The 288,358-nt window shown below is 41.6% G+C and overlaps 2 protein-coding genes and 1 pseudogene across 4 annotated transcripts; 1 reads left to right on the top strand and 2 right to left on the bottom strand.

Moving 5' to 3' along the window:
• Positions 1 to 28,281: 28,281 nt before the first annotated feature.
• On the top strand, positions 28,282 to 31,607 carry GPR12 (G protein-coupled receptor 12). The gene is made up of 2 exons (XM_041765196.1): positions 28,282 to 28,376; positions 29,189 to 31,607. The coding sequence occupies exon 2, from the start codon at positions 29,204 to 29,206 to the stop codon at positions 30,206 to 30,208; it is 1,005 nt and encodes a 334-aa protein (XP_041621130.1). The 5' UTR covers positions 28,282 to 28,376; positions 29,189 to 29,203; the 3' UTR covers positions 30,209 to 31,607.
• Positions 31,608 to 68,350: 36,743 nt separating this feature from the next.
• Positions 68,351 to 68,442, bottom strand: LOC121498341 (annotated as a pseudogene).
• A 27,117-nt stretch (positions 68,443 to 95,559) lies between these two features.
• On the bottom strand, positions 95,560 to 229,616 carry WASF3 (WASP family member 3). Of its 3 annotated transcripts, none has more exons than XM_041767543.1 (10): positions 229,554 to 229,616; positions 169,430 to 169,512; positions 138,513 to 138,655; positions 118,199 to 118,333; positions 115,933 to 116,086; positions 112,494 to 112,611; positions 107,946 to 108,121; positions 103,665 to 103,931; positions 101,281 to 101,648; positions 95,560 to 99,005 (listed from the first exon to the last, which is right to left on the bottom strand). In XM_041767543.1, exons 3-10 carry the CDS (start codon positions 138,643 to 138,645, stop codon positions 98,848 to 98,850), a joined length of 1,509 nt encoding a protein of 502 aa, XP_041623477.1. In that variant the 5' UTR covers positions 138,646 to 138,655; positions 169,430 to 169,512; positions 229,554 to 229,616; the 3' UTR covers positions 95,560 to 98,847. The 3 variants fall into 3 exon arrangements, with proteins under 3 accessions (XP_041623477.1, XP_041623479.1, XP_041623478.1); XM_041767545.1 differs by lacking the exon at positions 107,946 to 108,121 and adding an exon at positions 104,731 to 104,897; XM_041767544.1 differs by lacking the exons at positions 169,430 to 169,512; positions 229,554 to 229,616 and adding an exon at positions 164,617 to 164,785.
• Positions 229,617 to 288,358: the final 58,742 nt, after the last annotated feature.

Here is a 288,358-nt window from a genome sequence, read left to right as displayed (position 1 = left end):
CAAATTCAGGGCATGGAGCCTTCCTAACCTTGTTATCACAAACCCTTTCAAGCCATTACATTCAATTACATGAAAGAGGCCGGGAGGTTAATATGAGCCCATGGATTGCCGAACAGTTAATGAAATCACAATAAAAGAATTCAATGACCACAATCAATTATTAATGTAAAGTCTGATTTAATAATGGAGAATAATGTCACTGTGTTCATATCTTTCTAAGTGATGAATTGCTCTTTCCATTCAACAAACATTTATTGAGTACCTACTACTTGCTGCATGTGAGATGTTGAACACCAGGAATATAAAGATAAATAAGACATACTCTTGACCTCAGTGGATAAGACAGAAATCACTACAAACAGTGCGGAGAGAAAAGAATCCCGTTTAGCCATGTTTTCTGTTACCTTCCTTGCTGAGAGCCTATTTCTTTTGTGTTCCCTTTCATTGGTCATTTGCCTAGAAATCCTCCCTCATTGCCATAGAATTTTATGGACTGACAGGTCCTTAGAGATCATAGATCGTTTTTTGTTTTCAGATGATAGGATCCAAAGGTTTCTTGGCAATGCCAAATGGGCCATCTGTTGATAAATGCCTGATGGTTCTATGTTCATTCATTCATTCATTCATGCACTCATTCATTCATTCATTTGACAAAGTATAGAAGAAGACCTACTTATTCCAGCCACAGCACAAGGCATTGAAGATGTGGCAGTGAGCAAAAAATAGAGGTCTGAATGTTCATGGAGGTTCCTGCCTATGTGACATTTAGAGTCTATAGGGAAGAATATTAATGGAACCATATCACCAATGTATACTTATGGCTGTGACACATGCATGAAACAGAGGTACATCTCACAGGAGTGTTGGGTAAATACAGAATCTGACCCAGTCCAGGAGGTTCAGAGAAGGTTGCCTAGGGAAGTGGGGCTGGACCAGAGGCCTGAAGGAGGAATGGGCATTAGATGGGTGGGGAAGACATTCATAGAGAGGGATGGTGTGTGCAAATGGCTCAAGATGGGAGGGACTGTGGTGTCTTCAAGAGAGGAGACTGACGGATGGAGCTCCGAAAATGGGGTGGGCTGTGAAGCAAAATGAAGCAGGTATGCAGGACCCTGTAAGCCCCATTATGCATTTGGGTCTTCATGTCCAGAGCCATGGGAAGCCATGGGAAAGGATAATAGATTGGAGCACAGGGCTGGTGAGATGATCACATTTGAACTTGAAAAGTTCCTTCTGGTCACTTAAAGGAGTATGTGCTGGAGGCCACTGCCTGAGTGTCAGGCTTGGCAAGGGAGCTATGAGAAGTGATTCAGGCAAGACAGGATGCTGTGTGAACCTAGGAGTGGGTGGCGGAGAAGCCCATGTAGCTGGTATGAATTGTCCTGTGACTCCCAAGGGGCAGGAAATGCTCCATTTCTTTTTAAAAAAACCAAACTATATTTGGCTCCAAGTGACCACTCACCATTGCGAGTGAGTGATAACGTGGAGTCAGATTTTCTTTGATTGTCATGAGTCCCCATGTGATGTCATGGTACTCGTCTCCATCCCTGGGGTCACTCTAGTGCTCACACACACAAAAATTGGGTGAGCGCGTCAGAATTTTTTCATGGCTTGCAGTCTCTTTCCATCTAGAGATGGCTTAGCTGTGTCTATCACTTGATTCTAAAATGAATTTGGATCTGCATGACCCAAAATGTCAGCCGTCTGTCCTTGTCTAAAAGGCAAAACCATAATAAGAGGCACTGACACTTGGAAACCTTTGTTTGAACCTATTTGACCACACACACACACACACACACACACACACACAGCTTGTGTGTGTACATTATACATTATACATTATAGCTCTTTTGGATTCCAGCTTTTCGGTTGCTATAAAAGTTTACAATTGCTGCCAGAGGAAGGCATTCTCTATGCGTTTAAAATATATCCAAAGAACCTACCTGCGAATCTGCATGCAGTCTCTTTTCTATAGCAGAGCTGGTGCTCTGCAGTTCATTGTGGCCTATGCTTTTTGTCTTATCCTGCACAGACCATCTGGAATTGGACAACTCTGCTGATGGGATCAGCTCCCTCCACCCCAGCTTGGCCTGCAGAAGAACCTTCGCCATGGCTCTCAGGATGAAGATGCCAAGTCTAGGTTCCCAGGCATCTCTGAAGCCTCCATCCTCTCTGGAAGCACGGCGCAGGGCTCTGCCTCCCCTGGGCTGTCCAAACCTGTCTCCTCTTCTAAACACCTTCACCTTGTTCCCTCGCAGCCCCTATTCTTCTTGGCTATGCAATCCTCATTCGCCTAGATGTTGCAAATAAAGAGTTGTGCCATTTGGGGCTGGAGATGATTTGAGGGGGCACCTATCTCCACTTTGCTGGAATCAGAAAAAAAGCTATCAACTTCCCCTAGAGCAGGGGAGCCCCAATTCTGAAACCCACAAGCCCAAAGGAAAAGGAGAGAATACCTTTTCCTATTACTGGTGAATGGAAATTGCATTCCCACTGCAGCAAAAAAAAAAAAAAAAAGACAAGGTGCTAATTAATTTCTTAGTGAGTCATGCTGTGTCTGGTATTCCCTGGCTCCATCCATAGCCCATCTCCCTTCCCTTGAGGAGGATACCCTGAAGGTCGGGCAGTTCCCATGGTCACAGCATGCACAGCCCAGGTTGGAAAGACTCAGGCGCCTGCTGTGCCCACAGCTCTCTTCTGAATGGCTCCTTACTCAGAGGGAAGGTTTGTACCACCTGACCACTGCTCAGGTGAGTCAGACCAATTGGGCCAAGGCTGTGTACCCGAGGGCCACTGCATGTGACCTTGCGGGTATGCCTTGGTCAGGACACTTGGCCAATAGGGCAATGGGCACTGAAACCCAGGCCACACTCAGCGCAAAAAGTCATATACTGGCTGTGAGTGCAAGAACCTATGGGAAGAGCCCCCTTTTTGAATTCATCCACTCAGAGACAGTCCTTTCTATAATTATCTTCCTAGGTGCGGAGTCTTTTTCCATTTCACAGAGAGATACTGCAGGTGGTAGCAGGGGCCCTGGGCACTTGACCCAGAGAACTGGACAGTTGCTCAGGGTTGAGCCTGATGCCCAAAAGCTCTATTCAAGACCAACTCTGTATATAGGATGAGGGCTAACCCAGCTGGGCAGAGGATCCCAGAAAGTTAGAATCTTATAAGGTAGGATCTTAAAAGATGCAGAAGGGCTGAGAGGGCAAATGTAGGGACAGAGCACAGAAATGTGGTAGTAGGTCCGAGCCGTATGGTACAGTGGAACTGGTTAGTGGTAGTGTCAATGTGGCTGAGTTACCCTGGAGATGGGGCCTAGATCGGAAGCAGTGGGTGCCTGTTCCCTGAGGCCAACGACTGGGGTGCCCGTATACCCTGGAGGTGTGAGTAGCCACTAATCTCCTGCCAGGTGCTGGGAGTGGCACCTGCCAACTCCAGGCCACTGCACAGCCTTGATATTCCCTTTTAACCTCTCTGGTATCTTAACAATGAAACATATCACTTGAGACAACGCAAGGATTTTCTTGGTCCTCGCAACCCAAAGTAGCTCAGGAGCCAGCACAAACTGTGAGAGCAAATGGACAATACAGAAGCCCAGAGAAGTGCAGGGAACACCCACCGTAACACACATTGGAGACCAGTCACACCTGCCTCAGTGTAGAGATGACTTTGTTATCCTGAACTCCAGGACAGAGCTTCTCAACAACAGCCTTCTATCTCACCCCCACTCACCAGTCCATCCTACCACCGAGATCATCATACTTCACCAGGAGAGTGGGTGGCTCTGTGGCACACAAGGCATAAGGCCATGGGGTTATCAAGCTTCTAGTCTAATAGAATTTCCCATCTTAAAAAAAAAAATCCCTTCCTTCATAACACTTGTCTGAATTGCGATCATTGTTTGTTATTTGCTTTATATTTAGCTCCTCCACCAAGTAATGAGCTTCCAGAGGACAGGGAGCCTCTCATACTATCCTTCCTGTCCAACTTGCTGTAATAGCTCCTCACTGAATCGAATTGAACATGCCACAGTATGTACCTAAGGAATGTTGTTTTCTACAATAGCACCGTGGTAGACATTTTTCCCTAAATATTTGGGAGCAAGCCTTTTAGAATTATCCTCAGAAAATTAGTGTAGAGGCCTCATAAGAAAAAGAAGCCTTAATGTTTCATGCAACCAACAGTAAATGAAAAACAGAACCATATTAATATACACAAAAATCAGCTAAAATCCAGCTGTTTAGAGAAACACTTTTAAGTGGCTGACTCTTGCATTTTTAATTCCCAAGATTTCTACTTCTCTGGCCTCTGCATATAGGAGTTTGTTAAAGCCAGAGGGCTGACCCCTTACCGGAAGAGCTGGAGGCTCACGCGCATCTGTCATAATGCAGAAAACTGTATTTCCAAATAGGCTCACACATTCTCTTTCTGATGAAAAAAAAAATCCACTGGCAATATTTAAAATCCATATTATGGCTTTGGTCTCCCTTTTGTTGTCAATACTCAGACCTTAATTCCGGAGCCAAGGTCATTCACATTTGGTGTGGACGTGCTTGGGCAACAGAGAGAATTCATCAGCCCTGGAGTCTCCAAGTCCTGTCATCTCCCCAAGTCATGTGTGTAACTCCCTGATGGTGACTTGTGCCCAGTTATGGGAAGATGTAAATTCCACTGTGGGACTGAATCACAGTGAACCCAAGAGGACCTAGACCGACCTACAGCTCAGTCCTCCTCCTGGGGTGGTCAGTTCAGCCCAGGTTTTCCACATGCTCCCTACACTCAACGGGATCCTTAGCTTCTCCCAAGGAATTTATTAAATGGACCTCAGATCAGAATAAAACACCTTGATGTCGAACAGAAGGGCTTGAAATCCTTTGGGGTGATCTGAGATTTTCCCAGCACTAGTTTTTACTGAGTGTCACAGGAGCACAAGTTACAAGACACAGAAAGCCCTTCCCAGCCCATGGCACCATTTCACAGGACCCCCCACATTCTGTGAGGCCAACGAAGCAGGGCTGGCCAGAGCAAGGCAGGTCATGCCCTACCTCCCTGCAGCCCTGCTTCCTGCTCCATCACACTAGACTTTGCCTTGTTTTTAGGCAAGTCATGCTTCCACACCCATGGTTAATCTTTTCTTAAAGATTGTGTGAATACTTTTCTTAAGAAACAATTGATTACTGCACAAATCTGTTATACAAGATTCATTTTAACTTGGATATTTTTTAAAAGTTCTCACAGATTTTTAAGCCTTATATCTTCAATGCAGTAGCAAATCTATTACTAGAAATGGGTTTCCATCTGTAAGGAAATAGGTACCAGGCATCAGGCCAACTGCTTTACTCTAGCCATTTCATTATTCTACAAAGTGGATATTGACATTCCCACTTACAGATGAGGGACCTCTCGCTTCAAAAAGTTAAGTAACTTGCCCCAAATCACAGGAAGTAGCAGCAACAGACAATAGCAAAGGAGAGAATAACATAATTTTATTATGAAGAATTTGTGCTAAGATGTATACGTTATGTATGTTTAAAATATGTTTAAAATACTTCTCTATACTTCTCATATGTTTAAAATACTTCTCTAGGACTATTCATATGGGGACAACAGCCTAGGAGCTCCAAGGAACTGTCCCCCTGCCAAACAACCACAGCCTGGAAAAGACACAGCAGAAGACACACTGCTGGTCTCATAAAAGATCAGAGAGCTCTCCAAAGCTCTCAGTGTAGCCTGAGCCAGAGTAACAAGTTGCTGGGTGGGGGATTATGCAGTAGGGGGCAGGTGCCTGAGGAGGTGGGGGGTAGGGGTTATCAGTGGGGATCACTGGTAGCAGCAATGCCATGGGGAAATGGAGCCAGACAAAGGTCAGGAAGGAGAGGCTCCCAAAATGAGCCTGTACTCCCAAACAGAAGCTGAAATAATCCCCCGTTGGTGAGGCACCCTGGCTTCCAGTGAAAGACAAAGCCCATGTTCTCTGCAGGAGAGCTTACCCATGCCCGAGTGTAGGCCCACAAAATCGACGCAGATTATGATCAAGCAGTGGGCTCACAGTCCAAGTCTCACAACACAAGAGAGTAAGGCGCTGTGGGTCAGGGAGTTAAGAGAAGTAAGAGACAGCAGATAGAGATGGCCAAGGATGTAGACATTGGAGTTGTCAGAGATTATAGACTAGTTGTGTACGAGTGATAAAAGAAATAAAAAATTCAACTGCAAAGATGATCAATTAGCAAGAAAGGATTAGAAATAGTAATGTGGAATTTTAATAATCACAATTCTAGAAATGAGAAAAATACCATACCAGTTCCAATAAAAACATAAGTGTCAAATAGCAGATTAGACAGAGTCGGAGAAAGAATCATCAGCGAAGTCTTCTACCCAAAGAAATTACCAAGAAATTGGGTGTGGAAAATATCAAAGAGATGATAAGAGATACAGGTGAGACATCTAATCAGAATTCCAGAAGGAAAGAACAGAGAGAAGAAAGAGATCCAGGATTGATGAAAAAATGTGAATCCACAGATCTAGGGGGCACACCATACCTCAATCAGGAAAGATTGCTAGATGGATAGCCCTGAGCAGGGATGACCAGCAACCTCTGCTCCCTTCCATCTGGGCTCAGCCTGTAGCCCAGAGGACCAGGAGTTAAGGAAAGAAGGGGGGCCTTGGGCTGACATTTAACTGCAGCCCCTTCCCCCACCCTCTGCTTCCTCCATGTCTGGGATGGGATGGGGCAGGGGCTCAGGGCCAAGAGACAAAGGGGTCTGTAAGCATAGCTGGTGCTGTTCTGGTTCCTGCTTGTCTGGCAAGGCCTTCTGTTTTAAAAGACTTTCAAATCCTTGCTCTCCCTTTAGTGAGCTGTGTTTCTGGGCTGGTCTATTTTGACCATTCTTTTAGTCACTGTCCCTATGATACCCTTACAGCTTCTTGGCTAAAACCTCCCTTGGGCAGGATCCTTCAGGATGATGTGGACCTGATTTCCCTCCACAAGGACATTCCCAGCCCGACCAGCTGTCCAGGGTGGCCTGCTCTCATTGGTGCCTTCTCTCCTCTCTCTCAGCTGGCCACAGTCTCCCTCCTCAGGTGCGCCCCAAACTTCCAGGGACATCGGTCACACTCTCTCAAGAGCCGTCTGCTCTGGTAGCAGCATGGGCCAGGCCTAAGAGTTGTTTCTCCAGCTCAGTGAGCACTTGGCAGCAAAGTGAGATGCTTTCTGGGTAACCTCAGTCTCTAGCAAGCCTTCTGTGGGGGCTCCCTCACCTGGCTTGAGATAATGGGGGGGCAGGGGAGCAGGGGGAGGCACTCTCTCCTCTCTGCTTGGTCATGGAGCAGAGTCACCACTATGCTCTGTGTCCATGAATTCCTTTCAAAGACTTCTTTTCAGGGAAACTCCAACCTCCTTGATAATCAAGCCTGAGGTTTGTAGTTATTGGATTGACCTAGCGGTATTTTATTTTTTTTATTTGAAGATTTTATTTATTTATTCATGAGAGACAGAGACAGAGACAGAGACACAGGCAGAGGGAGAAGCAAGCTCCATGCAGGGAGCCCAAAGTGGGACTTGATCCCGGGTTTCCAGGATCATGCCCTGGGCCAAAGGCAGGCGCTAAACCGCTGAGCCACCCAGGGATCCCCAACCTAGCAGTATTTTAGCTGCATGGACAAGTCTAGAACTTTCCTTTAGAATAAAGAGCTCTTGTCATTCATTTTCCTCAGCTTTGAAACTTGAGCATGGGTCCTGAGACCAGCAATGCGCTGGTTTGTTGTTTGAAATTGATGCAGACAAAGAACTGCTCATAAGCCCAATTACTCTGTGTGTGGAGCCTCTATTGGCCAATGTTCTAATTTTACTTAAGATGCCAACTCTCCTTGCGAGCGTAGCATAAACAGCAGCCAACAGGTGCACACACACTCTGCACTTACCTCTTGCTATGTTGGCCTTCATCATTTTTTTTTGTCTCACCGGAAGACAGACAGTCACTGGTCTCCCCTTCTCTCTCCCACCCTCAACCTCCATACCTCCTACTTTATTTTCATCCCAAAAGGAAAGGACTCGCCTGGCCTTGAGCGGTCAGCTCCTAATGCGCTCATGTGCGGGTGCTTCCACACTGGTGTGCGCTCCCACACGGGCGTGTGCATGGGCACAGTGGGGCTGGGGTGGGGGGAACCTCAATTTGCCCCTGCGGACCATTCACAGAGGGACTCTTGGCTCAGCTCTGTTTCCTTTGTCTTTCCCTTCATGCCACACTTTTGCTCAGTACTCAGTGCCATAGGAAAATAACACACATCTGAAGCCTTTTCATCCAGAAAACAAGCAAGGGAGTGTATCTAATTATCACTGGGTTGTTTCATTTCCCAAAGAGAGAACCGCACAGATAAAACAGCATGCCGAAAGCAATCCGCGATCCTCCTTTTCGGTCATTTTCAGTAGCTGTGTTTTTCTCTGCCTCTTGGGTATGCTAAGCAGATCCACAATCTCTTACTCAAAACCTTGAAGGCTGAATGTGTTTTAGACCGCAGAAATTTTCAGATTGGGGGAAGGTAATATAGTGCAGATATCATATTTTATGTCACAGCTCCAGGGTTTAGGATAGTGCCTCATAATTAAACTCATTAACATTTCTGTGGCAAAGACTATGAACAGTCACCCTACATGAAGAAAGATCCTAATTTGCTTCACACCATTTTAGGTCAGGTTTTGCCACCAAATGGGAGAAAGAACAACAACAAAAATCCCTCAGTTTTTGGACATTGGAATTGTAGAGAATGCATGATGAGCTTGCATTCCCAATTTTTTTGACTTGCCCCATAAAAATCAATTGTTACATCTTTTTCCCTTCCACTTATGTCTTCCTTTGTTTCTACTGTTTGTCTGAATTTGGAATCTTTCCCTTGTCCTTCCCTAATCTTATCATTCTTAAGTGCCTCAGGGATAATCACCAAACTAGTTTATACTTGAGGATCCTGTAGCCGCAACACCCATTGTGCACAGAGGACATTCTGGCACAGAGGGACGTGGCCCGGACTTGGCTTGGAGGCTTCCTATAAAACAAGTTTCTGTCTTAAAGGCTTTGCAGACACAAACTGAGTGACTTACAAAAATATATAGGGCCTCCAGTGTTTGATGAGCTAACGCTAAGAAAGATATTTCAGATGATCCAGCTCCCTCATCCTTCATTTATTGGTTAAATCAATGAGGGATTATCAAATGGTTCCTAAGCAACCGATCTCATAAGACTCTATGAGAGCTGCATTCCAGTTACAGATGACTTTCTGAAGGAGCTCATAGTTACAGTCCACCGCTTATGCCAGGATATAAAACCTTCAAAACACAATCCAGCAGAATGTAATCGGATGTTTCCAGCAGTAAACGCTGATTTTATCCCTCTCTGGTGGCCTCAGCCTTGGGTCGAGGCTCCAGATCTCATGCAGTTTACTCAAGAATTACTAATCTCAGGGCACCTGGTGGCTCAGTGGTTGAGCGTCTGCCTTCGGCTCAAGTCGTGATCCTGGAGTCTTGGGATGGAGTCCCGCTTTGGGGTCCCCATAGGGAGCCTGCTTCTCCCCCTGCCTTTGTATCTGCCTCTTCTCTGTGTGTCTGTCATGAATAAATAAAAATTTTTTTAAAAAAAGGAATTACTAATCTCTTTGTGCAACCAAATAAGCATCCAAATTATTCGCAATAGCCAAAAGGTGAAAGTAACCCAGGGATCCACTGACATGTAAACAGATAAACAAAAAAATGGTGTATGCATGCAATAGAACATTATTCAGCCTTAAAAAGGAAAGAAGTTCTGACACAGGCTACAACATGAACAAACCTCGAGGACATAATGCTAAGTGAAATAAACCAGTCATAAAAAGACAAATACTGTATGATTCCTCTTACATGAAGCATCCAAAGTAATCAAATTGCCAGAGACAGAAAGTCAAATGGTGGCTGCCAGGGGCTGGCAGGAGGTGGGGGATGAGGAGCTATGGTTTAAAGGAGACAGAGTTTCAGTTTTGCAAGATGAGAAAGTTCTGGAGGTGTGTGGCACAACATCATGCACATACTTAATGCTAGCAAACTGCACACTGTAAAAGGGTTAGGATGGTAATATATATATCTTACCATGATTAAAAGTAAAAAAAATAAGAATGAGCTACTGAAAACAAAAAGGGGAAGGAAAATCTGACACATATTACAACACACATGAGGCCTTGAGGAAACACTGTGCTAAATAAGCTAGACGCAAGGACTAATGCTATACCACTCACAGGAGGTACCCAGAGTAGTCACAGTCCCAAAGGTGGCTGCCAGGGGCCGGGGGAGGGGATAGGAGGGGGCTGTTTAATGGGTGTGGGGCTTCTGTTTGAGAAGATCAAGGGGTTCTGGAGATGGGCAGTGGTGATGGTCACACAGCCAAGTGAATATATACAATGCCCCTGGACCTCATACTTACAAACTGATAAAATGGGACATTTTAGATTCTATATTTCTACCACAATAAGAAACAAATTGCAAATGCAAACAAAGATAACTCCTGTTTGGCAGAGGCGCTTTCTGCTTCAAGTACTAACACGACCCTCAAGTGACAGAACCAACCATTCACATAGGCCTAAAATTAATAAGCAACAGGGATGGGTGTCTGGGTTGTCTCAGTGGTTGAGCATCTGCCTTTGGCTCAGGGTGTGATCCCAGGACCCTAGGATCTAGTCCCACATCAGGCTGCCTGCAGGGAACCTGCTTCTCCCTCTGCCTGTGTCTCTGCCTCTGTCTTTCTCATGAGTAAATAAATAAAATCTTTTAAAAAAAAAAAAAAGGAAAAAAAATGGAACTGATCACCCCCACAAAGAAAATCTTCAAAATGGTCTTGTCCAGTTTGCTTTTGTGTGTAAACATGTTGAATTTACAGCAGGAATGACTTTGAAAAAGGGACACCAAGTGAATCTCAGCTTTAAGAAAACTAGGACACAGTTATCATTTATAGAAACAGGTGCAACTGGTTTTCTTTGGGATTTTTTCTTTAGGACTTTTTTCCCCCTCAACTTTCTTCATGATAAATAAAAGCAGACACCATGTCAAATGAACCAGGGATCTTTGGCCACAGCTGTTGGCAAATTGCTAAACTCCTTGAAGATCAAGTTTATCTCAAATGTTGTGCACCCTGACCTCTTGGCTCTGTTGCTGCTGCTGGCTCCAGTGTTGGCATCGGCTCTGCGGTCACACGGAGGAGTAGGCTTCCCAATGCTCACAATTATTCCTCGATTGGATCTCCACTGAGTCAAATGCAATTGTCAAGCCCTTCTCACCTTTTCCAGCACTGGTTCTCTACCTCGGCCACACAGAATCACCTGGGAGATGTTTTAAACCCGAATGTGTAGGCCCTCCCTTTAGCCAAACAAAATCAGAATCTCTGGGGCTGAGACCCACAGTGGAGACAGCTGTTTTAAAGTAACTCTACAATCCTTTATAAGGTATCTGTGAGAGTAATAAAACTATATAGGTTTTCTCCTTAAAAATATATCCTCTGTTTTCTCTCCTTTCTTGTGCTCTTTCCTTTGAAAATCCCACCAATGATCCTCTGAGAAGCCCATATCCCATTCCCACTTCTCAAAATAATTGGTTGAATTATAAACTAATCATTGGCTTCCAGTAAACATGTTATTTATTAAGTACCTACTATTTCAGACCCTGCGAACAGATTGGTGAACAAGACAGCTTGCCAGCTCTCCTGGGGGATCACCTTCTAGAGGAGGCAGATGTACCCCTTTTGGCTGGAACATCCATCCTGCCAGCTGGAAGGAGGACTGGCTGCCCATGGCCACAGTTGAGCCCCTTGAGGGGAGCTACCTCACCCAGGGCCAGCCTGCAGCCAGCGATTAGTCCCTGAGGGGTACAGTGCAAAGGCTTGGTCTTCTTGCCTCCAATTGGGGCAATCTGGAGCCATCCAGAGCTCCCCATGGGGTTGGCAGAGGCTTCTGGTACCGCTGAACCTCAGTTCTCCCTCTGCCCAGGTCTGCTTTCCTGGTCCCCACCCTTGCCCATGTTGGTCCCAATAAACACCCAGCATGCAACAACCCCCATCCTTGGAGGTTTCCCAGGGAACTTGCCCCAAGTCTGGGATGGATACTCAGGTGGCAGTGGTGGAGGTGGGCAAGGCAGAGTGGTTGAAGATGTCTGTTGGAAGTAGAGCTCCATGGATTAAATGTGAGCTGTAAGGAAAAGAGGCATCAGGGGTGCTTCCTGGGGCTGGGGCCCAAGCCAGTGATATTGATATTACCCAAATTTCTCTTGGGGAGAAATACTGGCCACAGAAATTGTGGTGTGTGCCAAAATAAGGGCTTCCAACTACACTTTGTAAATTAGTAAATGGTCCCCCTGATAATAGCTATTTGTTTTTCATGTTCTAAGCAGTTTAGATACATTAGACACCTTAACTCATTCTCATGAGAGCACAACCAGGTAGATATTGTTTCCCTATTCCTGAAAGCCCTCGGATTCCACACCTCACCATTTGCTCCCTCCAGCTCAATAGGCTGCACTGGCTTTCTCCCCATCTTGGCATGCACCAAACACTCTGACTCGGGTGACCTCAGGCCCTTTGTATGTGCTGTCCTCCACGTGGAGCCCTCTTCCCACTACCCCCACCTCTACCCCTCTGGCTGTCACCTTCCTCAGGAATAGCCTCAAAAATCAGTTCCTCAAAGTGGCTTCTCTTATCCTCTCAATGTTTTTCAGTTGGGTTCTTCTGGTCTCAAGTTATTTTTTTTTAAAGATTGTATTTATTTATTCAGGAGAGACACACCCATACAGAGAGAGAGAGAGAGAGAGAGAGAGAGAGGCAGAGACACAGGCAAAGGGAGAAGCAGGCTCCATGCAGGCAGCCTGACATGGGACTCGATCCTGGGTCTCCAGGATCAGGCCCTGGGCTGAAGGTGGCGCTAAACCGCCGAGCCACCAGGGCTGTCCTCAAGTTATTTTTTTTAATTGATTAACTCTAGAGTATTCCTTTTTGAATGAGCCTATGATATTTAATATTTCTATTTTATTAACCGTATAACATTTCTTGATGATTCACTACAGTTATAATTAAATGACTACTTGTGCAACGAATCTCTTTCCCTGTATGTTTTAAGCTCCATGAAAGCAGGCCCTGCTTTGCTCTGCTCTTGACCCTAGCACAATGCCTGGCACGTAGTAGGTTCACAAGAAATATTTGTTGAATGAATGATGGAAATATTGAGGCTTAATTAGATTACAGAATTTCCCAAGGTTATAAGTCAGTTTGTGATAGAGCTAAGTCAAGCAGGTATGTTTGACTCCAAAGGTCAAAGCACATCATAATTTGCTGACCTAAATTGGGTAGGCTGACCCATCAAACTGGTCAATAATATCTGGTTTAATCCAGCTCAAGACTGCTTCCCCAAGGGACACCTGCCTGGTTCAGTTAGTAGAGCATGTGACTCTTGATTTCAAGGTCATGAGTTCGAACTCCATATTGGATGTAGAGATTATCTAAATTTTTAAAAAATTAGAGGCAATTATAGTGTTGTGTATCTATAAAAGAATGTTTCCCCAAAACTAGACTAAAATGTGGGTTCCTGTAATACCCAGGCTTCACTGTGACCTCTCCCAGAACAGCAGGGAAATAGTAATTTTCCTTCCATGCAGGCAATTCTAAAATAGATTCAAGTTGACATGTGTGCTCAACATGATGCTAAAGAATGGGGGTGGGACAAATTGGGACAGGGGGACAGGAAGCTGTGATAATGTATAGTAAACTAGAATCCTTGGAGGCTGAGATGGGATTGTTCTAATAGGTAAGATCACTACTAATTGACAAAATATTCGCTAGAAAACCCCTTTTATTTCAATCCTCACAATAAATCTTTTTAAAATGGGTTAGTCGGTGGGGCACCTGGATGGCTTCATTGGTTAAGCACCTTCCCTTGGGTCAGGTCATGATTCCAGGCTCCTGAGATCAACCCCTCTGTTGAACTCCTTGCTCAGTGGGGAGTCTCTCTCTCATTATCTTTCTCTCTTAAATAAATAACAAAACCTTCAAAATAATAAAATGGGTTAGTCCATTCTTCTGCAAAAATAAACACTGTTTTGTAAACAAAATCTAATTTTTTAGTAATGATAGAATTCCAGTGGGACCCAAGGTTACAGGTCTGATGATCCAGTGCTTCATTGAGGAGTTGGAGAAAGTCGGGCACACAGCAGACAACTCCCTGGGTAAGTGAGCTCAGGACAAGTCCTGCCTTTTCCTAACACTCAGCTGGTGAGCAGGAGCAGGGCGATTCATCCATGCGGACCTGTGTGTCTTCATCTGTAAAATGATAATGGACCATATCAGTGTTTGTCACATTATTTTGACCACAGCCCACAGTTGAGTTCAGTGCTACTCAGAGTTCTTACACACACACATCTATGTATGTTTATATAGAATTGAAACAAGTTTTATGAAAAAAACTTACTCTTTTGTATGCACTTTTTTTTCCTTATTTTATTTTCGAAGAAATTCTGGTTGCTGATTTCATGACCCACTAATGGATTGCAAGGGCTATTTGAAAACCCCAAACCCCACCCCAGATTTATGATTCTCAACAAAGAACTGGCTGAGTAAGGATACACCTTTAACATGCACAGGGATTTATTTGTTTTGAAAACTAAATGTCATGTTATCTTTGATTATTTGACTCATTCTTCAAAAAACTCAGTGAAAACCCCCTACTTTCTGATTAAGAGAGAATTCTAGGGTGGTGGTCATTCTCGTTGATTGAGGTTAATTTAAAACTCCCCCTACACCTGAGGTACCATAGGATTTATATGAAGAACAATGAGGGGCCAGCATCCAGTGGTACATTATCAAAGCCAAAGGCATTTGGCAGAATGCAGAGGGGAGTGAGGAAATGAATCCTTTGCTCAGATCTGGGTCCCCTCTTCTATGACTTAAAGGAGTTCAAGTGGTAGTCATTATGGTTCCTTCTGGTTGCAGGTTTCTATGAGTAAATTGCTGTGACTACAACCCTTAGTTCTGAAATCCCTGAGACCTGGCATTGTCAACGGGTCTGGAATCTCATGGGTGTCAATGGAGGAAGGTGAGAATGTTCTGCTCATCCAGAAGCAGGAGGTGAGACCTCTTGACCTCTTTACACTCACCCTGGACCATGAACCCTCCTGTCAGTACATGTTGACCAGAAATGTGGGTAGCTCAGTAACTGGGCAGAACCACAGGAAAGACAGCATAGACCTTGCCTTTGAGACCTTCAAGCAAGTGTATGATATGAAAATCTACTAGCTCATTTTCCTTGTATCTTGGGGACCTCAACAAGCTTCAGTGTGCATGAAAACCAAACCCACAGCCTGGTTCACGGCACACACTGCAGTATGTCAGCTGTGCCCGGCACCTCTCCCAACCTGGAAAGTCATGGCTGCCTTTATGGATTGGAAAATTAAGACTCAGGACACCAGGGTGGCTCAGTGGTTGAGCATCTGCTTCTGGCTCAGGGTGTGATCCCGGGGTCCTGGGATCAAGCTCCACATCGGGCCCTGCATGGAGCCTGCTTCTCCCTCTGCCTGTGTCTCTGTGTCTCTCATGAGCAAATAAGTAAAATCTTTTAAAAAAAGAAAGAAAGAAAGAAAATGAACACTCACAAAAAAGGAAAAGCCTAAGTTACCCTCAAGTTAGGGACAAGAATTGGGTCTCTCGGCTCCCAGTCCAATCCACCAGCACTTACTCCTTGTGCCTGAATGGGAGGACACTCTCAAGAATGAAAACAGCATCTACCATTGAGCACTTCATAAGCATCTATTATGTGCCAGGCCCTGCTCCAAGAGCTTCACATGCATTGATTAATTAATTTAATTTCAAACTATAAACCCTGTAAAACTGGTGCCATTTTTATTCCTGTTTCCAAGCTATGTAGACTAAGAGTGGGAGATGGGGTGTTTTCACTTCCTCCAGGCCCAGGAGTACTTTCAAAGTCCAAATTAGGGAGCATGGAGCTCACTATTATTGAAAAAAACCAAGATGGCCTTTGCCTGGACTCCTCTGAGTCATGGATAAATACATTATAGAAGGAAATGAATTCAATTGAGCTAATTCAAATTTCATGCCATTTAATTTTAATGGGAAGAATATTAGCCCATAAATAACACTTTTAAATAGTTGGAATATGAATATGTACAATTCAATGTTGGACTAAAGACATTATTTCAACATCATTTAATCTGATTCATCTCAGGGGAAATGAAGGAGACATTTTTAGTGGCCACAGAGGTAGTTGAGTGAAATTCTAATAAATCTGGGAATGGATGAATAAAGCATTGTCCCATGACTGCAGACCAGAGTTTAAGCACCTCTGAAGCATCTGGGGGCTCAGCCCAAAGCAGATGTGTAGCCCCTTCTTTTTTCCATTGTAATGTTCCAAGAGTCAGGCGGAGCATGTGTGATGCTGATTACAGCAGGTTACTCTGCTCTAATCGCTACCCACTCTTCTTTCTCCTTTAATACTGTGAGCCCTGTGTGGGGAGTCATGTCCTTGGGGGTCTTATATCAGTAGCCTCTTGCCCAATGCTTTTGAATGAATTATTTTTTAATATTTTATTTATTCATTCATTCATTCATTTATCCATTCATTCATTTTAGAGAGAGAATCTGAAGCAGACTCCAACTTGAGTGCAGAGCCCGACACAGGGCTCAATCCCACGATGTTGAGATCATGACCTGAGCTGAAACCCAGAGTTGGATGCTCAACCAAGTGAGCCACCCAGGCACCCCTGAATGAATTATAAACACTGCTGGGCAGCACTACAATGCACATTCTGGCCTCTTCCCTCAGATACATTTTTCTATCTAAAAAGACTTCAGTGGCCTATGGATCCACCCAGCCCTCACCCTGCTCACCCAGCAACAATCATAAAATAAACCAACTACATGCATTTCCAACTTCCATCAACCTTACAGCAGTATTTCCAAATATTTTCTGGGAATGTTCAAGAACATTCCAATAAGAATGAGAAAAGGTTTCCCTGCTAAGAGTGTGAAGCTCTGGGTTAAACTCAAATGTTTCTTTACAGAGGATTTCTTATAGCCTTTACTAAGCTACCAAGTGCTGTGATATTCCTAGAAGGACCTGCAGCATTCAACTTTTCTGTCTTAATTTGGGTTTCCACAGAAGCAGACCCTAAGACAAAGATTTAGTATAAATAACTCATTTGGGGTATATTCCCAGGAAACACATAGGAGTGGAGAAGTGAGAAAGCAGGCAGTGAACAGATTTTTTAAGGCATGTTACCTGTCATGGACTAAATGTTTGTATCCCCTCAAAATTCATAATTTGAAGTCCTAGCCTGCTATGCTAGTGTGGCTGAATCTGGAGATTGAACCTTTGTAGTATAATTAAGGCTAAATGAGGTCATAAGTGTGGGGCCCTGGTCCAATAGGATTAGTGTCCTTGTGAGAAGAGACACAGGGAGCTTGCTCGCTCTTTCTGCTTGGACATATTCCCCCAAAGAAAGGCCATGTGAGGACTTAGTTGAGAAGGCAGCCATTTTTGAGCCAGAAAGAGGATTTTCATCAGAAATCAAACTCAGCTGGAATCTTACACTTGGGTTTCCAGCCTCCAGAACTGTGAGAAAATAAACTTCTGTTTCCGCCACCCAGTCTGTGGCTTTCCACTGTGGCAGCCCGAACTGACCTAGGCGTTCCCGCCGCAAGTTGCCGGAGCTGCGGCCTTCCAAAAGTTAGAGTAAAACATGCACCGGGAATGTGATTAAAGCACAAGGAAACAAGCTGCAGAGTTTGACTCTGAAATCTCCAAACAAGAATAGGACCCAGAGCAAGCTCTCTGTGCTGGAGTGCCTGGCAAACCTGAAACTGAGTGAGCAATGCAACCACAACCATGTACCTGTCATCCCAGTTGTGGTGGCTTCTTTGGTCTAAGAAGATTTTGGTGATCGATTAGTCCAGATACATGAGACCCAGGGAGGAGAGAGGAGGGTGCTGGGGTATGTATATCCCTGTTCCCAACAGTCATCTGCAGATGGCTGCTCCGAAGGCATATACTTCCTGGCACGTCAATCTGCAATGCAAGGTGGCAAGATGGGCTCTAGGCCACAGAAAGTCCTCAAGTAGGAGATTTGGGTACTCGTTGCTGGGAGTTAGCTAGGGTGCCCTGATGAGCAAGGGGACAAGTCTGGGCATCAACAGCACCTGGTATACTTTCCAAGCATGTACTAACATCTTGTGGAACAGTTATGTTCCTTGACACCATTTGGAAAGCTCTGCTATATACCAATTTCAAACCCCCCAGAAAAACTTGACTTCCTGTCAGAATCTGTCCATCTGCTCTTACTCATCTGTGTTAATCTGCACCGGCTGTCATAACAAAGTACGACAGGCTGGGGGAGCTGACACAACAGAAATTTATTTTCTCACAGTTCTGGAGGCTGGAAGCCCAAGATCAAGGAGTCCCAAGGAGTCCCAAGGTCAAGAAGTCCCTAACTTCCTTCTGAGACATTTCTCTTTGGCAGTAGATGGCCACCTTCTCCCTGTCTCCACTTGGTCTTCGCTCTTTCTGTGTGCTTCTGTGCCCTAATCTCCTGTCCACCCTCATGACCTCAGTTTAACTTAATCATATCTTTAAAGACCCTCTCTCCAAATACGGTTGCATTCTGGAGTACTGGGCATTAGAACGGCAACATACGAATTTTGGAGGACAGAATCCAGCTCATAGCACATCCTGTCCCTCTGCTGACATCAAGGCAGGTCACTTGAAAAAGACAAAAGGGCTCTGAAGAGAGCAGGACTTGCCTCAAACCTGATCCATAGATCGGCCTGACTGAAAGCACACATTATTCTGATTGGCGGGGGGGGGGGGGGGGGGGGGAGGGGGGGATTCCTCAGTGAGGCCCGTGCAACTTTGCCAAGGAGAGGCTCACTTGGTCATGAGATACTTAGTGTCCCAAATACATTGGGAAGACCTGCCCTGCAGTGAGGTGCTGGATCTCCATCCAACTTTGCAACATCCAGTCCTTCTGACTTCCTTTCCCAATTCCATGATCCATTCATCAGAAATAAGGCCCTTCCATGCACCAGGCCACATTCTAGGAACCAGAGAAACAAAAGTCAACCAAATGGAGGAAATAGTATTATGGGGAGGACACAGATAAACAACAGGGAAAGAAAGATAAAACAGGTGGTATATCAGAGGGGGTCAGTGAGAAGGAAAGAAAGAAAGCAGGAAGAGGACCACTGTGTGTTGGGGGTGCACAGTGTGGCCAGGGTGGCTGAGGCCTCTCTGAAATGTGACATTTGAGGGGAGACCTGAGAGAGGCAAGGGCCAGTCATGGGGCATCAGGGAAGAGTAGTTTCAGGTTCACAGCAAAAGTGAGTGAAAGTACAGAAAATTCCCAACACACCTTCCCCCCACATGCACACAGGCTCTGCATTATCCACATCCTTCACTACAGTAGTACATTTATTACCATCTATGAACCTGCATTGACACGTCATTATCACTGAAAGTCCTTAATATACATTAGAGTTCATTCTTGATTTTTTGGACAATTGTATAATGGCATGAATCCACCATTGCAGTGTCATGCAGAGTAGTTTCACTGCCCTAAAAATCCTCTGAGCTCCACCTATTCATCCCTCTCCCTCCTCCAACCCTTGGTAACCACTGATCTTTCTATTGTCTCCATAATTTTGCCTTTTCCAGAATGTCTTTTTGTGGCTTAAGAAATTTTTTTTAAAGAGCTGAATAATATTCCATTGTCTGGTTTTACAGTTTATTTACTCATTTTTCACCTACTGAAGAACATCTTGGTTGCCTCAAAGTTTTGACACTTACGGATTCTGAAAGTATTTTGAAGGGAAGATCCAAAGGATTTCTTGACAGGTTGGGAGGTTTGTGGGCAATGACTCTGAGGAGGTACCCATTTGGCCAGTACAACAGAGAGGAAGGAATCACCTGGATCTCTGTACACACAGGGGACAGGAAGATGACACACTGACAATGGCCATAGCAATGATCACAACTCCTGTGTACAGACCCTTAGCTTTGTGCCAGGCTGAGATAAGTGTACTGTCTGCTTTATCTCGTGTCACACACCTGCCTAGGAGGTAGATGCTGTTAACATTCTCATTTTACAAATAGGTGAGTGGTTTATTTATTCAAGGTCACATAGATCTGTGCATACTTGGCTCCCGAGATAGTAAATATTAATTATGATAGCTGACACTTTAATGGGACTGTATCAGTCTGGTTAATGTAAAAACTCCCCAAACCAGGGTAAATTCACAGAGAAATTAATGTCACTATGTAAGTCATCATAGGAGGCAGCCAGCTCGCCATTTCCCTGATGATACCATACAACATCCTGGCAGTGATTGAGTATTTTCTAATTCCCATAAAGTGAAGAGCTCATGACACAGGGTAGGTGTTGTATAAACATGAGCTATGAGTTTGGAGAAGTGAAGAATGTTCCTGAGTACCTAAAAGAAAACTGTGTATAATTGGAAACTTTACCTGTACATTTTCCCTATTGATGTGACAAGAAAGTGTTAAATCTCTTCAAGGGTTCCTTTGAGTAGATACAAAATCATCATGTCCATCGGTGGTTCTCAAGAGCCAACCTCTGACCAACCTGGGCTGTGACAGTTTCCATCCATCTCAAAAATGGATGTTCTACAAAAAGAACAATGCGGTAAGTTTTCATTAAACCAGATCTATTTCATTTAAAGCACTCTCCTATTGTTTGAGATATGTCTGTGTGTGTGTGTGCGCGCACATGTGTGGTAAAAATGTCCTTTTAGGGACGCCTGAATGGCTCAGCAGCTGGGCATCTGCCTTCGGCTCAGGTCGTGATCCTGGGGTCCTGGGATTGAGTCCAGCATCAGGCTCCCTGCAGGGAGCCTGCTTCTCCCTCACCTCTGTCTCTGCTTTTCTCTCTCTCTGTGTGTCTCTCATGAATAAATAAATAAGTTTTTTTAAAATGTTCTTTTAATATAAAATAATAATAAAAGTAATTAGGAGTTTGCTTGCTTAAATGAACTTATTTGGCTAAGTAAAAGTTTGGAAACCCCATGTCGGTCTCCTTATTTTGTCATTGTTGTTGCTGCTGGTGAAATTTACCAACTGAAGGAATCCAAGTTTGGGGGTACCTCGGATCTTAAATAATCATTGTAAACTCAGTTGACTGTAAAGCAATCAGAAACACAAGCCTCCAATGTAGAATGATCAAGAGTTAGGACAGGTCAACTTTATTGCCAAGCAAAGCATGCATTAATCACCCACCACACATTACCCTGAGCTAGGTAAGCATCATTCCGAGACACTAACACAGAACGAATAATTATCCATCACTGTTAACGAGACCACTGCCAAAGCTCTTCTAGTAGCACAGTGTCACACCTTTGTACACATCTTGCAGAATTTTGGCTGTAAATTTATCATCCTCAACCTGTTTGCATTGCTGAAGGAGTCAGATAGAGGGGAAGATACCATACACTCTACAGGAGCCAAGGGCAGGGCATTGAGCCAGTGCTCTGGGATCTGGTTATTCCTTCATCTCCCCCTTGTCCCTTCTCTCATGTCATTCACTAGCCTTTTAAGCCAGGATTTGAAGAGCCACAGGATGGGGGACATGCCAAACAATCATGTTTTGGCTAAAATTTATTGATTACAATTGGCTGCCTGGCCCTCCTGACATAGTAAAAGAAAAATTAGAAGCAAAGTAGTACATCAGCAAAATACACTGCTTCCCTACTTCTAGCTACTCCTGGAGTATCCTTCCATTTCCCCTTTTAAAGAAAGAAGGCACATCCAGTAGGAGCATGCCAGAATTTTAAAACCACATTAGAAGAAAAGGCTGTATCTTTGCTCACGACGCACATTTCCTCCAAGCCTCACAGGGAAGTCCATCAGATACAATGAATTGTAGGTCACAAGAAAAAGAGAGAGATTGAGAACACGTGATTCATGATGTATCAAGTGATAGATCCCCTAGGAATGCTTTTTTGCAAAGCAAGTGTGTGTTGTCAAGCTGGCCTGCAAAGATGTTTAACTCTTCATCTCAAATACAAAGCATTTAGATTGTGTGAACAGTGCTGGCTCCTTAGTGATTCAAAAAATCAATACCAAGCCTGATCACTCCATTTCTCTCTTTGAGTTCTTGTGCAAACACAGCCAGCGTGTTGAGGCCCAAGAAGATAACTTTCCCGGACCTCTGCCCAGTGGAGCGTGGCACCATTGAGCCAGCGACATGCAACAATTCACAGCTATGATGCCCACCTCAGGGTTGGTGGTCTTTGTTACAGGCTGAATGAGAACAGTGTACAACCTGAATGGAGTTACAGGTGAACACTTTCTCTTTATACTCAAACAGTAGCTGCCTTGGCCTCTACTGGCTTGATTGTTAAAATTCAGATGTCCTTAAAGCATCCTCTAATGATGTGATGAGTCCCCAAAGAGGTATCTCAAGCTCAGCCTCCCTCTCTTCACATGCCTGTCTACCTCAGAAGGAAGTGCTGGCCTTGCCCCTTCAGAGGCTGGTCCTGGTGCGGGCGTGGTGCCTGGCTCCTGCCACTCCGTGCTTCTGATGTCCTGGCTGAGAGAAGGTCTCAGGATTCCACAGAGAGATGCAGATGCGGTTCGTCCCCACCCCATGGCCAACACCCGTGCCCATGTTACTAAATGAAAGAAGCTAGTTCAGGAAGGCTCCGTGCGGTATAATTCCAACAACATGACATTCTGGAAAAGGTAAACCATAGAGACAATAATAAGATCAGTGGTGGGCAGGGGTTGGGGGAAGTGGGAGGGAGGAACAGGTGCAGCAAAGGGCATTTCCAGGGCAGTGAAACAGCTCTGAATGATACTTGGATGATGAAGACATGCCATTACGGATTTGCTAAAACCCACAGAATGTACACCACTACGAGTGAAGGCTACTGGAAGCGATGGACTTTAGTTCATAATAGTGTGTATCAATATAAAAAAACCAAAAACCTAAATTTATTCCAGAGGTAAGAAGTCAAAAGTGGGTCCCTAGAACTGTGTTCCTTCTAGAGGCTCTGGAGAGGAACCATTCCATTTCTCTTTCCAGCTCCTAGGGGCTACCTACACCCTTTGGCTCCTGGGCCCCTTCCTATGTCTTCAAAAAAGATCTCAAAAGGACCTTTGTGGAGTGCCCGGGTGGCTCTCCAGTTAAGCATCTGACTCTTGATCTCAGTTCAGGTCTTGATCTCAGGGTCGTGAGTTTGAGCCCTGTGTTGGGCTCTACACTGGACGTGGCCCTACTTTATTAAGAACAACAACAACAACAAAACAAACCCTTGTGATTATGTTTAGGACTTGCCTGGATAACCCAGATTATCATTTCCACATTACAAAATCTCTTTTGCCATATCAGGTAATACAGGTTCCAGGGATCAGGACTTGGCTCTTTGGGGGGCCACTGTTTAGCTACCACAGGGATGAAGAGGCAGCAGGAGACACTGCAGGAAGAGCTGGTGTGGGAAATGGAGGGCCGATGAGCACCTAAGAGTGAATGGGAACTGTCCCTGTCTGGCCATTTACAACATAACACACAGAAACCAGACTAACCAGTGGCTCAAAATCCAAAGAACATTTAAAACTATTTCTCCAAGCAATGAGAATAAAATATTTCTGAAAGTAATTCCTCAAGTTACTCTGGGGGAAAAAAATCTCCAATAAATGCATTAAAAATGTATATTAACAAAAAGAAAAGTTCACAGTGTCTCTCTCTGGAATTGAGAGTTGAGAGTACAGGTAATTTTACTTTTTAATTTTAATTGCAGGCAGCAACATTTCCATAATGAATATGTATTATTTAATAATCAAAGAAGAGCTTTTATTTTTTTTAATTAATACAATTTTAGAAACACAAAAATACGTACAGAAATGAGGTGATGTTAGCACTGGCAACAGAACCCTTCCTTTTCACACAGAATCTCAGACTTAATGTTGTCTTTATGTGATGTATCCTTTCTTTTTTTTATCTCCTTGATGTGCCCACAAAATACATTCCTCCTCAATTAAAACAGGAAGTTTAAAGGATCTTATAAAGGGGAAAAGAAGGGGATGTTGTGATTTTTCATAGATCCTTCTATGACCCTTCATAGCAGTCAGGGTTTGTTTAAATAGAAAATTAAATATTAAAATGTACTTTGATCGAGCCTTCGGAATATACCTAATAGAAGTACCTGCATATGTGCATTAAATGATGTGTACAAGGATGTTCATCATGGTTTTCTCCACAATAGCCAAAGCCAGACAATGACACAATGTGATCAGTAGGAGACTGGATTAAAAAAAGCCATGGCATATTATATAATAAATACTACACAGCGATGAAAAAGAATCAACTCCTAATCCACGCAATGAATCAATAACGTGAAAAAGAATCAACTCCTAATCCATGCAATGAATCAATAACGTGAAAAAGAATCAACTCCTAATCCACGCAATGAATCAATAACGTGAAAAAGAATCAACTCCTAATCCATGCAATGAATCAATAACGTTGACAAATAATGTTGAGTGAAGGAAGCCAGACACAACTGTATACATACTGTACGATTCGTTAATGGAGAGTTAGTAAATAGGCAAATATCTTATATTAGAATTGAGAATAGTGGTTTCCTTCTCCTAGTGGGGATAATAACAGAGACTGGGAGAGAAAGACAGCTTTGGGGCACTGGTAATGTTCCATTTGTCAGGATGGTTAGAGATGACATTGGTATATTCATTTGGCATCTCTGCATCAAACTATATGTTTATGAGATGTGCACTTCCTATATGTAAGTTGTACTGCAAAAAAAATTTACTGTAAATTAGAGAAATGAATGAGAATTAAACTTTAATTTGGAGTCCTGTTTTATGCTCAGGTAGGATATAACCCTCAGCTAGGCAGAATGAGGCATGGCTCATCTGGTGCCAATTAGCACACCAGTTAATCAAATATATAGAAATTGACTCGCAGTCATTAACACAGGCAGCAAAGAAGCTGACCATTTCAACATAGACACCACGTCCTCCATGCAGTACTGGCTCACTTATGACTTGCCCCAGCCGGTTATCTGGGACAGCCCCACAATCTATAAATTCAATCACAAGGAAGGGCCAGGAAATGTGCGTACCGGGTCGACGTTAGCAAAGACCCTGTGTGTGATTAAGATGGGCACAGAGCCTTTCTCACACGAAACAGTTGTTGTTAGTATAGGGTGTAAAAATGCCAGGCTGTGCTTAAGGTTTGCAATTTCTTGCCAAAGCTATTTTTTAAAAAAGTGACAAAAAGGTGAATGATGAAAAGACAATTAACCTCACATATTGAAGACATCTGCTCCAGCGTCCTGTGATGAGTGATGGATGAACTGAGACAGCTTGCAGTCAGCTACCTTATGACCCACGTTACCTAGGGTCATGCAAAACCTCCTGATCTGCCCCCTGGATTCCAAGCTCCAGAGGCCACCTGGTGTCCCACTTCACACTTCCTCTGGGGAAATGCCCATTCAGCAAAGTTCAGATGGAAACTCCACTGCAGGACTCTCCACATGATCCAGGCCTTGCCAACTGATTCATCCCATCCCATCAGCCTCGTGGTTGGTTCAGAGCTGGGCATGCACCAGGCTATCCTGAGTCTCCATGGGAACACCTCTCCCCAGCTGGGAAGATGGTCTCAACTTGCAAGCCAGGGGGCTGCCTGGGGCCACTTTCACGGCTGCACAGGAGATGCTTTTCTAGGAAAGGTCAGTTTGAGGCTGGCAAACACAGAGAAGCAAGGACAAGAAATAAGCCAGAGGAAGGAACTGACCAGGAGCCTTGGCACACAGGATTCTGTTTCTGCAGCTTCTCCTTCCTTTCCGCGAGCCACTCCAGGATCTTTCCCAGCCATGCCAGACAACAATATCCATTTTTAATTGAGTTAGTTTGAATTGGATTTCTGCCCCCTTGGCAACAAAAGCCCTAACAAATACACAAACAAATGTAGAATTTGGAGTAAAGTTTAAATTTTTAGTTAAAAAAATTTTATTTTATTTTATTATTATTATTATTTTTTTTTTGGTTACAAGTATTCATTGGAGGAGAAGGCGGAACTGAGCAGAACTGTGAAGGCGCAGCTGATCTTGACAATTCAGAGGAGCTGGCGCACACCCTGCCCAGCCCTCGGCGCTGCCGTTTGGCCGTCTCCAGTCCCGGGTGTAAGTTCTCTCGGCTTGTTCCTTTGCTCAAGATTTCACTGCCAAGAAAACACATCCACTTCATTACCTTTTCTCTTCTCATTGCTTGCTTCTTTTTTTCCCTCCTTCTTTCCCAAGCACCTTAAAGAGGGAGTACCTTCCGCTACTGTCAGCTCTGGGGGGCAGGCCCTGTCTCAGTGTCCCTGACAAGTATAGTGTCCTGATAGCGCTGAACCTTCCCCTTCCCTGAACCACAGTGCCCGTGTGAGCCTCCTAAGGTCTGGCAGGTAGTTGGAACTGTACCATGCTAATAAAACTGCTATGTATCTGCTTGAACAGCTATTTTTCAACACTTCATTCTAAAAATGCTTAGGTTCGTCACATAGAAATTGACAGGAAGGTATACATCCCTTCATTACAGCACTTGCTGCCTGGTATTGTTGTTCCTTTCTAGTCATCTGTCACCACCACACAAAACATGCCTGTGAGTAGAAAGATCATATCTTATTGAATATGTGTGTCCAGCAGTTAGCATGGTTCTTGGCAGGTACAGATGTCCGATGCTTCCCCACCAGGTACCAGCAGTTCTTAAAATTCCATAGAACCTTGCTTAGCAAAGTGGAGTCCATGGACCAGGAGCAGCAGGATCTCTGGGACAGAGGCTTGCAAATGCAGAGTCTGGACCCCACCCCAGAACTACTGATTTGTAGTTGAGCGCTGGCCAGTGGGGAGAAGTGGGGTGATCTTGCAGAGGCAGGAACCCACAGATGGAAGCAAGGGTGGAGAAGGGACAAGAGGAAATCGAGGGTAGGGGAATCTTCAGGACTGGGGCACAAATGACAGTGAGCACCAGGAGGAGGCAGGAAGGCCAGAGGAGGATGCCCGAGGAGGAACGGTCCCACGTTCTGCAGACCATCTCTATCTACACAGGACCCTTTCTGAGTGCTGAGAAAGGCAGCCAGGAAAACTTCACTGCTGCAAAAGAAAAAACCACAAGAACATGCCTTGTTTTCTCCCATCTTTAAGCTGGGAGATCATTTTTAAACTTAAGATCTCCTAGGTGCTCTAGGTTTTGTATCCGGAGGAGACAGGAGCTCATAAAAGCAGACGGCTATCAGGTTCTTAATCTTAGAACCTACTGATGTGTTACAATGAAAAAAATAAATTCACACTGCCACTTCAGTACCGAAAAGAATGGGTTTGGGCCAGCATCTGCAGGAAGCTTCAGTAGGAAGCTGCAGGAACTCAGTAAATGATTCCCATTTGAAAATGCAGCTTAAAGAGCACTTAATAAGTGCAATGTGATGATGATGATTCACACAACAGCACCTTATACACAGTTAAGCAAATGTTCCCAGGGAACGGTAACAAGGAACCAGATCTCGGACACACCTAAGGAAAGGAACCCCCTTGGGATCAGGATGCTGTGTGGTCAGTGGCAATTCTAAAATAGCTGGCCATTTGGGGGCTGGAAAGAGGAGCCTCCCTAACTTGCTCACCCTGCATCCTACTGCGAGTCCTGAGTGCCACCCTAAGCGACTCTCTGGACCATGAATGTGGCAGGTTAGGGAAAGGCGCGGAGAAGTGGGTCGCTGGAGACTGGGACTCCCCGGGGAGACCTCGGTATGGAAATAGGTCACCGGGCTCGCAGGCGGTGCTCCTCTGCCCCCGCCCCAGCGCAAGCCGCAGCCCGCCAGCTGGGGTGGGACTCGGGCTGCCCTGCCGGCAGGGAGGGTGAGGGTGAGGGTGCAGGTCTCGGCCTCCAGGTTCGGTCCCTCCCAGCACGCGTGGGGGGCTCGAGCTCCCGGCTCTCGGCCCCATGGGGGCGCGCGCTGGCCTCCGGGGCTCCCGCGGGCGGGGGGGCGGGGGGCGGGCAGCCGGGCGCGCTCGGGCGGGCGGCGGGCGCGGGGGCGGGGGCGGGGCGCGCGCGCGAGGAGCGTGTGGGCCGGGCGGGCGCGCGGCGGGGAGGACCGGGCGCGCGAGCCGAGCCCGCCGCTCACCTGCCGCCCGCCGCTCACCTGGCGCCGAGCGCGCGCCCCGCGGCCCCCGCGCGCAGCGCCAGCCCCGGGGCGCGGCCGCCGCCCCTCGCCGCCGCGGGCCCGGGCGCGGCCGCGCGACACCAGTAGCCCGCGCGCTTCGGAAGCACCGGAGGAGCCCCCTCGGCCTGGGCGCGCCAAGGTGACCCCCTAGCTGACCCCCGCCCCCGCCGGCCGCGGTCCCGGCGCCGCGTCTGCCCCCACGCGTCCTCCGCCCGTCCGCGCCGGGGGTGGGGGGCGCGGCGGCCGTGCATGGGCGTGTGTCTGTCTGTCTGTCTCCCCATCCCCGCGGCACACGCCTGCCTTTGCGACCCTGGCCCGACTGCCCCGTGCACACGGGGGACGCCTGGGACCCCTCTTTGTTCTGGCCGGGGCCGGGGGGCGGCGTGAGCGTGTGCACGCGCACGAGGGATGGTTTTGGAGGGTGGAGGGGGGGTCCATGGAGAGAGGTGATCTCCGTGCGCCGCGGAGGATGGCGGCCCCGGCGCGGGACCTGTGGCTGCGCGTGGCTTCCCGGGCAGCAGCCCAGACGTCCGGCGGGGGTTGGTTTCCAGCGTGCAAGACGCGGTGGGGAGAGGTGCGTGCCCGGCACCCGAGCGACCAGCCCGCCGCCCGCCCGGCCCGCCCCCGCCCCCGCCCCCGCCCCGGCCCCCGCCCCGGCCCCCGCCCCCGCCCCGGCCCGGCCCCGGTGCCTGCCGCGCTCACGCCCGCGGCTTCAAGTCCCGCCCTGTGCTGTCCCCAGCGCCAAACGGCGCTCGTGGTCGTGGGCTTTAAACCACGGCGACTTCGCCTTTTGTTTTATTCCGTGACACTCTATAATTCATGGAGCTTGTGGCATTTGATGGCAGTGTCTGAGTGGGGGTGGCTTTCCGTGTGTGTGTGTGTCCTTCTGCATGATCTTGGATTGCCACCCTGCCGTGTCTAAACATTAAAAAGCCTGTCTTTTCGTTGAAGAGGACGGGGGTTAAAATGAATGAAGACCTGAAGGTCAATGTAAGCGGGCTGCCTCGGGACTATTTAGATGCTGGCGCTGCGGAGAACGTCTCGGCTGCCGTCTCCTCCCAGGTTCCTGTTGCAGAGCCCGAGCCGGAGCTCGTTGTCAACCCGTGGGACATCGTCTTGTGTACCTCAGGAACCCTCATCTCCTGTGAAAATGCCATTGTGGTCCTTATCATCTTCCATAACCCCAGCCTGCGAGCACCCATGTTCCTGCTAATAGGCAGCCTGGCTCTTGCAGACTTGATGGCTGGCATCGGACTCATCATCAATTTTGTTTTTGCCTACCTGCTTCAGTCAGAAGCCACCAAGCTGGTCACCATCGGACTCATTGTTGCCTCTTTCTCTGCCTCTGTCTGCAGCTTGCTGGCTATCACCGTTGACCGCTACCTCTCCCTGTATTACGCTCTGACATACCACTCGGAGAGGACGGTCACGTTCACCTATGTCATGCTCATCATGCTCTGGGGGACCTCCATCTGCCTGGGACTGCTGCCTGTCATGGGCTGGAACTGCCTCAGAGACGAGTCCACCTGCAGCGTGGTCAGACCTCTCACCAAGAACAACACGGCCATCCTTTCTGTCTCCTTCCTCTTCATGTTTGCGCTCATGCTTCAGCTCTACATCCAGATCTGCAAGATTGTGATGAGGCACGCCCATCAGATAGCCCTGCAGCATCACTTCCTGGCCACCTCCCACTATGTAACCACCCGGAAAGGGGTCTCCACCCTGGCCATCATTCTGGGGACCTTTGCTGCCTGCTGGATGCCTTTCACCCTCTATTCCTTGATAGCCGATTACACCTACCCCTCCATTTACACCTACGCCACCCTCCTGCCCGCCACGTACAACTCCATCATCAACCCTGTCATATATGCTTTCAGAAACCAAGAGATCCAGAAAGCCCTCTGTCTCATTTGCTGTGGCTGCATCCCCTCCAGCCTCTCCCAGAGAGCGCGGTCACCCAGCGATGTGTAGCAGCGTCCCCCTTCGGTGGACACGCTGCACACTCAATTCTGCATTTACCAAGCACTTCCACTGCCCCGCCAAATGGTTGAGATGCTGTCCTTAAATTCTTTATATTGGATTCTCTCTTGAGCCACAGGAGCACTTAGCATTCGTGAAGCATTCATTTAGATGAGTAAAGTGACCGAAGTGAAAATAGTGTTGCCAGTGTTTTTACCGTTAAAAAAAAAAAAAAATGAGTTCTTTGCTCAAGATTATTTTGTTTTGTTTGGGGGCAGGAGCTTTGTTTTCTGTTTTATTTGGAGGCAGGGTTTCTGTTTTCTGTTTTACTTAGAGGATTGGTAATGCGTGGAAAGAAAGTATATGATATGGCCATGATGTTATGAAAAGTAAACCGGTCCCAGAGCTCTTACTTGGACTTTCAAATAAATTTGAACTATTGAGAAAAATGGAGGAGAAATGACTTTTCCCAGACTTTTTTTTTTTTTTAATGTCAAGGTGGATTTTCAACGCTGCATGTACCTAACTGAATATAATCTCTTTTGAGCCTATACAAATAGTTTACATGAATCTGTTTGGAAGAGACCTGGTTTTATTAACATGAACTCAGTAATAAGTTACCAATACAGAAACCACGTACCCATTCTTAATCATTCTTTCTTTACTTTGGGCAATTACTGTTCACAAGAATTACTTTGGCATTTCTATGAATGTTGTAACTTTCTGCATGGTTGCCTGTGTTAGCTAGACCACTAGTTTCAAATGTTGCTGTGTAAATCCAGAATCAAATGAGTCCGTTTTCAATATAGGTTTTCAGTGTGTCTCTAAAATGAATTATGAAATTTGTTTGACTTGCATATGAAGTAGGATTGATTAGATCCACCACTGTAGTTTCCACGCCACAGTCTGATTGTTTTCTGGAGGCAAAAGAAAAAATTTAATAACAGCTATTAAAAGTAAGTTACATTTATTTTAGTATATTCTGAGAAATAAATCAATGTAAAGCTATCGCAGAATATGAAAAACACCACCTTTCCTAGCTCTCTATATTTAAGAACGTATAAATAGTTATTCTTGATTGAAACAAATAGAATTAAATATTGTAGGCCAAATATTTCTGGTTCATATGGTCTGTGGTGCAAAGTGCATTTGAAACAGGTGGTCTCCTATTTTAATGATTAAGTTTGTGACTGTATAACATGTGTATCTGATTGTAATATATGTTTGCTATATTATGTAAGTTGACAAGCAGAATGACCATGTGGCTGTTCATGAAAAGCTAACTTTGAATTCCTTTTCCTTCTTTTCACCAAAAAACAACTTAAATGCAATAAAAACTGTATTGCCTGTTTTCAGAGAGCAAAGATTTAGTCAAGAAATGACACAGAATTAATTTTAAACCTATTGCAAAGTCATTGTGTCTGAGCATCATTTCTCTTGGTACAGACAGGTGTTTTAGACACAGATACCTTCCCTTCATTTGCTGTAGATTTATAATGCTGTCTGTACAACCAGTGGAAGAATTTCTGGACAGGACGTCAACTAAGCCCATTCAGATGGTGGCAAAACCAGTATTTCAAGGTCTGTGGGGGAATAATTTGTAATAAATTAACCTCATCAGTTTGTCCCAAACGTGATGCCCATCATGGTCTCGGGACCATTCTGGCAGCTTGCATGCCAATGCCATCTCTCCAAAGCCCCTTCGTATGTAGCACAAGTGTGAATAAATCCTATACTTGAATCTGGGTCTCCTCCCCTAGGTTACTTACGGAAGCAGGAGAGAGACTGAAATATTTCAGAAGCAGGAAAGGATTTTTAATACATATCACCATGCGACCAATCTAGTCAACTGGATGCCTTTAAAATTTTTCTTTTGAACATTTGATGGAGTTGGTAGATTGGAAATGATGGGTCTGTTTGTTTTTAATGACATAAAATTTGTTAGCATCTCCTTGTGAGAAATGACTAAGGTAAGTTGGTTCTGACAAGGGCTGGGAAATATCCAGACTGAGGTTGTAAAGCAATAAATACTGTGTTTGTAGAAATGGTGGTCCATTTGCATATCTGTAACAGTAAGAACTATAGTCATAATGATGTGTGCTGTTTTTCACATGTTGTGTGCCAGGCCCCTTTTTTTGCTTTGTTGCTGGATTCATAAAAACACACTTTTACAGGTAAAAAAATTAAGGCAAAGAGAGGCTAAGGGATTTGTCCAAGGCCGCAGAGCTCCAGGGTAGAGTCAGGATCCGAACCTGGGTTTTCCCAAGGCCTATGCTCATAGTCCCCTTCCCTGCACTGGGTTGCCTGTGATCCCTCACTGGTTAGAAGGGCTGAGGGAAATGGTTTAGAACATGTTACTGTCACCAAGTTTTAGTTCTACAATTAAAACAAAGCTTCCTGTTTAAAATTACATGTGGTGTGACTATCGACGTGGTCCTAGGTAAAAGAGGTCTGTTTTTTTTTTTTTTTTAAGATTTATTTATTTATTTATTCATGATAGACACAGAGAGAGAGGCAGAGACACAGGAGGAGGGAGAAGCAGGCTCCATGCCGGGAGCCCGACGTGGGACTCAATCCTGGGACTCCAGGATCACGCCCTGGGCCAAAGGCAGGCACTAAACCGCTGAGCCACCCAGGGATCCCCCTAAAAGAGGTCTGTGTTTAACATGTTCTTCTTCACTAAACATTTCCCAGCTTTGGCCCCAAGGCTAGTCCCAGAGGCACGTTGCAATATTTTAGTGCAATAAGATGAGGGCACTCATTATACATGTTTTTTTTCCTTCATTTATTATTTTAAACTTCACATTATATACTTATATCAGTTAGTAATGGTCTTATAAATACTAATGGATTGTTTTTGTCCCTGTTTTTAAAACATCGGTTTCTTTTTTTTTTTTCTTTTTGAAGATTTATTTATTTATTCATGGGAGACACAGAGAGAGAGAGGCAGAGACATAGGCAGAGGGAGAAGCCCAGGCTCCCCACAGGGAACCCAATGCAGGACTCAATCCAGGATCCCGGGATCATACTCTGAGCTGAAAGCAGGTGCTCAACCACTGAGCCACCGAGGCGTCCCTAAAACATCTGGTTTCAGCTAGGATATTTTTCAATTCAACTATAACATGTCCTTACAGTTTACTTTAAATTGTGAAGATTTAGGGGTGTTTATGTGGTTTCTACAAAGCTTCTTTGTTTCTATGAAGTTAATTATTAGGAACTGTGTCTGTGTCTCAATATATATGTATATGCTTATGTATGTGTATGAATGTGTATATATGTATTTATACATATATATATAAATGCATATATGTCTTCAATAACATTAACTTTGCAACAGCACTAAGCACATTATGGAAAACTTTCATATCCCCAACAGTCCTGAGGTACTGGATAATCTTTCACTCCAAATGATGAAAATGTTTAGCTACCAAGGAATTTATAGAAAGTTATCCTTGGGGGCCCTGGGTGGCTTAGTCAGTTAAGCATCTGCCTTTGGTTCAGGTCAGGATCCTGGAGTCCCACAATCAAGTCCCATGTTGGGCTCCCTGCTCAGCAGGGAGTCTGCCCCTCTCCACTTGTGTTCTTTCTCTTGCTCAATCTCTCATTCTCTCAAGTAAATAAATAAATAAATAAATACTTTTTAAAAAGTTACCTTGTAACAAAGACAATTCAGTTACCTTATCAGAATCCTTAGTTGAGGCAAATTATCCAGGTTGTGATTATCCAGGATTTTTTTTCCTTAGTCCCTTTAACTTTTATTTCTTTATAGCAATAACTTTGTTTCTTGTTGGTAAAAGGGGCCATCTTCCTTCCTGCTACCTGGGGGTGGGATGGGTTGGGGTTGGGAGACAGAGCACTTCTTTCCATAGAAGCCTAAATTGAAGAACTGAATTCAGGAAGGGAGAATAACTCACTTGACTTGGCAAGGAAGAACAATCTTAGATTCCTCCAGAATTTAAAGCAGGATTGAAACAAGAAGTTTAAAAGAGCAGATGAGAAATAAAGATCTTTATTGCCAATAACGTGTCTTGGAGATTTTTAAACTTTTTTCTAAAAAGAAATGCTTAATCCATTATTAAAATAATAATTAACTTTCACAGTTTTATATATATAAGTTCATATATATACATATCATGAAATTAGGATGACTTACCATTTTATATTTAAAATACATATTAAATAAGTACTATGGTCTTAATTGAACAATGTGTGTTTTTCTCTGATTAGATGCCTAACGTAATAAAGGGACAAACAGCCTTCTCATCCCCTTAAAATTTTTAATAATTATTGAATTGTTTTGATATTTGGAACCTTAAAATGTGATTATAACTTTTAGAACCATCAGACATAGTTTGTATACATCAAGGAAGTAACAACATGGTTTGAGTCAGCAGACAGGTCTACTGTCCTCTGGCAAGAAATACAGAAAAAAATATTGGTAATTTTGACTAGAGATCTTTGAATTTTCATTATTTAAAAGCATACAAATCACCTGAGAATCTTGTTAAAATACAGCTTCTGCTTTAGCGAGTCTGAGGCATTGCTAAATTTCTAACAAGCACCCAGGTGATGCTGATGCTGAGGCTGATGGTCTGTAAGCAACACTTTGAGTTGCAAGGATAACTATCACACCCTCCCCTATCCTGAAAGATATATCTATATTTATAATAATATATACATATCTTATATATATACAGTATATATTATATACTAATATAATTAATTTTGTATTAATATTATAATTAATTATAATTATATTAGTATATAATATATAATATATTAACCTCTAAGAAGAGGTTAAAGAATAAGTGTTATAAGAATAAACACTTTTAAATGCATGTATTTTTACATATATGTATGTTTATATATATATAAAAGTGTTCATTCTTGTCAGAAGTTAATAGATAATTGGGGATCCTTGGGTGGCTCAGCGGTTTAGCACCTGCCTTTGGCCCAGGGCGCGATCCTGGAGTCCCACAATCGAGTTCCGCATCGGGCTTCCGGCATGGAGCCTGCTTCTCCCTCCTCCTGTGTCTCTGCCTCTCTCTCTCTCTCTCTCTGTGTATCATAAATAAATAAATAAATAAATAAATAAATCTTTAAAAAAGAGAAGTTAATAGATAACTAATCTGTTTTCAGTGAACATGATCTTTGAACTTTGCCTAGAATTTTTCAGTATCTAGTAAAGATCTATAAATATATTTTTTCATGTTAGTGTTTCCACTTTTTAGAATCCCAATTACCATTATCTGAAGGTATTTGTTTCCGAGCATTTTATATCTGTGGAATATGTTTCTGTATGTGTGTGTGACTACACAGAAAGATTTGCATACTCATACATCCAACAGTGGCAACAAAGACTTGTTTTCACTGCCATTTTTTCAAGAAGGACAGTTATCTCTATGACATGTGGTTTATGTACATGCACAAATTCATCTTGAGATAATTTAGATGGAAACTTTTCTTCTCTGTGATGTACAATTCAGCTGAACTCATCCCAAAGCAACCTTTTTCTAGCCAGGTACATCAGAAAAATTTTTAAATATCTCATCTTCATTTTGATATTTATCTGTAATCTTTTGTCAATTTTCAACATCAAAAATACTATTAATGTTCATCTTTAGCAGTGCTCATTACATCCACTGTGCTTCCTCTCTACCCAAGGAGGTGAGAACATTTTTTATCCAATAGAAGCCTGTCAAAGTCCATAGTTGTTTTTTTAAAAAGATTGTATTTATTTGGAAGAGAGACAGAGAACATGAGCTGGGGGGAGGGGCAGAGGGAGAGGGAGAAGCAGACTCCCCACTGAGAAGGGAACCCAACAGGGGGCTCAATCCCAGGCCCCTAAGATCAAGACCTGAGCTAAAGGCAGATGCTTAACCGAGTGAGTCACCCATCAAAGTACATAGTTAAGTGAATTTTAATATATAAATTAAGTATGCCTATAGTATAAAATATTTATAGAAGAAATCTGGGGATTTTTTTAATCACTGAAATTCAAATGGTAGCATCTAGCACCAGTGAACAAACTTTCAATTGTAAATAAGTGTGGAACAAAAGTGAAAACATTTACTATGTCACAGACTTCCCTGCAATTGATAGTTTGAATGGACAATTACAAGCAGAATATTTTAAAAGGTAAAAGAACATCTTAAGGGCATTCTCTGAAAGGCTTTGATTTGTGTTTCTCACCAGACACGGTACTTTGAATCTATTGGATTCTTGCTTGGGTTGGTGAAGATACCATAGATCACTCACATGAGGAGGGATAATGGCCTTTCACAGATGTCATGGTCACAGGGCTACAAGCTAAGGGAAACTGGTCCTGGTGCAATTACATTTCCTTACTCCTTCCGGGATGCTTTGGGACTATGAGCAAATTTATGTTTGGATACCAGAGAATTTAACCACTGGAAGAAAACACAAAGTGCAATTTTGTACATTAAGTCCAAACCATCTAGGTCCAAGTTTCTTTGGAAACTAAAATTCTGCTCTTTCCCTTAGCACTTGACAGTGTCTGAACATTCCTAGTCTGTCTTTCTTACTACAAGTTATGTTGGCCCAGCCCCTGATGATCCAGAGAATGCTCTAGTCTCTGTCAACATTTACCTACTGTGGGACATACCTGGGTGGCTCAGCAATTGAGTGCCTGCCTTCAGCACAGAGTGTGATCCCGGAGTCCCAAGATCGAGTCCCACATCGGGCTCCCTGCATGGAGCCTGCTTCTCCCTCTGCCTGTGTCTCTGCCTTTCTCAACCTCTCTCTCTCTCTCTCTCTCTCTCTCTCTCTCTGTCTCTCATGAATAAATAGATAAAATCTTTTAAAAAAAATTACCTACTGTAAATATTGATTAAACAATATAGTTCTCTTCTTTTTTTTTTAAAGATTTATTTATTTATTTATGATAGACATAGAGAGAGAGAGAGAGAGAGAGGCAGAGACACAGGAGGAGGGAGAAGCAGGCTTCATGCCAGGAGCCCGACACAGGACTCGGTCCCGGGACTCCAGGATCGCGCCCTGGGCCAAAGGCAGGCGCCAAACCGCCGAGCCACCCAGGGATCCCCCAGTTCTCTTCTTTTCAAATACAATTATCTCGATTACTGAAGTCATTTTTTTCCTGATTTATTTTATTTTAGATCCTTTAGATTATTTCACTGATCCTTTTTTCCAAATCATCAGCCGTCTCTCTGCATACCTCTTCAAGTCTGGGAAGGCAAGCTGGGATGCACAGCCCACTGCATGCAGAGCTTCCTAGAGCAGAATGACTGAGTGCTGTGCAGCAGTCGGCCTGCCAGTGCAGGCCCCAACCAGCAGGAGCAGCACCTCCTGCAAAGGTGTTAAAGATGCAGAGTGTCAGGCCTCACCCAAAGCCCAAGGACTCAGAAACTCAGGGTGTGAGGCCCTGCAATCTTTTCACAAGCCCTCCAGATAATTCTGATGCATTCTTGAGTTTGAGACACACACAAATGTAGCTGGCTGAATCTTGACATACTAACATACATTCTTAAAAAGATTTTTTTGAGTATAGCTGCCACTCAACATTGCATTAGTTTCAGGTGCACAACATAGTGATTGGACAGCTCTATATGTTATGCCGCGCTCACCACAAGTGGAGCTCCCATCTGTCACCATACAGCGCCGTGACAATCCCGTTGACTATATTCCCTGTGCTGTGCCCTTTATTCTCATGACATATTCACTCCACACATGGGAGCCTCTCCCTCCCACTCCCCTTCACCCATTTTGCCCATCCCCCCAACCAACTCCCCTCTGGCAACATCAATTCTCTTTACGAGTCTGATTTTGCTTTTTGTTTGTTTATTCATTTTTAACATAACATAGTAATGGCATTAATATGGCAGCATAACTGAGACCTCTTAGCCTTTTCTTCTATGCCAGGCATTTCTCACGTTGTCCCCTGATAGATGATTCTGGAGTGTGGTGGGCTTCATGACACTGACTGTTCTCAGAGATGGGTGCATTTTCACCGAGACCTGGGGATGTCTTTGGGTGAAAATCTAGATATTTCTGAAACATCTGAAGCCAGAGGTTCTGACCAAAGTAACGGGGAAGATTAGTCTTGCTGCCCTGAGCGCTGACCCAGGAGCCGCTGCTAAAAGCAGCAAGCCATGCCCAGTGGCTCCTGTGCCCTCTGAACGTTGCCATTCCACAGCCAGTGTGTCACAGGGACAAAGGCTGCTCTCTCAGCCCCAGCAAACTTAACACAAACAAAACACAAAAAAGCCGAGCTGGCGGGGGCTCCAGGGCAGTCTGTACAGGCTGCTCTCATTTAAAAGTCTTCACTCTGCAGCAGATCATTGTTTTAGTCCTGGAACTGGTGACACATCCTGAGAGTTCTTTCTACGTAGTCTGTTTCAAAGCCTAATTCACTCTACCCAGCCCCACTGTGAACGTGAACACTGTTTCCACTCTTCAGACTTTTCTATCCAGTTAGTATCCAGTTCTCATGGACTTATTTCAGGAGGTCCCCCTGGGTTTGAAGAAGTTTGGAAAAGAAAACTCATCAGCTTTAGGGTAGCCACCCTCTCACCTGCAGACCTGACCAAGTGGCATGGCTTAAAGAAGCAATGTTGACAATGGATGTCGTATCTACTGGAGTGAAAAGGGATTTAATTGTTACTTGTAAACAGAAAAGATGTAAACCAATAGTTACATAGCCTTCATTAATAAAGTGATTAGGAACACAGGCCCTGGACATAGACGCCTGGATTCACATCCCCTCTCTGTCCCTTTCTATTCATGCCTGGATTCATGTCCCCATGGGCTTTGGGCACGCTGCTTAGCCTTTCTGAACCTCCACGTCTCAGTTCTATAAAATGAATGTGGTACAAGAACCTACCTCACAGTACTGGCTGAGAAACGACAGATGAAATGTTGGCACAAGCCTACTTGGATGTGAATTTTCATTAGTATTTTTATTCCTACTACTGTTAATACAGCTTCTACTCTTTAGTTAGTTAAGTACCGAGATAAAAGCTTTATGTACATTCTCTTGTGATCTTTTCAGCAATGCCATAAGGGATGTATTAATATTCTCCATTACAAGTAAGGAAACTGATGCACAGAAAGGTTAAGTGACTGGCCTAAAACCACACAGCTTTTGTGTGAGTTGCTGTGCTAGGAACTGTGGGTACTCAGAAATAGCCAGTGCCTGCTAAGAAATGCCCAGTCAAATGAGACAAGAGTGGCCTGCACATGAATAGGTCAGATGACTAAGGTAACCCGGGCTCAGTGTCAGAGGAGTGGCACACAGAAGCCTGAAGGGTATGCTCTGGAGTGTAGACAGGCTTCATGGAGACAGCTGGATGCAATGGGTTCCAAAGAGCAGGCTGGACCTAGTTAAGTGTAAAGAAGAAAAAGAATTCTCTGAGAAGAGTAACCATGATGGACTCAAAGAAGTGAAGTGGAAATAATTTGGAGGTGACTACACAGAATTTCTTCTAATGACATTTAATATAGGGACCGATTCTTTAAAAAGTTTCTGAGAACTGCACTGAAATAAACTTCAGCATAATCACTAAAAGCTCACAACTAGGTGCTTTGCAAACCTCGTAAATCTAAGACTTAAAAAAATTTATGTTTATTAACATCCATAAAGAGTCTGTTCAGGAAAACAGCTGAGCAACCAAAAGTTTGCATTTGTAAACATATGCATGTGCATGAATAAAAAAATCTTTAGAACATTTATTTTTCAAAAAATCAGCTAATATACATACAGACTTTACAAACTTAAAACATACGGGACGTCTGGGTGGCTCACTGGTTGAGCATCTGCCTTCGGCTGGGATCTGGGGTTGAGTCCCACATCCAGCTCCCAGCAGGGAGCCTGCTTCTCCCTCTGCCTGTGTCTCTGCCTCTCTCTCACTGTGTCTTTCATGAATAAATAAATAAAATCTTTAAAAAAAAACATAGCACAGGTTGGTAGGTTTTTATTTTAAGTGGGTCCTTTAGATGTCTTTGGAGTCGTGGAGTCTATGTTCTCAAGCTGGAGAAGACTTTGCAAGCCCCTCACTTCACTGACGGGGAATCTCAGGCCCAGGCTGACATCCCAAGGTCACTGGCTTGGAAGCAGCAGGCCCAGAACAAGAAACCAAAATTGCGATTCCTCATCCAGAACTTCATTCTGGGCCAGATGTTCATAGATAAGGAAAAGCTTGAAATGTGAAAAAGCCTTGTCTAGTGTTCCCTTCCATGATTGAATAATTTGCTGTTACTACTGACTATGAGAAATTATAATGATAATTTGAAGAATAATTATCACTATGAAGGCTAACACTTTCAGAGCACTTTATTCCAAGCACCATTTTAAGGGCTTCCTATAGATTGACTTACCTGCTCTTCACATCCTCAAGGTAGTATTCAGAAGCATGACTTCTAGCCTTAAGGAGAAGGTTGTTCGCAAATGCAAATTGGAAGCAAGTTTTATGACCCTTCTTCTGTGTCCCCTAATCCTGTGCTCTACACATCTTGGAGATTAACACATGCCTGGGCCAACATTCTTCAATTTATTGGCTTAATAAGCAGTGTTTCATTTCAGAAGTCACTGCATTTTCAATACAGATTGTACGATATTTGCATACCCCAAATATCAGCACATAATTCGATAAATTCACTAATCACTGTGATTCTCCCTCGCACAAAGGCTGGCAAGTTTTATAAAGAGATACGCAGAGGTCCAAAACCTGTTTCTGTCCCACCAGAAAATGTGTAGCCAGACCTCACACTGCTTTTCCAGCCTTTTTGAGAAATGGCAAGTAAATCCCACGCATGACAAGCAGGGGAACAAGCTTGGGAAAATAAGAATAATACAACTGTTATTAAAAGCGATAGCAAATAACAAAATTTATTGGGTGACTGCTGTTCCAGGCACTGCACTTGGCACTTTACATGAATTAGCTCCTTCAGTCTTTACAAATGACTCTGCAACACATAGGCACCTCTATTACATCCATTTCATAGGGGAGGAAATGAAGGAGTGAGGGGCTAAGTAATGTGCCCACCAGCTTTCACCTGTTAGGTGGCAGGTCTGCCCAATACAACAACCACCATATTCAGCAACAGACACTCTTCCTTCCCATCTGTCTTGAGCATCAACCTAGGCATCTGTCCTTGACTGGTCTGTCTCCAAGACACCAAAGGCAAGCACTGGAAAACAGAGAATCTCAGGATTTCTTGGTTGCAACACCCCTGTCTTTCTGCCGAAGGCTGGAGGAAGGTGTCTTGCCTCTCCTTGAACACCTGAACACAGCTTAAGTGAATTGTATTAAATGTCTGAATGGAGGAAGGCTCCACTCCCCACTTCTTCCCTGCCACTCTGTTTGGCCACTGGAGCCCTGGCCCTTTATTGATTTTTTTAAATAAATTTATTTTTTATTGGTGTTCAATTTACCAACATACAGAATAACACCCAGTGCTCATCCCGTCAAGTGCCCCCCTCAGTGCCCGTCACCCATTTGCCCCCACCCCACTCCCTCCTCTCCTTCCACCACCCCTAGTTCGTTTCCCAGAGTTAGGAGTCTTTATGTTCTGTCTCCCTTTCTGATATTTCCCACACATTTCTTACATTTCTTCTCCCTTCCCTTATATTCCTTTTCACTGTTATTTATATTCCCCAAATGAATGAGACCATATAATGTTTGTCCTTCTCCGACTGACTTACTGCACTCAGCATAATACCTGCCAGTTCCATCCACGTTGAAGCAAATGGTGGGTATTTGTCGTTTCTAATGGCTGAGTAATATTCCATTGTATACATAAACCACATCTTCTCTATCCATTCATCTTTCGATGGACACCGAGGCTCCTTCCACAGTTTGGCTATTGTGGACATTGCTGCTAGAAACATCGGGGTGCAGGTGTCCCGGCGTTTCATTGTATCTGAATCTTTGGGGTAAATCCCCAAAAGTGCAATTGCTGGGTCGTAGGGCAGGTCTATTTTTAACTCTTTGAGGAACCTCCACACAGTTTTCCAGAGTGGCTGCACCAGTTCACATTCCCACCGACAGTGTAAGAGGGTTCCCTTTTCTCCGCATCCTCTCCAATATTTGTGGTCTCCTGCCTTGTTAATTTTCCCCATTCTCACTGGTGTGAGGTGGTATCTCATTGTGGTTTTGATTTGTATTTCCCTGATGGCAAGTGATGTGGAGCATTTTCTCATGTGCTTGTTGGCCATGTCTGTGTCTTCCTCTGTGAGATTTCTCTTCATGTCTCTTGCCCATTTCATGATTGGATTGTTTGTTTCTTTGGTGTTGAGTTTAATAAGTTCTTTATAGATCTTGGAAACTAGCCCTTTATCTGATATGTCATTTGCAAATATCTTCTCCCATTCTGTAGGTTGTCTTTTAGTTTTGTTGACTGTATCCTTTGCTGTGCAAAAGCTTCTTATCTTGATGAAGTCCCAATAGTTCATTTTTGCTTTTGTTTCTTTTGCCTTTGTGGATGTATCTTGCAAGAAGTTACTGTGGCCAAGTTCAAAAAGGGTGTTGCCTGTGTTCTCCTCTAGGATTTTGATGGAATCTTGTCTCACATTTAGATCTTTCATCCATTTTGAGTTTATCTTTGTGTATGGTGAAAGAGAGTGGTCCAGTTTCATTCTTCTGCATGTGGATGTCCAATTTTCCCAGCACCATTTATTGAAGAGACTGTCTTTCTTCCAATGGATAGTCTTTCCTCCTTTATCGAATATTAGTTGACCATAAAGTTCAGGTCCACTTCTGGGTTCTCTATTCTGTTCCATTGATCTATGTGTCTGTTTTTGTGCCAGTACCACACTGTCTTGATGACCACAGCTTTGTAGTACAACCTGAAATCTGGCATTGTGATGCCACCAGCTATGGTTTTCTTTTTTAAAATTCCCCTGGCTATTCGGGGTCTTTTCTGATTCCACACAAATCTTAAAATAATTTGTTCTAACTCTCTGAAGAAAGTCCATGGTATTTTGATAGGGATTGCATTAAACGTGTAAATTGCCCTGGGTAGCATTGACATTTTCACAATATTAATTCTGCCAATCCATGAGCATGGAATATTTTTCCATCTCTTTGTGTCTTCCTCAATTTCTTTCAGAAGTGTTCTATAGTTTTTAGGGTATAGATCCTTTACCTCTTTGGTTAGGTTTATTCCTAGGTATCTTCTGCTTTTGGGTGCAATTGTAAATGGGATTGACTCCTTAATTTCTCTTTCTTCAGTCTCATTGTTAGTGTATAGAAATGCCATTGATTTCTGGGCATTGATTTTGTATCCTGCCATGCTACCAAATTGCTGTATGAGTTCTAGCAATCTTGGGGTGGAAGCTTTTGGGTTTTCTATGTAGAGTATCATGTCATCGGCGAAGAGGGAGAGTTTGACTTCTTCTTTGCCAATTTGAATGCCTTTAATGTCTTTTTGTTGCCTGATTGCTGAGGCGAGGACTTCCAGAACTATGTTGAACAGCAGTGGTGAGAGTGGACATCCCTGTCTTGTTCCTGATCTTAGGGGAAAGGCTATTGATTTTTTTTTAAGATTTATTTATTTACTTGAGAGACAGAGTGCACACACGAGAGGTGGGGGGAGCGAGAGAGAGAGAGAGAGAGAGAGAGAAAGAGAATGCACAGAGGGAAAGGGAAAGAAGGCACAGAGGAAGAGGGGGAGAAGCAGACTCCCCTCTGAGCAAAGAGCCCCATGAGGGGCTTGATCCCAGACCCAGGGATCATGACCTGAACCAAAGGCTGGTGCTTAACCAATTAAGCCACATAGGGAATCCATGTCCTGGGCCCTTTAAATACTAAGTTAATTCATGAGCCTCAATCATTTTTTCAAAGGGAGCACAGAAGACATTTGAAATTATAGAATTACAGCTAACATGAAGAAACCTTCAAAATAAGCCAATCAACAAAAACAGGAAATTTTTTTTTAAGTAGGAAAGTTGCTTTCTTAGTCCTGCCAAGGGAGAAAAGCGTAGATTGTCTATTTCCTCATCTGCCCATCTGCCAAGTTTATAAGCTTTTTAAGAAGATGGTCTATATACTATATTTCATAAAAAATTTCACTGAAACTGATGAATTTTGGCAGTCCATTTCAGCACAGCTGACTCACTGAACTTGAGATCCAAGTACAATAATCTTACCACAAATAACATCTAGTAGAAGTGTACTTAGACGGTGTGCCTGTGTGCGCATGTGTGTGTGCATCCATGCATTGGTGCACATCTATATTTGATGTGTTCTAGTTTAAGTATTGTCAGTGAAAAACTACTGAGGAAGTATAAAATCAAGCTGCCTTTTTCTGTAAGAGATATGAAATAAAATAGTGAGAATAAGGCAAAACAAATGTTCAGGACACATACTCAGTTTTTCCCAACATGTGTTTTGTATACTTTTCATTAGTATTATTAGTAGTGTGTTATTTTTTAATTTCTTTTTAAAAGTTTTTAATTGTAATTCTAGTATACTTAATATACAGTGTAATATTAGTTTCAAATGTAAAATATAGTGATTCATCACTTATATACAGCACCTGGTGCTCATCCCAAGTGCCCTCCTTAATGCCCATCACTTATTTCACCCATTCCCCACCCACGTCCCCTCTGGTAACTAGAAGTCTCTTCTCTATAGTTAAGAGTCTCTGACAGTATGGAGGTTCCTCAAAAAGTTAAAAAAAAAAATCAGAGAGGGAGGCAAACCATAAGAGAGTCTTAATCATAGGAAACAAACTGAGGGTCACTGGAGGGGAGAGGGTGGTAGGATGGGGTAACTGGGTGATGGACATTAAGGAGGGCACGTGATGGAATGAGCACTGGATGTTATATATAACTGATGGATCACTGAACTCTATCTCTGAATCTAATAATACATTATATGCTAAGTAATTAACTTTAGATAAGAACTAAAAAAATTTTAAAGTCTGTTTCTTCATTTGTCTCTCTTCTTTTCCCCCTTGTTCATTTGTGTTATTTCTTAAATTCCACATGAGTAAGACCAGGTGGTATTTGTCTTTTAGGATGTTATTTTTTAATGTTAATGTTTATTTATGTTACACATTTTAGACTATTGTTATATATTTTAGATTACATATTTAGGTTGGTAAGTACTTAGTATAGAACTATCACATTTAAATGGTTACTTTTTTAAAAGTTGTATCAACAGTGTTTTTTTCATCTATTTTGATCCCCTAAAAAAACTCCAGAGCAGGGCTTTCTGATGGAACTTTCTCTGACTATGGAGATGTAGCCAATTCAGTAACTGCTAGTCTCAAATGGCTATTGAGTATTTGAAATGTGCTAGTAATACTGAGAAACTGGATTTTTAATTTTACCTCATTTTGATCAATTTAAATTAATTTGAAAAGCCATTTGCTGCTAGTAGCTGCTGTACTGGACAGTGCATACCCAGATACACACTGAATTCCTCACGAAAACAACTGTAAGAAAGACTATTTAAAAATAATGACAGCTGTTATTTTTTTAGAAATTAACTTCTGCCTCTCAATCCTCTTTACTATTCTACTAGCTTTAAATTAGGTAGCATGTCCTATTTTAAGAAAATCTAATGTGTGCAGGTTATAATTGATGAATTAAAAAATTAGGAGTATCACTTTGAACAACAATTTTACTTCACACAATCCACAATGGTTTAAATATATTCTTTTTTCTCCTGCCTTTAAAAGTTAATTCATTGGCCCTTTAACTAATTAGTCAGAGTACAGAGCTTCAGTCATACAAAATGAGTAAGTCCTAGGAATCTACCATACAGCATACAGCCTAGAATTAATAATATTGCATTATTTACTTAGATATTTGCTAACAGATTGAATCTAAGTGTTGAAAAGGAAGGACAGGGGAAGGGGAAGGAGGAGGAGGAGAAGAAAAAGAATGTGGGAAGAAAACTTTTGGAGGTAATGGATACTTTATGGCACAGATTATGGTGATGGTATCACAGATATATATTTATCTCCAAACACATCAAATTGTATGCATTAAGTATTTATAGCTGTTTGTATGTCGATCATACCTCAAAAAAGTGGTTTTAAAATTAATGAAGGATCCCTGGGTGGCTCAGCGGTTTTTGCTCCTGCCTTTGGCCCAGGGCGTGATCCTGGAGTCCGGGGATGGGGTCCAGCATCAGGCTCCCTGCATGGAGCCTGCTTCTCCCTCTACCTGTGTCTCTGCCTCTCTCTCTCCCTGTCTGTCTGTCATGAATAAATTTTTAAAAATGAATGAAGGAATAAAGTCTATTTTATCAATTTTAATAAAGTTTCAAGACTATAAGAAATATAACTCATTATATACAGATTATTTCTCCCACTCTGCCCTGTCCTGCAAGGTGGACAGGGCAGAAGGAATGGGAGAGAGAGTGAATTTTAGTGTTGTTAACTGTGGCTTCAGAAGGAACAATCTGGTCAGTTTTCATGTGACAAGGTGAGAATTAGAAATAATGTGGTAGGTCATGAAATCCCATGAACTCTTCCAGGGCGGTGGAGGAGTTAGGGCCAGTCAGCAAAGACCTAAATAAGAACAGGATAGTCAGGTTCCTGCCTTCCCCAGGTGGCAGAGGATACTCAGCAGGTGAGAGTGACCATCATCACAAAAACAGTCACCTTCAGGCTCACTTGCCAAATCACTGGCCATGAGGAATACATTTTCTCGGTCCTAATAGAATACTTTTATCTTTGAAGTTGTGCATTTCCCTCCCCACAACCATTGATGTCTGAGTAATAGAAGAAGGAAAATGCAAGATAATTTACGGTAGTCTTCTTTCTGCATGATTTTTCAAATATAGCTTTCTCTAGGGAATTTGACTCGCTTTAATCTCAGCAGATGATTTTACCATGAGCTTCACAGTACAAGCTGCCCCTTCTAATGAAAGCAAACAGCCTAACCTCTGAGGTGTGACTGTGCCTGAGCTCCAAGGGGGCTCTTTTTCACAGGCATGCTAGCTACAGGCTGATTATGTGGAGATACTGTAATTAACTTTCATACTACCTCTTAAAAATTATTGTGACACTCTGAAATCTAATCTTTAAAATCTAGAATACTGAAAATACATGAAATTCTTCTTTCAATGTCCTCAAGGTTTCAACTGTGTTTTTATTTATTTTTTAATTTTTTAAAGATTTTATTTATTCATGAGAGACACAGAGAGAGAGAGGTACAGACATAGGCAGAGGGAGAAGCAGGCTCCCTGTGGGGAGCCTGATGCAGGACTCAATCCCAGGACCCCGGGGATCACGCCCTGAGCCGAAGGCAGGTGCTCAACCACTGAGCCATCTAGGCATCCCTCAACTGTGTTTTAAAACCAGTTTCATGTGACCCACATGAAAATGAATGTGCTTTATTTTAATTTTTTTAAAAGGCACAAATAATTCCTTGCCAAGTATCACAATTGCACCATGCTAAATTGAAAAGGTGCGGTTTTCTGGCTCATGTTGTAATAACTTAGTTAGAAACAGAACTGTTGTCTATGAGGTATGATGATACAGAAATTTGGCTTCATGAAAAGTTGGGTATTTCTGCATGTTGAATAGGTGCATGTGTTGTTTACAATTTTTCTATGTGTGCCCTTCAGAGACAGGAGATTGCCTATCTCTAGAATGCAGAGGTTGACTCTAGAGGTTGAGGTTTGAGAAAAGCAAAACCTTGAAAAGGTGACAAAGTTTCATTTCATTATATGTCTACAGAAGCCCGATTAGACTGATTTTTGCACACTAAATACTTTTAGAATATACAAGATGTGAAACAAAGAATGTGAGGACTGAGCCACAGATTCAGTAGCAAATAAATAAAACATACATGTGTCCCCAACATGAATTCTGATTTGCCTTTGCAGATTTTTGCTGTTTTAGCACAAAGGTAGATGGTTGTGCCTGCAGTTGAAGAGAACTGTCCGAAGCCTGTGGAGCTCCCACTTTCTGGCTTTGCAGCCTCAGGTAAATCATTTTATTGCTCTAAGCCTCATGTGTAAGATGCCACCCGTGACAGCATGGATATACCCAGCATCTCTGGATGCACTCAAGAAGTGAAGCTACTTTTATCATTATGAATGAAAATTCTCCCTACTGGCAGCACAAGCATGGGTTTCCTTACCCAAAAAGTCCGACATTATTCCACAAATGGGTAAACGAAACCCAGAGAAGTAAAGAGAGATATCTCACATCATAACTGGAGGATAACGGAGTACAGTTGGTGCACCTCCTACTTCCCCGCTCAGGGCTCTTTGTCAAAGATCATTCTAAAGTGATAGAGATGGGCCATTTCTCAGATTTTAGCAAGACTCTTTTGCAATATGAAGTGAAAGTACTAGTTCATTACAGACACTTCAGAAAACTCAGAAAAGCACAACAGAAGACACATAAATCTATAATTCTTCTACCCACTGATAACCACTTGAAGTTGTAATGTATTTTCTTCCATTATTTATGAATGCTTCTCTAAAACCTCAGGTCACATTGTTACAAATGATGAGAGCTCACACTTACAGAGCCACACAAAGTGCTAAGTGCTTCACCTTCATTCTGTTTTATAATATGATTCTTCAAACATGCTGTTTTGTCATCTGATGTGCAGTGAACATATTTAGACGTAGCATCATCTTAAGCCACATTTTCTACTGACTCCATGGAATTATATCAGATGGAAATACTGTTATTTATTTAGCCAGTTTTCTTTCTTATGACTATCCAGACCATTTCCAATTTTATTATTGGCAATACACTTCAAAGAATATCTCCACATGCATGTTTGCTCACACTTTATTTTTCTTTAAAAATCCTAGAAGAATTATTGTATCATATTTCCAAACTGCCCCCCCAGATAACAATTTATAATCCTCCCAGCAATGCATGCAAATGTTCTCCATAGACTTTCGATTCTATTTTAGATGCATCACACAGTGAAGATTTGATGGTTCTGTTGAGTGAGTAACTCACCTTGCAGGTCACAACCCAGTCAAAGCTACTGGCGTCTCAAGCTAGAACATAAGGAGAGGATGATCTAGTGGGGAGAAAGGCTTCAAGTAATATTGGAAGGATAGGGGTGCTCCCTCTTCACTTGCCTCTATACAGGTAACATTTCTATTCATCCATTGTGCTTACCTGGGGGCACCATATTTGAAAATGGTTGCAGACAAGTTGGAATAAATCCTGTTTAGGAGGTGATTAAAGGGTCAGGAAATGGAGTCAATAAAGAAGGATAAAAGGAACTGGGGCTATTTGTCCTGAAAAAAAGGAGGTCGGTCAGTGACCTAATTACTATCTCAAAGGTATAAAGAACTTGAGAGTATTTCTTTCCTCAGTATTAATAGAGTATTGACTAAGAAGCCTAGCTCATATTAAAACAGAGCTTTTCCAATTGGATACAATCAAATGCTTTAAATGCATTCTCTCATTTAACCCTGAAGATTACCTTTCAATGAAGATATCATGTCGGTAGGGGTCATCTCCAGTTTGCAAAGAGGGCTCCAAAGGAATGACAACTTGCTAAAGACCCCACAGTTAATATTGCAATTACTGTGGTATGCCCAGACCCCTAGCTCTGTGCCTAGAAAAGAGTCTATGACTAAATACATATATTGACTATTGACTACAGGTGGTAGAACTAAGACACAGGGCACGCAGGGACTCAGGTTGTTCTTAGTCCACTCTTGTTGCTGTTTTTAATTTCTTGGTTTTGCCAGAGAACTAAGGCTGCTTGTGGTGGTTGAAGGAATAGTATTTTCTATGTAGAAAACATTGTATAAGATTGGATCTTGAGGTCAAAAATAGATTGGGCACCCCCTCAGCACCCACAAAGGCTGACATCCCAGAGCCCCTGTCACTCACACGGGGGTTGTCACTCCCCCTGTTTCAATTTCACCCGTGAAAACATACTGAGATGATAGTCACTCTGGAGATAATCTTGAATTTGTTTTAATGGGTTTGAAAGAGTAAATATTTCAAACTCTAGCACTTTCTTGTCAGTAACAATTTGCTCAAGATGCACAGCTGGGATGTCTCACTAATTATTGAGAATTTCTGAAAGGGAAGATAGGGTTATCAACTATTGGAGGAACAGAATTCGCACTTTCATGGAAACAAGACCATCTCCACATGACCAAAAATGCAGCAAGCAGAGCAAGCAGAGCAATAGGCTGAGGCAAAGGGTTCTGTCACTGCCAATAGAGGGTTGGGCACTCATGGGATCAACTCAGGGAAGGCAGGAAAAGCTGAATGGCATTTTAGAAAAGGTGTGGCCTCAGCACCATTTATTGAAGAGACTATATTTTTTCCATTGAATTACCTTTCTTGGTTTGTCCAAGATTAGTTGACCATACAGTTGAGGGTCCATTCTTTGGTTCTCTATTCTGTTCCATTGATCTATGTGTCTGTTTTTGTGTCAGTGCCATACTGTTTTAATGATTACAGCTTTGTAATATAGCTTAAAATCAGGCATTGTGATGCTGTCAGCCTTGGTTTTCTTTTTCAACATATCATTTAGGGTCTTTTCTGGTTTCATACAAATTTTAAGATATTTGTTCCACATCTGTGAGAAATGTCAATGGTATTTTGATAGGGATTGCATTGAATGTGTAGATTGCTCTGAGTCGCACCAAAACCCCCCAAATAATCCAGTCAAGAAATGGGCAGAAGACATGATCAGACATTTCTCCAAAGAAAACATACAAATAGCCAACAGACACATGAAAAAATGCTCCACGTCACTTGGCATCAGGGAAATATAAATCAAAACTACCGTGAGATACCACCTTATAGCAGTCAGAATGGCTAAAACTAACAAATCAGGAAACAACAAACATTGGCAAGGATGTGGAGAAAGGGGAACACTCCTGTGCTGTTGGTGGGAATGCAAGCTGGTGCAGCCACTCTGGAAAATGATATAGAGGTTCCTCAGGAAGTTAAAAATAGAGCTATCCTATGAGCCAGCAATCAATCACACTACTAGGTATTTACCCCAAAGATACAAATGCAGTGATCCGAAGGGGCACCTGCATCCCAATGTTCATAGTAGCAATGTCTACTAGGGTATTTCTTGGTGGATTTTTATGCACCAGCCACAGCTGTTGAGAGCATAATGGAACATTTGTCTCGAGACATTGATGTCATTAGACCGAATGTTATAAGACACCCTCTGACCCAGGAAGTAAAAGAGTGTGAAGGGATTGTCCCAGTCCCACTTGAAGAAAAACTATATTCCACGAAGAAGAGGAAATGAGAAGATTTACCAGATTTTAGCTTTGTATTTAATTCTCTCACTTTTGAGTACCATGGATTAATAATTTACAAACTTGACCCTTATATGAGTATTAGGTGCCATTTGTTTTTCTAAGGTATTTTTAACTCTTGATCTCTCTTGCCGTGAGAGGTAGGGGAATGGTTTGCTTAGAGCCACTTTGTAATCTGTGGTACCAGCACATCATTCTTGATTTCATTTCATTAATGTAATTTCTTTGCCGTTGAGGACTTTGCCCGACAACAACACTAACACCATTTTGAAGAGCAAAGCTTATGAAAAATGCCTTGAATTGCAAGCTAATCATTCACTCTGTTATAACCATGCAAAATGAAAATTCAAGACTACTGTATCGGATGAGTAACTGTTAGCCAAACTGTGGAAAGAGCTGATATGTCCATCAACAGATGAATGGATAAAGAAGATGTGGTATATATTTAGAATGGATTATTACTCAGCCATCAGAAAGGATGAATACTTACCATTTACATCAATGGAGAGTATTATGCTGAGCAAAATAAGACAGAGAAAGACAATTATCATATGGTTTCACTCTTATGTGGAATATAAGAAATAGCACAGAGGATCATAGGGGGAGGGAAGGAAAAGAAAAACCACGAGAAACTCTTAACCATAGGACCTAAACTGAGGGTTGCTATTAGGGAGTTGGGTGGGGGGATGGGGTAACTGGGTGATGGGCATTAAGGAGGGCACATGATGTGTTAGCACTGGGTGTCATATGTAACTGCTAAATTATTGAACACTACACCTGAAACTAATGATGTACTATATGTTGGCTAATTGAATTGGAATTTTTAAAAAAGAAAAATCAACCAATAGATCAATATCACTCATTCACACCATTAAAAAAAAAGAAAAGAAAAGGCATGGGCTTTTCTTGGAGAAGGTCAACCCTGCTGTCTTAAAACCCACATCCAAGAAGGTGGAAATGAATGCTTGGATTCACACCAGTCTGTGAAACCTTGTGCACATGGAAGTGTGCATGACTTCCACATCTGTCTCCTACTACAGAGAACTGAACTCTGCTCTGGAGGAGAGTGGGGCCAGAGGCCTGGCTGCCTTGCCTCCCTTCAGGATAACTAAATGGTCACTATTCCATGATTCAGTGATCATTTCTTCCAGAGAGTACTTAAGGCTTTTAGAGTGTGCAGCAGCACAAAATAACAAAACTGATGAATAAATAAAAAAGGTCATAGTCATAGTTTTTTTTATTAATATGTAACTTTGTTTGGCTTTACTGGTACTTTGGATCAAACTCTCTTTGAGAATAGATGAACCAAATCTCCTGACATTCTCTATACTTTTTACTATTAAAATAAAAATTGCTTAGGATGCTGTGACAAGGTGTTATTATCTCACATGACTCCTCCCCTCCTTCTGTTATCATTATAACCAAATTTTAGCTAGGTACATGACTACCCAAAATAAAACTGTACTTACCTTCCTTGCATCTTAAAATAGCCAATGAAATATAAGCAGGATTGGTGTTTACAACTACTTAGAAAGGTCCTTAAGCGGAAGAAACACACACTTTTCACCTTCTTTCTGGCTGGAATACACGTTTGGTGGCTAGAGCTATAGCAGTTGTCTTAGCCATGACTTGAAATCCATGTGCTGAGAATTATGGTAGAAAGATCTGGGTCTCCGATAATATGGTATATTATACCTGTCTGTATTGATTATACTAACTGAATTAATTCCTCTGATTATTGACAAATTGCCCTTCAGATACCAAATTACAGTTCTATCAGCCATGTATGCACTGCCCTTAAATGACTTGATCCTGAGTAGTCCTTAAATAAATAATGGAAGGGTTTTTGCCCTCTAATTATTTAAACCATTGTTATTTTGTTACCTATCCCTCATGCATCACTTTATTTTAACCAATACTAGCCCCACTCAAAGTATGAGAGAAAATGCTCTTCCTTCAACCCACCCTCCGTCGCTCTGGAGATGCTCGCAGGAGTTATGTTTCTTGAAGTCATCATTGCTCTGATTTCCTGCCTCCGCTGAACTCTTATTCTCTCTATGTCTGATCTCTGTACCTTTTTTTTTCTCTAGAAATCTGGGAGGTAGCTGGGAGGAATAAATCCAACAAATCTAATACTCCTTGAGCAGGAGGCACATGCAACGTTTTACAGAGTAGACAGCCATGATGTACTGTTAAGTTGCTAATGATGGACAGAGCAAAGCAAGTGAGAAATCAGGGGCTTTCTGAGGGTCAGGCCTCCCTGCTGTCCATCCAGGCTGGGTGATCAGAGGCAAGAAATGTGTCCCAGCCCCACTGAGTCAAGCCACACCCACCCCAATTTTGATTCTAGTTTGTTTGAATCAGGACCTCAGCCAAACTTGAACTTGGACTTGGATCCTCAAACTTAGGTGAGGCCAACACTAAAATACAGCCATAGACAGGGAGGTTAGAATTCAGGGCAAAGAAGTAACCAGACTCCATAGCATCAACTGAGTGGGAGAGAAGGGGGAAGACAGATGTAGTAGATGATATCCATATGCAAAAAAATTAATCTAGACACAGAAATTATGCCATTCATAAAAATCAACTCAAAGTGAATTATAGACCTAAATGCAAAATGCAAAACTATAAAACTTCTATAGGATATCACAGGGGAAAATCTAGGTGATGTTGGGTTTGGTGATGACCTTTTCATGCAACACAAAAAGCACAACTCATGAAAGAAAAAGATTGGTAAGTTGGACTTCATTAAAATGAAAAACTTCTGATCTGCAAATGATACTATTAGGAAATGAGAAGACAAACCACCTGTATCTCAAATATACAAATAACTATTAAAACTCAATAAGAAAACAAACAAGTCAATTTAAAATTTGGCAAGAGGCACAAATAGACATCTTACCAAAGTCAAGCAAGTGGCAAATAACCATATGAAAAAATGTTTAACATCATGTTATCAGGGAAATGCAAGTGAAAACAACAAGGTACCACTATACACCTATTAGGATAACCAAAATCTAAAACATTGACAACACCAAATGCTAGTGAGAATGTAGAACAACAGGAATTCTCATTCATTGCTGGTGGGAATGCAAAATGATACAGCCACTCTGGAAGAAGTTTAGCAATTTCTTACAAAGCCAAACACAGTCTTATATGATCTGACAATCATGCTTCAAGGTGTTTATACAGTGGAGTTGAAAAGTATTTTTACACAAAAACCTGCACATGAATATTTATAGCAACTATATTATTATCCCAAATTGAAAGCAACCAAGATGTCCCTTAATAGGTGAACTATGAACAAAAAAATTGTGATACATCCGTACAATGGAATGTGATGGCCTCAAGCCACAAAACAAAAACAAAAACAAAAACCATGAGGAACCTCAAATACATATAGCTATGTTAAAGAAGTCAATCTAAAAAGGTTACATACTAGGGTGCCTGGGTGACTCAGTCTACTGTGCATCCTACTCTTGATTTCTGCTCAGGTCATAATCTCAGGTTCATGAGATCAAACCCCATACTGGGCTCTTGACTGGGTGTGGAGCCTGCTTGGAATTCTCTCTCTCCCTCCCCCACTGCCCCTCTCCACCACCACTCACATGCATGCTCACTCTCTAATAAATTAATTAATTTAAAAGGCTACATACTGTATGATTCCAACTAATTGACTTTCTCAAAAAGGCGAAACTATAGAGACAATGAAAAGATGAGTGATTGCTAGGGGTTAGGGTGGAGGGAGGGATGAACAGGTAGAAAGCTCAGATCGTTGGGGCAGTTTAACGGTTCTGTATATTACTATCATGGTGGATATAAGTGTTTATATATTTATCAAGACTCATAAAATGTACAATACCAAGAGTGAACCTTAATGTAAACTATGAAATTTGGTTAATAAGAATGGTTTATCAACTGTTACAAATGTAACTGAGTCAGTGAGAGAGAAACTGTGGGTGGAGAGGGGATATACGGGAATACTCTGTACTTCCTGTGCAATTTTTCTGTACACCTAAAACTCTCTAAAGAAAACTGCTACTAAAAATTTTTTTTAAGCAAAAGTTGGTAAAAAGATATGGAATCTGGCAAGTTGTCATTTCTGGACAAGTGGGGCAAGGGAAGTTCAAACAAGGAAACCAAGAGTATCTTGTGTTCAGAGCTCAGCCAGGTATGTTCCTCACTAGAGCAATGACATCCAGCCCTTGCATATGACAAACTGCTGAGCTCAGAGCCTTTCCTAACTTGCCAGGGCCCCACTGATGGTAGGGCAGAGTGAAGACTTGAATCTAGCTCTTCTTACTATAAAGATCTTTCTATTGTTCACCATTCTCTGAACTCACCTGCTTCCATAGATGGGAGAGGTGCTCATGACCAGTCAGATATACAAAGTCAGATACTCTGATAGGCCTGTACACAGTAGGTGCTCAATATATTACTGCTTTACATGAATTGGGGGAAGATGATATTTCCTTAAAATGAGCATTTGGAGTGTCCATATCTCTGCCTCCTAAAGAGAGGAAAATAAAAATATAGAGTCATAAAGGCAGAGTAACTATAGCCAAGGTGATCTAAATACTGTATTTAGGCTGAAAGAAAGCATAGTCTAAAATAGTTCCCTCCATCAGCAAGTCGCTGGCGGAACAGGCCACCCATCCCTCCCTGACTGCCAGCTCACAATAGCCCCAAATGTGAGGTCCTATTGTTGAGCACTAATCTCTACTATTTGAGCAACTCCTTGGGCACACGGCTAAAAGGCTCATTACCACTGTGAGAACACGGTCTGCTGTGTTTTTGAACACATGCAATCTGCAGAGAGCAATTTGAAGCTAAATGTGGGCGCTCAGACCAGCAGCTCTGCAAAGGGCTGCCTCCCACCTCCACCTATATGCCCTGCTCTTCCTCTGCAAGAAGGAATCTATGGAAATGGCCCAAGCACAAAAATGACATTCATTGTTGTTACGGTGAGTCGGCAGAGATTGCTTTGAATGTTCAGTTTTTTGAAAAACACTGAGAGGTCCCTCGCCCAGCAGGAAACCAGTTGCAGTGGCATTCATTTAGTGCTCCCTGCAAGCATGTTTTGTGTGGGGCACCGCCCTTAGTAGCCACCTCCTGGAAATGTCTGAAGTTACCATGTGGGGGGCTGTGCACGGGTTTGGTAGTGTCCTAACACAATCTGAGGCAAACAGATTTGTGCCCTTAAATAGCCTGTGCCCTTAAATAGCATGAAGTTACCTAATGCCCTTGTCCTGGGAATATGCACCTCATGGAAAGGCCTCTGAGGTTGGGGCTTGCTCATTCTAGGTGGTTTGCCTGGTTTACTAAACTGGTTTTAATATTGATGTGAGAGTAGTATAAAGAGATCATGGAGGCCTCCATTCCATCCCGGGAGTGGTGGGTGCTGCTCTGGGGGCCTCCTGGGGCAGAGTGTGTAATCCTGCCACTTCTTAGGCTCTGGAGGATCCTGTCAGAGATGACCACATTCTTCCTGCAGGGTGAATTTTGTACCAAGATTGAATCTCTCTAAAGCAAATCAGTATGGCATTGCCAAGACCGAGTTCCAGAGCATAGCAGGAAATGAGCAATACTTTTGGGTAACGAGTTCTCAGTCTTCATGAAAAACTTGCTGAATCCAAACTGTGATTCCAGAACTTGTCCATTTCACCTACATTTTCAAATGTATTGTCATATTCCTTATAATCTTTTTAACAATGGTGGGATCTTTGGCAAAAATCCCCTTTATAATCCTTGACATCGATTTTTTTTACTTACTTTTTTCTTTAACAGACTTGCCAGGGAGTTTTGAGTTTTATTAGTCCTCTCAAAGAACCAATCTTTGTCGTTCTTGTTACTTTTTGTATGTTTATTTTTCTGAGTCATTATTTTTGGCTTTTATCCTTATTATATCCTTACTTCAACTTTCCATGGCTTTATTTTCCTGTTCTCAAAGTTCTTGAGATAGACTCTTAGCTTATTGATTTTCAGCATTTATTCTTGTCAAATATAAGCCTTTAAAGCTATAAATTTTCCTTCAAGCATGGCTTTGGCTATAACCTAAAAGTTTTGATATATAGTATTTAATCATAATTTAGTGTAAGGTGTTTTCTGGTTTCCATTCTGACATCTTCTTTGTCCTATAGGTTTTTGAGAAAAAGTATTGCTTACTTTCAAAAAGAGAACAATTACCTTTTTGTTGTTGATTTTTAGCCTAATTACACTGAAGTGAAAAAAAAAATTCTCTGTATGATTTTAATCCTTTGAAAATGTGAAACTTACTTAACAGTTCAGTTTGCAGCCAGTTCACTCTTGTGCTCCACAGGGCAGCCATCCCTTGAACAGCCATGAGGAGGGCATTTATCCTGATCCCTAAGGAAGTCTGATGGGCAGGCTCTCAGGCTGCCTATGACTCCACTGCTCTGCTCAGGGGTCTCCAGCACATACAAAGTGATGAGGCCAATACTTTCCAACTTCCCACCGAGGGGGCCCAGTTTGGTACCTGTTATGATAAATTTTAAGTGTCAACCTCAATAAGCCATGGGTGGCCAGATATTTGGTCAAACATTATTCTGGGTGTGTCTGTGAGAATAATTCTGGATGATATTAACATTTGAATTGGTAGACTGAATAAATCAGATTGCTCTCCCAGTATGGGTGGAAAGTTGAAGAGCCTAATAGAACAAGAAGGCAGAGTAAGGAGCTCCTCCTACTTGATGGCTTCTCAGCTGAGACATTAGTTTTTTGTTTTTTTCCAAAAGATTTTATTTATTTATTCATGAGAGACACACAGAGAGAGGCAGAGACACAGACAGAAGGAGAAGCAGGCTCCTTGCAGGGAGCCTGATGTGAGACTGGATCCTGGGATCCAAGATCACTCCCTGAGCGGAAGAGACACTCAACCACTGAGCCACCCAGGCATCCCTGAGACATCAGTTTTTTGTCCTGCCATTGGACTCAAACAGAAATGTTGGCTCTTCCTGGGGCTCAAGCTTGGTGGCCTTCAGACCGGAACTATACTGCCTACTCTCCTGGGTTTCTAGCTTATTGATCTGCCCCCAAGAACTTGAGACTTATCAGCCTGTATAATCACATGAGCCAATTCTTTACTGTTTTTAAATAAATTTTAGAACTAATAAATAATAAGTTAATGAGTAAATATTGGATATATTTCTTTGGAGAATTCTGACTAATACAGATTTTGGTACCAAGAAGGAGGGCACTGCTATAAAAAATACCTAAAAGTGTGGAAGTGGCTTTAGGACTAGGTAACAGGTTCAAGCTGAAGGATTTTTGAGACACGTGCTAAAATAAGCCTAGATTGACATGATGGGACTATTGGCAGATATGGATGCAAAAGCAATTTTGCTGAGAAAAAAAGGAGAGCTGGAGAGAAAGTCCCCATCTTCTCAGAGAATGAATAACCATAAACAGAGCATTGCTGGGACTGTGGATGTTTAAGCACATTCTGGGAGGCCTCAGCCAGAAGTGAGGAAAAGGTTACTGACTGAGAAGTGTTCCCTGTTAAAAAGTGGCAGAAATTTGGCTGAGCTGTGTTCTAGTGTTTTGTAGAAGATAGAACTTGTAAGTGATTAAATTGGAAATTTAGTTGAGGAGATTTTTAAGCAAAATGTGGAAGGTGTGGCCTGGGTCCTCCTGACCACTCACCAGAAAACTCAAGAGGAGAAAATGAATTGAAGAAGGAAATGTTAAGCAAAAAGGAACCAGAATTTTGAAATTTGGAAAATCGTCAGCCTGCCCATCTGGCAAAAAAAATAAGGAAGCTTGTTCTGAAGAGAAGGGTGTGGCTGGATTTTCCCATGATAAAGGGATGATGAGATTATTTGAGCAGAAACATGATTAGTTTGAGCTGATATGGAAGGAGATGGGACCCATGAAGGGAGACTGTGGGTTGGACTCTTGGATTCTAGCTCATGGGATCTGAGCTGTGCAAGTGTGAATGTGTGCTGTTCTTGGAAAGGGGGGAAGAATAACTCAGAATCAATTCAGAGGTCATCTGAGCTGCCCCCTCCGTTTCAAATCATGGGGTCTCTGTCTGAAGCCTTGGGGACAGGACCACCCCCTAGAGCCATGAGGGCAGGACCCCCGCCCCAGTGGATCCAGGACATGGAGCATCAAGTCAGAGATGACAACTCTTGAGCTTTAAGATCTAATGAGATTTGTCTTGCTAGATCTGGGTCTTGCTTGGGACCTGTCACCCCTGTCGTCCTCTCTTTTTTTTTTTTTTTTTTTGGAGTAGGAATGTCTATCCTATGCCTGCTCCATATTGTATTTTGGAAGAACATAATACACAAGTGTCTGGTTTCACAAGTTCACTGCTAGAGAGAATCTTACCTCGTCTCATCCATACTTGATTTGGACTTTAGATTTTAGAGTTGATGTTGGAATGAGTTAAGATTTGGGGGACTGTTGAGGTGGAATGAATGCATTTTGCATGCAAGAAAAAAACGTGAATTTGTGAGGAGGCATGGGGGAAATGTTATGGACCAAATGTTTGAGTCCCTTCAAAATTCTTATGTTGAAGCCCTAACCCCTAATGTGATGGTGTTTGTTGATGGGGCCTCTGAAGAAGTACTCAAGGTTAAGCGCGGCACTAAGAGTGGGACTTGGATTTTATAGGAATAGTGTTCTAAGAAGAGACACTAGAGAACTTGTTCTCCTTCTTCTCATTCTCTGTTTCTGCATGCACACACCACGGAAAGGCCATGTGAGGACACAGCTAGGAGGTGGCTATCCACAACATGTGGAGAGAGTTCTCACCAAGTACTGGCACTTTAATCTTGGGTTTCTAGGCTCCAAGACAGTGAAAAAATAAATTTCTGTTGTTTAAACGTGTAATCTGGTGTATTTTGTTGTGGGGAATAATACTGTCCCCTCTAGTGCGATCCCTTATTTGACAGATGAAGACACTGAGGTTCAGAGTGGGCAGGTAGGATGTAACTCCTTAGAGGGACACCTGGTGGCCCCTGAATTTCCTGGTTCAGCTTTTTCTGGTGCTCTTTCCACTATAACACACTACATGTCTTCATTCCCTCTGGCACACTTAATAAATAAATCGCAGCCAATCATAATATTAAGGTCTTCGTATTGTTTCTACAAATTTATTCAAATCCAGAGCTATTGACCTCTCTGTGGCCCTTAATCTGATTTCATAAAGAAGATTCCCAAACTTTCCTTATGCTGTTAGACATTAATACTTTTATTCTAATAAAAAAAAAGGCTAATCCATTTTTATCAACATCCTTCTTGTCAATAAACATATCTCTGTTTCTAAGAATGTAGACTCTTTCCATGAACAAAACTATAGTATTTTGATTTTGAATCAAGAAAAATGTGCCTGTATGAAAGAGGATTTCAACTATCTCCATTTTGACCTTTGTCTGTACTTTCTAATTGATTAGGTTCTTTCTTCCAGCTTATCTCTTAACTCAGGCAAAAGACCTTACAGGCAGTGTCCCCTGATGGTCACCAAAGTTAGCCCCTCATGCAATAAAGACTGCCTGGAGCCAGCAAGATCCTGCCCATAATTGACCCCGACAATGATGACTTGACCTTCACTGACCACCTGCACATATTCACTGACCTTTGGCCCACATTTTCCTTACATAAACCTGGAAGTATTTTTAGCACTTTGGAGACAGTCTTTGTGCCCCTAGTCCACTACTTTCCTGTGTTGGACTCAATGAACTAAATTCTTTTCTTGTGTCACCACCACTCATCTCTCTGCCCCTGGATTTTGTGAGCAGAGAGTGGCTCAACCTGGTCTCTTGGGGACCCCCAAAGCCAGGTGCTCTTGCATCCTGGGTCCTGGCTACATGGAGACATTTTTTTCCTGGATTGGTCATTAAGCAAAAATTTAAAGATAAGTAAATACATATAAATGCTTCCTACCATTCTAGAGTCACTGGCCCCAGGGTAAATGTATCACTTTTAAGACAATGTGTAAGAAAATTTAGTTCATAGACTTGTACCAATAATTCCACTTCTAGGAATTTCCCCAAAATGATCATCAGTCAAGTGCAAAGTGATACAAATCCAAGGATAATAATTGTAAGCATTGTTTAATAAAATGAGGTGAAGGAGTCTTAAATGTATGTCAAGAGGATATTGGTAGAATCCTATGTAACTACTTTAAATATTTGGATCTGTTTACATGAAGATTATAGAAAATTATTATGTGATAAGGTACCTTATATGAATTGAAATATTTAATAAAAATAAAATTGTGCATGTACATGTGAAACATATATAGAAGAGATATCTATGTGGCTATTTGTCAGAATATTTGCAGACAAATATTGTATATCCCACTTACATGAGGTACCTAGAATAGTTGAATTCAGAGGGACAGAAAGTAGAAGTTATGAGAGCTGGGAAGATGGGGATAATGAGGAGTTGGTGATTGATGGGCATGGAGTTTTTATTTGGGATGATAAAAAAGTTATGGACATGAATAGTGTTGATGGCTGCACAACTGTGAATGTACTTAATGTCATTAAATTGCATACTTTAAAATAATAAAGTTTATGTTATGCTATCTTATTACAGTAAAAAGGGCAATTGAAAAAATTTATTTGGATCCCTTTACTGTTCCCAATTTTATTTAATTTTTCCTTTTGCTATTAAAAACTCTTAAACATGGCCGAGCATTTTAAAAAATTGTTAACAGTGGCTGTCTCCAGGTGGTATCCAGGAGATATTTTTATTTTTATTCTTCACTGTCTTCTATCGCTGGTAGTATCTTTATAATCAGAAAAAAAGTAATAAAACAATTTCATACAAATGAAAAGAAACAAAACAATGTGGGTTCTGTGCATTCTCTCCTGTTTAATGGTTTATCTACATCACCAATAGTGAATGAGTGTAGCATAGAAGAAAATATGATTACTAGTGGATAGAGCCTATCTAGAGACTAAGTTACACACACACACACACACACACACACACACACGCATGCATGCCTACAAACTGAGTGGATGATACCTTTTGGTTCAGTCTATGGGAGACAGTATGTGAGTCACTGCAAAAGTACAAAGGCCTTAGCAAACTAGGGGTAAAGGTGAACTTCCTCATCTTGATACAGAACATTTACAAAAAACCTACAGTTAACATCAACTTAATAGTGAGAAACCCAAGATCTCATGCTAAGATCAGAGCAAGGCAAGTATGTCTCCACTGACCACTGCTTTTCAACATTGTACAGAATGTCCTAAATAATGCAGTAAGACAAGAAAAGGGAGGCAGAGCATACAGATTGGGAAGGAAGAAATAAAATTCACAGATGACATGGTTGTCCAGATTGTCCATGTAGAAAATCTTAAAGAATTGTCAAAAACAACAACAACAACAACAAAAACAACCCTACTGGAATTGATAAACAATTATAGCAGGGTTGCAAGATACCTGTTAATACACAAAAGTTAACCACTTTTGTGATTTTTTTGTGTAATACAAGTTAATACACAAAAGTTAATCACTTTCCTATATATCAGCAATGAACAGGTGAAATTTGAAATTAAAAACATAATACCACTTATATTACTCCCCCAAGTTAAATATTCAGGTATAAATCTAACAAAATATGTACAAGATCTTATGAGGAGGACTATAAAAAGACTTGTGGAGGAAAGGCAAGTGGGTTACTACTGGGGTTTGAGCAGGGTTCTCAACAGTGGCTGTACACTGCAATGACCTGGAGACTTAAAAACAATACAGATTCCTGGATCCAACCTCTTCTCCAACCCTAGAATTCTGATGTAATTGCACTATCTAGACATTTGAGATTTTCAAAATCCCCTCAGGTGATTCTCATGTGCAGCCAACATTGGGAACCATGGCCTCAGGGCACCCAGGACACTCTTCCCATTAACCAAGACCTCATGAACAAGGAAACAACCACAGATGGCTTTAAATGATCATAATATCAAGTTTGCATTATGCTAAGAAAATTCTGCTATCTTGCTATTTTGCCTATCCTAATCATCATAAAAATTGTACTGCATGGCATAATTTGGAATCTTAATGAGAACTGCTTTCTTAGTCTTAATAGGATTCCAAGTTACGTTAATCCTTTATAAAAATCTTTCAATATATTATGCTTACTATGCCAAAAATATTTTGTTAGCACTGCATTTTAAACACAAGAGAGAGAGGGGGGAAAAAAGAACAGAGCAGATAGCTCATTTTAAAATACTCTAAAAGGCAAAAGCAGTTCTTCACACATGCCAGCATTGCAGACATGGATGTTATCCAAACTTACTTTGTAGAAACAAGACTTCAGCCTTGTAGGAAACAGAAAACACAAGCCCAGGAAGCAGCATGACTCAGATGCAACCCTGCTCATCTATAGCCACTCCCCTGCCAAGGCCACCTAACCCCTTGGGGCCTCTATTTCCCTGGGCTGGAAGAGAAGGAACCTAACTAGCTCCCACTACCTAATATGTCAGGCACTGGGCCAAGTGTCTTAAATTTGCTATCCCACAGTCCTCCCAGCTACTTTATGAGATAAATATTATTAACCTTTCTTTAGTTTGGGGGAAACTGAGGCTTAGGCATATTAAGTAAATGCCCCAAATCACACAACCAGAAAAGGCAGAGATAGGACTCAAAACTGGGTCCCTCTGAATCTAAATTTTTCTGTCTGAACCACTCCTAGTATAACAAATCTGGCTGAGATCAAAAACCAGTTTAGACTTGATGACATCAAGCCAAGTGAAATAAGCAAAAGGACAAATGCTGTATGGTTCCACTTAAATGAAGTACCTGGAGTAGTCAAATTCATAGAGACAGAAAGTAGAATGGTGATTGCAAGGGGCTTGGTGGGGAGGGGACTGGGGAATTCATTTTTTTTTTAAAGATTTTGTTTATTTATTCATGAGAGACACAGAGAGAAGCAGAGACACAGGCAGAGGGAGAAGCAGGCTCCATGCACCGGGAGCCCGATGTGGGATTCGATCCCGGGTCTCCAGGATCGCACCCTGGGCCAAAGGCAGGCACTAAACCGCTGCGCCACCCAGGGATCCCGCTCCTGGTGACTTTGATGCCTGCTAAAGTTTGAGGATCATCTGCATGTATCACTTCCCATTAGGAAAAACAATCACCTTTGTACTCACAGAGTTTTTGCCAAAAGGAATTAAAAAAGAAGCAGGCTTCTCAACCCTTGACTGCATATTAGAATCACCAGCAGAGCTTTTAGAAGTTCCACCCCCTAAAAACAAAACAAAACAAAACAAAACAAAACAAAAATTCCACCTCCTGAATCTTGACTCAATGGCTGTAGAGTGGGTGTTCTAATGGGAATAAGGGATTCCCATGCCACTTGCTAATTTATCTATGTCCTTTTATTCTGGGTTACCTCTACCTCAGCAACAAGTCTTCTTCTGATTCTTTTCTGGAAAGGGCTGGAAGGGTGAGAAAGAAATGTCTGCCGAGTTTCATTGAATAATAATAGAAGAGTAGGCCTCTTGGTAGTTTTACCTCACTGTTATTGTACGACACTGGGCTCAAGGTAGGATGCTTGATCTGCTGACCTAAGAATCAGTTTTCTTAGAGTCAGAGTTCAGGATGATATATTTATGCACCCCAAGGAAAAGATGAACACATGTAAGCATTTGGCTGCAAAGATTATTGTGAACTCAATAGAGCATAGGGAAAGTTTTGAAGGAAAATTAGAAACACTGTTGGTTTCCAGATAGAGCAGTCTCCCAAACAGTTCCCTTAGACTTTAGTTTATTCCACAAAGACATGGACTTTCCCAAGGGATAAGTGAATAGACCCTTCACAACTCACTGTGAGGAGTTAGAGAAACAGAGAGATGTAAGAAGTATATGATAAATTTACCATCTCAATGTGAATGGTCTTAGTGGCACTGGCAAGTGTTGCCAGAGTAGCTAGGACAGTCAATGTGGTCAGCTCAATGAGAGAGCTGTGACTAGTAATGTCATTGACTGTTTCTGAAAGCCAAGAAAACCAGAGTCTGTCCTTAAAGAACAGGACAGATAAGTAGGGGGAAAGTATGGCCCCGAGAAAGGTCAAGCAGCATAAGCACACACAAGGGAAACGAAGAGCAATGTGAGATTACACAGCACACAGCTCAGAGAGGGTAGGGAGACAGGACAACAGCAACATTGGTGGGAGCAAAACAATAGCTCTTCCCAGGAAGTACAGCAAGCCCATGTACTATTGTTATCAGACTTGAGCAATGAGTCAGGAACTCCTGCAGACAGTCCTTTGTCCATAGCCAGCTGGGTCTCGGCTAGAGCCATTCTCAGTTAGCTGACTCTGGTGTTCTGTTAATTGTCCTTTTGTGGTTTCACCCTACACATCTGTTCTACTGTGCATATAAGAAAGGACAGAACATTTACACTGTCTTCATATGGAATGTTAAACTCAAAAGGCAGGATTTATGCTGGTGCGACTTGGGTATTTAGGAGTTGTGTCATGTCATTCAATTTGAAAGTCTATTAAAGCATCTAGGATTGTTCCTCTGCTCACATTTTTATAAGATAGGGTCACAGAAGGTCTCTTTTCACACCATACCAGGTGTTCCACTAGCTGGGCAGAGAAGCATGTGAGATAAATAAGGATAGGTCATAAGGCACCTGGGTGTCTCAGTCAGTTAAGCGTGTAGCTCTTGATTTCGGCTCAGGTCATGACCTCAGATTTGTGAGATTGAGCCCTGCATCAAGCTCCTCACTCAGGGGGAAGACTGCCCTTGCCCCTCCCTGCATATACTCTCTTGTGCTCTCTTTCTCTCTCTCAAATAAATAAATATTTTTAAAAATGTTTTACTTATTCATTCATGAAATATACACAGAGAGAGGCAGAGACATAGGCAGAGGGAGAAGCAGGCTCCCTGAGGACTCTGGGATCATGACCTGAGCCAAAGGCAGACACTCAACCACTGAGCCATCCAGGTGCCCTTAAATAAATATTTTAAAAAGAAAAATAAGAATAGGTCATATCTTGTAATCCACGTAATTCATTTTCATGTTATTCTATTTACTTTTTTAAAAAAATATTCTCTAAGCTTAAAGTCTTCATTAAAGTCCAGCCCAGTTTCAGTCACACTCTAGGAATATGAACATAGTAGTCATAAGCACCTGCTTGGTAGAATGAGGAGGAACAACTTCCCATACAACCAGCACAGTCTAGCAGTGTAAAGAAGCAAAAGAACCCTAAGGGGAGGGATCCCTGGGTGGCGCAGCGGTTTGGCGCCTGCCTTTGGCCCGGGGCGCGATCCTGGAGACCCGGGATCGAATCCCACCTCGGGCTTCCGGTGCATGGAGCCTGCTTCTCCCTCTGCCCGTGTCTCTGCCTCTCTCTCTCTCTCTCTCTCTCTCTCTCTCTCTCTCTGTGTGTGACTATCATAAATAAATAAAAATTAAAAAAAAAAAAGAACCCTAAGGGGAATGGAAATCTATAAGGCCTAACCACCCCTCCCATGGAGATTCTCCCTCCATTATTAATCTTGGCAGAAAAGAGTTGGAGTTTTATTAGTGAAAGCTGTTTCCTTAGTGGGTCTCCAAGAAGGAGATAACTAAGGAACAAGAAAAGAGCCATCAAGGATCAGAAACAAGCTTGAAACCTTAGACACTCAGGGATACATGGGACATGTGAACTTTACTACATCTCTGTGCTTAAGCTTATATGTTATTTCCCAATTAATTCTACATTTTCTATGTTTTTAAAATCCAATCAGTGTTACTTAGAGAAAACATGAAAAAAACATAAAGAGATGTGAGTTGAATAGAGATTCTGGAGGTCACACCGTGGAGAAAGACATTATAGATTTGGTCCCTCAAAATGAAGAGACCTCATTAAACACTGAAAACATTCAGCTGTAACCAAAAAAGGAAATGAACTATATTAAGCCAAGAGTAAGAGCTACTGTATAAAGCCCCAAACCAAGCCTCGAAAAGATCAAGATGATCTGCTCATAAATTAATTGTCTAACTGAACAAAACGCAGCACTCTTTAAAGAAAGAAAATAAATCCAGACTTTCAACAATGTTACATCTACAATACCCAGCACAATCTCAAAAATAATCATGCAAAGTAGAAAATACAACATGTAATCAGAAAAAAAAGAAGTCAATATAAGCATAATCAGAAATGACACAGATGTTGGAATTAGCAAAGGAGAACTTTAAAACAGCTATCATAAGCAAAGAAAAAGAGGTACATAATGAGTGAAGAGATAAGGAGTAAGCAGGAAAAGTGGAAAAATTTTTTTAAAAAAACATATGAAGAGGGGCACCTGGGCGGCTCAGTCAGTTAAATATCCAACTCTTGATCTCAGCTCAGGTCTCTATCTCAGCATTGTGATTTCAAGCCCTGTGTTGGGCTCCATGCTGGCCATGGAGCCTACTTTAAAAAAAATGAAGATTCTAGAACTGAAAAGTATAATATTTGAAATGAAAAAGTCACCAAACGGTGACTATAATAGCAGTTGTAACACTGTGGAAGGAAAAAAATCAATGAACATGAAGACATGTCACTAACAAAACTGAAGAACATAAAGTGAAAAACATTAAAAACATAAACAATCTCAGTGAAACAATATTAAACAGTCTCTCAAATGTGTAACTGGAGTACAACCAGAAGAAAAGAAAGACACTAGGGTAAAAAAAAAATGCAATGAAAGAAATAATCACTTTTCCCCCCAAAATTTAAGGAAAACTATCAGCCCACAGATACACAAAATTCAATAAATCTCAAAGAGGATAAGCACACAGAAAACTACACTTAGGCATATCATCACCAAGCTACTACAAATGAAAAAGAAATTCTTAACTGCATCCAAAGAAAGAAGACCCCATACATACAGGAAAAGTGATAATAGAAACTGCTGGTTTCTCATGAGAAACAAAGCCAACCTGTGCGAGAGAAAAGAAAAAAAAATGTCAACTTAGAATTTTTTTTTTGTTTTAATGTGGAATGCTTCACCAATTTGCATGTCATCCTGGTGCAGAGGCTGTGCTAATCTCCAATTTTAGTATATTCTGTTGCCAAAGCAGGCACACAATCTAGAATTCTTTACAACATTTTTTTCCTTTTAAAAATGAAGGTGAAATAAATGTACTTCTAGAAAAATGAAGGCAACAACAACAAGAAAACAAATAAAAATGCATACACAGTCCTGCAATGTAAGAAAAATTAAAAGAAGTTCTTCAGGCCAAAGGCAATAGCACAAAAGTCAGGAAAGGGATAAATGTAAGTGTGCACTGCTCTAAGGTTCTCATGATATTAACTTAAAGTAAACTGATAGGTTAAGAATGTATATGGTATCCCTAGGTTCTAGGACCAAGAGCAAAAATAAAAAGGCATAGTTAGAAAAACAAAGAGGCATAGTTAGAAAGCCAACAGAGGATGTAAAATGGAAGACCTAAAAATGCTTGATTAATGTAAAAGCAGGAAAGAGAAAAAAGAAAGACGGGATAAATAAAAATGAATAGCAAGACAATGGACATGAAGTCAATTATAGCAACAATTACATTAAAAGATAGAATAACATTCCAAGTAAACGTTAAGTATAAATAGACTAAATGTTCCAACTAGAAGGCAGAAATTATGATATTGGAGAACTGTATTGTCTAGAAGAATGTACTTTAAGTATAAAAATACATATAATTAAAAAGTAAAGGGATGGGGAAAGATATTGATGTAAAGTCTAGTCATAAAAGAACTGGAATGACTATCTTCATATTAAATAAAGTAGACTTCAAAACAAGAATTACTTAAATAACATTTTATAATGATAAAATACATAATGTTCCTAAGTGTGTATACATCTACCAAAGAACTCCAAAACACATGAAATAAAAGTTGGAAGTACAAAAGGGAAAAATAAACAAATACAAAATTAGAGTTAAAGATGTTAACTCTCTTAAAAAATAACTGATGTAATATTTTGACTATTCGTTATTATGTGACATACCAGTGACTAGGATGGAGGTCTTCTGACAGTTAATGCTTACTCTTACATATCATTTCATGCTCTCTCTCTCTCTGAAAGGAAAGAAAAATCAGATCTCTCAGGTTTCGGAAAGTTTTCATAAGTATATAGAGAAAAACCATAAAGAAAATTTTGGCAGATTTTACATTTAAAAAAATTTGCACCTCAGGGCAGCTGGGTGGCTCACACGGTTGTGTCCAACTATTGATTTCAGCTCAGGTTATGATCTCAGGGTCTGGAGATCGAACCCCACGTTGGGCTCAACATTGGGCATGGAGCCTGCTTAAGATTCTCTCCTCTCCCTCTGCCTCTCTCTCTCTCTCTCAAAAAAAAAAAAAAAAAAAAAAGAAGCCTCAAAAATTAACCTTAAGAAAATGGAAAAGTAAGGAAAATAAAAGTAAGAATAAACTATTTGGGATTATACCAAAGAAAAAAAAAAAAGTTCTTGCACAGTGAAAGAAACCATCAGCAAAATGAAAAGGCAACCTACTGAATGGGAGAAGATGTTCACAAATGACATATCCAATAAAGGGTTAATAACCAAAATATATGAAAAGAACACATACAACTCAACACCAAAATAAAATAATCCAATTTAAAATGGGCAAAGGACCTGAATAGGCATTTTTCCAAAGAAGACATACAGATGGCAAACACATGAAAAGACAGATGCACAACGTCACTCATCATCAGGGAAATGCAAGTCAAAACCACAGTGAGATATTGCCTTATACCTGTCAGAATGGCTAGAATAAAAAAAAAATTTTTTAAGGAAAAAAAAAAGAAATAACAAGTGTTGGTGAGGATGTGGAGGAAAGGGAACCCTCATGCACTGTTCGTGGGAATGCCAACTGGTGCAGCCACTATGGAAAACAGTATGGAGTTTCCTCAAAAAATTAAAAATAGAAATCCCATATAATCCAGTAATTCCACTACTGGGTATCTACCCAAGCAAAATGAAAATATTAATTGGAAAAGATATACACACCCTAATATTCATTGCAGCATTATTTACAATAGCCAAGATATGGAAGCAACCTAAGAGTTCATCCACAGATGAATGGATAAAGAAGATGTGGTATAGCCAATACAACTGACTATTACTCAGCCAAAAAAAGAATGACATCTTGTCATTTGCAGTAACATGGAAGGGACCTACATGATATTATGCTAAGTGAAATAAGTCAGACAGAGACAGGCAAATACCATTTGATTTCACCTACATGTGGACCCTAGAAGAACACACCCAACAAACAAAACAAATCTCATAGATATAGAGAACAGATTGGTGGTTGCCACAAGGGAGGGGACTTGGCGGGATGGGGGGGTAGATGAAATGGGTGAAGAGGAACAGGAGGTACAAACTTCGAGTTACAAAATAATATAAATGGGGATCCCTGGGTGGTGCAGCGGTTTGGCGCCTGCCTTTGGCACAGGGCCTGATCCTGGAGACCCGGGATCGAATCCCACATCGGGCTCCCGGTGCATGGAGCCTGCTTCTCCCTCTGCCTGTGTCTCTGCCTCTCTCTCTCTCTCTCTGTGACTATCATAAATAAATAAAAATTTTAAAAAAATGAAAAATAAAAAACAAAATAATATAAATTATGGGGATTAATGTACACCATTTCTCCAAGGTTACTTTAATTCTGTTTCTCTGGAGAATCCTGATTAATACAAGGGACATGAAGAGATCAGCAATGGCTCTGTATCGGGCAGGCTCCTGCTGTGTTACACACCCATTTCTCTTGGTGGTGGGAAGAGGGTGGCTCATGTCACACAGCCGCTACCAAAGTCTTGGAACTTAAGAGATCCTATCCCAGGGAGCTCTGTTGGGGGCCTTCTTTCAGCAAGCCTGCTATTCTCACACTACAAATGTTGACCTGGCTGGCTAGCAGATCATGAGCTCTCTGCGTCAGCTCCGTCAGCTCCTTGGGGTCAATCAGCCCCACCCCAGGAGGGAAGCAGATCTTACTACGGTGAAGCTAGTGCCATCTGCCCCAGCCTTCTTACTGAGCCCAGACTGAAAGCATAAGCCTTCTCAAACTGCAGAATGCCCCAGAGCATCCGACCTGAGGAGTGTGCTTTGCTTCTGCTAGAAGACTTCACTGCTCAGAATGGATGCACCCAGGCTCCCAGGATGCGGAGAGCTGGCATCAGCCATCAGGAGGGTGCTCAGCCAAGAAGCCTGGGCCACATGGAGGGTTCATGTGCTAAGAAGAGGAGATCATGTTCAGGAGCAAAAGGGAGTGTCAGCTCCCTAGAAGCCAGCCCAGACAAACCCTCTGAAAACGTTGACTGGATGCAGGGCAACTTCCTGTTGATGTTTGTGAACTTCTGTAGGTGGATTTTAGCTTTGAACAAGAAGCTAGATCTTGCAAGCAGTTAAGGGAATCTGCTCTTGACAGAGCTGTGTGCTGACACTCCTTTTTGCTCCTGAACATGATCTCCTCTTCTCCCTCTGCTCCTCACCCTGCTTGCGCTCTCTCCCTCTCCTTCAAATAAATAAAATCTAAAACCAAAAACAAAACAAAAAACACCGATTTGGAAAAAAATCCTCCAAAACCAACCAGTTACCTTGCTGGCTTCATTAATTTGCATAAATATAGCCTAATTTCAGTTTCAGCTGCCTTTTAGCATTTACGTGCTCACCTATATTTCTGGGAGAAAAGTACTCCAAAGGCTTCACCAAATTGAAGCATAAAACTAGAGGATCCTAATGAAACCACCAATTGGAAGACTGCATTGTATAAAGAGGGGTTTCTTAGACCTAAAGAGGTGGGGCCCATGGAGGTAGGAGCCAATTTGCTCTTTTATTGAACTGCTTTGGCCTTTTAACTGGAGGGAGCGGGAGGGATCTGGGGATGTGCGAGGCTCATGGTCTCCTCTCTTTGACAGAGTAATGGTCTCTGGTCCCGTCAATCTGCTCAGGAGTGCAAATGGGGTGCAAGGTTTGGGGGAGGTGAGGGATAGGGGGCTGGGATGGAAGTTGCTGAAGCCACTGCAGAATCCTACATTGCCATCTGGGAGAACTTCAGGAAGGGAAAGGGAGCCATCCGTCCCAAAGCACATAATGCAGATAAGTCTGTGACTTTGGGGACTCAGTCAGTTAAGTGTCTGCCTTTGGCTCTGGGGTCCTGGAATTGAGCCGTGCACTGGGCTCCCGGCTCCACAGGGAGTCTGCTTCTCCCTCTCCTTCTGCCCCTCTTGCCCCTACTCATTCTCTCTCTCTCTCTCTCTCTCTCTCTCTCTCCTTCTCAAATAAACACATAAAAATCTTTTTTTTAAAAAAAGTCTGTTACTTTTCACCTTCACTTGACACCCCTCCGCCCCAGTCTGCTGCTGCAGCTGCCCCCACCACCACTCTGCTTATTCTTGCCTCAGTTTCTGTCTCTACAATCAGCCAACCGCTCAAACACTGGAGTGACTTCCTCTGCCTTTTGTGATTTTTTCTTCTGAGTTGGCAGCAATCCCCCAGCTTCATGGCACAGAGGGGATGCTGTGAGCAAGCCTGCAAGAGTGGAGAGGCCGCCCAGCTCAGGGTTCCAGCTACACCCCATTTCCTACCTGCAGTCCTACATGCCAGCGGGTCTTGCAAACAGCCCTTCGTGCCTTATCTGCCAGCCTTCAGAGAGCACCCACGAGATGCAGGTGTCACGCGGTGAACCTGGAGATGCAGCATCCTGCTTCTGAGGATTCACCTGACCCCGTAGCAAGGACTCCTAACCCTCCCATGCATCAGCATGAATGTAAGCATTGAACATACTAACTCTTGCAAGTCCCCCTATGGCCCTGTTACACATGAACCAACCATCATGTCCATCTTGTGGAGACTAAGGCATAGGGGTTAAGTTACTTGCCCAGGTTTCCGCAGCTAGTGAGTGGCAGAGTGGGATTCAATGCCCCAGGTAGTCCTGGCTCCAGAGGCATATGACTCTCAGGGGTAGATGATCCTGCAAACAAATGGCAGACCATTACGACAGAAGGGGGTCCCTGTAGTAAGAAAAGATAAAGTGGAGTGCTGAAGGGGAGCCAGGAGCTGCTCTATCCAAGGCCTGGGGGTGGAGGAGAAAATGCTAGAAGTAGTCATGGCAGTATTAGCAATGATAGTTCACATTTCTTTTATACTTAACAAACACCAGACATCATGCCAGGGCGCTGCATGACACGTGCACTCCGAGGACTGGTATGACTCTCATCCCCTATTTCAGTTATGAGGAGCCTGGGGCAACACAGCCTCCAGCCTGTCCCTCGTGCGCATGTCTCCACTCTGCACCGAGTCAGGCCTTGTGGATGGCATGAGGTCGCTATGTGGGACTCTGCACCATAGAAGTTGGCACGTGCTACAAAATCAGGGCTTTTGCAACCCTCTTTTTGTTTTTGTTTTTTTTTTTTTAAATTAACTTTTATTGGTGTTTAATTTACCAACATACAGAAAAACACCCAGTGCTCATCCCGTCAAGTGTCCACCTCAGTGCCCGTCACCCATTCCCCTCCAACACCCGCCCTCCTCCCCTTCCACCACCCCTAGTTCGTTTCCCAGAGTTAGGAGTCTTTATGTTCTGTCTCCCTTCCTGATATTTCCCAACATTTCTTTTCCCTTCCTTTATATTCCCTTTCACTATTATTCATATTCCCCAAATGAATGAGAACATACACTGTTTGTCCTTCTCCGATTGACTTATTTCACTCAGCATAATACCCTCCAGTTCCATCCACGTTGAAGCAAATGGTGGGTATTTGTCGTTTCTAATTGCTGAGTAATATTCCATTGTATACATAAACCACATCTTCTTTATCCATTCATCTTTCGATGGACACCGAGGCTCCTTCCACAGTTTGGCTATTGTGGCCATTGCTGATAGAAACATCGGGGTGCAGGTGTCCCGACGTTTCATTGCATCTGAATCTTTGGGGTAAATCCCCAACAGTGCAATTGCTGGGTCGTAGGACAGGTCTATTTTTAACTCTTTGAGGAACCTCCACACAGTCTTCCAGAGTGGCTGCACCAGTTCACATTCCCACCAACAGTGTAAGAGGGTTCCCTTTTCTCCGCATCCTCTCCAACATTTGTTGTTTCCTGCCTTGTTAATTTTCCCCATTCTCACTGGTGTGAGGTGGTATCTCATTGTGGTTTTGATTTGTATTTCCCTGATGGCAAGTGATGCAGAGCATTTTCTCATGTGCATGTTGGCCATGTCCATGTCTTCCTCTGTGAGATTTCTCTTCATGTCTTTTGCCCATTTCATGATTGGATTGTTTGTTTCTTTGGTGTTGAGTTTAATAAGTTCTTTATAGATTTTGGAAACTAGCCCTTTATCTGATATGTCATTTGCAAATATCTTCTCCCATTCTGTAGGTTGTCTTTTAGTTTTGTTGACTGTATCCTTTGCTGTGCAAAAGCTTCTTATCTTGATGAAGTCCCAATAGTTCATTTTTGCTTTTGTTTCTTTTGCCTTCGTGGATGTATCTTGCAAGAAGTTACTGTGGCCAAGTTCAAAAAGGGTGTTGCCTGTGTTCTCCTCTAGGATTTTGATGGAATCTTGTCTCACATTGCAACCCTCTTTTTGAAGACTCGGTCATTAAACATCTACCAGCACCCTGCGGGGACCAGTTTCCCAGTCACCCCATGAGCAAGAAGCGTCTGGGTTCTTCGTGGTAGGAGTCAACGGCAGCTGAGCCCATTACGATGCACATCTAACTCCAGAACTAAAGGCCTTTCATGCGTAGGGGTTAAGCACCTGCTCCTCTCAAGTAGGAATGAGGCCCCAGGTGGGGCAGGTATAAAAAATCAAAAAGCTTCTTCTCCTCCCCCTCACCACCCAACTCCCCTTTCCCACAGTCCATCAAGTAGACATCACAAGCAATAAGAGTCTATTTTTGGAGAGAGCTATGGGAAACAAAGCTTTAGGGTGGATCACCCTAACTACGTGCCCTTCACTTAGAAGGCTTGGCTGATAGGAGTTGGGACCCCGGGAGGCTGCAGGCCCTGTGACGGTATCCGTCTGGGGAGGGAGGTGAAGCACTGCCAGGTAAGGAGAGGGCAAGGAGGAGCCAAGGCAGCTGAGGAGGATTCCAGGCACACAGCTGGGACCCGCAGGGGACTCAGGGGCCCTGGGGCCTGGTGATACCTCATTCTTGTCTTTTTTTTTTTTTTTTAAGTTTTATCTATTTATTTGAGAGGGAGACAGAGAGCATAAGCAGGGGTGAGGGGCAGAGGGAGAGGGAGAAGCTGAGTCCCCACTGAGCACCAGAGCTGGATGCGGGGCTCGATCCCAGGACCCCGAGATCATGACCTGAACCAAAGGCAGACACCTAGCCAACTGAGCCCCCCAGGCACCCCCGCTTCTTGTCCTTTCATAGTCAGCCAGGAGAAAGCATCAGAGGTGCTCCTGGACGTCACTGACACCCTGTGGAAAGCCTGTGAACTTCTTCTTGGTAAGTTAGCTTCTTGGAAAGGCCCCGTGTGATGTGACCTTGTAATAAGTGTGAAGACAGTACTAAAGGGACCCTAACATTTGTAGGGTGCTCCCTTGTAACCAAATTCAGGCTCATCGATGCTCACGACCACACTGTGGGTTGTGAGCATCCAACACTTCCAGATAAGGAAGCAGAGCCTTGGAGACCCAGGATCCTGCCGGCAGTGAAGGGCAGATGAGTGACTGGAGCTCTGTCCAAGGTCAGGACCCTTCACCCAGCATCACTGGACCCTCATGATCCCTGGCGCTGCCCTGCAAGGACTCTCTGCCAGATGGCAGGAGCACATACACACTCAGGGCTTGCACCTTTGTTGGACTTGAGGGCCTCGCTTGAACCCTCCACTCTGGGTGCCCTTGGGCCAGACCTCAGCCAAGACTCTTGGCTTTCCTCTGCCAAGCAAACCTGACTTCCTTCCAGATGTGGCCCAGCGCAAGAGATCCAGCAAGTGATGCAGACCATCTATGAGCAGATGGAAATGCCTGATGACACTGTTAGTACAGTGCCCTCACCTTTAAGAGAAGGGGCCAGCTTGTCCCTTCTCAGCCCTCAGAAGCTGTGAATGTGATGTCCACCCTTCACCCCTGTGCAGTTACCAGTGCTCCCTGGCCCCCCACCTCATCAGCCTGGGGAGGGGAGGGGGTCCTTACCTTCCTCCACTCTGCACAGGAACATCCATAGCTCTGTGTAGGGACTTGTTTCCAGGGCTCTTGTCATGTCTAGCATGATGCTGGCAATGCATAGGCAGTGAATGGACACCTGAGGATGGAAGGCAGGCAGGAAGTCTGAATGAACAACCCAAAGATCCAAATGTGGAAGAACTAACAATTCAATTTCTGCATATCACAGAAGACGCATTCCTTCCCAGAGTCAGAGCACTCCTAGTTTTGCTCCCAGACCAACATCCATGATGGAAAACAAATTTTCAAATATTTTATTAACTGATGGCAAATACGACAGTCCAGTATCTTCCAAATCCTTCATCAGGTAGGGTTTTTGCAAATATTTTCTCCCAGTCTGTGTCTTGTCTTTTCATTCTCTTAACAGTGTAGTTTGCAGAGCAAAAGATTTTTATTTGAATGAAGACCAACTTACCAAACATTCTCTCATGGATCATGCTTTTCATATGTTGAATCTGAAAAGTCAGCACCAAACCCAAAGTCACTTTGATTTCCTCCATGTTATCTTCTAGGACTTTAATTGTTTTGTATTTAACATTTAGGTCTGTGTACCATTCTGTGCCTACTTTAGTGAAAAGTCATAATTCTGAGTCCAGATTTTTTTTTTTTGGCATGTGATCGTCCAGTTTTTTCTTTTTCTTTTTTTAAGATTTTATTTATTTATTCATGAGAGACAGAGAGAGAGAGAGAGAGAGAGAGAGAGAGAGAGACATAGGCAGAGGGAGAAGCAGGCTCCATGCAGGGAGCCCGACATGGGACTCTATCCCTGGACTCGATCCCGGGACTCCAGGACCACGCCCCCAGGGGAAGGCAGATGCTTAACCACTGAACCATCCAGGCATCCGTCCCATCGTCCAGTTTTTTCAGTTCCTTTGTCAAAAAGACTGTCTTTGCTCCAGTGTATTGCCTTCGCTCCTTTGTCAGAGATGAACTGACTATATTTCTGCCATTGACTGAATGTTTGTGTTCCCCCAAGTTAGGTGAAACCTGATCTTCAGCGTGCTGACTTAGGGGGTGAGGACTCTGGGTTATGTGTGTGATTTTTAAAAATATTTTATTTATTAATTCATGAGAGACACACACAGATACAGGCAGAGGGAGAAGCAGGCTCCCTGCAGGGAGCCGATGCGGGACTCGACCCCAGGAACACGACCTGAGCCGAAGGCAGATGCTCAACCACTGAGCCACCCAGGTGCCCCTATGTGTGTGACTAGATTATGAGGGTAGGGCCCTTTTGTATGGAATTCATGCCCTTCTCAAAGAAACCTCAGAGAACTCTCTTGCCCCTTCTGCCACATGAGGACACAGTGAGAAGACCGCTATCTATGCACAAAGAAGAGGAGTCTCAGCAGACTTGGCACCTGCCACGTGCCTTGACCTTAGACTTCCCAGCTTCCAGAACTCTGAGAACTTGATTGGATCTATTTTGGCACTCTCTGTCTTGCTCCATTCATCTATTTGCCTGTTCTTTCCGCAATACCACACTGTCTTGATTACTGAAGCTGTATAGTAAGGCTTGAAGTTGGGTGACATCCATCCAAACATGTTCTTCTCCTTCAACATCATTCTGGCTGTTCTGGATCTTTTGCCTCTCTGCCTCTGCAGATCAGCACTGTCCCATTCATGCCCTCTACCAAACCAGGCTGCTTCTAGAACAGCCCCACCTGTTCCACATCCTCTGGCCAGGCCAGGCCCTGTCTACAGACAAGCTCCAGGCTGCCCACATCCTCAGGAATGGTGGGCTGCCTCTACAGACCAGCACCAGCTCGCACTCTTGCAAGTGACTGTTTGCTTTGTTTTTGCTGCAGGCAGCCTGTTTCTGTGGTCATCATTCCCTCTAGGAAGAGGCCTCAGCCTTGGAGCATATCCCTATCCTGTTCTCAGTTCCCCCAGTGTCCTCTCTTGCTCAGAGGCAGCTGTTCTTTTGCACCTTCTACCTCCAGGCTCCCTGCCCCCAACTCCTGTTAGTAATGAGCCACCTTGTCTTATTCTACTTAATAATTCTTAATATTAAAATATCCCTATTTATATAACTGGTGAATTTCTGTCTCTGTTTCTTTCTTTAAAAAAAAAAATTTATTTATTTGACAGGGAGAGAGAGAGCACAAGCAGAGGGAGTGGCAGGTAGAGGAAGAGGGAGAAGCAGACTCCCCACTGAGCAGGGAGCCTGATGCAGGGCTCCATCCCAGGACTCTGGGATCATGATCTGAGCCGAAGGCAGTGTTTAACCGACTGAGCCACCCAGGTGCCCCTGTCTCTGTTTCTGATGGACTCTGACTAATAGAGCCCCTGGCAGAGCCAACAAGGAGTCAGCTGGCAAAACAGGGATGTCACTGGCATAGTCACAGCTCCAGCAGGTTGTGTGTGTGTGGGGGGGGTGGCATTCGGAGTTGACAGACAGTCCCTCAGTAACTAGAACAGAGGGTGAAATAAAGATATTTTCAGATGAACATAATAGTTTTCCATTAGCAGATCCTCACTAAAGAAAATTCTAACAATATACTTCAGGAAAAAAAAAAAGATCCCATATGGAAGCTCTGAAATATATAAAGAAATGACGAGCCAAGATAATAATGATAAATATTGGAATAAATCTAAAAGAACATTGATTATGTGAAATAATACCATTTTATGAGGTTAAGAAAAAAAGAATAAAAACAGAGAAGTCAGACAGGGATTGCTAGATTGAACTGTGCTACCCTGAAATTCATATGTTGAAGTTGTATGCCCCCCCACTGCGATGGTATTTGGAGATGGCCCCCTTAAGAAGGGGTGATTAAGTTGAGATGAGGCCATGGGGGTGGGGAGGCTCATGATGGATTAGTGCCCTTACAAGAAGAGGTACCCGAGACACTCATGAGAACGCAGCTATCGGCAAGCAGAGAGAGGGCTCTCGCCAGAACCTGGCCACACTGACATCCTTTAGAACCACAAGAAAATTAATTTCTGTCATTTGATCTCCCCAGTCTGTGGTACTTTGTGATGGCAGCCCAAGCAGACTAAGACAGAGGTAAAGGGAATGCAGGCTCTGGCATTGCCCCAGAGGAGTGGCTAGGTGGGGCTGACACCCAGATAGCATGCACTTGTGCATTTTCCTGAATGAGGGGGCTACTATGTGTCCACACTGGACCATGTGCATGTCACACCGACTATTAAAAATATATACATATTTTTAATTACCTCTGAGAGAAATTATTGATTAACCTTAGATTTTGATGAATTAAGCTTCCATATTGTAATTCTTAGAGTAATGACCTAAAAAATATGAACAGTAGATGTTTCTAACTCAGTGAAGAAAAAAATAGAATGATTCAAAAAAAATCAAACCAAAACAACACAAGAAAGGAAGGAAAAAGAGACAGGAGATAAAAGAAAGCACAGCCTCATCTGTTAGCTCTAAATGACATATATAGGAAGTTATATTACGTTTTAATTTTTTTCCTCTGAAACACAAAGAGTGTCAGAATGGGGACAAAACCTAAATATGTGTTAACAAGAGACATGTCTGAAACATAAGGACACAGAAAGCTGACAGGAAAAGGACAGAAAAAGATTTACTGAGATGTTAATCAAAAGAAAGCTAGTGGAACATGATGTATCAGGAAAACAGATTTAAGGCCAAGACAGTTACCAGAAAGAAGCCCATGGCATCATGACAGAAGCCCATTCATTAGAAGGAGGTAAAAGTTTGATTAAAAGAACAGTTTCCAGGGGTGCCTGGGTGGCTCAGTGGGTTAAGCATCTGCCTTTGGCTCAGGTCATGACCCCAGGGTCCTGGGATCGAGCCCTTCATCAGGCTCTTGGCTCAATGGGGAGCCTGCTTCTCCCTCTCCCTCTGCCTACTGCTCTGCCTACTTGTTCTGTCAAATAAATAAATAGAATCTTAAAAAGAGAAAAGAACAGTTTTCAGAGTCAGCCTGTTCAAATCCCAGCTCTGCTACTTATGTACATGATCTTCAGCTAAGTACTTAGTCTCGGCAGTTTCCAATTTCCTCATATGTAAGCTGGAATATTAATAGTACTTGCCTTGAAGGGTGCTTGTGAGGATAACTGAATTGGTATATATTTAAGGCAATTAGAACAGTGGCAGACATGTATGTACATAGGAAGCATCTCAAACATAAGGCATGAAATTACAGACCCTGATAACATGCATCAAAATTTGTGCAGGAAAGTTTGACAGAACTATAAAAATGATACAGATACATACTGGCCCAGATTCTTAGTGGGCTTTATTTTATTTTTTAAAAATATTTTATTAATTTATTAATAAGTATGAGTGGAGGGAAGGCAGTGAGAAGGAGAGAGAGAGAACAGACTCCGAGCTGAACAAGAAGCTGTCATGGAGTTTGATCTCTTGATCTTGAGATCACGACCTGAGCTGAAACCAGAAGTTGGACGCTTAACGAACTGAACCACATACAGTCTTCCCTAGTGGGCTATTTTAAACATAACCTTCCCCGTGATTTAAAAAAAATATCAGGGGATCCCTGGGTGGCTCAGTGGTTTGGTTTGGTGCCTGCCTTCGGCTCAGGGCGTGATCCTGGGGTCCCGAGGTCGAGTCCCGCGTTGGGCTCCCTGCATGGAGCCTGCTTCTCCCTCTGCCTGTGTCCCTGCCTGTGTCTCTGCCTCTCTCTGTGTGTCTCTCATGAATAAATAAATAAAATCTTTAAAAAATATATCGGTAATGATATAGAAGAGTTGACAACACATAAAACTTAATGGGCAAGTATAAAACATTGCATCCAACAACCTCATACACATTATTTTCCAAAACTTGCCGTATAGTGTGTCATAAAGTAAATCTTATCAAATTTATCCAAGCATGCATGCATTGAAATTATGCAAAACATGTTCTAGGATTTCATGCAATAAAGCCAGAAATCAAAAAGCCTATAAAATCCTTATATGCTTAGGAATTAAGAAATATGCTTCTGATAATATACATATGCAAATTGGGAAATGTCATGTCACAGCTAACGGACTTTAATTCAGCAGAATTTAGAGGAAAACCATAGATCTAAAATATGTATATTGGAAGAGAGGTCTGAAAAATAATGAGCTAAGACTCCCTCTCATGAAGCTAGAAGAGGAATGACAAAATAAAGAAGAGAGAAAGAAAGAATCACTAAAATTCAGAGTGGAAATAAATGAAATTGAAAGCAAACACACAATAGAGAATATCAACAAAGCTAAGAGTTGGGTTTTTTTTGAAAACATGAATAAAATTGGCAAGCGTCTAGTGGATTGGGATCAGAAAAAGAGAGGGAAAGAACAAATCTATTTCAGTAATGGAATGAAGGGAAATCACTATAGTTGCTGTTTGCATTAAGAAAAATAATAAAAACTATACCTATTTATGATGTATTCAACTCAAAAGATACAGAAACAGAAAAAAGAATGAGATTTATAGCATAATGCAACTGATACAACTTTACAAAATATTGTGTGTATATATTTTTTCATATTGTGTATGAAACATACACATTGTTAAATATATAAAAAGTTAACTGGGGGGAAAAGGAAGATAACAAAAAGATGTAATGAACAACTTTATCTCCAAATTTTAGAAGGAATAGTCATATTTATAGAACAAGATAATTTACCAGAAATAAGAAGAAATAAAGAACTTAAATTGCCCTACTGAACATTTAAGAAATTGAATCATCAGTCCATAGCTTTTCCTCAGTGAAACATTCAGACTCACATGGCTTCACATTCTATTTCTATGAATCCTCAAATCAAGAACCCAAATTCCAATCCTTTACAAGCTCTTCTACAGAATAGAAAAAAAGCAAACAATCTTTATTTTATGAGGCAAACATAACCTTGATGCCAAAATCCAATGACAGTTGAAGAAAATTATAATCTACCCATGAACATAAACACAAAACTTCTAAACAAAACATTAACAAAATAATGTAATCTGTAGTTAACAAATTAAAGGCAAAAAATTACAGGAACATTGAAATCAATGCAGAAAGTCATTTGTAAAATTCAACATCTAATTATGATTTTTTTTTAATTGAGAAAGGAAATTAAGGGGAATTTTATTAACCCAATGAAGCTTTTTAAAAAACATCCTTACAACAAATATCATATATAATAGTAACCCATTGGTATAGTAAGGCAAGAAGATAACATAAAAGTTATAAAGATTTAAAAAGAAGAAAAAATAACAAGTGATGAATATCCACATATATGCAGTGTCCATTGAAACACCTTTAAAACAAAAGGATACAAAATATACATTTTTAAGTTTTTGAACAAATGCCAGGCAAATATAAAGCAAAAGAAAGCTTGCATAGAAGGTTTAGTATCAGAGCTGTTTTAAAGGTCAAAATTTTAAAAATCAGAAAGAAAAGGAAAGAATATTATAAATAAAAAGATAATGACAATTGAGTTAGAGATTTTAGAATGCTCTCTTTGGAACAGATCAAGCAGACAAATAATAACCAAAGGTATAGAAGATTTGACTACTGTGTCTACAAAGCTAGGTAATTAAATATTAGATAAAGGATACACATTGCTTTCAAGTGCACAGAATATTCACAAATGTGATCTATATATATAAGGCCACAGAAGAAACCTCAGTATATTCCATAGAATTCACAGCAAAGGTCAAACTATGTTTTCTGACCTTATGTAAAACAAATCAATATCAAAAGAATCAATTTATAAAAGTTCTTGTGAATGAAAACTAAAAACAAAATGTAATATGACTACCTAATCTTTGGAATGAAGAAATAATAATTTATTAAATATTTTTTAATTGAAATGAAAAATACTCCACATCCAAATGTATAGAACAAATCTAAATCAATATTTAGAGGTTAAATTACAGTTTTAAACAACAAATGAGTTCAGTTTTCATTTAATAAGCTCCAGAAAGTGGGGCACCTGGGAGGTCCAGTCAGTTAAACGTCCTATTCTTGATTTTAGCTCAAGGTCATGATCTTGGGGTTGGATTGTGAGATCAAGCCTCCAGTAGAGCTCCATGCTCAGTGAGGAGTCTGCTTGAGATTCTCTTTCTCTTTCTTTCTCTGCCCCTCCTGCCTCCCCTCTAAAGATGATTAATTAAAAATAAGTGCCAAAAAGAAGAGTAAACCTAAGCAAGGGAATGAGCAAACACAACACCCAAAGAGAAAAGTTGAAATAGGTGAAATAGGAAATAAGAGAAAAGTGGAAGATGAATAAAACTAAATAACTTGTTCTTTGAAAAGTCTCCTAATATAGATAAAACAGCAAGATAACTAATCAAGGGAGAAGACTCAAATAAACAAAAATATAAAAGAAAAATAGAAGGAGAAACAAACATTTCTGTAAGAATTTTAAATGCTTAAATTGCCACCAGAAGTAGCAGATCTGAATAGATCAACAGCCAACTGCCAAAAACTCAACAACCCTTTGAGGTAAGCACTCTTACACCCCCCACTGTTCAAAGAAGGAACCGAAAGAGTGATCATTTGAGTAACTTGCAAGGTCAAAAAGGAGTCAGAATTTGAACTCCAGCAGCCTGATTCTAGAAGTTTCATTCTTTACCCTCCATGCTTTGTATTATTTTGCCTTGCTAGCAAGGCAACAGTATAAATGTGATGATGGTGAGCAGGAGCTATGTCTTGTCTCCATATTACTATGTGTAGCATATCAAAAAGGCTTTATACATTTAAAAAAATTGGAAAACTATACAATTTTTTAGACCTGAACTTTCACTTGATTACAAAATTTACAGGTACTAAAAGAGTAAGCAGTAAAGCTCTCCCTTCTACCTCCACCGGGTGCCCTCTTCTAGATAATGCCCTCACTTTCTTGTGGATCCTTTCAAAAGCATTTTATGCACATACAAATAATGTGTTCTTTAGTCCTCTTTTTATCTAGTGAACAGCACATATGCACATTTCTCTGCTCCTTGTTTTTTCACTTTAATGTTTCCTGAAGGTCATATCAATTCATTTAAGACATCCTCATTCTTCGGACGGTTGCAGGGTCCTCCATGGTGCATCTATTATAACTTAACAAGTATTCTGTTGATAGAATAGTAGGATATTTCCAACCTTTTGTGATTTCAAATGATTCCGTGGTGAATTTATCATTTAGCACCTGTGCAAACAAAGCACATGGAATCGATGCCCGTCACACTGACTGCAACCTATCTGCCTCCATTTCTAGGGCTGAATAACAGGTTACCCCAAATCCAAGTGACCTAAAACCATGACATTGGTCTGGTGCGGTTTTGTGTGAGCAGGACTCGGTGAGGCCCCGGTCTCTGCTCCCCTGGCCGTGCCGTGCCCCCTCAGGTCGGGGGCGGAGTCCTCTGACCAAGTCTTGTCCACCCACAGGGCCTGCGAGCCCTGGCTGTTGCCTGGGGTCCCTTGGCTGGGACCAGCCCCTGGCCTGGGGCCCCTGCAGGCAGCCTGGGCCTCCTCGTGGCCGCGGCTGAGCTCCAGAAGGACATTCGGGCGGAGGCAGGCTTTGCCCTTTAGCCTTAGAGGTCAGGCGAGCACCAGGCCTCCCCCAAATGCCACGCGGCTTCCAGGGGAGGGGAGCAGGGGGGCACTCTTGGCAGGCACGGAGTGGCAAGGTTCTGGAAGAGAATACGGGCGGGCTCAGAAATGCTGTTGTCGGGGATCCCTGCGTGGCGCAGCGGCTTGGCGCCTGCCTTGGCCCAGGGCGCGGACCTGGAGTCCCGGGATCGAGTCCCGCGTCGGGCTCCCTGCGTGGAGCCTGCTTCTCCCTCTGCCTGTGTCTCTGCCCCTGTCTCTATGTCTGTCATGAATAAATAAATAAAATATTTTAAGAAAGAAAGAAATGCTGTTGTCACATTTTGGGAAAACCCAACCGTTGGTGGACACAGCCTAGAGGCGCAAGGGCTCCACACGCACGTTTCCCAGGGCGGCCCACGTCTGCTCGCGCCCTTCAGGGGCTTCGCACCCGCTCACCGCGGCGCAGGGGAGAGCGCACCTGCGTCCCCATGGACGGAAACGACGGCCGGGCGGGGGCGCAGCGCGGAGGGACGCGGCGCAGGCGGTCCCCGGGGCGCGCGCACCGCGTGGCCGCTGGGGGGCGGCGTCTCCTCGCAGAAGCGCAGGGAGGCGGGGGCGGCGGGGCCGCGAGAGCCCGGGCCTCGGCTCCTCCGGGGCAGGAGTCGTCCCGAGCCGCAGCGCCGAGCGGGGGCCCCAGGGGCCGGAGGCCGGGCCTTCGCAGCACGTTAGCGGTGGCTCTGCAGAGCCCCCCCAGGGCTGGCTCGGAGCCCCGGACCCTCTCTCTCCTGCCCAGGGAGGGCCCCAGCGGGCAGGCCCCAGGTCACCCAGGTCACCCAGCGCGCACATCCTCTCTGCTTGCACCTGCGCCTGTCGCCTGCTCAGGAACCCCACATCCTGAGCCTGGGGCCCGGGCCTGGGTGACCGGTGTACACAGCCGCCTGCTTCCTGACACACCGGGCCCTTCTCTCCCCGACCTCCACTTGCCCTCTCCTCACCCTGCACCACTCCAAGCACAGGCTGTGAGCCACCACCGCCCCCCCGCCCCGCCCTCCCAGACAGGCCCTGCTGATGCCGGGCAAGCTCCCTGCCCCCTCACCACCTCCCCTCAAGGTTGGCAGGGGACAGAGCCGGATTTGGACAGTGCAGCTGGGATGGCTGGATGATTCCACTGCCCATGAACTTGTAAAATAAAAAAAAAATGAATGAGTCAGGCAGGTGTCCCCCTTCCCAATCTTGGACGCTGATCTCAAGTCCTGAGATTCAGGGCCAGGTTCGGCCATGGGGTGGGGGGTCAAGGATAGGGCAAGGTACACAGCCTCTGAAGGGTCATGGTTTGCTTTTAGCTCAAATGAGGGACCCAGCAGGCCTCATGGGCTACCCTGCAGCCTCCCATAAGGAGGCCACAGGGTCACATGTGTCAAGCTCACCCACTCACAGTTGCCCCTTTGGGTCCTGACCCATCATCACTTCCCCTGTTACAGAGCACCCTCGGCTTTGTGGCATAGCAGGGGTGAAGGCCGTTTTTTTTTGGCGGGGGGGGGGGGACTGATAAAGAGTAGTAATTCATAATAGACTTAGAGCCGCGTGATCTGGTATTTTAAGGGTACAAAAGGGTACAACTTAAGACCATAAAATAGGGACGCCTGGGTAGCTAAGCGGTTGAGCGTCTGCCTTCGGCTCGGGGTGTGACCCTGGGGTCCTGGGATCGAGCCCCGCGTCGGGCTCCCTGCACCGAACCTGCTTCTCCCTCTGCCTGTGTCTCTGCCCCTCTCTCTCTCTCTCTCTCTCTGCGTTTCTCATGAATAAATAAATCTTAAAAAAAAAAAAAAACAACATAAAATAGAAGGTGACCAGCGAGCCACCACCAGGTCCTCCTGCAGTTCCCCCCAGCGGCCTGGGAAGGGGGGGCGGGGGGCAAAGCAGGAGTGCAGAGTTGCTTCAGGAAGACCTGGCTTTGAGCAGTACTTCTAGAAGCTTTGGGCAGATGACTTGGGTCCAGTTTTCTCACCTATAAAGTGGATCTCAGTTCTCATATGCTTCATAGTCACTGTGGTTTTTTTTTTTTTCTTAAAGATTTTATTTATTTATTCATGAGACACAGAGAGAGAGGCAGAGACACAGGCAGAGCGAGAAGCAGGCTCCATGCAGGGAGCCTGATGTGGGACTCGATCCCAGGTCTCTAGGATTAGGCCCTGGGCTGAAGGCAGCATTAAACCACTGAGCCACCGGGCTGCCCCTAGTCACTGTGTTAAATCAGGTAGCTAATGTAGTGGTCTCAGCATGAGGCCTGGCTCTGAGGGCAACCAGGGGCACTTCCCACGTCTCTGACCCCACCCCCGGCCCCTGCAGCTGCGGCCTGAACACCCTCTCCCAGAGGGAGTAAGCAGGTGTTCTGGCTACACCCACAGAGAGAAGGGCCGGACTGACAGTCAGCCCCCCTGCACCCTGAGGGGTGGCGTTGGGCATCCCTCCAGCAGCCTCCTGAGGACTCTTTGGCTGATATGCCCGGGGCCCTCGGGGACACAGGAACTGCTCCCTCGGGGACAGTCTGGCGGTAGGCACTGGGTGCCATCCCCCACCGGAGCGAATGGCTGTGCCACTCTATGCTTGGTTACATGGGACCCGGGCTTCCCCGGGCCGGTGTTGGTGGCCCCAGGCCCAGAGGGCGGGACTGCCCTCCTTTCCTCCCGCTGGCTGACCTCTCACTGCTCCCTAGTTACCCTAGTTAACAATCGCGAAAGAGTCGGACACGGGAAGCCCCACCTCCTCCCCCCACAGTCCAGAAGGGAGACTGGGTTAACCCACTTTCAAAATCTCTTCCTCGCAGTGGCCTCAGGGCAGCCTGTCCCTCTTGGATGCGTGGCTGGGAAGGAGTCCCGGGCGTGCGGGGGAGGGCAGATACGGCCACCGGCTCCCCAGGCTGTCCTGGGTCACCGGGGGGACCGCAGACGAGGGTCCTCCGTCACACGGTGGAGGGCGCACCGGATGTAAACCAGCCCCCAGCCATTTGTCTTAGCAGAGGACAGACAACTGTGATGGCTCAAGGTGGGGCCAACCCCAGAATGGTTTTCCCCTTTCCCATTCAGAGTCCCTTAACAAAATGGGCAAGGCCCCTCCTGGGAGCCCCCTGCAGGGAACTGCTCAGGGACCTGCCTGCTCCTGGCAGCTCGCAGACTGACTACACGTGGGGGACAGGGAGCCTTCGGGCCCCACGTCCCTGCCCAGCCTGACAGACCGCAGCCAGCCCCCAGCCGGAGCATCTTTGCAGAATGCACACCTGACCCCAAGAAAATCAATGAAGTGCTTTGCTTTCTTTTATCGCTCCTTTGATGCTCCTGTCCCCGGGGGGGGGGGGGGGGGGGGGGGGGGGGGGGGGCTCAGTTAGAGTTCCCGCCACTGTTATTGATGGCCTCCTACATCCCAGCCACCTGCTGGAGGAGGGACGGGCAGCCAGGGGGGAAACCAGTAAGCAATGGACCAAGGGAGAAGTCTGGGGACGGAAATACGGGCTGTGAGGGCAGGTGGGGGCTCTCAAGATCCCCGAGAGGAGCCCTGGAGCCCCTGGGTGATGTGCAGCACACAGGCCATATTCCCACCCCAAGGCCCCCAGGGCGGTGGAAACAGAAAATCGGACTAGCATCTCCCAGTGCATCCAGGAGAGACCGAGGCCTGTCTGGTGAGGGACAGCCCACGGGCAGAAATGAGGCCCCGACATTTCCCTTCCCCAGGTACTGAGGGCAAGAGCTGCGAGGAGTCTCTCCATCTCCTGCTCCGGGACCATGACATCTCCCGGTGCTTTGTGCAGCCACGACCCATCAGTACAAACAAGTGAGGAGCTTGAGCAGGTTTGAACCTGAAAGGAACATGGAATTGGGCCCCGAGAGGCAAAACCAACTTGGCTGCCATCCTGAGACGACCAGGTCACTACTCAGCTCACCCCTGTGGGCGCCAGGTGACGCTTGGCTCATCTGCCACAGAGCAGGCACCGGAGTGACCGACAGCCCCAGGCTGCTGTGGGGCCCAGCCCCCCCCCCGCCCCCCTCCCTTGTGGAATCCCTGCAGTGACACCAGTCAGCTGACCAGCCCTGAATCCCTGCAGGTGATCTTTGGGCTCCTAGCAACCATGCCAGGTCAGGTGCTAAGATGATGTTCTGGAAACTTTGGTGCTCCTAACAGTCATGCCCGATTCCTGGATAAACTGTGGATGCCAGGGTCCCGGTTCCAGGTTTGATTCAGTGGGTTTAGGATGGGGCCCAGAAATCTCCAACATGCATCCCAGGTGACTCTGATGTGGGTGGTGTAAGAACCAACCACCCTTGGAGAGACTCAGACGCATCTGATGAGCCATGAAGGGGATTCTGGCCCAGCTCTCTCCCTGGTGATCAGGGGAATCGCAACTCAATTTTATAACCATTTCTAGCAGGGCTCACCCCTCTTTTAGATTCCTTGGGCTTCCGCATCTGCAATGCTGCCTCAAAACCCAGCGTGGTGGGGTCTGGCCAGGCAGGAAATGGAAGCAGCGGGGAAGAGGAGAGGAAGGGGCTGCAGGCCGGCAGCTCTGGGGGTAACAGAAGGATGTGACAGTGACAGGGTGTGAGGGTCCATGGCCTGACAGCCCCCTTGGGGAGGAAGCCTGGCCCATAGGAGACGGGTGCAGGTGGGAGACGGGGTACAACACAAAGTGACATAGAGCCCTTCAGAAATGGGGAAGGTGGCTAAGCTAGAGCCCCAGCGATGCTGCAGCAGGGTGCAATGGGAAACAGGCCAAGCACCCAAAGTCAACCTGAAACAAAGCTGCTCATGAGTATGGATGCTCACGGGCAGGCGAGCGATTGAGGGGGGCTCTGGATGCTGAACCACTGGGCTTGAAGTGATCTACGGTGCTGTTCTTTGCCCTGGCCTGCAATGCATAGGTTGTTGAAACTCTAGCTTGCAAATCAAATGAATGCCTAGGTCCTTGGAATACTAAAAGACATTTCAGAGGAGCTGAAAGATGACACCCTAACTTAATTATTGAGATCCTAAAGTCTTGATTCCAAAAGGGTAGAAGGGATATTTTGCGCTGTCACGTACACCACAAAAGGTGACATCTCATCCACGTAAGTGCTAAGTTATATTCACACTTCAAGGACGTGTAGGTTTACATACTCTCAAACTGCTTGACTTCTATTTAAACTGGTTTTAGGCCAGAACAGCTGAAGCACATCCTAGAATATTAAATGCTTTTAAATGTCACTTCATGGTAAGTACCACTTGGTAGGTTTTAAATTGCTCTCACAGGGCATATTTTCTTAATTTTTCTTCATGGTAAATCATCTACCAATTCACCACCTCTAACTAATCATGGCGCTATATTTGAAGCCAATTACTCAAATCACAAGTGCACAGGATGAAAGCAGTGGGGGATTTAGAAAGATGACATATGCAAATATTCACAACAGTGAATATTCACAATAGCAAGCTATTGTGTTTTGGCAAATAAATGTCCACGTGTCAGCTCTGTGAAGAAAGTGTATTTTGAAAGCAAATCTCTTCATCATCTAAGTCCCTGTCAAGATACCTGCGCAAGTTACTCACAGCTCCAAATTAAATATGTAAGTCTCCTCTAGCTTTTGACATGCCTCTGTATTAGTACTGTCTTCACAGAATGTGGAATGAGACCCCTGTACAATGTGCTAGCACATTGTACAGAAGTGGGAACACTTCTACGTCTAAAGATAAGACACTCAGATGGTGATGATGTCAAGTAGTGGTTTTCAAACTTTTAGGTAGCAGAACCCTTTTTTTCAAATGAACCAACAGTAAAAAATGATTTTGTCTGCATAGATTTATTCCTGAATTTACATTTTTAACACTCCGTGAAAACATCACGGTTCTGTGGTGAGCATAAAAAATTGAGACTGGGGTTAAGACCAGCAATTTAAGTGGTCTGTCTCCACATCATTTAGGTACTGTGTTCTGCTTGTACAGTTTAAACAAAGGAGAGGAAGGCAGCAAGTGTTTCATACGACATTGCACAATCCTTGGACACCACTTAGTAAAATGAAGATGTCTTAAGTTTTAACGCAGGGCCCCTGCAAAAACAAGTCCACCTGGCAGGACTACTGAAGTGGTGCTCTGTTATAATTTGGTATTCAGCAACAGTCTGCATTTTTAAATTGCATTTTAAAATGTTTTTTAAAATAAATATCACATCAAATATTTATAGAATGAGGCTCCTGAGAATGCAAGACTAGCCCATTGCAGACCAATTCTTTACAGATAACAACTAGTGGACAAAATACTTTGTAACTACTGAAGGCATAGGAGAGAAACCAAAATCAGGACACCAGAGGGTTGAGGCTCAGAAGGAAAATCTTCAGTTGCACTTCCTATTTTTAAATGGCTTTCTGCCTGAGGACAGGCTCCATCATGCCAAGCAGGACAGCTACACTTGAGTAGAAAATATGCAGCCTTGCTGGCTTACCCCACACTCTTATTGGCTCAAATAAAAAGACCAAGTTCACAGTGACCAGAACAGGTAGAGAGGGATGGAGGATACTAGAAAGGAGAGCCAGAAAGGAGGATCCAAAAGTTCTTTGTAAAACTGCCCAAGACTCTGGATGATCTTGTAGCCAGATGAAAGCAAAGGCACACTCAAAGCCACCTGGCTAAGCCAAAAGAACTTAGAGGAGAGTTGTTCTGGTATCCATCATAGGGCAGGGTGGGGAGAGTTGGGAGCTTAATTCTAGTCATGGTAACAGTCTCCCTTAAAAATCATTACTCTTCATATGAACATAACAAAATCCAGAGTTTCTAAAGTATTATTTATAAAGTTTAGGATACAATCCAAAACTACTGGACATGCACTCAAGAGAAAGGCAATCAATAGAGAGTGATCCTGAAAAGATCCACATGTTGGAATTAGCAGGAAAGGGTTTTTAAAGAGTTAGTGTAACCATCCTCAAAGATGTAAAGGAAAATAAGCTTGTAATAAATGAACAGGTAGGACATCTCAGCAGAGAAATAAAACTATTTAAAAAAAGAAAAAATAGGAAATTCTACAATGGAAAAAAAAAGGTCAGAATAAAAGATTTACTAGATGGGCTTTAAATTTTAGGTGGAATAAATGGAATAAAGACTCAGTGAACCTGAAAATAAATAAGTAAACATTATCCAATCTGCAGAACAGAGAGAAAAAGAATTTTTAAATCAAGAGCCTCAAGGAATTGTGGGTCGACCTCAAAAGGCTAAGGTATGTGTAATGGGGGTGTAAAAAGGAGAGGATAGAAAGAATGGGACAGAAAATATATTTGAAAAAGTAACGTCCGAATATTTCCCAAATTTCATTGAAGACAATAAATTTACAGATTCAGGCAAGAAAACCAAAGCAAATCATACCTCAGCATGTGGAGCAACATTGCTGGTGAGTTTAAAATAGTACAGCCACTTTGCAGAAATCTATCAATTTCTTTTTTTTTTTTTAAGACTTTATTTGACAGATAAGTAAAGAGGGCACAAGGAGGAGGAGGAATAGAGGAAGGGGGAGAAGCAGACTCACTGCTGGGGTGCCTGATATGTGACTCGATCCCACTGGGATCACAACCCAAGCCGAAGGCAGGTGCTTAACCAACTGAGCCACCCAGGCGCCCCTGTCAATTTCTTATAAAACTAAACATACACCTACCTATGCTCAGCAATTTCACTCCTGGGTATTTATCCAAGATAGATGAACAGGTATGCCCAGAAAGGACTTGTCTTAAGTCTTACCAAGAGAATGGATAAACCCACTGAGATATATTCAATGGATGCATACAACTACTCAGTGATACAAAGGAATTAAATATTGATACATGCAAGACATGAATGGATTCCAAAAACATTATGCTGAAAGAAGTGTAAAATGGCATCGACTGCTTTATTCATATATGTGAAGTTCGTCAAAAGGCTAAATCATTCTATAGTTAAAAAAAAAAAAAAAAAAAAACCACAGTGGTGGTTGCTCCAGGGACTGGGACAGAGAACAGACCCTGAAAAGGTATGAAGCAGCATTTTGAGGTCACAGTGATGCTATCTTGATGGGATTTGCACTACAGGAGTGTACACATTGTTACAACTCCTTAAATCATATACTTAGGATGTTGCATTTCACTCTTTTACTTTAAAAGTATTCAATATTAGCTACAAATAATAAACTCTAATTTATGATATATATACTGAAGTGTTCAGAGGTAAAATACTGCAACTTACTTTGCAATGCATAAAATAAGGTGGATGGATGGATAGATATGGCTCTTATGGGTGTTGCTAAACAACTTTCTTGGAGGTTTCAATTTTTTCATAATAAAATACTGTGGAGACGGATATTTGCCTAAGTCTTGAGGTCTACTGTGAACCGAAGGACCACAGTTTGAAACTCGAGCTAAGACACCAAGGTTAGAGCCCCAAGCAGTGCAAGTGTTTCCCCATTTCTGTCTCTAGGGGGCTGGAGCAGCTGGGCAATAAGGTGCTTTCTAAATACACCTTTAGTCCAAGGACCGAGGCCGTCAAGATCAATAAATAACCAACAGGCTGCAAATAGGAAGAAATTTTCTGCAGCTGTGGTCGTGTTTGTTGGCTCAAAAACCTCCCTCTATCCTGAGTGCTGGGCACTGGAAGGGGTCTACCACTTTTGCACATGATCTCATGACATCCCACTTCCTCCCGCTTCTTCCATTTCACTAATACTTTGTTCTGCTTATTACTCCATACTGTCTTTCCCACCTTAGGGGAGGCAAATGCTATTCCTGCTATTGAGAAACTCCTTTCCCTTCCCTCAATCTCTCGTTCCTGTTTGTTCTTAGACCTCAGTTTGCCTTGGTCCACAGACGAGATTGAGCATTCCTCACACCGGCCCCATAAAAGCACATGCAAATGATCTAAAATTACTTGACAATATTCAAAGTCCATATTTCTCTTTAGACAAGAAGCTTCCATGAGGGCAGAGACTGGCCTGTTCCTCCACCTCCTTCAAGTGAGTTGCAGACGATAGTTAACGGCTAACATTCAGAGTGTTTGCTAAGTGTCAGGCACTATCCTAGGTGCTTTACACCTACTAATGCATTCAAGCTCTTCTTGGGACTTCACTTTTTTTTTTTTTTAAGATTTTATTTATTCATGAGAGACACAGACAGAGAGAGAGAGAGAGAGAGGCTGAGACACAGGCAGAGGGAGGAGCAGGCTCCATGCAGGAAGCCCAACGTGGGACTCAATCCCGGGTCTCCAGGATCACGTCCTGGGCTAAAGGAGGCGCTAAACTGGAGCCACCAGGGCTGCCCCGGGACTTCACATATTTATTGATGAAGAAGCCTCCCCCTTTGCCTTACAAACAATGACCACTCTATAAATATTTACCAATACCTATTAAGTGCCAGGCACTGTGCCTGATATATAGCATATATGAGTAAATAAGAAGCCCCTCACTACGTTCAGTCTGGTAGGAAATACACCCAAATAAAGTGGGACCTATTTGTGAAATAACAAGTAATAATAAAGGGGAAATACAGGTTACCTGGTAAAGTATCTCATTTTTTTTTTAAGTTGCACACAATTCATTTTTTGGTTAAAAAAAAAAAGTAACTCAGATATCCATCCATTCGCCTAGCCATTCAACACGGGGCTGCTCACTGTCTAGCAGATTGGGCACATGCTCTTGGGATACAAAGATGCAGACGATATACCCCAAACATATCGTCCAGTGGGGAGGCTGCAGGGAGACCTAGCTAGGACACCGGGGGATGCATGTTGTAGGAGGTAGACATGGCAGGCATGGGCAACCCAGAGGCAGCTGTTCTGGAAGCTCACTCCAGCCTACTTTCCCAAACGTGGCCACACTTACCTCCCTGACTCAATTCCCATTGCCCCCCAAATGCACAGTTGCATTGAAGTGAGTTCAATGTCAACCGAGGTCCCTGACCAACAACTTAACTTCATGCTAGTTTGCTCATATGTGAAAGAGAGGTCTATTTTAAAAAGGTATCATAAGGACTGAATGAAAGCATCCCATAAGTAATAAATGGTGCAGGGTGTTCATCACTATTATTGAAACTAGATGTGGCCAAGACGCTTTACCTGACTGAGCATGTAGCTTCCCGCTCCCAAAATGCCTTTTTCTAACTATGCCAGTGCTTCCCAGGTCGCTCCCAGGATCCAGTCTGAATTCTTGGATATGCAAAACACATGTAGAAATTTTTTTTTTGTTATATATTTATTTATTTATGATAGTCACACACACAGAGAGAGAGAGAGGCGCAGAGACACAGGCAGAGGGAGAAGCAGGCTCCATGCACCGGGAGCCCGACGTGGGATTCGATCCCGGTCTCCAGGATCGCGCCCTGGGCCAAAGGCAGGCGCCAAACCGCTGCGCCACCCAGGGATCCCCACATGTAGAAATTTAAATGGAAATCCGAGTGGTATCTTTTGCTATCTAGTGATGAAAATGCTAATTAAAAACTCCACCCAACCCTCAACTTCTCCATTCCAAAAAAAGGTTAAACATACAACACTGTTATCAAGGAGCAAAACCTTTTAGGGTTAAAAGTGTAATTTTATTTAGATGTTACTTGTACATAATCTATAGTAAGATATACAAACAGATAAAAATTGTTTAACAGGAGGTGTTTTTTTTTTTTTAATACCACTTTAAGTTCAATTTACAACAGCATTGGTAATACTGCAAGGTGACAGATACTCTGATTTATAAAACAAAAATTACTTGCTACTCTGGCTGATACATTCCCACTAGTCTTTAATGGATTAAAACGTATCATGTATTCCAGTTGCAAATTATTACAAAACTTTCACAACCTAGCCACTTGATGCTCAGAAAAGATTTTGATATTCTAAAAATTTACTGAAATGAAAATGTTAATTTTCTAACCATATACATTCACTAAAGAGAAACATAAGTGTACCAAATCTCATGGTTTGGGGCTGACAATAGAAAACCAATCACGTTATGTCTGTGTAGCTAATGTGTGATACTGAGTAACCTTCTCATCCCCTCTACCTAATCTATAACATGAGAAAAAAGCTTGTAAGAAATCTAAAATATGCATGGGGGGGGGGGAAATGGAGGGCAATTTAAAATAACCTCATAATATAGAAGTACTACTTTAAAATGCAAAATTCATTAATATGAAATATGTTTTTAAATATTTTTCTCCATTCGTTTTGGTAAACACTTTTTGAAAATGAAAACTGAAAATCCAAAATATTCACTTTTTCCTTTTCATGTAATATAGCACATTAGAAAAAGTCTGGATTTAAATTTTAGAATAAATCAGATTTGCTGAGAAAATACTGCAAAAATAATCTAAATTGAGTTTTAGTCCTTCTCCATTCTTTTAAAGGCTACGCAACACATTAGGGCAAAAGCTTTTTCACTAGTCAGAAAATCAAGTTGAAAATAACTTGTTGATTAACCTACAGGAAGACAACTAATAATTAATAGGCTTATGAATATTTATGAATAAAGTGCCAGTAATTTTATTGTAATACGATATAAATAGAAGAAATCCTGACATGGATAGTAGCTTTATGTGTTCTCTTCATCCTGAGAACAGAAGGGACATAAAAAACAAAGAAGCATTACCAAATAAAGTTCTAGAATTATAACGAGTAATTCCTAATCCAAAAGTAACAACAAAAACAAAATACTGTAGTAAAGACAAACTCAAACTACAAATGGTGAAAGTCCCAAGAATAATGCCAACACAGTAGGCCTTTATGCTAAAAAAAGAAAAAAGGGAGAGAAATCAGAGAGAAATTTAAAAGTTCATTAGTAATTACTGCTTATATTCAACAAAATTATGGTGACTAGCTCTAAGAAACAGAAACTCGAGAAGCATGTGCCAAAACAGCTAGTACAGCTGAAAAGACTCAGATAACCTGATATAAGAAGCATGGTCTTGGGAAGGGGATGCAGATATTAGGCTTTTCAGAGTTTCAAAATCTAGGTAATTAGAACCTTATATATGGGCTTTATATGATGACTGCCCACAAGCCCAATAAATGTCCACTTGGGGGACACACGGACATGGTTTAGGGGCGCCGCTGAAGTCCTCAGGAGGACTCATTACCAAAAATCCATTGGTCATGGTCCTATTTCGGCAACTACCATGAACCAGACAACTCTATCTTGAGCTAAAGACTCCTTCATCATGACAGAGTCACCAATAACTGCCATCCGTCTGAAATGCTGCACATGGTAAGAATCCCTAGTAAGTAAAGTGTCTTAGTATACCTGTGAAGTCCTATCTATAATCGAAGCCTGGGGGCATTTATTTGTTCTAAACAAGCAGTTACCCTTCATCCAAAATCATAAGAGAAAAGCTGCCATCCGTGAGTTTTCCAGTGGTCTGCTGTCACCAGGAAGATCAACCCTGTGGGGCTCTCCAGTTCCTTGGGGGCGGAACAGCAGCAAGAGCTAAGGTGAAAGGAAAGTGATCTGGTACAGCTACATGTCTAATCTAATCTGAGGTACTTCTTAAAATTTAATGTGCCAACGACAACATGAGAAAAGAGAACCGTGTGCTTCTAGGAGTAGGGCCAAGGCCCTACTTGGGTGATGGATCCCTAATCTGGCCACAGCACCAGGAGAAGCGAATAGCTGTCAGCATCTACTTTCACCTAAAATCTACGCTTTTAAAATTCAGATCAGGTGGATCAAGGTGCCGTGGGAGGAGCTCTCAGGAGCAGGCCAAGGAGCCAGGACCACTCCAAGGGCCTAACAGGGGCCCTAACAGAGGCCTCAGCGGCTCCGGGCAAGGTAGGGACAGGGCGGGGGAGTGGCTCCTCTGCACCGGGAGGTGGTACACCCCCACCCCACCACCCCCAGAGAGGAGCCAGGCACTCCATGGGCCTAAGTGAGGCCATGGCAGCTCCAGGAAAGGTGGTGATGCAACCCCAGACACACTCCCCCCGCCCTCCCCCCCCCACCCTGGGCCTGCCATGTCTGCATTGGCCTGGCCGGCTGGCGCCCAAAACTCCAAGGGTAGCCAGGTATTTGCAGTGTGGACCCTGATGGCCCCTGGAGGAAAGGGAATATCTCTTCCTGTTCTTCACTGTCATCACTGCGGAGCTACTGGACTGTCTCGGAGGAATCATCAACCAGCATGGACCAAGTGCACGCCACAGGGAACCCGCCTGTAACGGGCCCCTCCGATTCCACATTTTACAAGAGTGCAGAGGAAGCGAGATCGCCTCCAACTCACACAGGGGCCGCCAAGCCAGGGTGGAAAGCAGAAACGTTTGACTCTCCGTATGTGTTCCATCTTTCCCTCCAGAACCAACTTCTTGTGCAACCTTTCCCTCTAGAACCAACTTCTTGTGCAACACATTTGGAACAAACAAACAAAATGGGTGAAACGCTATCACTGACTGATCGGAAGACATCACTCTGACACACGGTCATTAATCTTGCAGAAGAGCTAACACCAGGCAGCTGCACACACACACAGCAAATCTGGGGAATTGTAGCGATCAAGAAGGGGAAACCCAAACGGCACGAAGTACTTTCAGGGCCGAGAAAAAGGAAGCAAGATGCTGTGTCAGGACAATGCAATAGTTACAGCATATCTCCTCAGGTGCAGCACGATTTTGCTATGTTTAGTGGCACTTAAGTATTACACAGTAAATACTGAAAAAACCCAGAATTTTTGGATGTGCAAAAGCAATATCACATTATTAATACAAAAGTTGCTAAGCTACAGGATTATAATACCACTATGTGGGTGCTGAGACCACTGAAAATTTTCAACACGTTTCTGACACATGGTCTCCCGGTGGCACCCGGCCTCGTCAGCATGCCGCCTCAGTCGGACCAGTCGTTCTCGTCAAACTCTGAGTCATCGTCAGAATCGCTGTACTCGACGGCGATGCGTCTGGATAGAATTGTGGCCACATCATTCCCAACTGGCTCACGCTTGGCCTCTTGCTCACGCTGTTCTTGTACCTTTTTCAGCTGAATCCCTGGGGATACAAGAGTAGAATTAAATTAAATCCCAAGTTAAGGAAAATTACTAAGTCTATTTAGCATTTCTCCCCCCTGGCTGACACCAAAGTTAAAATGTTTTGGAAACCTGAAGTGAGAAAAGCTTGGGAAACAGAAGTTTCAGGACAAAAAAAAAAAAAAAAAAAAAGGCACTCAAAGTCATAACACTATTTATAATAATTGTTAAAATACAAAAAACTTAGATTTTTCAGCGCAAATGTACATCATGAAAGAAAATTCTGGAGCTGCACCTTACATTATGGTAACCACTACATATGGCTAAGAGTAAATTTATTGTGCCTAGTGGCTACCATGTTGGACTGTATAAACATGGAACATTTCTATCATGAACATTTCGTGGGCATAGCTGTAATCCAAAGGCTTAGAAAGCAGCATTTTACATTAATAGCTTTTGGCTAGTGCAGAGAGGTGACGGACATCTTTGTTTCACCAATTACTGCTAAAAATGAACACAAAATACAATAGTCTACTTCCTTTTAAGTAACAGTGGGTTATAAAGATGATTCAATGTGTTAATTCTTTAACTTTTTCTTTTGAAACAATTTCATATTCACAGAGTCCCTCCCTATAGGACTAGTAGAAAAATGAGGCACCTGGGTGGTTAAGTGTCTGACTCCTGATTTTAGCTCAGGTTATGATCTCAGGGTTGTGGGACAGAGCCTCAAGTCAGGCTGGGTGCTGGGCATGGAGCCTGCTTAAGATTCTCTCTCTCCCTTTGCCCCTTCCCCCTAAAAAAGAAAGACTAGTAGAGAAATATCCTCATAAAACCTATACCCAGATCCCCCAACTGATAACATCCGACCACTTGGTTTTAGCAACCTTTCTCTATCATTCTTGCTTATACACACACACTTTTATTTCTGGACCACCTGAGAATAAGTAACAGATAATGTCCCTTTGCCCCTAAAATAATTCATGTGTAATTCATAAAAAACAGTAATCAAAATCAGACTGTTGGCATAGATACAATACTACCACCTATTCTACATATTTTATTTAAATTTTGCTAGTAGCCTTAATAACAGGAGAAAGTTTTCCACCAGGCTTTGGATGCAACATGGGAACATGATTGATTGTCACCTTTCATCAATGTCCCTTAATCTGGGCAGCTCTTTAGTCTTTGTGTTTTCTGACCTTGACATTTTTTAAGAACACAGGCAGCTCTTTTACAGATTGACCCTTGATGTGGGCTTAGAGGTTTCCTCATGATTAGATCCTGGTTATGTTATCACTCTTATTGGATGGGGCTCACAGGTATCAAAAAACAAAAACAGTGTCCTATTATTATGACCCTAAATTTATTATCAGTGAGGTCATATAGCTTTGGGACTTCTTTTCTTGACAAAATCAAAGTGTGTTGATGACGTTGAAGATATACGAGAAGGCTGGGCTTGTGTGCCACAATCAGGTCTGATTTGTGGGCACTCAAGCAAAAAAGTAGAGGCAGTAATGTCCCAGCTGTCCTGTGAAGGACGTCAGTGATGCTGCAAGCCAAGCTCCCTTCTTAGTCCCTTCCAAAAGGAAACAAGCCTGTGACCAAGAGATGGCACAGCTCCCCACTGAATGAGGAGCTCCTAGGACATCTGCACACGCTGTCAGTGACCCTCAGCCAGCCTAAGCAATGCCCTGGGGCTGAGAACAAATGGTGTGGAACAGACGGTTAGTGTGTGGTGCTGAGGGGATGCCAAAACGGGTGAGTATCTGGGTTATCCATCCTGATTTGACCAGAGATCTCTATTTCTGTATGTCTCATGTTCTGGGGTTCGGTGTAGGACTTTACCCGACAAAAGAATTTTGCTGCTAAATAAATGTTGAGTAACTTACTAGCTTATTAGCACATCAAGCTAAAAATATGGAGAGTCTAGGATATAGCTTAGCTTTTTAAAAATACCTCAATCATTGATACGAGCTCACTTTCTTTCATTTATACAGTTATCTTCAGACTAGAATGCAGAGAAAAGATCCGATTAATCAATGATCATTTTTGTTATCTATTTCTAGTCAAGTAAAGCTTTCCTGAATTCTCAATTCTTTACTATTGTACGTTTATCTTGCACTGGCAAAAACAGGTCTACTGTTAAAAAACAAAATTAAGTGTTCTTTTTTACCCTATCCTAAAAAATAGTTCAGTGGAGAGAATAGTCATTTGACTATTATAGGCTGGAAGCTGGTTAGAGCCATAAGGAAGTCTCTAGATTTCTAAAAGGAAGACTGTTTGAGACGCTCACTTACCCATTCGAATAGCAGCGAGAAGATCGCTTCGGGCATCACTTATGGGTGGCTGTGCTGTCTCCTGGCGCTTTGCCTCAGCTGCAGGTGGGGCATGCATAGGAGAGGAGGAGCGAGAAGAGCCTGCGCCAGGAGGGCCTGGTGGAGGAGGCGGTGGGCCTGGTGGTGGCGGGGCTGTGACCACGAGCCCAGTGGTGGGAGGGTGAGGAGGAGCCGTGTAGGACGAGCCCGCCGAGGCAGGGAAGGGGGGCTGCATGGGGATCTGTAGGGGGCTGACGAAAGCAGTTTGTGCTGAAGGAATCATGGGGGGTGGTGGAGGAGGAGGAGGTCCTGAGGGGTTGTAATATTCAATTATCTGTGCTGGCAGCATCCTAATAAAGAGATGAAACACACAGAGTCACTAAAACAGCAAGAGAGTCACATCTTCTGAGGGTCTAACATGTCTTATTCGGGGTCCTCCCCCAAACACAATATATATACTGTCCTCTGAACTTAAAACACTGCAGGATGCAAATAGCCAGACTTCATGTCAGTTATTTTTACAGGTCTACATTATCCATTATGATGAAATTCAAGTTCATCTACTCAAATGAACCAGAAGGAAAATCACTCAAAAAGTAACTTTTGGGGCATGTGGTGGCTCAGTCAGTTAAGCATCCCACTCTTGATTTCAGCTCATGTGGTAATCTCAGGGTCCTGAGATTGAGCCCCCACATGTGGCTCCATGCTCAGCTTGGAATCTGCTTGGGATTCTCTCTCTCCTCCTCCCTCTGTCCATCCCCTCCCCCATCCCCGTTCACTCTCTCCTTCTCAAATAAATAAATCAGTCTTTTTAAAAAAAGTAACTTTTTGTGGAAGGCTAGAATAAAACAGCTGACTATAAAGGTTATGAATAGGGACACCTGGGTGGCTCAGCAGTTGAGTGTCTGCCTTTGGCCCAAGGTGTGATCTTGGGATCTGGGATCAAGTCCCACATCGGGCTCCCTGCATGGAGCCTGCTTCTCCCTCAGCCTGGGTCTTTGCCTCTCTCTCTCTATGTCTCTCATGAATAAATAAATAAAATCTTTTAAAAAAGAAATAGGGGATCCCTGGGTGGCGCAGTGGTTTGGCGCCTGCCTTTGGCCCAGGGCGCGATCCTGGAGACCCAGGATCGAATCCCACATCAGGCTCCCGGTGCATGGAGCCTGCTTCTCCCTCTGCCTGTGTCTCTGCCTCTCTCTCTCTCTCTGTGTGTGACTATCATTAAAAAAAAAAAAAAAAAAGAAATAAAATAAAGGTTATGAATAGCAATTCAAATTCAAATCTGTCCTTCATATCGGGCATCTTGAAGGTGGATGGCTTACAAACTTGTTTTACAAGGGTTCGGTGACCAGTTAGATTTGGAAAATTCTGTATTTTATACCTCATCCCCACAGAAATTCTTTAAGCCCACAGTGCCCATTAGAATATTAAAATCTCAAAAAAAAAAAATAAAATCTCTGAAATGTCCTACACCTAAGAAGTCCACTGAATCCTACTTAGCTAACGGTTTTCCAAGCCAACTGGGCCACAGACCCTCTGTTAGCCTGACCCTTAGGTTAGAGCCTCAGAACACACTCTGGGGACTGTTAATGAGAAGTGATGGACGAGAACCCTCTGAGGGTAGAGGGACATACATTTAGGTGAAACACGCTGCTCTGGACTGAAGATGATACATATTAATGGAAACACACATTCAACTTTCCTGGGTACTGTCTCTGAGGGGCTAATGCTTTAAAGATTATGGTTAAGCCAGAAAAGAGGGCAAAAGACAGCCTATCAAAATAAAAGTGAGTGCTTAAATTAATAAATACTTGATCATAAGGATCTTTCTTTAGGAGGTGTTTGAATTTTACTCAAGTGACAGAAAACTAAAGGACCTGGTTGGAGAAGTCTATCCGAGCACCAAGAGATCAAGAAAGGGGACTGACTACAGGGCCAAGTTCTAGGTAGGGGTACATGGGGAGCTGCACTGGACAGTTTTCTCACTCATGATAGGAACTCTCTGTGGTTTACCCAGGACACACAGAATCTTGAGGGTTTGGGACAGGTTCTCAAAATCAGCGTTTCATCTTTTCTTAACACTTTGGCTTAGCAACGCACTTGAACACACCCTAAAGTACGTAGGAAGGGAGTGTGTATACATGAATACAGATCCAAACCTAAGATCCAACTGTAATAAAAAGGGGAGCAGCATGACACTGAATATTTTAACATAGAATTGGTCATAACTGGTAGTATCTACATCCAGTCATCCTTGGCCACATCTGGCCCTTAAGGTATGATTAGTCAGTTAAAATTTTTAGATCACATATAGCAAACTCCAACACAAGAGCAAGCAACAGTAAAGCACAGGCAGTCTGAGTTACCCGTAGTCTGCTGGCGCCATGGGTGCGGAGGCCTGGGACCCCTCTGCGGCCTGTGGTGGGGGTGGCGGCGGTGGCTGCTGGGGTCTGTTTAGGGCCATGTGCCTCGCCGAGGCCGAGGGGGGTCGGTACTCATGCTCTGGGGCCTGGGTTGCCGGCCCATGCGGTGGCGCGTCCCCGGCTGCGTAAGAAGGGGTCACGGGCTGCGGGTGCAGAGAGTGGTTGGGAGTTGCCGGGTAAGAATAATCTGTGACATCCGATGCATGTGACCTGATGGTCAGGAAAGAGGAGTGGAAGAAAATTCAAATTCAGTTAAAAAGATTCTCCCCAGCAGGCATAAGCATCTATTCAAATAACTTTGCCAACATACAGAAATGACACACTGATTTCCTTTACTATGGACTAGGTCCAGCCCCCATCAAAGCTTCCAAGCAACAATATAATTACTACTTTAGCTGCAAGCCCCAGTGTTACATGGCTTCAGAGTCACCACTTTGTGGTAAGTCAGACAGATCGGCAAGCAGGACACAGCAGAGCCCCATTTCTGCAATATTTCAGCGTGCTTTTTTCTAAGAGAGAAGGCTACAAGGCAAATTCTGTTTAATTAAAACACAGCACCTAAGACAGAGGATTTCAGTGGCAACGGAACTGACAGCATATAATTAGAAAGTATAGAATGGCAGGTGAACTGGACAAATATGAACAGCAAGAAGAGAAGAAATCAAGAAGGCAATATAGTGGGTTATAGTTTTCTTAAACAGAAGGGCTGTGTTTAGCCAAAAGAGAAAGAAGGCGGTGCAAGGTGGAAAGGGCTTCTTTTCTTTGCATGGTGGAGCGTGAAGGTCTGGAAGGGATGGAGAGGTGGTGTTAGATGAGCAGAGAAGCTGGAAAGACGCAGGGGCCGGTGTGGCAGCCAGGCCTGGTGAGGGTGGCGGCGGCAGGGCCCTGGCCCAGGCCCAGCTCCCCAGACTCGTGGGATCAGATCAGAAGAGGGGCTGTGCATCCTGTCAGGACAGCCAAAGCAGGGCAGGAAAGCTGAGGCTGAGGCCAAGAGAGCAACATGACGAACCCTCTGGGCACCGTGTCCTCGGTGGTGCCCCCTGCCTGCACCAGCTCCTTGGCGTCACTCATGAACTCAATGCCCATTTTCCTCCTCTCCCACTCCTCTCTTCTGGTCCTTACTCTTCTCACATGTATTTGCTGGCTTCTGTGAGGGGTCAGCTTGTGTCTCTCTCTCTGGAGGAAAGAGGCAAACACACATTGGGGAGGTGGGGGACGGGGAAGACACCGACTGAGTTTCCATCTTTGAAACTCAGACGGTAGCTTCTCTACCTGGAGCATCACATGGCAGAGAAAAGCGTCCTGCACAGTAAGAGGCTGCTTTTTTTTTTCCTTCCCTGATTGCAGGTTAATAATAACTGGTAACCCGTTTTTTCCTCCTTAATTGCAGTATAAATTCTAGATTACAGTGTGCATATGAGTAGGTACTCTCACTATACAAACTATGCAAGGGAGTTAAAATATTTTTAATGGGGGAAGAACCTAACCAGCTTTTTTTTTTTTTTTTTTTTTTTTTTTTCCTAACCAGCTTTAGATTGAGCATATTTGAAAAACGTAAATACCTAAAACTCTGGAGTCACTGGTAACGTGTACTTGACTCTGTGTGTATACCCATGTCAACAGATGGTATGTACACTTCCTCAAGGAAATGAAATTATCTAGCAAAATATAGAAAGCTTCTGATGAGATGAGGAGCTGGAAACTGTAAAGGCCATGGCATGACTCAGAGTGCTACCTTCATAAAATAGCTTTGTGATGGAGCCCCAGAGGAGCCAAAGAAGGAAGACCAGATGGAGGAGGGAATAAGGAGCAGGTGGTGAGTACTCAATAGGAGAGTTCTAGAGGGCAGGGCTCTGGTGCAGGGTGGGCTCGAGAGGGGCTGCACAGTTGAGGGGAGTCACCAGAGGGCTGAAGGAGAGGTGCCGAGTCAGAGGCCTGCTGGGGGACAGAGACTCCTGAGGGAAGGTAGCAGTCAGCCACAGAAGATGCTGTGCAAACGTGGAGACGAGTGGGATGATCCTGAAGTGTCATGATCGGGACTGATTATCTGGCACAGAATGGAGAATTGCTAAGAGTGAAGACCACATGGAAAAAGAAAAAAGTGCAGGCAATGGAGACACAGTGGGAGAACCAAGACTCCCCCAGAGTCTTGTGGGGAGACAGGTGGGCAATCAGAAAGCCTGGGGTGCAGGACAGGACAAATTCAGGGACACCTGGACTGGAGGTATCATACCACCTGATAATGGTGAGAGAGAGCAGTAGGCAAGCATGTTAATTCTCATCCTAAATTCATGTTTACAACCAAACCATTCCTGATCTACAGAGAGAGGAAAATTTCATGGTTAGGTTTTATTTATATGGGCTGGGTTAAATCCGATTACTTACATGAACAGATCACATACACGCCATGAAATCTGATATTTAACTCAGCTGTCTCCCATACATCCATTAAAAACCATGTTTCTAAGAAATACTTAAAACATAAATATGAAATAACAAAGGCCAAAAGATAGGAAACATAGAGCATGATTCCAACTTAGTAAAAGAAAAATATATACATGTACAGAAAAAAAAGACCAAAGAAGAAACACACTAAAATGCTAACAGTGGTTTCTCTGGATAATAGGATTATGGACAGTATTTTAATTTTTCTCTGTAATTTCCAAATATAAGAAGTTCATCTTATTTTATAATAAGAAAAAAGTGAAGTTTCTAAATTAAGGGATAGAATTCAAGTACAATAATGAATTTTAATCTATTATCTGGTGCACGCTGACATTAAGAGGCCATGGGAAATAGAAATTGCCTTCTGAAAAACCAGAGAAATGAAGATATATCTAAACAACAGAAATACAAAGGCAGAATACTAAAAATCTCAGTAATCATCAATTTTATACCCAACACAGAACAAGTGAATCTCAGATGCTAGGATGAATAGTGATCATTCAACTGAGAGATTTTAGAACATCATTTTTCCATCTGTAGCTACTGAAATAAGAGTATATATGGAATATTATCAAATAAAGTATATGTTTTACATGAGTAAATAGTCATAATCAAAGTAGTTGGAAAACAAAAAAACAAAAAACACCCTAGGTGCTATCTATCATATTCAAGTACCCTTCCTCATTCCTAGGCCTGTGAGCAAACCTGAATCATCATTGCTTTTTTCCTATGGAAATAAATGGATGTAGAGATTCAAACCTGAGGCAAACACTCAGTTACAGCTCCAGTAATTCCCTAGGACTGAGCAGACAGCAGCTGGTACAGAAAAACTGCCTAGAACTTGCCTCCAGTCATAGCCAACCAATGACTAACAGCCTCTCTGGGCTGGGTAACTATTAAATACGAAGTATCTGCTGTGTGCAGAGTCTATGCTAGACACCCAGGCTATAGAGATAAAAATTAAGAAAAAAGGACACAAATAGGTCCAGGTTGTTGCTGTTTTTGAAACATCCTTGAGTCACATTAGAATTCTCTATTCAAATTCTGAAATGCTGATGGAAGACTCTGGGGCTTCTGGCAAGTGGAAGGCTGAGGCCTTACAAAAGCAGAACTAGGAAACTAAACCAGAAGTACAAACTGACTAGTGAGTTTCTGTCGTTCCATGAATCCCTTTTACAATAAATGTGACTTAGTGACCACATAATTTGCACCTGCAAAGAATATTTTTACTTAAATGCTTACAAATTCTTAAAGTAACTCCAACAGAATTCTTCTCCTGAAATTAGAATACATAAGATTAGTAAACTGGCGTGTCTCTTTTGCTCATCACTCTTAGAAAAGGTTACCAAAAAGAAGAACAAAGTTCTGTCTTATGCACATCAATTACCACCTGCTCATTATCTTTAGATCAAGTAGCAAAGGAAATTCAACATTCTAAGCTAAAGAGGGAGAGAAAGAATTAAATGATTATTAAAATAAAAATGTAAATCACTGGCAGTTACTCAGTCCAAATTTAGCATCAGTGTTAAAAACACTAATCTATATTAATGGAACAATAAACTCAGAGCAGTGGAAAATCATACAAAGTAACCCACAAAATGAAACTGCTTTAAAGGGTTATTTCAAAAATCAAAAAAATAAACAGAATTAATTTTTAAGGAAATTTTTTGAAACATATCGTGGGCCATGTAAACACCAAAGCCACTGGTGCGTTTCCAACATATAATAAAACCAAGTACTACGCAGAGGCTTTGCTACAACACACACACACACACACACCTAGTGTCTGGGGACAGGGATCCCTCGGAAGATGCTCCGTGGTACACACTCTGAGACAGTCTGTTGTCGGGTCTAAGCTCTTTGTCATATGCCATCATACTCCATTCCTGGCGCCTGTTTCTGGCCTTCCTAACCTTTTTCACCTCCCGGGTTGTGCCATCTATACGCTTTTGCTCCTGATGTCCAGGAAGAGAAAGCAAGCATGCCGAGACAGAAGGGAAAGGAAAAGAGCAGGTTAAATGCAGTTGTAATGCACGGGAAACAAGCCCGGCATGCAGACAAGAGACATTTCCATTTCAGATCACACTAATGTTAAGAAAATTCTAACACAGTATATATTCTCTTACCCGACACAGACCCAGGAGAAGTAACTGATAGTTAACTATTTAACCTAAATAAATAGAAGCTACTCTACTGCAGCTAATTACAGGAATCGCTTATCATCATTTCTAGTAGAGAATTCACACCTTACTAAGTTTTTTAGCTTGTTTTAAATGTACTAGATCTTTTAGATCTGCATTATATAGATGAATATCTGAGATACAGGCAGATCATGCCCTACCACTACACAATTTTGATTGAATTGTTCATATGCAATCATCTTTCACAAAATAACTCCAATACTCTATTATAAGTTTCCAAAAGACTATACAGAATATTTAATCCTGCAACTAGCTTAACACAAAACGAAAACATAAGAACTTACCTTCTCATACAAAGAATCATTCTTGCTCCAGCCCTACTTTGCCATCAAAAATGTATCCATGAAAAACTTGGGTCCTACATAGGTGTTTCTTTAAAGGTGAAGACAGTTATTTCTATGTATGTATGCTTCCTGTACTTCCCATAAGATGTTATGGTCTTTGAAGATGAGAACTATGTTTTGAACTGTGCTCCTATTAAAGTACCTCTGCATGTGGCTTTACACAGGGTACACATCACAAATGCTAACTTTTACCCACCATTTGCTTCGACGTGGATGGAAATGGAGGGTATTATGCTGAGTAAAATAAGTGAATCGGAGAAGGACAAACATTATAAGGTCTCATTCATTTGGGGAATATAAAAAATAGTGAAAGGGAATAAAGGGGAAAGGAGAAAAAATAAGTGGGAAATATCAGAAAGGGAGACAGAATAGGAGAGATTCCTAACTCTGGGAAATGAACTAGGGGTGGTGGAAGGGGAGGTGGGTGGGGGATGGAGGTGACAGGGTGGCGGGCACTGAGGTGGGCACTTGACGGGATGAGCACTGGGTGTTATTCTGTATGCTGACAAATTGAACACCAATAAAAAATAAATTTATTAAAAAAAAAAACAAAAACAAATGCTAACTTAGTGATCAGATCCAGGTGAGCATATGGTGCTCACTGTCTCAGACACCGTGTCAGGTGCTGATGATACAGACAGCACACAAACAAAGAAGACAAGGAATTTGCCTTCACAGAGCTTGCAATCCAGTGGGGGAGGCCCACAAGATCACACAAATACATCTACAGTTGTAAAATATGGTAAAGCATAAATGCATCATACACCAAATGCTGCCTCATCTGGGAGTCAGGGAGTGTCCTGGAATGACTGAGACAAGATCTGTCCTGTGAGCTGGCGTTAATTCTGCAAAGGAGTAGGGGCCAGGTGTATGGCCAGAGGGCAGAGACTGTGCATCCACTCTGAGGGCGACAGCAGCACAGCAGGAGGAATGAAAGAAGGTAAATGGGGAACTAGGGCAAATGGTTCCTGAGACCTGAAAGGTAGGCAGGACCTTAAAAGCAGGGAGTGTTGTTCTTTATCTCAAGAGCAATGGAAACGACTGGCAGGTGAGAAGGGAGAGGCTGACACACGGAGGAGGCATTTCAGAATATCCCTCTCGGTTGTGGAGAACAGATTAAGAGAGAGAAGGCAGGGCCACCAGTCAGGAAGCTGCCGGGGCAGGTCCTGTGACAGGATGGCTGATGGCTCACAGTGTGCCAGGATGAAGCCAAGCTGTCGACAGAGGGATTCTGGAGGCCTGGGGGATGTACTGGCAGAGGATGTGAACATGGAATTTACAGAACATACATAAATGGTTAATAAAGATACAAAAAGGTTGGTAATGCATATTAGATTTTTTTTTTTAGAGTTTTTTTTTTTAGAGGGAGGGATGAGCACATCAAAAAAAATAATGATATCTACATCTGGAAGAAGTCTGTTAAGAGTGTAAAAGACTGGTTCGTAGTCTTTTAATGGTCAGGGGCAATATAATGGTATCTTTCAAAAAATAAAACTCCTATTTGTCTTCTAGAAGTTTACCCAGAAGAAATAACTGCATGTGAGTAAAGTAGTATTACAGTACTGTTAGGCAACTATTCAGACAACCTAAGCACGTCCTAATACAGTATTGGGTAAATAGTTTATGTAGCACACTTTGGAACACTACACTATTAAAAAGAATGAAGAACATCTTTAATTATGTCAATATATGTATATGTCTGCATGTGTGTGTGTATAAGTCATGTGTAGTACAACTCTATGCATATGAAAGTACTTTGTGAAATGTGTATACATGTGTTTATGAATGCTTACAATGTCTAAAAATGTGCACACTGAATTGTTACTAGTGACTGGTGATAGCTGGGGAAGGGAGAAACTTATCCCCAAATTTTCTAAATGAATGCATTTACTTCAGTGTAATGTGAGTGTTTTACAACCAGCATGTATTATAACCAGCATGTCTGTATACTTGTAGAAACCAAAAGGAGGGAGACTTCAATGGATTTCAATACACGACCTGATTTTTTAAACCACTGTACTAAATTAATCAGTAACTGTCACCCTTACTTTTAAGAGATGTATGCTGATGTAACTTTTAAGAGACGTATGCTGACATATTTAAAGATTAAGTGTTATGATTATCTGCAACATTCATTACAGTGGTTCAGCCTCCAAAATGACCCATCGTCATGCACACCACACACACACACACACACACACGCACACCACACACACACACACACACACACACACACACACACACGCAAACCAACTATGACTAAGTATTAACAGTGATGTATCTATCCTCCAAATACACTGGCTTACATTAAAGTCCCCAGAACGTGCCCAACTGTCTCCGAGCCCGGGATGATCCTGGCTGCTTCTACTTCAAATGTTCCTTGATTCTGAAGCACCCCACACCCCCTTTACCCCCTCACTCCTCTAGCACCTCACTCATGTGCGCGCATGCGCCAAACACACTCTGCTTAGCTGACTTCTAACTCCCCACTGTTGGAACTCTGAATGAATGAACTCCACTTCATTTACACTGTCATTCCCCTCTTGTCATCTCACCCACTGTATACCATACTTTTCCTTCACAACACTTACTAGGCACTGTAACTACACTCTTACCACTCCATATTTATTTGCATCATTATAAAAATGTTTTTAAACCAGCAAACTAATGAAACCAAGTTCAGAAACAATGGATTTCTCATCTCTCAATTTTATAAAGTAATTTTTCCTTCAGAGAGACCTTTCAGTTCCAAATTTAAAGTAACCTGCCTTTCTGAAATCCTGGGAAATGAAGGCTGTCTAGCCTCATTTTCTATTACTACATAATAAAAGCAGATTTGTACTAGACTTTTCAAATTTCTTTGCCTCTTTAGGAGTTCCAGTGGGCTGCATGATTACTTAATGTTTGTTTCCCCCAATACATTGTAATCTCCCTGTGACGGTGATAATCCTTTCTCACCACTGTTTATCCAGCATTTAGAAGGCATTCAAGAAACATTATTATATAAGTGAATAAGAAGTTCTTATCAGAATTTTATGCGTTGGAGGAATGTGTAATGAGACAAAACAGCCAAGGAAATGGTATAATTTTGAAGACACGATAATCATCCATAGACTAAGACTTTTTTCCTCTGAAGAACAGTGCTGAAAAAATTAGATATTTTCGCCAAAAATATCATTGAGAAGGGAAACCTAGAAGACCATTTAAAAGGACGGCATATTTTAAAGGAAAATATTCTTAAATCCCTGTTAATATAAAAAGGTGTGGGGACCAATGGGCTGTTTAGGTATCTGTTTCTTTTCCAATCAAGGGATTAAGATCTTCCTTTTCTTCACTTAAATACTTTATACTTTCTTCACCTGAATAATTTCCATTTCAACACTCAGCAGTAATTCCAAGATTTCCCCCATTCATCTCCCTACCCACAGCACAAAGAGACAGCATGAATAACCAACCTCTGGAATGCTTTCCTGGACTTCAGTGGGAATATCTCATACTTGCAGTCTGCAAACTGTTTCCATGTTCCATTTCTTAAATCTTATTTTCAAATCTCAAATTCTCTTCCACCCCAAACTGTCACTTCTATGGGGCCAGTACATCTAGATGCCTCCAAACATTTGAAGGTCACTAACCCACAACATGCCAAGAATTCTGTCTTAACAAAAGCACTCCAAGATTTGTCAAGCAAGCTCATTTTTAAAAATACAGTACACATACAAAAGCCTTAGCAAATATTTGCCTCTGGAGAATTAGTTCTCAGTAGGTTAAGTCTAATTTCTTACCTTTTGACGCCTCTTCTCCTTCCTTTTGTCTTCTGTGTCCTGCAGCATTTTTTCTTTCCAGAGGTCAAAGAAATAGGAAGGATCAGTGTAGAACTTCAGCCCATCCTTTTTATCATCTCTGTAAATCAATGTTTTATAAGTCGGAGGAGGAGAGAAGGCTGTTAGATATTTTCACGTGGGGTGAAGATTCACTTAATTTTAACTCATGAGATGATAACATCTGTATAGGGCATTTTGACTGTCCTATGCATTAAGTCTCTCTGAGCTCCTTATTTGAAAAAGGTGAACATGTAAGAACAGCACCTTTTTCTAGAATAATCATATAAAAAGTACTCTTACCAATTCAGATTTAAGTACAGAGAAGTGCCTCAAAATCACAATATGGCTTGTAAACAAGAATATCTGATACCTCAATTATTTCAGGAAATGTTTTGCTTATTCTAACAGAGGTCATACACAGAGATGGGTAGAATCTTGGTGTATAGGTAGAATACACCACTTTTTATATTCTACATCTATTCTTGGGTAGATTTTATTTATTATTTAAGATTTGGGTAGAATACACCACTTTTTATATTCTACATCTATTCTTGGGTAGAATAGATTTTATTTATTATTTAAGATTTTATTTAATATATATATTTTTTTTCACCTCTACTCTGGAATGTCAATATTATTAGGATAAAAATGAATAAGTACACTGTCCCTTTTTATCAGGTTGACCGAACCTCTATAAATTCAATTTGCAAAGAAGCAAAATGTTCATAGTGTAGAAGAGTGACAAAAGTGGAAATAGCCCACAAAGAGAATTCACTCACGGCATTTCACTTTCAAGTCCTGCTACAATTACTGTGGTCTAAAGAATATTTCAAGCATTTGTAGAAGTTATTCATCTATTATGAAACCACTACAAATCCCAAGTTGTAATATAAATCAATAGCAAAGCTCAAAATAATCACGACATGAAGGAAGGAAACACTCTTTACTACTAATGCTTTAATAAGTATCTGGCCAGTAGATTACCTTCATGAGGAAGCAGAATATTTACCTTTCAAATCAGTGTTTCAACAAGTCATGTGAGGCACAGAGAAAAGCAAAATGAAATGAGGCACAGTGAAGTGAGTTTAAGAAAGAGGTTATGCTCAAACAGTCGAAGAAAACTAACTGAATGAGTCCAGAGAAAAATCCTGCCTGCCGGTCCCTGAAGTTCCTGCCAGGCCACGTTCTGGTGAGTTGCTCATCATCACAAACTAAGGCCCAAGTTCTCAGAGGGGCTCCTCTGGCCCATCCCATTGTCTGAAAATCACCAACCATGGTAATTTGCTTTACACTTTAATCTTTGATTACTTGAAATCCTTCCTTTCCAAGTTTCCTAACTGATATGAGACCTGTATTATAGAGACTGTATTAATAACATTACTGTGAAAAATACAGTCTCCCTAAGATACTAGGCCTTCCATACAGATTGAAGATTCAAAAAAGCTCGCAGTAACTTGCCACAGAATTTAAGACGTATAAAATGCACACTTAAAAAAAAAAAAAAGAGGGAGCTAATACTCTAATGAAGGCAGAAGCTCTGTAAGTAAACAAACATTAATCTTGCCATAAGAATATAAGCAGCAATGTCCTGTGCTGCTAGCAACTAAATACTTCATTTTCTGGTCATGTTGTAATGCTCATATATTAACCCTGTCTTTAGTGTTTTATATACCTCAAATACTATTTTATTATCAAAAAATACATTTGAGTTGGCACTGTTATTCTTTTTTTTTTTTTAAGATTTTATTTATTTATTGAGACACACACAGAGAGAGGCAGAGACACAGGCAGAGGGAGAAGCAGGCTACATGCAGGGAACCCAGGTCTCCAGAATCACACCCGGGCTGCAGGCGGCACTAAACTGCTGCGCCACTGGGGCCACCTGGCACTGTAATTCTTAAACATACTATTAAAAGTCAAAGACATTTTTATTTTCCATAAAACTGAATATACACATACACTATATATGAGAGTCAATTTGTACATTATACAGTTAAAATTTTTCTATCAAAAGTATCTAATCATGCTCTTGATTCATCAAATATAAGTGGTCCACTGAGTTTTCTAGGCTTTTTCCTTTAGAACAGAATATCCAGTGAGGTGTCTTAGGAAAGTTTTAACAGGCCTGCCCTTGTGGCTTTCACTGCTAAGTAAAACTGAAATTGCTCCCCCAAAATGCCTACTGAATGAAAGCAAAATCACAAGTTAAAACACAAGGCTGACAATACTAGGGTTCATACAGATCATGGATTTTTAGAGGAGTGTGCTAAAACTTCTAGAAAAGCATATTTGTTTCAGAGAAAACGGTGGCTCTCTGGCCCTTTCCCATCACAGTCTCCATGGGATTTCTATCACATTTTTTGAGATAATCTTTCTTTCCCTGCTGAAAGAAAGGGATGCAGGTGGAACTGCAGCTTTACTAGCAGAGTTGCAGTAGAGGATGGGTCTAAGCATCTCCTTTTGGACTCTGAGAAGGAACAGGAATTCAGACCAAAAAAAAACCTCTGGGTACTCCCCGAGAAGGACCAAAGGTCCAAGATAGTGGCACTGGAAGCAGAGAACCCACTGAATGGTAAAGGGGATCTGTCACCCAGCAGAGCTGGTCCTGGAGGCCATGAGGGCCACCCTCCACTATAACCTGTGCTCATCAGAGGCTGAAGGAACAAGTTTACCAGGAAGACAAAGGCTAGAGCAGAACAAGCAGCACAATGAAGGACAACGAGAAGGTATATGGAAAAGGGAGACGGGAAAGAAGGTGACAAAATATGGAAAGAAAATGCTTAATGTGGTGAGAAGTAGAAGAGGTGTTTTTAAAAAGCATTTTTTGGTTTCTTAATATTAATTTTTTACACACTTGATTTTCCATTCTTTTTCTGGGAAGTTTGGTGGTGATAATGTGTCCTACCATTTTACAGTAACAGGTTGATTTGCTGACTATATTATTCACTGTAAAAACTCCTACTGCTGCAGCATACGTTTTTCTGAATTAAATAACAAATGTCTCTGCAGTGGTGAAATGCTGAGACAGGTATTCTACTGCATGATAAATGAATTATCAGTTCCTTTAAAATGGACTCTGAATATGAATATGGAACATACCCACACACAATATTCTGCAATGTGCCCACTACTACTTCAGATATCTACACTTAGATACCTACTTTTGTAGGTATCTACTACAGTTATCTACAAAAGCTAACATCAGAGCTCACACTTTTCTTGGTGAGATTATCTCTATTTTAAAATATTAAACTTTTAACAATTCTATACCGGTAACTAATTCGATCATATGTAATAATCCCAATTATTTTCAAAGTTTGAAGAAAATACTTTCACAGCACTGTCCTTCTCTCTTAGTTTATCTAGAATAAAAAGGCACTGGGAATGCATGAAGCCATACCTGTATGGTGTAAGAATATTCAGAGGAGGTGGCTTATCACTCTGGTTGTAAATATCAGCAACAGGATTAGGAATGCTGTTCTTTGAAACCACCTGCTGGTCTTGAACTGTGGAACTTTTGAAAGCTTTTTTCATGTTGATATCCTGTAGTGACACTATTTAGAAAAAAAGTGCCCAGGTTGAGTTACATAGAAATATTTTTAACTGTTTAAAAATAAATCTTATTTAAGACACAATCATAAATAGAATTTATGATTCTAGAACAAAATCATGTTTTTATTGTTCATTTAAAACCATGCTTAAATAGCATGTGAATTCCTTTCCTCTTATAAAATGAAAACAAATCATGTGTTTTCTTCTGTAGTGATCTATTATTTCTTTGAACCTAGTATTAGAGCATCATTCTTTATAATAGCATTTTTCAGAAACCACACAGGAATCTAGTTGAGTATAACAGGAATGTAAATACAAAGGTTTGGGTATCCTAGAGGAAAAACACATTCAGTTAATACCAGTTGAATTGTAATATGTGTAGGAAATATGTCTGCAAAAGGTATACAAATGTAAAAAAACACATGAAGTTTTCCTGATGTTAACATGAAGGAAAGACGGCAAGGCTTTTCAAAGTGTGTATAGTCCTAGGAATAAAGTAGCAGCATATAAACTACACTTAGGGGTGAGAAAATCAGGGCTGATTATATTATTGTCTGTTTGAACACTTTACATTTCATGTATTAACTTATCTAACTTTGACATGAACCTTTTGAAATGGGCAACCTGGCCCACTAACCCACTTGACCATTGAAGCCAAGAGTCAGTTGGGTATTAAGCGACCCTTCCAAGATCACCCAGCAAAAAAATGAAGACCCAGAATAAAACAGATTTCCTAAGTTGGTCAAATGTTTCTTCTACTATAAAATCCATGCCAAAGAGTATCATCAGGTAAATCTTGACTGGAAAAAGAATTTTAAGGATATGAGATACACTGTGAAATCTTATTAACTTTAATGTACAGATTAACATTTTCCAGCTCAAGGTCTATCACTGGTATGCCAATTGCAAGATTCCACAACAAAACTGAAGGACGATGAATAAATACAAAAAATCATTTGTGGTACCAATTTGAAAAGTGAATGACTGGCCAGAGATGTTAAAATGCCTTATCTGAATAGACCAAATAGCTACCCACAGTTTTACTTTTTTCAAATGACATCAATTTTAAAAATCAGATTAAAAAATGTTCATAATTGATATTAGAATTTCAATGCTCTACATTTTTATTACATTTCTAATTCATTAATTTAATATTGACCTTTGAAAAAGATCTGATCATGAGTAAACATTTTTTAGATGATGAGGGATGAATTTCCTAAAACATTACATTTAAAAAAACTAAAACTTCCATTTTTTTTTATTAATACTACTATAGTAAGTCTAGTAAAAAATCAGATACAAAGATCAGTTTAGTGCAACAAGAGAAATCTTTACTACCACTATATAAAGGTAAAAATAATGGTTAATCTGAAAATTTTTCTCAAATAAATATGAAATGCCATATTCTGTACTCTTTTTGGAGATTTTTTTCCAGCCCAATTTCAGTTTCTCATTCAAAAGATACAGAAAGTGAAATCTTTAAAAAGGAACTGCTGGATTTTAATTTTATTGAAACTGTCACAATTTCAGGGGTATGGCCTCAAAATGATTATCAGTTACCCACATGGTGCTTACCATATTAACTTTATTTTACAACCATGATGCCTAAAGGCCTTCAGTAAATGCTATTTGTTGAGATGTTAAGTCACCAGAATCACCATGATTTTTTACTGGCATGGACCCCAACAAGAGCAGCAGGTGGACGCCTTCACTCAGTCATGCTGGGTATGTACCACCCTCCCTCATAGCTGGACCACGTTTTGGAGTGATTCTGTGATTTTTTTAGGCAAAAAAGTATCTTTGAAATAATTCCCAATGACTTCAATTAGGGTTTCTAAGACCAGGAACATTCAAAGAATCCTTTAAAACAAATACAATATGTGTCTATTTTTTAAAAAGCAAGTATGGATAGCATGTATGAGGTAGATAAGACTTTTTAAATTACTAACTAAACCAATGTTGGGGGCTCCACCCCCCACCAATATTCTTCTAGAAAAGGACAACATGAAATATCAGCACACCACCCCAAGGAAAAAGCAGTGATTACACCGCAATTAATTACTACCGTCTTGTCAACATCACTTCTAGCTCATTGCTCTCATGCAATTACCTACCCTCTTCCACTGTTGAATCCAGCTGGGTAACTTTGACAGCAAGGCGATCAATTCTGTCTTGAAGAGAATTTGCTCTGATGTAGAAGTTGTTAGCCTCATTAAACAGCTCACCAAATATGTCTTCAGCATGTTTGCCTAAAGAAGAAAATGAATGGAGAAGGCCATCTGTTAAGAAGTGCTGAGGCAGCCTTCACACGTTCTCACCAATGCCGATTACTGTCAACACGTGGGATTTTGTGCAAATGACTATAAAAATAAAGTGTCACAGTCAAAGGCCTTTAGAACTTTTGAAAATGCAGTGTGGATAATAACAGATATCTGAAATTGACCTGAAGCTGTATAGTTTTAAAATACCCCAGAGAGTAAAGACTTTTCATTTAATTGCTACATAAGCCACCTGTGAGTTGTTTCCCATTAAACTTCTTTAAGAAAAAATTACTCTCATTTTGTATGCTCTATGTATAAATAGAATCTTGGGACCTTAACCTTCCTTTTACTTCCCAAGATAATTAAATAAATCATTTCCAAATTTAAGATTTTGCTTCATTCACAATCAGAAACATTAGATATCTTCCATTGTACCTAACACTCTCTAATGGCATGAAATTGTTCTAATCCACATTTTGAAATCTAAGTATATAGTGCTGACTCTGGCACTCTCTAAAAATCAATATTTTGTATTCTGAGTTAAATTTTTCAATATGGATTCTTGTGAGTGCCAGACATAACTACTCCCACTTTTCTAAAAATGTAATAAAAAACATTTTTAAAAAGAGAGGAGTAAGGATCTGTGTGAATTTCCAAATCCTAACATCATTCCTTTATTCATTCAATAAACATTTAATAACTATCTATCCTGAGAGTACAAGGCACACCTTCATCTTATCTCCTCTGCCAGAGAGAACCACTTTTTAAAAAATAGACTTTACTCTTTAGGACAGTTTCCAGTTCACAGCATTAAAATTGAGCAGAAAGCACAGAAAGTTCCCATGTACTCCTTGCTCCGCCACACACAGCCTACCCCACTGTCAATATCATACACCAGAGGGATGCATTTGTTATAACTGATAAACCTGCATCAACACATCATTACACCCAAAGTTTTGCTTACTTCCGGTTCACTCTTGATGTTATATATTCTATGGATTTGGACATACATATAAAGACATGTATCCCCCATTATAGTATCATACAAAATAGTTTCATTGACCTTTAAAAATCCTTTAGGTGGACCTAAAATGCTGCACCTATTTATCTTGCACACCCACCCACCCCCCACCACCACTCAACTCCTGGCAACCGCTGATTTTTTTACTGTCTCCATAGTTTTTGCCTTTCCTAGAATGTCACACAGTAGAAATCATAATTAATTACAATTAATTATATTCACTTAGTAATAAGCACTTCAGGTTCCATGATGTTTTTTCATGGCAAGACAGCTTGTTTCTTTTTAGCGCTGAATACCGTCCCACTGTCTGAATGTACCAAAACTTAATGATTCATCTACTGAAGGACATCTTTGCTGCTTCCAGTGTTTGACTGGTGTTGTGATGAATAAACACCTGTGTACAGGTTTCTATGTGGACATGAGTTTTCAACTCATCTGGGTAAATACCAAGGAGCAAGACTGCCAGATTGTTTGATAAGAGTATGTTTATTTTTACAAGAAACAGACAAACTGTCTTCCAAAGTGGCTACACTGTTTTGCATTCCCACCAGCAACATATGAGAGTTCCTGTTGCTCTACACGCTCATCACCACTTGGGTGTTACTGGTTTTCTGGATTTTAGCCATTCTAAAAGGTATGAAGTGGTTATCTCATTTTAATTTGCATTTCTCTGATGACAGATGATGTTAAATATCTTTTCATATGCTCTGTGCTGCCATCTGTACACCTCCTTTGGTGAGATGTCTGTTGAGGTCTTTTGCCCATTTTTAAATCAGGTTGTTAATGTTCTTAGTAATGAATTTTAAGAGGTCTTGGTATATTATGGATAACAGCCTTTTATCAGATCATGTCTTCTGTAAATGTCTTCTCCCAGTCTGTGGTCTGTCTTACTCTATTGACAGTATCTTTCAAAGAGCCCAAGTTTTTCATTTTAATGAAGTCCAGCCTATCAATTGTTTCTTTCATTGAAGTGCCTTTCTTTGGTGTTGTATCTAAAAAGCCATCATCGGGCAGCCCCGGTGGTGCAGCAGTTTGGCGCCGCCTGCGGCCTGGGGTGTGATCCTGGGGACCCGGGATCGAGTCCCACGTCGGGCTCCCTGCATGGAGCCTGCTTCTCCCTCCGCCTGTGTCTCTGCCTCTCTCTTCGCTCTCTCTGAATGAATGAATAAGTAAATCTTTAAAAAAAAATAAAAAAAATAAAAGCCATCATCATTCCCAAGGTCATCTAGATTTTCTATGCTACCTTCCAGGAGTTTTATCGTTTTATATTTGGGTCTATGTTCCATTTTGAGTTAATTTTTGTGAAGGGTGTAAGGTCTATGTGTAAACCTACCTCTTATTTGCATTTCTACCAACTTATCACTCAAATTCAAAGAGAACCTAAAATTTGTGGATAGAAGATTTAAAGTAAGAATCACCATGATGCTTTCCAGTGCTTTACAATTTATACAGTGCTCTGATTCCCACTTTCCAAACTGTTTGCTCTAACTCACAACATGGCAAACTGTGAGTGAGAATGATGCCTATCTGTTTAGTGCTGCAGCCCAGCCCTAGAACAATGTCTCCCGACAAATGCCTGTTCCATGAATGCACCAGTTCATAAGGTCAACAGCAAGTCTGTTTTCATTTTCCCAATGACTAACCTGACCATCAAAAGGTGATCTGTCCAAATCTCATGGCTAGTAAATGGTGGAAAGAGATGAAACAAAACTCTAGCCTTCTAACTTCTAGCTCCTTGCTTTTATCATATACATCCCTAAACTTCCTTGTCTAAAAATCAGCAACTTCCATGAATTATTTCAGGCCATGAGCCATTTGGTAATTTCCTGTTTACTTAATGAAATGGACTAAAAAATATGTGCTGCTTAAATGGTTACTCTCAGACACTGGATGAGCATTTCTTGGAATCTAAAATTTATAATCTCATGAATTCTCATGGTGTAACTGTCTTAACAAGAGGAACTTTCTCTTAAAAAATGAAAGCAGTAAAGAAGTCAATAAAAACATCTTTGTATCTAAAAAGTCATACCTCCTGTCGAAGGAAGGGAGATCCCCAAGACTACTGATTTCAGCTGAGCAGTAAGCTGTTTCTCTTAAAGTGTGGTACCTATTGCATGGTCCTCTGGAGTCCCTTAAAATCCTGCCAACTAGTTTCCCACAATGTAGAAAGTGGTTCCAAAAAAGGCAAAGGAATAAAGTCTTCACACAAATGATATGTTTTAAAACTCTGTAACTAGATGTGGTATCCAGAATTAGTATTTGTTCACTATCTTATAAACTCTTTCCTGAGTGCTGGCCTGGCATATCTAATTAGCTCATAAACATCCCCACGTTAATGTCCTAAAAGAATTTCAAATGCTGTACAAACTCCAAAAGGAGTTTATTTTCACGTTAAATCAAACCTGCATCCCCACATGGAAAGGCCTTAAGCAACCCCAAATGAAGCCCAAGGCAGAAATGGAGTCATCTGTGGCTGTCACCTTCCACTACAGCTCACCAAACACCAAACCTCATCACTTGTCTTTCTCTAGCACCCCAGAGTTCAGACCCTCCCCGTTTCCTTCCTGTATTACATACATCAACAGCTTGGTTTTTTCTGCTTTCAGGTTCACCTCCCACCCTCAGATCTATTCATCACCCTGCTGCCAAATGATCCTCCTTAAAGAAAGATCCGACCGTCCTTCCTACTCAAATTGTTCACTGCTCTCCCATCATCTCAAGATAAAATCTAGGCCTCTCGGCAGGGCACAGAAGGCCCTGTGCACCTCACTTCTGCCCTTCCTTTGTACTCCGGTTCAAATGAACTACTTGCAGTACCTGAACCCATTCCCCTTTCCCACAGATCCTGCTACTGCTCTGCACTTTCAAAGCCCTCTCATGCTTTGCCACCTCACTCAGAATAAAAGCCAAAGGCCATGGGAGGTTTATAAAGTGGTTTAACTCCATTTACCCTACTGGCCTTATCAACTAGCACCCTCTCCCTTGTGTATTCCCAAGTACATAATCTCCTTGCTCTTTCTCAGACATGCCAATCATTCTCACTTCTTGTCATGCTTTGGGTTTCTTGTTCCTTCTCCCTGGATTATTTTGTCCCAGAGACTCATATGGTTTGGTCCTTCATGTCATCTAGATCTATACCCAAATGTAACCTCCCAAGTGACACACCTCTAGCAACCTTAGCTAAAACAGCAATCACTTCACCACACACGCACCCTTGTCCCCTCCCTACCATATTCTTCTTAGCACTTATCACCATCCTATAATTGTACACTTGGACTTACTTGTCTCCTGCCTGTCTCCTTCCCCTAGAATGTATGATCCAAGAGGACAAGGACTCTCCTTGGTTCTGCATACTCCCCAAGGTCTAAGGCTTATATAGTAGGTGCTCAAAAAAGATTTTGGAATAAATATATAAAAATGCATTAACTTAAGATTAATCCTTCAGGATGCAGATAGGGGTCTGTAAGATCAGATGCCTTTCTCTGTGTTCCCACAAATACCCTCAGTATACTTCAATAACAGGATTCGTCACATAACTTGAATGTTGTCTTTGAATAAGTTCTTTGAGGGTATGAGCAATGTCTTTTATCTCTGCATTGCCTCTGCTTAGTGCTCAGTGAGTACCTCTAAAAAAAAAAAAAAAAAGAATGATCTCTACCAGTGTTTTCTTGTTAACAAGTACATAAGCAGCAAATGCTCCCTGCTCCAGTAAGTTTGGGGAAACCTGGGCTAAAAAGATGAAACATGCTTCTATGCCTTGGGGTATATCAAATCTCTAATATGCTAATGTGCAGTTGGAATCTGCAAGAGAAGCATCTAGCATGCCATGTTTTTAAACTGACAGGGCCTGGGAACACCTAATAACATCCTTTGGAACTACTGTTTAATGACACCCATTTAGGAAAATGTCCCTTCAACTGGATGATCTGCAGACAGAGTGCCATGTTCCAAATAGTTTATATCCAAGACTATCAGTTATTTATTTTGAGTATCAGCCATGGTCAAAACATAACCAACTAATTTTTGTCTATTTGACCATTCACAGTTTAAGAGACATAGTCCAGGCCACACACACACACACACACACACACACACACACACACACACACCTCACCAGCAAGAAAATCCTTTCCCTTTCCCTTCAGTTATGCAGAACTCTAAAGAGTAGGGACAGCACAGATCACCAAGAATATGGGAGTATACACCATCACCCCTTGCAAAGATCCACGGCACAGGCCGTGGAGGCAAAGAGTGGCGCTCGGCCCCACTGCAGGACGGGCAGACCCCTGGCGCAGTCACACCAGCATTCTCAAAGCACAGCAGCGACTGTTGAGAACCACACTCTGCTAGATGCTGTACAAGTTGAAAAGGATAAATAATATGTGTCCTTTACCTTCAATGCTAAAAATTCACTCACCCTATTTGAAAAAAAAAAAAACATGCAATTGATACTATATTTCTATAGAAAGTTCTCAATTTATAAAAAGGAAGCAGAAATTAAGGACTCATACTTAACTTTTTGCCAGCTGCTCTAAGCTTACAAGTGATTAAAGAAAATGGAAGACACTATATTTTCCTGATGAACGAGAATAAAATGTTGCAAATTACAGTATTCAGTTTTGCAAATAGCAACTTATTTGAAAAGCTTAATTTTACTCACTCTTTCAATGGCAAGTCCATTAATAGCTAAACTAAAATAATTCTGAATTGAATGAAAGACCATGCTGAGGTAAGTGTAATTTATTCATTCTTTACTGACAAGGGATCCACTTATGGATTTATTAGTACCATTATCAACCCATATCCAAGTATGTCAGGTTGAGAAGTATGCCTCTAAACTGCCAAAGCATTCAAAATTGTGTCTGGGTTTTCTATTACATTTAAAAGCAAAGATTTACTGGAAACAATCACTGTGTCTGATAGGAGTCCTTTCTGTAGAACAAGAAACCAGTCATAACAAGGTCCTTCAGAAATTTTAATAAACACACCTAGCAACACATCTTGATTTGTGGAGATTTTGGCATTTCATTTTCTTTTTTTAAAAGATTTTATTTATTTATTCATGAAAGACACACAGAGGCAGAGACACAGGCAGAGGGAGAAGCAGGCTCCATGCAGGGAGCCCCATGTGGGACTTGATCCTGGCACTCTGGGATCATGCCCTTAGATGAAGGCAGATGCTCAACCACTGAGCTACCCAGGTGTCCCTTGGCATTTCATTTTCCACTAAAAGCAACAAGGCTCCTTGGGAAAATGACTGATTCTAGGGCTGAGTGTGGAAAAGTATAAGATAAGCCTAGTATACCTTGCTGTGCTTTTCTTAAAAAGTCCAGAAGGACTCAAAGAGTGGCAGAAATATGTCAAAAAGACACAGGAGCCAGTCCAGAAGGGCTCCCATTGGCCAAATCTGAGAAAATGTAAGCATCAAAGTAAATAATAAAGACAACAGATTATAACCCACAGAACAAAATAACGATCCATGAGTTCATATGGACATAAATGAGTGAATGAATAACAAGGAGTGAAAAGCACTTACAGCAGAATTCCAACTAATAAATGTAGAAAAAATCAGGGAACGACAAAAATCATCTTTCTGCAACCACCACAACAGTATTTGGGGCAAGAATCATCAATGGATGCTGACAGTAGGGGAGAGAAGTGGATGAAGATAGGCTATTACAAAGTCTCAATATGTTTCCCCATAAGATACTTAATTACGGAAGGAGACAAAACTGTAGTTACTGAAATCTACGGACAAAATGTTATGTGATTGAAAACAAGATGTGACTGAAGTCACCACAAACAGTTATGGGACAAGCACAGATTATGGGCTTTGTGAAGAAATGCACTGAGGAGGCTGTGACATCACTCTGTCATAATCCTGCCAATATCCTAAATCTAATCATGAGGAAACATCAGAAGGCTCAGACTGAGACATTCCAGAAAATAAATGGTCAGTTCCCTTTTAAAATGTCGTCATAAAGTCAAAGAAAAATTGAGGAACTTTTCCAGATTGAAAGAGAGAGTTAAGTATATATATGTATGTGTAAATATATAATATTTATATATATATTTATATGTGAGTATATACTTATATACTTACTAAACACAAAATATGTAATATTAAAAATATAAAATACTAAATATATGTTAAATATTAAATATATATGTATGTGTGTATGGGAGAAAGGACAGCAGGAAGAAAAATCTCTGAGGAAAAGAAAGTGTGGTAAAACAACATACAAGTGAAAGTTTGAGAATTCTCTACTGTTTTTGACCTTTTTCTAAGTCAGAAATTATTTCAAATAAAAAAGTTAGAGAAGAAACTTTATTATAGCATTTGTAGTAAAGTCCAATTTCCAATGAATTCCATAAAATAGCAAGTTATAATCACTGGGCCCTCAGATTTTTCCCCCCTTTTTAAAGTTTTATATTTTTCTACTATGAAAGTAATCCACACTTATTATAAGAAATACAGAAAATACAGAAAGGTCAACAGTAGGGAAAATGGCTCAAAGTCCAATCCAAGACATCTACTGCTAACATTGATTTATTTCTTTTGTCTTTGTTGTGTTTGTAAGTGTATGTCAAAAAAAATATAATATACACCCTGATTCTTATTGAAATGTATTTGTGAGTATAAAAGTAATATATGCTTGTGGCAGAAAATCTGGAAAACTCAGAAAAATAAAAAGTAAGGAATGTCACCCACAGTTATCCATAGTAAATTTTTTGGTATACTTCTTTAACAATATTCTTTCTAGCATTTCATAAGAACGAAGACAAGAGAGGTTGATTATTAATCATATTCAGTTTATTCAACAAATACTTAATAAGCATCCACTGTGTACCAGGCACCATCCTAGTTGCCTAAAGAAACACAGCAGTGAACACAGCAACAAAGCTTATGTTATATACAGACAATATATGAACAGATAATGTCACGTGATGCTGAGTGCTATGAAGAAAATAAAAGACTGTGAGGGAACAGAGAGTGGTAGGAAGAGGGTAGTACATAGGTAGTCACAAAAGGCCAGGGAACCATGTAGATATCTCAGGGAGGAATCTTCCAGGCAGAAGGCAGAAACCTGGTTGGTGTGGGAAGGCAGCCTCCAAGAGCTCAAAATGGCCAGAGCCCAGTGAATGGAGGGAAAAGTGGTGGAAGAGAGCAAATACATTCCTTCCCTGTGGAGGTGACAAGCAGAGCAGGGAGACCAGACAGGAAGCTGCTGTTGAACAGAGATGCCATGGTGACTCAGACCAGAACAGTAGCAGCAGAGGTGCCAACAGGTGTACGAGTTGGGTACATATTTTGAAGAGAGCTGGTATTAGAGAAAGACATAAATAAGAACTGGAAGAGTAGAGTTCTTATTTGCTAACAGAGAAGAGAGGTGGGGAAGAGAAAGGAAAGAAAGAATTCAGTTTTAAACCTGTAGAGTGTGAGATGCCTATGAGAAATCCAAGTGTAGATATCTTGTAGGCAGCTATATACACAAGTTTAAAATCTAGGAGAGAGGTGAAACTGAAGACATACATTTGGAAGTCATCAGGTAAAGATGGTGCTTCAAGCCATGGGCCTGGATAAGATTGCCCAGTGAATGTACTTCAATGACCGAGCCTTGGGAGTACTCTCACATGCAGAGGTTGGGAGGATCACCAAAGACTAATAAAGAATAGCTTATGAATGAGGAGAAACACCAGAGGGTGCCAGCCCAGAAGCCAGGTAAAGAAATGTCCAGACTTTCGACTCGCACTGGATTTGGCAATGAGGAAGTCACTGGTAATGTTGACAAGCACAATTTCAAGAGTGGATGGGACAAAATTCTAATGGGGACAAGAGAAAATGAAGAAAGTAAAGGCAGAGGAGGTATGGATGTTCTTTCAAGGTATCCTGCTGTGAAGGGGAGCAAGAAATGGGGAAACAGGTAGAGGATGGTCTGAGGTTTAAGTTGGGAGATTTCTCCATATATTAATGTTTGGTAGGCATGATGTACATGGGGGGAGGGGACGGGAGAAGGGTATGAGGCAGAAAAGAGAGAGAGTGAACATAGTTGTGGAGTGAGCATGAGGGTAGGGGGGCCAGTGTTTTTGACAGAAACATCAACAGTCACCATGTTAAAGGAGGGTGAACAGTACACATTGGTATAGGACACATCAGCAGACTGATCTGGCACAAGGGGGTATCTGGTTCTCCTCTGCTTTTATTTTCCCAATGAAATAAGAAGTAAGTCATCTGCTCAGAGGAGGAAATTTGAGGCGGAAAGATTTGAAATAGGTACTCTAAGGGTAGGAAAACTAATTAACAAAGGAATCACAGCAGGATTGCTGAGCAACATTGAGGGCTCACCTGAGGAATGTGCTCATGATTTTAAATCTCTCTTCTTTTCTCATATAAGCATTTAAAGCTACAAATTTCCCTCTATGCACTTCTTTAAGTAAATCCCACATACGGGGTTCATTATCACACATCTTAGAAATAGTTTCTAATTTCCTTTTTTGATTTCTTCTTTGACCAAGGATTATTTTAAAAGATATTGCTTCATTTTCCAATGTGTGAGAATTATCTAAAAAGATTATTATAATTACTATCTCATTACCATCATACTCTTTATGATATGAATCTTTCAAACGTATTATTTTATGGCTAAGCATATGTTCATCTTGGTGAACATTCCCTGTGAACATTAAAGAATGTATATTCTATAATTGGGGAGTTTAGTGTTCTATAAAGGTCAATTAAATCAGACTGGTTAGTAGTGTTCAAACCACCGATGTTCTTACATTTTTGTCTATTTGTTTTTATCATTCACTGAGAGGTTTTTGTTAAAATCTGTAATTATGATTCTGTAATACCTATTTATCTATTTTGGTTCTATTTTTATTGCACGTTCTTTTAAATTAAAATTTTAAATTGTGAGTTCTTGACAAATGTACTCTTATCACTACAGAACATCCCTCTTTATCTCTGCTTTATAGTCTACTTTACTTGACACAAATATAGCCACATCAGCTTGCTTATGCTTTGCTTTATGTTTATGTGATATATATTTTACATTCTTTTCTTTAAATCTGTGTCATCATCCCTAAAAATGCATGTATTTTGGTCTTGCTTTTTTATCTAACCTGATAAGCTCTGCCTTAAATTTTAAATGGGTATTCAAAATGTTTCCATTTAATGGAATTTTTGATAGGGCTGGGTTTAATTCTATCACCTGGGTATTGGTTTTCCATTTGTCCTTCCTGTTCTTTCGTTCCTTTCTTCTTCCTTTCCTTCCCTCTTCTGGGAAAATCAAATGATTGTCTTAGGATTCCATTTTATCTCCTCCATGCATTATCCTAGAGGTTACTGGAAATTAAAATATGCATTCTTGAGCGTCCAGGTGGCTCAGTGGGTTAAGTGTCTGCCTTTGGCTCAGGTCATGATCTCCAGGTTCTGGAATTGAGCCCAGTATCAGGCCCTCTGCTCAACGGGGAGTCTGTTTCTCTCTCCCAAATAAATAAATAAGATCTTTAAAAAAGTAAAATATGCATTCTTAACTCATCTTGATGTACTTTCAAATAATGTAGAATTTCATAAAATTGTGTAAAATACAATATCGTTCTATTTACCCCGTTCTACCCTTACAGGTCTTACTGTCATATAATTTAATTTCACATAGGGTATGAACTCTACAATACATTTTAAACAGCAGGCTTCTAAACAAATTAGATATAAATACATAATTTTGAATGAGCATTTATATTTACTCCCATATTTCCTTTTCATTTATTTTTTTTAAGTTTTTTTATTTATTTATTCAGGAGAGGCACAGAAAGAGAAGCAGAGACATAGGCAGAGGGAAAAGCAGGCTGCCGATGTGGAATTTGATCCCAGGACACCAGGATCATGCCCTGAGCCCAAGGCAGACACTCAACCACTGAGCCACCCAGGTGTCCTTACTTATTTTGTTGATCTTTATTTCTTCTTGCAGATCTAGGCTACCATCTGATATCATTTTCCTTCAGCCTCAAGAGTTTTTCTAGCAGTTTTTGGTAATGTAGATCTACTGAAGGTTTAATTCTATGAGATTTTGTCTAAATAAAATAAAAATATGTCTCTTTCATTTCCATTTCACTTCATTTCATTAGTATTTCATTTTAGGTCTTGTTTCTGATGAAAATCAATGGTCATTCTGAACAATGTGCCCGCCTTTTATGTACTTTTTCTCTCCTGCTTAGAATTTTCTCTTTACCTTTGTTCTTTTAGTAATATTACTATGATGTGACTAAATGGGATTTTGTTTAATTTACACTTCTTGAAATTTGCTGAGCTTCTTGAACTGCTGGTTGATAACTTCAATACTAAAAAATCCTCATTCGTTATTTCTTTTGCCTTATTCATGCTCTATCCTCTTCTCCTGGGACTCCAGTTACATATGTATTAGACCCTCTGATACTGTCCTACATTTTGGATGCTCTGGTTTTCTTTCTTTTCCTCATTTTCTCTTGCAAATTCGGTTGAATAATTTCTATTGGCTCATCTCTGAGCTACTTCTGCTTCTGTCCAGTCTGCATTTGGGCCACCAAGTGAATTCCTTTACTTCTGATACTGAGATTTTCAGTTCAATTTCTTTTTCTTCTCTTTAGTTTCCATTTCTCTGTAGAAATTCCCTATTTCTTCATGCTGTCATTCACCTTTTTATTCTGTTCCTCAATTTTTTTTTTTTTAGTGCTTAGAATTTTAGTATCTCTGCTGACATGATCCATCTATTTTTGAACATTGTCTACTTTTTCCATCAGCGTCCTTGATGTATTCATCATAGCTATTTTAAATTCCTGGTCTGATAATTCCAACATCCCTATCACCTCTGACTTTGTTTCTGATGTTTACTCTGTCTCTTCAAACTGTTCTTCACCTTTTAATTTTTTTTGTTGGAAGCCACACATGCTGTACTAGATCAAAGGAATTGGGGTACCTAGGTCTTTGGTGATGTACTGGGAAGGTGTGCGTTTGGGGGTTGGTGTTCTAGAATCCTATGACCTTTTTTTCCAGTTTTATTGAGGTATAACTGACAAAACTGTGTATATTTGAAGTGTACTACATGATTATATATATATATACACCACACACACTTTGTGAAATGATTGCCATAATTGGGTTATTATACCATCACCTCATATACTGTGTGTGTGTGTGTATGTGAGTGAGAGAGAGAGAGAGAGAGAACCCTTAAGATCTACTCTTTTAGCAAATTTCAAATGCACAATACAGTATTTTTAACTATGGTCACCATGCACATCAGATTCCCAGAACTTACTCAACTTATAACTAAAGGCTTGTATCTTCTAACCAGCATCTTCTTGTTTCCCCTCCCCCACATCCCTCACCTGGTAACAACCAATCTACTTGCTTCTGAGTTCACCAACTTCTTTTTTGTTTTTAAGATTCCACACATAAATGAGATCATACAGTACACAGTATTATCTGTATAGCTTATTTCACTTATCATAAAGTCCCCTAAATACATCCAGGTTGCAAAAGGCAGGCTTTCCTTCTTCCTCAAAGCTGAATAATATCCCAATATATACACATATACTCCATATCTTCTTTAGCCCTTCATCTGTCTGTGGTAGTACTATAATCCGGTCTCAGTCCTTCAGTGAACCTAGGTCCCTGGGTCTCATCTCCATTGTCCTCAGATGAGAAAGGAAGGCAAGAAGAGGCTGGAGTAGGTATTTCCCTTCCCCTCGGTTGGTTAGGTTCTGGTAAAACCCAACTCCCTTAGGCTCCAGTTAAATAATTTCTTTTGAGGGCAGGCATACTAAGAAAAACACAGAATGCTCTGGTTATATTTCAAAATGGTTACTCTCCCCCTCCCTCTGATGGAAGCAAAAGGGGATTTTTCTCTAATATTCACTGTGAGAACTCAGTAGGACTCGTGATAGTAAAACTCACAGAAGTGTGGGAACCCCACTAAGAGTAGACCCCCTAGAGCTTTTAACTCTCAAACTTGTTCTCATTGAAGCCCTAGTAATTCATCAGTCTCTCCAGATTTGGGGGCAGTGGTCTGAACTGTTACTTCAGTTCCCTGACAGATCTAAGAAAAACTGTTAGGTTTTCAATTTGTTCAGCTTTTTTCTTGCTGTGTGACCAGGAATGATTTTTAAGCTCTTTAAATGCCAAACTGGAAACTGGAAGTCCCTTCAATATATTTTCATAGCTATTTTAAAGTACTTATCTGCTAATCCAAAATTGGGGTCATCTGTGGGTCCTGCTTCTATCAACTCTTTATTTTCCCTCTTCATTATGAGTTACATTTTGAGGAGCCTGTGTGGCTCAGTTGGTTGAGCATCCAACTTCTTGATTTCGGCTCAGGTCATGATCTCAGGATCGTGAGATCAAGCCCCATGTCAGGCTTCGCAGTCAGTGGGGAATCTCCTTGAGACTCTCTCCCTCTACCCCTCCCCCTGCTTGCTCACATGAGTGCTCTTTCTCTAAAAATAAATAAATCTTATAAAAATGATGAGTCATGCTTTTCCACACATCTTACAGTTTTATTTTTTCACTGGACAATGGATATAGAACAGTAGAGAGTGAGGTAGATAATGTTTAGTCCTATAAAAGGGCATGCTTTACAGAAAAAATACTAGTTTAGACTGCTAATAGAATCGTGTTCCTAATATGAGAGTGAGCAAAGTTATAAAATAATTATTAAGAACCTTTAAAATCTTCCCTCAAAGTTTTTAGATGATCTACTTTAATAATAGTGTAAATCAAAATAATGAGAAAAACATCTATATATCATAACCCTATCTACTCATGAAATAGGAAGAACAGAGATGATAAACCAGAGGAGGACTGAACATTCAGATATAGCTAACTCTCCAACCTGTGCTGTTATGAGTTAGTCTACATTTACATTCTGTTATATAGAGATCCATTTAGAAGGAGAAATGAAAAACAACCTCACTTATAACTACTTTCATCTCCTTAAGGAAGTATGTATTTCTAATATTCCAGGTCAAATAATGGGTCGGGAAAGTGCCTGAATTCCCAATAATTCTGTCTTCTGGGGGAGGGGGCTCTTATACTTGCCTCCACCTTGCTAACACAACTCTTACAGTTTCCTAAGTGTATATTACTCACCTTCCTTCACTGGCTTTCTATTTTAGTCCACAAGAAATCCAAGTATTTATCTCAGCTTGAAGCATTAAAATTTTTAAATTCTTGCTGTTTCTTCTAGTCAACTTCTGTCCAGATAAAGCAATACATTTTCTCTTAACATCCCCCTTTTAACCCTAGCCTTAAACTGCATGGAAATGCACTTGTGATCTATTTCCTGCACATATTAAATTTGAGTATCTATCCTTCCTCCCAAAAATCCCATTTGGCTAAAGCACCTTAGAAATTTATTCAGTACATGCCTTCAAAATATTTAGATTTCTATTCTGAGTAGAATTGCACTTGGTATAATCAATTAACATGATTCCAAATTTTAGACCCGACAAGATAAAGCAAATGTGAACAAGCCCTTAGGTAGTATTTTTATGTTGATCTGGCATTTGGTTTGATATGAAACAGTATATATCACAAGGAGTATTAGTAAAAATATTAATCACTTATTAAAATCTTTGAGAAGAAAACAGACCTCTTTTCTTATTCATGCAATTACCTAAAACCGGGAAATTAACAGGAAAATAGATTTTGTAATGATTTTTTTTTTAAGATTTATTTATTTGAGAGATAGAGTGTGCATGCACAAGTGTGGGGAGAGAGGGAGAAAGAGAATCCTATAGGCTCCACACCCAGCACAGAGCCCAAGGTGGGACTCTATCTCATGACCCTGAGATCATGACCCAAGTTGAAATCAAGAGTCAGACACTTAACTGAATGAGCCACAAAGGAGCCCCAGTAATAATTTCTTAAAGGAAAGGCATATTTAAAATTAATAAAGTCTCCGGATTTAAAAAAAAATACCAAAAATAACCAGAGATGTATGTACTGGCTTATACAAGAATATAAATTAATGTTCCCCACCTCCCAAACTAGAAAACAACTTCTATGTCTAACAGCAGAAAAACAGTTAAATAATTACATTATATCAATAAAATACTCTTTAGCTATTAAAAATTGTATCTTAGAAGAATCAACAAAGATGCTTACTATATATTGAGTATAGGCTACAAAACCATATGTATACTAAGATATCTTTTTTATAGTGATGGATAACAAAGCATTACCAAACAAAGGTACAAATTAACAAAGCAGTTATCTTCTCTGAGTAATGAAAATTTTATGATTTTTTTTCCTTTGTGTTTTCCTGTGCTAAGTCCTCTGTATTATCTCATTAATACCACCTAATATAATAAAAAAACTCAGGGGTGGAGGAGGTGTACTAAAGGTCTGACCCCTTCCTTTGTGATATCTTGGGAGCCTTCTTAAGGCACAGGGGAGGGGGGGCGGGGAGTGAGGAAGACCACTGTTATCACAAGAACAAAGAGAAAAGTAGTAGTAAAAAACAAACAAACAAACAAAAAACACCCTGGAGGTAGGCATTATTAAAGAGGACTTACGTCCTTATCCTTGGCACAAATGTTCTATGTTCCCATGTCCTTTTTTTTTTTTAAGGGTTTATTTATTTAGAGAGAGAGCACAAGTGGAGAGAGGGGCAGAAGGAAAGACTCTCAGGCAGACTCCCCATTGAGTGTAGAACCCAATGTAGGGCTCAATCTCAGGACACTTAGATTACAACTTGAGCTGAAACCAAGAGGCAGCCGCTTAACCAACTGGGCCACCCAGGCGCCCAACGGCCATGTCCTTTTTTTAAACAAATTATATTAAAATTACATTATAATATCAATAGGAATTTGATGCAAGATACTGTAATTTTAATTGAGCAACTAGCTAATATGAACAAGAGCACTCAGATTATCAATCAAGGAAAATGATGAAAAAGCACTCCTGGGATGCCTGGGTGGCTCAGCAGTTGAGTGTCTGCTTTGGCCCAGGGTATGATCCTGGAGTCCTGGGATGGAGTCCCACATCAGGGTCCCTGCATGGGGCCTGCTTCTCTCTGTGTGTCTCTGCCTCTCTCTCTGTATGTGTCTCTGTGAGTGAGTGAGTGAATGAATGAATGAATGAATGAATGAATAAATAAATAAATAAATCTATCTTTAAAAAAATAAAAACTCATTATAACAATCAATTATTTCCTCACTGAAAAGATTTCAATTCTCTCTGAAAAGCCTGGTAAAAATCTAACGTTGACAAAATTTCTCGTCCTTTAAATACATCATGTCTAATTTTGATGTAATGGGAACATGGTACCTGGTAAAAACCTACAAATGTCCCAAAAGTTATGTGGAGTTATAGGGGCTTCAGAAGTCTATCTGGTATCTGGGACCGCATTCTTTTCTTCATTATGCAAAGTCACATCTGCATGATGCTGATTTGCCCCTAGAGATGTGACAAGAATTTGAATGATCTGGTGAATCAGGGCCTCGACTGCTAAGTCTTCCTTTTTTGGAAAAGATCAAAGACATTCCTGTGGACTCCTGGTCTATGATTCCTCCTCCCTTGGACCTACTGGAGAACTAGTTACCCTGGACCATCGCAGTAGGTCTCCCAAGGCAAGTCTCTGCTGCTCAGGCTGATAATGGTAGTCTAGGGTCAAGGCAAACCCCTCAGCTTCCCATGGGACTCCGCCCACAATGGCATTTGAGGATGAAGCCCAGCCTCTCCCTGTACCACTCACAAGAAGTTCAGATGGTGTGCGTCACCCATGGCTAATCTGGGGGTTGGAGGTACTGGGAGGATGGTAACGGCATGTGTGAGGGTGGGCAGGGAAGTGGAGAAGATAAAGATGGTCCACTCTTATTTGGACCTACTGCATAATGGTTAGATACTCAAAGGAATAATTAAAAAAGACTGTTTTGACTTTATCTTGGAAATTAATACTCAGTAAAAAAGACATTTTTTAGAAGACTTAATATGATACGTGCATTTCTAAACCTTCACTTTAAAAACATCTGATGAATGATTACAAAACTAGAAAATAATGTTAAAACATTTTTAAAATTCTTATTCTTCCTAACAATTTTAGCTCATAAAAAGATTAGATTAAAAATATCTCCTGTAATATATTTCAACTCAGTGGAAAGCCCCACAAAACCTAAAGATTCACCCAAAATGGAACAGTCATTTATTACATGTGTGAGTGTTGTGGCATGTGGTAGGATGTTTCCTGTTCTATGACCATACTGATGTCAGTTATACGTGCTTTTTAAAATTCGAAGTAGGCACCAAATTGATTTGCTGTGCATTGTACCTAGAAGGGTACCAAGTGAATAATCACTCCTAAGTAAATCCCTGGTAACAAGAAATGTGCTATTTTATCACCAATAAGTAACTAAGTATATTAACTTCCTACAATTATATCCTTGGCATACATATCACTATCCCCTTCTGCAAGCATGGATCGCATAAAGATGGGCAAGAAAGGAGGTTTGCTCTGAGGATATCTGAACACTGCTCCTTGAATGGGAGGGAAAGCCCTCCTGAACAGATCTAGGGACCCGGGCTCCCTCCACCCTGCTGTACCCTGGGGTCTCTCTGGCTTCCTCTGCCTGCAATTCTAGCTTCAGCTTGCAGGGCCTATCACTTCTTCAGTCCTGGGTGATGTTTTGGCAGCAGATCCCATAATAAACTAGCAATCTCAACATGTTTCTTAGTTCAAACTGCCTGCACCCACAGGACTGACCCAGCTCGTCTTTTCAAACCAGGTACATGGTATCCGTTTCTCCAGATCCCATCTCTTAGGGCACACAATCATTATCTCTGGAGGGATGCCTAGCGTCTTGTTTTAAAGCTTCTCAAGTGATTCTAATGGAGACAGAGTCGAGACCCACTGGGGCAGCCTAGCTGAGGTTGACTGTCTCTGAGGCCAGTGCCCATCTCTGGTCCACTCATGAGGTGAGAGTGGATTAGGTGGACGCAATGAGACCAAGGGTGGGTGGTGCATTCATCTCCTAGTATTGTTTTTCCTGTTGCATCAAATGACCATAAATTTAGTGGCTTAAAACAACACACATTAATTATCTCATAGTTTCAGAGGGCAGAAGTCTGAAATGTATTTCACTGAGCTAAATGAAGATTTTGGCAGAGCTGTGCTCCTCCTGGAGGTTCCAGAGGAGATCTATTTCTCTTGTCTTTTTCCACTTTCCAGAAATGGCCTGCATTCGTTGGCTTGTGGTGTCTTCTTCCATCTTCAAAGCCAGCAACAGTTGATTCTTTCTCATTTTACATCATTCTGACATGGGTTCTTCCATATCTTCTTCCCACATTTAAAGGAACCCTGGGGTTACACTGCATAACCCAGGCTAACCTCACTCTCTTAAGATTAGCTGATTTGTAACCTTCATTTCACCATCACGTCATATCCACAGGTTCTAAGGACTAAGATGTGGACATCTCTGGAGGAGCAGACTACATGGACCAGAACATAACTCACAGGCACCATAAACATGATCAACACAACACTATGCCGAGTATTATTACAGCATGAGGAATAGTTTGACTATTAAAATTTTAACCATTTACGTTAGTATTCATCTCTGATACTCTATATCAATAGACATTTCAGGAAAAAAAATAGACATTTCAGCCATAAAAATAAGAGACCAAAGCAGTCTTATAAAAATATATGAATTCAAACAGAAATATTTTTACCCTTCAATAATATACAAGCTATTTTCCTATAATTATATCAATTTACACATTTTATCAACAACCTCTACCCAACATCAATTGTAATTAGTTTAGTTTCCAAAAGGAATCTATTTTAAAACACATTTTAAGTAATTTCTAAATTGCTTTTGCCTCAGCCATTGATTATATATTAAAAATATAACAACACAGTACAATTCCTTTAAAGAAAAAATACTTGCACAGTGTTTCTTCTTAAAAATTTAAAGAAAAACACTTGAACACTTTTAACAAACATTTCCCTGTGCTTGAGGCTACTGGGATGTGAAATTATGGAGGTTTTTCTAGTCATTAACAGAATTTCTGAAAAATTTAACTGTGAAAACCTGTCACCCAAAATGCAGTATAAACCATCTAAACCAAAAAGGAGTGGGACAAAGTGAGAAAACAAGATCATGATATAAAAAGTTAAAGGGAAAATATTCCAGCTTCAAAAAGCTTTGAAGGCAAATGTATTTTCATGCATAACTGAATCTTAAGAAATGAACTATTTCGGGGTGCCTGGGTCGCTCGGTCAGTAAAGCATCCAGCCCCTGATTTTTAAAAATTGACGCTACTTTAAATCCACACATTTGGTCTTATCTGTTCAGATCATGATCTCAGGATTGTGAGATCAAACCCCTGCTAGGCTCCACACCCCGCATGGAGTCTGCCTAAAATTCTCTCTCTCCCTCTTCCTCTGCTCCTCCTTACTCACCCCCTCTAAAAAACGAAAAGAAATGAACTATTTCCTATTTTACACTAATGTTCAAAATCAAAATCATAGTCCTTTCTTCCTTATACTTCTATTTGCTTGGATTTATATAACCTGTGTAATATATACATAGTACTATATTTATGTAATAATCAATAATCAATAATCATTGACCTCGATTTAGAAGTTAGTACCTGAATTTAGGTTAAAATCATCAAATCTCAATATGTTTTGGCTTTAATCTTCGATTCACTTGGAATATTATGTAATCAACAAATATTTGAGCATCTACTTTGTGTCAGGCATATTACAAGCATTAACAATTTTTCGATTTTTCACATTAAAAAATTAATCCTGTCCAAGCTTAACAAAATAATTTACATTTAAAAAAAAATCAATGACCTTCCTCATTTAATAAGCTTTTAAAATTGACACTACTTTGAGTCCACACATTTGGTCTTATCAAATAATTTGTAAATTGGTCAATTCCAACTTTACATCTTCAGCCTGTGAAGTTGGTATCATGACACCAGTGATATATTTCACACTGGGAAAACTGGATGAGTAGGAACGGGCTCTTTCCTTCAGAGTTGTGGTCTCTTCTTCAGACAAAATGAACTACTGAATTGAAATCAATTTGCTAATGGTAAAGCTAATAACATGCCATTGGTAATCAGAAGAAAGGTGTTCTAGAAATGAGATGACTTACTTAGACTGCTTAGCTGGCGTATGATAGCAGCAAGAGTACTATTGGTTACACATTCAAGTTCACTGGTAATCCCTTCAGGCAGGGCTCCCCGGCACAAGTGCCGGGGTTCGATGTTCCTCTTCACTAAAGGCATGGCTCACGATCTGAAAATTAAAAAGACATTTTTTTAAAAAAAAAGCTCATATGCTCATTTTAACAAATTTAGAGTTTTAATTCCCTTGAAAATTGATTCCTTCCTAGGAATTTTCATTATCCTTTCTACGTGAATCGGCTAAATACACAACAGATGTTCAACTTCTTACATAAATTTTATTGATTTCAAAGATATATAGACAGTACAACCTACTTTCAAAAAAGATAACATAAGCAAGATTTCCAGTAAAGTATAAACGACTTACATGCATTATTACCTTCCTTTCCTCTCTACTAAAATGAAAAGAGATAGAAAAGGCAAAAGCTCAGAAGAACTACGGGCAGGAAAGGGCACAACAGCCCAAAACTGGACAGAACCTAAACAGATTAAGACACAGAAAAGGCCATACCCAGGTTGAAATGGAGGGAAACAGTAAGTGAGCCCACCCGAACCACAGAACCTTGTCCACCCTCCCCAACAGAAGCTCCATGTAACAAGGGTTGGGTGGGGAGGAAGGGGGCGGAGGATAGGGAGGATGAACCCCAGGGGGGATAAGCTAATGAACCATATGTACTGTAAGGATCTACAAGGAGGAATATGAAAACAGGAGGGCTGGCTTTTTAAAAATCCATTCAAATTCCTTCTCCCATCCTGGGCTGCCCCCACCTCACTGCACCCAGCTGTTCTACATTTTGGTGAATTCCAGAATTTGGACTTGAGACACAAGGTGTGGCTAAAGGTTAGGGTAGGAATTGCACTGAAGCCAAGAGTATTAAATCAAAGTCTACACTGAATGTAAGACAGAGATGCTCCCCACACCCTCATTTCCTAGCTCACTTCTCCACTTGGCTCCCAGAGCACTGGAAGCCTGGTTTTCACTCCCCACCCAAAGAGACTGGGATATTCTTCCTGGAATGTTGGAAAAGAAAAGATCTACAAAATTTGGACACTGGGCGAGGGTTTCTCCCTATGGAAAATGCCAAAAAGGTCACCCTACAGTTACACCTGCCAATAATCTCACCCCACACAATTTCTAATCAGCTTTTAATGCCTTAGAGGTAAATAAGAATGGAAGTGAAAGCTTGCCAAACACTTCAGGAGAGACTTCCCTGACGTCCTGGCAATTCCCTTCATTTCTCTCCTCAAAAAGTACATCATAAATTAATGTAAAATCTCAACTTTTTGTTGTTGTTGTTGTTTTGTTTAAGGAAGCATACAGAATTTCAAACCTACTGTTTGCATAACTAATCTACTGCTCACACAACAGCAGAAAATCCAGTGACTGGGATATACTGTCATTTTGACAAGATTATCATATTCCCCAACTCGTAAGAACAGAAATAGAAAAGCCTAGGATGTTGGTTAGCAGCCCTAACCAACCCTGAAATGCCAGCCCTGAAATGCCAATCTGGAATTGTTATGTGAGACAAATAATATCCTATTTGCTTAAACCACTGTAGTTGGGCTTTCTGTTACTTGGAGTAAAACTTATTTCCAACTGGTACAATAACTGAATGGTACACTGAACCCGGAATGTGGTAAGCATGTAATAAATCTTTGCCTTTCTTCCCCCATTCCTTAAAATCTTTGCTCATGCATCTAATAAATACTTACCCAGCACCTACCATCTACCTGGCAGTATGGGAGGTGACAAGGACCCAAAGGGGAGTGAAAGCAGACAAGGTTCCTCCCCAAGTAGAGCTATATTCTATGAGGAAGTGAGACATTGATCCAAACACATGGATTAATGAACTTAAAATGAGAAAACCACTTATTGGGGGCAGGGTGCTACATTGTCTGCAGAGTTATGGGCAGCCTCCCATGGATGTGGGACACGACTGCTGACCTGAATGAAACCTAAAGGGTGAATAAGGATCCTGTGGTAATGTGGAGAATGAAGCAAACAAAGGCAAAAGTGGGAACATTTCTGTTCAATTAACTAATGTTTGACTACTTTCGTCTTATGTCCATGAAGGTGGTAGTTCAATATACTGACTGTAGCTTCAGATTCAAATACTACTTCATCCATTGACTTAGGTGCATTGCCCATAGCATACCCTTCACCTCTCTGTGCCTCTGTTTTTCCCCTGTAAAATGGGGATACTAGCAGTACCTACCTTAGAGATTGAGAATCTAATAAATTATTACATACATAAATCATTTCAAACAGCCTGGCATATAGTAACCATCAAAAAAATGTGACTTACCATATTAACTTTACAATATCTTACATGTTGTTATAATGCTAATTATTATTCCTATAAAAATAAAGAAGGAACAGTTTACAAGCTGATAATAAGGCCGGACCACAGAAAATAGACAACAGTATTTGCATAAACATGTGAAAGAAAAAGTACACGCTCAAGGAAAGAGTGCTAAAATATGAAAATTCTAGATCTCCAAGTCTCAAGGCAAGAATATAAGATTTACTGTGAGTTGTCATTACTTTCTGGAAGAATCCATTAGAACAAAAGGATGGTAACTGATCAAAATAGCATGAAGTATAACACCAGAAGTCATCATAAAGAAAAAGAGTATCATTGATAAACTTAATAAAAAGCATGGAATGTGGGGGGAAAATACTGATAAATCAACAGGGGCTCACACCATGAAATCTACAAGAAAATTAAGCAACAAAACCCATGATTTCCATAAAGAAGCACACAGAGAAATGGGGGGAGGGATATGGTCAAAAAAAACTTCTGGAGACGATGCAAAGAAGCTTATGAACTGGATGTTCTACAAGAATCTGAAGTCACAGGCAGTCTGCCTGTAATGCTGGCTTCTTGTAAAACTGGTCCAAGCCTGAACTAGCTTTCAAATAATTCCTCAAAAGAAGGATTTACAAGAATTTGGGGTAAATGTAAGATTTAGGAGCTGAATGCTATGTATATAACATTCCTCTCTTTCACATAATTTTGTATTTATTCAGGATAAATGTCACTCTTTTCCCATATTTTTAGGCCTCGGATATGCCCAGAAAACTTGCCAGTACAGCACTTCCCTAGCTCACCGCCCACACTTTTTTGGACTTAAAATTATTCAAATCCATACAAATTTAATTATACACATATCACACAGAGGCCCCACCACATGTCTCAAACCTGCTGCAACATACCTTCCTCCTCCTTTCCCTGGACTGGGTAGGTCCCCAATATCAGATATGCCTGTCAATCATTAAGGAACCTTGTGGGAGCTAGCACAGATTGTTTGCCACACAGGGAATCTCAAAAATGCACACAGGACTTTCCTGACATCTCCAGTTAGAAGTGCTCACACCCTGCTCTGATACCCGACTCACCCTTGCCAAAGGGCTTCAGTTTCATATTTAAGACATCTCCCTCTTGTGTCACATAGTGAACTGTTGACTTAACATGGTACTAGGAGGCTCTAGGGGTACCTGACAGCTCCACTGAAAGTGCTGTCCTAGAGGATTCATTAAGATGTTATTAGTACGCAAGAGAAAAAACTTAGCTCTATTTAAGCTCTATACAGGTGTATGAAGCATGTCTTTCATACCTGTATTCTACGCTTTGGCACCCTGGAGTCAGATGGAAGTCCCTGAACTAGTTCCCAGAATTAGCCAATTCCTAGAGCTGGGGAACTCACCCACAGGCTCACCTACCAACCTGGAGCCCACTAATTCCTCTCTACTCTCACACCCCACGCCACCGTCCACCTGCCATTATCACCCCAGTGCCAGGGACCAGGGAACTAGGGACCAAAGCCTACTATAATTATTCAGCCAATCCCAAATCTGTTTATCCTGCCTCACCCATTCCTTCCCGCAGAAACCGCAATAAAGGCTCTTGTCCCCAGTTCCCTCTCTTGCTACCTCATCCTCCAGATACCCCCCCACACCTGGTGCTTCCCCAGGTGGCCCTCTCATGATGCAGCATACACTCATCTTGGGATCTGTAACATTTATCTTTACACTGGCAGCCATCGCCTGATCTATTGGCCTCATTACATTTCACCTTTTCTATTAATGTACCATTATTTTAAAATAATAGGGAAGTCTAAGGATTTTCACAAGGCATCCTGGCAGCTGTTCATCCATGTCCCCACTTACCATTCCAAGCGACCTGCCAGGGTCTATGTGCCTGGTACCAGGCTAGGGCTTTCTTCCAGGATGGACTATACACTTTCTAAATTCAGGGACTGAGACTCCCAAGTTCTGGGCTTTCCACAAGGACTTTTACGGTTCCCCAACACTGCCTGAGCACTGAAAAACCGTCTGCCAGTCGCACACCCACATGCGTAGACAGACACATCTCTATTTGGCCTTCTCCTTGAGCAACTCATCTGCAGTTGTTCCAGCTTTTCAGCTCTAATTAATCCGAGCCTTCATTTCTCACGATCATTATGCATCTATTTGGCACTCCCACACTTGTCTAAATACAAATGACAACAGAGAGAGGCCATGCTACTCTCTTTCCAATTTTAGAAAAATTGTTTCATAGCTCTTTTTTAAAGTTCTAATTACCTAGCAATGATTTTTATGGCTTTCCAATCCAATGCAAAGTACTCTAACACATGTATTTTCCCCCAGATGGCCTTTAGTTTATCTGACACTAATACAGTTTTGAATAAATTGAACAGCAGGGTAGAGGTAAAGGAGAAAACACTGGGTCAGTCATTACTCTTGAAAATGCTTTGCAATGACAAAAACAGACATGTAATGAACTAATCCAATTAGTCACCAACAAATGACTTAAGTATGCCTCTCAACTCCTTCACTGGGAGAACTATGACCCATCCAGATCATCCTTCAAAGTTACTCTGCATGCTAAGAAAAAAAATCAAAGATTACTAATCAAACGTTTAAGGATTAGAGGTTACATAAGGTATTACTATTAAACCTGTAGTTTGTCCAACTTTTCTGGGAAATGTTTCAATTTAGAGAAAGACAACCTGGTTCACATAACCCTGAACTAGATTCCAGATGCGGCTGAAACCAGGCCAGAGCCCTTCCCTGGGAATTCGGAAATGGGACCCCTCTACCGCGCTCAGCAGCTGCTCTCCTGAACAGCAGAGATGGCTAACTCCTCCACCCCAGGAAACGGAGATCAGCAAGGCTAGTCAGCAGCAAGAGATTAGAATGAAGTAACAAACTAACTGCCAAAGACAAGAGACGGACAAGGACACCCCAGGGCTGTGCCCAACCTCCCTTAGGTGGCATAGCCAAAGACCAGAGGCATTTCCACCCAGCCCCCTCCCCAACTTCACTGGGGGTCAGACTTGCATCACAGTTTGATGGCTCTCCCAGCCTTTTCTCATTTCATCTATTTCCGGCCACACAGGCCACTCCCCCTAACCAAATCCTCACAGGTGTGATCCCTTTAGGGCTGTCTCTCGAGGACCTAGACAAATACAAGCGGCTCTGATAATGGTCTGGGAAAACAAGTGGTAAGACAGAGATCTGTGTCTCACACACAGACCCCTCTGTAGACGATGAGGAGGCCGTCTGGAAGGGCGGGCAGAGAGAGCCTGCCATAAGACTGTGGTTCACTTGCTACAGTTGTTGTAAGTGACCTGGCAACTGTCCAGAGAGAAATGCCATGATGGGCGTTATAATGCAGACCCCTGGGAAATACAGATGGAAAAACCTCTACAAAAAGTGCAGAGTTGGCTAGCTACTGCCAGCTTGCACTGGTGGCCTGCATAAGGGTAATGAGGTGCTGAGAGCCGGTAAGAAGCAATTAATAGCTAAGTGTGGGAACATGAGAGCCTTCCCAGTGGGTAATGGAACTTCAGACCTAACTGTGACAGCTCTGGACTCATAATGTTTGAATGCTCAAAGCACTCTATTATTATGCAGGTCCAGGCTGTGGCTTCTGGGATCCTAACAACTGGAACAGGGATGGACTTCTGATGGATGACCACGATGATGCAGAGTCCAAACACCTCCCCACCACCCACCAGGACCCTCCAGAAGTGGGCAGCACACCACTGCAGAGGCCTTTCCCCACCAGTTATACACATCCCTTCCTGGATGCCAAGTGGGTAAGTAGTGCCAGGCATGGGGAGGGAGACTGACATCATGCTGACTGGAGAGGAAGAGCAATTGGCTCTTCCCTGGCTATGCCCTGGAGGCCCTTGTAAGACACATGCTTCTGGAGTGTGGGAGACAAACTCTACGAAAGTTCTGGGTCTGGCGACTCTAGTGAAGCTTCTAGGGGTGTGGTGGTAAGGGCATGCTGGGATAGCCGCTCCTAAGAGAAATCCACAGAGAAAGAAACACAGTACCTGTTAGGTTGGGTTCTGGGGGCAACATAGCTGGAGTACTGCTCTAGCCCACAGACTGTGTAACACAGCAGGTGCCAGCTTGAGTGTGGCCCAGGGCAAGAAAAGACTAGCAGGGCCAGGCTTGGCACAAGCAACCTAGATATTTAAGCCATATAACCCAGTGACCCTGGACAGTACAGACCGTGTTCGTAATGGGAAAAGGCACATCCAGAGCCCCTGGCAAGCTCTAGGGGAAAATCAAATGCATGCCCCTAGGATTCTGAAGGCCATGCCATTCCAGCAAAGAGTTACACACCCTTTGAAAAAAGCTCTTGATGTGTGTATTACCAGGCCCTGGCAAAGGTCATGGAACAGAGAGGGGCCAAGTATCCAAGGCTCCCCTTGAGCCAAGTTTATAGGTCAACTAGTCCACCAAGAGATGGAAATGGCACACCCTAGATGGAGCCAGAGTGGAAGGCCAAGTGACTCCCACGAGCAGGAAGTCCATATCACCAAGTCACCTGCCACAGCTGCTGTGCCCTCCATGCTCTGCATCTCTGGCAACATGAGGACTTGTACATCTAATGGGAGCATGAGGGCAAACCTGGGCTTGGGTGATAGGTCAGCCTGACATAAGGTAGGGAAACGAGAAAGCAACCATGGCTTTGTTACAGTGGCACTGGGGGATGGCCCTCGAAGACACTGGAGAGGAACATTTCCCCACATGTGCAGCTGTGAGCAATACACCAGTTCACCCTGCATTGTGCAGACAGAGTAGCCTGAACTGGAAACAGATAACTGAGGCTGCCTCTCTGTGTGGTCAGGGGACTGAAGAAAGAACTGCAGTATCAGTGACAAGGAAGTCTGGATAAAAGCATGCGGGTGGAAATTTGGGACAGGGCAGAGTGAGAAGACTTGTATTATGTCAACCCCCACTGCAAATTATCCCACCAGGGGAGAGGCACTGAATACACGTAGACAAGATCCACAGGGCTACAGCATCAGCGCCCCCAGACTGGCCTGATGGGATCACATACATCACTGCATCTGACCGGGGGCCCCACTTCACAGCAGGGAGGCTCGGGATTGGGGCCACCACATTGGGAGCTACCATGTAAGATGTGGATGGCTCCGCTGAGCACTGGAGCAGGCTTCTTAAAGCACACTGAAGCACCAGCTCAAGAGAGTCTGAAAGGACGCATGCCGTGGTTCATGATGCAGTCTGTCTGTCAAATCACAGGCCTCCCTATGGCACCACATCCCCAAGAAGGACATACAGGCTTAGGAGCCAAGAGGTAGAAGCAAGAATGGCACCACTTACTATCACTGCCAAGAGCCCACTGAGTGGTTCTGTCCATCCCTGCACCATCGCACTCTGTAGGGCTAGGCGTCCTAGTCCCAAAAAGGGCTCATTCTTGGCAGGGGCATGGTCATGGTCCCAGTGAACTGCACATTCTGGCTCTGGACAATACTCTGGGCTCACTGGGCCAGGGACCAGAAAGTGAATAGGAGTCCCCCATAGAGGAAGCTGATTGTGAGTAGCAGACAGGATCAGGCAGAAGCATACATGGAAGCCAGCTGACACCCATCTTGTCTGCTTCTGGGGGGGATCTGGATAACTTAATTACCTACCTTAGTGCACTAATTCATGTATGTGCGTGTGTGTATATGTGGCACCTGCTGATTTCCTAGATAGAAGCTAACTCATTACTGTTAACTTATTTCTCACAGTGGGGGTTTGTTCTCCGCACCTCGGTTCAGGAAAGTAATACTCGTAAAGAGCAATTTTGCGTTTGCTTCTATTGAGAACCTGGCACAGGACTGGGGTTCTAATTTCTCACCGAGAGTTCAGGATTTTTTCTTACTTCTGAAGCCCCAGGCAGATGGCAAGCCATTTCTCAAGGTTGGCGAGTTTTTCTATTCAATTTTTAAGGTATCTGACAACCCTCTGAACATCCCAGGGTTCATTATGAGGACTCTGTTCCAGCTCGCTGCTTCAGGCTGGCCCAAGACACATTCCCATATCCTGGGCAGCATCAGGACCTAGCCTCCAGCCCCTGTTCCAGAGTCCTTTCCCCTCTCGACCCCCTCAGTTTCTAACACCCGTGGACAAGCTGCCAGTTTGCTCTTTCACCACGGCAATGTTATTAAAAACATACAAGTACACACACTTAGGCTTTACCCAGCATTTGTGTGTTCACAGCAGCTCGGTAGTTCATTTCACTTCACAAGTATGTATCACTTGTGAGGACTCTTGAGAACCAGCCTGAGGTCTGCCTCTCCCTCCATCATGTAACGCATCACGCTTCGTTGTTCCTATAACCCTCCTCGATGTGGTCCTCAAACTGAACAATAAACAATGACACAAATCAACTGTTGACAAGGTTTCATGAAAATCTGAAAGGGACTGTTAGCCAGCAAAGAATGACGTGGATAAAATGCAGAAGGCAATGTTGAATATAGAGCAAAAACATACACTCTACTTCGATTTGTATCCCCTTAACAAATTAAATTAACCCCAAGTCCCTGTGTGTGCTAATTACACCTTCCCTGCTTGCCTTCCAGGTTGCTGAGAGGCTCACATGAAAATGTGTGTGGGGAAGAGAAGAGAAGAGAAGAGAAGAGAAGAGAAGAGAAGAGAAGAGAAGAGAAGAGAAGAGAAGAGAAGAGGGGAGGGGAGGGGAGGGGAGGGGAGGGGAGGGGAGAGGAGAGGAAGAGAAGAGAAAAGAAGTAACATACCAATGGTATTATGACCTTATTTTTAATATAAATATAACATTCATTCCTAAAATAAGATACTTAACATTTTCCCCCAATTTTATTTACTGCGCAATTAATCTACACCTCAATTTTTCCTATAACTTTACTTACTATGCAGCTGCATGTCTGAACATTGGCATTTAATTTCCCCCAACAGTGCTCTTCTAACCAGAAGTCAAATGATTAAAGACTAAAGAATTTCAAATCATATCAGTATGCTTTCTACTTAAAGGCAACTTTTTTCTCCTCCAACAATTTATCAAACGTCTTTTTAAAATTCATTATACTGAAGCTCTTTAAGTTTTCCTATAGCATAATTAACTGGAATTTTTCTTAAAAAGTTACAAAAACAATTCAACAAATTGTTATTAACAGTATGAAGTCCTCTGAATGTCCTTTTCCAAACCATTCCCATCCACACCAAACCATCTGGGATGAACAGTCATCTTAGCAATCCAAATAATTGGTGGATCTTTCTGGATCTCTTAAAATTATTGATTTTCAGTTTAATTTCATTGTATTCAGAAGACTGCTTTGTCTGAATTTGTCCAAATTTGTCTTATGGCCCAAAAAACGGTTTGTCTTGGTTCCACATGTATGTCATTCAAATGTATATTCAGCTGTGATGACTGGTGATGATGTTGTGATCTTCTAAATATTCTGAACTGATTCTCAGTAAACTTGTTCTATGAATCACTGTGAGGAGGGCTGGGGCTGCCAACAATAATTTTTAGATTTGTTAATTTCTTCCCTGAGTTCTATCAGTTTTTGTTTATGTATGTGGAAAGTCTGTTGTTAAGTCTATACATATATTTAAGACTATTATGTCTTCTTGGTGAAATAACCCCAATGTCATTATGTGATGTCCCATTAACCCCTAGACATAATCACTGTACTGAAGTTTCCTTTGGTCATACCTTCTTTTGGTCAGTGTTTATGCAATATAACTTCTTCCTTTCAATTTTAACCTTTCTGGGTCTTTATATTTAAAGTAGGTTTAAGACAGCATGTAGTTTGATTTTGTTTTATCCAATCTGAAAATTTCTGACTTGTAATTAGTATGTTTAGATCATGTACATTCCATGTAATGTTGATATAGAATTTAAACCTTCCGTCTTGCCAGTGGTTTTCTATATGTCCCATCTGTTCTTTGCTCCATTTTGCCTCTTTTTAGTTTTCATAACTTACAATTATTTTTTATGATGTCATCTTATCTCTATAACTGGCTTTTATTCATTTTTTAAGTGATTTCCCTAGGTCTTAAAATCTGTATCACAGTCTACCCTCAATACAGTGCACAAACACACTGTAATTCTGGAAGAGTGTATTTGTTTTCTTCTTTTAATGCTATGTCCTAAGGTGTCACACATTTTGCTTACATTATAAATTCACAACATACTGTTTTTACTTTGAATAATTATTGTTTAAAGCAACTAAAAATATAAGATATTTATGTTCACCCTCATTTTTCACCATAGCAGGGTCTCTTCGTTTCTTTGTGTAGATCCAAATTGCCATCTGGCACTTAAACTTCTTTTAACATTTCTTATAGTGCTCATCTCCTGGCAATAAATTCCCCCAGTTTCTGTTTATCTGAAAAAGCCTTTAAATGGCCTTAAAAAAATTTTTTTAAGGACCCACTGGCGCTTGAATTCACAACTCTAAGATCAAGACTCAGTCAGCCAGGCACCCCTTATTTTTTAAGATATTTTTTTGCTGGGTATAGAAATCTGCATTGACAAGATTTGGGCTTTCTCTTTTTGTCTTTCAGTACTTTAAAGATGTTATTCCAGTATCATTCTTATCTTCGTTCCTCCATTTGTAATGTTTCTTCTCCCTATGGCTGCCTTCAAGACTTTCCTCTTTATCTTTGGTGGTCTGGGTTTATAGAATGGGGGGAGGGGTCCCCATTTCTTTTTATCCTGCTTGGTGATCTATGAAATTCTTGGATCTCTATGTATTTCATTAATATTTTTTTTGCTTCCATTAATTTTGGATAATTCTCAGCAACCGTTCTTCAAGTATTTCTTTTAGACCAAACTTTGTTTTCCTTTTGGATTTCCAATTACATGTATGTTACACTACTGATATTGTTTCATAGTTCTTCGATATTCTGTGCTACTCTCAGTATTTTCCCTCTCTGAAATAATCAAAGATATATATTTATATCTGCCCTGGGTTCTTGGTACAGAGCTCCCAAACACTTGTAAGTGATGAGGGCACTAGGAGCATCTTTTGTTGTAATATTTGTTTGGTTTCTGATCCTGGCTTCTGATACCAAGCTCCTAAATCCCTTGGAATGTCCCAGGTGACAGAAATGTCTTGTGTTCTTATTAGATGACCCTTGGTGGTGGGTTCCTAGATGGGGACTGGACCAATCTAGAAAGACTAATCCATGATTAGAAGTTTGGAACTTTCAGCCCCATGCCCCATTCCCCTATTTTCCAGAAAGGGCAGAAGGACTGGAATGGAGTTAATAATCAATCATGCCTCTGTGATGAAGCCTCCATAAAAAATCCCCAAAGTATGTGGTTTGGAGATCTTCCAAGCTGATGAACACATCCATGTACTAAGAAGGTGGCAAACCCCAACTCTGTGGCCACAGAAGCTCCTGCACTTGGAACTCTTCCAGACCTCAACCTATGTACCTCTTCATTAGGCTATTTACCTGCATCCTTTAGGATATTCTTTGTTGTATAATAAACTGGTAAACGTAACTATTTCTCTTGATTTCTGTGAGCTGTGTTAACAAATGATCAAACAAAAAGGCGGCGTTGTGGGAACCCTGATTTATAGCCAGTTGGTCAGAAGTTCAAGGACATGCAATCAGCATCTGAAGTGAGAGCTAGCCGTCTAGTGGTACTGAGCCCTTAACCTGTGGAGTCTGCACTAACTCCAGTTAGTGTTAGAACTGAATAGAATTATAGGAGACCAGGCTGACATAACAGAGAATTGACTGAGTGTGGGAAATCCATACATCTGGTGTGAGAAGTGAAGTGTTGTATGTGTAGTACAGGATTTAAAGTAGAAGAGAAACATGGGAGGGTAGTCTTTTCCTATATACTCTTTTCCTTTCCTTCTTTCTATGTTTCTCTTTCCCTCCTTCTTTCTATGTTTCATTTTATGTTTATTTACTTTTTTCCTTCCTTCCTTTTACTTTCCTTCCTTCTTTCTCTGTTTCATTTTATGTTTCATTTTATGTTTATTTACTTTTTTTTCTTGAGTATAGTTGGCACAATGTTTCAGGCATACAACACAGTGATTCAGCGTCTATATACATTATGCTGTGCTCATCACAAGTAAAGCTCCTATTTGTCACCACACAGCACTATTACCGTATCATTGACTATATTCCCTATCCTGTACCTTTTATTCTACTGATTTATTCCACAGCTGAAGTCTGTACCTCTCACTCCACTTCACCCATCCCTCCTCCCCTCTGGCAGCCATCACTTTGTTCTCTGTACTTATCGGTCTGTTTCTACTCTTTGTTTTTTTTATATTCTATACACAATTAAAATCATATGGTATTTGTCTTTCTCTGACTTACTTCACTTCGCATAATGCCCCCTAAGTCCATCCATGTTGCAAATACCAAGAGCTCATCTTTTTTATGGCTGAGTAGTATTCCATTATATAAATATAAATATATACACATATAGCCATATATTTACAGATAGATAGACAAACATCTTTATCCATTCATCTATCGATGGACACCTGGGTTGCTTTCATATCTTGGCTAGTGTAAATAATGCTGCCAGAAACAAAGGGGTGCACAGACCTTTTCAAATTAGTGTTTTTGGGTTTTTTGGGGGGGGGGGTAAACAAGTCAACACCAAGAAAAGAAATAATACAATCAAAAACAGACAACATAAAAATAAATAAATAAATAAATAAATAAATAAACAAACACACAACATGAGAACATGCCCAATATCACTAGTCATCAGGGAAATGCAAATCAAAACCACAAAGAGATCTTAACTCATACCTGACAATATGGCTACTATCAAAAAAGACAAGAAATGACAAGTGTTGGTGAGGATGTGGAGAGAAAGTAACCTCTGTGCAGTGTTAGTGGGAATGCAAACTGGTGCAGCCATTGTGGAAAATGGAATGGAGGTTTCTCAAAAAATTAAAAACAGAAATGCCATGCATCTGATAATTTCATTTTATATTGTTGACTTAAGCTTCAATTAACTGATCCTTTCTTCAGCTATGTCCAGTTTGCTAACAAACCCAACTTAAAATGTTTTTTGCATCCAGTAGTTTCCATTTAACTCTTTTTTTTTTTTAATTTTATTTATTTATGATAGGCACACAGTGAGAGAGAAGGAGGCAGAGACACAGGCAGAGGGAGAAGCAGGCTCCATGCACCGGGAGCCCGACGTGGGATTCGATCCCGGGTCTCCAGGATCGTGCCCTGGGCCAAAGGCAGGCGCTAAACCGCTGTGCCACCCGGGGATCCCTCCATTTAACTCTTTTTTAAAAAGTTTTCATCTCTTGTTGACATTCTCTACAAGTCCATGCATGTTTGTCCACTTTTTCCACTACAACTTAAAATACATTAATCACAGCTATTTTAAAGTCTCTGATAGTTTCCACATCTGGGTTATCTCTGAGTCTGTTTCTGTTAATAGCCTTATCTTCTGACAATGGATTGTTTTTCTTGCCTTTTGTGGGTTTTTTTTTTTTTTTTTTTTTTTTTTTGCCTCAATGCTGGACATCATTTGTAGAACACTAGCAACTTAGGGCAAACAGTATTTCCACCTGGAAATGGGCTTGCCTGGTCTTCCAACATGCCATTACTACAGAGGATTTGAATCAACCTACTGTTATCTAATGTAGCAAAGCATCAAAATCCCCCAGCGATGGACTGCTACCTTGTACCAGGTGTGGGGTCTGAAAAGCCAGATTTTTCTTAAGTGTTCCTGCTCTACCTGGCAGTCCCTTCACACCTGTGTCATAAAGGAGTCCCTCTCCACACTCTCACCTTCCAGCAGAGGAGTGCTGTTGCTTTCTTTCTAGATGTGAGGTTCATGGTAGGAGCAGGGAAAGTTCTTGGTTCTCCTGGTCCAGCCTGTATCTTAGGAAAAACCTAGGGAGCTGGACTTCAGAGCAGAGCCTTCCCATGGCAACTGAACTCCGCCTTCTATCTGCCCATGTCTTGGGCCTAAGAGTTTTCTGCTCCTCATGCACCATAAGCAGAACTTTGTTTTCTATCAGTGAAAGATCCTGGGGCTAAGAGGTTATCCTGGTTTTGCCACTGTGCTTGGCCCCAGAAGCAGATCTTTGCTGGTTACAAAAGGCGGACAAAAGTGTCTCCTACCCTTCCTCCAGAAGCAGTAATATTACCTTGGTCCTGGGGGCTAGAGGATCTGCTGCCCTCCCAACAACTTCTGTGTCAAAGGAGAGAAGGGGCAGGATAACTGCCCTTCATCCTGCCAGTTCACCAGTACAGTCATCTCCCATGTGGCTACACTATCAGTGGGGTCCTGTCCAATCCAGGCTTGTCACTCATCTTTCTTATAAGGACCTGATAGAGCCTCTTAGAAAAGAGCTTGTGAGTGTGAACCCCCCACTGGTATCTGGGCTCCTGATTATTCTAAATAGATGTGTTAACTCACACTCAACTTTAAGAACTCATTTTAGCCACTTTTATGGTGGTCACCTGTTCCTCCCATGCTCTGCAAAACACAAAATAGCTCAAGAGGGCTTGTTATTCTTTACAATTCAAGAAAAGTTATCTGTAGATCATCTGGTTTCTTCTCTTTCATACTAATGGAAGCAATGCTCATTAGGCGACTTTTTACAACCTAATTGGAAGAGAAACTCTCTGCCATCATGGTAAGAACAGGATGAATATATTAGTTTCCTCTTTTGTTAAGACTTTAAAGGGATCCCTCGGTGGCGCAGAGGTTTAGCGCCTGCCTTTGGCCCAGGGCGCGATCCTGGAGACCCGGGATCGAATCCCATGTCGGGCTCCCGGTGCATGGAGCCTGCTTCTCCCTCTGCCTATGTCTCTGCCTCTCTCTCTCTCTCTCTCTCTGTGACTATCATAAATAAATAAAAATTAAAAAAAAAGACTTTAAATTGCTAACTGTATTCACAAAGGGAAAAGAAGGCAAACTGATATTCCTGAGGATTAAACATTTGAGTGTACTCTAAATATTTGTGTGCACAGACTCAAAGTGAGCAAACTATTTTGGAAAGAAAGGAATAACACCATTAAATTAGTATGGATAACAGATTACTTTCATGCATGGAATATACTGCAATGGGCAGTATACATTAAATTGAACCCCCCAACTGTGATCTTTCCCCAGCTAATATTGCACTTATAGGAAGGGCTGACTAGATGCAGAGTAACATACTAACTGCATTAAGTCTTTATGACATATTTTAAAACTATATTACTGATAGTAAGAGAAAGCTGAGTGTACAAAATTGAACGAGTAGATTGTAATGGGTTCCTTTCTCCACTATGCAGCCATAAAGACCATCCTATGAGTTCTGAGAGCATGCACAGACTGCAGAACCTGACAGTGTTAATGATTCTGTCTTTTCTATTCTTGATGTGCTGGTAACCTTTGCTCTGATTGCCGCATGCCAGGCAATCAGAGTGCAGTGAGAGGCAGAACTAAATCACACAGTACAGACTATATTATGGGGCTGAACTAAACGTGTGCATACTGCAGATGTCTGGCTTTTTAATCATGTTGACTTCTATGTGCGAGTTTTGTACTCAAGAATGACCCACGCAGACGTGGTCCTGGCCCCACACTCATACAGAAACGAGTGACACAGTGCTGCAAGCCCTTGCTCTGACTTCCCACCATATTTTCCACTGGTCTTTTTTTTATTTTGAAGGGCAAGGGCCACATCTCTGTACCCCAGTTTCACGGCATGCTGCTTGCCTACTGACATACCCCAGAAGATACTCACTACTAATACTACATTCCCACAGCCAAAGGAAAAGTCTAGAATTCCTCAACTCCCAATCCGTTACATTATCTTCTAGAGCTACACTGCCTCACCTTCTGTCTTAGTGAAGCTTCAGATTCGAAGCTGGGAAGGGTCGGGGAAAACTGGGTAAGATTTAATCAATAGCATTACGGTGAGATAACAGACTACATTTCGCTATTTAGAACATGGTCTGTGTGTTTCCACGTGGTAAGACCCAGGAAAGTACAGTAAAGCAATACTGGACTAGGAACAAGGGGACCTGGCTTGTGGTCCTAGCTCTGCCACTAACAATGCACAACCCTGTGCAAGTTTCATAATCAAGGTGGGCCTCAGTTTCCTCTTAAAAACAGATTTGCTCCCTCCGTCTCCTCCAGCTCCAACATGCTTTTGTATTTTTCCCTTTGTTACATATTCCTCTGCCTTTCAGAAACTACCACATTCGAGTCATCTGCTCTAAAAACACTTAGTGCATTTTTATTATTCTTTAGCCAGTGCAAATACAAAGAATAGACAAAAATAAGACACAATCCCTTTCCTGTTCCTCAAGGAATTAATGGTTTAGTGAGACACAGACATATAAATTAAGTTACAACCCAGTGTGACAAGCACTACATTGTAGGTATTTCTCATACCTGGTAAATTAAATTACATTTAATTTAATTTCATCAGAAAGACTCAGTGGTGGGAAGGGGACACAGCATCACAGAGCCTGCAGCACCAGGCCCGGCACATGGGAGCTGCTGCTCATTAAGCATAGCGGATGGGAGAACGTAAGTCTTTTCTCAAGGTTTACAGGAAGCATTCTATTACTTCTAAAAATCGCTAAGCAGCCTCAGTAACTAAGCAAGCATCCCAGAGAAAAATAGCTGGTTCACATCTGCAGAATGTGATATACCTTAAACCTGTGATATACCTGAAACCTGTCAAGTACCTATTTGTGGAGGGCATTCTGAGATAAGAAGTGGTCATTTACCTTCTATGAGCTACAACAAGGCACCAAAAGACACTTGAGGTAGAAGCTGGTATCTGGATCTAACAAAAGGCAGAGATTAGATGTCTAGGTTGAGATTTCTCCCCAGCAAAGTTTTCCCATTGCCTCCTATCTTGCAGTTTCCCTGCTGAGGGAAGAAACCTCAAAGCCAGCATAAGTGATGAAAAGCAATCTGTTCTAAGTGAGAATACAGAGAAGCAGAACAGGGATCTTGGCAAAGAACAATCTTAGGTCTCTTTCCTCTGCTCTTTTCTCTTGGGTATCATGGGGGAGAGTGAGGAGTACTCAAAAACAAAACCAAAAAGCCTCTTTCTAGAACCTTCCATCACTTCTTCTATTTATCTAAACTTATCAAAATTGATTCTTATGCTTCTTCAGTCTAGATTTTTTTTAATTTAAATAAATTACTAAGTTCTTACTGGATGTGAAATGTTTTAAAAACATATTTGTCTTCTGTCCCTGCTGTCCATGTAACCAGATACTCAACACATCTGACACTACAGAATATATTTTATATTTGAGCATACATATGTTTTCCAGGTTTCTTTGTCGTGCATAAAATTCATCCTGATACATGTTACTAGTCTAGGAACCTTGGAGATGCTTTTTCCAGGAACTATTTTCCTTCCCTTCTTTGACCAGCCAACAAAACCACCTATTTAATAAAATAAACTTTTTTAGATTAAATGGAACCTGGGTGATTTAGACTTCTTTTTATAGACGGAGATCAAGACAAAGAGATCCCAAATCACTCGCATTATGGAGATCAGCCAAGGATGGAGGAGACACTAGAAGCTCATCTCTGACGTAGCTGGTGCTCTGCCCACCGCATTCCTATCTGTAACTGTTCCCCCTATAAGATCCATTTGCAAGAAGCCAAGGCTACTTCACTTTTGTGTTTTATTAGTATATAAAGGCAGTCAAGGCAGCAAAAATTCTCTGCCTTAGTATGCAAGTAAGCTTTGACTTCTATATGATGCTTCTTTTCCCTCTACTTCCCGCTACCCTCCCAACACTGAACCAAGCATCTGACCATCTGCCATGACTCCATGGTCAACTCCAACTATGAAAGGAAGAAGTTGGTCTATATTTCCAAGGTTCCGTTTATACAAGGTATCCTGTTATTGTACAAACAAGAGTTTTGTCTGGTCCCCCAACTCCCAGTGTTGCCTGTTTGCTATAAGCATAAACATTAGATCTCCTAATCTTATTCTGTTTTGTATTTTCAATATAAATGAATTTTTATGATGTGACTGGCTTTTGGAAAGCCAGATATTTGTGTCCTATCCTACTTTCCAGGCCAGGGAAGCATTCTGCCTACATCTCTGCTGTGCATGATCCAGCTGACCCCTGGTAACTCAAATCCCCTTTGACATCTGCCAGGAAGTTGTGTGCGTAAGACCATGAGTATATTCCGTCTCTAGAGAGAATGAGAGAAATGCTGTTGTATATGAGTAGTAAGGTAGCCTGCAGTTTAACATAATCTTTGAGACAAGGGAAAGGAAGCACCTCCTTTTCCTTGACTTGGATTATAGATAATTTACTGTTCTTTAGGCCCTACCAATACAATCCCTCAACCAAAATGAGACTTTTATAAGAACCAGGGTATGTGTGTGTGTATGTATGTGTGACTATTAACTCTTTACAGGAAATCATTTCAAAAGCTATGTAATTTGGACAAGAAGATTGAAAAAAAAAAAAAAAAAGAGTACCAAGTCTAGGTGAGGAGTATAAACAGAACGCCCTATTCTTCTCCTTAGGCTTCAAATCCCCAGAAATGACAAAAAAGATCTACACTTAAAATATATGCAATAACACAAGAAAACTAGAAATAACAGATACTCTCCAAAAGTTAAAAGGCAAAGGGATCAGATTAAAGGACACAATAAGGGGATCCCTGGGTGGCGCAGCGGTTTGGCGCCTGCCTTTGGCCCAGGGCACGATCCTGGAGACTCGGGATCGAATCCCACGTCAGGCTCCCGGTACATGGAGCCTGCTTCTCCCTCTGCCTATGTCTCTGCCTCTCTCTCTCTCTCTCACTGTGTGCCTATCATAAATAAATAAAATTAAATTAATAAAAATAAAAATAAAGGACACAATAAGCCAAACACAAGACAGAGAATGTGGTCATCACTGTATGTGGCTGGAGAACCACAATGGGAAGACCTAGACAATTCACATCAGAAAAATACAAATAGCAACCAACCCAGGGATAAGAAGATGCTTCATCTCCCTAACATTCAGGATAGTGGAACCACAAGAAATTCGATTTCCCCCTTACCATGTTGGCAAAATTTAAGTGTGTCTATCAAGTTTTAGAAAGGTAAATAGTACAGTTAGTCCATGGATGTGTAAATAATGGCAAATTGTCTTTCCAAAGGGTTATAGCTAATAAAACTAAAAATATCATATCTTTGACGTACCATTTCTGCCTCTTATTCTTCTGAAAGAAACATTCTCATTTGGCACAAGGATTCATATACAACAATGTTCACTGCATTACTGCTGTAGTGAAAGACTGGAAATGACTACTAAAAGGGAAAGGCAGCTGTCAAAAGCAACAAGGTATATATATATATATGGAGTGATCTCTAAAATACAGTGATGAATGAAGAAAGGTTTACAATTAACAGTATACCATTTGTGCAAAAGTAACTACGTATTTCCTTCATGTGTATATACAAATAAGCCTACCAAAGGTCTGGGAAAAAAAACATCCCAAATTCGTAACATGATTACCTCTATGGTGGATGGATGGACATGAGAGTCAGAAAGTGCTTTAATCTCAAATATGCTCCAAGTTTTTTAAAAAAGAATACATTCAAGTATTATATGTGTAATTATTGTTTTGATTTAGTGCAGACAACTAAAAAATACCTGATGTATCAACAACAAACTATTACAGAGAAAAACTAATAAACTTAGCAATGGGCAGGAAATGGATTTTTTAAATTTCTTAATGAAATAAAATGCACTAATAGTAGCCTTTTGCATAATTAAAATGAATGTTCATTGGTGAACTCATCTATTAATATAATGGCTAAAACTTATATAATGTGCCAAGCATTAGTATGTGTTTCAAATATATTAACACATTTAATTCTTACAAAATACTTCCCTTTTATAGCAAAGAAACTGAAGCACCAAGAGTCAGGTAAATTTGACCCACACTCCATAACAGTGTTCTTATCCACTACGGTTGACTCTTGAACAACAGGAGGATTAGGGGCCCTGGTATCCCCCACGCTGTCAAAAATCTGCATACAGCTTTGGATTCCCCCAAATCTTAATTACTAATAGCTTACTGTTGACCAGAAGCCTTACCAATAACATAACAATTAATGCAAATTTTGTATATCTATTATAAACACTATTCTTACAACAAACTGGCTTGTAGATAGCTTACTATTCTTCTTTAAGCCCTAGCAATACTAAGTAAATCTCTCAATCAAAATGAGACATAAACTGTATTCTTACAATAAAGTAAGCTAGAGAAAAGAAAATATTAAGAAAATCATTATGGAAAATACATATACAGCACTGTATGATTTTTTAAAAATTGCATAGTAGACCCACACAGTTCAGACCTGTGTGGTTCAAATATCAACTGTACATGAGTCTCTGTTAAAAGAGAGGAGCACACAAACTCAGTGTTTTTTAAAAAACTAAATATTCAAGACAACATCTAAAATGAAATAACCAGGAAGAATGAAAACGAAGGGTCTACAAAACTATAGTAGGTCAATGCTAACAACAGAAAGGCAAGTATAGCAATATTAACATGAGACATAAGGGAAATTCAAGTGAAAAGCAATAAAATAAATGAAGGCAAATACCCATTTCATATTGAGAACTTTTATTACTCTTTTTTTTTTTCAAGATCCCAACATACTTCTTTCAGAAACCAAAACACATTCATACTTTAAACTATATACAATTAGCAAATTTTAACCGATAGTACTTTAAAATTTTGCATATAACAATGTAAGAATGTATTCTTCTCAAACACACATGAAAAGGTTGTTTTTAAAGGACGATGAATTAATAAATAGGAAAAAAAAGTGAACAAATTTCAAAAAAATCAAAATCACATGGTAAGCACAGTGCAATTATATTAGCAATAAACAGCATTTAGTAACTAGGAGATGTTGGTAAGTCTGTTTCCAGGGTTTCCATCTTTGATTCTGAACCCCAGCTCTGGCTTCTGACAAGGAGTCTGGAGTACCTTAGGCTGGACCAATGTGATACTGATCAACACTAGAATGGCAGATCTCCAGACTCCAGAAACAATGCACTGCCCATCCTAGAGTCAACAAACACAGTCTATGATAATTAAAAAATCATTTCTACCCTAAAGAGGGGGCTACAACCTGGAAGGGATTAACTCGTATACAGATAGCTGAGAAGCTAACCCTAAGGAAAAGAGAATACAGATCAAATATGTTGACATAAAGGGAAAGAAAAGGTAGGAAAAAAATGAAGAGGATATTGAGGAGGTCAGGTCTCTTGGAGGGCAGATGGGTAAAGTGCCAAAAAGGAGAATACAAATGAATCCCACATCACTCCCCAAAGTTACATTCTGGAATATAAGGGAAAAAACTGCTAATAAAATGGACAGAAGTACAAATCACGTATCTAGTAAAGGTCTTTATATAAAGTGCTCTCAAAACTCAATAAAAAAGCAAACTATTCAAGGAAATATATGAGCAAAAGTTTTGAACAGACACTTCTCAGAGGACAGACAGATGGTCAACAAGTGCCTGAAAGATACTCAACACCACTCATGGTGAAGGACGTACAAATTAAAACCACAATGAGCACCAGCACATGCCTATTAGAATAGCCAACCTTAAAAAGACCGACAATACCAACTGGAAGATTCACACTCTTCTGAAGAAAATGTAAAATAACACAGTCACTTTTGAAAACAGTGTAGCTGTTTCTTAAAAAGTTAAACACACACTGATCATATGATCCAGCCATTCCACTCCTAGGTATTTATGCAAAAGAAATAAAAGCATACGCCCACATGCAGATTTGCACATGAATGTTCATACAGCTTTATTGTAGTAGCCAAAATAACCCAAAAATAGAAACAATCCCCAAATCCACAACAGGTGAATAGATAAATTCTACTAAATCAGCAATAATATGGGAATGAATTATTGATACATGTAACAACATGAATGAATCTCAAGATAAATATGCTGAATATAAACCAGACCAAAAAGAGTATATTCTGTATTCCTTTTATATCACTGTGATACTGTGATTTATAATAAGAAATATATATATATAGTTTTCACCCCCATTTCTGGCACAGTGCTCTTAAAATCCTTGGAATTTCCTAAGTGATAAGAGCTATGGTTTTGATATTCCTAACAAATCCTTCTCAACCTCACCTGAATATATTACTGAGATGACTTTAGGAAAGACACTAAGGATAGGGGCTGGTTGCCAGGGGAACCTATGACATGATTAGAGGATTAGAACTTTCAGTTCTACCCACCCCCAACTTTGGAGAAGAAGGAAGGGCTTGACTGAGTTCAATCATCACAGGTCAATGATTTAATCAATCATACCTATGTAACAAAGCCTCCATAAAAACCCAAAAGGACAGCGCTTCCAGGTTGGTGAGCCAGAATGTATTCATATAATGGGAGAGTGGCATATCCCATACTCCATGGGGACAGAGGCTCCTGTGTTCTGCCAAACCTCTGACTGCTCAACCATATTCTTTAAAATCTTCTGTAATAAGCTAGTAATCTAGAAAGCAAACTGGTGTCTGGAGTTCTGTAAGCCACTCAAGTTAATTAATAAAACCCAAGAAGGGGGTCGTGGGAGCCCCCAATTTAGAGCCAGTCAGTCAGAAGTACAGGAAATAGTCTGGGCTTGTGAATGATGTTGGGCGGGTTGTGGGGGAGGAAGCAGGCTTATGGGACAGAAACCTTAACCTGTAGGGCCTGATACTGTCACCAGGGAGATAAATGTCAAAATTGAGTTAAATTGTTGGTCACCCAGCTGGTGTCAAATTGCCTGATGTGTGGAAAACCCACACGTCTGGTGTCAGAAGTGAAGTGATGCTGAGTATAGAATTTATAGTACCAGAGATATATCAAGGAGTGCGCTTCCTTTACAATAACACTCTAAGAAATGCAAACTATCTACAGTGATAGAAAGCAGATCAGTGGTGGCCCTGGGGTGGGGAACAGACAGGAGGGACAGATGATAAAGGGCCACAAGCAAACTTCTGTAGGTAATGGTATATTCACTTTCTTGTTGATAGTGATGGTTTCATAGGTGTGTGCACATGCCAGAATTTATCAGACTGTACATTTTAAATATTCATAGTTTATGTCAATTATGCCTCAATAAAGCTGTTCAAAAATGGGTCAGTGGTGATGGATAAGAAAATAAGGACAGCAAATTAATGGGGAAATCACTGAACATTTATTTACTACTTAGATGCTAACATGAGGAGCTAGTAGAGATAACTCTGCTATTAGCCACAGACCCAGGATTAAGTATCACAGTGGGAGAAACAGACATAAAAGATAAAATTAGGAAAACCTGGGTGGCTCAGTGGTTGAGTGCCTGCCTTTGGCCCAGGGCATGATCCTGAAGATCTGGGATAGAGTCCCACATCAGGTTCCCTGCATGGAGCCTGCTTCTCCCTCTGCCTGTGTCTCTGCCTCTCTCTCTTTCTGCATCTCTCATTAATAAATAAATAAAATATTTTTAAAAAAGAAAGATAAAATTAGCGATCAAGACAGGCTATTGCTCCAAGAGTGTTTACAAAGAGCCAGTTAGTGGCATAATAAACAGAAATGAGTTCAGTTCCCTAAGGCAAGTTATCCTCCTACAGAATTCGCTCACCTGAAGGGGCTTTGACTCCACCAACCTCATCAGCTAGTGTGCCACATGAAACAGTCTTCCGGCCAGACAAGCTGTGCAGGGAAGCAGAGGCAGCAGCAAGAAAAGCCTTAGTTCCTCAAGAGCTGAGGTCTGGGGGAGCCATATAAGTCCCACTACACCCAAGTCCTTATCTAAAATACAGCAGCCATCATACCTGCCTGCTTGCCTGAAAAGGCTGTGGTGAGAAAGCACAGCTGCAGACCCAGTGACCACCATAAAATGGAATGCAGACACTAGATATTACTCTATACAAATAAATGCTTACTTGACAAATTAAAGAAATTGAACTACCTCCCTTTTCACTTTAATTGGACAGCAAAAGGAAGAAGCCATTAATGAGTACCACATTGTGATGAACATGAGAAGTTTGTATGCTATTTACCACAATATTATTACTTAAACCCACACGAACTATTTGTTAAATTAACGCCCTTTCAACAAAACTCCAATCATCAGCTCATTATTCAAGGTATAATAAACATGTGAACTACACACATTTTACAAACAGAATGTTAAATTAAGCTAACTGGCATTGTTTTTATAATATAAAATATGTCAATAAACACTCAGAAGCCAAAAACATCAACAGCATTTTAACACTTTGCTAGAGACATAACTTTTGGAAAAAGACTGATCTCAAAGAATTTTAAAAGTTCAAAAAGAAATTTTACGTACTCAGAATTTCCCTGATATTACCTATGACCTCAAGGTTTAATTCTCAAAAAGTTTCCAATTAACCAGCGAACCATAAATTAAAAGTCTTCTAAAAAATTAGCATCTCCTCTTTTTGTTAAGAGAGAAGTATCACATATTTTTCTCTAACTTACTCTTTTGCATCATTTGCGAATGACATTCACCAAACAAATTTACAAAATCCAAAATGCATTAAGGCTTAAGTTCTTAAAGGAAACAACAAATTTTAAGATATAAAATTAGATAATTTGCCAAGTGTGTGAAGAAAACATTGTTACCATATCCCAAAATACCAAGTTGAACCACATGAAGTTACCACTTTTGTTGGTAAAAACAGCCAAATGTTGGTAATTTCACATGAATGAACAGTAAGAAATGAGATAAAATTAAAACCGCAATAAAGCTTAGAATCTAGCAACTGTTCCCTAGCATACATGCTACTAAACATAGGTTTTGGTGTTTTTAGAAACAAAAAGCGTCCTGATGGCAATATTTTTGGCAACTAGAAATTATGCTCATGAAAGAATGTTAAGATCAATTAAATGTTTTAATTAACCATTCCCAATCGTTTGGGTCATGAAAGCACAAAGAGAAACATGAGAGTAAAATTTCTCAAATTTGTAACCTACGTACTTGGTCTCAAAACATCAAGTCTGGCATCCTATCAATTCCATTCCTCTGAATGTATTCCAGCAAGCAAATCAAGAGCACCATCAAAAGGATCACACAGGATTTCTAGGTAACTTTATAAAAAATCGACCAAAGAAACCAAATTATAAAGCTACATGGTAATATGACAAGTGGGAACATTTGCATACATAAGCATTTAATACACTATGTCACTGAGGTCTAAAATACAGCTGACCCTTGGACAACATGGATTTGAACTGCACGGCTCCATTTATATGTGGCTTTGGTTTTTGTTTTTATAAATATGGTGCAATACTGTAAATATACTTTCTCTCCTTGTGATTTTCCTAGCAACACTGACTCTTCTCTCACTTATTGTAAGAATACAGTTTCTAATACATACAACATACCAAGTATGTGTTAATCAACTGCTTATGTTATCAGTAAGGCTCTAGTCAACAAAAGACTATAGGTAAAGTTTTTGAACAGTCAAAAGTGATATGCAGATTTTTTACTCCGTCGGAGGTTGGGACTCCAACCCCTGTGCTGTTCAAGGGTCAACTGTATTAGCTGCAGGTGTACACCACAGTGATTTGAATTTGTATGTAAATGATCATCACAAGGGAACATTCATTGCCACATGCTATTACTTTTTTATTATGATAAGGACTTTTAAGATCTACCCTGTTTTAACAATTTTCAAATATGCAATATAGTATTATTAATTATAATCACCACGCTGTACATCATATCCCCAGGACTTATTTACATTTGGAAGTCTGTACCTTCTGGACCCTTCACTCATTTCACTCATTTCTCCCACCTTCGACTCTCCACCTCTGGTAACCACCAATCTGTTCTCTGTATTTACAACCTTGGTTGTTGTTTGAATTCTTCATGTAAGTGAAATCACACAGCATTTGTCTGATTTATTTCACTTAGTCCTCAAGGTCCATCCACGTTCCTGCAAATGGCAAGATTTCATTCTTTTTTGTGGCTGAATAGTATTCCATTATTGTTTCCGTATACCATATCTTTTTTATCTATCCATCCACTACTGGACACTTAAGTGTTTGCATACCTTGTCTACTGAGTACAATGCTGCAGTGAACATGGGGGTACAGATATCTTCTTAAATTAGTGTTTTTATTTTCATTAGATAAATATCCAGAAGTGGAACTGCTGAATCACAGGGCAGTTCTACTTGTAACTTTTTGAGAAACCTCCACTCCATACTGTTTTCTACAAGGTTGCCCCAATTTACATTCCCACCAACAATGCACAATGGTTCCTTCTCTTCTATATCCTCACCAACACTTACTTTTTGATAATAGCCATTTTAACAGGTGTAAGGGAATATCTCATTGTGGTTTTGATCTGCATTTCTCTGATGAGCAGTGATATGTAGCATCTTTTCATATACTTGCTGCCCAACCAGTGTCTTCTTTGAAAAAAATATCTAGTCAGATCTTCTGCCTCTTTTATAATTAGATTTTTCTTGCTACTGAATTGTATGAGTTTTTAATATATCTTAGATATTAAGCCCTTATCAGAGATAGGAGTTGCAAATATTTTCTCCCATTCAGCAGTTGCCATTTCATTTTGTTGATGGTTTCCTTTGCTGTGCAGAAGCTTTTTAGTTTGATGTAGTCCCATTTGTTTATTTTTGCTTTTGTTGCCCTGGCTTTTGGAATTCAGATTCACAAAATCAACACCCAGACCATTTATACTTTCTTGTAGAATTTTTATGGATTCCGGACTCACATTTGTGTCTTTAACCCATTTTAAGTTAATTTTTGTTTATGCTATAGAGTTAGTGGCCCAGTTTCATTCTTTTGTATGTAGCTGTCCAGTTTTCCCAACACCATTTATTAAAGAGACTGTCTCATTGTACATTCTTGGCTGCTCTCTCATAAATTGACCATATATGCATGGATTATATATCTGGGTTCTCTATTCTGTTCCACTGACCTATGTGTCTGCTTTTATAGTAAGACCATAATGTTTTGATTACTGTAGGTTGGTAATATAGTTTACAATCCGGGAACATAATGCCTCCAGCTTTGTTGTTCTTTCTCAAGATTGCTTTGGCTATCCAGGCAGGATTTTTTGTGGTTTCATACAAATTTTAAAATTAGGCTCTATTTCTGTGAAAAATACCATTGGAATTCTGATATGGATTGCACTGAATCTGTAGATTGCTTTCTGTAACATAGATACTTTAAAAATAGTAATTCTTTCAATCCAATTCAAAACCAGATCTGTCAGATACCAGAGTCTTATAACATTTCTGCAACTAAGATCCTCTATTAGCATCACCATTTGAACACCCACCGTCGGCTAGAAGCTCTGAGTATTATTTTTCATGTTTTCAGCAGCTCATCAAGATTATCCTCCTTTTAGAGATGAAGGAAATGAGGATCAAGGATTTAAGTGATTTTGCTCAAAAGCTTAAACCTATATGTTTTTAGCACTTGAACCAAGATTTTCTATTAACTCCTAAACTTACACTCCCTCTACTACACCACTACTCTGCATACCCTGTATCCGGCACCAGATATGGCCAATAACACATACAGCTGATCCTTGAACAACATGGGCTTGAACAACATGGTCCACTTATAAGCGGATTTTTTTTTATTAATACGGTACTGTAAATGTATTTTCTCTTCTTTATGATTTTCTTAGCAATATTTTCTCTTCCCTAACTTACTTTATTCTAAGAATATAGTATGTATTACACACAACATACAAAATATATGTTAACTGACTGTTTATATTATTGGTAAGGCTTCTAGTCAAGGCTATCAGTAGTTAAGTTCTGGAGGAGTCAAAAGTTGTAAGTAAAAAAAAAAAACTGTAAGTGGATTTGACTGTGTGGGAGTCAGTGCCCCTACCTGCTGCACTGTTCAAGGGTCAACTGCAATTAAAATGAAAATGCAAAGAAAAAAAAAAAAGCAAAATATAATGGAAATGCACACAACTATTAAACTATAAATTTGTTGACATTTGTAAGCATTCCATTAAGGCTGAGAAACTATTTGATTGCAAGAGACTTAGAAGTGATTCCAGTAACACCATCCAGAGACACACTGTCTTGCTTTACAACTATCCCAGGCAACTGGGACAAGGACTCAGGGTTTCCTCAGTTCTTACCTTCCAAACATCATAAAAATATGTACATGGAAATTACTTAGCAGAAATCAAAGGGCATCATATGTGGCTTACATTATTATACAAAATATGTCAATGTATTCTGAGATATAGACAAGCATACAAAATAATTTTAACTCTTCCAAAGATAGTTATAATAGATTTCACAAGTAGTTTTGTATGTCCTCTTAGAATTTAAGAAGCCATCTTACCATTGCTTCAAATAGCCTTTTTCTTTAAATCAAAAAACAAGAGCTATTTAATGAAGTTTAAAACCAATGCATAACTTTTAAGTACTGCATGCACAAAGCTTTCTGGTTATATTAGCAGAAAGAAGAAATGCTGAACTAAGACTCTACCAACAGATTATGCTGACTTAACTTTAGAGAAAACAGGAACTTAAAATCACGCATATAAATGTGGCCTTGCTCTTATGATTTTCAGATCATAACCACAGACACCAAAATGTAATAGATACTGTCTACCGGCATTCAACATTTATTCCCACCTCCTCTGTCCCCTTCCCTATATCACAGAGACTAGAAGACTAAAAGCTCATTTCTCAGGTCCCTTGCCATGGGACTTTATTCTCTTCTTTCTGTATCTATATGCCTTTTATTTCTTTTTTTTTTTTTTTTTTTGCTTTACTGCACTGACTAGGGACAAGTCCGAGTAAGAACACTGAGTGACCATCCTGTCTTATTTCCAATGGTAGGCAAAAACACTACGTCTTTCACCAGTAATTAAAATTATTAGCTGTAGATCTTTCATAGATACCACTTAAGTTGAGAAAGCTCCTTCTTTTCTGAGTTTTTATAGTGAATAAATGACAAATATTGTTAAATGCTCTTTCTATGCCTATTGAGATGATAATACAGGTTTGAAGAATTCTGTGTAGCTTGCTAATGTGAATTATATGACTGATTTTCAAATGAAGAACCAATCCTGCATTTCTGGAATAAATGGCACATTAGCATGACATATTACACTTTTTATATAAACTTTATTCAAGTTGCCAGTATTTTGTTGAGAAATATCTTTGCATTTTTATATCAGAATAACTGCCTCATAAATTAGTGTACTCTTCCATTTTCTGAAGATTCTGAATATAATTGGTTTTATTTCCTTCTTTGTAAGTTGGCAGAATTCACCAATTAGTCCATTTAGGCTTAGAACTTTTTTGGGAAGGAGGGCTTTTAACTACAAATTCAATTTCCTGAATAAAGAGAAATGTACATTATCCATTCCTTCTAAAAGGATTTTTAGAATGTGATACTTAATTTCAAAACATCTGGAGATCTCACAGATAATCTGATATTGATTTCTAGCTTAATCCAAAAACAGATGTATGGGGATCCCTGGATGGTCAGCAGTTTAGCACCTGCCTTCAGCCACCCAGGGCGTGATCCTGGGGGATCGAGTCCCACATCGGGCTCCCTGCATGGAGCCTGCTTCTCCTCTGCCTGTCTCTCTGCCCGCCCCCCTCTCTCTTTCTCTGTGTTTCTCACAAATAAATAAAATCTTTAAAAAAAACACACACACAGATGTATTCCTGAAAAATTACCTGTAAAGCATGGAAATCAAATTCAATTTTCTGATAGTAAATTAATGAAATGATATGCCCAGTCAAGGTGAGACAGAATTAAAGATCCAGTCTTACAGCATCCTTTTCTGTAAAGGATATTAAGAGCAATATGTTCTCTCTAAAGCACACCTCAAAAATCGAAAACTTTGTTATTTTCCCTCTATACTTCCCAAAAAGGGGGGGGAGGAAAGGACAATTTCCCATAGATCATCTGATATTTACAATTCTATAAAACAAATGATAGACATTTTGTACAAGGAAAATGAAGCTCAAAGGAATAACTTGCCTTAGTGGTTGGCCATGTCTCATTACTCTTGAATTATCCCTTGAAGATAGAGCAATATAGATAATTTAAATCTCTAAAAAATTCAAGACCTCATTTTAGTCACTGTTGGAATCAACACCACCTCAGTTCTGAGTAAGATGTAGTAAAATCTAACTAGATTTAAGTTTTATCATCTTGACTGCTCATATCCATTCATTAGTAACAAGAATTAGATAATAAAGAACTGGCTAAACCCCAGGAAATTAAAAATAAATGGGCAAAATATGTAGGGAGGAAAATGAGACCCCAGTTTAGTAAGTCATAAACTATATAGCCATATTTGCTTTTCACACAAATATTACGATGAAATGAATATAGCAAGTTATATTTTTTCTTGTTCAAATTCTTGAAATGTTGATAAGGATCTGAAGCTCTAAAATATTATCTTCTGTTAATATTTATATGTTAAAATATATTAATATGTAATATTTCAAAATATTAGAATATTTCACAGTATTCTATTTCAAATTAAAATTTTAAGCTATAATGTTACAGAAATTAAATGGCTTTATGGGTAAGAGGCACACATTCTTACCGTATTACGGGCTGCAGAAATTTCCCTCAGGTAGCATCACCACTTTGGCTCAGATATCAATAGAATAGCAATCAACACTAAAACTAAAAAAAAAAAAAAAAAAAGTTAAATAACAGTAAGTAAAATGCATTCAAGTTTTCAAGAAAGTCTTAAATTCAAATTTCACATTTCAGCAATTTCATCAAGGGAGTTCTAGTCCCAGAACTAGTTTTTTAAATTAGTTTAAGCAAGGAACTAATAAGGTATGTGAATTCCTGTATAATTCCAACTCCTTATCCTGTAATAAGCTCCAAAATTAACTTTAAGAAATTATAGTAAATAGCTAAAGGGCAGAAAAACAAAAAGCCAAGTATATTACAGGTATATTCAACTGAACTGCTCAGTTCATAGATTCAACACATATACATTTAAGGTTTTGCTACTGCCCACAATGAAGCGAACAATGACAATTCACACAAGAACTCTATCAGACAAGAGCATTCTATATTAATTAATACAAATTAACTGTATTTCAGGTATTTAAATACAATTGTAGTTAATTGTGTTTAAATTCAGGCTCCTCTGAATTTAAATACTGGTGGCACAGCTGGCTGAACATGGACTCATGGTCTCCACTCAGGTCATGATCTCAGGGTCATGAGATGGAGCCCCACATCAGACTCTGTGCTCTATGCAGAGTCTCTTTAAGACTCTCTTTCTCTTTCACTCTACCCCACATGCCTTCCTTCTCTAAACAAATATATCTTTTAAAAAATATATTTGAATTCAATAAAAATCTTGATCACTTTATAAATACTTTAATATAATGTATGTGGATAAAACAGTAATTAATACTTGCTGAATGATCCTAAAAAGTGTTTCCAGGATAACTGATACTCATAATAGCAAGATTATAGAGCAATCTGATACTATTTATCATTGTGCTGGAGCTAGGTGGTAACAGAAAGTATGACAGTTTCCTACCCAAACAGAGTTATGGTTTACTTAGGAAGAACATGCAGAAGAAAATTTGGTGACTATCATTCATTCATTCATTCAGAACTTCACCAAGCATCCTATAGGAGTAAGTTCCCCAACAATGCAGACATAGAAATGAATAAGAAAATGCCTGCTCATCAGAGAACTAAAAGTCTTGTGATGGTGATCAATATATTCTAATAATTATAATACATTAAGGTAGCTGCAAGAAGGCAAGAGTGAGGTAGAGGAGTGGGATATATCAAACAGCTTCTCAGGGGACAAAGAGTAGGGAGGAGGAGGCCAGGCAAAGGCCATGTGGGCACAGGAGAAGAGCAATATGCAATTTCTGAATGGGAAAACAACTTTGAGTCTACTAAAGAGGATTCTCTGGATATGGATGAATTACATGTAGGCCTGTGGATGAGAACCTATGCAGTTTAGAATGTCACAACCATTTTGAAAGTAGGGGGAAAAATAGATCATTCAATGATCCTCTAACTTATACATGTCCCACTAGTTTGCTTATTTAAAATTAAAAGCAGCGCATAATTTTCTTCTCTTTCCTTAGGAGCAGCTGTACAGCATTCTCTTGATTATGCAGAGAAAAAGTGAGTTCTTCCTAAGTAATTTGCATTAGTGATCACTTTATTTCCAAACAGAGAGAATAAGCCCTGGGTTTTTGATTATCCAGGACCAATTTTACCTCTCCCAGATCACCTTATTTGCCTGATTCTGAAAGCAGCCAGCACTATACATTTCCCTTCAGATATGGCTCTATCTAGCTAATTGTGAGGGAAAGGGTCCAAAGTGGATGACCATTTGTCTTTAGCAATCTTGTGTTAATTCTTCCTTTGGGAAATACAACAAGTTTTCCCATTTGCCTGAAATGCTATGTTCTATTGTTATTAGCTATCACTTGGTGAATGGTTTACTCAGGATTAGGCATAGTGCTCACATGTCACATACATTTTAACTTAATCTTCACAACGCAGGTAATATCTATCTCCAACAAAAAATGAGGAAACCAAGGACCAGAGGGTATGATATGCCCAGGATGACACAGCTCAGAAGAAAACAGGGTCAGGATAGGTCTGTCTGTCTGCAGTCACTTTTCTGAACTGCTGCATTAAATAGCTTCGGCGCCTGCCTTTGGCCCAGGGCGCGATCCTGGAGACCCGGGATCGAATCCCACGTCGGGCTCCCGGTGCGTGGAGCCTGCTTCTCCCTCTGCCTGTGTCTCTGCCTCTCTCTCTCTCTCTGTATGACTATCATAAATAAAAAAAAAAAATATATATATATATATATATATATAAATAAAATAAAATAAACAGCTTCCTTTTTGGATATGTACACATGCATTTTTCTTTCCTGCTCTGCTGCTACCATGTCTCACTAAAATCAGGAAACCATAAACGTCTTGAAGAATCAACTAGACTTTGTGAGCATGTTGCTTAATATTATAAGGGGAGAGCTTATCTTTGAAGCTACAGTTTAAGGTTATTAAGTGTGAAACCCAGCACCTCTATTTAGGTGTTAGGGAAACACATTTATATGCAACACCAGAATTCAAATTCTATTTATGTCCCATGGTTAAGCTCTGGATGGTACTGAAAATGCTTCTCCATGGCTGTGGTCTAGGAGCACAGTTGCCCTGTTAATTTCCTACCAATGAGTCTGCATCCATGATGCTCCCCCAGCATGAAGGCCCTCTTCTCACTTCTATGCACACCAATTGTGCCCAACCTTCAGAACGCAGCCTAGTACAGCCTCCTCCCCACAACCATTCAGCTCTCTAGCTGCTCAATAAACACTTATTTCTTGTGGTGATGTGTCCCCACCCTAGAAGACCAAAGTCCAATCCCGCAACCCCCCCAACAACCTCTTAGTCCACCACAGGAAAACTGTACAAACAAGGAATCTGCATCCAATGTGATAAAGGTGTATACATGATATCAAAACAGTGGAAGGGAGGGAGTGGTAGAAAAGATATCACAGCCCTGGTAACACAGGTGCCCTAATCCAGATGACAGATGATGACATAAAATAAGATGGGAAGAATTTTTTTAAAGGGAACAAACTTGACAGTAGAAGTGTTGGGTGATAGGTGGATGGGATGCTAGGATGTCTCTTGGGAGGTAGAGTCAAGGACCACTTATGCAGCACTATCCGGCAATGACGGTTGTGTTCTGAAGATGAAACCATCCAATATGGCAGCCTCCAGCCACATTTGGCACTTGAAATGTGGCAACTGTGGCTGAGAAACTAAATTAATTTTATTCCATTTTAATGAATGTTCATTTAAATAGCAACACATAGCTAGCAGCTACTGTACTAAACAGTGCAACTCTTAACAATTCAGGCTTGAGATACTAAGTTGGGTTAGTACCATATCTGGGAAAAGGAATACCAAGAGAAAGGTATATGAACATGCGAGTATTTGTTGAACAGGTGAATGAACAAGCCAATGAACAGAAAACAAACTGACTCCTCCCTTTAAGATCCCATTCAAAGAGTACCTATCCCTGCTCCTTCAGGTATCCAACACTGCTTTCAGTATGGTGGCATCGAAATGTACTCATGCTGTGTCCAGACATCAGTTTAATTCTTAAAATACTGCTAAATTAAAATTCCTTATGCTATTCAGAGTAAAAACAAAAACAGAAAAAAAACAAAAAAACAAAAAAGAAAAACGGTTATCATGAAATTATTGCAAGGAATAATCACACACCAAGGATAATCAAGCCAGGGTAAATAACTACCTAGGAAAATGTCTTTTTCTAAAAATAGGAAGAATGGAGGAGGAGAGGACTAAACAGCCTTATGATGAGCTCAGGTCATTACAAATATATTACAGACCATTCAGCTCCTAACCAGTTCAGCTGATGTTCAATTTACATTCCTCTACACTCTGCTAAGAGAAATGACTTATCTCATGAAATACCTAATTTTGTTCTACAGAGCATTTTAAAAGTTCGATGATAATGAAGTTGACCCTAGTAATATGCCCTTTTATCTTAGTATCCACAACATCCAATTCAATATAAGATAAATAACCCCGCAACAGGAAAACATGTCACCTGAGAACAGGTTGTGTCCAAACAACTTACTGTTAATCTCGCCAATATTATCTTAATCTGATTGTACTAGGATTTCTTTACTATTTTGGTCCTCACCATGCCTCTCAAGCTTTCGAATTCCAGTTTTCCAGAATTGAGAAGCTGCCCTGTGTACAACACCCACACATGTTCCAGAGAGCTGTCTCCCGGCTGGGTTTTCCAGGGCTACCTTGTTAACCAAACTCAAGTTCTAAGGGGTCCTCCCTCCCCAGGAGACTGCATCATCAGTGTTCTTAACTATTCATGTGTGAAGTTCTATTTACAAGACTGTTAGGCACTTTAGAACCTGTAGTCTCTGTTACCTGCAGAGAAAACAATCTCATAAGAATGTCTAATATGAACGTTTTCAGCTAGACTCGTACATCTGATGACACAGTAAAAGAGAGCAGCCTTGTGTTTCCCCTCCTTGGCCTCTCTCAGGTTGGATACCTATACTCTAACTTCCAGTGCTGGAACAGTCTTTGAATTTAGAGCCAGTTAGGGACACACTTAGCTAGTCCCACAATTCAATGTATGAGTGAGTTGTTTTGTAGAAGGCAAAACAAAAACTCTAAGTAATAAGGTCTTGGCCTCCAGAAAGCTTTATCTTATCTGGTGAGGAAGAGTAAATAAACACAAAGAATATGAAACGAGTTTTAGAAGGGATAGTGCTGAGTAAAACAGAATTGCAGCTGGCTGATATTTACTGGTCACCTATGTATATCACACTGTCAACCAGGTCCACTTTCATGTATTTAATAATTAATAAAACCACATTAATTATGAGTCCAAGTGAAAAATTCTCCCGGTTTTGAGTGATCTGTTCATTAAAAAGTCCTTATCCCAGACCTAAATACAACGGTCATAAAAACAATATTTTCTTCCCCTTAACTTAATCAACAGTGTAACTACCTGGTAAAATATGAGGAATGAACAATCAATTCCTGACATAACATGACTTTTGCAGAGATCCACAGCTGGCCCACACTCTAGGCTAATAATGCTCAAAGAATCAAACCGCTCAGATAAAGATCTGGGTCATGTCAACCACTCATGAATCCATTCAAACACTTAATATCCTACTATGCATCAGAAATACAACCATGAGTCAGACAAAGGCAAGGCTATATAGGAAAAGACACCACACCGCAAGTTCAAAAGTGCTAAATGGTCAGAGTTTTGAGAGAAGAGAAAGCTAGTACGAGCTGCAATAAACAGGAAAAGACTTAAATCCGCATGGGACTCAAAGTGACACCAAGAGACTGGTTATGATCCTCTGAGATGCACAGATTATACAAAGTCAATAAAAAGATAAATGCTGTATCAGTACTTAAGTATTAGGACACCAGGAGGAAGTCAGGATCATGAGCAGTACACCCAGAGCTTGCTCCTGAAATGAAAACTGAATCTGCATGCCAGACTCCAGGGAAGCTACAGGAAACTCAAGGGAAAGCGTTAGGAGGAGTCCAGAGGTCCACCCCACCCTCTCCCTGTACCCACCCACCTGCCTGAACACTCCTCAGGAGAGAGAAACCGTGAGTGGGGAATCCCACTCATTAAGAAACACTATTTGAGATAAGGCTTTCTTTATATTCAGTAAGAGCCTACATCTTTCTAACTGCCAAACAATGCTCTGCTTTGCCCATTGAAAGCAAGCAGAATCCACCACCCCCTCAGCTCTGCCAACATCCAAGTGTCTAAAGGCAGAGGTAAATGCCCCGCCTTTCCCAGGTGCTCTCTGGCGGGTCCTTCAGGAGGTGCAGTGCTCAGAACAATGTATACCAGATGTTGCCTGAGGGAAGCAGCACACACTTCCCACTAATGAAGCCAGCCTGCCAGTTTGTTCTACTGGTTCTCTCTCCTGGGTGCTGCCACCACACTAGGCCCACTCCTGCTTATTAGGAAATCTCCATTCTGGCCCCACCACTCTGCGATAGGACCCCCAGGCTACAGGGTGGCCTCCTCTCCCAAGCTGCACTCATGCCCTGAGTCCCCACTCCTGCATTTCTCTACCCCTGCCTCCCTGCTTGTGGGCCTTCCTAGTGACTCAGAGTCACTTCCACTGCAAAGCACTGTTCAGCCTCCCAGGAGCATCCCCTTTCCCCTTCTCCATGTCTACCAAGCAAAGGGGCAATACCAAATGCCATAGTGCAGTGGACTCCAGGCCAGAATTGAGCTCCAACCAACTTCCCCCACTTACTTACACAGTCCAAGACTCCAAGCAGGTTACTTAAGCCTAAATCTCCCGAACTACGAAAATGAGACTGCGGGAGTTATATGCTAATCTGCAGGACAATCCAGGCCTTGCACATGATAAGCAACAAAGAGTACCTATCATTGCTATTACTACTTGCTTCACCACCACCACCATTACAATTTGTTCCCCATCACACTGTCACACCCACCAGGGCTGTCCACCAGGGTTGGGAGTGTCACCCACATCTTTATACCCCCAGGGCTTTACACAAAATCACATTCACAGCAATCTCTTGAGCAATGTTTGGTCCAAAAGAAAACAAATATTGAGTGAATACATGAGCACAGAGGGAACCTAAAACCAAGATGATCGAAGAAGTTCAGATTTAGTTCTATCCCTAAATGTGCCTCATTATCACAACAGAATGCACTGAGCTGCTAAGAGATCAAAGAATTTAGAGGCTGAAATGTTCAAAAATTCATAGTAAATGGAATCTGTTTTCAAAGAAAAAAATGGATCTAGTTGTATGATACTTCTGCCTACTGCAAATATTACAGTTTTTTGTTTATTTGCTGTTTTTACTATTCATGGCAGAGGTTGGGCCCTGGGCAGCCACCCGTGAGCCTTAACACTTCTGACCCCTAACCGCTTTTCACTATGAAAATTTTTTTTTTTCATTTACCTTATTAAATCCCTAGTACCGCCGGGGCACCTGGGTGGCTTAGTGGTTGAGCATCTGCCTTTGCCTCAGGGCATGATTCCAGGGTTCTGGGATCTAGTCCTGCATTGGGCTCCCTATAGGGAGCCTGCTTCTCCCTCTGCCTATGTCTCTGCCTCTCATTCTTTCTCGCTCTCGCTCTCACTCTCATTCTCTCTCTGTCATGAATAAATAAACAAGTAAATTCCTAGTACGTAACTCAGTATTTGGCACACAGCTCACACTCAAAAAACATCTGCCAAAGAAATTATTTTTCCTGAATGCTGAGATTAAAAAAAAATAAAATCACAATGCTTCTTCATGACCTACTTCAACCTGGAAAGTTGGATTCGCCTTGTGTCCAGTGACCTTATCCTGGCCCAATGGCTTAACACTTTTAAGTGCTGGGCTTCACCCAAGCAAAGAGCAGGAGAATTTGGGTCAACAGAACACTCGTTTCAATTCAGCCAGTTAATGAGCTTTTGTGCAAGGGGCATGAAAAGATAAATAATAACTTGCTCAAGATAAAATAAGGCTTCCAGCTTGAGGCAAGATTGCTGACTATGAAAAAGTTTTTTAAATGCTGTTTAGCAACATTATGGAACAATCTACAACCATTAAATACAAATGTGGAGTGATACCAATTGGCTCTGTCGAGCACTTTCTTTCATGACCCTCATAGGCAGCCTGAGAGTCGAGGAAAGAAAGCTGCAGGCAGGACAGATGCAGGGGACAGAGGGACAGCGGTCCTGGTGGGGGAGTGAGCTGCCAACAGGAAGGATGGGAAAGCAGGACGAAGCCCAGGGGACCCTGAAGATTTGTTCCAGAATTCTGCAGACAACAGAGATACAACACACTTGCCCATTTAGACATCCCAGAATCCCAGAATTTTTTAAACTCCCTTTCTTGAAAGTGGAACACTGTGTCCTTGGCTGATGTTCTGGTACTTCTCCTGTTGCTTGTGACCCCATAAAGATGACAAACCAATGATTCTGGGAAGGCCTCTGAACACAACAACTTAAAAGTTGAAAGAGATCCAATTCAAGTGAAAGATTTTCTTGCCTAAATGATGCTAATATTTTTCTCTGCTTTAATTACTGAATCCTGTAATTGGAATTCATCACTGATTCAAAGAGATGCTAAAAATAGTCTATTTCAGATTGTAGAATGAGAAGCATCATGTAATTTTCCTACTAAATGGACTTCTATTTTTTTCACAGCTCAGTGACTTATTCTTGAAATAGATTTCCTCTTTTTATTAACCAAAAATGTAAAACACTTCCGATATACATTAAACATTAATTTTTTAATACTTATTATGCATTTGTAAGTTTGTAAGTGAAATCTCAGACATATACTAACCTTGCTTAAAAACAGTTCCTTGACTCTTTCCATTTCCACTGAATCACGACCTTCATGAAACACCTCTGATTAAAAAGTACTATCTTATTTCCACATGATAAATGAATTAAAACAAACCCGCTATCCTATAGGCTCTCCACTGCCAATGGAATTTGAACCATCATGCCACTTACAAAAGGGCTTTCGCATGAAGCATCTCCTTTAATCTCCACAACCACCCTAACACATAAACTAAAAAGAAGCTTTCTTAACAATGATTAAAGCTGCTTTACCTTTCAACTGGCTTGAGTCTCTTCTGCTCTCCTGTATCTATAAATTGTCTCTGGTGTCTGGCCACATTTTGGTTGTGAGCACCTGTGAACCTGATTCACTTGTTACCTGTGTCTTTATTGGCTTGATGTGACCTGTCTTGATCCCAATACTCACTTGCTTTCCCTTCATGCCAAACTCAAACCTTGAACTTCCAGCCCCACTTTGGGTCTGCTGACTCTTTCTCACCTATCCCCACATCAACCACAGTCCCATGCTACCACAGATACCACCCAGGCCCCTACACAGGGATCTGTGGGGCCTGCTAGGAGTGGTTGAGAGAAGGATAGTGTCTTATTTTTTATCTTTAGCTAATAACCTGAAGTTCTGCATTTCCACTGCTATTTCAAGAGCAAAACAAATGGAACACAGGTACCAGTGGCAGTTGCTCTTAGCTCCCCATGACCCTATAACCTTCCTCTTCAAGCTCACATGAGATATTAGGACAATGTAGGCTTAAAAAAACCATACAGTCATCAAACAACATCCTGCTGGAAACCAAACATCAAAACCAAATCAGGAATACCATTCAGATTATTTTTTTTTAAGATTTTATTTATTTATTCATGAGAGAAGGAGAGAGAACGAGGCAGAGGGAGAAGCAGGCTCCATGCAGGGAGCCTGATGTGGGACTCTATCCCAGGACTCTAGGATCATGCCCTGAGCCAAAGGCAGATGCTCAACCGCTGAGCCACCCAGGCGTCCCACCATTCAGTTTCATTAAATATGCTGAATCTTAAATTTGGACAAAGAATTATTACATAAATGCACAGAAGTACTTAGGAAATCTGTGCATTATCGGATGGAAGCAGCAGATGTAAGCACTGCATTGCAGAGGCCTCTTTTTTTTTCATTACCATGACAATTTTTACATATTCTAAAAACAAAACCTATTTCAAAGCTAGCTATGTAATACTAAACCTAACCTAGGGATTTCATGTGCCATTCAACAAGTACCTTCAGTTACTTGTTTTCCCCCTTGAGGATAATTATAGTACCAGCCAATATAACAAACAGGTCCAGGGACACCTTTGGCTCAAGTCATGATGCCGTGGAACTGGGAATGAGTCCTGCATCGGGCTCCCTGCATGGAGCCTGCTTCTCCCTCTGCCTATGTCTCTGCCTCTTTCTCTGTGTTTCTCATGAATAAATAAATAAAATCTTAAAAAAAAAAAAATAGGTCCATAAACTTCTATCTACAGGGGAGCCTGTGTGTTCAAAAAAGACTAACAAATACAGTAGTCACATTTTATGGCACATCTATACTCAATCCCCTTGAGCCTCTAGTCAAACCCTAATGTCCACTCTATCTAAAGTAGTCAGGGAGCTGAATGGCTCACCACCTGACTACAAGAATACCACAGCTTGTAACAGAAGACAAACACAAAGGAAAAGAACCATCACTACCCAAAAATAAGTATAAAATTTCAGGCATCCAGAAAGTAACTTGTTGCCACTGAAAACATTTCTAGCGTTAAGTTCTGTCTGCTATTAATTAGTAGTGACCATTTAATTAGTGGCATCCAATATGATCTTGGAGAAAACATATTCTGAGGACCAGGGGCTGCAGGATAAAAGGGAGAGAACGGAGATGTGAGCACCGGAGACTAGAACTCCATGCCTGGATCTACCACTGGAAGCTGTGGACTCTGGGGAAGTTAATACCATCTGGGCCTCAGTCTCCCCATCTGTAAAAGGCCAACAGTTCCCTTCCCCCCGCAACTTAAGAGTGTAAACATAAGAGGAAGATGAGCCATTTTTTCAAAGAACACAGCAAGGAGGCAGATGTGTAATTAACGGTCGCTGCTAACCCTCTACTACAGAAAGCTAAATTCATACTTGTGCACTTGTCACACACTTGTCATCAAACAAGGAGGCAGAAGCACCCCTGCCACCATTGGGCAGTGTTACTTGGGCCGCTATGGCAAAGGCGAAATGGAAATACAATGGCATTTGGAAATGCAAACGACATGTCCCTTTCTCATTCTCCTCAAGTTACTGTAGTTAACACCTACCTGTCTGCAAATGACAACGCAGATGCTTGTGGGCAGCGGCCAATGTACAGGACATGCCCCATTCAGTTCTTGTTTGATTTCTGCAAATAAAGATGATGGCCAACTTACCCACTGAGAGAAAGGGCATGGAATGTGGATATTCCAAACTGTAGGTATTTTGGTATTTGAAATCCCAGTGTTTATTTTACTTAACAAAAGCTCCTTTACTTTTATAGTCTTCAGTTAAGTTTGAATTTTGCCTGAGATGCTAGCTGAATCTGTCAACCCTGAAAGCATGAAGTTGCCAAGATCCAGATTCTGTTCTGTTCTCTCCACCACCCACCATAATCCCGAATAGTTGACATCATTTTTCTCTCCAAATCAAGAAAAGCCCACTCTCCCAAAGACAGACCTCAAGTCTAAAGAACCTTTTGGCACAGGGGTCATGATTAAGTGACTGACTCCACATATAAACTGAGAGAATTAAAGTTGCAACAATCTATTCAGGGATTGTCAGCAGACGTGAAATCAAAATGCACTCCAACAAGTTTCATACCCAATTTTATCTTCTCCCTTTACAACAACAAAGAAAAATGAAATTCCATGGAAATTTACTAAAATAAATACTATATAAACCACATACCAAAGATGTATAATGGTATGAATTTTCATGTGTTACAAACACAGTAAGATTAAACACTATTTTTTATCAACCTCAATGCTTAAAATAAATGGCCCTTAAATCTTCCTAACAAAGCAGCCAGCAATATTTAAAATCCACTGAAGGCAAGTTAATGAGTTACCGAACCTAAAAATACTAGAAAGACGTTTTAACTAAACTAACAAAATCATGCAACTTCAATATATCATGGCCCTCCCTTACTACATAACATACAACCTCAAGCATTTTCAACCTATGGGACATCGGGGTGGCTCAGCAGTTGAGCTTCTGCCTGTGGCTCAGGAAATGATCCTGGGGTCCAGGGATCAAGTCCAGCATTGGTTTATCCACAGGGAGCCTGCTTCTCCCTCTGCCTGTGCCTCTGCCTCTCTCTGTGTCTCATGAATTAATAAATAAAATCTTAAAAAAAAAAAGAATTTTCAAACTAAAAAACCTGCATATTGATAGTTTCTACCCTGCCACCAAGAAAACTGCCACCACTACATAGCACCTGCCTACAACAAGTAAAGAAAGGAAGAGTGGGAAGGTGCAAAGAGAGTTGTAGAGGAGAAACTGACAAGATTCGCTAGCGGGGTGGTGCTGATGGTCCTGCTACTTCTCCGAGGTCATAAGTTATATGGAGCTATGGAGCGGGAGCTCCTACTCCTCTTTTGCTGATGACTTGAACACAAGGAAATTAAATTCATGCAAAAAGGCGCTGAAAACATCTGGCCTCCGACACTAACTTACTCAACAAAACAAAGAAAACTTTAGCTCCAGTAAACACTGAGATTTCTTATTGGAAATACCTTTTTAGTCAAGATTTGTAATATGAATTCTCTGCTGAGTTAAAATGTTAACCAGGATCATACCACACAAGGACATTCAGAAAGGAAAAAAAGAGAAGCATACCAGCTGACTTTTCCTGAGCCTTGCAAGGCCCAGCCAGGAACACTGCTCAAGTGCTTTACATGCTTTCTGTATTTCATCTGATCCTCATAACAACCCCGTGAGCAGGATCCCCATTTTACAGATGAGGAAACCAGGAAACAGAGAAGAGATTGCCTCAAGGTCACACAATACGTACTGGAGTTGAGATTCTAACCTAAAAAGTCTCTGCCTCCAGAGACTAGGCTTTGTAACCACTAATCACCTCCTGTCTTCTGAAATTAAAAATGTCACTGCAAAGAAAACTCAGGAAATGGAAAGTTATCAAATTTCCTTTCCACTCACCTTATTGTCCACTCCACTATCAAAGAGAAATTTCACAATCTCTCTCTACAGCACTCCTCTATAAGCTGTTATTCAAGCTCTGTGAAGTCTACCGTGGACTTCTGCATTCAGTACATCACTTAATCCTTTGGGCTCGAAGAGGAGGGTAGAGGCAGGTAAACCCCAATTAACAAATGTTAATTTGTTAACAAATTTGTTAATAAACCCCAATTAACAAATGAGTATCTTTCCGAGTGTAGGTAAAACTGAACACTACCATAAGCTTCCAAGTGGCAAAGGCAAGGCTGAACTCCCAGTCCATTTATAGTAGACGATGACTTTGGAATATTTTGCCTCCTTTGTCTAAATGAACTGAATCCCATGGGATAATGGTAACTTCCATTCTATCCCGTTACACAGAGCCGGCTCACCCCAGGACTTAAGGGAGGAAGCATCCTTCCTGAAGGGCCCTGCTGGGCTCTAGATGGTGCCTGCCAGGGTGGGGGAGGGGTGGCCCCACAGGGAAAGACCTACTTTAACAGGAGCAACAGGAGAGTTGCCTCAGCTGAAGGCAATGATAGCTCTGAGAATTGAAAGGGGAGAAGCTGCTCCCAAAATATATAACTGCCTCTAGCTCTCTAGGGCAATGATTCACAAAGTGTAGGGCACCAATGGGCAGGGGGACTGGAGACACAAAATGACTGAATAGAGAGAAAGAAAGGAAATTAAGCTTTACTCCTACTTAACATATGTAAGACATCATTTCTTCCTAAGGACAACAGGTCAGCAGTGGTGTTCATAGGAGGTATTACAGGGGCCCGGAGCTGCCCTAGGATGGGCCACTTTGGCATGAAAGTTATTTTGAGTTAAAAGTGATCAAAACCTAGCAGATGCAGGAAAAGCTCTGCCTCCTCCTCAACTGCCTAAATTTACTACGGAAGGGAGAGCTGGTACCAGGAAGAGAGTCATTCAGAGACTCCCCTTTACCTAAGAAACTGATCTGCATCATAGGGCAACACTGTTTTTCCAGACATCTCTTCTCACCTTCCTGCTAATGGCCTCCTTCCCCTTGGCATCCTCAGGCCCTCCCCCTTCTCAACTCATAGAAGCTTCAGGTGGCCTCATGGTCTTTGAAATTTCTAGTCTGTCTGGATTCCCCTTATGTATGCTACTGAATTTGATTTTCTACTGTTAACCAGTCTCATGTCACTCCATTGCCCCTTCCCCCCTAACACTCTCTCTCTCTCTGCCCCCATCTCCAAATAAATAAATAAATAAATAAATAAATAAATAAATAAATAAATAAATAAATAGTTAAAAAACAGTAGGGCAAAGAGAGATCTCCCGAGAAGAAGAAAGCCAGACTGGAAAGAAAGAAAACTCATTAGTGTACCCAAAACTAGCAGTCAAACTATAATACTAAGAGAGAGCCATTCACTGTTCAGAAAGTTAGCAGCCTAGTTCTAAAACATAGAGATCTCCAGGGTCTTACTGGAATCATTCTGAAGCTCTGCTGAAAACAAAGTTCTGATTCCATTCTCAAAACATTTGAAGGTAATGGCGAACTAAATCTAACTCTTGCTCGTTTCCTCACATTAGCAGTAGAATAAAAAAAGGGACAAGCCCTTTCCTAGGAGGTAGATATTCATTAGTCTTTACTGTTTATTACACAGAATGACCAGTGCACAATAAAAAATTATGGAACAAGAGGAACACATGATCCATAAAAAAAAGAGAAAAAAATAGTCAACAGAGGTAAACCCATATATGACCATAACGTTGCAATCAGTAGATATAACTATATTAAACATACTAAAGAATCTTGTGGGAAAGATGAGCAGAGGAACATGAACAGGGGAGGATTTCAGCAAAGTAAACCAGAAACTAAACAACTAAATAGAAAAGCTAGAAATGAAAATTACAACTTCCAAAAGAACTACCACAATGAGCTTAACGGTAAACTTGGAACAGTGGAAGGTTCTGAAAATCTGAAGAGAAAAAAAACAGTAATTTTTTAAAAACAAGCAATAAAACCTCCCAAGATCCGTGTCACAATATCAAATGGCTTGCCTACAAGTGAAATTGGGAATTCTGGAAGGTGAGGAGAGACAGACAATGGGACAAAGAAATATCTGCAAAAAACAACATGTGAGAACTTTCTATTGTGATGAAGGACATCAACCCACAGAACCAAGAAGTGCACTTAATTCAAAGGAGGACAAATACAAAGAAAACCACACTTAGGCACATCACAGCCAAACTGTTGAAAACCAAAGATAAACAGAAAATATCCAAAGCCACCACAGGAAAAAAAAGCCATACTAAATATAGGGAACAGCAATAAGACATGTAAGAAAGGTACACTTTATCAAAAATAATGAAAATCAGAATGCAAGGGAGTGACATTTTTAGAATGCTGACAAAGGGGAGGGGGAACAAATGGTCACACAGAATGATTTATCCAGCAAAAATACTTTCAAAAACAAAAGCGTCAAAAATTAAAATTCTTGACTCTGGTAAGAGAATGAAAACAAGCTACATACAGAAAGAAAATATCTAGAAAATGAATATGCAACAAGGGCTTCCTATCTAGAATATATAAAGAGTCATAAAACTCAGCAGTTAAAAAAAAAAAGCAAACAATCCAAGTATAAGATGAGAAACATTTCATCATAAACATTTCTTTTTTTTATTTGTTTTATCTTTTTTTTTTAAGATTTTATTTATTCATGAGAAACAGAGAGAGACAGGCAGAGACATAGGCAGAGGAAGAAGCAGGCTCCATGCAGGGAGCCCGATGTGGGACTTGATCCTGCGAATCCAGGATCACGCCCTGAGCCAAAGGCAGATGCTCAACTGCTGAGCCACCGAGGCATCTCTCATCATAAACATTTCATCAAAGAGGAGACAGAGATGGCAATCATTATTAACACTGAAAGCCAACATCATTGGTCAACATCATTAGCTACTAGGGAAATACAAATTAAAACCACAATGAGATATCATAATCCATATATTGGAACAGTTAAATTATAAAAAAATAGTTCTGATAAGGATCCAGATAAACTAGATCACTCATACACTGTTGGTAGGGCTGTAAAATGATACCACTACCCTCAAAAATAGTTTGGAAAGTTCTTACAAAACTAAATATGCACTTGCCAGTGGACTCAGTAATCATACTAATGGGTATTTACTCCAGAAAAATTAAAATTTAGCAGCTTTATTCATGATACAAAAATATGAGAAACAGCTCAAATGTTATTGGGTAGATGGCTGAACAAATCCTGCATCCATACAATGGTTTACTACTCAGCAATACAAAGGAAGAATTATTGATATATGCAACAATCTAAGGACTGTAAGGGCATTTTGGATTGCATTTGTTTTTGTAATAAAATTTTATGATGATGTAAGACATTAATTACACATACAATAAATGCTCCTAGAAGCACATTCTGAGTATATTTTGGCTCATTTTTTATTGGGTGGACATATGTACTATAGTAGATCTTTAGGAACATAACAAATATTAACACTCCTATTCTAACTTCCCCAAAGATTTATGGATTATATAGTGAATTAGGAAAAACGAGGTCACTTTCAGTTGTTAGCACTTCTTGAACTGGGAATCTGTTCACTCATGCAGTTTATTTTTAACTCATTTTCTAAAATTTTAAATTCACTTGACTTTACTCAAAACTATTTCTGTAAATTAAAGTGGAGCCCATCTTGCAAAATGATATTACTCAGACACCCTGAACATGATGATTCACTTTACTTATTATCTTCGATCACAGCTGCAGAACATGATTTTCAGGGAAGATAGATTTGTTTATCAAGTCTTCTCAAGAGAAACTGCCATACCCATATAGTCAGTTTTGATTAATTTTATTACCTTGGGTTTGGTGAAACCTTTTTAATTGAGATATTGCTGACATATGGTGTTATATTAGTTTCAGGTGTATAACACAGTGATTCAACATTTATATACATTATGAAATGATCACCAGGGTAAGTATAGTTACTCCTGTCACCATACAAAGTTATTACAATATCACTGGCAATATTTCCCATGCTGTACTTTTCATTTCTGTGACTCACTTATTTTATAAATGGAAGTCTGTACCTCTTAATTCCCCCACCCCTCCCCTTCTGGCAACCACTAATTTGTTCTCCGCATTTATGAGTCTATTTGTTTCTGTTAATTTTCTGATTCCACATACAAGTGAAATCACAAGGTATTTGTCATCCTGTCACATTTCACTTAGCATAATACCATCCAGGTCCACCCATGTTGTTGCAAATGGCTGAGTAATAATAATACCTTATGTATAGGGAACACTCTTCATCAACCATTCACTTACTGATAAGACACTTAGGTTGCTCCTTTTTTTTGTTTGCATCCTTTTACAATATGTACAATAGACCCTAGAAACATTGTAAATGATGCTGCAATGTACACAGGGATGCATGTATCTTTTTGAATTAGTGTTTGTTTTCTTCCCATAAATACCCAGAAGCAGAATTGCTGTATCATATGGTAGTTCTTTTTTTTTTTTTTTTTTTTTTTTTTTTAAATTTTTATTTATTTATGATAGTCACACAGAGAGAGAGAGAGAGGCAGAGACATAGGCAGAGGGAGAAGCAGGCTCCATGCACCGGGAGCCCGATGTGGGATTCGATCCCGGGTCTCCAGGATCGCGCCCTGAGCCAAAGGCAGGCGCTAAACCGCTGCGCCACCCAGGGATCCCCTCATATGGTAGCTCTATTTTCAATATTTTGAGCAGCCTCCAAACTGTTTTCCATAGTGGCTGCACCAAGTTACCTTCCCATCAATAGTGCGTGAGAGTTCCCTTTTCTCCATATCCTTGCTAACACTGATTATTTCTTGTCCTTCTGATAGTAGCATTCTAATAGATATGAGGTGATATCTCACTGTAGTTCTGACTCACCTTTCCCTAATGGTTAGTGATGTTGAGTTTCTTTTCACATGTCTGTTGGCCATCTGTAGGTCTTCTTTGGAAAAATGTCTATTCAGGTCCTCTACCCATTTTTTACTAAGGGCACTTTGTTTAATGAAAAAGGAAAGTCTCAGAAGGGGTTACATACATTGTAATTCAATACATGTAACATTCTCAAAATAACACAACTACAGACATGGAGAACAGGGTTATAGGAACCAGAGAGTAGGGTAGATGAGAGTAAAGAAAAAAAAAAAGCTCAAGGGAGATCTCATACAGTGATCAAACAGTACCACACCTTGATTGTGGCAGTGGTTAATCTGCAGAACTACACACACACACACACAACGCAACTGAAAATATTAAGTCTATAGCCTAGTTAACAGTAATATACTAATATCAATTACGTGGTTTTGATTATTGTAGTACCAGTTATACCAGATGTCCCCATTTGGGAAAGCTAGGTAGAGAGTATACAAGACTGTAAATTTTTTAAATTTCCTGTGAGACTACAATTATTTAAAAATAAAAAGAAAGTGAATTAAAGACATTTTCCAATAAACTCAAGCTTAACAGATCCATACTACAGAAGATACTAAAGTGCTTCAGACTGAATGGAAATGAGACTAACCAGACCAGACAGAAGCAGAAAGGAAAGAAAAACACTAAAAAGACATCAACTCAAAGTATGTTTCTAATGAGATTTACATTAATTCAACAAATATTTGTTAAATATTTTTTCTACGATAGTTTCTATGGTCAGTGCCATGGAATCAAGGACAAGTAATGTTCATCAAACAGCCTAGCTTATAAACCTAAAAATGAACATTACTTAAAAATGACATTGATGATTTTGTCAACAAAGTGCTTAAATACCACCTGTAGCTGTACAGAAAAAGAAGCTGTCTCTACAAAACAGTAAGAAAGCCTTCTTGGAGCTGAACTGACACATGAATGTTAAGTGAGGGACAGTATTCCAGGCAAAGCCCAGCCACTGAGGGGCGGAAGAGTTAAGACACTAATGTGGAACTAGAAGGGTTCAACACACCTGGAGAATAATAGGAGGAGGAAAACTCCTCATTACAGGAAATGATGAAGAGTGGCTTGCAGGAAGGGCAAGCAGAGCACAGAGTCTCTGCTGAAGTCCAAACTTCACTCTGTAAGCAACAGGGAGAGTCTAAAGGAATTTAATTAGGACAGCAATAGAAGATGGGTCTTTCAGGAAGACAGCTTTGACAGTAAGTATGATGCATTAGAGAAGGACATAGGAGTTTAGAGTAATAATCTAATAGTCCAGGAAAGAGGTGATAATAAGCTTAAACTAAAGTAGGAGCAAAAAGAATGGAAATAGAGGGGCATGTACCAACTGGTTAAGAATAAAGAGGAAAGGGAAGGCTTGAGAATCATGACCACATCTCCAACCTGGGTGCCGAAAAGATGTTACTTTCGTTGATCCCAAGAGGGTAAGGTAGTAAGAAACAGATTTTGACGGAAAGATGATCATTACAGTGTTGGGGAATGTGAACTTGAGGTACAGGGGGATGTCCCAGTATCTAGTACATACAGAGTTAGAGCCTGGGGTAAGAGGCCACAAATCACCAGCACTGGCTTGTAAAAGCAGCAATAGATGGGATTGCCAGAGGGAATGAAGACAAAATGAGAAGGAAATGGCGGGAGAGACCAAATCTTAGAAGGAAGGGGCTCTTTTAAAATGCCAGTGAGGGTGCAAATTGTTATACTTCTGTTGTCAGTACATGTTCAGACTTAAATTATTTCAACTAATAATTCTTTCAGTAATGTATCTTAAAAGAATAAACACAAATGTGGTCAAAGGTCTATCTACATATAAAGATGTTCTCCCTTTGATGTTACTTCCAATAATAAAGCAGAGAAGAAATTAAATATGCCAAACTAAAGAATTAATTTAAAGCAAATTATTCTAGATCTATAAAATAAATTACCTGGGTAGCACTTCAGAAAACTTTTTAATTATGGGATAAAATTCTTATTGAATAAAAAAGCATACAGAGCAGTGTCTACAGTACTTATTGATACAAGACTATTTCCCGAATACCTTTTATGTACCACTACATAGGTACTGGGGACAAAGTACAGTAAAAGACAATTTCGGGCAGCCCCAGTGGCGTAGCAGTATAGCGCCGCCTGCAGCCCAAGATGTGATCCTGGAGACCTGGGATCAGTCAGGCTCCCTGCATGGAGCCTGCTTCTCTCTCTGCATCTCTCTCTCTCTCTCTCTGTGTGTCTCTCATGAATAAATAAATAAAATCTTAAAAAAAAAAAAAAGACAATTTCTTGTTTTTGTGAAGCTAGGATTCTACTGGAAAGTGATTCAGAAAGGGTAGATAAATAAACCCTGCAAGGGAATCTCAAATGAAATAAGTGCTAAAAAGACAAATGTGACAAGTGATATAATAAGAGAATATGATCAATTAATTATATAGAAATATCTGAAACTGACTTAAAAGAAATAAGCCTCAAGATTAATACTAAAAGTAATGTAAAATAAAAATTTAAAACAAAGCACATTTTAGGTGGCTCAGTAATAAGTAAATGGTCTAGAAAAATGAAGGTGTAATTGTGAACAGGAAGTGCGCAGGCCCTCAATGGTTTCTCCTTCATCCTCAGGAGGCAGAATTTCCATAAAAACTCTCACTTTCCTACTCTCAAACCAGGAAACTCAGGAACTACAGGAAAGCAACATAGGTAAGGAAGCCTGTGCTTTTGCTGAACTGCCCTGGTCCTAAATGAATGCCTCTGAACGCCCAACATAAGAAATCTCACATGTAAGCCCTCCATCTACAAGCTATGAAAGTATGTTTTCCATTTTCCATCTTCGTTAGAGTACAACCCTCTGCCCCCAGAGACACACACGTTCACCCAAGTTCATTCACTCACTAAGCCACTATTACATGGCATGGAGACCCGAACTCACTTAAAATCACAGGGGCCCTAGAAACAGGACTGAAAATGCTACTGAAACTTAAGGACTGCTTCCCATCATGCAAGCAGCAGGCTGTTTAATCAATTTTTTTTTTTTTTAGATTTTATTTATTCATTCACTCATTCATTCATTCATTCATTCATTAGAGACACAGAGAGAGAGAGGCAGAGACACAGGCAGAGGCAGAAGCAGGCTCCATGCAGGGAGCCTGATGTGGGACTTGATCCTGGGACTCCGGGATCACACCCTGAGCCAAACGTAGACGCTCAACCGCTGGGCCACCAGGCATCCTGTTTAAGCAATTTGTGACAAGACTAAACTGAAGAAGAGCACTGAAAATACTCACAGTTGTACAACATATTACAGAAACACCCTTCAAAATAATTTCTCTGTATCTAAATCTCACGCACACACAGCTCAACATTTATCCTCATCAAATTACCCTTCAGTGGATTATTGATAAGAATGTTTTTGTATGAGAGAGAGAAACGAGAAAGCATGATTTTTTTAAAGATTTTATTTATTTACTCATGAGAGACACACACACAGAGAGAGAGAGAGAGAGAGAGAGAGACGCAGAGACAGAGGCAGACGAGAAAGCATTATAAAGTAAAAGTTCTATATAATGCCATGAAGAAAGTGCTGAGATTCACACCCCACCCCCCAAGAAAACACAAAAACATTCCTAGTATTCTGAAACATTTCCTGAAAAGTAAATGTGATTTATTATTTTTTAAAAATATTTTATGTATTTGACAGAGAGAGAGAATACAAGCAGGGGGAGATGCAGGGAGAGGGAGAAGAAGGCTCCCCAATGAGCAAGGAACCCCATGTGGGGTTGGATGCTAGAACCCTGGAATCGTGACCAGAGCAGAAGGCAGATGCTCAATTGACTGAGCCACCCAGGCACCCCAGTAAATGTGATTTAAATTAATACTAACTACTTGCTTTTTAAAAAGTCAACTGTCAGAATGAGATATTATCTCATTAGAGACTAGTTAAATAAAGCACTTTGCAGAGGTTCACTGACATCATAAACTCTGTTAAAGCCATAATATAGCAAAGCTTACCAGTACAGAGATCAAGCAAAATCCAGAACAATCTAGAATCAGTCTAATGTGGAAAGCAAAACAGTAAAACAGCTTCCTCTGTCCTCCTAGGTCACTGAGAACTACTATCTAATATATGTCCTCCAGCCAGACATCCATTCTGAAACAACAGCTGAGTTCACTGGGAATAAAACTAACAGTGAACCAGGCAGAGAAGCAGTATGTCAAAGAATAACCAAGAGCTACAGGCATCAACACCCAACTGCTCCTAAAGCTTCCTCAACCTGAAGAACCAGAGCATACTCCCTGGACCTTTGCTCTCCACTGACCACACTTCTCTTCCTGGTCTCACCCAGGCTCACGATCTTAATGCCAAATGCACACTGACACTCCAAATTTACATGCCCAGCCGAGACCACTCCCCTGATTCAAAACAGCAGACGCACAAGTGACCTCTACATCTTCACATGGACATCTAACAGGCGTTCAAATTTAACTTGCCCAGGAATGAACCCTGGCTACCACCTGCAGTCTGCCCCATCTCAGCTGATGGCACCTCCACCTTCGCAGATGCTCAGGTCAAACCCTCTCCCTCACACATACCTCAGACCGCATCCATCAGGAAATCCTACTGGGTGGTTCTGCCTTCTAAATATATCCGAGGCGGACAGCTCCTCCCTCCTCCCACCTCGACTGCTTCCACCCTAACCCAGGTCCCCCACCCCCACCCCAGCTCTCACCTGATGACTCCACCTGGTTGGTCTCCTGCCACTACCCTTTGTTCCCGTTCTCCATTATATCAAGCCAGAGCAATTCTACCAAAAGAGAAGTCGGATCCGTCTCTCCTCCACTCAAAGCCCTTTAATGGCTGTTCATCTCACTCCGATGAAAGGCAAAAGATCTCATGACGACCTGGAAGAGCTACAGGACCTGCCTCCTTCCCTCTCTTTACCGCTCTGTCCCCTCTCTCATTCTACTTCAGGTGGCCTCCCTGCTCTGGCCTCCTCCCATTTCTCCCTGCACACCAGGCTTCTGCCAGGCCCTAAGACCTTTGCATTGGCTATGACCTCTCCTGGAATGTTTCTCCCCACCCACCCAACTCCTCTCACACCTTCAAATCTCTATTGGAACACTCTTCTCTGACCCCACCTCACATAAAATTACTATTTAATGATTTTTTTTCTCCACAGTACCTATCATTGTCTGGTAAGCTCTGCGCCTGTGTGTAATTGACTAAATTAGCTCCTTTACTGCCTAAAATGTCAGCTCTGAGGGTAGGGCAGGGATTTTTTTAATATTTAGTTCACTGATTTATCCCCAGTGCACAGAACAGTACATGGTACATAGTAGGTATTCAATAACTAGCTGCTGAAAGAATGAATACCATTTTATTCCTACTTTTTATATAGGAGAAACTAGAGAAATACAAGTTTATCAGATTTTAGATGTGTTTATCTGGACCTCTCCCTTGGTGACCTCGCCCAATGACCTCATGTAGATCTGCACAGCACTTAAATCTCATCAGGTTACTTTCTGTGAGTCAATTTTTAGGGGATATTTCTAGCTTAAAATCTACTCTTATGGATCACATCTGTAGGAGCAAAGACATTTAAAGAGAATAATCAACAATTTTCCACCTTATGCCTTCCTGTAGGGTTTTTTTTTTCTCAAATACAAAAAGGTCAAAATTTTAAAAAATTACTGAAACAAAAGTAAATACCGTATTACATCTTTGCACAGAGAGGATGAGATGGCAATCTTATTAATACACAACAGTTAAGAAAGATATCAGAAGTTTTACCTTTTCTTCTAGGTGTGATTAAACGGGGGAGGGAGCACTTCCCAGCAGAGGGTCACAGATAAGAAATTAACAGCATGGAAATCAAAGCATCTAGGCTTCAAACCAAGAACATCCTGACAATGCCTTTCTTGCAAATTGAGGACTGACAGAGCATATTAATGAGAAATACTGTTAAAATGCTATTCAGACATGGGTCTTCGGTTTCAGCTTTCCCAAAGGAATTGGTTGCAAAGGGGAAGGGGAAAGTTAGACATACGAGAACAGAAGCATGTTTACGTTTTCCATTCACTCCTGTGCACTGAGAGCTAATGAAGCAAACCTTCATCTGCACTGGCAGAAGCCCAGGAATGGAGAGAGGCCAGTCAAGGAAGTGATGCAAAAGAAATGCGAAAATGCCTTCGACAGCCCTACCTTGGCTTTAGTTCAATGTAAGAAGCATGATGACAGTGCTCATGAATATTAAAATCTAAAGAAACATCCAGCCAAATGGAGTATATTCATCTGTGTTCAAGGCAATCCAAAGCATGAGATCGAACATTCACTCAGAAGTGGAAGACACCCTACACCCCAACCACCCAATACTAACACAATTGTCTATAATTTAATTTCAAGAAAACTATACATATCAATCTGCCCAGCTACGTTGTGCTTTGAAGAAATAACACAAGGAAAGGCTTAAATATGAGGTATATGCAAAATGATTTTGAAAGTAGTATCATGGTACCAATTTTATTCTGAACATTCAACTAATGTTAAACAGCAAGCCCCTCATACAAATGCATCTATTGACAATGCCACACCAGGCCCAAAACTAAGCCTTCATAGGATGTTGCCACTTGCCTACACAAGTACCTTTCTAAACCATACAGTCCTTGATCCCTGCTGAGCCCAGTTTGCAGCAACGGTTTGCTGTCTACCAACCACAACGGTTACCAATCAGGACGTTTCCCACCATGACACCTCCTTCTGTGATCACTTCCCTTTAATGCTCTGCTGGCACCTGCCCATTCCACCTAAGCTAGTCCTGAGATGAAGCATTTTTAGTGTTAATCTGACGCCTGACAAAACAAGCTGAAACTTTTTCCAAAGTAATACTCTACAAAACAAAAGACTCCGTGCAGCCCACCAATCTGGTTGAACAAAAACAGAGGGGAACTAAGTAACCGTCCACCCAATGGCTGATGGAAAAGCAGACATGAAAAACTGCCTAACCTTCATGATACTAAAGAAGTGCAAATTAAAGCCACAATGTGTTACACCATTGTCATTTATTAGATTAGCAAAGATTAACATGAAAAACTCCAGTGTCTGCCAGGATGGGGATACACAGACACTCTTACACTTTATTGGTGGAAGTATAAATTGTTAAATTTTGCTTTTTAGTACTCTGAAGAGTCCAAAAGATCACACTCTGAGGAAAAAAATAAGTATTTTCCAAAATGCAATCTGTGATGACAACTGAATTGGAAGTCAGCTTTAAGGTATGTTTGGCTTTAGTAGAATCATGGGGGGTTAAAGACTCTTTGAAGCACCTGACTTTGTGACCCCCACCCCTACCTCCTGGCCACAGCTGACTAGACCAAGATAGGCATTAGCCACAGGGCGCCAGCTTCCCTCCCAGGAAAGTGGAACTGGGTCTCTGATTCTGGTTTATTCTAGTCACATGTACTGTTCAAGAAAAGAAATGTAAACTCAAGCACTTTATCTGAAGTCTCACATTCCTCGGATACTGTATTCCTATTTAGCATATAAACAACTGACTTTCACAACTGACTTATTTGTGGATTCAATAAACTGACTTTCACTCTTAAGATTATTTCCTGCTTGGGGGGGCCTAGTGGCTCAGTCCGTTAAGTGTCTGCCTTTGGCTGGGGTTGTGATCTCAGGGTCCTGGGATCAAGCCCCACGTCCCTGGGTTCCCCGCTCACCGGGAGTTTGCTTCTCTCTCTCCTTCTGCCCCTCCCCTTGCTCCTTCTCTCCTTCTCTCTGTAATAAATAAATAAAATCTCTTAAAAAAAAAAAAAAAAGATTATGGACAACCCGGGTGGCTCAGCGGTTTAGCACCACCTTCAGCCCAGGGCGTGATCCTGGAGACCCCAGAAGAGTCCCACATCAAGGCTCCCTGCATGGAGCCTGCTTCTCCCTCTGCCTGTGTCTCTGTCTCTCTGTCTCTCTCTCTGTCTCTCTCTGTCTCTCTCTCTCTCTCTCTCTCTCTCTCTCGGTGTGTGTCTCTCATGAATAAATAAGTAAAAAAGATTATTTTCTCCTTGCATTTGTTTTCTTAATCTCCCCCCTCTAAACTTTCTAATTTCAATAACGATAATTGATATCAGCTTATCTAATTATCATATTCATTCCTTCTTAATAACATTATTTACATTTTTTAAAATAGATTGAGTCTAGTATAACTAGACTAAACATATTCAAACCTTATCCTTTACTTCAGAATTTTATTCTTTATAAAATTATAGGATTTCTGGTAATCTTTTTAGGTTTGGTTTTTTTTTTTTTTTAAGTAGCAATTTTAAATCAATGAATCCTATAAGTCATTTTCCAAATGGAGCCCTCAAAATTATCATCTCTTGGGGCACCTGAATGACTCAGTTGGTTAAGCGTCAGACTCTTTGATTTTCACTCAGGTCATGATCTCAGGTCTTGAGATCAAGGCCCACATAGGGCTCTGCACTCAGCAAGGAGTCCGCTTCAGCTTCTCACTCTCCCTCTGTCCCTCCCCCTCTCCTCCACCCCACATGCATGTGTGCTCTCTTGAGCTCTCAAATAATAAATAGGTCCTTTCAAAAAAATGGTCATCTCTTCATTTTAAAAACTCACTTTAGGGATGCCTGGGTGGCTCAGCAGTTGAGCTTCTGCCTTCAGCTCAGCGTGTGACCCTGGAGTCCCGGGATCAAGTCCCATGTCGGGCTCCCTGCATGGAGCCTGCTTCTCCCTCTGCCTGTGTCTCTCATGAATAAATAAATAAAATCTTTAAAAAATAAAAATAATAAAAACTCACTTTAATTTAGTGGCGACTGACATTCACCAACAGAAGAAGACCAATTTTCTCTTATCATTTGTTCCATTATTTTTCAATCTGTTATAGAAACGTATAAACTATAGATGTGACTTGCCCTTCAAAATGTAAAGTTTGACTTTTGAAAATTAACACAGCTTTGATTATCTTCTCCCATAAACCAATCATTCTCACTAGAGGCTCTCACAGGACCTAACAATGAACACTCACAAAGGGAAGAAGATACATATACATAGTTATTTCAATCATAATGCTCAACTATGACAACACAAATTCAAGCTTTCAAAGCACTTAATTCTGCTTAAGATGCAATCCTGTTACAGGCTTCGAAAATAACGCACTCCCCCATCCTGTTTTTAGAGAACTTTGAAAAGCTAGACAATATGCTTCCTTTCAAAACACCAACTGCTTACAGAGGAAAAGAAAGAAACAGACAAATGATCTTGCCAAGAAACATTTCGGCAGCTTCTCTTGGTAGAGTAGCCCTTTCAGTGTCTACAAAGATTTAAATTCAATCCTTGATTGGATTGATGATATACCACCTTTTATTATTTAGAACTGAATTTTAGAAGAGAAAAGAGCTGAGAGAACTCTCAATCAGTTAGTTGTTTCCAACTTTTGCAAGTATAAGGGGTCGGACCCCTCTGCAATGCTAAAAAAATTTTGAGGATTCTTTTTTTTTTTTTTTTTTTTTTTAAGATTTTATTTACTCACGACAGAGAGAGAGAGAGGACGAGACACAGGCAGAGGGAGAAGCAGGCTCCATGCAAGGAACCCAGTGTGGGACTCGATCCCAGGTCTCCAGGATCACACCCGGGCCGAAGGCGGCATTAAACCACTGGCCCACAAGGGCTGCCCTGAGGATTCTTATGATCATTGTATCTACTGATTGAGAAAATAAAGGAAAAAAAAAAAAACTGCAAGTACCCAGTAATTCTTCAAAAGCACCTGCAAACATCTACAGAACTATAAAACATAAATCTAATTTTTTATTACAGAGCCAGTTAATGTCAGAACTAGGTCTAAAACCAAATCTCCAGACTTACCATACAGATGGGGCTCTAAGAATCTGGGGTCATTCATCATAGAGGAAGGTTTTCTTTAGGCACCCCCTAAAATTCCATTAGGGACTAGACAAGGTGATTTTAAAGTTCTTGTGGAAACCAAGCAAAGATAGACAAGGCAATTCTGAAAAAGAATAAAAAGTAGGGAGTGTCCCTATCAAATACTGAAATACTGCAAAGCTACAGTAGTTAAGACAGTGTGGTCCTGACCTCTGAGGAAATCAACTAATAACTGAACAGATTAGAAAGTGCAGGAACTAATACATATGGAAGAACTCAGTATAAAATGGATGTGGCATTTCAAATCACTGGGGTAAGAATTATTCATTAAATGCTACTGTATCAATAACTGAGTACCTGTCAGGAGAAAAAATCCCAGATGAGTCCTTACCTCATCCCTTATACCACATGAAGCTCTATAAGGAGCAAAAATATACAAAATGAAACCACTAAAGAACTAGCAGAAACAAAGAAGGATGTTTTTCCAATAATCTTGTAGTGGACAAGGTATTTCAAAGCATGACTGAAAAACAATAGAAGCCAAACATGAAACTACTTGAAAACATAAAATGTTACTTCATTACAGAAAATTCCATCAACAAAGTCAAGATCAGGCATTAAATGAAGCCCCCCCCCCCGCCCCGCCCTACTCCAGCACTAAAATTCCAACCAGCACACAACCCAGGTTCTATGCCACTCAAGTACAGCATTCTTTCTGTATATCATATAATCCCAAATCACTAAGAAGTTTTAGAACAAACAAAAAAATCAAATCCTACAGAATGCACAGTAACAGCCTCAAACATTGCATAAGCCTAGGACATGAGACTTCTACAGTACCACCTACAGCTGTTACCTCCACTCTTGTTAGAAACTACCAGACATACAATAAGGTGTTATCTTTCATTATGCGTTTTGGTATAAAACCAGTAAAGCCATGAAGAGGTCAATAGGTTCCCATGAATAAACTTGCCCTGGGGTCTATGGTAACATGCACATTCAGCAGTGAAGGCTTACCAAATTAACAGCATCAAAAGAGATTACTGAGCACCTACTATATGCATGCTATTATGCCAAACTCCAAGGTGAAAAAGAACCAGTCTTCTGCCTTCCAGAAGCTAGCTTATTAGTCAAACAAACCATAAGGAAAGGGTATCTGCTTTAACCAACAGCCAGTAACATTTGTTATGCTTCAATCTCAAATCTCCACAGATGACTGCCTTGATGAAGCAAAATTTCACTTATCTAATTTATTACTGTAAGCAAGTCATAATTAACTATGTGATTAAAAAAAAAAAAAACTAGTTATACTAGGTATACCTAAGTGACTCACAGTTCAAAACCTAAAGGTACTACTAAGTATTACTACTGTAATAGCCCATCCACTAAGTGAGGTACTCCACTCGCAGGGTACTATAAACAGCTGCTATTTAAATTCAGATCATTTGGCGCACCTGAGTGGCTTAGTCAGTTAAGTGACTCTTGTCAGGGTCCTGAGATCCAGACCCACATGGGACTATGCACTGAGCAGGAAGCCTATTTAAGATTCTTTCTCTCCCTCTCCTTCTGCTCTCCCTCCCCCGCCCCCACCACACATTCTCTCTCTCTCTCTTTCTCTCTCTCTCTCTCTCTCTCTCACACACACACACACACACACACATACACTCTCTCTCAACAACAATAAAAAATCAGATTAGTTACATATCACCTTGATCCAGAAACCATGTTATTTTTATTTCTATACACTTTTCTGCTTTATCCATATCTGGTTTTTCTCCAAGTTTTTTTTTTTAACCGCCCCGCTGCAGACCCGCTGGGTCTTTCTCCAAGTTCTTAACAATGCATTCTTCCTTTTTGACCTAGACATATCACTTATTATAATTATGCACTAGCTCACGTCAGGCCATTTGTCTGAAAGCCTTTCTTCCTTTTTTGCTTCCCACATTATTGCTTGGAGCATTATATTGTGTGTTTTATGACGGAGGCTCCAATTTGGGGGGCGTCTGCCGCCACACTACGCCCTTTACCCAGAGAATGGAATGGTGGCGTTCCTCCACTCCCTTGTCCACTTAGCAGGCACTATCAGAACTACAAAGGAGTAATAATGTTTTCATCTTTTCCCTTAAAAGGCTCTGAAACAGTTACGACTTTCTGTAAGGTCAGTCTACAGGGCAATACTGACTTTGCAAAGAGATTACAAAACCTCTTATCCCAAATACTAGCAACTGAAATTCCTAAATAAGTATCCCATTTCTTTGCTGCCTGTGACTGTTCTCTGCATAACTGAACATAAACCTGAAGAATATTTTACAAGTTCCTTATTTTAATTTAAAAAATGACTGAAATCAAATGAGTCATCCTAAAAACCTGGTTAATTATGAAAACATGAGTGAAATTATAAGTCAACTCCAATAAACTGTCCTTAATAAATTTCTGTAATGAATAATTCTGGTTAACAACCAAACTCCCAATAAACTGCATTAAATGTATCAAATACAGATTAGGTGAACAGAGGCCTATAGTGTTAATTCCAGATCCTACTACTGTTTCATAAAAATTATGTTCTGCATAGTAATAGCAATTAAAGTCACACTTTAAAAATAAGCACTCTAGAGAAGTACTCTTAGGAAGTATTTCCCAGGAATTAATAAAACATTCTCATTTGCCACAGTCAGGAATTTTTCAGTCAAGATCTGTAAAATCCTTAGATATGTCATTTGCATTCCAGCAGAAACCATTAGCCCTCAAGAAAAGGCAGTAGAAAAAAAAAACAGCATTCTTAATTTATTGGTCCCTTGTAATCTATGATGCCAGAGAAAGAGAGGCACTGTAGAAGAAGGTGGCTTTATTACAATGTTTGCTGAATCTCCACAATACTGTAAAACCAAGTGAGTGTCTTTTGGGAAGAAAGTGGAGATGGTAAGAGAACACCGGGGGTACCCTCTTAAAAGTTAGAAGTTAAGCAAACATTAGGCAAAAATGGCAGTATCTTACAGAAGGTCACATATTCACTGCACTAAGCCCAAAATTTACTTCACTGAATTGAGTTTTGAGGGACTTTTTGAGCATGTCAAATAGCTTCTGCACTCCAAACCTTTCCAAGTTTCGTAAGTGGCAACCATACCCCTGACTCCTATTACTATCTGCTATTTGAAGAGACAGAACAGGTTTGTATACACCCTCCTAATCACAAAGGCAAACTACAACAAAGCCAGAGTGGCTTCAAAAGACTATAAAGGCTTTTAAAAGAGGAAAGGGGATACTTATGTATAAATGTAATACAGAAAAGTAATTTAAAGAGTCTAACCTGTTGGAAGAACAAAAATTGTTAAAATGTCTATACTACCCAAAGCAATCAAACATTTGATGCAATTCCTATCATAACACCAACAGCATTTTTCACAGAACTAGAACAATTTTAAAATTTGTATGGAATCACAAAAGGTCTCAAATAGTGAAAGCAATCATGAAAAAAAAAACTGGAGGTATCATAATTCCAGATTTCCAGTTATATTACAAAGCTATAGTAATTAAAACAATATTGTACTGGCACAAAGAACAGACACACAGATCAATGGAATGAAACAGAAAACCTAGAAATAAAACCACCATTATATAGTCAATTAATCTTCTATAAAAGAGATGAATATACAATAGAAAAAAGTCTCTACAACAAATGGTGTTGGGAAAACTGGAGAGACACTTGCAAAAAAATGAAAATTGGATCACTTTCTTACACCATACACAAAAATAAACTCAAAATGGTCTAAAGACCTAAATGTGAGACCTGAAACCATAAAAACCCCTGAAGAGAGAACAGTCACTTCTCTGACACTGACAATAACATATTCTCGATATGTCTCCTGAGACAAGGAAAATAAAAGCAAAAATAAACTACTGGGACCACATCAAAATAAAAAGCTTCTGCACAGTGAAAGAAATAATCAATAAAACTAAAAGGCAACCTACTGAATGGGAATAGATATTTGCAAGTGACATATCCAATAGAGGGCTAATACCCAAAATATATAAAAAAACTGATACAACTCAATACCCCCCAAAATAAATAATCCAATTAAAAAATGGACAGAAGATATGAAGACATTTCACCAAAGAAGACTTACAGATGGTCAACAGACACATGAAAAGATGCTCTCGTCATCAGAGAAATGAAAATCAAAACTACACTGACCATCTCGTACCTATCAGAATGGCTAAAATTAAAGCACAAGAAACAACAGGTGTTGGTCAGGATGTACAGAAAGGGGAACCCTGTTGGTAGGAATGCAAACTGGTGCAGCCCCTATGGAAAACAATATGCAAGTTCCTCAAAAAGTTAAAAATGCAACTACCCTACAACCCAGTAATGTAATTACTGGGTATTTACTCGAAAAATATAAAAACACTAATTCAAAGGGAAACATGAACCCCAATGTTTAATGCAGCATTATTTACAACTGCCAAGCTATGGAAGCAGCCCATGTCCAGGGACAGATGAATGGATAAAGAAGAAGTGGTGTGTGTGTACCACCACCACACACACACACACAGGATTATTACTCAGCTATAAAAAGGAAGGAAATCTTGCATTTGCAACAACATGGATGAATCTAGAGAGTATAATGCTAAGTGAAATAAGTCAGAGAAAGACAAAGACTGTATGATCTCATTCATACATTTAATTTAAAAAAATAAAATAAAAGCAAAGGAAAAAAGAGACAGTGCAAGAAACAGGCTTCTAACTATAAGGAACAAACAGAGTTACCAGAGGGAAGGTGGGTGGAGAGATGGGTGAAATAAGGGATGAGGATTAAACAGTACACTTATGATAGAAAAAAAAAAAAGCATAAGAGCAAACAAAGAAAAAGAAAAATGAAAACATGGGACTCATTCAAAAATCCTTAAAGAATTTTTTTTTAATTTTTATTTATTTATTATAGTCACAGAGAGATAGAGAGAGAGGCAGAGACACAGGCAGAGGGAGAAGCAGGCTCCATGCACCGGGAGCCCGACGTGGGATTCGATCCCGGGTCTCCAGGATCGCGCCCTGGGCCAAAGGCAGGCGCCAAACCGCTGCGCCACCCAGGGATCCCCCTTAAAGAATTTTTAAAAATAAAACAAAAAATGAAAAGATATATACCGTCCAAGCCCCACAGGATGGTGTGTTCAGGGCCACTTTTCTGAAAAGCTATCTAAAGAAACAACAAAAACAAGGAATATAATCAAATTCATAATAAGAAAAAGGACACATAGGTTGTTCTGTCCCTCTCTTCAAAAGTATGGTCAAAGTTAACACACACAGATCTGAAACTTTCTCGAGAATTTTCTTACTCTTGCTGTTGTCCTTTATCTCCTGGCTACTGGGTAATTTTCTATTCTCGGTACATTACTCTCAACCCTTTATTTATTATTTACATGCTCTCCTTTACTGCTTACAACTCTGTGGAGTAGGCACTGTTTTATAGATGGGAAGAGCAAGGCTCACCAAACTTGACAAAAGCCCCCCAAACCACACTGCTAATAAATGGCAAAGCCAAGACTTGAACCTCAATCAGTCTGGACCCAGAGCCCCACTCCTGACCTGGGTTGCAATTCTGTCTCATCCTGTCCTGGAGGCAATCAACTAGCCCTGAGCCTGAAGCCTACAGAGGTAGGTCTAGTCAGGCACCATCTACATATGACTGCATTTATGTACATCCCACTGTTCCAAAAAGAGAGCATTCATTTGTTGGAAGTGAGTTTAAAAAAAAGAAAGGAAGTCTAGAAGCATTAAGTGAGTTAGAAATGAGACAAGTGCAAAAGGTAGGCCTTAAACTCTATATAGGGGAAACAAATTTGGTTGAAGAACTTGTAAAGGGGAATTTGAGGTACTACAGGAACCACTGTATCAGCCACAAACCTACCAAATACTCAAAGAAAATGCCTTCACTTCTAAGTCCCAAAAGCCAATATATTTCAGTCTGCACCTGCTAACATCCTATCCCAAAGCACCACTACATATTCCTTCTTCCTCAATATCCCAAACAGCCTCTGCTGCTCTTCTGATACCAAAGCCTGGTTTGTAGCAAATGGTTGTCAAAAAAGCTCTGGTAAGAGGTAATTAAAAATAAAAAGCCAAGAAGTTCTGGTTCACTCCCACTGATAACAAGATACCTCAGAACCCCTTACCCACAAAAGCAGCGGTTCTGTAATGTGAAAACGAAAAGGGGAAATCTCACTAAAATGGAGCAGGGAGGCCCATTCAACATCAATTATGGGAAGAACTGTCAATCACAGGCCCCAAAAGGAAAAGATGGACATCCTATCTCTACAAGGAATTCAGCCAGCCAGCCATGCAACTCAGCCAAAGAGAAACCATCATCAGCCTGAACTCCTGCTTCTCTCCAAGGGACTTTTGTTAAACAACCCCTCCCAACTTCCGCCTTCTCCTCTTCCTCCTCCTCCATAAACATTTCTCTCCTTCCTCTGTGGGACTTGCCTGCCACAGCCTGCATGCCCCAAATGGCAATTTTCTGCTATCCCTAAATAAACCCATCTTGGTGGTAAAATAACTGGCTGTTTTAATCCTTTAGGCTAACAGTAACTTTTCATTAGAACGCTAGGCAGCTTCAAGCAAGAGTGGAAGGGTTCCAACTGATTTCTCTACCTTAACTTGTCTTAAAACTGGACAAGAGGCTCATCACTACTCTCTGTCCTTCTCTCCAACTCTCACTGCTTTCTTCTACCACAATATGAATTTAAGAAGTTTGCCCCTTACTTTCCTTTCTAAAGGAATCAGTGAAAGTAAAACTCTAGATAATAAAACTATTAAACAAATACATAAAGGAAATCTCACTAGAAAGGAAAAACAGCAAATTAAGAAAACTGAAGCTAACCAAAGCAACTTACGTACAAGAAAATATTATAACAGTTACAGAACTATGCTAAGTGGACTTCAGTACTCTCCAAACAGAAAGCAAGCTTTCAAATAAAACCTTAAGATGTAGTATTTATCATTTCTGCATCGCATCTGGAGGAGAGGGCAGGGAACCAGCTCAAAATGCTTTGGTCAATTCAAGCCACCCTAGGCTTCGATTCATTCAAGTTTTCAAAAATTTGCTTTAATTCGCTAATTGTTCATATCCGTACAACTTCAAAAATTCTGGGAACTTTAATTTGCTACATCTTATTTATTTTAGCATTTCAATGAGAAGACAAGGATAAATCAAATTCTACTCAATTTAGGAAGAGAAATCACATTCCATTCCTCCCAGATAAGGAAGGGTTCCTCATTTCATTAATAATCAATGTCTGTAAAAACAAATGCAATCTTTAAGAAAAGAAATTCCAAAATTACTAGAAATAATCTGAGGCTGACACTAGAAAATTAGGGGGAGAAATGCCAAGAAGCACTAAACTATATGAAATCCAACTCTTTAGAAATAATATTTGAATGCTAATTAGAACAAAAGAATATGAAATATAATGCTTGGCCAGTTTTATACAAAGCCCACTGAGAGCATAATGCCATTCGCTGAGATTGTTTCAAATGTTCCTGACAGAAATGGAAACTGAAAATATCTTTAACTCACATTATCCTACAGCACCTCTATGAAAACCCACTTCTAGACACATTCATATTAATGAATATATCCCAATACTCTTCTAAAAGGAAAAGTTTAAACGGCTGTTTTTTAAAATGAAATCTTATATACCGGAAAGCCAAAAATACACAGTAGGAAATTATGGGAAATGCAGACATCTCCAATTTTCAGCATCTAAGGTTTCAGAAATGCAGTCAGTCTAAAAATCATCTGTTTTTCACCATGATTTGGTTTCATTTTTTCTGGATTCATTCATTTCTTTTCATTATCAGTTCATTCATTTCTGAAGACCATGCATAATCACTGTTCACACTAACCACGAGGAATGTCATCTTCTGGTACAAAAAGGTCATTGCAGGGGTATATATCAGGTCTACAAACCACTGAGGGGTGAGGTGCAAGACAATCATGTTTTTCTTTTTTCAGGAATTCAAAGAGACAGGAAAAATAATGGTAAAATAGGCAAGGAGACAATGTATTTGGAATTTTATTGTATGTGCAAAAACAACCCAAAATATAAATGTCTCCTCAGTAAAGGAAAAATATCATTTCAACCATATTTCCTACCCTTGGCACTTCAACATTTATCTAGACCCAGACTACTCACCTATATGGAACATTAAAATATGTGAATTTACTTGTCTACAATCTGAAATTACTCAATAAAAGGTAAGTGAAAAAATTATTACAATTAAATAATTTACTTATAATGAATCAGCATCCTTCCCCTTTCTCTAGCTTGGATATTTTATTCACTTTTGTATGTTTTTTTTTTTTTTTTAATTTTATTTATTGGGCAGCCCGGGGGGGGGGGGGGGGGGGGGGGGGGGGGGGCGCTCAGCGGTTTAGCGCCACCTACAGCCCAGGGCATGATCCTGGAGAGTCAGGACTGAGTCCCATGTCAGGCTCCACTTCAGGCTCCCTGCATGGAGCCTGCTTCCCCCTCTGCCTGTTGTCTCTGCCTCTGTGTGTGTGTGTGTGTCTCATGAATAAATAAATAAAATCTTTAAAAAAATGATTTTATTTATTCATGAGAGACAAAGAAAGAGAGGCAGAGACATAGGCAGAGGGAGAAGCAGGCTCCATGCAGGGAGCCTGATACAGGACTCAACCCCCGGACCCTGGGATCACATCCTGAGCCTAAGGCAGATGTTTAACCACTGAGCCATCCAGGTATCCCTCAGTTTTGTATTTTAATCTAGTTTCTCTCTCTCTCTCTCTTTTTTTTTTTACAGGAACTAAATATCAATTTCACATTCAAAAGACAGACCCAATCATCACACTGAAATTCCATAGTCTAAAACACAATCACTGATATCAGACAGTTAGCATTTTTCAACAATTTTGAGGTTAAGTCCTACTTAGATGGAAGCAGATCAACAAAAGTGAAAACACCTTCAGAATGACCAAGATAAAAAGAGAGGATGTACAAGTTGGCAAAATTAGGAATGAAAGAGAACTACCACATCAATTACTACCAACCATAAAAAAAAACTCACAGGGATTATAAAGGAATAATCAAAAAATCTATGCCACCAAACCAGACAACTCAGAAGAAAAGAAAAATTTCTGAGACCATGTAAACTAACAAAACTGTCTAAAAAAAGAGAAAAATTTTATTAACTTATAGCAAACTAACAGAGGATTAATAATTAAAAATCTACCCACAAAGAAAAGCTCAGGTGCAATGGTTTCACATGTGACTATTTAAGGTATCAAAGCAGTATCAATCCTTCACAAATTCTTCTAAAAAATAAGAGGAAACGCTTCCCAACTCATTCTATGAAGTCAGTTTTACTGACACCAAAAAGAGACAAAAACATCACAAAAAAACCTACAGATGAATATCACTCATGAATACAGATTCAAAAAATCCTCAATAAAATCTAGGAACAAATAAAAAAGATTATATACCATAAACAAATGGGACTTATCCTGGGAATGCAAAATTGGTTTAACCTCCCAAAATCAATTAGTATAATATGGAATATTAATAAAGTACAAAGCTACATGACAATCTCAATATATGCAGAAAGAATATTTCACAAAACCCAATACTCAGTTGTGATTAAAAACTCCCAACAAACTTCCATAACCTGACAAAGGTGATCAACAAAAAATCTACAACTAACATCACATTTAATAGTGAAGGACTGAATGTTTTTCCCTAAAATCAGGACAAGGCAAGAATGTCCACTCTTACTACTTCTATCCAATACTGTAACGGAGGTTCCATTCAGCACAACAAAGCAAAAAAGAAAAAGAAGAAGGGAGACCATCCAGATCAGAAAGGAAGTAAAACTGTCTGGCTAATGAATTTCATCATTTTATCATGACATCAGAACATGTCATGAGCCTATATGCAGAAAATTCTAAGGAATCCAAAATAAAACTAGAACTAAAGCAAAAGTTCAATGAGGTCACATGATACAAATCAATATACAAAATCAACCACAGTGACCACAAAGAGGAAGCATGAGGTGGGGCACTTGGGTGGCTCTGTCAGTCAAGTGTGTAACTCCTGATTTCAGTTCAGGTCATGATTGCAGGGTCATGAGAGCCACATGGGGCATGGAGCCTGCTTGGGATTCTCTCTCTTCATCTCCTTTGCAACCTGCTCCTCCCTGCCCCATTTATGTGCATATGCATGCTCTCTCTCTAAAACGAAAGAGAGAGAGAGAGAGAGAGAGAGAGAGAGAGAGGAAGCATGAGGAGATGAAATAAGCAGGTGCTTTGATGTGGTGGTTACACAAATCTATACATGTGACTATTGTACACAACACACAAATGAGTGTATGTAAAAAGTGGTAAAATCTGAATAAGGTCTACAGATTGTATTATATCAATTTTCTGGTTTTCACAGTGTATTACCGTTACACAAAATGTTACCACGGGGGTAAACCAGGGTGAAGAGTACACAGGACATTTCTGTGCTACTTCTATAACTTTGTGTCCATGACTGTTTCAAAATAAAAAGTTTTTTTCTTGAAAAATCAACTTTTTTTTTTTTACAATAAAAGCAACAATCAAAAATGAAATTAAGATCCCCAAGGTGATTCTTTTGTATACATTTGGGGTTCACCATTCCATATTTGTTTCAAGACCTCAAGAACAGAAGTTACATAAGCATATGATGTATAACAATTACAAATTACAAATTGGTAAAATTCCCAAGCTTGTGTACCCATCAAAATCATCTAGAGATCATTTAAAAATTTCAAAACCTGTGTAACACCCCAGACCCAATTAAATCACAATTTCTGGGGTGAGGACTTAGGCATCAGTATCTGTAAAACCCCCTGGGTAAACCACTGCTTATTATTATTGCTAAAGCAATAATTCTCTATTTCTTGTTCAGGACTTCTTACCATAAAACCCCAAATTGCAATTGCTCATGAGTTACATTTATCAATATTCACCAAATATTAAAAATTAAGACAGAAATGTTTTTAAATATTTAAAGGCGTACCTGGGTGGCTCAGTCGGTTAAGCATCTGCCTTCAGCTCAGGATGCCAGGGTCCCAGGATTGAGCCCCACATTGGGCTCCTTGCTCAGCAGAGAGCCTGCTTCTCCCTCTCCCCCTGCCTGCTAGTCCCCCTGCTTGTGCACACACGCACACACTCTCTCTCTCTAATAAATTCATTCATTCATTCATTCATTAAATCACTATAAAGGACAAAATAAATTTATTATGTGTTAACAAATGTGTCTTCAAAAAAATAACTTTTTCTCAAGACAACAAACTATTGGCACCGTTATATTTTTACAAGTTCCTTTAATGTCTGGCTTAAAAAAGGAAGCTGGATTTTCATACCTACTTTCTGAATTCATTCCATTGTGATACGTTGTTTTGACTGCAGTATATAAAGACAATTCAGTCTTACACAGATACCCAGTTGGAAAGAGGAGTATTTAATAGTCTTTTCAGGTAACTGTGGTCCTGTCAGGTAGCTTCTGAAAAGCCCACTGTATGCTCTAAAATAATGAGAGCAAAAAGAGTATATAATATTTTAGTGTAATTATGAAAATAAGTATGACCTCAATGACCCCTTAAAAGGTCCTGGAGACACCCAGAAGTCCCCATACTACACTTAGAGAACTGCTGGCATGAGGTATAGAAGAAAGGAGGACTAATGAGGTCTGCAGCTGTCAGAGGTTTTACAGGAAGGCAGAGCTTCCACTAGGAAAATGAGACGGGGAGCAGAAAAGACAGCTCAAAAACCATGTTGATTTTCACTGAAAAGATTAACACTTAAAAGTGAACTGAATAAAAACCAGACACTAGCCAAAAAGGAAAACTATATCCAAACACCAGTATAAATGTGATATATAAAAGAAACCCAGCTATTAAAAGAAATTCCAGGTCAAAGGATTATCACAAAGTGGACACATCCAGGGAGCCACATCAGGGTCATGCGATAGGCCGATTCCAGCACCCTCAGAAGTGTCCTTTGTCCCTCTCAGTTATCAATATCTTCTCCTTCCCCTAAAATAATCACGTTCCTTGTTCCTGACACCCCTATACAATTTTACTTAAGCAAAATTGTCCAGTTTGGATTCTGCTATGTCTAGCATCTTCTACTCAACATTAAGTTTGTGAGATGATTACAGCTGTTGAGTGCAGCTTCAATTTTTTCATTCCTACCACTTTATAATGTACAACTACACCACAACTTACATAATCGTTCCACCACTGATGAACACTTGAGATGTATCTAAGTGGGGCTATGATATATAATGGTACTACCCACACCACCATACACATATCCGGGCACAGTCATACATGCAGCACAGCTGCTGAGTGCACACATAGAAGACCAATCCTGGTTCATAAGGTATCTTCGACTTTAGTACAACCCCCAACAGTTCTTCAACACGTCTGCACCAATTCACACCCCCATCAGTTAGGATATGCATTCCAGCTGCTCTACGTTCTCCACGCTACAGACTGTCAGTCTTTTCCATTTCAGCTGACCTTGAGACGTGGTGGTATCTCATTATTTAATCTGCACTTCCTGATTACTGATTAAACTTTTTTTCATATCTTCATTGGCTATTTGTATATATTCTTCAAAGTGCAAGTTCAAGTATCTTACCCTTTTACAATTTTTACTTAAGCAAATGTATTAGATTATGTATTAGATTATCTGGCTTTCTTACTGATTTCTTCCAGCTCTTTAAATTTTCTAGGTAGGAGACATGTCAGTTTACATGTGATTCAAACATTCTATTCCAGCCTATGGATTACTTTTAAAATTGTAATGGTACATTTTAATAAACAGAAGTTCCTAATATTAATTTATTTCAACTTAGCATCTATTCATTTATAGTCTGTGTCCTGTTTAAGAAAGGTTTTCCTACTCTTAGGCCATGAGGCTTTTCTATATAATTTTTTACCTTTCACCTTAGTCTATCTGGAATTGATTTTTGTAAACGATATAAGGTAGGGGTCAAATGTGATTTAAGGATACCCATCTTAATAATCACACACCAATATCAAAAAGACCATCCTTAAAAAAAAAAAAAAAAAAAAAGACCATCCTTCTCAGACTGTTTTGCACTTAACACAATCAAACATCTATATATGTGTGCGCCTACTTCAGGACTTTCTACTCTCAGTTTCATTAATCATATTTGCCTACACTTATGCATGTTAATACCACACTGCTTAAATATTATAGCTGTTTAATAACTCTTCATATTGCATAAGGCCAAATATTTGTCATTCTTCAAGAGTGTCCTAATGGCACTCTATTTTTCCACATTCCACATTCTATTTTCCACATTCCAGATTTTAGAAACAGTCCATTTGCACTGCCCTCCCACAAAAATTTTCAGGCTATGACCTAGGTTGGACAAAGTCTCTGTATTGATTTAGAGAGAACCGACATCTCCATAATATTAAGTCTTTCATTTCATGAACTTGATATAATCTCCCTTTATTTACCTTTTCCTTAAATTCTCTATTCTATAGTTTCCTACACAAAGGTATTATAAATTTCTTGTTAGTTCTATTCCTATATATTGGGATTTTTAAATTTTTTAAATTTATTTATGATAGTTACACAGAGAGAGAGAGAGAGAGAAAGAGAGAGAGAGAGGCAGAGACACAGGCAGAGGGAGAAGCAGGCTCCATGCACCGGGAGCCTGACACGGGATTCGATCCCGGGTCTTCAGGATCGCGCCCTGGGCCAAAGGCAGGCGCCAAACCGCTGCGCCACCCAGGGATCCCATACTGGGATTTTTAATGCCACAATAGTACCTTTGTTAATTTCATTTTCCAGTTGTTATAGAGAATTCAATAACCATGCTAAACACACTTCTAAATTCCAATAAATGCACTGGCTAGAAGCTACACAGCATAATGGTGAACAAACTCCTTGCAGATTAAACTCTTCCTAAGATTATTCTTTCCTAGTTTGCTTAAGAATTTTTCATCATGAACAAATGTTAAATTTCAGTGTTTTCTGCACCTAGTGATGATTGTACAGTTTTTCTCCTTCATTAATATGGTGAGATATATTTGATTTTTAATATTAAACCCACCTTGCATTCTAGAATAAATGCAAAATGCTCATATTATATCCTTTTATATTGATACATCTAATTGTTATTCTTAAGGATACTTGCAAATATGTTCATGAATGAGACTGCCCTATAATTTTTTTTCTTATAACGTCCTTGACAATATGTGATATCAAGATTATGCTTGCCTGGCAGGACCTCCAGACTTAGAAGACTGGCTACCTGATTTCAAATCTCCCCATACTTCCTCCCTCCAAAACATCTATCAGGAGAGCAAAACAATCCACACATGACCCATGTGCCTTCATGCATTAATAGGAGGCAGAATACAATAGCCTTCAAATAACCTATAAGGAGAGAAATAAACTGCGTTCCAACAGAGCTTCCACCATGCCCCACAGGAAGCCTGCAGGTGGAAAGAACAGGACTGGGGATATTAAATGTTTTGTAAAACAGTAAAAACAGGTGGAAGACTTAAATGACCCCCCCCCCCAACCCTCTGGAAAGAAAAGTGTTAAGTTACTGAATGCAGATCAAGACTTGGTAGTTCACAGAACTGGCTACAGGAAAAGGGACTTGAAAGTTGAGTGGAACTAGAAGTTGCAGGTTTGGAGAAGCAATGTTTGTGAGGGAGGGTCAGATATTTAGAGAGAGTGGCATTTCTTGGAGACATGGCAGAAAAGAGAAAGAAAGAAAAGAAAGAAAGAAGAGAAAATTTAAGGAACTGCAGAAATGAAAGCAAAATAAGGCAAGCCATCCACCCGTCAAAACCAATCATTCAAAAAAGAACTTCAGGGAAGAAACAACTGGAAAGAGTGCTCTCCAATCAAAAAACCTACTCATAAAATAAACAGGGATGCAAAAAATAAAGCCCAAGCCCACACAAAACTGCTATAAGGAAACAAAATGTAAATCAAAGCATTTCACTAATAAAACGTCTCCCCTCTCAAAGCAACCATGAAACCAAAGAAATCTGTAACAAAACACTCAAAACTGAACTAAATATCCTCCAACAACCACATATGAATCTAATACAGAAACTGAGAACAGAAATGATGTGAAAAAAAAGTGAAACAAAAGCAAACTGAACTTATTTAGAATAGAAATTTTAAAAATCCTATTACAAAAGACTGAATTAAAAGGTACCCAAAGGAGAATAAATTCAAATGAAAATTTATGAAAGGCACTGAAAAAAAGTGAAAAAACAACCAACCAAAAGAAAAAGAAAGAAATGAGTATGCAGAAAGAAAGTGAATGAAACAGAAAATAGGCAAAGAAAGTCAAATATCATGTAACACATATTCCAAGGTATGTATAAGCAAGACTCTGGGGGAAAAAGTTTAAAATACTGAAAGAGAATATTTAAGACAATAATCCAAGAAAATTCTCTGGAAATAAAAAAAGACTTGAAACTACACACTAGAAGAGCCAACTGACCAAGAACAAGTAACTCTAAAATGTACACTAATAAACCATAAGACTTTAAGATACTGAAAAGATAACTTACAATAGCAGAAAATCAGACGTACACAAAAGTAGCACATCATTTTTTTTTTTTTAAGATTTTATTTATTCAGGGGAATCCCTGGGTGGCGCAGCGGTTTAGCACCTGCCTTTGGCCCAGGGCGTGATCCTGGAGACCCAGGATCGAATCCCACATCGGGCTCCCAGTGCATGGAGCCTGCTTCTCCCTCTGCCTGTGTCTCTGCCTCTCTCTCTCTCTCTCTCTCTCTCTCTCTGTGACTATAAGTAATAGATAAAAAAAATTTTTTTTTAAATTGTTCTGGGAACCTACAGAGGCACAGGATATGTATCCCAGCCCTGGACTGGGCTCTGAAGACGGAAAAAAAAAAAAAAAAAGATTTTATTTATTCATAGAGACACAGAGAGAGAGAGAGAGAGAGAGAGAGGCAGAGACACAGGCAGAGGGAGAAGCGGGCTCCATGCAGGGAGCCAGACGTGGGACTCGATCCCCGGTCTCCAGGATCATACCCTGGGCTGCAGGTGGCGCTAAACTGCTGCGCCACTGGGACTGCCCAGTAGCACATCATTTTTAAGAAACTTAAGGGGAAAGGGCAAAAACAAGGTTTTTATATCCAGCCAAGCTGTCCTTTAACTATCAAGGCCATGAAAAATATTTGAACAAGAACTTACAAAATACTTATGCATACACCCGTCCTCATCACCCTTCTCAACTCAGGCCCATCATCTAAATAACAGACACCCCAGAATGATCAGAGACTGTTTTCTCAGTTCTCCCAAAGATACCCAACTAATACACTTCTAGATGCACTGGAAAGAAATTAATCCCTTACACTCAATGGATGCATTATAGCTTGAACTTCATCTATACAAGGGATAGAGCCGGCAATTAGTTACAGGGGCTCAAGGCAAAGGCAGTGACACACAGGTCACACATTAGAATCCTAAAGGCACAACACCTTGACTTTGTGGACTCTAGCCTTATGGTTTCCAACACCAGGGGCTGGCAGACCAAGAGCCTCGGGTGCAGAACATGTACTCTGCTCTTCAACCTCTGCACCCAGGGTAACCTCAAGCTTCATTAGAATATATCTACATTGCGGTTTCCACTCCTCATGCGGGAAGATGGCCATGACTGTTCCAGAAGAACCAGCTAGGGCCCAAACCCCGCCCTCCCAACCAACAGGAGGAGTCCCTCAGATGACTGGAAACATCCCCAGTCGGAGACGCCCTCACAATGACCCATAAGCTACACAAACATGAAAACACACCACTAACCCGGATGCACCTGCCACTTCTGGGCCTGCCTTGCTCTGCCACCTTGAGAGTATACTGTCCGTAATAAACTGCTTTATGCTTGCTACTTTCCTTCTGGCTGTCTTTATTCAGATGTGAGTGCAGATCCTCATGTAAATCTTCCACAGGGAATCTAAGAACTGAGACCTCCATTCACACAATGCAGACTCCCCACGGGTAACAGAATGACTGAAGAAACTTAGGCAAAAGGGCTGATGAAGAAGTGAACAGTTTTTGTACTCAACTGTAGAACTAAAACTAAAGACAAGACTGGGGTCATGGAGAGAAGAATGGTATATAAACCTACGTTATGCCAAAGTAGAAAATTGCAACTAAAATAATGGGAAGATAAAAGAGAAAGAAAAAAACAATAAAATCACTATTATATAACAGGCAAGAATCAAAAGATGTCATTTAAAGATGACGTAAAAGATAGTAAAAAGACGGGTTAAAAAGCAGGAAGGGGATTAAAGGTACTATAAATTTAAAAAAAAAAAAAGGTACTATAAATTCATGTAATTGAGAAGTAATCACTAGGACAAAAATGTAATCCTTCCCAGATACGAAAAGAAGTTTTCTACTAACTCAGGGAAAACAGACCTAGTAATGAGTGAACACAGTAAATATGATACAGACAATAATTATATCACAGGTAATAAGAAAACTGAAAACAAATATATCAGTTATAACAATTACTGTGAACGAGCTTAACTTGCCTCTTAAAAAATCTTCAAACTTGCTTAGAGAGGAAAGCCCAACTCTACCCTGTACACATGAGAAGACATATTTAAAATGCAATGATTCAAAAGGCTAAATATGAAGGGATGCACAAGAACTTACCAGGCAAATGGAAGCATTTAGGTTGCAATCATATCAGAAAAAAAATAAAATTTAAGATGTAAAGTATTCAAATTGATAAATGCTAAAAGCTATTATTTCACAATGAAAATAAATGTTACTAACATTTGTAAACCAAATAACTGAAACTATAACTGATTAAAGAAGAAATAGAAATTCTCTATAAACAAGAAATACACACTACTCCGTACACAAAACAGGTCAAGAAGAAAAAAATCAGTAAGGACTAAAAGTAAATGATCTTGGGGCACTTAGATGGCTCAGTCAATTAAGCCTTCACTCAGGTCATGATCCCAGAGTCCTGGAATGGAGCCCCACAGCAGGCTCCCTGCTCAGCAGGGAGTCTGCTTCTTCCCCTCCCTCTGCCCCTTCCCTCTGCTTGTTCTCTAGTTCTCTCTCTTACTCTCTCGCTCTCAAATAATACAATCTTAAAAAAAAGTAAATGATCTAAGCAATATAATCAATAAAGTAGGTTTTTTGGACATAAATGAAAACTGTACTCTAATGGACAATACACCTTCTTGAACAAACACAAAACAATTACCTATATTAAGGCACAAATAAATCATTAATGTAATCCTAAAACAGAAACATTACAAACAATAACCAGCTATTAGAATGCAAAGAAAACTAAAAATAACACTGGAAACAATGTAAAACAGTACCAGAAGAAGAGCTGAATAAATGCATTATGGTACATTTGGTACATTTGGTACATTATGGTACAGTCACACATGGAATACAGCAAAAAGAATAAATGACCCATGAGTACTTACAACAACATAGATGAATTTTTAAAAATTGTTAACAAAAGATCTAAACACAAAACCATATATAATGACCTAAATTTAAAACCAGGTAAAACTTATCAATTTAGAAGTCAACATAGGTGCTACCCTTTAAGAGTAGGGTGGTCATGACCTGAAGGGGACACTGGAATGTTCTAGGTGCTAGTTTCATGGGTGAATGAATATATCTTGTAAAAATTCACCAAGCTCCTTGTGCTATGTAAATTTTTCTGTATCAATACCAATAAAATTAACAATTGTTTTAAAAATCAGGAAACTGCTAGAAACTAAATTTTTAAAAAGTCTTCCTGTCTAAAAATTTAAACTCTTGGAAGAAAGAGAATAAACAAATCACAGAATTCCTGAAAAATAATGATAATGAAAACATCACAGATCAGAGTCCATGGAAAAATTTAAAGTACTAATCAGAAAAAAAGTCCAGAGCCCTAAATACTTACATCATTTTCTTTTTAAGAAAGTGAATGAATGACATTCCAAAAAAGCTAAAAGGAGAACAAGATAAACCAAAAGGAACCCAAAGATGGCGTCCAGCTGGCTCAGACTCTTAATTTTGAGATGGTGAGTCTGAGTCCCTTGCTGAGTGTAGAGTTTACTTTAAAAATAAGTAAATAGGGCAGCCTGGGTGGCTCAGCGGTTTAGCACCACCTTCAGCCCAGGGCCTGATCCTGGAGACCCGGGATCGAGTCCCACGGGATCGAGTCCCACATCGGGCTTCCTGCATGGAGCCTGCTCCTCCCTCTGCCTGTATCTCTGCCCCTCTCTCTCTCTCTCTCTCTTTCTCTCTCTCTCTGCATGTCTTTCATGAATAAATAAATAAAATCTAAAAAAATAATAATAAATAAATAATTTTTGTTTAAAAAGACGGTAACTATAAAAAGCAAAAATTAATGTGGTAGAGAACAAATTAATAAAAATCCTGGTTCTCAAAAAAACTAAGTTCATTTATATGAGGTACCTAGAACAGTCAAATTCACAAAGCAGAATGGTGGCTGCCAGGAGCTCCGGGAAGGGAAAAATGGGGAGTATTCAGTAGGTACAGAATTTTCATATGGAAAGATGAAATCATCGTGGAGCTGGATGGTCCTGATGGCTGCACAACAGTGTGAATGTACTTGTACTTAATAACACAGACCTGTATATTTGAAAATGGTTAAAATGATCTATTTTATGTTATATATTTAACTAAATTTATGTTATATATTTAAAGCATACACTAATTTCATCAAAAAGGGGGAAAAGGAGCAAATACACAAATATAAAAAAGATAAAATATAAAAATAGAGACTCCTCTGCACACTTCCATGCAAACACATTTAAAAACCTAGATAGGGGATCCCTGGGTGGCTTAGCGGTTTTGGCGCCTGTCTTCGGCCCAGGGCGTGATCCTGGAGACCCAGGATCAAGTCCCACATCGGGCTCCTTGCATGGAGCCTGCTTCTCCCTCTGCCTCTCTGTGTCTCTCATGAATAAATAAATTTTAAAAAATAAATAAACAAATAAAAAATAAAAAAATAAAAAAAATAAATAAAAACCTAGATAAAAGTAGATAAGTAGGAAATTATTAAGAGGGGCCCCAATACACAGAATGCTTAAACCAACCAATTTCCCTAAAAGAATCAGAAAAAGTTGTCAAAGAACTACCTTACCAAAAAACAATCAAATCCAGATATCACAGAGGAACCTACCAAACCTTTAGAAAGCAGGTAGTCCCAATATTAATTTAAAATGTGGAAAATAAAGAGTAACTTCCAAATTCTTTATGAATCAACCATAACAATACCTAAACCTGATAAAGATAGCAAAAAAAAAAAAAAAAAGACAAAGAGCACTTATGAACACTGATGCTGTGTTATTACAGAAAAAAACCCAACACCAGACTAAGAGTTTATCAAATGCAAGAATGGTTCAATATTAGGAAATCTAGTCATACAACTCACCATACTAATAAATCTAAGGAGAAAAAAATACAAATTACCTCCAAAGGGGCGGAAAAAGTCAATGACAAAATTCAACATCCATTCCTAATTTTGAAAAAACAACTCTTGAATAAGTAGGAATGGATTTACACTCCTTAACATGACTTCACTAAGAAAGAGAGAGAGAGAGAACATGAGTATGCATACAGGACAGAGCAGGAGCACCAACATCTTACTGGGACAAAACCAGAGGCACACCCACTACAGCCAAGAACCAAGCAAACCATGCCCACTACCTCTTCTACGATTTAACACTGTTTTGGAGGCATTCACCAGTGCAGTCAGGCAAGAGGAAACAAGGACACAAACAATGGAGAAGGAGAAATAAAACTCTAAACCGATGACACAAGAGTAAACATGGAAAACCAAAAATATTGATGAAAACAACTCAAGAAAGAGAATTCTGCATATATAAAATTAACAAACGAAAAACCAACAGCCTTCATATACACAAATAATAACTGGTTAGAATGCATAATGGAAGAGAAAATCCCACTTACCAACAGCAACAGCAAAGAGCACAAACTTAAACAAGAAATGTTCAAAACTTATATGAAGAAATCTATAGATTCACACATTCCTGAAAGGCACACAAAGTGAGACTTGGTTAAGACATCACAACTTTATCAGATTGTCAGTTCTCCCTAAATTAATTTATAAATATAATGTAATTCCAATAAAAATTACTCAGAAGTTTCTTTATGGAGCTAGACAAGTTGACACTAGATAACACTGAACAGAAGGAGCTATAAGGGAAACTAGCCCTACCAAATATTAGAACAAAGCTCCATGATTAAAACGGTGGTACCAGCACCTGAAAAGGCAGACAGACCAATGAAATGTAACAGAAACTCCCAAAACAGACCCAATTTACATATAGAAATCTAATATATAACAATGGTGGCATCTCAAATGACTTGAGCAAAGATGGGTTTCATAAATGTTGGGACAACTGAACAGCCATTTGGAAGAAAATAAAATTAAATCCATTCCTAATATCACATACCAGGATAAACTCCCAAGTATAGCAGAAATCTAAATGTAAAAAAATGAAAGCTACCCAAGTTCTTAAAGAAATCATTGGTGTAGGGAAAGGTTTTCTGACCTTGACTTAAAATCCATACCAAAAAGTAGTATGTGAATTTTCAACTGCCCAGGGGTTGGCACCACTAACCCCCATGTTAAAGGTCAAACTCAGAGATACTTCCACTGGGTTTAGTTTGCCATTCTTTTCCTAACTTCTAGAGATGGATACAGATGCTCACTGAATTTTTTTCAGTCTTTCTTCCTTCCTAACATGCACTTACAGCTATAAACTTTCCTCTTAAGTATAACTTTAGCTGCACCCCACAAATTTTGATATGTAGTATTTTTATATTAATTCTGATCAAAATATTTTGTATTTTTAAATTCCCATTGTAATTAATATATCTTCTATGATTTATGGATTATTTAGAAACGATTTTATTTTTTGCTACTGATTTTAGTTTAATTTAGAGAATACTGTTCTGTTTGGCTTCAATTCTCTGAAATATCCTGAGACTTGGTTTTGTCCCACAACCTGACAGCCTGGGTGAATGTCCATGCACATATGCAAATAATGTGTATTCTGCAGTTGTTAGGGACAGTATCTTGACATGCAAGGCAAATTTCTTAATTGTGCTGTTCAAATCCTCTATATCCTTACTGAAGTTTGTTCACCCTAAGAGTAGTATAGCAGTATAAAAAAATAACAACTCCTTCTATGACAGTGAATGTATATATTTCATCTCACTATTTCTTTTAAAGCCTGTATTACAATCACTAAAATTCCTTTTGGATGATCTAAACACTCTACGAAAGAGAACAAAAAGGTGAATAACCTTCTCGACGCCAGTAAAAAATGGCAGCAATTTTTTTCAGCTAATTATTATCCAAAATGAGTTCATGGCACCTCTCTCCAAAATAAAAATCATCATTACAGACCTCCTCCAAGGTTTCACTGGGTCAGATCCAATAACTCCAGACAGCAGATCAATTTGTTTAATTACTCAAAGATATATTTTGCAACTAATTCATGCTGCTGGGCTCACGGGAAAAGTTAGCAATACTCCACAATACATTCCATAGATAATTACTGAGACTTTTAATTTTTCCAGACCAAAATTACCTTGGTCCTGCTCTCTGCCAAAGATGGCAAAGATCATCCTCCCCCTTCAGCACCCACTGCACTGTATCCCATTGAGGTTTGACAATCTTAGAATCATTCTCCCACATTCTCTCCCATTGATTAGACTGATTCTAGTCAATCTTAGAATCGTGCTCCAGAGAGCATCCATTACAATCTGAAACCCACTGCCCCCTCTGCTCTATGGTAAAATCTCTGGTGATCTGTTCATGCAGTCCTTTCAAGAACCTCAGGGCTCAGGTACAGAATGGGCACCTATTCCAATCAGTCTTCATCAGTGTCCTCCCATTTTCTCAGGTCAGGACATCATCTCCCACTTGGATCAAGCACCCCTCTTATGTAATCTCAAGGCGCCTTTTTGCTTTCCAATTCTCTAAGTGTATATCACAGTGATCTTTTTACATGTTTTTCTCAGCTGTTACACTTTCAGCCCCTCAAGGAAAGGAACCATTTGATTTATTTTGATATCCTCGGCATCTAAGCAAAGCCTAGCAGCAGACAGATCCACTCTCTTTTGACCCTTGTCTCCTACAATCTATTCTCTACACAGCACTCCTAGTGACCCTTTTAAAATCTAAATCAAATGGTATCATTTTCCTGCTCAAAAACTTGCAATGGCTTTTCAACTCACTCAGAATAAAATTCAAATGCCATCACAGTCTCCTGGACCCTATATGACCTGGCCCTTTATGACCTCTGTAACCACACACCCCTCACTACTCACACTACCCTCCTACCACTTCAACAGCCTTTGCACTCACTGTTCCTCTGCCCCCAAGGCTCTCTGCCAAAATATCTGCCTGACTGGTACACTCCTTCACCTACATCACACCTCTGTCAACTGTCACCCGAGGGACACCTCCCCTGACCACACTATGACAAATGGCAGTCCCTGACACACTCTCCCCTTGCTTCTTTACTTTCTACACAGTCATTATAACTACATATGTTTCTGTTGTTTATCATCTTTTTCCCACACTACAATGTGATATCTGTAAGAAAGGGCAGAAACTCACTCTCCAGAACAGGGGTTGGGATTTTTTGCTCTGAAGAGCCAGATAGTGAATATTTTGTACTTTGGTATTTAGACAGTCCCTGTTGCAACTACTCAGCTCTGTCTTACAGCACAAAAGCAGCCAAAGACAATATATAAATTAGTGGGCAAGCCTGTGCTCCAATAAAATTTTCTTTACAAAATCAGGCAAAAGGCCAGATTTACCCAAAGGCTATTGTTTACCTTTGGAAGGTAAAGAGAAGCTTGTTCTAGAAGCTTGTTCTAGAAGCTTTGCATGCAGTACATTGACTTTGAATTAATCAATCATTCTCTGTTCTTGGAGAAACTACCTTTAATTGACAACATAAAATACCAACATTCCAACCTCATCAGAAAAGATAACTCCAAACCAGCTTCTGTACACCTTTCACCAAAAAATCCACTTGCGGCTAATTATTCCTGAATGGCTGTTTCCACAGATATGCAATGTGTTCACTCTTACCACTAGAAAGTACATAAACCATATTAGTTTGACCCTCTGCAGAAATGTTTTTATTAAGTTGTGTTTTAACTTCTTTTAAGACTAGAAAATAATCAGCCTCATAAAAACCACGTTCTAGAGGCACCTGGGTGGCTCAGTTGGTTAAGTATCCAACTCTTGATCTCAACTCAGGTCTGGATCTCAGGGTCATGAGTTCAAATTAAGCCCTGTGATGGACTCTGCGTTGGCCGTAGAGCCTACTTAAAAAACAAAAACTACATTCTAAGTGCTGCATATACTCACTAGCCAATACAAAACTCCAAGTGTAAGTTCTGGGAACATACTAAGGAAAGGAAACTGGTCTGTTTTCTATGGATGATGACTACAGTGTAGAGATGAAGATGTTGTTTCCCCTTCTTTTTGGCCCTCAGGATGGGCCAAAAGGATGCTCGGCCAAGTACCTTGCCTGCAGACTGGTTATATCCCCAATACCTACGTCCTCTCTTCTCCAGGTTTCAGAGCCAGCCTACGTTTTCTAGCCTTCAGCACATGAAATAAGGCTGCGTCTGAGTATAGCCGATGGGATGAGAAGTGGTGTGTGCTGGCCCAGAAAGCCTCCCACAGGATTTGGCTTTTTCCCTACCCACCCACTGAACTGAGCAGGAGGAAGTTCCCACTTTCTCCTGAAGGCTGAGTCACAAGTATGGCCCTGTGGAATGTCACCCCATGAGGACCCCAAAACTAAGCTTCACTTGGGTGAGCAACAGATGTTTTTTGTGCTGAGTCACTGAAACCCTGCATGAGTAAAGCAATTTAGCTCTCTACAGCTAAAACCCTGAATTGGTAGGCTGGAATCCTGTCCAAAGAAGACGTTTTATTGTTTTCATTCGTGATCTTCATAGAAGTTTAATTCTCATTTATATTCAGTTTCATTCTTTTGAGTATTTCCTATAAGGTAATTCAAATCTTTATGTAATAGGGTACAAGGGACAAGCCTCCACTGTTTGTGTTCAGTAAAACCATAGTATCTCAAACAACAAAAATCTCAATAAATATATTTGGATAAACATATATTTGGACAAATATAAACATTCAAACAAAACTCTACTTGTAGCTTTCACTTATACACAGTTAATCTAAGTTGTATTGAGGTACCAAAAGAAAGAATACTGGGTAAATTCTAAACTGCAGGGCAATATATTTTGTCTCAAACAGAATTTGACAATCAGAAACCAAATAGCCTAAGAAATGAAACCACATTTCTAAACTCCTCTCTAGCACGAATAAGTAACCATAAACAAAGCTTTAAAAGAAAAAAAAATTGTTCTAACAATTAGAACAATTGTTCCTGTAATACCTAATCCCTATATAGTTCTATCATGTGATGCCATGAGGCTTTGTTGTTTCCGCACTTTTTTTCCTGAGAAGTAGTATGGAAAAAACTGGACATGTCAGAAATGGAAGAACTTTTTAATTGGTCTATGTAATACAAAAGACAGCGTACAAGCTCTGAAAATTTTATGTATAACTCAGGTATGAACTTCACTATCATTGTTAAGCCTTGTAATCATTCAATATTGTAATGCCAGCTTTTAAAAAGGAGTCATATTTTGGGGTACCTGGGTGGCTCAGTAGGTTAAGTGTCCTACTTTTGGTCTTAGCTCAGGTCTTGATCTCAGGGTTGTGAGTTCAAGCTCCTGTGTTGGGCTCCATGCTGGGCCTGGAGCCTACTTTAAAAAAAAAAAAAAAAGAAGAAGAAGAAGAAAGAAAAGAAAAGAAAAGGAGTAATTAATGTTTTAATAATCTTCCTCCCTGGGATTTCTGAATGGACAATTCACCATTTGGTAAAGCCTTTGGAAACAATGTTGTTTGCAGCGTATAATTAAAATCTGGAGACAGGTGATTGAGGAATTTAGGGGCTTCTGTGCATTTCTGGTTTTTAAATCAAAAACCAGGATAATTAACTCTAAAAGATGTACAAAATAGGAGATAAATACTATGGAAAGCCAAGAACCAAGAGAACATTTTAAATTCTATAGGTTCGGTTATAATCAAAATGTGTTTTCCCGATTCTACTGAAAATGGGCAGGTATCCCATATTGAAAAACTTCAATCTTTCCCCCCAAAATTAATTATCTTACTTTTGATGGAAGGCATCTGTGTTTGCTCCTCCTGGTTGTAAGCCGTGAAGAGCCTCTCTCAGAATGATACGAATATAACTTCTCCCTCTCTTTCTTGCCACTCTTCTGGTTAATGTCATCGCTCTACTGGACTAGATACTTCACTTCCTAAATGCTTAGACACTGTTCCTTTCATGTAGCACAGGGAGCAATTTAAATCCATGAACCTCTCCTTCTTAAGTGTTACTTCTGAACCACAGAGAATATGGCCCTGCAAAGAGTTACAAAGTCAATTCAGAGCTAAATTGTGGCTAGGTATTAACTCTAATATAGGACTACATAACCAAATGGTTCTGGAGGGCGGAGGGGGGGGGTCATGTACATAGTTTGAGGGGCTGAGAACAGAACTGTGACATTAGTAGGGCAAAATGGCTAGGTTTTAAAATTACACAGTAGTTATAGTGTTCTGCTTATCCTAGTCCTGAATCAAAACACAGGACACATTCAGTCGATGAAAAAATACTTGTTGAGGTTCTACTATGTGCAAAGAATACACCATTTCTTCCATTCAGCTGATAAAATATGGCCACATGGATTCTTAATTCAGTCAATCACATCCATACTTTTATACTGCAATATAATTTCACTGAACTGCTCGTGTGCACAAAATGGATAACAGCACTCAATGAGAGAAGCCAGATGAGCTAAAATGGAACCGGAGCAGCATGGTAATAAAATCTTCAGCATGCACTGGAGCACAACTTTAAAAATCCAATACGACTTTCAATGGCTAGTAAAAGGAAGACTCAGGGATCAAAGATTACAAAGGTGGTGGGGGAAATGGTCAGTTGGAGCGAAGGAGGCACTGAGTGTTAGCACTGGTCACTGAAGTTATGATCCAAACAATCTGCACATGATCACGATGTTTCAGAGATTGTTCAACAAAGCTGGAACACATCTACTAAGCGCTGGCTGTGTACAAGGCACCGTGCTGTCTGGTGCCTGCCCGCAAGGAGTCTATAGTTAGCAGGACATTTTACCTCTGCTTTCCCTCTCTAGGTTTTGAGGACAGTAGCTTGGTCCTATCAATGCTGTCATCACTAGTAACTAGAATGATTCACAGGAGGCATTCATTCACACATGTGTGAACTGACTGAAAAGAACCATAAAGCAAAAACTAAAAGAAAAATATTAAAAGAAATAAAACTCAGAAAAAGTGCAAGAATATCCAATACAGCAGAAGACTGAATCTTCAGATCAGTTTAAAGACCACTGCTCTAAGAGGTCAGAGGACATCTTAAGAAGAGGCCCAAGTCTCTGAGAAATGATCCCAGATGCTGAGCTCAGAGCTGAGGTCCAGAAGCTGCTAGCAGACCTGAAAGAAGATAAATGACCCTGGGATATTCAGGATGTTTAAAGTTAAAAAGGTAAATGAATAGAGTCAACAGAAGAAGAGAGCTAACCTCAAAGAGAAGAGGCACAGATCCAGCGGAGAAGAAACAGAATAGGGAGGCTCCAAAATTTAAGAATGAAATCTGAGGATGGAAAAATTATTCTAATCTAAGGACATCTGCTAAGATGGGAGAATAGGCTCTCGCGCAAGACAAACAAAACTGACCTTGAGGTAAGCAGCAGAACAGTGAGAGTAGAAAGCGTCCAGTCAGAAAGGAAAGCAGGACAGCACAGTCACAGACAATACGACCTTCAGGGAACGCCAGGACCTGGAAAAAGGCACAGCCATGTCCAAAGCACCCCACCCTGAGAAGGACAAATAAGTCCTATGAGACACATGTCTCAAAGGGAAGGAAAAAAGCATTCTTAAAAAAAAAAAAAAAAAAGTTAATAAAAGAAAATAAAGTCACTGTTTGAAAAAAAAAAAAAATTTACCCTGTACCAGATGTCCCTCCCTAGTGAATGCCCTTCTCCCCTCCTCAAAACCAAGGTTTAGAAAGCACTGCGCACCCTGACTAGCTTCCCCGCCTGAGTGCCATTCACTCCTTAGTCCATGGAAGTAAGGCTCCCTGAGACTCCTCTCGTTGAAAACCAGTAATTCTATCCTAGGGCTAAATCCAATGGAAACTTTGGAAGCACTATCTATCTGGATCTCTGGCTAGTTAGCACCCTCTCCTCTCCCTCTTGGCTTCTTAACATGCTCAAATACCTCTATTCAAAAAAAAAAAAAGAAAGAAAGAAAAGGTATCCTCCTTTTTACCCAGCCTCCTGGAGCCACCCTTCTTCACCGCCACCAGGCTTTTCAGTTGTCCACACACAGTGGCACCATTTTCTGGCTTCCACTATCAAACCCTCTGGCCATCCTGCTCATGTCCCCATCACTGCGTCACCATTGCCGCCATCTAGGTTACTAAAAATTTTCTGGCTCTTAGCATCCCTCTTTACTGATGTCTCCTGGATCATGGCTTCTAAGACATCATTCATGCCTGTCCCCCCTCCCACCAGCCACACACACACACACACACCTGTCCTCCTCTGTCTCAATTCTTTCCTGAGTATCTTCTGAACACAAGAGCTCCTCAGATCACGTTCTATACCACCACCACCACTCCTTTTCTCACTCTGTACATGCATCTTGAGTAACTTCATCCACTCCAACATTCTCCATTAACAAATACAGGCAAAGGCAGAGGTTCTAGAACTTTCTCTGTTCACTTAGCATCTCAGACCAAAAGAAATGCCTGAGTAATTGAATCATTGGACAAGTTCAAATAACTTATGTATTTTTTGCCCTAACAACTTATTACCCATTTTTCAAACACACTTCAATTGACAGAAAATGAGTATCTTTATGTCATTATTACATAAACCACAAGTATTTACTGAAGGTATGTATGCACCTGTTGAGCACCTTACAGTTTCTCAAATCTCGGATGTGGACTGGATAGCACCTCGTTCACTTCCTGTTCCACATTGATTCTCGCATGGAATGCAACCACTAAACACTCAGCCTTCCAAACATACAGCAAAAGGACAGTAGTGCAGCCGATGGTAGAAACTGTTGACTACTTTGAGCTAGTATGTCCCACAGGGCTGGACAGATGTCAAGTACCACTGTGTTTCCTTCTACAATTCAATATCCTGCAGTCTCCCTGTGTGTTCCCTGCATCACATCAGCACAAGGTTGGGGAAGTGTAGTGCTAAAGACTCTCAGATGTCTGTCTCCATCCAAACATCCCCTGACAACCAGATCCCTAATGTAATCAACTAAACACTGTGTCCCACTGCCACCTAAAACTTAACAAGGCCAAGCACATCCATCTTTTCTTCCTCCAAATGGCTGCTGCTCCATAAGAAAGGCATCATTCCCGCAACTGATCCGCGAGGACTCTGCACAGCCCTGAACTCCTCCCTCTCTTAACCCCCTCCCCCATTGCACATACAACCCCCACCCAACGACCAAGTCCAGGCAATTCCACGACCCCCACGTGCCCTCCTTCCATGCTTGCGCCCTTCCATCCATTCTCTGATCATGCCCTTTTGCTTCATAATTCTGCAACTGTTTCCTTTGCCTACAGAGTCGTCCAAACTCCTTACAACAGGAATCACAAGACCCTACATGGCATGGGCCCTAGTCACTTCTGTCTCATTTCTTGCCGCTCCTGAGCCCTTCTGCACTTGGCCATGCCACCATCAGTTTTCAGTTGCTCCAATGCACCACCCCTCTGACAACCTTTAGCAAGCCTCTCTTCAACCCATACTGACAAATTCCTCCTCTTGTACTTCTCTGGGAGGCTTTTCTCATCTCTCCAAATAGCCCCTAAGCTCCGATTTGCAGTCATCCTATGAGCTCCTTCCTATAGCTGATCCCTTCTAGAGCACTTACCATACACTGCACTGTAACGGATGGTTAAGATAAGACTGTCCGAGAACCCAGCTGAACAGGTGCTCAAAGAGGCATCTGCCACCTTGTTTATCTTTGCATCACCAGCACGTATGATAAATTCTGAAGTATAGCGAATGACTGGACTAGGTCATTCATGTGATGTTTCCCATCCCTCTCTGCTTACTAACTCCATCACAGCACTTTTATCTCTTATTTCTGCAATCCCAGTATCGAAATAGTACAGGTACTTAGCAAGCATCCCCTAAATGGCTTCTGAAGAAAAAAGGTTATCAAAAAAATTCTGGAAGGCCACACTCCACAGTAGTAGCTGTGGTTACTTCCAGAGAGAGAAACAGGACAGGGAACCAGTAAGATGAAAAGACTCAGTTGAGACTTATTACTCCATGGATCTCCACAGTGATACTCAATTTATTCTATAATACCCCTTATTTATGTATGACTGGTATATAGTACTCCTGTATGACCAGCATAAAACCAGCCCTGAAGAATGCAGGGACCGCAGGCAGCCTTGGGCTCCAGATGCCCAAGACCAGGTCCCAAGAACACTTGATCTTAAAGAACAAAACAGGCTTCTAAGAAAAACAGGACTGAGAAGGTGAGCATCTAAGTCTGTACAGCAATGTGAAGGCAGTCCCAAGAAAATATAAGGAATGACAAAAGCATACAAGCGGAAAACAGAATTTGTAATTATTCCCCAAAGAAAGTTCTGGGAACTCTAAAAGAAGATAACTGGTACTGGCTCATAGCACAGACAATTCTTTTAATACTTATGTTTTAATGAAAACATTCCAATGACCAAAAGGTGGCTTGCCACATGCAGGTTACCATGGGAAGTGTAAAGTACATCTACAAAGACATGCTGAGAATAGCCAGGAGGCTACAGTGTTGGCATGACCCCTTGACAAAGTCCATTTCACCTTTATTTTCAGAATTATTCAAAAAAAAAAAAAATAGTGGAGCATATCACTGACTGTTAGGTCATAAATTTTAAGGAAACAGGTAAAATACCATAAAGCAACTTCATGTCAGCAACTGGAAGTGCAAGAACAATTTTTATAAGTCGATAGTTCCAGAACAAGCTTCTTTTCACTGTTGGAAGACAACAGTGAATACAGGGTCAGACTGTTAACATATAAAGTCAATCAAACCTCTCAACCTAGTGAGCTTTTAAATACCCAAATGGACACAACTTCAGTGAATACAAATTAAGATCTTCAAAAATGAAGAAAAGTGAGCACTATGCAGATGCTATTAGAAAGGAGACCAGACACACAATAAGAACTGCCTATGGGAAAGGTCAAACCCCGCTTTCCTTTGTTTAACCTCTCAAGTAGATAAAAGAACTAGCTTTCAAGAATCACCGCATTGTTTCACTGCTAGAAAAGGAAAGTTGAGTAAAGCATGTAGAAAAAAGAAGCAACCAAGGTTCAACAGAATTCGCCCTAGAGGCAACAGAAAAATAAGTCCATTATAGCACTTTGAACTTAAGTTTTGCTACAGATGGGGGGACATTTTAAGTTTCAGACAAACCTTAATTTTTTAAAATAAAAAATACTTCAAACAGCTCGTCCCTTCCCTCCTAAAAACGTGGATCCTTTGAATCTTAAAATTTCACGCCCCAGCATGCATTTGATGTGGGCACTCACGAAGCAGAAACGGACCGTTTAGTGTTCGGTGTTTCAAAAACTCAAAAACAAAAATTATTGCTGGCAGTCAGTGCGAATTCAAAACTGATCCCCAAATGAGGGAGAACTAGTAAGACACCCAATAGCGGCCAAGAAAACGAGATGCTCCCATTCACCCTCAAGCCCGCGGCTTAGCTTCTTAATCGCGAGGAACCCCGCTCTCCGCCACGGAGCGGCCCCTCGCACAGGCTAGACCCGGGAGAATCGCCATTGCCTGCAGGCGCCGCGGACCGGGCGGGGAGGCTGCCCCTCGCTGGGGCTCCGGCGCCGAGGAGCGGAGAGCCAGGCGCCCCCCGCACCCCGCCCCGCCCCGCCCCGCCGCCCCCGCCCGCCGCAGCGCACGTCTCCCGGGGACGACCCTCGCCGGCGGCCCGAGCCCCTGCCCCGCGCTCGGGAGCCGAGCCCGGCTGCGGAGGCCCGCGGCCCCCACGGACCCGCAGCCCCGCGGGGGAGGGCACCCGGCGCAGAGGCGCGGGGAGGGCCCGACCGGGCGGGCGGCGGGCACGCGGGGACCGGGCCACATGCGGGCAGGGCGCGCGGAGCCGAGGGACGTGGAGGTCCCGGGCATCGTGCGCCGGGCGCGAGCGAGGCCCGGGCGGGCGCCACCTGCGGCCCGGAGGGCGGGCGCCTGCCCCGCAGCCCGGGGAGCGCGCCGGGCAGCGCGGGCGGAGGGCCGGGGGGCCGCGCGGCGAGAGCCCGCGCGGAGGATGCGGCTGGGCGGCGGGGCAGGGCGCGGGGCGGAGCCGCGGCCCGCAGTGGGCCCCGCCGCCCTCCCGAGAGCGCCCGGCGCGATGCAGCAACTTCACTTGGCCGCGGGGCTGCGGGGGCCCGGCCCGCGCCCGGCCCTCCCCCGGGGCAGCCGCTCGACCCGGAGCCCAGCAGCGAAGGGGCCAGGACCGGGGAGTCCGGCCGCCGGCAGCCCGCACTCACCGGCCCGCGATGCCGCCGCCGCCGCCGGGGCTGCGCTCCGAGCTCCATGGTCCCGCCGCGCCGCGGCCGCCCGGCGCCCCCGCCCCGCACCGCACCGCACGCAGCGGCGCCAGCGACGCCGCCTCCGGCCCGGCCACGGCCGCGGCCACGCCCCCTCCCGGCTGGGGGCCCGGCGGGAGCCGGGGGGCGGGGCTCGGCGCCGGCTCCGCCAACCGGAGCCCTGCCAGCCCGCCGCTTCACCAGGATTGGCGAGCGCCGCGGCCAATGGGGAGCCGGCAGGGGCGCGGAGCGTCGTCGCCGAGGGGCGGGGGATTGCGGAGGAGGTGGCTCTCACGGTCGGCCGGTCGCCGCCGATTCCGGTGGAGGCGCTGGCCGGGGTCCCTCCGGAGCGGAGCGGAGGGGCGCCTGGGCCGAGTTTACCGTCGGGGGCCCTTCGTCACCCCGGCTGGCGATGCACCACTGCAGTCCCGCCGAGCTCCCACCGTACCCTAAGCTTACCTGGGTGTCGAGGGCCCTGCCAAGCACGCCCATACCTGTGGGTAGCCGGAGGTCCTGCAGGGTTAAGGGTGCAGGCAGCCTGGAGAGGGTTATAGCCTTCGTCATCTGCTAGGTTTATGCTTCTGCAGTCCGTCAGCTTGCTGACTTCTCCAATCACCCTGTCTCCAGGCTCCCTCCACCCCACATGGGAGAAAGCCCTGACACTGAGCCCGGTGGCAATGAAACACAGCCAGGTGGTCCTGGATGACCCGGGCGTAAGTTTACGAGTGGAAGAGGAAAGGAAAGAAAAAGGAAGGAAAGGAAGAAAAGCCAAGCATGTTCTCCTAGGTCCTGAAGGAAAAAGAGTTTAAAGGCATCAGATAGAAATGTTATCCATATTTTGGTGTGCATGCCTTTACTCGTTTTGATTTGTAAGTAAGAGCTAAATTGAAAAACTCAAAAAAAAAAAAAAAAGTTCAAATCCTAGTGAAGTGTCCACGAAAAACTGATTCAGGTTGTCTTGCTTTTGTCTGTACAGACGTGTGGTAACTGTCCACATCTGTTACCGCCACTTACAGCAACTACAAGCTAGGAAAAATGAATTGCAGTTGCTAACAAAATTAGCAATGTTTGCAACACCGAAAATGCAGAAGAAAAATCATGGGCCCCCTCTGTGTGTGAATCTATTAACCTACCTGACTTCCAAAGGAAGGATTTCAAAAGCTCCATTTTAAGATAACATATACTTAGTTCCCATTTCATGTCAACATAAAATATACTGGCAATTAATAAGGTAAATAGAATTTTAGTGAATTATTGCAGTGCTCTGTATTTGAAATATTGATACTAGAGTGATAAATTTCCTCTGAATTCGAAGCTGAATTTGTGTACAAATTAAAATGACTTTCCTTCATTTTGTCTTCATTTCCCAGGGCAATAGCTTCCATGTCTATATTTAGGTCATTGATTCAAAACTCAGGGGTGCCTGGGTAGCTCAGTCAATTAAGCTGCTGCCTCTGGCTCAGGTCATGATCCCAGGTTCCTGGGAAGAGTCCCACATCAGGCTCCCTGCTCAGCAGGGTCTGCTTCTCCCTCTCCCTCTGCCCCTGCTCCTGTGCTTGCTCTCTCTCTCTCACTTTGTTTCTCAAATAAATAAATTAAATCTTTCAAAATAAATAAATAAATACTCAAAAATACAAAGCTGTAGGATCACCAAAGTGTGTTTTCAGAGTTGTGAATCACATTCCCCTTGCTCCTCTCCTCTTAAGTGACCCCGCCTTGTGTGAACTGCTGCTACAGCTACACTTAGCTTACATCCACTAAGAGCCCTTAATCTTACTGTCCTGAAACGTTCAGGATTATTTCATATAGACCATTCTTATCTCTAATTAGATGGTAAGTTTCATATGAGAGTAATGTCCTTATTTTCTACTCTTGTTTCTTCTCCCCATAATGCCTAATGCAGCGGTGAACATGTTATAAATAAAACTCCATCCTTAGCATTGTGTCCATAATATACAGAAATTTTTCCAAATGTAGTGCTTCTGTGAACCAGTCCTTTAAATAAAAATTGCTTAGAATAGTCTTGTTAGGGAGATAGTGTCTCACACTTAGCAGTGCTTAAAAAATGTTGCCATATCAGGGAGTGAATTGGTTGCCTGTAACAGAAACTTGACTAAATTCTTACCAAATAGGAAGTGCTTCTCATCACATAACAAGAAGTCTAGAGAGAGCCCTGGGCCTCTGCAACATCTCCATGGCGTCACTATACCTCAGATTCCTTCTATCCATTGGCTCTACTGTCCTTGTCAAATGACTTTGTCTGCCTCCTCACAGATGATTTGCTCCGCTTTTGGGCACTGTATCACATTCTGGAAAACGGTAGAGGCATGGGAAAGGGAAAATATCAAAGCGGTGCATGCCAACTGAGTCTTCCTTTTTAACAATCTTTCTGGGAAGCCCCAACCACCACTTACTGGCCACACTTGTGTCACACTGACCATTCCCCTCCTCTCACTGCCCCCCCTCTGCTCAATGCAGAGGAATCTGAAATACTAAGTATTTAGGCCAAGAACCTAAAAATGTCAGGATTCTGCTGGTAAAGAACAAGGGCAATGCAGTTTCTGTCATAGTTGAGGAATAAGTGAATACATGATTGGACCCTCACTCTATTCTTGAGATGACCCACTTAAAAAAAAAAAAAGTCATTCAAATCTCATAAGAAAACAACAACCCAGTTCAAAAATGAGCAAAAGAGGGATCCCTGGGTGGCGCAGCGGTTTAGCGCCTGCCTTTGGCCCAGGGCGAGATCCTGGAGACCCGGGATCGAATCCCACGTTGGGCTCCTGATGCATGGAGCCTGCTTCTCCCTCTGCCTATGTCTCTGCCTCTCTCTGTGTGTGTGTGTGACTATCATAAAAAAAAAAAAATAAGCAAAAGATCTGAATAGACATTTCACTGAAATCGAGATGGCAATATACAGATGGCAAATAAGGATATGCTGAATAGCACATGTCAGAGAATTACAAATTAAGGCAACAATGAATTACCACAACACATCTTCTAGAATAGCTAAAATTAAAAAAACTAATAATATCAAATTCTGGCAAGGATGTGGAGCAACAGGAACTCTCATTCACTGCTGATGTGAATGCAAGATGGCACAGCCACTTTGGAAGACAGCATGGCAGTTTTTCACAAAGCTAAGCATAGTCTTACCATACAATCTAGCAATCACACGCCTTGGTATTTAGCCAAATGAGTTGAGAACTTACATCCACACAAAAACTTGTGCACAAATGTGTGTTCATCATCAACAAACACTAGAAGCAACCAATGCTTCAGTAGGTGAATGGATAAACAAACTGCGGCCACCCAGACAATAGGATGTTATTCAGTGATAAAAAGAATGAGCTATCTGGCCATGAAATGACACAGAGGGATCTTAACTGTATATTACTAAGTGAAAGAAGCCAATCTCAAAAGGCTGCATTCTGTATGATTCCAATTATGAGATTCTGGAAAAGGCAAAGCTATGAAGACTGAAAAGATCAGTGGTTGGCAGAGGTTGAGGGAGGGAGGGATGGATAGGCAGAGCACAGAGGATTTTTAGGGCAGGGAAACTATTCTGTATGATATTATAATGGTAAATACGTGTTATTATGTATTTGTGAAAATCCATAGACTATACAACACAAAAGTGAACCTTAAGGTAAACGATGGGCTTTAGATAATAAAAAATGTATTAATATTGGTTCATTAATTATAACCTCATTAATGCAAGGTGTAAATAATAGGAGAAACTGTGCGAAGGATACAGGGGGTGGGGTGGGATGAGTAGATATCCTATGTACTATCAGCTCAATTATGCTATAAATCTAAAACTCTACCAAAAAATAAAGTCTGTTGATCATTTAAAAAGGGGAACCATAGTTAACATAATGATGTTAACATAATGAAGTTAACATAATGAAGTTAACATAATAAAAAGGAAATACAATTTTGGGGAGAAGCCATCATTGTTTTATTTATGGGCCTCTAATGCATTCACAGACAAATTCTTTTGCCCTTCAACTATTGTTAAATCTTAAAAGACTTATCACATATACTTTTTTTCAATTTGGGGGAGATCCCTGATTTTCATACAGAAAATTTTTCAAAAGTAAAGAAAAGCTGAAGGAGTGGTACAATGAACTCCCATATACCTTTCACATAGAGTCACCAAAAGTCTATGCACTGCCATATTTGCTTCTTCACTCTTCATCAGTCTCTGTCTCTCTGTGTATGTGACTTTTTTTTCCACTCAACCACTGAAGGCAAATTGGAGACACCAAGACACCTTAGATACCTCAGTATGTATCTCCAAGAGCAAAAATGTCTTGATTGTTCTAGCATATAAAAAGACACAAACAGAGCATATAAAATGGGATCACAGAGATGAGATGTGTCTAAACTACTCAAGATGCATCGACCCCCTTTTTGTTTTCTGTAAGTAACTGTCCAGTCTGACATAGAATGTCTCTATACCCATGGTATCATGCTGGACTGGTAAAATCAAATTTGGGAGCAAGTTGCATATTTAGCAATTTGGACTGGTATGGCATCATGCTAAAGAGAGTTCTGGTGATGAAGGTGAGTGAGCCATCATTCACATTTTGTGAAACAATATGCACAAAGTATGCAGAGCAGCTGGTTCTGGACCCACCAGCGAGCTGAAGGCATGATGTCTAGTGTTATTATGACAACCGAACAAACTCTCAAGCATATCCCTAAGAAGATCTTCCAATGATATTTTTAAAACCTCTTGAAATGTGTCATCTTTGTTCCTCTTTACCCTTGCCTGGTCAAGCTCTTGGATAAATTCCCAAAGTTAAAATGTAGTTTTAGTGTCATCTTTAATCAGATGATTCAGATAGTGATTATGCAATGACTTTTTAAAGATGCTCTATAAATTAGATACTTGCTCAGTGATTAGCTTAAGTTCTCCTTTATCATTACTTAGTCTTTAGTGAAAAAACAATTGTCATTCTTTTTACTTAACAGCATGTCATAGTACATAAAAATTACACACTGTTTTGCATTAGGAACTGAGTTCAGCCTCACTTTGGGGAAGCTAAAGAACAAGAGCGGTTACTAATTAAAAGAATATAATTAGAATACGTAAGAAATCGAAATATAAAAGCATAATAATTGTCATCACTTTCAACATGTTCATTTGTACTTGTTCTCAGAATGAAGTGAAATGATGACTACAAATACCTCAGCTCTCAAGAACTAATTCAGATCCATACATAAATCTTTATAAACATGCTTCACTTAGTCTAGCTTCCTTTTGAAGGAGAGTATTTTTATCTTGACACTAGAGTGAAATAAATATGCACCCACATCTCCCAAGAATAAAATCTTCCCAGAAACAACAAGGAACTTTATCTTTTTTTTTAATTATTTATTTATTCATGAGAGACACAGAGAGAGGGGCAGAGGGAGAAGCAGGCTCCATGCAGAGAGCCCGACGTGGGGCTCGATCCCAGGTCTCCAGGATCACACCCTGGGCTGCAGGCAGTGCTAAACCGCTGAGCCACTGGGGCTGACCAAGGAACTTCATCTTAACTTGGAATATTAACCCAAGTATCTCATGAGAGCAAGGCAGTATATGGGTATTAACCTTACTTTTAAGAGAGGAAAAATATTACAAGGTGAATATAACCAACATGAATTGTGAATTCACTATTTGCCATATCGCGTGCTTGTTATATTTAACATAATATCTGTTGGATACGTGGTGTTATGCCCATTTCACAGATAAGAAACAGAGAACATTTGCTATTCACCAGGGTTCCTCAAGTGATACTTTCATGGGAAAGCTGTTTCTCCAATGGACAGGACAGCCCTAGAAGTCGCTGAGCGAGACAGCAGAACGATGTGTCCACACCATTCTGACACTGCAGCCAGGACTCCTGTCAAGTCTGACCCCCGACTCCTTTCGAGTAGCTACCACGCAGGTTGAGGGCTGCCCTCACCTCCAGCGCTGGAACAGTATTTCTAACATATTTCCCATGGCTTCATTCCCCTTTGGTTTGTCTTTGTATTACATCAGGGGAGATTTTTAAAACACAGATCAAAGATCTAGTTGCCTCTCTCCACTGTTCAAAACCCTTCAGAGGCTCCTGCCATCTATCTATAAGTCAAATAAAATCCTTAATAATTACCAGTTCCAACTAGTTTTCCCAAAGCCTTCCACACCCTTAACATTCTTCCCAGGGGCCTGGACATTGTCTGAGTAGATTTCCTGCCTTGCTTTACTTGGGAGGGAATCTCCCTTAGCAAAATACAGTTCAAATGCCACCTTCTCGGGGCACCTGGGTAGCTCCACTGTTGGCTCAGGTCGTGATCCCGGGGTCCTGGGACTGAGTCTCATATCAGGTTCCCCACAGGGAGCCTGCTTTTCCCTCTGCCTGTGTCTCTGCCTCTCTCTGTGTGTCTCTCATTAATAAATAAATAAAATCTTAAAAAAAAAATGCCACCCTCTCCAGGGCCTTCGTGTAGGTATTCACACAAGCACCTGTGCTGTCCTTGAAGTCCTTCACAAGCCCCTTCCACTGCGTCACATTGTCCCCCACCAGCCTGGGAATTCCTAGAGGGCAGAGATTTTTCTTATTCATCTTGAATCCCTAGCCCCTAACACATGCTAGGCACATAGTTAATATTTGCTGAGTGGATTTTCATGATATCACAGGGAAAACTAATATGCAAGCAATCCATGTAGCACTTAGAGACAGAGGGCTCCAAGGCACCAGGCTTGGAAATTTCCACAGGCTTCTTATTGTCAGGAAGCTGATGCCAATAGCATCAGGAGGAACAAAGGTGTCCCAGTGACTGTGGACCTGTTAGCAGGCGTAGCTCCAAACACCATGGCCTGTGTCTGCTGCCTATTTCCATGCAGCCCCAGCTCCACAGGACACTTGTCCGTTTTCTGTGAACCTCATCCAATAGACACACAGTCTTGACCTTATTGGTGGGAGAGGGGAGGAAGAACACGTGGATCTGAAGCTACCTGGCTGTGGAATGTGGTGCAGCAAGATAAGCAATGCCATTCATTGCTTACTCAGGACCCCAGAACCTTAGGAGGCACATGAATGGGATGCAAAGGGCATGAGCTCTGGAATGAAACCACTGAGGAGTCATGCTCTACATCCACTGTTTACTTAGGAATGTAACTTAACATCTCTCAGCCCTCATCCTTTTCCCTCATATAAAATGAGCATAAAAGGAGTTGTATAAAATTGCCAGTGCTCTGAGGACATTAATTATTCATTTTTTTCAACCCTCTCCCTCTCCAGACTGCACTTGTTGATTGATTAGATTCGTTTCCTTCATCACCTGAAGGAAATCTGTTTTAAGTCAGTATTTTACAAACAATGCAGAAGATTTACCTGGAAATTACTGAACCAAAGCTTATGAAGTGAACTGAAGTTCACTCTACACACTTAAACAAGTGGTAAATGGGGTATGAGATACGCCTATATACTGCAATAGGAAATCTTTTTTAAAAGATTTTATTTATTTATCCATGAGAGACACACAGAGAGAGAGACAGAGACACAGGCAGAGGGAGAAGCAGGCTCCACGCAGGGAGCCTGACGTTGGACTCGATCCCGGGTCTCCAGGTTCACGCCCTGGACTGAAGGCGATGCTAAACCCCTGAGCCACCAAGACTGCCCAGGAAATTTTTTTTAAACAAACCCTGTAGCCTGATATTGTTGAGGGAACGACCCTATATCAGTCCCATGGAGACCCTCCTCCAATTTGCTCATCCCTGAGACCATGCATGTGTGCTAGGGCACCTGAGTGGCTCAGTCAGTTAAGCGTCTGCATTTGGCTCAGGTCATGATCCCAGGGTTCTGGAATTGAGTTTGGTGTCGGGCTCCCTGCTCATCAGAGAGCCTGCTTCTCCCACTCTTTCTGTTATTCCCCCTGCTTATTTTCTGTCTGTCTCTCTCTGTCAAATAAATAAATAAAATCTTTTTTAAAAATCCACATTGCCTTATCTTCATATTATTACAAAAATTGAAGAGCAATTGCTCCAAATTCAGTTATTAAAATACAGAGTCTTCGTTTTATTGCTTAGCTTATTACTGTTCCTAATTTGCTCCTGAAGCAAACGCACAACACTCTCTTGCAATGCATAGTCTGCAAAATTACCTGCTGCAATTGCCCAGGACGGCTTTTATCTCTGTGCAGTGGTAAGGTAGAGTTATATAAGCCACCCAGGCTCTGACAGGAAGGAAATAACTCCCAGACTGATGCTACCTGAAGAACTTACCTTCATTATCAGGGGTTCCCCTTGACCATCAGGGCCTGGGAGTTTTGCTGGTTAACCATTCCAAACCCATTTATATGTGGGCTATTTATGCAAAGGCTTTTTGTATAAAATTTAAAGATCTCAAGAAATTTGAGCATTTTTAAAAAGTTTCTCTTTCCTTGGAAAACTCCTTGAAGATGGGATATTTGATAGATGAGTCATCTAAGATACAAGGACACTAAATGACTTGCCTGGGGTCTCAGAGGATTTTTATTTCAACAAATCCCAGATTTCCTGATTACCTTTAGTTCCCAGTCTGAGTCATTCTTGGGGGAGGGTTGTGTTTTATTTCCTCTCTGTGACCCCCATGTCCCATCCTCCACCCCTCATGATCCTTAAGAGATAATCAGTTTGTCTTAGTTACTATATCCAAAGGACTAATTATATTCAATAAGAATTTCTAAAAGTAGACATAGGTTGTGAGATGCCCTGGAGGATTTCAAGCCAAGTATAATGGTTTTTCCTGCCATCAAGGAGAATCTCTCCAGCATAGAAAGGGAAACCCAGGCATGTTTTCAAATGCAAAAACAAACTAACAAAAAAAGTAAGTCAAGGAAAAAGTGTAGTAGGTTCTAGGAGAGAAGTAAATTATAAATTAAATCCCACTTGAATATCATGGAAAGGGAAGATATATCCATCCAAGAGGAAGCATGGAAGAGGTACCAACCAAATTGACCCTGAAAGGCAGATGTCACTTGGAGAAGCAGAAATAGCTGGACAAGGGTCCCCCGAGGTGTGAAATGGCACAGTTGGGAGAAGCTGCACCCCTGAGAAATGCTGGAGAAAGTTGCAAAGAAGCTGGAAGGAGATATTAGGATGTAACTAGGTAGTGTCACTGGTGTATTGTAAGGAATCCAGACATAGACTGTGAGGAGTCTCTGAGGACAACTTGTCCGTTCAACAAGGCATGTAAGCCCGAAGGGGTCCAGAGCTGTGGACAAGAATGCAAGGGAGAGCAGGCAGGACTTCTGAAGATTCCTCTCATCCAAGTGCAGTGGATCACAGAGAGAGATGAGTTATAAAGTCCTCACAGTGTGTGACAGGCAATGAAAGTCCCAACTGAAAGTGGACAAAGAGAATAGAAGGGCAGGAGCACATGCAGGACGTGTTCTAGAGCACAATCTGTGGGGTTTGGCCACGTGCTGGTAGAGGAGAGGATTAAAATGTCAGAGACTATTTCAAGGTTTCAAACTTCTGGAGGAGGAGCAGGAGGGTGTTTCTCCAGACAGGGTAGACCAGAGAAAGAGTAGGTTTGAAGGAAAACATCTGGAGTTGTTTGGCAAATACTAAGGAAATGTATTGAGTGGTGTATAAATGAAAAGATAGACATGTACAAACACCGTTTGTGTGGAGGTTTACTCAGAATCTGAAAACCCAAACTCTCTACACAACTGAATACAAGGTCAGTGTGTAGCAAACCAAATGATCTATCATGACAGATATTAATAGAGTGAGTGAAACCTTGCTCTCCAGGGGGATCCAAGCGATTTAAGGTAATGTCATCCACTGACATTGATGCATGATGAAATGAAGAGATCAAATCTATATAGAATGTATGAATCCACCCAAACAAAGACCTGTGCCTCTGAAAGTGTTCTCACTGGTTTCTATTTTACATTTTGTCACTCATTTCAATGTGGCCATGCCTACGGAGATCATCTTACTTAAACTTAATGGGAATGTTCAAAAAATTAAAAGTCCCAGCCACCAGAGAATACGCAGTTTAGTGGAGAAGATCAAGACAAGCAAACAGACTATTACAGTTAGGATACACACTATTCTAGAGGGTTCTATGAGTGTTGGGAGAAGCATCTTAAGTGGAAAAGCAGAAGAAGGAAACTGAAGGAGTCTACTTGAGCAGGAGATTCAAACTCCAAAAGAATGAGTGGGAATCAATAAGATAAACAAAGGGCCAACTCCAGCCACAAGTGATACCAAACGTAAAGCAGGAAGGATGTATGGTGCATTCAGGTCAGTATCCCTGTTAATTCTGGGTAGCCCTGGGAAACTGATGCATCTGGGTGTGTGCATGTGTGTATGTCTCTGTGTGTGGTATGTGTGTAGAAGAGCACTGTGGAAAGAGTTTTACAGTAATGAGACTGAGGAAGTAAACTGAGGCAGGTGATATTCATTTAGTCAATTACTTCAGGTGCACACTATGTTATTACAAAGATTTAAGGAGTCTGACAGTGTATATTCAATAAAACATGATTAAACATTTATGAGGAGGAACGCCTGGGTGGCTCACGGGTTAAGCACCTGCCTTCAGCCCAGGGCGTGATCCTGGAGTGCCAGGATCGAGTCCCACATCGGGTTCCCTGCATGGAGCCTGCTTCTCCCTCTGCCTGTGTCTCTGCCCCTCTCTCTGTGTGTGTCTCTCATGAATAAATAAATAAAATCTTTTAAAAAAATTTAATGAGGAAGTCAAAGAACAAACATACGTGAGTTGAACATATTGCACAATAATACTTAAATCATGAACAGCTAGTATTCTATTTGGTTCTGAGCTCCTTAAATTTCACTGGTAAGAAATTTTGCTGATAGAAGCATTGAGACCAGACAAGTAAAATTTTAGGGAGAACTCTCCCTGAAAGGCAGGGAGCCTGAGGAGGAGGCCAGGAGGGTGGTTGCAGTGAGAAGCTGGACTTCCAGCCCCCCCACCCCCACCCCCACCCCTGCAGTGGGAGCCTCTGTCCTGCCATTAGAAGAATAAATCAAGGTCACACACTGGAGGCTGCAGGCCATATACAGCCAGGAGACGTGTTTGCCCGGCTGGTATAGTGTTTCTGTTGTCTTTTGCTTTTGTTTTTACTCTCCTCCCATTATCACAAAAGCATTGTAACTGACTTGTATAATATGCTGAAAATGTAAACAAACAAAAAGAAAAAAAACCCTATAATCCTGCTGGGGAATTAGCACCATTAACTCTTGCTTTTCATCCTAAATATTTGCATTAATGTTGCTTTTCTTCATTCGGATATTCTAGGCTCTCTCCTGGCACCTGTGTCATCAGCTCCCCTTCTGTCTGGTTTATGTCACGTATTTTTGTTTCCTGTCTGGTCCTGTGAGCCCCAAAATAAAAATTTGAACTGTGTATGATCCCTAAAATGAAATCACAGAGTGTATAAAATATAAGAGAAAAGAAAGAAAAGAATAAAAGGGAAGGTAATCGTTTAAGAGGAGACTAAATCTAGGAAGTTAAGATTAGTTCATGGTTAAAACATCAATTAAACATTTTAAGTGAGAGAATCAATTAAGCCACATCAAGATTGAAAGTAAAAACGGCTTAAATAATGAAATAGAGATCAGATAAATATATTTGAGGTTTAAAATCTAGAAAAGTAAAAAATTAAAATGCCAAAGTAGAAAGGATAAAAGATTAAGGACTCTGAGCAGGGCCATGATTGTTACCTCCCGTCCGGGACCTCCTCTCCCTGACAGTCACTCCTTTTTTCAGGTGCTATCTGAAATCAGGGGTGGTTTGGCTTCTTTTACTCCATCTATGGGGTGCCCATTTCAATCTCAGAAAACATCCTTCAGTTATTTATACTTGTCAGTGGAAGACACACTAGTTAGTCTAAACTGGGTAGAATTTGTGCATAGCCAGGGCTGCCCTGGAGAAATGAAACAACCAGAAGAGCACACAGAGCAAGCTTGGCTTCACTGGACACTCACTGTGTGGTGGGACGCCTCCGGTCCAGATTCCAGTTTTCCTCTTGACAGGAGACCTCATTCATCAGCTCCTGTCACCAAGCATCTGGCAGTGCCCATGGTAGCATACTCTACCAAATGGACTCAGTGCTACTTCTTTGCTCTGAGCAACGTAACAGAGACTAACAATGACGGATTCTTAGGAAAAGACAACTCGTCTTATGACATTACCTTAGACATGTTAAAAATAATGAGATCTTAGTTTAATTTCTATTATTAGTAGTCACATTTGGGGATTTTTATTGAGAACTAAGATTTACTTAGTTCTCTTGGTGATACTAGGTGATACTAAGGAACACTCACTCTTGGGGCTCCCATTCTCCTGAACAGGAACTGCTCTCTTCTTTGAGTGGGATGTCATGCTGAGTGAGAAGCACTCTTACTGGCCCATCAACAACAATTTAAAGTTTTCCTAATTCTTGGTATGAGGCTTAGATCTGACTATGCAACTTAAGTGCTTAGGTAAGAGTTCCCTATGAAAAGCCAAGAAGGAAGAAGAATGGGTAAGATTGTGGCTATTTATGGTTCTTATTTCAAAAATAAAACCAAGAGCTAAAATTCACCTTGTATCTATTTTTAATATTATCACCCTTTTCTCTCACTATCCTATCCACTTTTGACAACTAGATTATGTGGCAAAAACAGTTCTCAGAAGCCTCTGTAAAATTTCCTTCCCAATCCTGGCTTAGGATCCTTAGCACTTCTTTCTTTGCCTCTCAAATCATAATGTTGTTCCTGGAACAGAGCAGTTATGTATAGGTATGCAGGAACCCAAGCCTCCATCTATCTATCCATCCATCCATCCATCTATCCATCCATCATCTAACTAACCATTCATCCATCCAACCATCCATCCATCCACCCATCCATTCATCCAATCATTCATCCATCATCCATCCATCCATCCATCCATCCATCATCTATCCAACCATCCATCCATCCATCCATCCATCCATCCATCCATCTATTCAATCATCCATCTATCCATCTATCCTTCCAAATACCCATCCACCCAGCCATCCACCCACCCCTCCTTCCACAGGAGTAAGATTTCAGACTTTGGAAAGAAAAGGAACCAGAGAGCATCTGTTGCTCCTTTTGTGACTGATCCTCTGCACTTTTTCTTCCTCCTACTTTAGCCTCCTTCTCTTTAACTTCATCCCTCTCTTTAATGGACCTTTATTTTATCTCTATTCTGGCCACTACACAAAACTGCTTTCTTACTGATTCCTTTCCTAGTCCTGTACCATTTTTGAGCATGCTGACCTGCTGCCAGAGCCATCCCAGGGGACTCTAATGAAGGCTTAAAGAAGAGCATGGAGCAGATATGGGCAGGGAGGGGGGCTAGTTAGGGATGAACAAGAACAAATGAGATTAATAGAGGACCTCTTCTGTACCAGGGGCTTTCTTTGTTGTTGTTGTTGTTGTTGTTATCGTGTATGTGCTTTTTAAAAGATTTTATGTGTTTATTCATGAGAGACACAGAGAGAGGCAGAGACACAGGCAGAGGAAGAAGCAAGCTCCCTGCAGGGAGCCCAATGCAGGACTCGATTCCAGGACCCCAGGACCATGCCCTGAACCAAAGGCAGATGCTCAACCACTGAGCCACTCAGGTGCCCCTGTACCAGGGGCTTTCAATAGGTCAATAGGTTGTTTCATTCACAACAATCCCACGAAGAAGATATTTATGCCTCCCACTTTTAAAAATGAAGAAACTGCAACTAATAAAAGTACCAGAAGTGAGAGAAGGAGAAAGCAAAGAAACATGGGGCAAGAGGGGCATCACTCTGAATGCTGCAGGTTCTCTGGAGTGGATCTTCTAAGAGATGAATAACCATTCTCCATGCCTACCCTCATCTGTTCTCAGCCCTTCTTTGCCCTGTGCCATAGCCTCTGAGCCTGACCTGGAAGGGCTGTTATTGTTCAGCAATGGGAGCCACTGGCAGAGGTTAAGAGGGCAGGAGAGAGTGGGTGACTTATTCATCTTACAACCCTTGTCACTCTGTGGCCACTGTTTCTGTCCAGCTGCCTCTCTTCTTCTGCTACAGCTCACCAGGGTTCCAGCAACACTTCCCTCCCCTTGGCCCTCAGGTCAAGTGCGTTCATGGAGCCCCACTGCTGTCAGTCCCTCCTTGGTTCCCTCAGCCTTGCCCACACCTCCGAAAATCATCCCTTCCTTAATCTCTTCAGTGAAACCCTCCCTTGGAGTGTATCATCTGTTTCTAACAGGACTGTATCTTAAACACTTCCTGAAATTATGTCTGTTTAATACTCCGCTATAAACATACCCAGAAGCAGTTTAGCCTCTGTATGAGTTTGCTAGAGCTGCCATGGCAAATTGCCCCGAGCTGGGGGGCTGAGACAACAGAAATTTATTTCTCACAGTTCAGGAGGCTGGAAATTCAAGGTCAAGCTGCCAGCAGGGATGGCTTCTCCTGAGGCCCCCTTCCTTGGCTCATAGATGGCCACCCTCTGGCTGTGTCCTCACTCATGTTCCTTCTGGGCACACACCTGCTGGTGTCTCAACCTCTTCTTATGAGGACACCAGTCATATTGAATTAAAGCCTATTCTAACAGCCTTATTTTGACTTAATCATCTCTTTTAAAGACCTTTTCTCTCAACATAGATACATTTTGAGGTCCTGGAGTTTGAGACTTCAACATATGAATTGGGAAGCACAATTCAACACATAACAGCCTCATTAATAAAATCTACCCAGAGAACATTGGCCTCAACTTATATTTATACCATGGTTTCTAACTTTGTATCTGCTCTGATGCACATGAAAAGATATAACACAGTCCTGCTTGTGAGACCCTCCAGCAACCGGTGCTCTTAAGAATGTGATGGATGGGTGCATCCCAGGCCCAGGGAACAAATCAAAGATGATTGGAAGATGAGATGGTGCGAATCCCCATCCCCAGATCTCAAATCATTGTTTTTAAAGGATTTTTTGAGAAACTGGTCTTTATGTCAATAACAATTGCTGAGATCTTAGAGATTGATTCTTGTAGGTTTAAATATAGCTACAGTTAATGACTTATAGATTATTGCAGCAAAGCCTTGCTAAAAGCAGTTTCCCACTCGATTGCCAGTAGAAACCAAGCTCAGCCAGCCTAGGGAATCTAACAGTGTCCCATAGTCTTTCTGTAATTCCAGTTTTTTGAAAGATAAAGAATCGCAGTGCCATAAAACGTATGACTACAGATATGCAGACGCACTACAGGTATGTTCTCCACGTACTGTGAAATCACTGAGGGCTCTGGGTGTCGGGCAGTTATACTTGCTTAGCATTGTGTCATCTCCCGTCCATGTGCCCACATGTCTTCCTCTCTTCCTTTCCCTAGAATTGGTTCTTTAAATCTGAAATGAGAGAGCGTTAATCTATTACTCTCCCCACCTATCCCCACATGCAATAGTAATAGTAATAGTTCTCCTCAAATGATTCAAAATGAAGTCTTTTTCTCTTTTAAAATGATCCCTGTTGGGACACCTGGGTGGCTCAGCAGTTGAGCATCTGCCTTTGGCTCAGAGTGTGATCCTGGGGTCCTGGGATCGAGTCCCACATGAGGGTCCCCACAGGGAGCCTACTTCTCCCTCTGCCTGTGTCTCTGCCTCTCCCATCAATCAATTAATGAAAATCTTAAAAAAAAATGATCCTTGCTATATTTTTTAAATTATAATGAAAGCTGAAGTCTTTCTGAATCAATAAATAAGAGACTTCCCCTTCCAATAACTTTGCCCATTTTAAGGCTTATTTTCAAGTTCTGTAAATATCCATCTACCCATCTATGTGCAACCCCCTCTCACACATACAGAGGAAGTCCCAAGAGCCACGGAGAAAAGCAGGAATGCCTCTGGATAAACAAAGACCCCAGGGTCAAAGCTGGGGCAGATACATTCCCACCACCTCCCCCTCATCCCAACATCCAGCTGCTCAGAAACATCTTAGAGAGGTAAATCTCAACCTTTCAACACAGGACATCTGAGGACACGATGTCCCAAAGCCCTGCACTATCCACCATCACCTTTTAATTCTCTTTACATACTTTGTGTTTTCCCACCTCTCTAGCCCAATTCAGAAATTCTTTGTCCCACGAACACTGTAGGCTCCTATACGCAGACACTATTTCTGTATGCTTGACTCGTTGTCTTTTAAAAATTGGCACTAAATAAATGTCCCAAGGCAATCCATCGACAAGCATTTATTGAGCGCCTATTCTTACATCCAGGGCAACAACAGTGCTTGCTAATCAATTTTCAGTGGGCTTTGGGCACTGAGGCGATGTGGTGTGCTGTTTAACCCAGATAAAATGCGTTGTGACATTGAACTCTCATTTTCAGGTATGGCACATCAGCGTGTGGGGCTAACATATAGCCTTGTGCGAATAGGTGCTTAACACTCTAACCACTTCCCCCTGACAGATTTTGATGCAGTACCACCATTAAGATTCTGTGGCTCCCTGGCAAATGTAATACAAAAACATTTGAAAAGGCAGTATGGTCTAGATGGAGAATAACAAACGATGTATAGTTTATTTGCCAAGACATGTAGGAGGTAAATATAAAACAAAACTCTTGCAAGTTTAGCATTTTTCTTCTCCAAATAGAATGTTGCTGACTACAGGCCAACTACACAGCCTTGCACAGTTCCTCACGTTAAAATTGGCCGGGAAGGAGATGCCAACCCTGTTCAGCATTTGGATGCCTCGCAGACATTTGCGACTTTTTGGCCAGATATTGGTTTACTCCAACACCCTGCAACCTTATTTGTAACCTGCCTTGCAAATAACAAAGATATTAATGGTGGTACTCTTTGATACCTTCAGCCTTTCCCTGTGACCAAAGATCATTATTTTAAATGTGCAGCTACTCTTCCTTATGTGTGTCAAGCAACAAGTATCATTCTGTGGAAGCAGTAAATCTCAGCACTTCGCAGGTGCCCAGGTAGGAGATTTCAGTTAGCATTTTGGCAGGACAAATCCATCGTCTTCAAAACGTGCGATTCAACTCAGAATAGTTACTGTGTGCTACGGCGTGGAAGGCACTACACAGGTCCTGGTGTCGGGCTCTAAAAAGAGACTGAAACAAGTGCACACATAACTGGCAGAGAAGGCAGGGTGCAGGGTGACCTGCAGATGTAGAGGAAAGTGAACCCACTTCTGGTCAGAGGCTCAAAAAAGGAAGGCTTGAGTGAAGGATGTGGCATTTGAGATGGGATTTGAAGAACGGGAGGGATTTCAGGTATATAAATAGGAGGAGCCCAGAGAGTATTAGAAGGCCAGGTGGATTTTAAACACCTCCCTCCCTCCTGCCTTTCTATAATAGCTAACATTGATTGCAAAGGCAGGTTTTGAAGTATCTGTTCCATGATCTGATCCATTTCAGCTGCAAAATATTCCTATACGTTTGTCCATGAAACAATCTTATGCCATTTTTCATATCAGAAAAACAAGGCACAGAGAGGCTAAGCAATTTGCCTAGAGTTGCGCAGCTATCAGGTGGAGAGCCAGCATTCAAATCCAAGCAAGCTGCTAATAGTCACAATGTTAAGCACCCCCTTAAATCTTAAGCACCTGCCTTCAGGAGCTTGAGCCCAACATTTTGGGACTTGGCGGCAACTTCTAGTTCTTAACTGAATTCTGTTTTTGGGCTGGTGCTCTTAGTTGGACCTCTGTCTTATTTCTGAAAACAAAATTCCCTGAAGTTATGTTTTTTATTTGTAAAAAAAAATCTTTTGGGGCGCCTGGGTGGCTCAGTCAGTTAAGCATCTGCCTTCGACTCTGGTCATGATCCCAGGGTCCTGGGATGGAGCCCCCCATGGTGGCAGGGGGGGCGGTGTCCCTGCTCAGCTGGGAGTCTGCTTCTCCCTCTTCCTCTGACCCTCACCCTGCTTATGCTCTCTCGTTCTCTCTCTCTCTCAAATAAATACAATCTTTTTTTAAAAATCTTTTTATTGTTTTCCTTATTCAAAAGAACAGTTCTTATTTACTGTAGAGTAATTAGATGATAGAGATAAACAAAGAGGAGAAAATGGAAAGACTTCCATAATTCCACCTCCCACCCCCAGAGATAGCTTTTAACATACTGCTGAATACCCTTGTAGACCATTTCTGTGCATGTGTTACATAGCTGGGGTGAACACAAAAAATACTTTTTCTCACTTAGCACCAACACCAACAGTCAATAAATATTTATTTGTAATGTGATTTTAAGTTGTTGCCTCCAAGTGTTACCCTCTGATAGGGAGTCAGATGCAAAGCATGCAGGTGGGGGAGGGGTCATTTGGGGTCTCGACCGAGGAAGAAGGCAGTGGAACTGGCTGAATGCAGGCCAAAGTAGGTAGGAGCAGAGGTGGTAGCTTTGGAAAGCGATCACAGTGATAAACCCAGCTCAGGTGTGGCAGAGGGGCATGACAAATGTAGGCTGTTTCCCAGCCGGTACAGGAGACTTCAGAAGGGCAGAGCCAAGTGTATGGGAGGGGCAGGTGCAGAGCCAGGTCACAGGCCAGCCCCCCGGGGGCCAGCTAGTGAGGCAGTGGAGGTACAGGGAAAGCAGGAAGCAGGCCCAGTCCAGGAAATGAGACTGCCAGGAATGAGGCAGGAGAGCACACCCAGATGAGCAGCTTGGTCTTCCTGCTGGACCCTTCCTACAGGACGTTCTGGGCTCCTGCCCTCCAGAGTCCAGCAGCTAAGGACTGTGCCCACCCTGTGGATTATGAGGCGAAGGCTATTCCTACCCACCCTGGGCAGATGTTGTCGCCTTGGAGAGGTGGCAAGGATGACAGATTTCTGTGTACTTATTGTGAACAGTTGGGACAGAGCTAGGTCTGGGATTGACATTCTATCTTATTCTCATTGCTCAACTAGGCTTGAAGAGTGTACCTTCCAGGACTCTAGGACCACAAATCCGTGACTGGGAGCTTGCTCTGGTCTGTGATTTTCCTGTCTGCTCAAGCATTGTGCAACCCCTCCAGGCCCTGTACTGGGTTTTCCTTGTGTTTGCTCACATGCCTCTCAAGCTCCCCATTCTGCAGGCCAGCTGGGATTTCCTCCCCCGACACGTACTGGGCCTGTCCACCCCCCCCAACTCCCTTCCCCCGGACCCCTGCACTGCAGGAGTCAACCCAGCAATGAGGGGTAAGAATGCAGGCAAGCCACAGCGCTAAGGTTGACATGGGCTACCCATGACACAAAGTATCTTGAAAGGCAGGTCAAGGAACCCGACTGACTTCAGAAGTAAATAGAGAGCCACTGAAGGGTTCTAAAGCATCAGACTTTGAAAGATTTATCTGGAAGCAGTATGGGGGATAGACGTACATGGGGAGAGGCTAAAGCAGTGGTTCATTCCTGCTTCTTTAGAATCACCCAGGAAAATGCTGTTTTTTATTTAATGCCTAACGCCTGGCTTCAGAGACTCCGATTTAACTCAGACAGGAAGATATTTTTAAAATACCATGAGAGTTTTAAGTGAGAATAGGAAGTCCTAAAGAAAGGAAATTCCCTCAAAACATAACTGAGTGGTATACTTAATCTTTTAAAAGCCACCAGTGAGGAGTGTCTGGCTGGCTCAGTTAGTAGAGCATGTAACTCTTGATCTTGGGGTCATGAGTTCAAGCCCCATGCTGGGTTAGCCTAGTTAAAAAAAAAATAAAAAATAAGCAGTAGTGAAAAGCTATTCCGAGGATTAAATTCACTTCTCCATACCCTCTTTAGGTCTCTGGTTCTTGTTCTCTTAGTTTTGCACAGTCCTAGAATTTGGGTCCACTACACTGGCACCCAACGCTCTCCCGCACTGCCTCTGCCCCTACTTACCAGCCTGCCACTCCTGCTCACCTAATTCCTAGTCCGGTCACCCCAATGCTAAGAAATTTACCAAATTATCCAAATTCTGCATCTGCCTTCCAGATGGGACTCAGTCTTTCCCCTTGGTATCCCGTAAGCCCCCCTCCCACCCCCTTCTGGGTCCAGCTGGTAAAAGGGGAGAGATGGGAGAAGCGCTGCAAAAAGGAAGCACGTTGGTCATGGCATGGAGTGGATGTGATGGGGCACTGCTGTGACATTACAATGGAAAGAAAGAAGACAGAGATTCCATCCAACCACCGCGAATTCTTGCAGCTTATTAACATTTTCTGAGATGACAGCGGGTAAAGCCTGTAGGAAGAAAAATATTTCCTAGGTTGCATATCTGTAGCTGTGGGAGGACTCGTGTTTCCGGCAACAGTGTAAGCGTGGTGGTTAACGCCGAGAGGAGGATGAGCTGACAGGTGTGGCAAAGCAGAGCAGGAGCCTGTCAGGAGGAAAAGATAATAGAGATTAGTAAACCCTCGCTGGGGAGGATTACAGCCTCGCAGGAGCTGTGGCCTGGGAGTCGCCAGAGGGAGGAAGAGAGGCTCGGTGGGAAGGCCTGTGCTGGGTCTGCCTGCAGCCCCGATGTGAGCTGAATGAGCTTTCTCCAGCACGTCAGAAGGATTTTCTCTCCCCAAGGAAAACAAAATGATTACAGTTTAAGACGAATGTAGGCTTAATTTTTATGTTTCCTCCATTAGTTTAAAGATTTTATTTATTTATTCATGAGAGACACACAGAAAGAGGCCGAGACACAGGCAGAGGGAGAAGCAGTCTCCCCGTGGGGAGCCCGATGTGGGACTTGATCCCAAGACCCTAGGAGCACGACCTGGGTCGAAGGCAGGTACCAAACTGCTGAGCCACCCAGGCGCCCCTTCTTCCATCAGTTTAATGGTTAAGATGGACTCGGTGTGGAGCTGGTACATAAGACAAGGACATTCTGGGCTAATGGGGACACAGTTGTGCTTCTGTGGGTAGAGAAGGGACCCAGGGGCTCTGAGATGGGCAAGGAGGCCCACAGGCCCACAGAGCGCCCACCCAGGGACTCCATGATTTGATATTCATTCTCTTATGTTCTTTTCCTTTTGGACTTCGTTTCAAAATTCAGACACTCTCATTTAGAGGTAACACATCAAGCACATTTGCACCAAGGTGTTAATGATTTCTCACATCTTCTTTCCTGATGGCAGAATGCTGACTAGGGGTGCAATCCAAAGGTTGGATTATGAAACAGAGCGGGGGGAGGGGGAATTTATGTGTACAGCCACGTTCCTGGCAGCATTATTCACAATAGCCAAAAGGAGGAAACAACCCAAATATCTATTGAGAGGCAAATGGATAAACCAAATGAGGTCTGTACACACAATGAAATATCATTCAGGCCACAGGCTACTATGTGGATGAATGTTGCAGATATTATGCTACATGAAACAAGCTAGTTATGAAAAGATAAATACCTATGATTCCATTTATGTGAGGTACCTGGAGTGTCCAGATTTGTAGAATGGGGCAGGGGTATGTGGCAACTGGGGAGTTAGTGTTCAACGGTTATGGAGTTTCAGCTTTTCAAGATGAGAAATTTCTAGAGATTGGTGTGCTCAACAATGTGAATATTCTTAAAACTACAGAACTACACACTTGAAAAGGGTGAGGAAGGTAAATTTTATGTTATGTGTATTTTATTACAGTTTTTAAAAAATGTTGAGGACAGTGAAAGCCAAAGATAAATGTTGCCTATTTTGAAATTTTACAATGAGGAGGCCCTGAATGAATTTTTTTGTTGTTTTACTTTTGGGTTTTTTCATTGTTGTTGTTATTGCTGGGGTGTTTTGTTTTGCGTGTGACTTTTTAAGGGACAGAAGGGAGTGATGTGTTGTAGCTATTGCTTTTCTATTCTGGAGTTCCCATCTCTAAATCTTCATTGGTAGGTGTCTGGGTGTCTGTCACCATCAGCACCATGTGTAGGAGGAGCAGGCCTGCTCCGTTACCCTTTACTGAAGGTCTGCTATAGTGCCAGGTGCTCTAGGCTGTTTCTCTGAGGACTCACAGCAGCCCAACGAGTTAGGCCCTATTATCCCTATTTTCCAGATGGAGACACTGAGATCTGGACACTACTCACTACTCTCGGATCAAAGGGCTGGTAAGTGGTGAAATCTGGCTTTGGAAAGTTCTTTTTCTCCCCACCTAAGACTTGTATTCATATTCCCCACAACCTCTTTATTCACCTAAAAGATTACAAAACACTTGTAAGTAGAAAATAAGTGTCTTCGTGTATTTTGTTGAGAGCAAGTAGGGGAATCAGAGTGAGTAGAAGAGTCCAATTAAAGGACAGCCCACTGTGTGCACAGCTCCAGGCTAGTTTCCCATGCACCAGATCTTCACTCTATGCATTTAATCAAAACCTAGCACAAGAAAATACCCTGTATTGTTAAGATACATACACACAGAGTTAACAAAAGTTTGTGAGTTCTTTTGGCACCACCAAGAAGCTCAGGAGCAAGGATTTCTGAGCTTGTTGTCTTCTCTCTTCCAACCAGGTAAGGGTAATGGATGGAGGTGGCTGTCAGCCCACTCCTCAGTCTTGTCCTGACTCAACTTCCCACTACTTCTCTCTGCACTTAGGTCACAGCTCACACTCTGACCTACAAGGCTCTTTCAGGACAGCGCTGCCTGCTTCCAGCTCCTTCTCTTGGCTGACACATGAGTCCAGTTCCACCTTAAGTTACTTGTAGTTCCCACCGCACATCACTTTCTCATATCTTTTTCATAATAGTAAGCACCCCTATTTATTGACTGTACAGGGTACTGGGTTAAAAGCTTAACATATGGGGGCACCTGGGTGGTTCAGTGGTTAAGCATCTGCATTCATCTCAGGTCATGATCCTTGGTCCTGAGATCGAGTCCTGCATGGGGCTCCCTGCAGGGAGCCTGCTTCTCCCTCTGCCTGGGTCTCTGCCTCTCTCTCTGTGTCTCAAATAAATAAATAAATAAATAAATAAATAAATAAATAAATCTTTAAAAAAATGCTGAATATATGTTCTCTTTCTTCATTTGTAGAGCAATCCTTCAAGGTAGCTATTACAGATCCCATTTTACAGATGAGGAAACTGAGCCTCAGAAATATGCAGGACTGTGCCCATGGGCACAGAGCTAAGAAGTGGCAGTCAGAATTTGCATCGGACCTGCCTGACTCCAAAGCCAATGCTCTCAAACATGAACTGTCCACAAGACCAAGTTGTACTTCTCAGACACTACTCACACTACCCCACCACGAATAACAATCCTTGATCCCACCACCCCTGCCCCCCATGTGCAGGCACATTTTGTGACTTTAGCTTACTCACCTCCACAGCACCCTGGTCATGCTTACTACTGTTAGTGCACAGGTATTGAGCACCTGCTATGGGCCAGGCCTGTGTGGTGTGCACGTGACAGTGAGGTGAACAAGTCATATCATTATCATTTCTTTGAATCAACCCTCTGAACCAAAAATATTGGGCTGCCAAATAACTTCTATGAACTACTTTGCTCACACTTGTCATAAACCAAGTTTCCTGAGCATCGGTGACTGGGAGAGAAAGCAATGGTGACCTCTTCTTTAAATGCCCACAGACTATTTTCTTGCAGAAAGGGAAGCACATGAAGATTTGGTCATCCAGGTGTCCTGCAAGGTGCTCTTAAGAAGTCAGCTGCAAAAGCAGGGAATGTTACATAACTAGAATTTTGGGGTCACAGGTATCCAGCTCACTCATCTTCAACTTGTCTTCCCTAGATGTGAAGGGGCTCCTGCCTCACCTGGCTGACACTTCAGAAAACCATCAAGTCATCCACTGTCACTCATGCACTGTGTCGACAAAGAACAAGATGCCCCAGTGTCAGGGATTCTGTCCCCAGACGGTAAACCAGAGGGAAACTGCATTAACTCTCATAGGCCATGAAAGTGCCATTTACCAGATTACTATTTCACAGCAATCAGAGCACCTGCCTCATTAAATTAAATAATGATAATCACATGGCTCCATTAAAACATGTGAATAAGAAATTAACTAGCACGTGGAGGCCTTAGGAATTATATTCTGTGCCTTAGGAATCATGTTTGCTCCATGAAACATGTCAAGTCAGGGAATTCCACTGATAAACTGTTAATAGGCCACCCTGTGAAAGGCAGCCCAGCCTCTTACCTCTTAACTACTTTGAATCATCAATATGGAAGATAAAACAGCTTTGGGGAAGATGATTAGATATGGCCAGCAAAGGCTGGCGCTATGTAGCTACAACCTTGGGAATGTTACTTTTCTTTCTGGAAATACATTGGAGTGGTATATCAATCAGCCATGTGGGCCCCAACCTTTCACTCCATTTTCCTTCCATTGAGAAATATTGTATTTATGAGGCTAGGCTTACAAAGGTAAATATCTCCAGCATCTGATCAGAAGCTCTTTTTCCCCACTGTTTATATTGCCTATATTCTTGGTGTTTTATGTATTTCTTTTATTTTAAAAAAGGCAATATTAGAACCTGTATTCTCATTGACTTCTGGTCTACGATTTTTCTTCTGGAAAGATGTTCATTAATATGGTAGGACTAGGGGATCCCTGAGTGGCTCAGCGGTTTAGCACCTGCCTTTGGTCCAGGGCACGATCCTGGAGTCCCGGGATCGAGTCCCACGTCAGGCTCCTGGCATGGAGCCTGCTTCTCCCTCCTCCTGTGTCTCTGCCAATCTCTCTCTCTCTATGTCTATCATAAATAAATAAATAAATCTTAAAAAAATATGGCAGGACTAAGTCATAGTTATTTCTTTATAAAAGGTAGAGGAAACCAGGTTTGGGGGTGATGGCAAATGGGATTTTAGCCTTTCTCTAATTGTTGAACATTTCCTAAAGAAGCATATATTTATGCATTACTAATTTACTTAAAAATATAAATAAGTATAACAATAATGTGGCAAAAGCACATTGTAACTGATTTGGAGTTTGCTATTGATTCCCCTAAACTCAGCTGAGCTGATGTCTTCCCTGGGTCCTTGCTCCCTACTGATGAATTCACTCAGTCTGCACAGTTTCTGCTGTTGCTGCTTGGCCAGGCCTGTGCACAGCCACCCAGGGTGCTGAGCACTCCACATTTCCTGGTAGTGATTTCTGCCAAGCCTTGTGGGGTAAAGCTGCCCATGCCCAGAGGGCTGCTTCCAACACCCCCAGAGCTTCACACTCTCTATGATCCCAAATAGATTTCAGTTCCCTTCAGATCTCCCAGCCCTAGAACCTGTCTTTTTGTGCATGATATGGGTGGAAACATTCCTCTCCTAAGATTTATTTTAGTCTTTGAGGCTGGGATGAGCACCATATTGGGTCTAGGCTCTCTGACTCTTTTCCTTGACTTGACTCAGGAATTCACATGTTCATCATTTGCTTCAAGGACCTTAGAAACATTCTCTTTGAAGACCCTCTTTCCCTTGCAAATCATTCAGGAAGATAATTTGGAGGAGAAAAAAAAAAGAATCCCCTCTGGCCTTATATGTAAACAACTTAGATTTGGCCTTACATATTTACTTATACATGCATGTGAGGAAATATATGTGTGTGTATTTGAAAATGTAAAACCATATTTATATATGTAGATATAGAAAGGAATACAGAAATCAAAAAGGGACTCAAGCAACTGCTAAAAGTAGTGCCTCGCTATAATTTTACCTCTTGTTGTTTTCAGAATTTTACTTTTACTGTGGCCCAATATATCCTTATTAACATAGTTCCAGCTCATAATTAATTCTCAATGGGACACACTATTTTTACATGTTTGGAAAAAACTCCTTATGCCTTTAAATATTGCTATTTTTAAAAAAAAGAATCTTGCAAAGGCCATCAGAGAGTAAAAAGATTTCAAAATACCAGAGGTTTATTATTAATGCTATTTTACATAATACATTCTGGATGACTTGTAAATGATGAAAAATTATAGTATAAAATCCAGTGAGTAGCCACGACCAACAGAGAAAACATACGGGTAGGCACTCATTTTATGTTTTCATCTCCCTGTATCCACTACATCTTTTTTTGGAATTCCGCTTACACAATTAAATATATGTCCCTTGACACAAACACATGTAAGATACATATCCCTATGAATAAATGGAAAAAAGAATGAAAATGTACTAACACAAAGGAACTTTTTTGGTTTCTTAAATCACTCATTCGATTAATCTCACTTGGTTCTTAGGGTGGCTAAGCTTGGAAAATCAGACTCAAAAACATCTGTTGCCCAGAAAAAGAATCTGTAATTCAAGACAAAAGAGTTAAAAAAATGAAGACAGGATGGACAACAGCTCATTCAGCTAGAACACATGGTGTTTGTGTCAGGCAGGTGAAGAGGATGGGCATGTTTACCTGCATCTTTAATTTGCAGTGGCTTGGCTCTTGGCATAATCCATGCGCTCAGCAGTAAGAGAGAGCATGCTTAATTACTTAAGAGACCCAGAGAATAAGAGCAGGATCTTTATTAATGGAGGCGTTTCTGGCCTGTTGTGCTTCTTCCTTTGATAAGATGATTATGGCTTTATCGGTTCCAGTCTTGTCAGGACCGTGGACAGCTCTAACGCAGCGGGGAGTGTCTTCTCTGTCTCCTACTTGTAGAATTTTAGAGGAAAATAGACCTGAATGATTAACTATTTTCACACCTCCACCTTCTGGACAAGGAAATGGATGCTCATAAAAGTTAAATGACATGTTCAAGTGACACGCTTATGTCCAGAAAGCAGTCCTTCCCCGAACATAGCACACCATAAAGAAGAGAACATTAGAGGCAGAGGGTTTAAATCCACATTCTGCCTCTTAATAGCTGTGTGGAATTGGGGCTTCAGTTTCCTAATGCTGTAAAATGGCTCTAAGGATGTCTCTGATGTGTAGCAGTGAGCCCGGAGATAAACAATGGGAAATTCTGAGCCCAACCTGACCAAGATTGGTCATAGCTGATGATAGCTAATGGTAATGTCAACAGTCAGTCCACGTACCTTACTAAGAAACAGCTAAGTGCAAAATACCACCAAGGTGCTGTTGGCATGCCCAAATCAGCAAGACTATGAATTCCAGAGAGCTTGGAGCTCTATCTGACTTATAAGCCATATATCTGCCCCTTAGGGCAAGCAGTTTCAGAGATAATCATTTATCCTCTCTTTTTCTCAGATCACAAGGTTTAAGTATTAGCAAAACCATATGTCCATAATAGAGTAGTTGGAACCCACATTTATCACCTTAGCAAACTGGGACCTTCCGTGCAATCTCAACACCTTGTTCTAATGCCTTCTAGACTGCGTGTTTTGCATCAGTCTCTCCCATCCCACGTGTCTCTCTCTCTCTTAGATAGTGTTAATATCACCAATATCCATGCTCCCTTTCTCTGCACCTAACCCTTCCACTCTGCATGGGGTGTTTACTGAGCACCTGCTGTGTACCAAATACCATGTGAGAAGGCAGGCATAGTTCCTGGCTTTGTGAAGCCACCATCCAAGGGAGAAGACAGACACTAAAAAAGCAATTACAGTAAGATAGGAGCGTTATCACCTATAAAGATCTCCCTGTTTCAGAGTAGTGAAAAGTAGCTCTTTCTTATAAAGAGCTTAAGGACTCTCATCCAAACTGAAGAAAAGTGACAGAAGAAATCATTATTATTATAATGGCCCAGTTGTCTCCTCTACAATAGATGCATAATGGCAAAACCCAGCATTTCAAATCTTATAAAATAAAATATATGAATTTTCTTAGTGCTGTCATTTTTTTCCTCCACTGGAAAAAAATAACGTCAGAATGGATCTTTCTAATATATATAAGACACAAAAGGAAATCTTCTAGAAGTGCATTAAAATATACATCACAAAGCTCAACACTGTGCCAATAATCACATTAGAAAGCACACAAAGGATTAAAGTTCAGATTATTGATAGATCAGTGAGGAAGGGGTGTTTGGGAGTTGTTGATTATATGATTAATGTGGATGTGTATTTTGTACATGCTTTTCTACTTTTGAGCCATGTTACTTGATTTATTACATAAATTTCCCATCTAAGTCTTATTATACAGAGCATAACTAATACTAATAAGGATTTGTGTGCCAATTTTCATTTTTACAGAACTTTGTAAGCATTAATTAATCCATTCAGCCCTTTGTTGAAAGAGATATGTTTTGCATCTCTAGCTTCAGAGACTAAGGACTATGTACACTTCACCTCAGGGCATTAAGGGAATCAGTGCTCTGGGTATTTAAGCACAGAAAATCCCTGTCCTCATTTGTACTTGTGTTCTTGTGGATGGGTGTGTGTCTAAGTATGTTTTCCCTCACTCTCTTTAACTTTTGTTTTTTTCCTCCTATTTTTACTCCCCAATATTAGAGATCAGCAGTTAGAAAAAAACTTATGTTAAAAAGGAAATTAGGGTGCCTGGGTGGTTCAGCGGTTGAGCATCTGCCTTTGGCTCAGGGCATGATCCTGGGCTCCTGGGATCTAGTCCTGCTTCGGACTCCCCCACAGGGAGCCTGACTCTCCCTCTGCCTATATCTCTGCCTCTCTCTGTGTGTCTCTCATGAATAAATAAATAAAATCTTAAAAAAAAAATTAGAAGAAAAAGAAGTGAAACTAAAAAGAAAAATATATAGTTTCTAAATAACTCATACTAACTTATATGATACCTAACTGTCCTTCCCATGATTTACTACTATTTTGTTAGAAATTATCATTAACAGCTATCCTTTGTTGAGTGAGTTTTATACCGGGCATTTTGCCAGACTCCCAGGATGAAGTTGTTCCCCCCCCCCTTTTTTTTTAGTCTCCAGGGTCCTTTATTTTGGTCAAATTGTTATTATCCACTTAAAAGTTTTGGTGAGAAGAGGCGAGTAAAAATAAGTCAAATGAAACCTGTATTTTAGGATTAGGTCCTCCTCCCCTCCCCCTTTTTTTTTAATGAAAAAGAACAAGGTCCTTGCTTTCAAGGAACTTATGGTATATGGGGGAGGGGGGCGCAACCATGGAAATGGGTACCTGTGATATGCTACGTTAAATGATATGATAGCTGTACTCCTGGGTGTAAAGACAGCATTCAGGAGTGTTTGATCTAGTCTGAAGCAGTCATGAGAGAGTCCCTGGAGGAGACGAAGCCTTAGAACAGTCTTAGAAGAATGAGAGCTGTCAGAATGAGGTGGGGAACCAGCCAGAAGAGCAGCACAGCCAGCAGCAAGGAATCCGATCCAGCATGCTGAGTATGTGTGTGGTGGGCTGGGATGGCCGGGGAGAGAGGCAGGGAGAGGAAGCAGCAAAGTGTTTATCTCTGTTACAGCACAGTGATCCAGGTAAAGAGTGAAAGCAGTCAAATTTGGAGCACAGATAGAAGCCAACCCCACAGCTAATGGGAAGCCATAATTTCCCGCTGGTGACACTGTATTATCTATTTTGTACACATTTTATGGAATGAAACTGTATTTCTGAAGGTATTTTTCTTAAAATTTGCCTCTTTCATTTGAGCCTCTGATGGCACCAGCAGCTACAGTTTCTCAGGATGCCAAGTGAGAGAAGGATTTTTCTGCCTTGTCATTCATTCTACAAATACTGATGTAAAAAAAATTTTTTTTAAACTAAACAAACAAATACTGACATCAAGCTCTTCACTGGATGATAGTGAATGCTAACAAGATCACACCACCCTCAAGGAGCCCATGGTCCAGGGGGGAGAGGAAGCAGCAACGCTAGTCATTTTCAAATTCCAGAATACAAGCTAATACACATATGCTCAAGGGATTACAAGGACACAGAACAGGGGTGTATTCGTCAGCACAGGTGGCTGTAACAAAATACCATAGGCTGGGGGCTTAGACAACAGGAATCTGTTTTCTCACAGTCTAGGAGGCTGGAGGTCCAACATCAAAGTGTCAGCAGGGTTGGTTTCTCCTGAGGCCTCTCTCCTGAGCCTGTAGAAAGTCACATTTTCTTGGTGCCCTCATGTGGTCTCACTACTCTGTGCACCTGCAAGTCTGGTGTCTCCTCCTCTTGCCATAAGGACACTGGTCATATTGGATTAGAGCCCACCCTGGGAGAGGCTCATTTTAATTTAATCACTTCTTTAAGGGCTCTATTTCCAAATAGAGTCACATTCTGTGGTACTAGAGGTTTAGGGCCTCTACATAGGAATTTTGAGAGAACACAATTCAGTCCATAACAAGGGGTATTTATTTAATAACTTGGTGGTGGGGTGGAGGAGGATCAAGAAAGGCTTCCCAGATGTGTTTCCCAGGGTGGATTTGGGAGGATAAATAGTTGGCAGGCAGAGAAGGACATGAGACACGAGGATGTGGAAATCAGAGGGCACATTCCAAGTGGAGCAGGCTTGCTTCCAGGCTATGAGGTGCCTTGGTGAAAGTCAGAAAAAGGCATCCTCAGGTGTAGGTGACAGAACCACTTCTCGGCTTCTGCCTATACCTTCCCTTTGTATACTGGGGCTTCTCTGCTGGGAGATAGGATGCCAGCACTGCTCCACCTGGGCCTTGGGATGCACAGCCTGGAAGTTAGCCCTCCATGAGCCATGCTGGGCCAATGCAGGATGACAGCCAAGGAGAAATGCTCCTCTTTTCCAAATCACACAGGGTAAGAACCCATGGAGACAAGCCCCCATTACACACAGAGGGAGACCCCTTAGTGTCAGCTTTGCCTCTTTCCCTGCTTCACTATTTCCCCATTTCCATTCCTACTCCACAGAATCATTTCCCAAAACAAAGTGTCCACAAGTCCCTATTTCAGGGACTGCTTTTCGGGTTTCTCCTGGCCTAAGACTGTGATCATACAATTTTGGGATATTTTTTAGAGTAAAAGGAGGAAGCTAGAACAAATTACCCTGGGACACTAGGCATGAAACTGAATGTTACCAGGCTCATAGGGACATATGATTAGTACTTTTGTTTTCTCATTTTTAAAAATTAAGGAACTGTTTACACATAGTATAACTCATTCTTTTCAGTATACAGTTCCGTGAACTTCAACTGATATATACAGTTGTGTAACCACCACCACAGTCAAGATATGGATACAGTTCCACACACCCCCATATCCCCCTGGGCCTCTTTGTAATAAATCCCTCCCTTGGCTTAGCTGTTGGCAGTCGAAATCTTTCTGTCCCTTGTGCCGTTGCAAGAGTGTGAGTAAATGGATTCATCGAGTCTGTAGCTTTTCGAATCTGACTTCTTAGCATAATGCACATAAAATTCACACATGTTGTTACTTGTATCAGGAATGTGTTTCTTTTTATGGCTAAGGAATATTCCATATCATAGATGTCCCACAGATTGTTATCCATTCCCCAGTTAAGGGACTTTTGGGTTGTTTCTTGTTCTGGCAATCATGAATGAAACCACTATAAACATTTGTGCACAGACTTTTGTGAGAATATAGATTTTCATTTTTATGAGGGTAGTTATGTAGGAATGGGGTCAGTCATATGGTCAATGTGTGTTTAATTTACATGAAACTCCTAAACTGTTTCCCAAAGTGGCTGTATCATTTTCCTTTGCTACCAGCAACATGTGAAAGTTCTGGTTGCTCCACACCATCATCAGCACTTGATAACATCGGCGTGGTCAGCCTCTTTTTAAGCCTGCTGAAGAGTTTGAACTTAATCTTGGAAGCAAATAGGCAAACTGCTCAAGGGATGTAAGCAGAAGGTGGCATGGTGGGACCTGTGTTTCGGGGAAATCACCTCCTCTTCAGGGGGACTGGTGACGATGCTTTAAATCAGGAAAAAAATGATGAGGGTCTGAATGAAAGCAGTGGCAGGAGAAGTTTCAAAGATGTGTAAGAATAGAACAAATAAGACTTGATCTCCTAGGGGTGTGTGTGTAAGAGAGACAGAGAGCGAGACACAGAAAGAAATAAATTGAAAGAGTTACATAAAAACAGTTGTTTCTTCAATCCTTTTGTCAGTTGCTTCAGAATAACTAGAAAAGATTACCTGGTAGCTCTGCTAATTTTCTCACCAAGGCTGAATTAGCTGGGTTGATACAAAATAAAGCACAAATAAAGAAATAAAGTTTTATTAGTCTTATGGACTAAATTGTGTCCCCTTGAATTCATACACTGAAGTCTTAAACACCCTCCCCAGTACCTCAAAATGTGATGCTATTTGGAAATAGGGTCTTTAAGGAAGTAAGGAAGGTTCAATGAGGCCAGAAGAGTGGGGCCCTAATCCAATATGCCTGTTGTCATTATAACAAGAGGAGGAGACACCAGACATGCAGGTGCACAGGGTAGTAAGGCCACGTGAGGACACAGGGAGAATGTGGTTCACTCCAGGCTCAGGAGAGACCAACTCTGCTGACCTCTGGATCTTGGACTCTCGGCCTCCTGGACTGTGAGAAAACAGATTTCTGTTGTCTAAGCCCCCCTGTCTGTGGTATTTGGTTATGACAGCTCTAGCAGACTAATATAGTTAATTCACACATTTTTCCAGATAACAAAGATCTATTCAAGTTTAAAAACTTTTAAAATGTCTAATCATTTTGGAGAGATATATTTCTAAGCTGTTTCTATAAATGACAATGTAATGAGCATATTTAACCCCTTGTTGATATGTGCAGACCCCATCTATCTTCATTTTTTAAAATCAGGTGATAATGTAGCGCTGCCATGGCCTCAGGTAGCTGAGAGTGCAGAGTTATCTGCTTCCTCCCAGGGTGGCCCCGGCATTCTGTGCTTGTTGAGGACTTTGGTGTTTCTAGGGCTGGTTTTATTTTTGTCTTGGTCTCCTCCCCCACCAGGTTGTATTTTCTTCTGCCTTTTCATGTTCTGCCTCTAGAAGCTCCCGCATTCTGCAAAGGTGCTTCTTAGTGGCTGTGAGTTGGACACCAGATAACCATGTTTGCTGCAATTCTGTCTAAATATTCATGGAGTTTTGTCAAAAATCCTGGGACATTTCTTTTGGTGCCTCCAAGATGCTTTGACTTCCTTCCCAGGTTTTGGCAGCATCACATGTTTGAGATGGCCATCTAAATGACTGCCAGGTATGTGAGATGTTACATTTTGGGCCAAAATGATGGAAAATCCTCCCTAAGAGGTACAAATGGTTTCCCAGGGGTCTGGAATGTGTGGTTTATTTATATCTTTCACCTGTGTCCTGTCTGCCTCTTCCGGAAGCCTGCAGTCTTCCAGCATGTGCAGGCTGCTCTGTGGAGCTGCTCTCAGAGATGCTTCCCTTCTTGCCTTCCCAGCTTGACATTCTGTTGAATTTGTAACTCTCCTGGAAGACAGATGCAATTTATCTTCCTACATCTCTATAAAGATCCAGAAAGATACACCAATTCATTAGAATTCATTCAGAACCATCACAAAAATCAGGGCCCATAGACCAATGAGGCAATTTTTTAAATGTCAAAACAAAAATCTTGAGGACCAAAATCGAAGTTGAGCAAATTGGCCCATGAGACAGAGGCCATGGGTATTAGTTCTGATTTGGCACAGCCAGGCTGAAGGAAAAATGCTCAAGCCTCCTGTTCAGCTCTGAGCTGAGCTGCATTAAGGACACTGATGACCAGCTAACTGCCTATACACTGACCACACTCACGCCACGGCTTCCTAAGTATTGTTACAGAGGACCAGGGAGCAACAAGGTGGACAGGTCATCCTTTTGAGCATCCACACTGCTAATTCCAGAGCCATAAACCTGTCTCCCTTCCATGTCTTTCCCGTGATATTTTAAATCTAACATCCTTACTCTGCCAAAAGATATAGAAAAAAGATGTTTCCAGTTTATTTTATGGATACAGTCAGATCCAGGTAAGCCAATTACCTATTCAAAGCAGGATTTTTACTCAAAAACACAGGCACCAAGTGAGAAAGCCAACGGTCCCTTCCCTACCACCTTCCTACTACCCCCATCAGCCTTCGGTCCCAGTCACACCTCTCTACTGGAACACTGGTTCACAGGACTGTCATTGAGATTAACAAAATGGCACTCTGTGACCTTGAGACTATCATAGAGCTTTCATAGGGTTTCCAGGGCCTCTGAAATAATGTGAGGAGGTTGGTTGGACCATTGAGGAGTCTGTTTCTAATCAATATTTACTCCATAAATAGTAAGCACCTACTATGGGCAAGGCAGTGAGCTGAGTACCATGGGAGAGATTGCAAAGACAAGACAGACTAGAATCCTGCCTCCAAAGATCTTGCTGTTTAGACTTTAGCAGGGAATAGAGAATCATACATAAATGTCTAGACCACAGATAGAAAATGGATGGATTCAAGATGGCCAATAATTCTTTCCCACCAGAGGTGTGGTTGCGTTCCCCTGCCCTTGTATCCAACTAACCCTGTGGGCTGTCTGCACCAATAAAAAGAGTGACAGTGAAGCTGTGTAATTTCTAAGCTGGCCCTCAAGAGATCTGTACTTTCTGCCATTGCTGCTTAGAATGCTCCCTCTTAAAAGCCATGAAAGTAGTTCAACTTCCCTGAGCCTGCTGAACTCTGAGGAAGCTCAATTAGCCACATGGAGAAGAGGTTCTGTGAAGGATGCTGATCAGGATATTGATCCTAACCTCATTCACAGGATATACATACTGAGATATTTAGACACTGAGAGGCCGAATATATAGTTGACCCTTGAACAACATGGGAGCTGGGGTGCCAACTCCCCAAGCAGCTGAAAACCCACATATAGCTTTTGGATCCCTCAAAACTTACCTACTAATAGCCTACTATTGCCTGAAAACCTTACTAATAACCTGATAGTTGATCAACACATGTTCTGTATATGTATTATATACTGTAATCTTACAATGAAGTAAGCTAGAGAAAAGTAAATGTTGCTAAGAAAATCATAAGGAAGAGAAAATACATTTACAATGCTGTGCTGTGTTTATAAAAAAAATCCATTTATAAGGGAACCTGCACATTACAAACTCATGTTGTTGAAGGGTCAACTGTATGTAACTGACTCTCAAATACTTGAGAAAAATAGTCTCTCGCTCATATAATACATGATATAACATAAACATATATTACATAGATAACAAAACAAATGGAACAAAATATTAACAGTATGTGAATCTGGGAGGTATGGGTGTTCTGTGTACTATTCTTATCCTTGCAATGTTTCTGTATATTTGAAGTTACATATTTTCAAATTTAAAGTTACTGAAAAAGCAATTCTGATATAGACATATTTATCCTTGTAGATAAAGAGTATATTAACCTGATGTTTACCCATGGATGACAGTGGCCCAAGAGAAACCATATAACCTTGCTGGGCTTCATTTAATTTAATCCAACATTTATTGGTGAACCTGGCCTGTCCCTCTCATATTACTAGGATGATTTCGGACACAAAGTACATACTCAGGAAGCCAGGTTTTATGGCCCTAACTCTGGCCAGCAGTGTGGCCACTGAAGGGAAGGGGTGAGGATATTCTAGAAGGCCATCAGGCTCTGTCTGCCTCCACCCATGGAGAGGCAAATCCTAGCTCTTCCTCTTCAGGTGGAGGAGCACGGTCTTCATTTTACTTTGTGCATTCATATGGTAGAAACTAGAAACTTCTTACACTGCAGGTTTAAGGGAAAAGCCTACACACATCCCTTAACCCTACCGTCCTCTTCATGGCCCGGAATCATTCTACACCAAGTATTTCCCAGATATAGCTGTGGTGTCACTATTTGCCATGTTGGGTGTCACTATTTGCCCTGTGCTATAGCTTAATTCATGGTTTAACAAGGGGTGGCATTGTTGACTATTTTAATTTTTATTTGATGGCCTCTACAAGCTCCCATGTTATTTATTTATTATTTATGTTTAAATATTTTATTTATTTATTTATTTGACACAGAGAGAGAACAAGTCAGGGGAGCGGCAGGCAGAGGGAGAGGGAGAAGCAGACTCCCAGCTGAGCAGGGAGCCTGACTTGGGGCTCCATCCCAGGACCCTGGGATCACGACCTGAGCCAAAGGCCATCCAGGCACCCCTACAAGCTCCCATTTTAGAGAATGTTCACAAGAAGAGAGCTTGTGCGAGACCCTGCTCTGGATCTGTGCCATCCTCCACAACCTTCTTAATCCGAGATTTTTCAGCCTGTTTCTAAGCAGCAGGGACTTGTCTAGTGCAATCAGAGGCGACCTTAATTAGAATCTAGATCTTCTAACATCTCCCTGCTGGTTAGTGCTACTTTCAGAAACAGACTGCTCGAAGCGAGGCTGCAGGCTACTGCGTGTGTCTGAAGGAGAGGGAGAGAAGATGATATTCACGTGGTCTACGGAGGCTTAGAGCGAGGGGGCCCTTTGCTTGCAAAAGGGAGTCCAAGCAAGAGAGAATTAGGCGGTAACTTCATTTCCCTGATCTTCTCATTTCCCTACCCTCTGCGCCCCCTGCCCCCACCCAATAGCTTTGGTCCAGGCATAGACTCAGGAGGGGTGGAGAAATGAAGAAGAAAGAGCAGAATGGGGATAGTGTGAGTGCAGAGAGGAGAACGCTCTGAGCTCTCCCTCCTCCAATTAGGCCCTGCAGCTGAAAAACAGCTTAACCCTACCCACCCTGGCAAGGGTGTGAAAATGTTCCTCCCCACAAAGCTGCTTTTAGCCTTTGCCTTTTGAAGTAGAGATGGGAAAACAGGGGAATTATGTGGGGAAAGTGCCCTCTTATTTCTTTCCTCCAATCTTGGAAAAGAGAACTCATGCAAGGAAACAAGAAAATTAAAACAAAAAACAAAACCAAGAAAACCCTTCAATATACTGGTCTACTGGATGCATGCCCTAAGCAATTCTGCAAAATAGACCTGATCTCAGGGGGTGATACAACAAACTAGAACTATTACCAAAGATAAAAATGGATGGAAAGAAGACTGAAATTATTATTTGCCTAAAAACCTCTGTTTGTGGAGTACAAATCACCTACAATGTACCATCTGGTAAGCTATGAAGTCAGTTTTAAGCAAGTGTACCTACTGTCATTTACATTTTAATTATTATATCTTATGGGACAGCTAAATTTTATTGAAACACAAATTTGTTTACCCAAATATCTCTTTGCCATATGGCTTAATAATTGGGCCTGTCTCATTAGCTTCATGGGGTCAGGATGAAGAATAATGATGTTTCATAATAGCATGTTATTCTAGAATAATGATGTCCCAGCTATAACTAATAAGCAAGTTCCAAACCAGCCTTGGGAGCTACACTTGAAGACATAAAATATCATTTGAAAATCTCTCCTCAAAAGAATTGTTCTCTACTGCTGCCCTCAAATCATGTGTGAGGGATTTGAATTGATCTTAAAATAGACAGAAAATACAGCAGCCAGTCTTTGTGTCTGGGGAGGGAAGAGCTACCTCTTCCGAGGTTTATTCATTCCTGACCAAGGAACATTTTATTTTGTCATAATAGAAAAAAAAAAAAAGCTTTTTTCTGAAATGACATATTTTGTGATGAGACAGGAGGCTCCTTCTACCTTGGAAAGAGGAAGTAGTTTGTTTGTTTTGTTTTTAAATAAATCCAGTATTCCCTCTTTTCATTTAGAAATTCTCTCCTGGTGATCCTCAGAATTAGTCTCTGAAAACTAAAGAGGTTTGGAGAAGTTAACAGGTCAGAGGTTCTGCTATAACTTTCTTATTTCCTCTCTCGTTGTCTGCTGCTGCTTGAGAACAGGGAAGAGGAGCAGAGGCTTGTTCATTTTCACAGGGACAGTGATTTTTCCTTCCTTGTGTGAACAAGGAAAGGAAAGATGCCAAATGCAGGGCTCAAGGGTGGTCAGAGCTTCAACCAAATCCAGAACAAGCAGCAAAGCCTTCTCCTTGATTTGCCCCAAAATCAGGTTGGGATTGCCATTCCCACTGCCATGCCTGGGTCACCCCAAATTGGTCTCAGTGGCTGGGAAAGACTAGAAACAGAGGCCAAGAGCCAAAGTGGTTGGTAAACTGGAGTCAGCCATCGTTGGCCGTGGATTAAGGACATGGAAGTCAAGAAGGTATAGCCAAGCCAGTTCTAATTCTGGCTGTGTGAAGGTGGAGCTGTGTGGTAGGTGGCTGTACCTCAGGAGCTGGCCACCTGTGTGCTGGCCCTGGCAGGGATAGCAGATGAGAGCTACAGGAAACTCCCTGTCCTTTTTACAGAGCTTCTATGGATGATGATGATGATGATGATGATGACAAAGGCACCTTTATGATTCTGTCAACTGTCCAGTCACATGGCACACATGGTGTCATTATGTGGTAGGCAGGTTGGATGATTATGCCTATTTAAGAGACAAATCAAAGCTCAGAGAAACTTTTTCCCTATCTCACAGAAATAAAGTCAGAATTCAAATGATTCAGGGTATGTAACTCCAAATCCTAGGTTCTTCACTACACCAAGGTTTCTTTCTAAAATCCTCTAAGAAAACCAAACGTAAGAAAAGAGGGTTGGTCTTTAAGGAATATCTACTTGCAATGCTGAATAGTGCACTCAGCCTACCAAGCGCAGGACTCTCAAGGTAAGGTCGTACATCTCCATCTTCTGTTTATACTTTTTTATTTGACAAGTTCAAGGTTGCCTGGAAACAACTAGTGGAAGAAATGAAAAGCCAATATCACATCTTTTTTTTTTAATCCAAAAATTTAATTCAATTTATTACTCAAATGGGAAGTCTGATTTTAAAAGTCTATTTTTATATGGCCTTTGGAAAGGTTTCCTTCACTTTAACTAATAAAACTTATTTGAAATGACTTTGTAAATTCACAAGTGCTTTAGAAATCCCATGAATGCCAATAGTGTTTCCCATTAATCAGATAATGCTATGGGGAAGGCAATATAAAATGTAATCCTTGGGGTACCTGGGTGGGTCAGTGGTTGAGCATCTGCCTTTGGTTCAGGTCATGATCCTGGGGTCCTGGGATCGAGTCCCGCATCGGGCTCCCTGCAGGGAGCTTGCTTCTCCCTCTGCCTATGTCTCTGCCCCTCTCTCTCCGTGTCTCTCATGAATAAATAAATAAAATCTTTAAAAATAAAATAAAATAAAATGTAATCCTTACCTCCAAGCTGCTTACTATCTAGTTGGAATTGGCAGTACAATCACCAAAAGAGAAGAGAGTGGATGAATGATAGCCAGACAGAAAAAGGAGAGGTGTGAGCAGGGATGAGCAGGGACACACACACAGATCAGCACCTCAGGACTGGTGGGTGGGTAGACCCAGGACTTTGCAGGCAAGAGAAATGCATTAGCACAGGGACAAAGCTGAGCTGAGGTTTGAGGGCAGAGTCCTGATGGGCCTGGAGCATTTCTGGAAGAAAGCAGGAGCTTGAACAGTCATGCTGGGCAAAAATAGAGCCAAACAAAGTGACTGGGGTTCTGACTTATGCACAATGCAGAGCCTTGGAAAATTTTTGAGCAGTGACACTACATGATCAAATGGCATATGTTCGTGTGAACCTGGATATACAGACTGACCCACTAGGAGACCGTTGGCCCCTGGAGTCAGAGAATGAGAACCTGCCCAGAGAAAGAGCAATGAGGATAACTAGAGAAAAGGGGATGGAAAAAGGCACAATGACTATTGCTACCATGCATTAAAGATTTCTGCAAGGCCCTACTCAGGGACCCGCTGGGCTTTAACTGGGTTCAGGGACACCTGAGATAGTCCCTGAACAGGTAAGGGGGTGAGGAGAAAAAAATAAAAAATAAGAAAAATAACCAGAGCAAAAGGAAACAATGGTGCCTTTTCAGACATAGACTCTGTCTTCTGTCCTGCTCCTCAGCACTTTCCTGCTTCTCTGTCTTTAGCTTCAAGGACACCATCCATCCATCCATTTAGCCAGTCAATGGATGCATAGGTACTGTGTCCCATATGAGCAGGAGCCATCCTAACTTGTTTGAGGTCTTCTAACTGATTTATGTCTGCTTCTCTCTGTACCCCGTCCTTTCACTTTGACCATGACTGGCTTCCGAGCTTCCATTCCCAAGACTTTTCTGCTGTGTGTTGGCCCTGGCTTCCTTGTGTGGTTGTTTGCATGATTTTCATTACTACCAACTTCATGGGAATTTCTAGAGTTAATTCTCAGAGCCACTGCATCTTAGGATAAAACCATAGCATGCCAAATGTCTCCTAGTTTGATGGCCTGTCTCACTTCTGTCCACCTGGTCCCCCTTTTCAAGCATTGACTCCTAGATTCTCTTTGTAGATCAATAGATGGTCACAACTGCCATGAGCTCACAACAATTTATAGTTTGTGACTAAAGGCTTCAGGATTTTTCAACTCTCCCTCTCACATATTCTTCTTCTGTACACACACCCTTTTTTCTTTCTTTCTTTCTTTCTTTCTTTCTTTCTTTCTTTCTTTCTTTCTTTCTTTCTTCTTTCTTTTTCTTTTTTTGAGAGAGAAAAAGAGAGCAAGAGAATGAGGAAAGGAGAGACAGAGGGAGAGGGAGAGAGAGAGAATCTTAAGCAGGTTCCACACCCGGTTGTGGAGCCCAACATAGGACTCAATCTCATGACCCTGAGATCATGACCTGCACTAAAATCAAGAGTCATACACTTAACCAACTGAGCCACCCAGGTGCCCCTACACACACACACTCTTTCTGCTTCAATGGGCAGCCACCTTCCAACATCATTAATAGCTTCAATTTGTTATTTATCTACAAAGTTCCTGATACTGTACTAGGTGTTTGATGTTATTTCTAGGTATTGGTACAGCTAAGGAAGTGGAAGAGCCAGAATTTCAATCCACCTGTCTTAGGGTGTTCTGTCCTCACTTATCCATAGGGCATCAGTTACACCACTCTGTAGCCTAGAATACCCCAAAACTCTTGAACTAAATTTTCATGGCACTACTCAGATTTCATTTCTCCCGTGAAAACTTCCTATAAGCATGCAGTGTCAGCAATGAGTCAAAAATGGCCTAGAATCAGAATTTTTTTTGAACTGGAAGGATTCTTAGAGGTCATCTCTTTAACTCCCTCTTTTTACAGGTGAGAGAACTAAAGCTTTAAAAGCTAGATGCTTTCCTAAGGATCGCCAGACTTTGGCTGATGGAAGTGCCCCAGGATCCCTATGCTGCTTCTGAGCAGATGCTCACTGGGTACCAGGAGCACTCAGGGTCTGGGGCAGGCCCTGTGAGAGCTGCAAGCCCTTCCTACCTCCCTCATTCCTTGGCATTATCCATGTCTGATTTCCGAATACTGCTAGTTGGTTGTGATGATATGATCTAAATAAGATTTTCTGCCCAAATGCAATCTGGCTAACCTTTTTGCAATTTGCCTTTGCCAGATCCCAGGAGATGTCTGAGGGGAAATTAATAATGAAGTTGATTTTCTTAAAGGTTAAAACCAGATCGCTGCATTTCAGCTCAGTTTTGAAATTTTTCCAGATTTTCCAGATTTTTTCCTTATTTATGGACACACCACTTTCAAAACTACACGAGCAACCAGGAGATGGGTGTTAAAATGAACTGTATGACAACTAATAGGAATCTTATGCTATGCACACTCCAAGATATCTGCAAAGATGAGCATAGTCTATACCCCAAACAGGGATTTTTTTCCCCCATCTTCTCTGTAATTTGAGGTTACATGGTTAAATAGTAAACAACTCACAGCTGCGAAAAGGAAGCTGGAGACAGACTATAATTTCACATCAAACACAATTCCAAAGAGGTCTGTAATTTGTGAAAACGGTACCGTTACTCTGATTCTTTCCTTATATAGACCCTTCTCTTTAACACAAACCTCCATAAAGAATTCCATGTTTTGATCCATTAGCACCTCAGTGAAAGACCCAAAGAAGAATTTAAAATTTGCCCACAGGCCCTCAATCTCGCCTTTTTGGTCAAGTGCTTGACCATAACAGACACCACCAGAAGGTTCAGGGACAGTCTTAAACTAAGCAAAGTGAAAAGAAGGTATTTCTGATGGTCTTTAGTTACCAATAAACCTGGTCAGACAATCGTGCCTGTGCTTTGTCAGAGTACAGCTCACCTGTGCATGAGAGAGGTGGCCTGAAATTTATCAGAGTAGAGGAGGTTGGCATTTAAAAAATACCCAAATGAGGCAATTTTATGGCTTAGAGTATTAATAGAAAAGATCCTAACAGTTAACGAGGTTTCAAAATATTCCCCTCCTCTTCAGATTCCAGGGTTATGCTCCGCTAAATCCACCGGAGATGGTTTGGAATAAATGACATGAATTGAGAAGCCAAGGCAATTGGAAGCTAATGATGTGGAACACACTTTAGCAGCGCTGCACTACCGTGAGGGCCGTGGCCTTTTCCGTGTCAACACCGAACATTCGAATGGAGCCTCAGAGGCAGGGGTCTGCCCCAGTGCTGGGACTGGGGTGGGTTAAGAGGGGGAAACAGACTCCCTCTGAGCCAACGTGGAGACACAGCCATCTCTCCTCCACTCAGGGTTAGTGACAGTATGGCTAGGACAAAGCAGGGCATTTTTCCTCTTCCAAATTTCTTGAAGATTCAGATACATCTTGAAAGGGGGAAATCCTAAAAATGATGAGGAAATGGAGGAGGTGCTGGCAGAGGCAGAGCAGAGGGGAAGCCAGGGAGAGCTCTCTCCAGTTGGCCCTGGGGAGCAGATGAGTGAGCCAGCAGGGCTCTCAGGAAGCCGGGAGGGATGCCTGCAAGGGAGCCTTTAAAACTGAGTCTGAGGGAGTTGCATTTCAATATGAGACAATTTTCCTTGCTATCTATTTTTAAAAAGAATATCAAATCACCCCCAAGACAGTCCAGAGCCAATTAAGCTGCTTTTCTTCATCTTCAAAGCCCTGGAGGAGACAGACCTCAAAATTTAACTACCTGTTTTTTTGTTTTTTGTTTTTTTTTTCTTCTCCTTTTTCCAAAGCAGGAAAAAACCCTGCTGTAGCCAAAATGATAAGGAATTCTTCAGATTGGGGTGGGGGTGGAGGGTATCCAGGTCAACATTTATATTTAAAAAGCCAATGCAAAACATAGCAAAATAAAACCTCTTTAAGCTAATCTGATTTTCTTTTTTTTTTTTTTTTTAAATTTTATTTTATTTTATTTTTTTTTTGCTAATCTGATTTTCAAACCAAGAACCAACTAATCTCTTTCTGGAAAGGTCACCATGTGGAATTCCAACTGTAACTAGAAGTCCTAGGGCTTCTAGTTACAGACCAAGAGGCTTGCAACAACAGAAATTCATGTCTCACAATTCTGGAGGCTAGAAGTCTAAAACCAAGCTGTCAGCAGGACCGTACTCTCTCCGAAACCTTGCAGGGAAGAATCTGTTTCAGGCCTCCCTCCCAGCTTCTGTGGCTTCTGACACTCTTAGGCTTGTAGATGCTGGCTGTCTTCTGCAAGTCTTCACATCATCTCGGTTCTCTGTCGCCTGTGTCCACATTTCCCGTTTGCATGAGGACCCCTGTCATATAGGATTAGAGCCCCCTCTCTGCCTCATTTTGACTGGATTACATTTATCAAGGCCTTATCTCCAAATAAGGTCACTGAGGTACTGGGCGTTAGGACTTCAACGTAGCTCTTTCAGGAGGACACAGTCCCACCCATAACAGGGTTTTTGGTGGCAGCGTAGTCGGGGAACATGGCACTGTTGCCTCCTAATTCCACTGGAAGTTGTGACCACCCTGAGCACAAACTCTGCACCTTCCCAGAAGCTCCCCCAGAACTGAAATCCCCACAGGCTTTGAGATTGTTCACATTGAACCCTCACTCATAGTTTTTGAACTCAACAGTAGGGAAGAGTTTTCTTTTTCCTAAGAAAACCATCTTCCATCTTAAAAGAAAAATTAGTAGAAACACAGGGATTTCCATTTAAATATGGCATATTAAACATGAACTTAAAAAAAAAGGTTTCATTCATTTGAGAGAGAGAGAGAGAGGGAGCAAACAGAAGCGGGGGAGGGTAAAGGAAGAGGGAGAAGCAAGCTCCTGGCTGAGCAGGGAACCCTACTGGGGGCTGGATCCCCGGACACTGGGATTATGACCCCAGCCGAAGGCAGACGCTTAACCCACTGAGCCACCCAGGCGCCCCAATCGTTAACTTTTTGATGTGCTCGTTTTCCCAAACCCTGCTAAGATAACAGTAAGACAATAAAAATTATTTTTAAAATATGAATTATGATTCCAACTGTATGCATTCTAGAGAGGGGGAACCTGTGAAGAAGTGAAAGGGTCAGTGGCCAGGGGCCAGGGGAGAGAGGGAGACAGGGGCAGGGCCCAGGGGGTGTTTAGGGCAGTGAGACTGCTCTGTGTGATGCCCACCGGGGGATACATGTCATTATACATTTGTCCAAACCCGCAGGGGGTACAGCACCAAGAGTGAACCTGGAGGTAAACTGTGCACTTAGGTGGTGATGCTGTGTGGACGCAGGCTCATCCGTTGTGACAAAGGTACCGCGGTGCTGGGGAGGCGGACAAGCAGGGAGGCTGCGCATGCATGGGGGCAGGGCTGTGGACCTGCTCAATCTTGCGGGGAGTCTAAAATAGTTTAGGTATTAAAAAAATACTAATGGCCCCCTCCCCCAAGCCCAGGAGCACAAAAAGGAGGGAAATTGTAAGGGTCATTTTGAAGGTTCAAAGCAAAGGTGTGATGAGTGGTGTAGGGGGAGTTGCCCCTCAGTGCAGGAGGATCCTGACAAAAGTCTCCCTCCGTGTGCTTCCCTTGTGCAAACGGGGAATAGAAGGAGTGTGCAGGCACCGGTCGTGGGCCAGGCCCTGGAGAGCCTTCAGAGCCCGGGGGCACGGAGGCCGCTCTCGGGCGTGCCAGCGGTTGCTCTGAGCTGGGGCATCCGTCCCTGTCCCGCAGCGAAGCCCTCTGCTCCACGGCTGGGGACTGGACTGCGGTGGGAGTGTGAGCCCAGCCCCGAGTCCCGAGGTGCAGTAGGGGAAGAAGCCAAAGAGGTCTCATCGCTCAGTCAGCAGACCCATGGTCCCTCCGCTTTGAATGTCCCCTCCCCGCAGCTCAGGAGGAGGGACCCTGAGGCCTCGGGCTCTGCGGAGGGGGAGGGGAGGGCAGCTGGGGCCCGGCCCCATCCTCATTGCCTCCAGGGCAGCCTTCCCAGGGCCTGCGGCAGAGGGTGCTGCTCCTCCTCCTCCTCTCCGCCTTCCTCCTCTTCATTTAGGGAACGGATAACCATTGACACACATCAGAATCCAAGCACTGTAATAAAAAAACATATATATATTAAATAAAATATATATTAAAAAATATATATATATGTATTAGAAAGTCTGGGTCCTGTCTCTTTTGCCTTCCAGCCCATTCTCCTGTCCTACAGATAACTATTTCTCTGGGGTTTGGGCATCTTTTTTTGTTTGGTTGGGTATTTATTTATTTATTTATTTATGAGAGACACAGAGAAGCAGAGACACAGGCAAAGGGAGAAGCAGGAGGAGGGGCAGAGGGAGAGGGAGAGAGAGAATCTCAAGCAGACTCCCCGCTGATCATGGAGCCCAACCCAGGGCTTGTTCTCATGACCCTGAGATCATAACCTGAGCCGAAACCAAGTGTTGGGCACTCAACCCACTGAGCCACCCAGGCATTCCAACCCTTTCTCTTTGGATGAGTTGCTCAGCATAGTTCTACCTACAGTTCCTCATCTCTAAGATGGAGATAATAATAGTACTTATCTAACAGGATGGGGATGAGTATAAAGTTAGTACATGCAAATACCTGCTGTTAACTCTTTCTACCTCACTAGAACTAAGCTGACTGAGGGCAAAACTTTCATCTATTTTGGGTAATTTCATGCCCCAGAGCCTCATGTGGGGCTGGCATGTGGTGAGTGCTCATGAAAATATTTGTGGCATGAATGAATAATAATAACAAATAACAGCATGGCATGGGTTTGTACAGTAGCAAAGTAGGAAGAGCAGCAACTCTACAGAAATAATGGCAAGGGATTTATGGTTAACGTCTGAACTGAAGCACTTACGAAGGAAGAACTCAGTGATTGGCAAATCAACCCTATATAAAGGAGATAGATCCCTGCTACTGGATTTGGAAGAGCACATGGCACATAGAGAATCAGAACCAGGGTGACAAATGAAGAGTGACCTTTTCCTTGATCACTCATGGATAAAGACACCAACTTCCTAGTGAAGAGGGAATAGATGTTAGGAACAAGACAATGTTCCAGTTTCTCAAATATTAGAGGACAACCAACGGGCCATAGCTACATCTCTTTCTGCAGTTCCATACGCCCAACTGGAAACTTCCGTTTCCCTATCCTGTGGTTCTCAGGCGCCTTGTTGCCCTGACCCCTCACCCTCAGTCACTTTCTGGTTGTGGTAACACAGTTCTGGACAGCAGAGTCTGCATCATGTGGCCAGTGGAGAGAACGGCAGGAGTTCTAGAAACCACACCTTTATGAACACCACCTAACAAGCAGTAGCTGTCATAGTAACTACCTGACATGCTTCACACTAGGTTGACTCACAGGTGACTCATGCTGAGTCACTAAACTCCTCAGTCCTCTGCACGGAGACTTCTTTCAAGTCAGACACCTGCCTCTTAGGTCCAGAAGAACGAAATGTCTTAGTGGGTCAGTGCAATAATTTTTTTGGAAAATTATATTCATATTTTTCCATTACAAAAGTACGATTATGTAACTAAAAACTTAAGAAAAGGAATCATCTATGATCCTGCCACCTTTCTGCAATCACTGTTAATGTTTTAGGAAATTTTATGGCAGGTTTTCTCCATGTCTCTAGAGAGGTCCACGAATTTAATTTTATAGCCTTATTGTCTTCTTTTCAGTGAATTTAGCATTTTCCCATCACTTGTAATGACTGAATAATATTCCTTACTGGGAATTTACACAATTTACTTAACCATTATCACCCTATCATTAAATATTTAAAATGTTTACTGTTTCTTCATGCTAATAAGTAGTGCCATAATAAACATAGTCTTGAGTGTAGATTTTTCAGGATTTAGGATTATTTACTTTGGCAAATTCCCAGAGGCAGACTGGCTTACACACTGCAATAAAGAAGAGATTGACTTTTTTTGCCGGGGACCAGCAGGCTTAGCTGTTTTGCGAGAAAATCAAGTTACTTATCTTTAAGTAGACCCTAAAGCAATTATTATTTAAAATATTTTTTTCAAAAAGCAAATATTCTTAGGGAAGCCAGCAATGAGGCAAAATGCAATGCATTGGAGAGCCAAGCCTTGTGGAGCAGGTTGCTGGCCCCACTCCTGCCTGGCAAGCAAATGAAGTGAGAGAATAAATGTGCCTTTTTCTCTCTTATTACTCTGAGATCTTTCATCTGTGCCCCATGTCAAGTTGCAGAGGGAGGAGAACTGAGTGCTCCTATGAGCCCACCGCCCAGCTCAGCCTTCCCTCATCTTATTTTCAATAGCCCCCTTCTGTCCTGTTAGCCTAGTGGCCAGAGGACAGGATTGCCCGGCCGCTGGAATTCTGCCTCCAACGCACGAAGTCCTGGGGATCAAATCGCCCTTCCCCTGCCCTGCTCATCCCTCCCAGATCTGCCACGAGGCCAAGGAGCTGGCACCTCATTAGTCCGCTGAAGCATTAGGTAGAAAATCTGGGCTGCAAAAAAAACCCATCACTGCGATCATCAGGGATGGTTTGTAATGACTTGGGAGTTCCCTTCACTGACTGGCCACGGAAATGAACACGGAGCTGGGGGCTGGGAACGAGCTGTCCTGCAATCTGTTCCTCTAAGAATAGAACCCCACCGGCTCCATTCTTCCTCTTCAGTCTGGCTTTTCATCTAGGGGTATCTGACACCCCCCTCAAAAAAAACCCTCTTAGGCCCCTTGACACTGTCCCCTTCGCAAGTATTTTATTTTGAAAAGAGGAAATGGCTAACATCTGGTCTGCATGGGTCCCATTGTCTGAAAGAAGAGGGCAGGACGGGCGAATGTGGGAGAAACTTTAGTCCACCTGTGATTTACAGACCCAGTGCGGTGTGGTCTGTGGTCTTGCAAACCTTCCTGCTCTGTGCTTTTATGTCTGTTTTGGGGGACACGAAAGGTGGGGAGAAGTAGGGAGGAGGCAGATCGGGGGCAGTAAGATGCCTAATTGTCTCCCACTGAGCATCTGTGCAGGCTTAGGTCCACCAGGATAGTCTTCTGCTGAATCTGAACTCCCAGGGTGATGTATTAGGAGGTGGGGCCTTTGGGAGGTGATTAGGTCATGAGGATGGAGCCCTCAGGAATGGGATTAGTGCCCTTGTAAAGAGAATCCAGAGAGTTCCCTTGCTCCTTCTGCCCTGTGAGGACACTGAGACAATGGCCATCTCTGACCTAGGAAACAGGCTCTCTTGGGACACGGAATCTATTGGAGCCTTGATTTTGGACCTTCCAGCCTCCAGACTGTGAGAAATAAATATTCACTCTTTAAGCCACCCAGTCTATGGTAGTTTGGGTATAGCAGCCCAAGCCTACTAAGACAGACACTTAATCCCATTGCTTGTTGCCTAAACCCCGCGGATGCAGGGCTGTGTTCCCCGGGACAGTGGCATCGTATGAAAGGTCATGGGTTGGATTAGGAAATTGAGTTCCTTCTCTGCTTCTAATGCCTGGCACAGCCTCAGGGAAATCACTCGGACCTTCTGAGTTTGGGATGCCTCTCCTGTAAGACACCTCTCACAGTACCTCGGATGTGTGGCATCAAAGTTCTGTTGGAACTGTAACAGCCTGCGATTCTGTGAAGCCAGGTGTTCATCGCACGACGGACTTAATTCTAGAGGCCACACACAATCCAGCAGCTCATACCATTTTCCAGAGAAAGAAAGAAAAGCATCATTGCTGCTCGTTTCTGTTCCTGACAACGAGTCACATTTTATCTTGTTGTAATAACAGAGCAGTCATTTCTGCACTTCTTTGTGGACTGTCATGTCGGGGTGGGGGGTGGCGAAGACTCTGGTGATGTAGCTCCTCCTGGGAGGAGGGACCTTCCCCAGGGAACACCTGTCAACAAAAAACATGGTGTTTCGTTCTGCTGCTATTTACAGCTTGTGGGCCTTTCTCTCCCTATGGCTCCATGCTTTTGAGATTCTGGTTGCATTCGACAGACATTACAGTAAATCCCCACAGAGAGCAAATACAAGGTACCCGCTGCACACATTACAGCGAGGCCATGCTGGGCAAGCAGATGGGCTTTTTCATCTCCTGAGTACCTGAGGTCCGGCACCAGGCAGGGCCCCAAGCTGGCTGGCACTAACTCCCACCTGCCTTGCCTGAGTCAGGTCTGGAAATGGCATCTGCCTTCCAGTTAGAGAAAGTAAATACATTCTAGCATTTTTCTCTTGTCATGTCAGGGTACATTTTCAAGTCTTCTGGAAAAAGAATATTTCATCATGAACATAGGGTGAATGAATGCATGCAACTTTGATTCCAAAACCAGCTCCATTGGGGCTATCCATCCTCCCTTGGCTCTTGCCACCAAAAGAGAAAGGCTTGGATTTCAGAATTCTACGAATTCCACTGCCTGTTAGGTTGCTCACAAATTGCCGGGCTATCTACCAAGGGAGGGCTGGGGTTTAAAGCATCTTTTATTGGCTGCCAGCCACAGTTTCACATACTATTGGAATTCAATATTAGCAATGACTTCTTGGAGACAGGAAGTGTCTGAAATTGCCCTGTCTAGAAAAATGAGGGTCGATGGATTTCTTAATAAATATGGAGAGTGAGGACTTCTGTGAATCCATGCTGACTAATGCTGAATGGTAATTAAATTGAATGTGTTCTTGGTTTTTCAAAGCCAAGTCAGAACAACCTATAAACCAAATGTTTTCTCGTGAGAGGTGGAATTGTAAAAGCTTGCCAGAGCCAGCTCTTGCTGGGAAGTGAGCTAGTGACTCTTTAAACTCATTCACTTTCTCCCTGGAGCTGCTTGTTTCATACTTGTTATCTTGGAGACAGAAACAGAGCTGCTTAGAGGACTTGACTTTGGTTTCTTTAAAACTATTAGAGATTAGGGTGTGCCCATATATTCCTCAAACAGTATTGAGTGGCTATCATGCAGAGGTCCTATGGATACAATAGGCAAGACAGGCTCAGTCTCTGTCATCTTAGATTTAGTCTGGAGGTGATAACACAGTATGATCATCACTAGCCTGGGATGCTATAGGAGCTTCTGGAGACAAAGCTCCCCAAAGGAAGTGAGGTGATATCTAAGGTAATACCTGAGGGATGCAGATGAAGGCAGGTATGTTTGTGTTCCATGCAGAAGGAACCATACACTACAAAGTTGCAGTAATCAAAACGGTATGATTTTGACACAAAAACAGACACACAGATCAATAGAACAGAAGAGAGAGCCCAGAAATAAATCCATGGTTATATGGTCAATTAATCTACGACAAAGGACACAAGAACTTGCAATGGGAAAGAGAGTCTCTTCAATAAATGGTGTTGGGAAAACTGGACAGCCACACGCAAAAGAATGAAACTGGACCATTTCTTGGATCATTCACAAAGTAAATCAAAAGGAATTAAAGATTTAAATGTAAGACCTGAAACCATAAAATTCCTAGAAGAAAACAGGCAGTAAGCTCTTTGATATTGGTTTTCACAGTATTTTGTGGAGAGGCGTGGAGTCAGTCTCCTCAGGCAAGGACAACAAAAGCAAAAATAAACAAATAGGACTACAATAAACTAAAAAGATTTTGCACAGTGAAGGAAGCCATCAACAAAATGAAAAGGCAGCTTACTGCATGAGAGAAAATATTCACAGATGACAAATCTCATAAGGGGCTAATCTCACAAATATATATATATATAAACACATACAATTCAATATCAAAAAACAACCCACCTGATTTGAAATGGGCAGAGGGCCTGACTAGACATTTTTCCAAAAAAAAAAAAAAAAAGACATACCAATGATCAACAGATGCATGAAAAGATGCTCGGGCAGCCCAGGTGGCTCAGCGGTTTAATGCTGCTTTCGGCCCGGGGTGTGATCCTGGAGACCCGGGATCGAGTCCCATGTAGGGCTCCCTGCATGGAGCCTGCTTCTCCCTCTGCCTGTGTCTCTGCCTCTCTCTGTGTGTCTCTCATGAATAAATAGATAAAATTTAAAAAAAAAAAAAAAAGAAAAGAAAAGATACCCAACATCACTGATGATCAGGGAAATGCAAATCAAAACTACAATGAGATATCCCCTCACACCTGTCAGGATGGTTAGTTTCAAAAAGACAAGAAATAAGTGTTGGTGAGGGTGTGGAGAAAGGAACCCTCATGTGCTGTTGGTGGGAATGCAAACTGGTGCAGCCACTGTGGAAAACAGTATGGAGGCTCCTCAAAGAACTAAAAATAGAAATATTATATGATTCAGCAATTTCACTTCTAGCTATTTACCTCAAGAAAGCCAAAGCCAATTTGACATGTGCACCACTATGCTCATTGCAGTGTTATTTATCATCGACAAGATATGAAAGTAATAATTTCCATCGATAGATGAATGGCTAGGGAAGTTATAGTCAGTATGTGTCTGTCTGTATGTGGATGTGTACATACACATACACACACAATAGGCTATTACCAGGCCATAAAAAAGAATGAAATCTTGTTATTTGTGACAACATGGATGCACCTAGAGGGTATTATGCTAAGTTAAGTAATGAGGATTCTAAAAAACAAGACAAATGAGTCAGTTAAGCATCTGACTCTTGGTTTCCACTCAGGTCATAATCTTCTGGGCTGGTATCCCTGCTCAGCGGGGAGTCGGCTTCCCCTCTGCCCCTCCCTCTGCTCATGCACTCACTCTCAAATAAATAAGTAAATAAATAAATAAATCTTAAAAAATAAAAATAAAGAAGACAAATGAATAAACAAAACAAAACAGACTCATCCATACAGAGAAAAAATAGAAAGTTGCCAGAAGGGAGGAGTTTGAGGTGGGGGATGGACAAAATAGGTGAAGATGATTAAAAGGTACAATCTTCCCACTGTAAAATAAATAAGACTGAGGGATGTAATGTACAGCACAAGGAATATAACAACTTTGTATGGTGACAGATAGTAACTAGGCTTATTGTGGTGACCATTTTGTGACATGCACAAATGTTGAATCACTATGTTGTACACCTGTAACCAATACAATATTGTATGTCAGTTATTTTTAAATTTTTTAAAAAATAAAGGAAAACAGGAAATCCAGATGTCTGTGTAAAATCTCCCAATATTTAAATATTGACAAAAAATTCAAATGTGTGTAAGGCATGTGTTAGGCCAAATCAAATAGTCTTGGTTATTTCTGCTCAACAGCCTATTTGTGACCTCTCAGTGGGTGTTTTTTATTTTGATTTTTTTTAATCATTTCATCACTTGGATTTTTTTCTTTTTGTTCTTGTTTTAACTGTTTTCATTTCAGTTTTTCATTTTTGGAAGTAGGATTGTGGTAGGTGTCTTCTATTATCCTCATGCAAATCCATTTTCCATCTTTCTCCACCTTGATCTGTGTGCTCGGAACAGTAACAGCCTCTCCTGCTCAGTGGCTTCCATTAAGGCACACTGGCAGGGTTCAAGGGTAGGGAAAAAAGAGGGTTGAGAACACATATCCCCTCTAGGTCTCCCCCGCGCCCCTGGCTCTCCTGATCTTTCTACAGGAGCAGGCTCAGGTCAGGCAGCCTTGCTATAGCCACCCTCTCCAGGCTCTGGAATCTGCTCCCTCCTCTTGGCCTTTCTAGGGCATGTGAGCTGAGGAGGCTTGAGACCTTCACCATAACCTATTGTTCTCCTTCAACCTTGTCCAAATCTTTGTGAATGGCCCCTTCACTAAACTCTCATTAATTACGTACTTTGAGGGTCCCATTTGCATCCTGTGAGAGCTGTGACTCATAAACTATCAAGTGATTCAAAGCAGAACATGGGAAAATGGGAGAATCATTTTTGCGAACTGAATATAAATAATAACATTGGTTTCAGATGATGGGTGTTGGTAGTACAGTTGGGAAACCACTGCCACTCCAACACAAACGGGGTGAGTTTCTAGATTCTCACGTAATCCAGACAAGTTCATGTCACATGACATGACTTTGAACCCTTGGTTTAAAGCAGCCCATGGTATTTTGATGTAGAAGAGCTTTCATCCCATATGAACATTATTATTTCCAACATGGAAAGTTCGCCCTTCCTGTGAAGTGAGGCATTTCACAGAAGCCTCACTTACCTGTTCTCATGACTGACTATCTCCATCTCCTTTGTTGACTTCCTCTCTTTGGCCTCCTCATCGAAACACAATTTTACCTTTGTTGACTTCCTCTCTTTGGCCTCTTCATCGAAACACAATTTGGGTACTTTCTAGGCAGCATAGAGTAGTGGCTAGGAGCAATTGCAACACAAATACATCTGTGCTGGAGACTCAGACCTTATCATTTTCCCCAGATAGCTGCACACACACCATTTCACTTCGTGTCAACTTCCTCCAAACGCAGACCTCATAGGGTGGCAGAGGGGATTAAATAAGAAAATCTAAAGAAAGCACTTAACATTGCTCCTGGCACAGAGGGTGCCAATAAATGGAAGAGATTATTAACAGACCAACCCCTGTTGCCTGGGAAGCTGCTAACTGTTAGCAGTTCGTGTGTTAATGTGAACATCTGTCCATTTACAGTACACAATGAGCTTGTCTAGTGTAATGACCCTGAAGCAATGCACAATTGTAAATCACCCTCTGGATCATCAAAGCAAAACTGAGTTCAATATATTTCTATTTTTTTTAATTTTAAAAAATATATTTTTTCTAGGATTTTATTTATTTATTCATGAGAGAGAGAGAGAGAGAGAGAGAGAGAGAGGCAGAGACACAGGCAGAGGGAGAAGCAGGCTCCACACAGGGAGCCCAACGTGAGACTCTATCCCAGGTCTCCAGGATCACGCCCTGGGCCAAAGGCGGCACTAAACCACTGAGCCACCCAGGCTGCCTTATTTTTATTGTTCCCACGTTTTGATAATTCCTGCCATGTTATCTGCCTCTAGTCCCTGATACTCCTCCAGCTTTGTGTTTCTGGAAGATTCTGAGATGACATCTGCAAATCCCATTAGCAGTTTGCAATTAGAGTTCCTTCACATCTGGAGACCGAAACTCATTGAAAGTAGGGTATTGTTTGCTTCTATCTTTTCATTGATGAGGGGCTGCACCTCCTGTTCTATGTACCGGCTTCAGTGAGAAGCCTGTTCTCCCAATGTACTCTTAACTTGCCAGGATAACAAATTTCACCTTAAAATCGGTATGTCCTTCATTGGGACCATAGGGCCAAATGTGCTGATTTGGAAGAAAGGAAGCATGAAAGGTAGGAATGATTCAAATCCAATAAAGCCAACATAGAGTAAAAGGGAAAATACTGAACCCTTTCTCTGTAGCCATTGCTAACTTTGTATTTAATGCAAAACTTGATTCTCTTTTAAAAATGGAATTACAGGGATCCCTGGGTGGCGCAGCGGTTTGGCGCCTGCCTTTGGCCCAGGGCGCGATCCTGGAGACCCGGGATCGAATCCCACGTCGGGCTCCCGGTGCATGGAGCCTGCTTCTTCCTCTGTGTCTCTGCCCCTCTCTCTCTCTCTCTGTGACTATCATAAATAAATAAAAATTAAAAAAAAAAAGATTTAAAAAAAATAAAAAATAAAAATAAAAATGGAATTACATATTCTATACCCACCTCTCAAATAATTCTACCCCTTAGGCTCTTAGTCAGGGGTGGGGTGGTACAAACAGCCAGAAATTTGGATGATAGGCTGGCTGTCCCTGTCCTGTTGCATGGCTCTCAGTTCCTTAATTTCTAAGTTTCACAATGAAAATCAGCAATGTTTTAGCTGGCATTTGTTGAATATTTACTGTGAGCAGGCACTTTATGAAGAGTGTCACTTCAATCCCCCAAACAAACCTATGAAACGGAAGCTGTTGCTGTCATTCCTGATGAGACAGTGAGACCAGCAGAGGTTAGCGTGGCTGGGCGTAGAAGCCCAGAAGTCCCGTGGGTACATGGCAGGTGAGGTCAGGAAAGTCGCACGGCGGAGTCAGCACCTGATGAGGTGCAGAGAAGCCACCTACCAGCTCAAGGGAGGTGGTTCTTAGCAGTGGGCAGGCCTGGAAGGACGCCTTAGCAGGAAGGAAAGGAAGGAGGGAGACCAGGGAGAAGGGCCAAGCATACAGAGATCCTGAGACAGGAATGTCCTTGACACATCTGAGAAACTGTGAGGGGGCCAGTTTGGCCAGCGGGGAGCACTGCTCAGAGAAATTGGTAAGGCCTGGTCTTTGCATCTTGTGGGCTTCCATAAAGATTTCCTATTTTATTCTGAATGTGATAGAAAGCAGTTGGAGTTTTGAAACTGGGGATTACTGGGTAAATTGATGTGCTAAACAGGAGAACGTAACTGCTGTGTGATTTGTGTGTAGATGGGTGGCAGGGGAAACGGTCAGATGGTTTGGAGAACTGTCACATGCAGGTGCTATGATGCAGGCTTGGACCAGTGTGGCAGCATCAGAACCAGGATCTGATCTAACATCAGGGCTTGCTGATGGACAGGAGGGAAAGGTGAGGAAAGAAAGGTGCTATGGGGGTCTCCTAGGGTTTGGGCTCAGCAACTGGGTGAATGGAAATCCTATCCACTGGGGTGGGGGAGGAACAGAGAGGTCTGCTTGGGGCACAGGAAGTCTAAGATGGCCATAGATGAACTATGTGGGGACACCAAGTTGGCCAAACCACTTCTCGTGGCTAATTTCATGTCAACTTTGCTGGGCATGGAGCTGAGATTTGACTAAATACCAGTCTGGGTGCTGCTGTGAACGTGTATTTAAAGATGAGATTAACACTTAGGGATCCCTGGGTAGCTCAGAGTTTTAGTGCCTGCCTTTGGCCCAGGGCATGATCCCCCAGGATCGAGTCCCACATCAGGCTCCTTGCATGGAGCCTGCTTCTCCCTTTGCCTGTGTCTCTGCCTCTGTGTCTCTCATGAATAAATAAATAAAATCTTAAAAAAAAAAAAAAGATAAGGTTAACACTTAAATCAGTAGACTTTGAAGCAGATTACCCTCCCTGCTATGGGTGGGTCTCATCTAATCAGTTGAAGGCCCTGAGAGAAAAGACTGAGGATCTTCACGGGAGAAGGGACTTCTGTGAGCAGATTGCCTTCAGACTCAAGACTGTAACATCAACTCTGCCCTGGGTCTCCAGCCTGCCAGCTTGTCTTACAGATCTTAGATTTGCCAGGCCCACAGTCACGCAAACTAATTCCTTAAAATCTCTCTCCAAATATGCACACACACACACACACACACATACACACACATGTGCAAACTCATCCTATCAATTCTGTTTCTCTGGAGAATCCAGACTAATACGCCACTCTAAAGCTCAGAGAAAAGAAGCTCAACATAGAAGTTTTGGAGGCATAAATGTATAGATCAGAGTTGTCCAATAGAAACAACGTGTGAGTCATTTAGATAATCTAAAAATTTCTAGTAGTCACATTAAAAACAAGGCATAAAGAATCAGGTGACACTAATTTTCATGAATGCGATTTAATACAGCAAAGCCAACATTTTCTCATGTCAGCTTATAATCAATTCGAAAGTACTAATGAGATATTGTACATTTTTGTCCAACCTAAGTCTTCAAGATCCGGTGTGTATTTGCACTGACAGTACGTCTCAGTTTGGATTTGTCACATTTCATGTGCTCAGTAGCCACACTGGCTGGTGGCTGCCACACCAGACAGCGCAGCACACAATGGTACTGAGATCTGTGGGATGGGGCAGGACAGCGTAAGACACAGATGCAGGTGGAGGAGAGGAGAGAACAGAATCAGAGATGGAAACGAAGACTCTCAAATGTTTAGAAGTGAGGAAGAGAAGGAGGATCCAGCAATCAGAGCCTGAGACCAAGTGTCTAATGAGCAAATGAGAAGTGAGAGTGTGGAAGCCTAGAAGCACAAAGCACTTACTGCATGCCAGCTTGCAGTCCCTCACCAGAGGCGGAGGGTGCCGTGTGTCAGCTGTTTGGGTTTACCCACCGAAGACAGAGCCTGCAAAGAAATATTGGAAGGTACAGCAGGTGAGCCCAGCACACACAGGAGTTCATCGCCTTCGCCCAGATCTGGCACATGGCCAAATCATCATGTAATCTCAAACAGGCAAACAGGGAAACAGGCAAGGCTGCCCAGGAACCTGTCCTTGGCTGCCCTCGGGCTGCTTTGTTTACGCATGGTAGCCTGTCCACTGTGTGCCAGGCACGCACTCGGGGATAGACACGTGGATTACCTATGGCCCAGCCTTCAGGGAGCTCCCAGCTTAGCAAGGAAGAAAGCCAGAATGAAGTTGCATCTCTGGAAGCAGCTAGGTAGATCCTCACATCAACATCAAGAAGAAAATCAAATACAATCAAAATTATTCTTGGGGAAAAAAGATCCCTCGGGGAGGTGGTACGTTGGCATCGGAAATGCAACCTCTCAATAAACACAACATAGCCAGTCTCCCTGCAGCGCTGGAACAGATGGCTGCTTCGTGGCTGAGCACCAGAGGAAGCACTTGGCTTGGCTTGTGTTTTGAGGTCATGTTGTATGAAAAATATGTATCGTAGCTTTAAACACTGGTGTGTGAGATGCTCCCAGCAATAGAGGATCCGAACTGGGATACAAATGTTCACAGATTCACACCCCCGGGGCATATGTGTAACGTGGTGGGAACGACTGGCAAAAATCACACACTTCACATTGTTTTTTATTAAAAGTTTTCTTTGAGCACCTGCAGTTGAATTCGCTTGAGTTATGGCCATACGACAGGACTCAACTGCAAAAAGACCATTATGATGCCATGTGGCAAGGGTGATGTGCTTTCAGGGTAGGTGAAGCAGGTCAGAAGATGCAGCAGGAATCCCTGCCCTCGGCTCCCAGAGCCCTAGAGAGGCCAGCAGGCTTCCCGCCTTTGCCTAGTGGAACAGTGAAGTGAAAGGAGAGCTGCGCTGTTTTGGTCTCAACCCCAACTTGCTTCTGGTCATAAAGGGAAGGAGTGGGAGAGGCCCCGCTCCTGGAGGCCCCCTCTAAGGGCCTGCAAAGGAAGGAGGAGGCAGAGACCCAGCCACAGCTGGCCTCTGTAGAGAAGGTTCCGGTCCTGCCTCTGCCCACTCTCTGTGCCCTTCCTCCCTGGAGCCCCCCTGAAGACTTGGCGCCAGGCTACCTGCTCAAGTCCAACCAGTCACTCACCCCAGCTCGGGTGGAGCCTTCCCCAGGCAGCTCCGTTAGTCCTGAGAGCCTTTCACTGGGAGCTGCTGTCCCTGGTCTTTATGGGACCATCCCAATCTTCTTTCCTCCTCCCAGGGCCTGTAGGACAAGCCCACCCCAGCCCCGTCACCTGTTGCAGGCGTGTGTCTTGGGCTCAGCTCACTGGACCTCACTTGGTCTTTGCCTGCTCCAGGCACCGCCAGCTGAGGCAGAGGACGCCTACCTTTCACTCCAGCTCCTTCGGGCAGCACCGGCCTGGCCAGCTGTGCCGACTTCCCTGCCCGAGAAGGAGATAAAGCAAGAATGCAGAGGGCAGCCAGCTCCTGATGCCCCCCGATGACGCAGATGACATCTTGACTAATTCACCCACTAGGGCCCCTCATACAGACCCTTGGTTGGGTTTGCGGCCCCACCTAAGGATCTGAAGGTGGGCTTTGGGACCATACTCCTGCCCAGCTCAGGTGTCCCTAGACAAGCTGTCCACAGGTGCAATGCCCCAGGAGGACCAATAGCACTCACTATTCCATGGACTTTGCTGAATGATTATGACACTTACAGTAAACTTGCCCAAAAAAGGCGGGGCCTTTTTCTGCCTGATCACCCCTCTTGACTTCCTGAGGCCTTATATGGCTCCCTGTTCTTAAAGGTTCAGCTTTGCCTGGCCTCCCCGTGAGAGGAGAGGGAAGAACATGTCCCAGTTCCCCTCCTGCTGGGGCACATCACTTCCCAGGCTTGCCCATCATTACAGAC

This window comes from Vulpes lagopus, chromosome 8 (genome assembly GCF_018345385.1).
Source record: "Vulpes lagopus strain Blue_001 chromosome 8, ASM1834538v1, whole genome shotgun sequence".
Classification (NCBI taxonomy): domain Eukaryota; kingdom Metazoa; phylum Chordata; class Mammalia; order Carnivora; family Canidae; genus Vulpes; species Vulpes lagopus.
This window is presented reverse-complemented; position numbering and strand designations above follow the sequence as displayed.

Excerpts from the sequence above, each read along its gene's own strand:
- WASF3 (XM_041767543.1), bottom strand. The coding sequence starts at position 138,645 with ATGCCTTTAGTGAAGAGGAACATCGAACCCCGGCACTTGTGCCGGGGA. Across the intron at positions 112,612-115,932 it reads AATATTCTTACACCATACAG|AGATGATAAAAAGGATGGGC; the intron begins GTATGGCTTCAT and ends ATTGATTTACAG. Across the intron at positions 103,932-107,945 it reads TCCCTGTCCCCAGACACTAG|GTCACATGCATCGGATGTCA; the intron begins GTGTGTGTGTGT and ends CCTGACCATCAG.
- GPR12 (XM_041765196.1), top strand. The coding sequence starts at position 29,204 with ATGAATGAAGACCTGAAGGTCAATGTAAGCGGGCTGCCTCGGGACTAT.